The following is a 288,358-nucleotide window of genomic DNA, read 5'->3' on the forward strand; positions in this document are numbered from 1 at the left end:
GCACACAGCAACTGCCAGACCAGCCGAGCCCCTGCCGCCGCAGTAGGTGAAGGAAGAGAGAGCAGGGGAGCCCTTGGAGACTTGATTTTTATTTGACAACAGATTTAGAAACAAAGGCTGCATCGTATATGGGTCAATGTCCCCAGAATACAGCTGCATGAAGGGGATAGAGATTGTGTATTTCAATAGCGTTTACTGGATCTCCCCCACTGTGTCTCTGACCTTATAAAATAAAAAGAACAAGGTCACAGTCCCATCCTAGTTTTATTACAACTGTCCTGCAGGCAAAAGGATAGAACTCTCACACAGGCACTCCGATTCCACGTATAATATCTTAAATGGAGGAGGAAGTCAAACCAGAATATAGGAGAAAATATTCTGGAGCTCTTTGAAGCAATTTACGTTACCAAGCTCCATTGTACAGACAACAAGGCAACATCCCTGGACATCAGCTTCGTGATCATTTTTATACATTTGTCTATGGTACAAGAAAAATAACCAGCGCTCACAATGTACAGTTCTTACACTATTTTCACAGCTTCTGAACACTATACACCTTTTTTTTTAAAAAAATAAAGATACATTGTAATAAATGCTGCACCCTTAATAGTTTATAACAACCTGTGATTAACATCCTAGATTTGCCTTTCTGTACAGCCATCCATGCCACAGCACATTTTGAACCTGGCTTTGACACTGGGAATTCAAAGCATCTAATCTCCATTTCCCATTGGCTGAATGGAAACTTGACGATACTGCTAAGGATGGTGGCATGGGGTTGCAGAAGGGAGCAGGGCGACACGTGCTTGCAGGGGATGGCTACGGATACTGCAATTTGCCAAGTGAACAGGTGGAAATTTCCCAGTGTGAGGGTCCAGGGGGAAATTTGTTACCATAGTGATGCCAGGACAGGATTAGAGGACAGCATGGTTTGCTCTCTTGATATTTTGCATGGCTAATACTTTCAAGTTAGTCTTATCTGATTAATTGAAGGTGTAGGGAACCAATTCATTGATTAAGAGAATTTGGTTTTGTCTTTGCCAGCATAGACGGGCAAAGCTTTCACCGCTGCATGATGTTCTGGCCACACATGACAGACAGGGGCTTCAGAAATACAATACACAATGGACCTGAGCCTGTGGGGGGTTCAGAACCTTGATTTCCTACAGACTTCAGTAGAAGTTGAAGACACTCAGTGCCCTAGAGTAGCAGGCCCAACATGTCTGGATGTGAACATTTGGCAGTATCAGAAAGCAATTGCTCAGGACAGCTAACTTGGGCAAGCTAGGAACAGAGCCATGCCTCAAGGCCACACAAGAAGACATCACTGAAGAATCTGGAGAGGTGCTGTGAGTGAAGGGCAATAGTATAGTGCTCCTGTTTGGTTACAGACTTTGCTCTGTCCTTTCTCAGCTGAGAATACATGGAGGGCATAGGGGTTGGGTGCTGTTTTCCAGCTGTCTTGTCATAGCCTCTGTGTTTGGTAGAGCTGGTTGAAAAGTGGGGAAACATTCCACAAGAATTCCAGCAATGCGGCAGCTTTTCCCATTATGTTTCTAACCCTCCAAGTTTTGTTTTCCAAATTTTCCAAGAACCATTTATGAGAATGGAACATTCTGATTTTGAGAAAACCCCACTAAGTGGCTAGGCCAACCAATTGAAAATCACAAAATGAAAACTGGGAACTCTTTTCCAGGCCCAGCCACACGCACTAGTTTGTCATTTGCAATCTAACCATTTCTGAAAAATGTAACATTTTGAAAAAATCAAAATGTTTTCATGAAATTTGTCATTTTTAAAAAAGAGACCAAATTTCAAAAATGCTGACCAGCTCTAGAGTTTAACGGTTGGCCAGAACAGCACATCTTGGATGCTAAAAGGCCAATCTGATTTCCAGGGTACCCAGACCTTCAGTGTGCACTGAACAATTCAAGTGCAATTCGGACCTGAATACAATAATTAGGGCCACTCAGAATCACAGAAGAGGTTGAACTTACACAAAAAAAAAAAATGAATGAAATATCAGACAAACTAAACAGAATATATTATTTGCAGCAGTATGTATAGCCACAGCCAAGTTGGAGGAGAAGGGCTCTCAATCCTAGTCCCGGATACAGGCGGCTGGAGGCAAAGCCATAGAGATTTGGTCTTGTGACAGATACTAGACTGATAAGGAGTGCCTTGTGGTCTGTGAAAAGGTGCTAGATTATGGTTTTGGAACAGGAGAGGAATTATAAATATTTACTGAATAATCACAAGATTGATTAAATTGTGGCTTATCAAAAACAGTTGTAGAGTCTATACACTGCACTTTTTGGAGTAAAAGCAAAGCCAGCTAGTGAGCATCGTGCAGCTATAAATCAGGTCACAAGCGGGTTAAATTCAATTGAGTAGTTTAATAATTTTTCAGGTCAAAGGTCTTATCTTAGCAGGTAACAATGTACAGGACACCTAGTTATAATGAAGAGTGGCTGGCTTGGTAAAGGAGAGAAGAATACATTATGTCTCATCTCTGAATATTTTAATGTTAGCATCTTTCAATGCAACATATTTTTGGTAAAGACATATTCACTATATTTAACATGATCTCTCTTTAACAGGGAGTTCAGCTGAGCACTGTCCCCAGAAAATACACTACGACTGTAAAGCAACAGAATTTCATAACAGTAAATCTATTGCACTTTGTGAAGAATAAAATCCTCCTTTGCCTTTCCAACTCCAGGAGGCAATGTATCTCGTTGGTTATGCAAGTTCTTCCTCCTCCAGGCAAAGTCTCATTATGTTCAGACAAACAACGCCTAACTTTTTTATTATTATTATTATTATTACTTGAAACAATAATTGGAAGAGTTTGAGAGAAAAATCTTTCCAGTAGCCGCTGAGAAGTCTCCAAGTTTTGAGTCTAGAAATGAATTTTAGGTGCTATCCAATCACGGTCAACAAATAAATGTACTTATTTCCACATTTCATGAATATGTCCACAAAAGAGCAAGACGAGGTCTCTCTTTGACCAACACTAACACTGTGTGATCAGGTATTACAGGGATGCACTTTATATGTGACAATAGTATACAGACAGGATGGAAATAACACCAATATTATTGCACATGGTGTCTGGGCGAGCATTAAAAACACTGCAATATGTGATGAAAATTCTTTACAGCTTGTTTTCTCTCAGCCCTTTCTCTAGAGTTGGATGAAGCAGCAGTGTCAATCAACATACATCGGAGAGCTGGGAGTTGTTGGCATCTGATCCAGGATTTTGCAGACGTAGCATGCCACATCCACTGTGCGCTCTTCGTACATCAGAATGAAGGGATGTTTCTGGAAGCCAAAAAGGGAACAATAAAGTTAGTTTCACTTTTGTGACATAAAATTGAGGCCCCAGTAGAAACTGGTACAGCACAGGGATTCACCTGCTCCCAGATACAGTGGGGGCTGGGTGGTTACATCGTAGGACTCCAGGTACAACCTGCTCTGATGGCATTTAAAGGAAGGGAACTTCATTTCTTAAACCGACAATATAATGAATTACAATATATTTCCGGAGTAACTTACAATGGGATGTTGCCATGGGTTGGGAAATTCTGCCTCAGAAGTAGTGAAGTGGGAATAATAACAACAATAATAATAATACAGTAGAATCTCAGAGTTCCCAACCCCTCAGGAACGGAGGTTCTTCATAACTCTGAACAAAACGTTACAGTTCTTTTAAAAATTTACAACTGAACATTGACTTAATACAGCTTTGGAACTTAACATTACTATGCAGAAGAAAAATGCTGCTTTTAACCATCTTGATTTAAGTGAAACAAGCACAGAAAGTTTCCTTACCTTGTCAAATCTTTCTTTTTCCAACTTTCCCTTTATCTTTTTAGCAGTTTACATTGAACACAGTACTGTACTGTTTGCTTTTTTTTTTTTTTTTTTTGGGGTCTCTGCTGCTGCCTGATTGCGTACTTCCAGATCCAAATGGGATGTGTGGTTGACTGGTCAGTTCATAAATCTGGTGTTCGTAACTCTGAGGTTCTACTGTAGTACCTAGTCCTTGTATCTCCATATGATCTCAAAATGCTTTATGAAAAAGGTCAATATTAGTTCCACTTTACAGATGGGGAAACTGAGGCACAAAACAGGGACGTGACTTGCCCAAGGTCACCCAACAGACCAGCAGCAGAGCTGGGAATAGAACCCAGATCTCCCAAGTCCCAGTCCAGTGCTCTATCCAGAAGGCCACACTGGCTACAGCCAACACAGCATTGCAGGGGGACCAGTAACTAACAAGGTGATGAGACTGAGAGTTCTGTGGGAAGGGATGATCTGTACTGATTGGGATCTCCATCAGTCCCTGTGCTCCTCACCCTCCCGGATCCTAGACTGCTCAGCAGCCCTGGGCAGACCAAGGAGTGACATAGATGACACAGTCACATGAAACTGGCGAGGGAATTCCAGAAAAACGTAATTAGCCAAATGGGACTGGGACCAGGGCACCATCCCCACCTCCTGAGAACCTGCATGGGATCCGTAGTGACTTCCTATGCCAGATTTGCCATCTGGAGATGGAGTTTCCAGCAGCCACTGCCCCAACACTCTGCTGGGCAGGACTTCAGGAATGGTGGCTTGGCACTGGCTCAGCCACCGACTGAGTCATCTGCAGCCCTTTCTGCAGCAACCTGAGCTTCCTTTGCGGGAGAGAACTGTCTGCTCTCCAATTACCTCAGGGAGAAGAATCCACTTGTAGCAACTGTGGTTTGGTTTGCTGTGTACACATCCCCAAATCATGGTACAGCCATGTTAAGAGAACCTGGAGTTTTAGCAGGTTCCCCAACATGAATGTTAACTGTGGAGCAGAGAAGACTTTAGCTAACAACACTTTCCTCGGGCCCTCCCACAGTGTGCAGCCTTGTGACTGCACTGTCCTTGTGGCAGAGCCTGAGGGCTGCAGAGCACTGAACGCACTGTGGCTATTTGATCCCTGACAGTGTTTCCCAGCCAGGACCTGAGCCTGCTGAGCTCCGAGATCTGAGGACCACAGGCCAGGGTGGTATTTGGGGGGCACATTTCTGTTTGAACCCGTGTACAGTGCCGTGTTAATTTGGTCTAACCTGAGTTCAGTTAGCTGATTTGCTATAATATGATCATTTGCAGAGTGTTGACACCACTAACCTGAAAGGGGGTGCTGGTTCGCTCCTTACACTCCTATTATTTGTTCCACCCCTGGAGAAACTATGTGGCAAATGTTGACTATCGCCCAGGATTTAAAAGTGAGTGGACATTTACACAAGTTTCATTGAACAAAAGTTTCACCATCTCCAGCTCCTCTGTGTGCATCAATGAACTCCCTAGGACTGGCAGGTTAGTGAACTGCTGCTGCACAGCCACCAGGGGGAGCACAAGCCATTTTCTAGGGGACTTTTTAACTTGGCACTTAAGTGGATTTATTTATGGATTTGTTCAGAATTTAGGCCCTGATTCACCAAGGTATGTAAGCACGAGCCTAGCAGGACGACTTCTCACTGACTTCAATTACAATTGGCTAAAGTTAGGCATGTGCTTAAATACCTTTCCGAGCCAGGGCCTTGGGATCCACGCTCCTTTACGGAAAAGCTGTCACTCTGGCAGTGCCCGGGGTGCAGGGGATTTTTTGCCACAGGATGCCAAGTCCTGGGTGGACATGCCACCTGGAAGCCATCTTGTGCTTCAAACGTGAGAGGAGGAAATCCCTGTAGCTGCTCGTGGAGCTCTACGCCTATTTCATGCAGCTCCTCGGGCAGCACAGTGTTCCACGCAGAAGGAAGGATAATGGCATTGAAGGAGATCGCTCCCTGCAGGTGTACAGCCCACACTATACCGATCACCCGAGAAAACAGCACTTTCATACATAAACATGCAGCCTTGATCCCACTGTTTGATATCAGGCAATAGAGAACAGTTGCAATCATTCCCTCCCTTCAGCCCGCCCACTCAAACACCTCCACACTTACCAGAAGCTCTTTATACTTTGGCCTTTTGGATTCGTCCTTTGTAAGGCTAATAAATCAGAAAAAGGATTAGGAAAAGGCAGATTTGTAAACACATTCCAAAGAGATTAAACATTAGCTGTGTATGGCACATGAAACTGAACCCATTGCATAGATCCGGGGCCCATGACCCGGCTAGCTATGCTGATAGCCCCACTCACCACCAGACTATTGTCCAGAGTCTAAGAATTTGGCTCTTGGAATATGCCCCTACGCTTAAACTCGCCTCATTTCCACAGTGGGGGAAGCACGTTGTCAGGGCTTGTCCACACTTAAAGCACTGCACCAGTGCAGCTGCGCCACTGTAGCGCTTAGTGAAGACGCTACCTACACCAACAAGAGAGCTTCTCCTGTCAGCGTGGTTAATCCACCTCCCCAAGAGGTGGGAGCTACGTTGATGAGAGAAGCAACATAGCGCTGTCTACACCAGGGATTCGGTCAGTATAACGACTCCACACCCCTGAGCGACGTAGTTATACCAACGTACGTTTACCGTGTAGACCAGGGCTAAGTGAGCTACAGGGCAGCTCTGCCACAACCCCCAGTGGACTCACTGTAGGGAGACACTAAGGCTCCTATCGCAGAGGCGTATCCCAGACACACAAACACGAGGTCAGTGACCTGCTCCAGTCACCCACACAAGGCGGTTCCATGGATCCTGCAGGCTGGGAGGGTCAGTATGTGCATACAGCCAGAGCCTCAGCAGCTAGTCAGAGGACAATGAACCCTGCACTTGCTAGGGAACACAGCCTTGTTACACTTTATAGCAACTACACCCTCCCCGTCCTCCAGACTAGGGCTCTGGGCAGCTCCAGAGGCTGACGATTGGGTAAAGACCTTTTAACTGGGCCAGGGGTGCCAATGTGGCCCAAAGTTATTGCTCTCCAAGAGCCATTTGGAGGCTGACCAGTGAACTCGACACAGTTCCTAGATCACCAGTGTCCATCTCCCAGACCCCAGCACACTGAAGGACTGACTGCTCAGAGCTATCATCTTGCCAATTGGGGCAGGGGTGGGACACAATTGCAGGAAGCAGCATCTGGTGTCCCTGGGAAGGCTGGGTGTGCTTGTGGACAAGCAGAGGCCAGGGCTGTAAGGTCACTGTGCGAGGATGTAGTCAAAGCACAAGAAGAACATAGGCAGTGACTAACCAGGCCAGATCAGAAAGACAAACCAACTGTGGGTTCTCAGCTCTGCACAGAGCATTTTGCCCTTCCTGCATGTGTGCCTTGTCACTGTGTGCTACAGCCCATTCCGCACCACGAGGCTCTGTCCCCGGCCGGGTGCACTGTTCAGAGGTGCCCTGCAGTCACTATTTTATTTTACAATTAAATTTCTTTGGTTTAAAAAAAAAAAATAAACACACAAGTGAAGGGAGGAAGGACGAAGGCCTCACGGAAAGGAGGCACATGTCCTAGGGAGGAGGGGGAAGTGTTTGATGCATTTTGGGCCAGATCCACTCCTCCAGCCTGTGTACCCAGGCTGGGCACAGGAGATGGCATGGGAAGCTGCACGGGCTGTGATGCTGCACAGGCTCCTGTAGCTCTGATGTGCTCCCTCCCAAGGGGAGCAGCAGTGTGTTAGTACCGCTGATTATTTGTGCCCGGCCCCATCAGCTACACACACCACATCGGAGGAGACAGCCCTGCCCAAAGGCTTAGGGACATAAGAACAGCCATACTGGGTCAGGCCAATGGTCCCTCCAGTATCCTGTCTTCTGACAGTGACCAATGCCAGGTGCTTCAGAGGGAATGAACAGAACAGGGAAATTTATCGAGTGATCCATCCTGTGTCATCCAGTCCCAGCTTCTGGCAGTCAGAGGTTTAGGGACACCCAGAGCATGGGGTTGCGTCCCTGATCATCTTAGCTAATAGCCACTGATCGATCTATCCTCCATTAACTTGCATCTCCTGTCCCCCTCCTCCACCATCCTGGCACCCCAGTCAGACAGATCATTATGGCTGGCCCACAGCATCATCCCTCCAACAGAGTAGGAAGAAGTATCCACCATGCTCCTTGAAATCCCCAGTTGCACCTGACCCTACTGATTGATTCACCCGGTACACCTTCTGCCACAGCCTCCTGTCCCCCCAATCTCCTATGCCTGAAAGAGAGACGCTGCAGCCATTGGAAGCCGCAGGGTTTGTGGGGAGGGACACCCTGCCTCCTATTCAAGCTGCTCCTGATGCTGTCTCCCAGGCTGGCGGGAGGGAGAGGGAGCCAAAGGGCACAGGAGCAGATCCTCTAATGTCACCATGGCTTGCTTCCCCCATCCCCATTTGCCCCTGCCTGCTGGCATCCAGGGAGACACTGCACAGCTGGGCTCCAAGCTGCACAAGAGGTGTCTGCCAGCTCCACTGCCAGGGGACCTTCCAGGGCCAGGGATGCCGGGGCAGAATTTGCCCACGTGCATGATGTGAGAATGCAATGTGCAGAGCCCCTGCGCCATATCCAGAGCCCCAGTCAGCTGGGCACCAGAGCCATTTCTTCAGGAGGCATATTGGGCAGGCCACCTAGGGCACCATTCTTAACCCACACACGCCCAAAGTGCTGGAAAGATGCCACTAAGCCCTGCAAAGAGACACTACAGAGCAACAGCACTAAACACTCACCCTGCCACAGTGAGGGCAAATGGGGCCTGCAGAGATGTGTCAGAAAAAAGAGCTGCCAAATCCATAACCCCTTGCCCAGGAGTTCCTGCTCCATCGCTAGCCGGGAGGGGCTGCAACCAAACCCCAGTCTGTACATGCACAATGTCCACCAGGACCATGCTGGGAGCACCAGGGTCACCTCACTGGCAGAAAGGATCTGAGAGAACAGACATCCCACCCCACAGGGACCCTCCACTCACCAACAACTGAAAACACCACAGTCATGCAAGGGACCAGCAGGTGGCAGCAAAATCCTCAACAAAGCTCAGCAATTCCCACAACAAAGCACGGGAGTGAGTCTGGGAGGGAAACTCAACAAGACCAGGGGCCTGAAGACAGAGCTCTGGGGGCAAGGAGGAGGGAAGACCCCCACGGGGAACTGTCTACACTAGTCTTTTGGGCCTGAGTTAATGGATTGTTTAAAGGCTGCTGTGGACACTCCCCCGTGCATTTCTTCTTTGCCCTAAGGTGGTAAATGCAGCAACACAGACAGTGTCCCCTTATGCAGCATAGCCGAGGTCAGAGGGGATTTTCTTTTGGGTTGCCTGAGGTTTGCTATGAACCCAGAGCCCTAGCAGAGCACCAGCCTGCAATGTCAGCCCACAGAACAGGACTCACAGGGAGAGCCAGGGAGCCTCACCTGGACCCTCTAGAGCAGGTGACCAGCACTGGTCAGAGCAGGACAAATGACTGTGTTAAGGACATAGAGACAGCTAGTGCACGCCACACAGGCTGTGGCGGGGGCTGCAGTCACCCTGCAATAGTTCCCCTGCTCATAGAGCTGTGCTTCTCGAGCCCTTGCCTCTCTCTCCTGTGTGTCCTGCTGCAGGTAGCCGGTTGTAACCATGTGGAGGGCCCAACCGAAGCAAGAGGGGATGTCGGTGCAGTGGGATTTATGCAGCTGGGAGAGCGTGGGGTGCATGTGTTCAGCTGCCAGCTCCTTTGGCATGGGGAGGGATAATGAGGCTGGCTCATCTTTCGTTCTTAATTCAATATTACACATTGATTTTACTGTGCAGCTCCTGGAGTCACTCTAATGTTTCAGACCTAAAATACTCCATATAAGTTAAATCGATTTGAAACGCTTACCACAAGTTGACAAAGTTGATGAAACTTGGGGAGAATTCCCTCTCCTCTGAGTTACTCAGCTGTGGCGGGTCTCCTTTTACTACTTGTGTCAGCTGATCAAATACACTGTTCCACTTGGGATAGGGGAATCGCCCTGTGGCCAGCTCATACTGCAGAGACAGCAACAGCGCAGGCCGGGTTAGCATGAGTAACACAAAGAGCTCCTTCCAACAGGGTAGGCAAATGTCATCCCCAGATGCCCAAGGAACACACAGGGTGAGGGAGAGCTAGCCAGCCTCCCTTACATGAACCCCAGCTTCTTAGTGTCCTAGAGACAGTTGGCTGCATGAACATTTTACCCTGGGAGAACGAGAGAATGAGCATTTCAACCTGAGGGCCGGGGAAGAGAGCATGTTAGTAGTAGCTCATTCTACAGATAGGGTCAGCAAATTCTGGTTGCTTCTTACTATTCACTCCTCATGTTACCAGCTCCACCCTCCTGTGGAATGAAATAGTGCTTTCCAAGGTCATGGATGCAGACACTGCAGTAGTGTGGTTAACCAGAGAGGGGCCAATGGGTGGGATCAAGAACTGGTTGAAACTTTCTGAGTAATAAAGGTCCACCCAAAGCCAGGGCTGCTATGTGGGTTATTTAGGCAGACCTGATGTCACGGCCCTCTAGAACGCCACAAAGGGAAAACAGCATTCAAGATCCAAGCCCTTCCTCGTGCTCTCTTATCTGTATGCTGCAAGTTGTTATTCCAGTTCCATAGCTAAGTGTGGACTTTAAGGATTCAGGAAAGCCATCATCAGTACAGGGAATTAACAAATTATTTAACTTCTAGGAGCTGTCTATTTTCATCTCCAAGTGCAAAGGGGCATGACCCCCCCCTCCCGCCCCCAGACCCTGCTCACAGCAGAGGTGGGCTGGGACGGGAGCATCACATGGGCAGGGCCCCCCAGGCCCTGCTCACAGCAGAGGTGGGCTTCGAGTGTCACATAGTCAGACCCCACTGACTCCGCTCACAGCAGACGGGCTGGATATCACCACAGTGCGTTTGCTTTAGAAAGTTGACCAACACTACTATTGTCTAAAGTGAGCCCATAATGCTGCCCAATAAGAAAGACTTGTCCCACAGAATACAGTTTAAAGCACTCACATACCAACGTAATTCCCAAGCTCCAGACATCTGAGCGGACGTCATAGCCTTGTCTGGATGCACTGGGGTCTATCCTTTCAGGCTGAAACAGAAGAGGAACCACAGTCAAGCAGTATGCAGCACAGGAAGAAATGAGTGTGCTTCTACAAACATAAAAGGATATCTCAGTACCCAGGGACAAAGCCCCATGTGCCCCCAGCAGAACTGTCTAAGGCAGACATCCAGCCCCACAGGAGGAACAGTTCACCGAACATAGTCCTGACCACTGTACTGAAGACTAGACTCCAAGGTGACCTGCAAAAGGAAATATAATGGGGCTCGGTCTCCCTTTGCTTGCAGAAAGGTGGCCTTTAAGTGGTTTTATTGTTTTACTATTTGAGGTTTTGTAACCTCAGAAATTCTCTGGCTATCAAGTCTGGCCTTCCTTGTGTTTGCAGGAGGACTCCTGGGAGAGTGAGAGAGCTGAAATGAGCACCTGCTCATCCCTCTGTTGGGGGGCCAACGCACATTGAGCACGATTGTTTCCTCCCATCTGTCTGTCGGGCTGTTAAATGGGTGTTAACAAAAAGCCAAACCGAACAAAAGGTTTTACACTATCTGATTACAAATCCCTTTGCTATCAGTTGCCCAGGACTCACTTTTAGGTGCTTGTGAGATCATGATGCTATTAGTCCTGCTGACATCCCAAAACAGGGTAGCCAGGACCCGAATGTGTAAACCTCCAAGTAGAATTACACACCACTGAGAAGGGAAACGGACACAAACCCATCTGCCCCGGTTGCAGGTCACCCTGGTGAGAAAACCCTGACTGTGTTTCCTTTTACTGAGCTATTAAAATGCCAAAGAAGTAGGCTCTCTCACAGATTTTATTACAAGGGTAAAGCTAGAAGCCATTCCCATTTGAACAGAGATCAAAATTGCAGTCAAATGCTTATGTATCAGTTACAGAACTGAAACATCAGAGAAAGGGGATAAAACCAATCTGTTAGCCAATGAGATGTGTACAGCTCAGTACACAGTGGTGGAAGGGGGCCTACAAAGCTCTCCTTGTAGTTAGAGGCATATCATGGCACCAAGGGCCTGTTCCAAAGCCAATATAGTCACTGGGAAACTTTCCATTGGCTTCACGGTGCTTAGGGGATTAAGCTCTCATAGGTTAGCAGGTTGAAGACTATGTAAAATGCCCCGCCTGTCACACACGTTGATCCCCACTGCCAATCAATCAGATTGCTCAGGCAGAGGACCAAGGTGGAAGGTTAGTTGGAAAGTGTTTTCATTGTTATTTTTAAAATTCCCTTTAGAAATCAGAAATCAGGCCTGATGCACTAACACACGGTAGAGAGACAATGCACTTCCAAGTAAATGTGAAAAACTACCAAACCTACCTATATCAACCCCAACACTACAGGGTGGTTATATTCCAAGTACTGGAAAAATGAGGCACAAGAGATGACATTTTGAGCTTGATGCTAAGGCCTACAGAGAAGGTGACTCATTTGGAAATGCAAGCTCAAATCTGTATTTAGTTTGGGTTCTTTACCCAATTCTGTTCCAGGTGAACAGGAACAGTGAACACATGGAGAACAGAAAAAGGCAAGGAGAGAATATCCTGGGCCATGATCACTTCTGCCTTTGCCAAGAGGAATTAACCCATCCTAGCAGCCAAATTCCTCTTCATGCTCTTAAGAGTCAAGGACCAACATTAAGCTCTTTTTATCTTTCTAACAAGTCAGCCCTTCTACCCTCCTCATTGTTTTTGCCGCTCTCCTCTAAATTCCCATCTATTTGTCAGTGTCTTTCTGGCAACGAGTTGCCCTGCACTGAACCCAGTATTCCCAGGAGAGTCATACCTCAACTGCATAGGCTGGGATGTGCATGTTTTCAAAATGGACCACATTTTCATAAAGAGATTATCTCATGGATTATTCAAAATTGCATGACATTCCTGTGACAACTAAAGCAATAATTTATTATTTATTTTTTTAATTTTTTATTTAAAATTAACAGGGAAGAATAATGCTAGACAACCACGTAGTGCTTTTTAACCTGTATTTTAATGTAATTTAGCAGCAAGAAATATAAACCATGCTATTTTCAAGGACATTATTATTATGACTTATTATTTGTATAATCGTAGCACCTAGGAGCCTTCCTCATGGAACAGGATCCCATTGTGATAGGTGCTCCTACTGGATGCCCCAAAAGTCACGATTACACAGACATAAAAAAAAAGTTATGCTAGGCAATGAGCTATCCTGGTTAAAAGGAAGCGTGGAAGCAGTGATAAAATATAACAAAACTAATACATAAAGGACAGAAAGAATGGGAAGTAAATGGCAATGAATATATGTTACAAGTTAAAAATGTAGGCAGCTGATATGGGAAGCCAAAGGAATCAATGAAATAAAAAGGTTAAAGACAATAAGGATTATAGGTCTGGATGAAAAAGGTAACTGTGTTGATACAGTATATTTGGATTTCGCCAAGGCATTTGACTTAGTACCACATGACATTTTGATTAAAAACGTGCTTTGTATGGATCTAACAAGGCAGACATAAAATGGATTAACAGCTGTTTCACTGACAGATTTTAGAATGTAGTTAAAGGGGGGATATCAATGAATGGGGGCTGTTTCGAATGTGGCCCCCCAGGGATCAGATGTTTGTCCAATATTTGTATTTTTATCAGCAATCTGATGATATGAAACCTTTGCAGGTAAAGTTTGCAGATGACACAAAAATTGGTGGGGCAGCAGAATGGGATGTTGTTACAGAGTGATGTAAATCACTTGGTTAAGTGGTTACAATGCAAAATAATACCACCAAAAGCAAGAACAAAGAATGCAGATTATACCTACAAATGGTTGATTCTGTCTTGGAAAGCAGTGCCTCAGAAATCAGATAATTGCCTCAACACTAGCTCTAAGTGCAATACTGCGTCAAACAGGGCTAATGCAATCCTTGGAATATCAAGTAGAAGTAGGGAAGTGATTTTTACTGTGTACACAGCATTGGAAAGTCCACTGCAGGAATATTACGCTTAGTTCTGCTGTTTGCTCTTTTAAAAGGATGTGGAAATACTGCAGAGAATTCAAAGGATGGCCACAAAAAACCCCCCAGGAGCTGGAAAACACATAAGCCTTACAATGTGAGGCTTAAGAAAAAGCTCTACTTATTTAGCATATCAAAGAGAAGACTGAAAGGTGACTTTCTCACTGTGTATAGGTACTGACACATAGAAAAAAAGATCTGAGAACAGGGGCCTTTTCAATCTTGACGACAAAGGCATAACAATATCAAATTGCTGGAATTTCAACAAATTCAACCTTGAAATTAAAAATGATATGCTTTAATCCAGCTTCTAGAAGAAATACTATGGCCTGTGTGGTCATGGTGGTGCCTTCTGGCCTTGGAATCTCTACATCGATGAGTCCTCCTGCTCATCCCCTTCCTTCATGGACTGTGGAGAGAACAGCATTGCCTACATTGCTCTCACCATGCTCAGAAAACTTGGAGCTCTGCATTAAGATGACTATAGTCACATCTCAGGCTTCAGGGCTTCAGCCAGTTGCCTGCAGGGGTCAGGAAGGAATTTTTTTCCTGATGCACAACTGGCCAGATGTATTCTGGGTTGGAATTATTTTTTGCCTTTCTCAGAAGCATCAGGGATTGGCCACAAATGGAGACAGGATACCAGACAGGCTGAACCAGTGCTGTGAGGTGGCAAAGAAAAATGGAGGCTACTTACCTGTAACTGGAAGTACTTCAAGACGTGTAGTCCCTGTGTATTTACACGTGGGTACATAAGCACACATGTGCAGGAGTCCGGAGATTTATAGTAAGTGACAAGGGAGGACATGGAGCAGGTGCCTAGCTGTTCAAAGGGATGTCTTGAAAGTACTGAAAGAACAAGATTAAGATCCCTTGTGGTGTTGATTTCCCCACCAGTGGGGAAATTCTAATGAGCCCCTCCAGGAATCTGGTTCTTGTTGGAAGAGCAAAAACAGTATAACCCTCAACTGTGTGATGAAAGGCACTGATTGTACAAAATGGACCCATAGCAAGCTAATGGAAAGATCCAATGTCCTGAGAGTGAATAGTTAGTCTAAAATAAGAGGAATTCCTGCAGGTTGTGGGGATAACTGATTCTGTTGTATTCAGATGGAGAAATGTTTCCATTTAGTCAGACAGAATTTTCTGGTGGAAATCTTTCTTCTTTGATTGAGACCGGATTGAATAGCCACCAAATACCAATGCTCTAGGTCTGAAGGGATCTTACAGTCTGAATCTCTCAGAAGCTGAACCTTTACCTGTGGGGAGTTGGGTGGTGGGTGTGAAAACAGAAACTCTATTCCCTTGGTTGAAACAAAGTAACATTTCTCAACCCTTGTTGGGATGGAGGCGCAGGAAGCAAGAGTATGCCAAACTCCCTGGCTGGATCTATAATGGCCTTGTTAACTGGAAGGGCCACCTGACTGGGACCCAATGGTTGCAAGATGCCCAGAAGCCTATGTTGTCTCTCTTGGATTTCCTCACACTGGATCTGAAGCTCAGATGCTACTCTGTGAAGGAGCTCTTGACATTGCCTGTGATCATCAGGCAGAGATGGTGAAGATGGAGTAACCACCTCATCTGGATAGAAGAATGAAACGGCCATCAGGACTGCTATATCCAGCACAGGTTCTTCTTCTACATGCTCTGACGGAGTTGGTTGGTGCCGGCCAGGAGAGGGTAAATAGGGTTCATACAGGCATCCAGAGGGTCTGGTGTAAGAATCCCAGGGGACCCAATAATGCCAGTATGCAGGGTCAACTGGTCAAGGGAGATCCCAGAGCACTAGGTATCATTGGTTCCTTTGGAGGTCATATCTGGGTGGAGGATGGAACCTAGAGCTTCTGTCTGGACTAGCCTCTCTATATGGAGGTGATGGTTCATCTGGGACCTCCTACTCATCTGAGAGAAGGTTCCCTAACTGACAGAACTGCCAGTGGCTCAGGGAGGGAATAGGGGAACAACGCCGTATTCTTCCAGTCGATTCTTCTTCTGGTGTTTCAGTGTTCCTGAATAAGGTTGGACTGGAGAGGAGTTTGAGTATAGGGGAGGTGAAGATCTCCTCCAGGGAGTTGTAGGTCTTGGACTGTTCTGGAGTGTGTGGTATACTGGTGGATGGAACTGGAAGATCTGACACTTCCCAGGTTACAATGGACATCAAGTCCTCCCAGGAACATGCTGGTACCAGTGCAGTCTAGCGTGGAGCTCGTAGACTGTGCAGAGTCTAGCCTGGAGCTTGTAGACTGGAGCTTGTAGACTGTGTAGACTGTGCCGGTGGGGACCAATCCTTAAATTTATGTGTCGGAACCAAGGTCAGTACTGATGGATCCTTCTCCTTCACAGTATACACTCATGTTGAGGAGTATTTTAAAGAAGCCTTATTCAGGACGCAAGAACAAACCATCCCAATGTGCAGGAAGAATAGCATATAAGGCCAGTGACCAGGTTGGCTTAACAGAGACATCTTCGGTGAGCTTAAATACAAAAAGGAAGCTTACAAGAAGTGGAAACTTGGACAGATGACTAGGGAGGAGTATAAATATATTGCTTGAGCATGCAGGGATGTAATCAGGAAGGCGAAAGCAAAACTGGAGTTGCAGCTAGCAAGGGATGTGAAGGGTAACAAGAAGGGTTTCTACAGGTATGTTAGAAACAAGAAGAATGTCAGGGAAAGTGTGGGACCCTTACTGAATGGGGGAGGCAACCTAGTGACAGATGATGTGGAAAAAGCTGAAGTACTCAATGCTTTTTTGCCTCGGTCTCCACAGACAAGGTCAGTTCCCAGACTGCTGCATTGGGCAGCATAGTATGAAGAGGAGGTGAGCAGCCCTCAGTGGTGAAAGAACAGGTTTAGGACTATTTAGAAAAGCTGGACAAGCACAAGTCCATGGGGCCGGATGCAATGCATCCGAGGGTGCTGAGGGAGTTTGCTGATGTGATTGCAGAGCCATTGGGCATTATCTTTGAAAACTCATGGCGATCAGGGAAAGTCCTGGACGACTGGAAAAAGGCAAATATAGTGCCCATCTTTAAAAAAGGGAAGAAGGAGAATCTGGGGAACTACAGACCGGTCAGCCTCACCTTAGTTTCTGAAAAAATCATGGAGCAGGTCCTCAAGGAATCCATTTTAAAGCACTTGGAGGAGAGGAAGGTGATCAGGAACAGTCAAAATGGATTCACCAAGGGCAAGTCATGCCTGACCAACCTGATTGCCTTCTATGATGAGATAACTGGCTTTGTGGATATGGCGAAAGTGGTGGATGTGATATACCTTGACTTTAGCAAAGCTTTTGATACTGTCTCCCACAGTATTCTTGCCAGCAAGTTAAAAAAAAGTATGGACTGGATGAATGGACTATAAGGTGGATAGAAAGCTCATGAGATAGTCGGGCTCAATGGGTAGTGATCAATGGCTCGATGTCTAGTTGGCAGCCGGTATCAAGTGGAGTGCCCCAGCGGTCGGTCCTGGGGTCAGTTTTGTTCAACATCTTCATTAATGATCTGGATGATGGGGTGGATTGCACACTCAGGAAGTTTGTGGATGACACTAAGTGGGGGGCGAGGTAGATAAGTTGGAGGGTAGGGATAGGATCCAGAGTGACCTAGACAAATTGGAGGATTGGGCCAAAAGATATCTGATGAGGTTCAACAAGGACAAGTGCAGAGTCCTGCACTTAGGATGGAAGAGTTCCATGCACTGCTACAGGCTGGGGACCGACTGGCTAAGCGGCAATTCTGCAGAAAAGGACCTTGGGATTACGGTGGATGAGAAGCCGGATATGGGTAAACAGTGTGCCCTTGTTGCCAAGAAGGCTAACAACATATTGGGCTGCATTAGTAGGAGTGTTGCCAGCAGATTGAGGGAAGTGATTATTTTCCTCTATTCGGCAACGGTGAGGCCAGATCTGGAGTCCAGTTTTGGGCCCCCCACTACAGAAAGGATGTGGACAAACTGGAGAGAGTCCAGCGGAGGGCAACGAAAATGATTAGGGGGCTGAGACACATGACTTATGAGGAGAGGCTGAGGGAACTGGGATTGTTTGGTCTGCAGAAGAGAAGAGTGGGGGCGGGGGGGGGGCGGATTTGATAGCAGCCTTCAACTACCTGAAGGGAGGTTCCAAAGAGGATGGAGCTAGGCTGTTCTCAGTGGTGGCAAATGATAGAACAAGAAGCAATGGTCTCAAGTTGCAGTGGGGAATGTCTAGGTTGGATATTGGGAAAAACTATTTCACTAGGAGGGTGGTGAAGCACTGGAATGGGTTACCTAGGGAGGTGGTGGAATCTCCATCCTTAGAGGTTTTTAAGGCCCGGCTTGACAAAGCCTTGGATGGGATGATTTAGTTGGGGTTGGACCTGCTTTGAGCAGGGGTTTGGACTAGATGACCTCCTGAGGTCTCCTTCAACCCTAATCTTCTATGATTCTATGAGGAAATTTAAGTGTGTCTAAGTCCTTCGTGTGAGGACTCACCCGACATGGACAGAGTCAGGGAGAGATCCTTTCTTCTGGGAGCAGATTTTGAAGAGGGTCTGTCCTTGTGCTTGTGAGTGTGCCCATTACTCTCATGAGAAGCCCTGAGAAGGGATTTGTTAGGCTTAGAGGTTGTAGACTCAGCTCCTGAGCTTATGCTCAGAGGCCTTAGTTTGGTGTACATGATGGTCTCCCTGGCCCAGCTCTGAGTGGGGTCTCATGGCCTTTTCCATGAGATGTTCTCTTAGCAGAGCTCTCAACTCTCATGGGTTCGAGGAGGGAAGGAGCGACAGACACTGCAATTAGTGAGAAGTGAGCCTCACCAAGGCAGTAAAGGCAGCACTGGTGTTTGTCACTCACTGAAAAGGAGCGGGGGCAGGGTATGCAGTTCTTAAACCCTGGGATTCTGGGGATAGTACTTGTCTGTGGGGAAAAAACTCCCCAAGGCAGGGAAGAACTAACTCAGCTATACTAACTATGCTACACACTAAAAACTATCAATACTAAGAACTATTTACAATATATTTTTATGGTTTAAGTTGAGGGAGCTCTGGACACACAAGACTATGCACTGGTAACAAGGAACTGGAGAGGCGTTGGTCCGCACCTCCCTTTATACCCTCGGTTCAGAGCATGAAAAAAACAACTGCACATTTGCAGATCAATGGATACTATTTGCCAAAAATCTCTGGACTTTGGCTTATGGTGCGCATGGGTATTCATATGTGGAATACACATAGAGACTTGAAGAAGAATCTTCATTTTTACATGCCTGACTGGTGGGTCTTGTTCACATGTTCAGGATCATACTGACCAGCAGATTTGGGGTCAGGAAGGAATTTTCCCCCAGTCAGATTGGCTGTGACCTTGGGAGTGTTTTGCCTTCCGTTGAAGCATAGGACATGGTTTGCCTGCTGGGATCCTATGGGCATATCTCACAATATCAATTTCCATCAAAGAAAGGTAGGTTTAAGTACCTGCAGAGCAAGGCTCAGTCTTAACTGAGGAGAATGCAGAATAAGTGGTGGGAGAGGAAAGCTGCAGAAATTCAGCATTATGCAGCTCCAAACAATGCAAATATATTCTTTGACTCTCTCAAAGCAGCCTATGGACCATCTAAATATGGCACAGCCCCCTTGAACTCGGCAGATAGCACAACCTTCATCAAAGACAAGGAGGGAATGGTGCAGAGATGGGCTCAATACTTCAATAATCTACTCAATAGACCGTCCACAGTTGATTTGTGTGTCCTTGATCATTCACCTGAGAAACCCATCGAAGAAGATCTCGACCTCCCTCCAGTTGAGGAAGTTTTGAAAGCCATCAAACAACTGAACTCTGGCAAAGCCTCCGGAAAGGATGGCATGGCAGCAGAACTGTATTGCAGCAGAACTGTATAAAGTAGCAGGCCCCAAGGCCATCCAGGTATTTCATGACATCTTGAGTAGCATTTGGGAGGAAGAAGAAATGCCACAAGACTTCAAAGATGCTATTATTTTATCACTGTTAAAAAACAAAGGCAGGAAAGCTGACTGCAGAAACTACAGAGGCATTGCTTTTCTCTGTACAGCAGGAAAAATACTGCCTCACATTCTATTGAACAGACTCATTACAAACATATCTGAGGAGAATCTGCCAGAAGCACAGTGTGGTTTCAGACCAGGTCGTAGTATTGTGGACATGATCTTTGTTGTAAGGCAGGTCCAGGAAAAACGTTTAGAGCAGAACATGGACCTGTATGCAGTTTTCATCAATTTGACCAAAGCTTTTGATACAGTCAACAGAGAGGGTTTATGGGCTATTCTGCATAAAATGGGCTGTGCAAGAAGGTTCATACAAATCATCCATCTGTTCCATGACCACATGACGGTGCAAGTGGTTGCCAGTGGTGACTTTTCTGATGTGTTCAAAATCTCGAATGGAGTGAAGCAAGGCTGCATACTTGCTCCAGTGCTGTTCAACTTGTTCTTTGCCTGTGTCCTCAAGGTACTTGGATCAGGGGATATACATCTGCTACTGACTCAATGGCTCCCTCTTTGATCTTCGAAGATTCAGTGCTAAGACCAAGAAGCTGGAGAGACTTCTCGTCGAGGCACTTTTTGCAGATGACTGTGCCTTGATGGTCAGTAGACAAGACGACCTTCAGGTCATCGTCGATAGATTTTTCTGAAACATCCCAGCTTTTTGGCTTCACCATCAGTCTTGGGAAGACAGAGGTCTTGTTCCAACCAGCACCTCATTCCAATGCCCCAGCGCCAGCCAGCTTCATCCAAGGCACACAGCTGAAAAATGTGGATCAGTTCAAGTTTTTGGGCTGCACCATCTCAAGTGACAGTTCCCTTGATAGGGAAATTTCCTCCAGAATTAGTAAAGCCAGCCAGGTCCTCGGTCGACTCCAAACAAAAGTCTTTAACCAACACAACATTCGTCTCTCCACCAAATCTAAGGTCTATAGTGCAGTGGTTCTAACATCTTTCCTGTATGGATCTGAGATGTGGCCTCTTTATAGATGTCACATTAAACAGCTTAAGCAATTTCACATGCGCTCCCTCTGCTCAATAATCAGCATTCGCTGGCAGGACAGAGTGACCAATATTAAGGTCCTTGAAAGAGCAAACACAACGAGTGATGAGGAAATGTTACTGAGAGCACAACTTAGGTGAACTGGACATGCCATCAGAATGGAAGACCACCATCTCCCAAAACAGATCGTGTTTTGGGAGCGGAGTCAAGGCAAAAGAAAGAAGGGTCGTCCATATAAGTGCTTCAAAGATAATCTGAAGAGCAGTTTCCAGTGGGCTGTCATCAATCCTAAAGAACTTGAGCAAATGGCTCAGAATAGGACTCACTGATGATCTCTTACAAGATCAGCATGTAACAGGTTTGAGCAGGATTGACAAATTCATCTCCAGGCGGCATGTGAAAGGTGCCACAGACCTGCATCATCAAACATCATAAATACAGACTTCCCATGCCCTCAGTGCGGCCGACTCTGTGCATCAGGATTCAGACTTCGAGCCATATGCGTAGCCACAGATGAGAACTGCGACAACAACGCAGTGAAATGTAAAGGCTTGTGTGGGTTGAAGAGGCTTGTGATATACAGGAGGTCAGAATAGATGATCTAATGGCCCCTTCTGGCTTTAATCACTATGAAATCATGAAAGGGAAGGAGCCATCACCATGTGACCAGCCAGCTCTCCACAGGCCACTGGGAAGGGCCCCATGGACAACAGTGTGAGTTCCTCTAATACACGGGGTGAGGGGTGGGGGAGGAGGGGAGAGGACCATCACTCTGGCCCATGATATGACATTACTAACTCATTTCTCATTTGCAGCCCACTGTCAAGTGTGGGTGTGTCTCAGTCATTGCCACTTCCAGATCCCTCCCTCACCTTGATGTGCTGCAGCCTTGTCTACCTAGGCTATTTTCCAGAGTCCAGCTGCAGCTGCAACATAGCTGCTCTGGTTCAAACCCTGAGCACAGAGAGGGGTAGTAGCAATTTGCACTACTGGTGCTTACCACAATATCTAGCAGCTCTGTGTTTGAGATGTGTTAGCTGCATTTCCAATGTTGGTAGCCTCTCTTGGGGTCTTTGTATTATTCTTCTGTCCTAACTAGTGTTCATAGCACTACCTAATTCACTAACTCCTGCCAAAGTTCATTAATGTTTTTTACTTCCATTTCTAGATAATAGCGGATATATATTAAATGAGACTGGACCTAACAACAATGCCTTACTGAACACTCTCCCAGACTCAGTACTTTGCTATTTATTTTGGTTATGATTTGCCAGACAGTTTTCAGTGACATGACACTGTTCCAATCTAAATCAATTTGAATGAATTTTTCAATTAAGTTTCTATGAGGCACCATGTGAAATGCTTTACTAATATCTAACTCTGGTGTATTGACCACCAGCCCTTCATCCATTCTTTTGTAATTCAGTCAAGAGGGAATCAAGTTTGTCCATATTAGTTCTTCATAAAATCATGCTGCTTATGGCTCATGGCTCCATTATTATCTGTGCATTTAATGATTTTTGTCTCTTAATATTTGTTCCATTATTTTACTGGGGAAAGAAATTAGACTGGAAGGCAAAAATTGCTCATATCATTCTTCATTCCTTTTCCAAAAAATGGAGAAAAACAAACACAAAACTCACCTCTTCTTTCAGAAACGGTCACGAGAAAAGTAAGTTCTTTTACTAAATCATTTTATACCTCCGAATTCTAAAGCTGAGAGATGAAGAGTGCGTGACAGAGCAAGAAAAAACACGAAGAGGGAGTCTGGAGCTGAGCGGGAGTAAGGTGCATACTGTAATATGATGATTAGGGGAGGAAGGAACTGTTTAACAGAGATCATCCAAAAATCTCAATAACTAATGAACAGGCCTCTGCACAGAGAGGAGTCCTTGGCAGAGCAGAGCAGAGCATCTCAACACTTACATGTTCCAACACGTGAGAAGACATTCCTATGTGAGAAGCAAAAACTCTTTAAAAGAACAGCTATTGGAGCACCCAAGGTAGACTGATATAGAGCATACAATCCTCCTGCTTATAAATCAGGTGCATGAAGAATATCAACTCAAGTTGCTCCGTGCTCTGGAGGAAAACATGGAGAGGCCTGATCAGAAGTAAAAGTCTCTGAAAGATACAAAGGAAGCAAAACTTTATCAAGAAGGTATTTCCAACTGATCAGGAACATTAGCCCAAGAGATTCAGAGAGACACGGAAAATTGAAACTGCAATCAACAGCTAGAAGATGAAAGAATGTGGCATCAAAGAAGAGCAGAAGAGAAACAGTGATGAAGTCATAGACATTCTTCTCCCTACAGGACAGAGAAGCAAACAGCCATGGAAGAGACTTATACCAAAAAGGAGGCTCCTGGAAAGAAAGAGATCACACGTTACTCTAATGAGCGAGTGATTTGGACCTAAATATCTGTGGCACAGTTACAGAGAAAACTGGATGGAAGACTGCTGTCAAATGGCCAAAATTAATTGTGTCTCAATAAGGATGATAAAAGATTCTGGGAAATCCCCATATGGACTCCCAATGAAATAAGATTCAATGCAGTTACACTCCAGGGACCCGGAAAAAAAGCTGAAGACAACACTGATGACTTCATAGAGATCCTTCCAATGTCAAAAGCGAGTGAAGAAATGAAAAGGCTGAGGCAGAGGCAGAGGTCAACCAATGGACACTGTAAAGAAGGAGGGTTTGGATACACCAAATATGGGAATATCTTCTGAAATGAGACCTTGGTGCCATTTGACAGTCTCCATTTAAGCAGAAGAGGGACCAACATTCTGTCTTCAAAACTAGCAGAGCTGTTGCTCCCTCTTCAACCCCCACTTCCTCCCAGGACCAAGTGCCTATATAAACACATGCATCTGTATGTGTAACCCAGCTGCAAAGTTACAGATACCTCTCTACAAAGTGTTGGTTTGTTGCACATAACTATGCAATTAAGATATATTATTGGAAAGTGCAGTCCTCAAAACATGAGTTCTTCTGATTCTTAGTGGTTACACAGTCAAGGAACATTACACTGCATACACTGTAAATTCAACAATCTTTTTATAAAGCACAAAAAACTCACCTCTCTTCCTAACCCACCATCTATTGTAAATTGACAGACAGTAAATGCAAGGGAAGTCACCATAAAGATCTAAAATGTACTCATTTAAAAGCAGGAGCAGATCTGTAAGCGAATTGCACATTTTAACCCTTCTTTCCTTGTAAAAACAGGAACAGATGGATGTGAGATGCAAGCTCTCTCCCTCCCTGGTATACTCCCTCCTCTGCCCTCTCAGAGACATTTAGCACATGGCTGAAATCAGCTCAGACTGAAGGTTGGGGATTTCCCTGATTCTCACAGATGATCAGATCAAAATGAAGCACTGCATACCAAAACTGTAGTCCTGCAGGACACAGCTGTTTGTGGGACTTGCTGTATGTCTAGGTGTACAATTATCTGCACTTTATTTGGCTGTAAGCCATAGTATGGATTCTCCTGGTGTAAACACCAATCTGAATGGTTCCAAGACCTCTGCTGTACTCTAACACAGATGGGACACCAACCTCCAATCTGCCTGAGTGCTAGGCCATTATGCTGTTATTTTAACAGCAGATCCTGTACTAAATGTTTATCTGTTTAGAAACTGTCAAGACAAAAAGAACAGGAATACTTGTGGCACCTTAGAGACCAAAAAACTAACTAAGGTGCCACAAGTACTCCTGTTCTTTCTGTGGATACAGACTAACACGGTTGCTACTCTGAAACCTGTCAAGACAAAAGTATTTAGGGCCCCCTGGGAATTATCCATTAACATGGCTTTATCACTTGTATCACAGCATCATTCCAGGGATTTCAGGGAAACTGCTGAAGATATGCATTTGTCACTGTCCCAATGACTCAGCTCCTGCAAGGATTGCCAACTGAAGCCACAGAAAGGGAGGGGACGATATTTCTGTACATGCAGATGGCAGGATTATACAGTTTTTAGGACCATAAATGACTAGTTTTGGAAATTACTGTGTTGTTTAGCCAGGATATCTAGGAAAAATGCTAGCACCCACTCTTCATGCAAATGCAACATCCTTATACTGGACTATTTTAAAGCTGAGCCATGCATCGTTCCCATAAGAAACTTCTCACATAAAACTTTCTTTTACAAGAACTGAAGACTACACAGAGTAGGGAGTAGATGCCCCAAAGCAAAGTTTATTATTTATTAATGATCTGGAAAAGTAGGGAGCAGTGAGCTGGCAAAATCAGTAGACAGCGTAATATTATTTCAGTCGATTAGGACTAGAATAGACAGCTAGGAACTTCAGAGGGACCTAACAATGTTGGGTGACAGCAGGACGAGTGTAGGTGAAATTCAGCGTTGACAAAGGCAGCATAATTCATGCTGGAAGGAAGAATTTTCACTAATCATACACCTTACTGGGTTCTTTTTACTGGAAAGACACCTGGGTGTCACTGTGGGCAGATCAATGCCTTTATGTAAATCCACAGTATGCCATCATGTTGATTCTTGTGCTCGGTTCCAAGTTCCCCTGAGCCAATGCCTCATTCGGCTGATAAGGTTAAGGCACGCCAGTTTCATAGCCAACAGTACACAAGCTACTCCTGGGGGAATTCTGTGCTGCTGCACAATGCAGAATTTGTGCAGAATTAATGTTCTGCACAGAATTTCATTCCCCCCCCACACACACATAATTGGTGCTGCAGAGCAGCTGGCTGCCACTAGAGGCTGCTGGACCCCGCAGAGCCAGGCTCCCCAGCTTGCTAATAGAGGACACTGCCAGGGGGAGAAGGAGCTGGAGGGTTCCCAACAGCTAAACTTCCCAGCAGGCCTTGAAGGAAGGAGACAGTGTGCAGGAAATTGAATACAAGCCTGAGATCCAGCATCAGGCTGTCTCTCCTTCTCGATCCCTGGGCTTGGGGGTGTGGGGGGTGCAGGTGTCTGGCCCCGCAGCTGGGCTCTGGGGAGAGGGGTTGTGGGCATCTGGGTCGGGGGTGCCCCACGGCTGGGCTCTGGGGGAGGGTGTGCAGGTGTCTGGGCCAGGGGGGCCCCAAATACCCCCTCCAGCATCCTCAAAATATCCCTCCCAGTACACACACACCCCTCTAGCCATCCCCAACTGTACCTCCCTCCAGCTCCTCCTGCTCCCAGCAATGTCCTCTATTTGGGAACCTCTATATAGTAACCCTATGGGAGCAGAGTAAAAAAACGAGAATCAACTAAAAGACCGGAGGGGCAGAGTTTTCCCCCAAGATGTGCCCAGCTGGTATGTGTGACACAGCCAGACTGAGGCGCCTAACAAAACCATAACAGAAAAACAGGAACTGAGTTGTCATAGGGGTTTCCTTAGCTCTCTGCTCCTTGGGGAATCTTTTTTGTTGTCTGTATTGTTACAGACATACTTGCTGACAGGCATTTTCAAATAATTACCAAAATAATTTAAACTGGCATGATTATATTGTTTTATTTGACAAACAAAATTTGCAGAATTTTAAAATATTGTGCTTAGAATTTTTAAATTGTTTGGCACAGAATTCCCCCAGGAGTAACAAGCATCACTCAGTTCTATTCATTCCATTTCAAAAAGACTGCAGAAGAAGCAGAGGGAGGGGTCCAATGACAGGAGAAGAAAATGATTTACTGGCCTCGAAAGACTTCTATAGGAAAAGAGCCTGAAAAGACTGGGACTGCTTTGATCTCAAAATACAGAAGCAAGGGGATATTAAATGAAATTGAAAAGCATCAAATGTCATACTGATAATAAGAAATACATTTCATGTGAAATACAACTAACCTGTTGAACTCACTGCTACAAGAAGTAAAGGCTGAAATTTCAAAAGCAACTAAGTGACTTAGGAGCCTAAGCTCCATTTTCAGAAGTGAGCTAGGCACTTAGGAGCCTAGGACTCACTGGAAGCCAATGGGACTTGGACTCTGGGTATGACTTTACTACAATTAAACACCCACAGATGGCCCATGTCAGCTGCCTCAGGCTTGCGGGGCTCAGGCTACAGGGCTCTTTAATTGTGGTATAGATGATCAGGCTCAGGCTAGAGCTGCGCTCTGGGACCCTCCCCCCACTCGGGGTCCCAGAGCCTGAGCTCCAGCCCAAGCCAAAATGTCTGCTCTGCAATTTTACAGCCCTGCAGCCTGAGCCATGTGAGCCTGAGTGCAAACATGTGAGCCTGAGTGCGTTTAATTGCAGGGTAGACATACCCTCCAAGGCTTGGGTGCACAAAAGGAGCTAGGCACCTTTGATTCTGTTTTAGGTGCTGAAGTCCTGCTTTTGGGACCACTGCAAAGCACAAAGCTCCAGCTGAACCTTGTAGGTGCCTAAACTCACTTGGCGCCTAAGACTTTGCAATAAAAGTTCCCTTGGTGCCTACGTTTCTGTCTCGGGCAGGCACGGCTGCCTCCCTATGGACATCCAGGCACCAATCTCCTGCCAGGGCCCCCCACCCATCCCGAATTTTCACACTTGTTCTCTGTCACCGTACCTCCACAACATGTAGGTCAGGATGGGGGACTGTATTGTAGAGAGCACGGACTCTGAAAGGGACTTAAGAGTCATGGTGAATAACTGAACATGAGATCCCTATGCAATGCTGTGGCTATGAGAGCTAATGCGGTTCTTGGATGTATAAACAAGGGAATATTTAGTTGGAGTAGGGAGACAGTATCACCTCTGTATATGGCACTGGTGAGACCACTGCCAGATACTGTGTCTAATTCTAGTGTGCACATTTTAAAAAAGAAGATTAACAGTTGGAAATGGTTCAGGAAAGAGCCACACGAATTATTCTATGTCTGGAAAACCCACATGGGTGAGAGACGTTAGGAGCTTGATCTTTTTAGCTTATCAAAGAGAAGTTTAAGAAGTAAGCGAAAGTTTAAGAGAGCTGTATACCTTCACGTTACCTGAGCTAGCTATCCTTTACAGAGCCCTGAGTGCTGGACAGCTGCCCAGCAAGCCAGACTATGGTGTGGCAGTGACATTGTCGCAGCCATGGCCACTAATGACACATTAGCCCAGCAGACAGAGCTGTGATGAGCCAATGACTTCACAGAGCTATGTTAGCCCAGTACCTAGGGCTGTGCTGAGGCGGTGACTTCCTGGAGCCTTGCATCCCTTCACTTCACCCAGCAAGAAGGCTTCCATGGGGTGAGGACCTCACAGAGGCCCATGAGCCTTGAACTAACCCCAGCAGGAAAATCTTTGGTGAGGACGGTGACTTTACCAAGGTCTCTATGCCTACTACCCATGTCCACACTGCAAAAAGATGTTGGAAAACTGGAAAGGATTCAGAACAGAGCCACAAGAACGATTTGAGATCTGGAAAGCCTGCCTTACAGAGAGAGACTTCAGAAGCTCAGTCTATTTACCTTATCCAAGAGAAAGTTAAGAGGTGACTTCATCACAGTTTGTAACCACCTAGAGAAAAGTTGTGGATGATCATTCCGATCGTGGATAGCACTCTATAGCACCTTGGGTTCCTGAGTGAGTGCAGGGACCAAAGGGGAGGCTTTGCACCTCCCTGATGCTGGGGCAGGCAGGAGGCAGAGAGGCCCGAGTAGCAGGTTAGAGCAGCCTGTGGACAGCCCTAGCTTTCCCTCCCTACCTCCTACTGCCATAATCCCTATGGGCATCACTGTACTAGGGGATCCCTGTGGTTCAGGATATTGTGGCCATGCCTTCGTCTCCTGCCCTTGATCTACCACAGAACACCCTCTATGCTGCAGGAATACTGGGGTGGCACAGGACTGGAAGAGTTGGCTGTGTGCCCATCTCGGGGGCCTGCTGGATTGATGAAATTCACTTGGTGGAGCCATACAGCTCCTTGGCACCAGCCTACCTTCAGCCCTCTTTGTACACACAGTAGGTGCACACCGACCTTGCACAGGGCAAACTCACCTGTACAGGAGAGGAGCCTCCCTGCAGGGATCCCAGTCAAGTCTCCTTGACCCTGACTCTCTGCCTCCCTCTATTTTCAACATATTTTTTTAAAAGGACAGGCCAATCCAATGATAAAAGCCACTTCGTGAAACCAGTTCAGGTGGCTGAGGGACAGCAATGAAAAACTCAAAGCCACGAACCCAAGAACTATAGTGTAAAGGCATGTACCTACATCCATGACCCTCTCTTGCACACGCGCACACACACACACACACACACTCACTCTCTCTCTCATTCGGCCAGGAAACCAACCCTAGCCAGCCGCAGTAACCAAAGTCATGCCCAGGTACCCTTAATCCTGCCCTCTGTGTAATGCCAATATTCCTGTGGGATTAATCCTTATGTCCCACTGTTTGTGATTTTGAATCTGGCATTATTCCCCTTTAGGAACCTTCACCAGTTCTTTCAAAGTAGTGAATATCCCCACTAACATGTGCTCTGTGTTCTCAGCATTTAGATATAACCTCCTACTGCCTACGTATCAGTGAGTAACAGCTCATCTGGGCTCAGTCATTGTCCCGCCAGTTCGGGAGCTGGAGCTGCATGAAGCCATGTGCCTACATCATGTGGATGCTGCTGGGTTGTTTCCCTGCCTTAATTCACATAAAAGGAAAGTGAATCATATCAGAACTCTATACTTCCTATACATGTAATAACACAGGCTCTGTTTATTGACTTACAGTGCCTTTGTAGAGCAGCTGTCCCTAGGAGCCAATTTTTAAACACTCTGCATCTGACTCCCAGTGACAGAAATGTCTTTTCTCTGCAAAGCTCACATCTTGCCCTAAGTGATAAGGCACTTTGGGCTGAATGGCCTGCTCACACATGTGGCTGGTCACAGGTCTTGCTCGTTTTGTATAAATTCTCTCCACAGTCAAGTGTCTAAATGTACAGGATGGAAACAACGTTCCTGCTTTCTTCCCCAGAAAGAGAGATGTGGGGCAACTGAAGCGCAGACGTGCCCTAACTGTCTGCAGTGGAAGCAGTTCAGTGTGGGCTGTGCACCAAGTGATGTAATGAGCTAAGTTTAGACAGGAGAGGTCCCACACTGGGCTAACCTCATCAACATTTTTAGCTTATGAATGAGTAAGCAGAGGTATGTTCTCAGCCTAAACCACTGAAGTATGCGAGTGACATCACCAGCATGCCTTTGGCAGAAAGGGTTTGCTCAGAGCTCAGGAATCTCTTGAGTTATTCTCTACGCTGCTTGTGTCAGACACATGGAACCATGCCATGATACTCGGACTGGGATGTCTCCCCCTGAGGCTATTTGCACGTGTCTTAGTTCCTACTAAAACACATTTACTTAATCATAAAGCTATTTCTGGCTGCCCAACTTCAGAGAAATAACAATCATTTAATTCAAAAGCATCTGAGGAGATTTAACTGTATGATGTACGATCAAGAAACAGCCTGACTGCTCTGTTAAGTGAACGACTGAGCCCAAAGAGAACCTGGTCATCAGATCAGGAGTGTGAAGCTGCTACAGATCAAATACAGAGGCTCGCTGCAGCCAATGCTGCTGCTCTGTCTGTACAAATGGATCACAGAGCTCAGACACCATGAAGTCTCTCCCACATACATGCACATGGAGATTCATGTGAAGCACAGTACAGTAGCTGCATTGTTTCTAGTCTTAGGAATTTCTCCTTTCAGTGCTTGTGCTGAACTCTGTCATACCCAGAGTGTTAGCTATTTGAATGCAGTGACAGAGCTTCCATGTGGTCAGGAAGATTTTCCTTGTTGGGGGAGAAATGAGTTGCAGCAGACAGGGGGGTAGTGAATCCTAGTCTCATTTATCTCTCAGAGATATTTCTGCAATGCGCCTTGCACTGCAGTGTCTGGGTGTCTTCACTCCCTAATAGTTCAGACTAGCTGGCAAATGCAAAAGGCATGTGATAAGTCACAGATACAACATCCAACTGCTGAAAATCAGCTTTGTATACACACTCCCAGGCAGGTCGTTCCCTCTCACATTGCTACACCTGCCCCCTTGTTGCAAAATCTGCTGCTGTGCAGCTATCCCCTTGCACGTCCCTTGACCTTGATGGCTTTGCAACAAGAAAAGAACACCACCTTAACTCAGGTGTCAAACACCCTTCCTCTCAACAGAAGTGTGATGACTGGATCAGTCTGTCAGGAATTCATGCTTCATATAGGATTGCTATAGGATTGTTTCACTGGAATTAAGAAAACCATGTCTTTGTTCCCTTTAAGAATGGGGTTTTGAACCTGTGGCCCTCAAGACTCTAAACTGCAGTCCTCAAAGGGGACAAATCAACAGAAAAAGTCTCTCTGAAACCCCAGGAGCAGTTCCAGAGTGAGCCCAGAGCGCTCTGAGCAGCTGCTGTTCTTTTCCTGAGGCCTGCTGCATCACTGGTGTGGGAGGAGAGAAGTCTGGTTGCTCCATCGCCTGCCTCCCTGTCAGGCTGGGAATCCCAGGGTGAGCAGGTCAGGAGCTCGAGCCTAGGGAAGCCACTAGCAAAGAACAGTTTCCCTTCACACAGCTCCTGAAAGGGCAGGAAAAAGTGGAGTGACAGAAAGCCAAACTGTTCCAGTTCCAGCCCACGCATAGACTACAGCTGCCTGGGTCCTACTCTAATTTGCACCATCTGGCAGTGATGCCCTAGGGACCACATACAGTGTAGTGCAACCACACCCTAACCTGACCTGTGAGTCAGGACCCATGGGGAAGGTGGTGTATTAACTGGCTAGGCTGGCCCCGCCTCTCTACATCAGGGCAATCCCTCAGAGAGACTGGTGCCTGAGGGGCACAAAGGGAGCTAATCCAGACAGATACTCTTCCCCAAGCACTGATTGTTGTCCCTTGACCTTTTTATCCCAGGTTGAAGGACCCAGACACCCCTGCGCTCTGCTGTGACTGACAAGAGAATAGGGCTCATTTTAATACTCCAAGGGGAAAGACAATGAATGCCCCAGAAGGGGAGGCCAAAGAGAGCTCTCCTGGGCACATGTAAACAGAGCAATTTGCACAGTGACTCAAGGTATCTGAGGAGACACACCACTGGGGTCTCCCCAGATATCAAGGGGGATGGGTTACCAAAAGATGAGAGCGAGAGGAAAGGGAGACCCAGCACTGGGAAGCTTGACGGATAAAGGCAGAGTGAGGCCAAGAGGCCTGGCGGTGATGGGGGGCTCTTAGCTCAGCCCACCTTGACGCACTACTCATGGAAACATGCTGCAAACTGAACCACTCTAGATGAAGTCTCAACTCTGCAACCTCAAAGGTCTCCATTTGGATGCCCACTGTTCCTTTGTTTTGCATTTCCTATGTGGTTTTCTTCCAGAAGTACGAACAAAACACACGTTTCTGCTCGTGGCAAGAGCGTATTTTCCATTTCAATACGTTGGCCACATGGAAAGCCAAAGAGACAGAAGCAAAGAATCCTTTTCAGCACTGGAAACTCAAGACACAGATCCTCTGCTGGTGTAAATCAATATATCTCTGCTAATTTCAATGGACCTACTCGGCTGGCTGACACCACAGGAGGATCTAGCCCTTAGAGCCTAAATACTCTACAATTTCATTTAAAAAACAAGTGTCTTTGGTTAATAATGTGACAGGGAGTCTTGCTCACTAAAGCACTGCCTCACAGGCAGTCAACGTCAGTAGTCATCCAGTGTTGTTATGTCCATTGGCTCTTCAGGGGTCTTGCTCCAATGCGTAGGATTGTGTCAGTCCTTCCCTCCTCCGCCCGTGGTCAGGTGCCCACAACACAAAAATGGCCACAATTGGCAGAGGAACCAAGGACTGAGTGGGAAGTGGAAACTAACATCTTCCCACCTTCAGAAAGGGCCCCTCTGGGGAAAGCTTATGTTGCTGTGGCCCTTGTGGTACCCACTTAGTAGACATCTATAGGACATCAGTCTCCAGAGATGCAGTCTAGTGCCTTGCAGTTGCTCTACATTAAATTACCTTCCAAAAGGAAAAAAGAATGACATTTGAGCTGGCACACCCGCTCCCATTTACAAGTCCCTGAAGTACAGGCTTGATTACAGAAACACTCACAGATCCTGAACTCTACCTAGGCTAGGGAGCCTGGCTGTAAACCCACCTCTACCATCATGCAGAAAGTTGGCTATGCAGCCCAAATTCCTGAAGTTTCCATTACATGCCCATTTCCCCCCAGCTAACTGTCATTGAACCAAGTGAATACAAGGAAAGGTGCCAGCACGCCACACCCAATGCCAGCATGCTGGCCTCTCCCCCAAATTACATACCACGTGAAAGCTCTTAACAACGCAAACTACAGTCAATCATTTTTTCTCATTTAAAAAGTCAACAAATGTGCAACTGCAGTCATGACCTGATCCTGGAGAGGTAGACAGAGAATACAGAGATGTATGTGAATCCTTCCCAACATACCTAGTGAGGAGAGAGGAGTAGGCATTCATCCAGCCGTGCATGAGTTATAAAGGAACTGAGGCAGCAGAGATACAACAGACATGCCTTATATCTTTAACAAGAGTGACCAAACCAAAGGCCTGGATTACGCTAACATTGTACCCACCTTTAAAAGTGAAAGAAGCCCATTGAGCCTCACTTAAACGTAACAAAAAAAGAGACGAGAAAATAATTACAGAACAAGTTATAGAACAGCTAGACATGTATAAAATGAGAGGGACAAACCAGCACAACTTCGGTAGCAGTGACCTGTGCAGAATGCCAAGAGACAGTTAAAACAGTGGAAGAGGATGAACGAGTGGAAACAATTAATTTAGACAAAGAATGACTGTTAAGGATACAAGAAAGCACAGTGTGAAGCCCACTGGGATTCAATGAGGTGAAAGGTTGCAGTATGGAATCAAAAGTAGCACTGATGGCCAATATCACTGTGGACAGGGTTTAATAACAGAATGTACTGCAGGGATCAATACTAGCAATGGTGTCATTCAAGAGATTTATAAATAGCCAGGAAGGGGAGACGAATAGTTGGGTGGTAAATAACTTGGATCAGGAACAGCCCTGCATTCTGATTGGCTGAGACAATCTCCTTTCAGTGTAATCCTCAGTCACTACTGTATGTAAAACCTTGCCTTCAGATTCACTCAGAAGAAGAGATTTAAAGAAAAGAGCTTTTTCAAAATGCTTAAAGACAAGCAGGCAAAGTTCTGCGTGACCCTTGGCCTGTGTTACATTCATCTCAGAAGAGCAATAGCTATGAACATAACCAGCCCCCAAACCCATAGCACAAATAAAAATATGGATTGAGATTTTCAGAGCAGCCCAGGGAATGGAAAATGCCCCTAAATCCCACTGACTGCTTTGAAAATCACAATGGTGGAATGAAGTGACTCTTCAAAACCTGCTACACAGATGAAGAAATTTCCATTCAGCTGCTCCCCAGAATTGTATCTTCCGGGTACAATTTGGAAATTTGGCTGTTTGACTAAATCACAATACTTATGAGAGATTTTGCTTTCTATTAATTCTGACAATACCTCACAAAAACAGGTTCATTATAGACACAAAAACACTTCCTCCTGAGTTTCCTTCTCTGTGCCATGCTGTTTATTTTCGCATGAAAATTTGGTCCTGGTCGAAGATGCTGGAGCATGAAGTTCTCGCTTTGTCCCAGAACAACAGCCCAGACAGCAGCTGTGTAAGCGCTGCTCAGACCCCCGGCAGATGCGCTTTGACTCTCATCTCCAGGGTCAGAAGAGAGCCCAGTCTCTGTGGCCTGTTTTGTCCTTGGCGTCCCTGCTGAGGCTGCCAGCAGGACAGATCGTTCTAGATTTGCAGTTGTTATTTTTGGTATGTGAATGCCTGCCCCTGGTGAACTCGACTAAGGCACAACTCAGCCAATGGGTGGGAACCACTAGTGAGCTGGGCCTCACTTTAGCCTGAGCTAGAAGGCAAAAGGCTCCATATCTTGTGCCCATCCCAGCCCCCTCGACAACACTGTCAGATCCCACTTACTGCCATGTATGGTCTGCACCCAGCATCTCTTGTTTTGGCGATGGAGTCCACGAGTTGTCCACTAATGCCAAAGTCACAGAGTTTAATATTCCCATTTCTGTCCAGAAGAATATTAGAAGGTTTGATGTCTGTGAGTGAAAGAAAGAAAGGAACAGGTTAAGTCGTGGATGGAGATCTCCATTTCAAAAGCCATGTGGTTGCGCAGTGACAGACACAGGCATCAGAAAATCAGAGCTAAGGTTGAATACTTGGTGTCAACTCTTCCTCTTTAACATTTATGTTCAATGGTGATGTCATCACATATTTCCCAAACATACTATCTATCACTGCCTCATAGCCCCATCACAGAGATATCTGGCAGTTTATTTTGGGAGCACTGGCTGGGAAAGTAGGAGGAGATACAGAGACTGTCCTGGTTCTGAAGTTCTTTCTGAAGAAGCCTCATTAGCCACTGTGTTTGGCTCTTAATTAGCAAACAAAACTGTGTTTAGTGGCATCTAAGGTTGTGGCAGGCCACATCCGGGGTTTTTTACTGCAAGTGTACAAGAGGGTATACAAGCAAGTGTACAAGTGTACACAGCCCACACAGGCTGAGCGGTACACTCCCAGAGAGGGTGTCTCCATGACAAGTGGGGCTGTGACTGCCAGCTCAGAGAGACATACCCATGCCAGCTTTGATCAAGCTTGTGTGCTAAAACAGCAATGTAGCCGCAGCGGCACATACCCAGGGTCTCAGATGGGCAGCTAGCCCATGCCACTGTGATTACACTTCTATTTGTACTGCATAAGCTCATTCAAAGCTAGTGTGTGTATGTCTAATCAGACTGGAAATTACACGTCCAGCTCCAGTGTAGGTGTACCCACAAAGAGCAGCAGTCCTGCTGCCCTGATCCCTTCCCATCCCCACTCAGTCCCTGCCTTTCCCAAGACTTGCTGCCTCCATTTTGCCTTTTACTCCCCCACGTACCCAGGCTGCCACTGTTCTTCATCCCTGCCCCGCTCCCACTCTAAAATCCTGCTCCCTGCCTTGGTCATCTCTCCCCTGGACTCCCACAGACACTTTCTCCCTGGCCTCACACTCCCGCAGCCCAGCCAAAGGGCTGCTCAAATTCCCTTCCTGCCCTGTTACTCTGCTCAGGTCACTCACTTCTCCAGCTCTCTGCACTGCCCTCCCTGTTCCTCCTGCATCAAAGTCAGGCTTCTCCTTCTCTGCGAGGCCTTGCACAGTTCCCCTGTCGCCTGCACCTTCTCCTGCTCTCCCCTCGCTCAGTCCCAGCCTCCCCCCAACCTCCCCCTTTGTAGTCTTCTCCCCATCACCTTCACGCTGCCTCCCATGCCTCCCCTTCTGAGTGGAACAGTTTCCCCTCTTCCCATGTGTCACAGGACCTCCCACTACTTCACATCCCTCCCCAGAGCTCACTCCTTCCAACAGTGACCTCTGTGAGATCTCTACACAGCCCCTGGTATGCTCTGTGAAACTGGACTCTTGCAGGTGGGCCTCAACTAGCGTGTAAGCTCCTTGGGGCAGGGTCTGTTTTCTCATGCGCCAGCTACAGCTTCCGCAGTGCAATTCTGCAATGCAGGTACAAACATCTCTGGCATTTTGAAATTGAAAACATTTGTTGCTTACAGATGGGTCACCTGTGTTTCAGATAGACAAACAAACATACTGAGAAATGCCATCAAATTGAGAGAAGGGCCTCGAGTCACTCAGTCAACTAACACACTGTATCTCACTGTAAATTCCTACTGGGGAAAAGGTTCAGGCAGTTTTTACCACAATAGCCAAATAAGGTCAACACTATGAGCCCCACGCAGAAGCTGGTTTGTCACACAATACTAGGACAATACTAAGCCACGAACAGAGGACAGGCAAACAGAGGGAGTTTGCCTGAGGGGGAGTTCCCACAGAGCTTTTTTTTTTTGCCTTTCAGGCTTCTGTGATCAGTAAATACAACATGTGCAGAGACTCCTAGAAGGAAGATATTATGGATAGTGAGTGATCAGTTGTTGTGACCTGCACAGGATGTGCCATGTTTGTCTTTCTCCCAGAGGACAGAAGAAACTTTGTCTGTACGAAGTGCAAGCTGGTCTCCATATTGGAGGAGAAGGTTAAAGGACTAAAGACCCAGTATCAACCCTGTGTGGCAACAGACAAAAAAGGAAGATTTTTTGGATAGAAGTCAGCGTTTGGTACTGCAGGCACAGCATGCTGAAGAATCAGAGAGGGTAGTGCAGAACGGTGAAGAAAATTGGCAGCATGTGACCTCCAGAAGAAGAAAGAGGAGAACCCATGTATCCCCAATGCAGATAGTGGTAAGAAACGGTTTTCAGGCTCTCTGCACAGGTACTATGGTGGAGAATGATTTGGAAGAGCCATCTGAGGGAAGGGATCAGAAGGAGACCCCATCGACCGGAAAGGAAAGGTTAGAAATCCTGGGAAATGCAACATGAAAGTTCCTCTCTACAACCTCCCACAAACATTTGAAAGTATGCAACGGCGTAGTTAAAGTCACTCACATGACCTGAACTCTGCCTCCATAACACCACCCTGAGAAAAAACAGAAACATGAAACAATTTGATCTATCCATTACACAGGCTCTTCTCATCAGAGACCACAGCCATTAGAATCTTTTACAGTGAATGCACAAACTCAGGCTCTTTTCAGCTATACACTGTCCTCAGAAGAGACCTACGGTATCAATTCTCAGACACACAGCGAACTGTGGCACTCACTTCAGGCAGTTTAGAAAGCTTTCAATGTTCTGATGATTCAAATGGCATTAGACACAGAGATAGCAGATCTATGTACAGAAACCACCCAGCTAAGACTGGGATGCCATGGTACCTTACTTACAAAGGAAAAGCACAGATTAGTGTGGAAATGACACATCCCACTAACTACTGGAGATGTGTTTGTATGAAATCAGTTCTAAACTCACTGCTCCATGGCTCTCATTCATAGCACTTCACATGCGCCATAAGTATACAAGACAGATTTTCTCCATATTTAGAATGTCCATAGACTACGACTGTGCACTTCGTAAAGCCTTTCTGAAGCAGATGAAGGGGAAGTGAGAAATACTAGTGGTGTGGTCACCGTATCAGGACAGTGGCTTTTCCAATGGAAGATGTTCCCAGAAGCCGGCTAGTCACTTCTATAAACAAGCCCTACAGCGTGGGCCTGGGCTCCTAGGTCTGCCTTAGCTGACTCCTCGAGGTTTCTGGGAAGATGAAGAGAGGTCCCTCTGGCAGCATCCTCCCTCCCTCCCAGTCCCCCGAGACCATTCTCGCCTTTAGTAATTCAGAACAACTGCCTTTAATGAATCAGCCATGTGTCTGCTCTCAATTCCTCCAAGCTGACAGAACGACTCTCCTGAGATCGCGATTCCTCAAGGACCCTCCTGTCCCAACATCTAGGTCTGGGGGTCCCAAGACAAGAGGCTGGGGCCCTCAGCTGAGCGCTAGGACCTAGGGGAAGTAAGGAAAAGGGCAGGAAGGGCAAGTTCTTCTCCTCTTCGCTTCTGCTGCTGCAGTACCCCACCCCCAATGCAGCTTCAACCTCCTGCCTGCATGTGCTAAATTAACCATTGGCCTTTGCTACTCAGACTTTGACTCCTTGCCTTTCTGAATTAGCATGCCCCTAGAACAGAGCACAGTGCAGGCAGGACTAGAAAGGGGAGTGAAAGAAACAGCACCAGTACTTTCCCAGCTCCACCCATGCTTTCTTGTAGTGACTCCATAGCACTGTAGGGATTGAAGTCATGACAAAAATACTGTGGCTAGTTTGGGGTCCCAGGTGAAGAAAAGTTGAGAACTTCTGAGCTAGGCTGACACCACTTCCCTTTACTAGAGACATAAAGACAGGGGTATGGCCAGAGGGCCTTGGTGATATAGACTTGGTACACTGGGGTAGTTCCAGAGGACTGGAAGAAAGCTAATCCTGTGCCAATGTGAAAAAGGGTAACAGGATGAGCCTGCTAATTATAAGCCTGTCAGCCAGGCATTGATCCAGGGCAAGATAATGAAGCAGATGATATGGCTCAATTAATAAAGTATTAGATGGTAATATAATTAATGCCAGTCAACAGAGGTTTATGATTTTTTAAATGAGATTACAAGTTTGATTGATAAAGGTAACATAGTTGATGTAATATATCTTCCATTATTGTTTGCCCATGATATTAAAGAGACAAGCTGGGTTCTGTGTTAGCTCGAAGGGTTGTCTCTTTCACCACAGACGTCGATGATAATAAAAGATATGATCTCACCCACCTTCCCTTTGATGTAATATACTTAGATTGCAGTAAAGTGTTAGATTTATTACCACGTGACATTTTGATTAAAAAACTAGAATGATACAAAATTAACAGAGCATACATTAAATGTATTAAAAACAGGCAGACTGGTAGGTCTCAAAATGTAACTGTAAAGAGGGAATCATCACTGAACAGATGTGTTTCCAGTAGAGTCCCATGGGGAATAGTTCTCGACCCCAGGCAGAGCCATCCCAAGGGTACGGCCAATCGGGGAGATCACTCCGGGCCCCGCACTTTGTGGGGCCCCGCAGGCCAGCGCAATTGGCCAGCGTGTGAACTGCTGGCAGGGGGAGGCTAGCCCCCAGCCCCGCCCCTTCCCGAAGGAGAGTGTGTGGTGCCGCTGCAGCCTCCCCAGTCCTGGGAAAGGCACTCTGTATAGATGTATGTTCTCATTATCTGCACTTACGCACTTCAGATGTCAAGGGAGAATGGAAAAATGATTGAAACCATCCCAAACAAAATACTACGAATTTAAAGTATTTATTTGATATATTTATAAAACTAATTTTAATGATTATCCACAATTATACTTTCACTTAAAATAGGGACTAACCATGAAATTATGCGAAATTAATTTTTTGTAGTTAAGAGGAAAAATAATTGATAATTCCTTTGCAGAAGAGAAACCTACGAACTTACCTCTGTGAATGATTTTCAAGTTTTCTTTTAAGTGGTTTAGTGCTTTCACAGTCTAGGAGAAAAGAGGAGATTTTATGGATGAAAAATAAGTTACTGCAATGAGATTCCTGTGATTATTAAACTGTTTGAGCAACATGAGCCAAAACAATAAAGAGGAACCTTGAGTGTCTGAAAGGAAACAATGTAAAGACCTCCATATCTGTCATCATCATATAAATTTTGACAGGTTTTCACACCCCCTTTTTGGTGTATGTCCACCCTCCAATCTCATTTTTGGCCATGTACACTTTTGCAATAGTGGCCATTTTGAATTTTTATGGGGAACATTAGGACTGCCTATGTGTCTGCTTTTTCACAGTTACAGCCATTTTAAAGATTTTAAGAAAAAAATAGGCTTTTTATACATTTTAAATAAAGTTTAGTAAACAGAGGATTAAAGTGTTAAGACATACATATGTTAACAGGCCTTTTTGTATACTGTATGTATTTTTTTGAAATAAAGGCATTAAATATTAGAAACAGAACATGCATTTTTAGAAAAAAATGTTATGCATTTAGGTTGTTTAGAAATAAAGTCTAAAAATAACTATGTTTTTCTGAAATAAAGGTATTAAATATTAGTAACAGAACATGTGTTTTAGAGAAAATAAAGTGGGGCAGGTTTTAATACTGTGCAGCACAAAGTGAGAGAGGCTGTAGAACAGCCAAGAAAAGTAAAAGCTTTTCAGCCTGTTACAGAAACAAAAAGAAAACAAACTCAGATAAACTGCAGAAAAGTTTTAAACCAACAGGAAACGAAGAAAGCCTGCGTCACTGACCAAGAGGCAGAGAGAGAAGAAAGGCACTTACCCTGGCAGCTGCCAACAGTCAGCCAGTAATTCCAGGACAGTCAGCCTTGGACAAGCCATGCCTCTTGGCTGAGCCAATCAGAAGCTATTCTTTAGACAAGTCATAGAATTTCATTTTCCTGAACCAATAATAAGGTCCCAAGAGGCATGGCTTTTGACAGCTGGTTTGCTTAGGTCTAGAGGTCCTTACTACTCACTCCCCATCTTAGCTCTGCTATTATAAATGATTTTGCAACACAGTGGGAAAGTGGTACTTTGCAAAAGCTAGTGGGGAACTGTGTATGCAGGAAGGAAGCAGGACAGCATGGTTAAGAGCTAACATGGGGGCTAGACAACCTGTCCCTGTGCACCTCCGTCTACCTATCAGTTATGCTCTCACAGAGAGAAGAACCCAACACTCAGAACATTGTTAAAAAAATCTTCCTCATCTCAGTCTGTGGGGCTAGTAAGGGAGGAGAATTTAGGAGGTAGTTCAATATGTCCTCAGAAAACCAATCTAAACCAAATCAAAACTAAACACACCCAACAACACACTTTCCTTCCTGATGTAACCTCAGGCTTTATGGTAATAATAGGCTAGAGGAGGGATGGTGAGCTTTGTATGTGCCGCTCTCCCCTGCTATAGAGGAACAGTCAGAGAGGTATTTTAGTTCAGTTTTCACACCCACACCTAAACCTGTGTTAGGCATTTCTAAATACAGATTTACGGGCCTAACTTTAGTTACCGAAGTTTGAAAACTGGCTGGAGGAAAAACCACACACACTCAGAACTAGGAGCTCACCTGAAATGCCAGAGGGCTGCAGCGCCGACAGCCACTGAGGCAGCAGGCTGCAGTTCAGTCACCCTTTGAAAAAGGTGGGTTTTGGCACTAGTGGTGGACTGGCACTTTACTTATAAACCTCTGGTGCTACTGATGTCACTTTGATCTCACTACTTTTCTATACCCCAATCCCCTTCCCTCATGTATACACAAGACAATACTCTTGAGGAATGTGGATCATATGGACATGTTAACAATCTGGCTGTCAAGCTATTTCTCTCAGTGTGGCTAATGAAGAACCTATTCCGACATTTCCAAAGGAGAGGTCACTAGAGCCCTGCAAATCTGCGGATATCCGTGGACCATGTTTGTGGTTAATGGATTGGATGTGGATACAAATTTTGTATCCACGTAGGACTCTAGGGGTCAGGCCCAGCTAACTGCTATGATATTTCATGCATGCAGCTCCTGTTACCTAGGTTCTTATTCAGCAGCATCTAAAGACCTAACAAAATGATGATGCATATACATAGTGTTCTCCTGTCACTGTCCCACTGTTCTGCAAGATCTGTACCTTGGCGTGTGTGTGTGGGGCAGGAGTTGGGGTGGGTTGTTTTTGCTTGTGTCACTGTATTGTGCCTCTCTTGTGGAAGGCTGTTTGAAGAAGCCAGTTGTGTAACTGGCTGAGGTTCACAGACCTCCTGATTCCATTCAAATGAAGCCTCAGCGCTCCTGGACCACAGGGAAAGGTTCAGAAGTTGCCAGCTCTTCCATGCAATCAGCATGCCTCACACTGTGCCCACAAAGCAAGTGATGGGCATTAATGGTTCTATAAAGCAATCTAACCATTGCTAGGTACTAAGGAGAAATCATTCTTGCTCCATAGCAATAGGTGAAATGGAGTCTGTGTTGTCCACTCAGTTTTGGCTGACCCTCCAAAAGCTACAAACAAATCCCAGTTGCCCTACAGTGATAGGATGGCTCTAGGGACAAGGGGATCCTGAGCTATCTTGCCTTAAACTCACAGATGTCAAACACTGCTCCAAAAGCCTAACTTATTTTTGAGAATTTGCAGTAACAGTAGCAGAAGAGATAAAACCCTATGAGAGGGACACCCAGCGCCAGCCCCAGTATTGCATGGACACACCCCATCACTTCCACTCTGCCCAGGACTGGTCTTCCCTTTGATTTTGGCAGTACCTTTTCACTCCAAAGTTTACTGACATGGAGAATATAGCCAAGTGCAGAACTCTTACATACTCTGAAACTGCCTGATCAAAACACCCCAAGATCAGGTTTTTCCCATCTCTGGGTGGCCAGTGGAGGTGGAAGAAATAGTCACAAGAAAATACAAAATGCCTGAAATGTGACATTTTATATTTCACTGCGGATTCAAAATCCATCCCATTTCTTTATGAAACCCTGGGGATAAAATATTATCATAAACATAAAAAAATTTCATTTCAAAAACTTGTGCTTTTTCATGATTTTTCAGCCAAATTACCATTTTCATGAATTCCAGATGCACTGAAAAACATGGGAGCAGCATGAAAAGAGGGCAAACCAGAAGAGTTCATCCCTCCGTTGGCCCTGCCTGGAATGAGAGCCTCCTGCCAGGCAACGAACCAGCCCTGGTTAGTGCCATCTGTTAACGTGACAATCCGGGTGGAGGGTTACTGGAATGTCAATGAACCAGAACCAGGGCCTTTGGATTTAGCTTGAATTTCAGGCAAAAGATTGTGGGGTGTCTCTATTCACTGAGGCCTCCCGCTCCAGTGCTGCTGACTGCATCTCCACCAAGTAATAAAGAGTTAACATAATATTAAAGCAATGGTAAAACCAGAACCCTAAAGATTCTACAGAATGCAAATAAACCAGAGGGAACAGGGCTAAAAAGTCAAAAGCATAAACTTTTTAAATGATCTTTAAAAATGTGCAAAAAGGGAGCAGCAAAATCTAAATACTTACAGCTAAAGTGATTTTGCCTAAGATTTCTTCTGGAATAACATCATCTAATACACTATATACATATTTGTAAAACTTATCAAACGAGGTAGACATGAGCTCCATACAGATCCAACAGTCACCCTAAAAAAGAACAAACAGATGTCACGGTGAAATAATACATAAGAATCAACAGAATGCAGAGACCCTTTTGAACCTGGTCGGGACCATGAATAGGCAAACGTTTATTATGCTCCAACAGCCTGGACCATGAGGGGGGCTGAAGCCAGGCTGAAGAACCTCGGATACTAACGTGGACAGTGAAAGTAAAGACATTGGTTTGTGACAACCTTGCCCTACTAGAAGAAAGAGAAGACCACCGGGAGGAGGGGCATCTCATCCCCTCCTGCGTGCAAGATGCCAGGTCACTGGAAATGGAATTGGCAGCTAAAACCCAGGTCTGAGTCGCTTTGCATCATTTACATCATTTTATTTAAAAGATGTAAAGACTACAAAGCAAATTACACAGAACCCCGAACCCCAGATAAAATATTCAAACCCAGAACTGAAGCAAATCTCCATGAGAGATTAATATCCCCTCATTTCAAAGAGTGCCCCTGCCCATGTGCAGTTCTGTTAATACTGAGAGATGGGTATCTTTAAAAGTGATTTGCAAATGGTTTCATATTTTATATTTCAATTCATTATATCCAGTACAGTGGTAAAGGCAGAATGTAACCTTAAATGTGTTACACAGCTGTGGATACCACAGCTACCAGAGAAACAGGCTTTGATAAAACTAAGAGTATGAGGCTGAGCATTTTACTAAGCTATAGCACAACATTTAAGTTATTTAAAATCAAAATAATTTTTTTAAAAGATGACATTTTAAATCATGATTAAATTAGACTGTTTAACTGGAATAAAAAGTTCAAAAATCTACCAACTCTCAGTCCAAACTAAGGGCTATTGTTCCAAAGTCTTCTATGCTAACTGTTATGGATGGCAAATGGCTTAGTTTCAGCTGTTTATGGTGGATTTTGGCATCCTGAGGCATGTCTTCATTGTTGTAAATACAGGCATTATACAGGATTGGTATTTTTCCCAACAGCAGCGCTGTATTCTTGAACTTAAACACTTTTTAGAGTAATTAATCATGTAAGCATATGGGACTAAATCATCAAATGGGTCTAGAGTTCAGACAACTAGTCTTTTTTCTTCTGGTTGACCTTTGCCCAGAGCAGCTGTCTGAAGGGGCAGGAGCAGAGACAGAGCGCTGACAAGGCAAACTCTTCGGAAAAGCAGTTCATAAGGCTGGCTGCACTGAGTTCAGAATTAAAAGGTGGGTGATTGATCTATGCTTGTAAGTGTTGTGCATTGTTTCAACTGCGTACTGCAATGTGTATACCTACCATCACAGTTTTCAGACCTTGGGCCCATGACTGGCAATTCAGAGTCTTGGGAGTGTGTGATTATGCATAAGATACAGACTTTTGATATAAGTCAATTACAGTCCAACAAATGTAGGAGATTCCTCCAAAGAAGTCTTCTCAGCTCTGTGGTAGATTTTTCTTGATTAGACATCAGAAAAGGCCTTGCTTGCTAATACATGGAGAGGTGTCTAAGAGAAGACTAGAACTTTTCTTTAAGTTATTGAAAACTCATTGTTTTCTCTCAGGAGGAAAAAAAATCCTGTGTTATAACCCTTTCACTCCTATTTCACAGAGCTGGGGCCATGTTCACCTGGAGATAAATCCCAAGAGTTCTGGGGGGAATTTTGAACCTACGTCTAGGTGTTAATAACTTTCATGCAGATTCATAGATTTAAAGGCCTGAAGAGACCATTATGATCATCTCCTGCATAAACAGGCCAGAAGCTTTGCCCAGTAATTCCTGCATCAAGCCCATAACTTCTGGTTAGCTAGAGCAGATCTGTCTAGAGCATATCCTAAGGCATCCAATGTTAAAGCCTTTAAATGATGGAGAATCCACCACAACCCTCTGTATGCTATTCCAGTGGTTCAATGGGTCCAACGGTTAATTACCCTGACTTATAATTTTGTGCCTTTTTCCAGTCTAAATTTGTCTAGCTTCCAGCCACTGGATCTCATGCTGCCTTTGTCAGCTAGATTAAGGAGCTCTCTTCTACCAGACATCTGCTTCTGAGAGTGGTTGTTATGATGTGGTGATGCAAGACTAGTTAGGAAAGCTTCAAGATGTAACAGGGTGGTCCATGCCTTTAAGGACATGGGGGCCTAAGGCCAGCCAGCCCAGTTTGATTATTAAACTCAGATGGGAAGGGGTCAGGCAATGCCTATAAAGAGCTGAGTCAATTGAAGACAATGAGGACGACTCTGCCTTGTCCTGATGAATTTTCCCTAAGACCTGAGATGGGAGCAGTAAACGAGGAAGGCATACTTCAGATGGTCTGACTACAGAAGAAGTAGAGCATTAGCCTGTCAGTTATGTCTTAGGACTTCTCTGGAGTACTATATATTGCATTTTCTGTTAACATGAGAAGAGGGATTGTATTTCTTGTTTGAAAATCTCATGAGAATGGCCACTGAAAAGGTGTGGTGACGGGAGTTTTAGAGGGGGAGGTAAATTTGATTGCATAGCCAGAATGGATGATGTTTAGTACCCATTTGTCCATTGTTACAGCACTCCAGATGTGGAAAAAGAGTACTATATGACTCCCAAAAGGCGTGTGGGAATCAGCATTTGGTGGTTTGCAGTTCTTGAGCTCTCGTCAAAAATATTGTTTAGATGGGGGCTGGGATTGGGGTGATAATGTTGCTTCAGACAATGTAGGAAATGGGACTTCTGAATCCTTTTCCTCTTACGGGGTAGCTCGTAAGGATGCTGGTGGTAAAATTGTTGAGCCTTGGTTTTAGGCTTGTATGCTTACCTGTGGAGTTGTTTGGGGAAGGTGTACATATTCCCAGGGAGCAGAGGGTGACCCTGAAGTCCTGTAGACTGTGTAAGGACTCATCTGTCTTTTGGTTAAAAAGGTGAGTTTCATCAAAGGGCAGGTCCTTCAGGATGTTCTGGACCTCTGTGGGAAACCCCAAAGTGTGAAGCCATGATTCAAAGCACATCACAATGGCAACAGCCACTGCCTCAAAAATGTATCTGCTGCATCTACCACTAATGCTTCTAATGGATTTCCAAATGGAAGTGTCCCAGCTCCCAGAGAGAAACATGCATCTGTAAGCTCTTCTTGATGGAGAATTCTTGCTGGACTGTACACCATTTTTCATTTTTGAAAGAGGAAGGAAGAATGGAGTGGGGGGAATCTATTCCTTTCCTTGCTGAGTTAAATCTTTTGCCTCAATAGCTGCCACCAGGTTGACTTGCCTGTCAGTTCAGTTAGGAATTCTTATTCCAGGCCTGAGATGGATGCCTGTATTAGAAATAGGGCCTAGAGCTGTCCATTCCAATGTAGATGTGTGCTTGCCCTGAGCACTACTGCTGGAAAGTTTTTCTCTCAGTGGTATCTGTCAGGTTGGCTCTAGTGGTCCCTGGAGTCACGCGCTCATAGCACTGAGACGAAGCCCCCTCAGTTCCTTCTTGCCGGCTAACTCCAACAGAGGGGCAGAGGTGAGGGTTGGAATGTACATGTGCAACACATCTTGAAGAACAACATTTAAGAAAGATCAGTAACTATTTTTTCTTCGAGTGCTTGCTTGTGTCCATTCCAATGTAGGTAACTCCCAAGTAGTAGTGCAGGTGCAGGGTTCGGAGTTCACTGACAAGCTGATTGTAACACCACTCGGTCAAATCCAGCATCGTCTCTAGCCTGCTGAGTGATGGCATAGCGAGACACGCAAGTGTGAACTGATGACCATGTTGCTGCTCTACAAATGTCCTGTTTAGGAACCTGTGCCACAAATGCACACGAAGATGCTTGGGCCCTTGTGGAATGTGTCGTCAGGGCAGGAGCAGGGACCTTTGCCAGGTCGTAGCATGTGCAGATACAGGAACTGATCCATGATGAAATTCTCTGGGCTGAATTTGGAAGACCTTTCATCCTGTCTGCAACCACCACAAAAAGTTGAGTAATTTTCCAAAATGATTTAGTCCTTTCTATGTAGAAGGCTGGTGCATGTCTGACGCCCAGTGAGTGAAGCCTCTGCTCCTGTCTGTTGGCATGTGGTTTCAGATAGAAGGGAGGAAGATGACCTGGTTACTATGGAATTGTGAAACCATTTTTGGAAGGAAGGCTGGATGAGGATGCAGCTCAACCTTGTCCTGGAAGAATACCACGTACAGAGGTTCTGAAGTGAGGGCCTCAATCTCCAAGACCCTTCTGGCTGAAGTAATGGCCACTAGGAAGGCCACCTTCCAGGACAAGTAGAGCAGAGACCATATTGCCAGTGGCTCGAATGGGGGACCCGTGAGCTTCAACAATACCAGGTTGAAATCCCAGGGAGGGATTGGTTGTGATACCTGTCAAGTCCCTTGAGAAAACAACTACAGACAGTATTTGAGAACACGGAATGGCTGTTCAATCACAGGTGAAATGCTGAGATTGCGGCCAGGTGGACCCTAAGAGATGATGCAGATAGTCCCTGTTGTTTCAGGTATAGTAAGTAGTCTAGAATGAATGCTACTGATGATTACGTAGGTGGAACACCCCTGCTGTGTGTGAGGGTTATGGCAAGTGTGTGTGCGTGCGTGTGTGTGCGAGAGACAGAGAGGTGGAACAACCCTGCTGTGTGTGAGGGTTATGGTGTGTGTGTGTGTGTATGTGAGGTAGAACACTCCTGCTATGTGTGAAGGGTATTGGGGGGTGGGGGGGGCTGAGGAGGACACTGCTGCTGTGTGTGAGGAATGTGTGTGTGTAGGATATGGGGGGGAGGGGTGAGGAGGAACACCCCTGCTCTGTGAGAGAGATATGGTGGGGTGGGGGGTGAGGAGGAACACCCTTGCTGTGTGTGAGGGATATGGCAGAGCTGGGTAACGTTATGGGGAGACTGTTTCTTTCAATCTCTGTGAATGGTTGGCAGGATGGATGCGGTGGGGCAATTCTGGCTGATGTTACTCACCAGTTGTAAAATGTACTATTTAATCTCAGTTCCATTGGTTTACTTTCAGTTCTATTGTAACTATCTTGGCTGGACGGGGTGATGGCAAAGGTAGATCCCAGGTCAACAGCATACTAGGCATGCTGTCTACATTTACTGACACTGGGGTCTGCAGGCGGACAGGCAGGAGCCCGGTGGGAGGATGATGCAGTAGGGGGCTCATGATATGGCAGAGCGTGTATCTAAGTCTGTAGAGTGCTATTTTTCTATGTGGAAATTTAAATCAAAACATCATACTGATGCTGTGCGTTTTCATTTTTTGATGCCCTGAGAGCTGTGGAGAGGTGCCAGAGACATAAAACAATAAATCTGTAACTCAGCAGCAACTGGCAAGAAACATTCCTGTCCAGGGATTTTGTTCAAACCAATTTATCAGAATTATTGATAATTATTTGTTTTATAGTGGCATCTAGAAGCTTTCAACCAAGATCAAGGCCCCATTGTGCTGGGGCTTGTACCACACACATAGTAAGAGAGTCCCTATCCTTAAAGGGTTACAAGACAGACAGAGGTCAGGAGAAAGGAAGGATTATTAGCCTGGTTGTATAGATGGGGAATTAAGGGACAGGGAAACGAGTGATGTGCCAGAGATCAGACAGGGAGTCTGGAAAGCCAGGAATTGAACCGGGGTCTTTCCAGTTGTAGTCCACTGCCTTACCCTACAAGGCCAACCTTCTGCTTTCAGAGCTCAGTTATGAACTCCTACTCATCTGCACAGGCTGCTCATGAGTTGCTACACTCCCGCCAGTGCAGGTATGCAGGGAGCGGGTAGGCAGTGGTGGAGCAAGATTGGAGCTATGTCTCCGCCTCCTCCCTCACCCCACCATATTACGTGAACTACCAGAGCCAGCGCAAAGGGAGAAATAATCTGCATCAGCGAAGGGCTGGCATAGACCATTTCCACCTGGAGAAAGGGGGAGACGGGAACCAGACCATGATGTTCACAGTCACAGTCTGATCCCTGCCATGCCGATTGTGTGGGCTAGACTGTGAAGTTACAATTCTGGCTTATCATTTGAGTTCTGGCTGTTGTGCTAGTTCCAGTTCCATCCCCTCAGTTTGCACCCACACAGAATGAAGGAACAGGTTTTCTGTGCACAGGAGTACAGAGCTGCACACACCCATGCAGTGAGCCTCTTTCCCCACTGTTTTTATTGCTCACTAAAGATTGGATTTGTTTCGTCCTTGTGGGTGCAGGGGATGGAGCAAAGAGACAATCCCTCTCTGCTACACTTTCTTTGTCCTGGTCTACACCCAGAAATTACATCTCCTGAAAACACGTTAACCTATATGGTGGTAAACACTCAGCATAGTCAGGACATGTAGCATTTAACATCTCGTTGCCATGTGGTGGATAGCACTAGGGTCCATGCTCAGGTTAACCCTAACCAGCGGAGACATTAAGTGGGGCAGTCCTCATCTACACCAAGTGCTAACTCCTGGTTACCCAACATGATGTTCTACGTGATGTAATCTCCCAGGGCAGACAAGCCCTGTGACAGGGCCAAAGGTAGTCCCAGGCCTTGGGCTCAGGGAAATGTAGGACTGACTCCCTTCTAGTGTCCCCAGGTGAAAATCGCTCCAAAAGAAGTGCCTTGGTTGAGAGGGTTTGGCATGTCCATAGTGCAGCATGCATGCCAAGCAGCTCTGGGAAGGACTGTACCTCCTAAAGCATCACACCCCTTCTCCCCTGCTGCAGCGACTCCTGGGGCTTTGCAGCTCCAGCCCTCCCCAGCACAAGCCAGTGTGCAAAGCACACAACCTTTGAGAGTCTGTGTAGAGCACATCTATAAATCAGATGTGTGAAATGTGTCAGATATCTGAGTGCCACACAACTGTCCAGACAGTCAAACCAATGAAACTCCTCCAAATCCTAGATGTGATCATGAGAGAGCATGGCAGGAAAGCAGCAATAATCTTGACAGGGATCGTATAAATGAACACCAAACTATATACATAGCAGCAATCAGAATCCAGAGTCTCTTCCCTTCTAGTAATGGGTCTGATTACAACTTGCGACTCAAAAATCCCACAGTAAATTAACTCCTTCCTCCTATAGTAAACTGAAGGCTGCTGCAAATTAAATTTTAAATTAAAATAAAACCTCTGGTATAAATGAAACAAACTCTGAGTGCCCACCTCTCTGAAGAGTGCTCCATAAAACTGAACAATATAGGGGCAGTCACTACTTCGCATCACTACATCCAAGTCCATTAGAAGCTGTTTCTGTTCCTTTTCATCCACCGTTGACCGAATTCTCTGAAAGAGTAAGGAATGGAAGAAGTTTTATCACTAATATGCTACTACTACATCATCCTCAGCCAGTCCACAAGAAACCTGCCAGAATCCCAGTCCCAGGATGGGGCATGGAGTCTCAAACACATGAAAACAACATGCTTTAAAGAACTAGACCATGTTTTTAAATGAGAAAAAAAATTGCAATTAATATAAACCTAAAGCAAGTTAGTTCAGATTATGAAATCTGTGGCCAAATTTTACTTCAAATCTCAGTGTTATCAGGTGGAGCATCATTAAGCAGCAAAAGGCAATCAAAGATTTTCTTTACCCTCTTTAAAACCTACAGCAAAACAATATTCAGGGTTTTATGTTCAAAGCAACGTGCAGTGGTGAGTTAGCCACAGCTCCACTGATGCTGGGACCTGAACACTGCTTTGAAATGTAACCCTCAAATATAATATTTAAATTTACTAAAGGAAGGAAATTAAGACGAAGGCACTCCCTACACTATGCATCCATCACAGCATGCCTGCAGGTCTTTCAGACCAGATGGTCATTTCATGCCATGATTTATACTGTACATACTAGGCAGACTAAAAGACCAAACAACTATGCATTTCTTGCCTGGTAGTGGCCTCTATAGTTAAAGATACATAATGGTTTGCATTCTATTATAGCTTTCCAAAACTTGTGTTTCAGGATAAAGTTTTCCATGCTCAGTTTCTGACTGAAGACTTTTGTTTTTCAAAAGCTTCAGCAAAAACAGTTCAACTGTTTTCCAGCATGAGTCGGGGAAAGGGGAGGGACAGAGACAATTTTGTCATTATAATCCAATTCTTGCCAAAACATGTAGAAAAAACTGTGGCACAAGGGCATCATCCTACCAACACTACCAAGCATAGTGCTCACAACTGAGCGTAGAACCATGGACGTCAGTGAGACGACTCATTAATAAGCGCTACAGATGGTTGTAGATTGTTTTCAGGGTCAGGCTCTTGTACTGCACTATTTGAGAAATAACGTATGATCATGTAATTGCATACTGTCTCGTAATGACACATACACAGGGGGTAGAGTAGCTGTTGTACAATTGTTTTTACTTTTGACATTTCCTGATATTCTGAGTGCTTCACCATGCAGCCTTAATGTTCTAGTAACTTATGTTTTAGCCTAGAACAATAATTCCTTCCTTTCCCAACGGATCCTACAGTACTGTGGAAAACTGGCAAGCTACTTGCACAGCATACACAGGAATCACGTCACACACCCCTCCAATGCAGCCAAATGGGTGAAATACAGCAACTGTAGGCACAGAGAGGGATGGCTCAGGGGATTAGTAATGAAGCTACAGACATTTTCATGTCTAGGTCACTGGTTCAAATCTATCTGACAGCAGTTCAGTGGTGTATGTGAAATGAGTTTGGTGAGTCTGTTCCATGACACATCACTTAAGACACGACTACAATATACAGTACACTGACCCCCTGTGGGCTGCCCCTGCAGAGATGCCAAGGGCTGAAAGAACCTAACAGCTCCCTCAAGGTGGGAGGGGAGGCATACTATAGGGTGGTTGGGGTCTCAAGAAGCTTGCAGTACTGCTGCTTTTGCTTTGGTATGGTATGGACAGAGGACATTAGCAGCCAGGACCATCAGCCTAGCACCTCTTAAAAACACTGAATGTACTGAGCTCTTTGTCTGGGCAGCTCCCGGTTCAGACCGCTACTCATGTAGAACACTGCCACACTGCTGGTCATCTCCACCTGGAACACTCTACAAAGCAGATGAACAGTGGGGGCTCAGAAATTAGCTTTTCTCCAGTTTGAAACCTTGGCATCTCCCTCGACTCAGAGGTCATCTCCTCTGCCCACATCTTCCTTCAACAATGCTGCCTCTACTCCACATTTGCTGAACCCTCATCCATAGCGCCCATCCCCTTTCAATACTAGAACACTTTTCTCGATGGGTCCCCAATTTCTCCTGGCTCCAGTACACACAGAATCCTGTGATCGGCCTTCCCACACCGAGAAAGAAGTTTAGCTGTGCAACCCCATCACTACGATAGCACTGACTTCCTTTCGTTTCAGGATCCAGCCTAAAATTACCCTTCTTGTTTTTAAGACCTTTCCTGGATTCTCCCCAGATACACACTGTTCTCTCTAGTCATCTAGTACTGGCCTCTCCCTCCTCCCCTGCACAATCTCATCAAGGCTAGTGCAACAGCTTCCTCCTCTACAGCTCCTGCCATCCCTATATCTCTCTGGCTCTCCACTGCACTTCAAACTTCAGTTCAAAACATCTCTTCTCTCCCTGCCTTTACCTCCTCTGCGTTATTTATCACTTACCATTGTAAAGCACTTGAGAATATAGTTTATATGGAAGACGCTATTATAACAATAAACTGAAATGAATGTCAAGAACAAGAAACCACCCTGCCCAGTCTTTTCCAAGTACATTCTAACCGGGAAGGGAGGAGGAGGAGACAGACAGCAGGCCCAGAGAAGAGAAAGAGTTTCAGTTATACTGGAGAACTCTTTCAAACAGACACAAGAATTACAAGAAAACCCAAGAAGACAGCATGATATCCTCAGCTAATGCACCTTCATGGAGTGGAGAAGAAGACCTTATAGTGGAACTAGGAGGAGGTCCCATACAAAAGTGCTGGAGACTGAAGATAGGTGATCCCAATAGAGGAAAAGCATATGTTGCATCCAGTACAGCCGCAGGCTATGAGTGGGTCTGGCCAGAAAGAGATGATATTGTTTAGCCAAAGTGCACCAGGGACATTCCACCACAGCTCAGTGACCATGATTAACTGGCTAAGGAGCAAACATTTAGCAATGTAACAAGAACAAAATAAACTGTTGGAATAAGCAGCAGAATCTTGAGTGATCAGCACACCTCCCCAACAGCATGTGAAGGCTGTACAAAAACGCTGCCAACTAACATGCAGACCACAAGTGCAACATGCTGCAGCCACTCCCCTGGAGAAAACCCTCCAAAGCTCAAGAGTAATAGAGAGGAGAGCTAGGAACAAATAAATCTAACCCAATAGTAGGGAAGCGATAAGCCTGGTATATCTTGACTTTAGTGAGGGTTTTGATACTGTCTCACATGACCTTCTCATAGAGAAACTAGGGAAATTTAGCCCAGATAGAGCTACGATAAAGTGGATGCATAACTCGTTGGAAAACCATTCCCAGAGAGTAGTTATCAGTGGTTCGCAGTCAAGCTGGAAGGGCATAATGAGTGAGGTCCTGCAGGGATTGATCCTGGGTCTGGTTCTGTTCAATATCTTCATCAATGATTTAGATAATGGCATAGAGAGTACACTTATAAAGTTTGTGGACGATACCAAGCTGGAAGGGATTGCAAGTACTTTGGAGGATAGGATTAAAATTAAAAATGATCTGGAAACACTGGAGAAATGGTCTGAAGTAAATAGGATGAAATTCAATACGGACAAATGCAAAGTACTCCACTTACGAAAGAACAATCAGTTGTACACATACAAAATGGGAAATGACTGCCCAGGAAGGAGTAATGCCGAAAGGGATCTGGGGGTCATAGTAGATCACAAGCTAAATATGAGCCAACAGTGTAACACTGTTGCAAAAAGAGTGAACATCATTCTGGGATGTATTAACAGGAGTGTCGTAAGCAAGACATGAGAAGTAATTCTTCTGCTCTACTCCACGCTGATTAGGCCTCAATTGGACTATTGTGTCCAGTTGTGGGCGCCACATTTCAGGAACAATGTGAATAAATTGGAGAAAGTCCAAAAAAGAGCAACAAAAATAATTAAAGGTCTAGAAAACATGACCTATTAGGAGAGATTGAAAAAACTGAGTTTGTTTAGTCTGGAGAAGAGAAGACTGAGGGGGCATACGATAAGAGTTTTCAAATACATAAAAGTTTGTTACAAGTCAGAGGGAGAAAAAATTGTTCTCGTTAACCTCTGAGGATAGGACAAGAAGCAATGGGCTTAAAGTGCAGGAAGGGAGGTTTAGGCTGGACATTAGGAAAGATGTCAGGGTGGTTAAGCACTGGAACAAATTGCCACGGGAGGTTATGGAATCTTGGTCACTGGAGTTTTTTAAGAACAGGTTAGACAAAAACCAATCAGGATTGGTCTAGTTATTACTAGGGCTGTCAATTAATCACAGTTAACTCATTTGATTAACACAAAAAAATTAATCGCGATTCATCACAGTTTTAACCGCACTGTTAAACAATAGAATACCAATTGAAATTTATGAAATAGTTTTGGATGTTTTTCTACATTTTCAAATATATTGATTTCAATTACAACACAGAATACAAATTTCAGAGTGGTAGCCATGTTAGTCTGTATCAGCAAAAACAATGAGAAATCCTTGTGGCACCTTAGAGACTAACAAATTTATCTGGGCATAAGCTTTCGTGGGCTAAGCCCACTTCATCAGATGCATGGAGCAGAAAATACAGTAGCAGATATATATACACAGTACATGAAAAGATGGGAGTTGCCTTACCAAGTGGGGGGTCAGTGCTAACGAGACAATTCAATTAATCGCAGAATACCAAATGAGGAAAAATCACTTTTGTAGTGGTAATGAGGGTGGCCCATTTCAAAGAGTTGACAAGAAGGTGTGAGTAACAGTAGGGGGGAAATTACTATGGGGAAATTAGTTTTTGTAATGACCCATCCACTCCCAGTCTTTATTAAGGCCCAATTTGATGGTGTCCAGTTTGCAAATTAATTTCAGTTCTGCACTTTCTCGTTGGAGTCTGTTTTTGAAGTTTTTTTTCACTCCAACGAGAAACTGCAGAACTGGAATTAATTTGCAAACTGGACACCATCAAATTAGGCTTGAATAAAGACTAAGACAATTGAATTGTCTCATTGTTTTTACAGAATACAAAGTGTACAGTGATCACTTTATATTATTATTTTTATTACAAATATTTGCACTGTAAAAATGATAAACAAAAGAAATAGTATTTTTCAATTCACCTCATTCCAGTATTGTAGTGAAATCTCTTTATCGTGCAAGTGCAACTTAGAAATGTATATTTTTTTGTTACATAACTGCATTAAAAAACAAAACAATGTAAAACTTTGGAGCCCACAAGTCCACTCAGTTCTATTGCTTGTTCAGCCAATCTCTAAGAGAAATAAGTTTGTTTACATTTACGGGAGATAATGCTGCCCGCTTCTTATTTACAATGTCACCTGAAAGTGAGAACAGGAATTTGCATGGCATTTTTGTAGCTGGCATTGCAAGGTATTTACATACCAGATATGCTAAACATTTGTATGCCCCTTCATGCTTCGGCCACCATTCCAGAGGACATGCTTGCATGCTGATGACGCCCATTAAAAAATTAATGCATTAATTAAATTTATGGCTGAACTCCATGGAGGAAAACTGTATGTTTCCCACTGTTTCACCTGCATTCTGCCATATATTTCATGTTATAGCAGTCTCAGATGATGACCCAGCACATGTGGTTCATTTTAAGAACACTTTCACTGCAGAGTAGACAAAACGCAAAGTAGGTACCAATGTGAGATTTCTAAAGATAGTTACAGCACTCGACCCAAGGTTTAAGAATCTGAAGTGCCTTCCAAAATCTGAGAGGGACGAAGTGTGGAGCATGCTGTCAGAAGTCTCAAAAGCGCAACACTCTGATGCGGAAACTACAGAACCCGAACCACCAAAAAAGGAAAATCAACCTTCTGCTGGTGGCATCTGACTCAGATGATGAAAATGAGCAATGTCCTAACAGATAAAACATAAAATGGGGTACTAATTGATCTCTGTTACAGACCCCAAATCACACAAGGGAACAGGATGACTGGCTCCTGATGCACCTATCAATAACGGGTAAGAAAAAAGCTGAGAGATTTTGAGTGACACATGCTGGATGTCTCATGATGCCCATATTAAAACATTCTTAGAATTTCTAAATATAGATGACAGTTTCCTGACTCAAAAACTGTTGTATCCAACGTGGGGGAATTCTATATTAGACCTCATCTTGACAGATAAAGAGGAACTGATCACAGAACTAAAAATTAATGGTAACTTAGACACAAGACCTCATGATTTGAACACATTTATAATGTGCAATCAGAATAAAGTCCAGATGAATGACATACACACTTGGTGCTTTAAAAAGCCAATTTCACAATGCTGAAAACAACTGTGAGCCAAATCAGCTGGGAGGAAAAATTTAATTAGAAAAATGTGAATGATGTCTGGGAATTGTTTAAGAACACCTTACTAAGTACCCAAAAGCCACAATTTTACAATTGAGGAAGAAGGCTCTTACTGCTTAAAAAAATAAAAAAATAATATGTAACAAATGGAATAATGGGGAAATGGATAATAATAACTATAAATCAGACGATAGGAACTGTGGAAAATTGATAAGGGAAGCAAGTGCAAATCTCTGGCCAGCAGAGTTAAGGACAATAAGGACGCATTTTTAAAGTACATTAGAAAAAAAAAGAATCCTAACAATAGTATTGGTCCATTACTAGAATTATCATTAATAATGAAGAAAAAGCAGACGTGTTCAATAAATATTTCTGTTCTGTATTTGGGGAAAAACCAGATGATGTAGCCATATCACATGATAACACTCTTTCCATTCCACCAGTATCTCAGGAGGATGTTAAACAGCAGATACTAAAGTTAGACATTTTTAAATCAGCAGGTCCAGATAACTTTCATTCAAGAGTTTTAAAAGACCTGGATGAGGATCTTGCTGACAGTTAATGTTGATTTTAAATAAGTCTTGGAACACCAGAGAAGTTCCAGAAGTTCCAGAAGACTGAAAATGTAAGGCTGTGCCAATATTTTAAAAAGGAAGTATTTCTTTACACAATGCCAGAGGATGTTGTGAACACCAAGACTGTAACAGGGTTCAAATCAGAACTAGATAAATTAATGGCTATTAGCCAGGATGGGCAGGGATCGTGTCCCCAGCCTCTGTTTACCAGAAGCAAGGAATGGGCGACAGGGGATGGATCACTTGATGATTACCTGTTCTGTTCATTCCCTCTGGGGCACCTGGCATTGGTCACTGTCGGAAGACAGCATACTGGGCTAGATGGACCTTTGGTCTGACCCAGTATGGCCGTTCTTATGTGATAACATAGATAATTATAGGCTTGTCAGTCTGACATTAATCCCAGACAAGATCATGGACCCGCTGATATAGGACTCGATTAATAAAGAATTAAAGAAGGGCAACATAATTAATGCCAGTCAATGGGTTTATGGAAAATAGATCCTGTCAAACTAACTTGATATAATTTTTTGATGAGATTACAAGTTTGGTTGATAAAGATAATAATGTTGATGTAATATTTGACTTGGTACCGCATGACATTTTAATTAAAAAACTAGAAAGATATAAAATTAACATGTCACACAATAAATGGATTTAAAGCTGGCTAACTGATAAGCCTCAAAATGTTGCTGTAAATGGGAAATAATAATCCAACAGGTATGTTTCTAGTGGGGTCCTGCAGGACTGGTTCTTGGCCCAATGCAATTTACCATTTTTTTTAATGAAATGAAAGAAAACATAAAATCATCATGGATAAAATTTGCAGATGACACAAAAATTGGGGGAGTGGTAAGTAATGAAAAGAGCAGGTCATCGATACAGAGCGATTTGGATCACTGGGTAAACTGGGCGAAAGCAAACAATATGTATTTTATTACAGCCAAATGTAAATACATACATCTAGGAACAAAGAATGTAGGCCATACTTACCAGGATTGGGAACTCTATCCTGGGAAGCTCAGAGACTGAAAAAGGACTTGGGGGATCCTGGTGGATAATCAGCTAATACAATGCTGTGGCCAAAAGGGCTAATGCAGTCCCTGAATGTAAAAACAGGGGAATCTCAAGTAGAAGTGAAGAGGTTATTTTATCTCTGTATTTGGCACTGGTGCGACTTCTGCTAGAATATTGTGTCCCGTTCCGGTGTCCACAATTCAAGGATGATGATAAACTGGGATTCAGAGAAGAGCCATGATTGATGAAAGGATTACACGCCTTACAGTGATTCAAAGAACTCAATCTATTTAATATAACAAAAAGAAGATTAAGGGATGACTTGATTACAGTTCATAAGTACCTACATAGGGAACAAATATTTAATAATGAGCTCTTCAATCTAGTACCAAAGGGTATAACATTAGCTAACAGCTGGACGAGGCGGTAGACAAATCAAGAGGGAGGCTTACAGATAGAGAGCTCACCTTCCTAACTACTTGCAACTCTAGGTACTTGTTTTGATGAGCTTCCTGGGACAACCACTGACCAGGAACTGAGTGGAGACAACAGAGCTCCCTTAGTGGTGCAGAAGATAATTGGTTTCCTGGTTCTAGAAAGCTCTCTTCTAAGAGGGAAACATGGAGAAGCCCAAGGTGCATGTTTTTGTTTGTTACAGTATTTCTCTTATTTTTGCTCTTCCCCCCCCCCCCCCCCCTTTCAGTTACCCGCTGCCCCCAGCTCTGCCCCAGGCTCTTGGAGAGACATGGGAACACATTTATATTTTTTATTTACTTTTAAACATACACATGCAGAGGATCATAAGGGGAAGAGAGGGAAGCAGAGCTGGGCATGAGCACTCATGCTGAAGTCCTTTGCTCATGCAGTAATGCTGTGCGAGGTTCAAAGCCTTGCTGAAGTGTTTTTACACCTGTGCAACAAAATGGTGCACCATCCTCCCTTAATGCTGACATTTTAATGTAGGATCACAGCCTTTTGGATTGTCCATTGAAGCTGGCAGGCTGATGGTGTGAGCAACTAGCTTCAGCAGTAATACTTAGATGAAAGCTGCTGCCAGGCTCAATAAAATGGTTGGCTAAGCCATACTAGCATTTATGAAAGGAAACTAAAAAAAGAAAACTTAATAGTACATCTGCCTGCAGATACCAGCTACTTTGGTGGGGACTGGCACATGCAGGCTGGCAGGACGGGCTAGGCTGCTCTGCTGCTTTGGTAAGAAAAGCAGTATTCTAGCAGAAGTTGGCTACCTAAGGAAGGCCAAACAGAAAACAGGAGCTCTGCTGACACTGATGGGCTAGCAGTATGGGCTAGACCACTTTGCTGCATCCTGCGATAAAGAAGACACAGAGAAAGCAGTGGTAAAATGGAAGACTGAGGTAGGTTAAACTTGAGACAGCTAGGGGAACAGTGGGCTTATGGACACCAGGAGGCTAGTAGTATGGGCTGCACCACTCTGCTGACTCTCTGAAGAAAAGCCAGTGGAAGAAGTGGAAAATGAAAGGCAAGGCCTTGCTGCGCAAATGACCTATCTGAGGGAGCTGACAGAACAGGCTCAGTGCCCAGAACCCCATGCTGCCCAAATGTACGAGAACAGGGAGTAAATATGGGGAAGCTGAGCCACTGGAGTAGGGGAACTCGGTTTGTTTGTTCATTTTTTAAACTGTGATTTGTTTCTAGCCTGTAGGAGTCAGACCTGGCCTGGAGGTCAGCGAGATCCATTGGGGAGACGGGGGTTCAAGATAGCAACCACAATCAGAAATGGCTATGGCCCTTCCTGGAACAAGTGGAGCAAAAATACCTGGTTACCATGTCAGCCTAAAAGGGATGGGGGGACTGGGTCCTGCACCATGGATTTTTCCTGCCGCTCTAACTTCCAGCCTCTCACAGACTTTAAGGTCAGAAGGGACCACTATGATCATCTAGTCTGACCCCCTGCACATTGCAGGCCACTCACCCACTCCTGTAATAGACGACTCAACTTCGGTAGAGTTACTGAAGTCCTCATATCATGGTTTAAAGACTTAAAGTCACAGAGAATCCACCATTTACAGACACATTCCTGGGAACTTTATTTCACCCCAGTCAGAACAGAAAACAAGAGCCACGGGTCTCTGACTTGTCACTTCCAAAACGTCACGTTCTGCTGCTGAATGACCAGCCCGCACAGCTGAAAGCTTGTCTGCTGCATCACTGCTGTTGGAGTCGATGCTTCATCTTGGCCTGAAGCACCAAGCAGCTATGAACAATCAGCTTGAAGAGTCTGCAAAGCCAGCTCCTCCTGCTGAATTTCACTCCCTGCTGCCTGCCACCCTGCTGTAAAGTGGAGCAGGTGGCACACTAATGTGTGGCTGGGCATGTGCTGGAGTTCTTTGATCTTAGCTGGGCCTGCTGCCCTGCCATGTTTTCTCTTTAAATACCAATTTCCTGTTCTCAAAAATCCTCTTCCTGCCAAGGGGGGGCACAAGGCAGAGGGAGAAAAACCAAAATAGTGAGGAAAGCTCCTGCCTGCAGACAGAAAGTGGAGAGCCTTAGAAAACCACATCAACTGCTTCTTCAAGCAGAGGCAAGACACTGGGAGTTGGAACAGAGTCAATTGCTGGTGGCACACTGTAAGCTAGAGAGAGAGGAGCCTCTCTCTATGCGAGGAAGGAGAGGAGGAATAACCCAGTGGTGACCCATCACGGAGCACCAGGCACTCATGAGGGACAATAGGGTCCAGCTGGTCTAAAGAGGCTGACCTACCTCCTGGATTGCCCAAAGAGCAACAGTCACAAAAATCAGAGAAAGCCATGTCCAGTACACGCTCCAGCAGCTAGCTCAGGATCGGCTTTGTGGGGAAAGCTAATCCTAAACAACTTCAACATCAAGACTACTTGCCTTGAGGAATGTGGCACAGCCCACCCGCTGAGTCCAATGGTAAGGAGTGCCTCACAGTGCTCTCCAGTGGCTCCTTCCATCTCCCACTCACTGGGCTTGGTGAGGCTGGGAGTGCTGAAGCAGCAGCAGCAAGCTCTGTCCCTGAGTCAGGAAAGGTGCCAGGCATCATTCTGCTATGCCCATCCCAACAACTCCAGAAGGCATAACTGACCTCCTGTCTGCTGGAAGGAGGGTGCCATGTTGCTGGGGGAAGTAAGAGGAAAGAGGAGTGATGCTGGAGACTCCAAGAGCATTTTAGTTGTTCCCAGGGACAGCACATATACAAATCTCGGGCAACTGGGTCTTATCCATCTCTCTATCATATAGAATGGCTGCTAGCAAGAGGGTTGCAACACATCCCCAAACTGGCTCCAACAAGTAGATGAACCCACTGGGAATTAACATGTCCAGACCCACTTAGACAGTGTTTGGAGAGAGAGACCATTAAAGAAAGTAACACGTACTTCTAGGTAGTTTGGGTTCAGAGCACACTTCTACTCTTCCAGTGAAGCCAGGGGAGCATGTGTCACTATTTTGTACCTGTAACTAGATTTAGGAGGCGGATATCATTAACTGGTACGCAGCACAAGTAAAGAAGAGAGAATTCATCACTTCCAGAGTGAAAAAACATCCACTGCCCATCTCACCCCAAACTGGACCTTCAAATGACTAATCAAAAATCCCCAACAACGTGCAGTGTTAAAGCAAAGACAAAGATTATTTTATGTTACACAAGAACTAGGAAAACAATATTTAAAAAACAAAAAAGCATGAGTTTGGTGCTGGTGTAAAGTACCAAATGGACAGCCCTGGAGGCTTAGATCTTCTGTGTTTCCAGGACTGGGTCAGCACAGGAGGCACTCCCTGCTTTCACATCATGGTGAGACTGAGAGAGCAGTATGTTCTCTAAACACATGCCCACTCATTTCCTGCCCTCTCTGGTGAGGCTGTCAAGTGCTGTAGCATGGATACATATCCAGTTGGAACCAGTCTTTAGTCACTAACTCATTTCACAAAGGACACTAAGCTGCCATTGGATGTTAACTTGTGCTTACTACCAACCTAAGCTGGATTTGAACCAGTGATCAGCAGGTGAAAGGCCTCATATCCCATTACCAGTCTCCAGAGCCATCCAACCCCCCACAGCAGTTGCTTCCTAAGAGGCACAGTCAGTTTTTTAAAGTGCACAAGCAAGATATAAGACCTTCACAATTCACTTGACAGATATGCCCATTACACACTGTGTTTTCAGCACAAGTACCCTTTATATTGGAGATAAACAGAACAGAACAGTAGACAGTGACAGACGGATGAATATTAATTCTCCATCACGTTCCATCCTTAATGAACTGAAGTACAAACACAATTATGGGCATCACCTACTTTAACTGCCATAATTTGCCCACTTGGTTTGTGGACCATTTTGTTGACAGAACCATAAGCTCCTCGTCCAATTTCTCCAAGGTCTTTCAAGTCCTCTGCAGTAAAATCCCAATGCTGTTCAGGGGAAATCTTCAATTTTCCTGATGATTCAATGCTGTGTGTTCTCAGTCTCTCTCTGTCAAAAATATTGGGAAGCAATTTTTCCACATTTTAAATAGTTTGTAACTTTCTCTTTTCAGCAGCACTTGATTAAACATTGAAAGAGAGGGTTGCACATAGGCTACAGCAACAATGTGATTCCAGGGAGGATTCTATTTGGGGATGCAGGGTTGAGGGAGAATGTTAAATCAACAAAGAAATACATTTGGTCACAGCTTTAATTAGCTATATGTCTTAACTGCAGCATAAGACTTAATATGTGTCTCAGATTAGATTCATTCTAATTACTCTCATTTACATGGCTATTTTCTATTGTGCATAAAAATACATCAGGCTTGTAGCAGGACTTGGTATAGCATGCAGAACCAAGATTCTTTAGAGCACTCCTAGTCTCATGTATACAAAGCTATGCGTGTCACCTCCCCTGCAGAAATGCACTTGCTGGTGACTACCTGTCTTACTCGTATTGCTCATGTTGAACAGAAATCAAACTAAATCTCCAGTTTGTATTAGCAGGTTTATGAAGAGCTTGTTGATCTTAATGGAAAACTGTAACTTATTTCAAATAGTGCATAATCACTTCATCTAATTGAAAAAAGGCACTGAAGAGCCATTTTTAATATAAAATATAATGCAAATTGACTATTACTCAAGAAACCAGAAGCTGCCAGACCAAATGTTTCTTGACAAAGTGCCTGAGCCCAGAGTCCTCGGGCACAGAGAGCTCCCATAGCCCCCAATATGAATTTGTCTGTGTAAGGAATACAGGATGATGCCCATAGTTTGTGACAGAAGCTACAGAATTCCACAGTTGTTTTAAGGTGATTCCTATTACCTGTTGCAAATTTTGTTCTTAACATTGATTTAATAGAAAATCTATGTGTATTTTCTACACTTTATTCCTAGTAGATAACAGTGTTTACCTTAAAACAACTGCAAAAGTCTCCAGTGTTTCTCATGAGTTCATCTTCTGATTAGCACTTCCTTGGTCATAAGCTATCCCAGGAGACTGGGCTTCCTGCTTTAAAGTCACATTAATCAAAAGGTCGCTCACACCAGAACCCTCCAGTGTTATGGAGGCATTACATCAGATCAGCATTTGTGAAAGCCAAGTTTCTCAAGTTAACCAGCCGAAGGAATAAACATACTACAGTGTATTCCATGCTGATAAATACAATAGAACATCTATCAGCCAGCAGCTGTACATGACATATGCTTTGATATTACTATGGGCCCACTCCTGAACTCCTTGGGTATGTCTACATAGCTTCTGGGAGCAGGTGTTGTAGCCCAGGTTGACAGACTTATGTTAGCGGGCTTACGCTAGAGTGCAAAAAATAGCAAAATGAACGTTCCGACTTGGGTTGGCACTTGGGCTCTGAAGCCTAGGGACAGAGGTTGGCTTCAGAGCCTGAACTCCAGGCCAAGTCTGAATGTCAAAGCCAAGTCTACACAGCTATTTTAAGCATGCTGGCCTGAGCCCCTTAGTGCAAGTGTCTGTTGACCCAGGCTGAGAGCCATGCTCCCAGCAGTTGCGTAGGCCTACCCCTTCGGGCTTCATTGGAAGCTTGGTCTTTGTGGGCAGCAAGGTCAGGCCCAAAGTACCCATTTACTGGAACAACTAAGGCTTAAATGACCTCATCTGCTGTGTTCTAGCTTCTTTGTGAAACGTTGGTGTTGCACTTCCTGGTCCTTGAACATCTGCATTCCGTGGACCCAACGGAAGAAGAATCTCACTGAACAGCTTCTTTCAGGAACATTATTTTTCTCTCAGCAACTTTTTGTGATGCTGCTGCTCCCCTTCCCCTGTTATAGCTTTCCTATTCTGACTCCCCCACTTTGCTACTTCCCACCTAAACCCTCTGAAACCCCTGCAGTTAAACACAATTAAAGGGTGGTCATGCTGGTGATGGCACAAACATTAAGAATACAAAAATCCGCAGAGACCTCATCTATTCTTGGCCTTCCTTGATTTCTGTATGTTAAATTCCTCAAATTAAAACACTACAGTAACTTAGATTCTGAATGGAATGTACTTAACAAAAAGCAAAGAATGAAAAAAGGAAACAAAAGACAAGAGCAGGTGAAAACAATTCAAAGAAACTAACAGAAGAACAGTACAGAAGAAACCTCACCTCAGACTTTGCCACCTGCCTCTGCTGAACATAAAGAAAATTTACCTTGGGAGCTGGGTGATGAGAGTTACAGCCTTCCTTGCTGCTAGCACATTTTGATTTGACAGTAATCTGAAAATGGTTCTGTGTTTGCTGGAAGAAGCTAGCAGGTGTGAACTGCTACTTTGAAAGGTGCTAGGAGATGGCCCCTCCTGCTCATGTCTTCCCAGCCAGAGCAGTAGCAGGAAGGACTGGAAGGCAGACGTGCACAGTGGTGACACCAAATCCCTGCTGATGGACCACTGCTGCTGCAGAATCTGGAAATTTTCTGATGGAATTTTTTCCACTGGAAAATGCCAATTTGTTGAAAGCAAAACATTTGGCAGAAACATGTTAATTATGCCAAAATTTTGCTTCCAGAGGAAGGTCAATAAGGTCAAAATGTTCCATTTTGACATTTTCACAACAGAACATTTCCATTTTTTGTTTGGAAATCACTTTTTATTTTTAAATTTATTTTGCATTATTAAAAAATTTAGATGTGGGCATTGGAATCAAACATTTCGATTTTTTGAACAACAAATGCTTCGATTGACTTCAAATTCTTTTTTTTCCCCCAGAATTTTGTTTTGAGAAAAATTTCAAAATTTTTTGTGTTCATTCCTTTCTGGAATAGGAAAGGAATTCAAACTCATGGAATTTCCTACAAAACGGAAAACGAGGTTCCTGTTCTGCTTTAGCCCGAAGGCAAATTGTGCCACTGTTCCTGAAGTGGCAGGGGGAAGACACAAGCCTGGGGGTGAGGGTAAGAAGTCTTAGCAATGCCTCTCTACCTACAGAGGGGATTGCAGGTGCGAAGATGGTGGTGTGAAATAGGGGTGCTCCATGGAACTATAAACATGAAAGCAATTTGCTCTAGTCCTAGTGAAATGCCACTAATAATCCCGATCAGATTTTTAGTCACCTGTTCAAATGCCCACGTGAAATGGTCATTTGGCCAAATGACATGTTTAACAGAGTGGCACACATTTTAATACAGACCTTGTTCATGTAGTGAAGCTCTTAGAAGTAAATATTGCCATGTTCCTGTAATAAGCACAGTCTGGAGCTCAAACATTCCTGTCAGCATTAAAATGTTATGATATTTATAGTGATTTCTTCAGTGGAAAGGTAATTTAGGATTATCTAATGCAGGGACCTCTACACCAGTGTAGCTGCACACAAATGCATACCCCTGAGTAGATGCATTGCATTGATGTAATATGGGAGTACACTGGTGTGAAACCAGGATAAATGCAAACCCCACTTAATTCCAGGTCAGTGCATCTACAATAGGGTTTGTACTATTATAGCTATACCAGTGCAAAAAGCCCTAATGTAGACAAGCGCTTAGAGCCAGCATCTTTAAAGTCTGCCCTACAAAGCCAACACAGTGAATTGGGAATTAAAATATTAAAAGAGTAACTCTAGAGAGAAATGTGAAGGTCAAAAGTAGTTAATGCCAGATTCCTGCTTCACTGCTGGAGGCTGGATTTCAATCACTTGTGTTTAGTGATATATAAGAATCTTTATAGACTTTTTAGGTCATAATATGTCAGCTTTCTCTTCCCCTATCCACTTCTGCTTTCTGACGATGCAATCAACGTGTAACAGGCCAGGAATGTGGGTACAAAGCCATTTCCAAGCTAGGCATATAAAACCCTCACAAGATCAAGCTGAATCCCAGGGATGCCCCAAGATGGACCTGTGGGGGAGGGAGATTTTAAGATTTATTAGTACTATCACTTTTAATACCCACACACGAGCGGTTAGATTAACATTCTCAGCCTCCAATAATTATGGAGGAGATTTTTAAAGGAATCCAGAGGTCTTGGAGTTCATTTCCCATTGAATTCACTGGAATTTGGGCTTCTAACTCTCTTTAGTGCCTTTGAAAATCCCAGTCTAGAATGTTATTCCAAAACTATCAGAGGCTTGGGAGTCCCATGGGGCTTGAACAGATAAGACAGCTAGTGCTATATGGAGCACTGCATTTGTAAAATGCCAATTTATAGACCTTACTCCAACTGGTTACTTTGCTTTGTCACAGCAGTTATATTCCAGGGATTAGGAACACCAAGCAAGGCAATCATTCTTCGCAACAGTTGCCCTTTGACAGAAGGAAAAAATGTTCATGGATCCAGCTTGGCATTAGCCACAAGGACTGCTGGAGCCAGGCACCACTGTTCAGGGCCAAGGACAGTGTCACACAAAAGCAGGACATGAAATTTGCTAATTGCAAGCTTACTGAGCTAGATCCACACAGGAAGCTTGGCGAGTCTAATAAGCCTACAAGATTCCAAAACTCTACTGCAAAATAACCATAAATACTAGGGCCATCAATTAATCGCAGTTAACTCATGCAATTAACTAAAAAAAAAAATTAATTGTGATTAACCACAGTTTTAATTGTACTGCTAAACAATAACAGAATACCAATTGAAATATATTGATTTCAATTACAACACAGAATACAAAGTGTACACTGCTCACTTTATATTATTTTAATGATTACAAATATTTGCACTGTAATAATGATAAAAAGAAATAGTATTTTTCAATTCACCTCATACAAATACTGTACTTACTGCAATCTTTTTATTGTGCAAGTGCAATTTACAAATGTAGATTATTTTTTGTTACATAACTGCACTCAAAAACAAAACAATGTAAAACTTTACAGCCTACAAGTCCACTCAGTCCTACTTCTTGTTCAGTCAATCGCTAAGACAAACAAGTTTGTTGACATTTATGGGAGATAATGCTGCCTGCTTCTTATTTACAATGTCACCTGAAAGCGAGAACCGGCATTCACATGGTACTTTTGTAGCCAGCGTTGCAAGGTATTTACGTGCCAGATAAAGTAAATATTCATATGCCTCTTCATGCTTTGGCCACCGTTCCAGAAAACATGCTTCCATGTTGATGATGCTCATTAAAAAAATAATACGTTAATTAAATTTGTGACTCAACTCCTTGGGAGAGAACTGTATGTCTCCTGCTCTGTGTTTTACCCGCATCCTGCCATATATTTCATGTTATGGCAGTTTCAGATGATGACCCAGCACATGTTGTTCATTTAAAGAAAACTTTCACTGTAGATCTGACAAAATGCAAACAAGGTACCTATGTGAGATTTCTAAAGATAGCTACAGCACTCAACCCCAGGTTTAAGCATCTAAAGTGCCTTCCAAAATCTGAGAGGGACGAGGTCTGGAGCATGCTTTCAGAAGTCTTAAAAGAGCAACAGTTCAATGCTGAAACTACAGAACCCAAACCACCAAAAAAGAAAATCAACCTTCTGCTGATGGCATCTGACTTAGATAACGAAAATGAACACGTGTCAGTCCACACTGCTTTGGATCATTATCAAGCAGAACCTGTCATCAGTATGGACGCATGTCCCCAGGAATGGTGGTTGAAGCATGAAGGGACATATGAATCTTTAGCGCATCTGGCACATAAATATCTTGCAACACTGGCTACAACAGGGCCATAAGGAACGCCTGTCCTCACTTTCAGTTTACATTGTAAACAAGAAGCAGGCAGCATTATCTCCTGCAAATATAAACAAACCTGTTTGTCTGAGCGACTGGCTGAACAAGAAGTAGGACTGAGTGGATTTGTAAGCTCTAAAGTTTCATATTGTTTTATTTTTGAATGCAGGGGTTTTTTTTGGACATTATGCTACATTTGTAAGTTCAACATTCATAATAAAGAGACTGCACGACAGGACTTGTACTAGGTGAACTGAAATACTATTTCTTTTGCTTCTTTTTTACGGTGCAAATATTTGTAATAAAAAATAAATATAAAGTGAGCACTGTACACTTTGTATTCTGTGTGGTAATTGAAATCAATATATTTGAAAATGTGGAAAACATCCAAAAGTATTTAAATAAATGGTATTCTATTATTGTTTAACTGCATGATTAATCACGATTAATTTTTTTAAATCACGCTATTAATTGTGAATAATTTTTTAATTGCTTGACAGCCCTAATAAAAATATTTGCACGTTTTTGGACAGGCATAAATTTATTGTATTGCAGTAATTAAACTCTACCATTAGTATCTTAGCAGTAGGAATGCTGAAACTTTTAAAAACAAGAATTTTTTTGGCATGGGCGAGAAGTCCTATGAGGGGAAAGCAGAGAGGTGGAGGGGTAATTTCACACAAACCTGAAGATTATGTGACAGCACTAAGGCCCTACATAATGGAGCAAGGCCAGGCCAGAAAGGTGGCATATGCAAGTATGTGAATATTCAGTGAGTGCCTTTGTGTTGCTGTGGGTATCAGAGCAAAAAAACTAAGAGGGAAGGGATGAAATGTTGTGGTGGGAGCATATAACTGGCAAGAAATGTTAGAGACAACAAGAAGGGGTTCTACTAATATGTCAGACAGAAAAGAAAGACCAAGGATGGTGCTCAATGGAGAAGGTGAGCTGGTATTGGAAGACGATAGAAAGGCAGAGCTGCTCAATGCCTACTTTGCTTCAGCCTTCTCAAAAAAAAAATAACGTGATCGGACAACTAGCAAAGTTCCCATAGACAATAAAAAGGAAAGGATGTAAATCAGGATAAGTAAAGAACGCGTCAGAGATATTCTGACTAATCTCAATGAATTCAAGTCAGTGGGGCCAGATGCTATTCCCGCCAAGGTTCTGATGTTATTAACTGAAGAAATCTTGGAGCCACTGGCAATAATATTTGTAAACTCATGGATGACAGGAGAGGTCCTGGAAGACTGGAGAAGAGCTAACGTGGTGCCCATCTTTAAAAAGGGGGAAAAGAAGGACCCTGGGAACCATAGACCAGTCAGCTTGACCTCTACAACTGGGAAGCTACTAGAGCAATGTATAAAATATTCAATTTGTAAATACCTGGGGGATGAAGGGGTGATCACTAGCAGCCAGCATAGATTTACTAAGAACTAGCTTGATTTCCTTCTTTGACAGGGTAACTGGTTTGGTGGATTTGGGGAATGTGGTAGACATCATATACCTGGACTTCAGCAAGGCTTTTGACACAGTCCCACATGACATTCTGATAAGTAAGCTGGAGAAATGTGGGCTTCACAGAACTACCATTAAATGGATACATAATTGGTTAAACAACTGCAAACAAAGACTAACTATTAATGGAATGATGTCAAATTGGAGGGAGGTCTCACATGGGGTTCCACAGGGATCTGTTCTGGGTCCGGTGTTTTTTAACGTCTTTATTAATTACCTGGATGTAGAAATAGAGAGCATATTGATCAAATTTGTAGATGACACAAAGCTGGGGGTCAAGGGCAAAGCTGGGGGTTGCAAACACTTTGGAGGATAGAGCTAATATTCAAAGGGATCTTGATAAACTGGAGAACAGGGCTATAGACAAGAAAATGAAATTCAACAAAAACAAATGTAAGGTGCTACACTTAGGGAAGAAAAATCAATTGGACAAATACAGAATGAGGGATAACTGGCTTGGCAGCAGCACTGCTGAGAAGGATCTGGGTGTTGCGGTGGATCACAACCTCAACATGAGTCAGCAATGTGATGCTGCTGCAAAAAAAGGAAATGCAATTTTAGGTTGCATTAGCAGAGACATAGCATGCAAGTCACAGGAGGTGATAGTACCTCTCTACTCAGCACTGGTTAGGCCTCAGCTGGAGTACTGTGTCCAGTTTTGGTCACCAATGTATAGAAAGGATATAGAGAAACTGAGAAGGATGCAGAGGTGAGTGCCAAAGATGATCAAAGGGATGCAATGAAAGCCATATGAGCAAAGGCTGAAGGAACTGGGTATGTTTAGTTTGGAAAAGAGGAGATTAAGGGGGCACATGATAGTGGTCTTCAAATACTTGAAAAGCTGCCATAAAAAAGTAGAAAAGTTGTTCTCTCTTACCACAGAGGGTAGGACAAGAGGCAATGGGGTCAAACTACAGCATGGCAGATTTACATTAAATCTCAGGAAAAACTTTCTAACTGTAAGAACAGTAGGACAATGGAACAGACTGCCTAGGGAGGTCATGGAAGCTCCTTCACGGGAGGTTTTCAAAAGGAGGCTGGATAGCCATCCGTCTTGGATGGTTTAGACACAACAAATCCTGCATCTTGGCAGGGGGTGAGACTAGATCAGACGTTCTCAAACTGGGGGGCACGGAATGTATTCTGCGGGCTGGGAGAAGCTTTCAAAAGAAAGAAGAAACTTGCTGCACACATTCAGCGCTGGGCGGCTGGAGAGCTGTGCCTGCTGGCTGGATGCCCAGCCCTGAAGGCAGCGCCACCTCCAGCAGCAGCACAAAAGTGAGCGTGGTGTGGTATTGCCACCCTTAGTTCTGCACTGCTGCTGGAGGCAGCACTGCTTTCAGAGCTGGGCATCCAGCCAGCAGCCGCTGATCTCCAGCCGCCCAGCTCTGAAGGCAGCACTGCTGCTAACAGCAGCTGAAAAGTAAGGGTGGCAATACCATACCACGCTGTCCTTACTTATGCACTGCTGGTGGTGGCAGCGCTGCCTTCAGAGCTGGGTGGCCAGAGAGCGGTGGCTGCTGGCTGGGTGCCTAGGGGGAGGCGTAAACTACTAGAGACGCAAAGAAGGGGGGTGCGATCAAATAACTTTGCGAACCACTGGACTAGATGACTCTTGCCGATCCTTCTAACCCTATGGTTCTATGATTCTATAAGACTGTGCGTCACGATTTTAAAAAGCTTGACAGACAAATGATGCTTCACAAATTGGTCTAATGCAGGATTTCTGAAGGAAGTCACTAACTGCACAGAGGTTAGTAGACATACACTCATTCTACTTCTCCGCAAGCCTGGTAAAAAGATGCTGTTCACAATGGCATTTCAGAAGCTGATTTGTGGACAATGTGCTGATAAGCCAAATTAGTGACCAAAAGAAAACTCAAGGCACTGTGCACTGTTCACAATTCTTAAGTAAAAGCAGGTTTATGATTCTGGCTGATCAATTTGCACTGAGTCCATTAGCTAGTGTGGCATTTCTGTAGGCTGTTTAAATGTAGCTTTCTTTACTGAGCAATCTGTACACCTTTGAGGCTAACTAACATTAATAAAACAGTCGCCATGTTTTGTATTTCATGGCAGGGGAAAACCTCCAATAGCAAAGCTGCAGAGTTATTTCAAGTAGCCTGAAAATGTCAGCTCCCTAGTGAGGTTTTAACAGAGTCCTGAGAACAAAATCTTCCTTGAACTGAGCAAGCCAACAAGTTAATAGGGATTTCTGCCCCAGGCAGAGGACACAGAATGTAGTGGTTTTGCTTCTACTTGTTCATTTGTAAGTCTTTCTGCTGTTTATTCTCACATTCTATTTGATGCCATGTGTCTAGAACCAATCACTGATGAAGAGATTCAGCAAAGGCTTTAAAAGAAGGAATTAATTCCATTCAGCATCCCTCAGCCAGTAAAACTCAAAGAAAAAAAAACAAAGGCCAGGTCCCTCACTTTCATCATGAAGAAATGGCAGAAGCTCAACTGAGGCCTGTTCTGGCTTTCTATGCTCCACCAAAATTACTCAAAGTACAGATCTCAGCAATGCATGGAAAACTGTACAGAATATATCACAGCCCTTGCAGTCCAATCCAACACCCATTCAAATCCACAAAAAGACTCCCACTGACTTAAATGGGGCTTGGATTGGGCCATCAGAAGCTCCAACATTTTGTTTTGAGTTTATTGATTAACTAGATAGATTCTTCTCTCAGTTTACACCGGTGTAACTCAGATTCTGAATAACCATGTCCAAGACAATTGAGTCCTCCTGATTCACAGTGGTGTAACTCACACTAGAATCTGGCCTTATGTATGGATCCCCAGAACACCAAACTCATTTTTGTTTGGAGTGAAACATGCAGCCAGACAGTAACACACATGCCCAATCTACCAAGTATGCACCATCTACACTTGTGTTGGATTAAAGCATTTTAGAGTAATATGAAAATGTTAGAGCTAGCTAATTTAATAACCCTTCCTCCTGAGCCACTGCCAGCTATCATTGAGAGAACAGAAAACAGAGACATAACACATCATTAAGAATCAACATGAGAATAAGGAGAATAAATATATATATATTTAAAAAATGATACTGAAATGTGACAATATCATTACATAGAAATAACTCATGGAATGGCACGGTATTGCTGAGACAAATTTCATTACTTTATAGATGCCATTTTTGCTGACATGGAAAATATTTGACAATGGCTAACAGACAGTTAAGCTTACTGTAGCCTGCTGGAAAGTTTCTGGATGAGGTCCGCTTCTCTCCTTTTGAAAGTGAACGGGACAATGTGATTACTACCCAGTGTTGCTTGTGTATCACTTCAGCCAGGAAAAGAGTTGTGAAAATGACAGGAAAACATGGTGCTGTTATCACATGACACAATAACGTAAAACATATACTCATCTAGACATACTGCCTTTGGCATGGCTAGCATAAGAAATTAGTGCATGTTATATTTTTCTTCCCCATTAAGCCTAACTAATGCACCTCTCTTCAAATGGAGCAAAGCAGTTCTTGCATTTGAAGATCGTTGAGCTGCACTGTTACTGTTAATGCATTTTATTGTATGCCTTTTATTTTCTTAAAACAATGGAAATATTATTTTCAGTTGTAATGTTAAAAACACCAATCATTGGAATCAATTTACTAATAACATAACTAAGTATTAATAACACTCAGACTGCATAGATTCACAACATTGATCACCTTCACATAGCTTCCTCTTGGGCTCTGATAAAGGAGAATTTCTTACCACAAAAACTAGTGTGTCTTGGATCCACCAATCTAGGAGTGGTGGCCATTCCCATTTAGACCTGTCAGTCAAGGTGAATCAGCCCATCCACTACTGAATAATTTTTTATGCCTTGGGCACACTATATCCTTCCCTTTTATTTCCAGATAGATCTCTGCAGCTAACAGAAGAGCTGAAGGCTAACTACTACTGTACACTGTGTATCCAGGCTCTAGATTAGAGCCTCGCATACGCATTCCAGGTAAGAAATTTCCCTTTCCCGTTACTAGGATCCACTCTTTCAGCATTGATGGGTTCTGAGTTGTACACTTTACTAAGGGCAATGGGGAGGACAGACAGGAAATGATCACTCAAATATCTGTAGGTACAAATAAAGCAATGACCAACAATGTTCAGAAACAAATGCATGCCTTTGCTCAGCTCATCATCTGCAAATGCCCTAAAACTAAGTTTATCTGTTACAATTGCTCTTAAAGCCATTTTGCTAAAGTAGCCCTTGTGACTTTTCTTACATTCTTAACAAAAAAAGTTCTATCGGTGACTCAAGCTAAGTGCTAGGGAATGTAAAAGCTCTAGGTTGCATTGGTTTCTCTGTTTGAGCAGGGTGTGGAAGAAGTTTAGGTAATGATACCTCTTGGCTAATTCTGAAATTCAGTGCAACTTTGGAGGAAAACCTGATCCTGAAAGTAACACACTGGGATCTGCTGCAGAAAAAGCTAGATCTGAGGCAAGGGAATCATCCAGCTAGGAGAGAAAAGAGGGATTGCCTATCCAGAAGGCTGCATTTATCACAACTACTTCAGTGACCACAAGAGAGGCCACAGCAAGACTAACTGGAAGATCCTAGTACAACACCAAACATGACATGTATTTTGAAGGCAACCCACAAATATGTCATGGGATTGAGGAGGTGACTGACTATCAAATGTATCAATGCTCTATAGTCTCCTAAGTCTAGTGCTATTGTGACAGACTTTAAATGTTGGGTCCATTTAAAATGGTTGTGTCTGCCCTGACTATTTCAGATCTACAAAGTACTTTGGCTAAACAGCTATGGAAGCTCTCCTGGAGCAAGGCCAACAGCTGCCAGAGAATCATTTCCCCTTCTTTAATCTACAGGGAAATTAAAGTTATTATGAAAAAAAGAGAGAAAGCATCATTCCTGAGAGAGATACCTGTTTGGAATATCAGAGAGAATGCATATACCCACTGGATTACACAGAAGCCCACATCCTCCTGGAAAATGGCTATCACCCCTAACCAAGCTGTCCTAACCTGGGAATCAGAAGCAATTTTGGTGGACTTTACTCATCTCTAATTGATTGTGTCTACCTGCCAGCCAAGGTATCACTGAGACTAAGCATGAAGGAGAAATGGTCTGTCCAGCTCTATTCCAAATATTCTAGGTGTTCCACAAAGGGGGAACCAGGCCTAGCTCAAGGAAAGACTTCCCAGGACTGCCATTAGTTGATGAGATCCATTGGAATTCTGACTGGGACATCTGACTCTCCTTTGCTTTAAGGCCTCCCAACATGCAAAGTCTTGATGATGGGGCACAATTCCACCCATCTGAGATTCACAGCAGAGGGCTGTAGTCACCTAATCACAATACATAAGGAACCTAATTAATTTTAGTCCCGTTCTGAAGTCTACTTCTCCCATGAATGGAGTGGCTAGAATAATTTAATCATGCAGGCCAAAAAACAAACAACTCATCCAATTACACAAAAGCTTGATGCAGAGCATGCAGTGTTACTGTGGCAGAATAGCTCCTCTGCATGGGATCTTCTTGATTGATTCTGAAACCACTGCAGATTTTTCTGATGCATTTCATCCATTCAGCCCAGATTATTTCAACTTCCCACACTATAAGGTGAAAAGATAACATCAGCAAAGAGGAAAAAAAGCTGACAATGGTGGCCTGAAAGGATGAGCCACGGTTCTTTGAATTTGCATCTTTTCCTCTTCTTGTTGTCCATTTCATGCTGCTTGGCAAAAAACAAAGGCGTGATTTCAGAGGAAACAACTGTCAGTTTTGAACCAGTAGACCAGAGGGCTCAAAACAGCTCTGAGTAACCAAACAAAAATACAAACTGCTGCTCATATGACAATGAGATGACTTTAATACTTAAAGAATAAAGTACTTGGTTTCTGTTTTTATTAAATTCAGCAGGTGTGAATATCAGACTGTCGATGACAAACTTTAATTGTTAGAAAAGTTAACAGAGCAAAAAATTTACTGGGGTTTTGGGAGGCAGGGTCAGACCAAAGGTCCATCTATCCCAGTAGCCTGTCTTCCAACAGTGGCCAATGCCAGGTGCTTCATGGGGAATGAACAGAACAGGTAATTATCATCCCCTGTGATCCATCCCCTGTCGCCCATTCCCAGCTTCTGGCAAACAGATGCTATGGACACTATCCCTTCCCATCCTGGCTAATAGCCATTGATGGACCTATCCTCCATGAATTTATCTAGTTCTTTTTTGAACCCCGTTATAGACTTGGCCTTCACAACATCCTCTGGCAAAGAGTTCCACAGGTTGACTGTGCATTATGTGAAGAAATACTTCCTTTTGTTTGTTTTAAACCTGCTGCCTATTATTTTCATTTGGTGACCCGTAGTTCTTGTGTTATGTGAAGGAGTAAATAACACTTCCTTATTTAATTTCTCCACACCAGTCATGAGTTTATAGACCTCTATCATATCCCCCCTTAATCGTCTCTTTTCCAAGCTGAAAAGTCCCGGTCTTATTAATCTCTCCTCATATGGAAGCCGTTCCATATCCCTAATAATTTTTGTTGCCCTTTTCTGAACCTTTTCCAATTCCAATATATCTTTTTTAAGATGGGGCGACCACATCTGCATGCAGAATTCAAGATGTGGGCGTACCATGGATTTATATAGAGGCAATATGATATTTTCTATCTTATTATTTATCCCTTTCTTAATGATTCCCAACATTCTGTTAGCTTTTTTTGACTGCCGCTGCACACTGAGTGGATGTTTTCCGAGAACTATCCACAATGACTCCAAGATCTCTTTTTCGAGTGGTAACAGCTAATTTAGATCCCATCTTTTTATATGTGTAGTTGGGATTATGTTTTCCAATGTGCATTACTTTGCATTTATCAACACTGAATTTTATCTGCCATTTTGTTGCCCAGTCACCCAGTTTTGTGAGATCCCTTTGTAACTCTTCACAGTCTGTTTTGGATTTAACTATCTCGAGTAGTTTTGTATCATCTGCAAATTTTGCCACCTCACAGTTTACTCCTTTTTCCAGATCATGATTCACTACCCTTCATATCTGGAGTCCTGGGTATAAGACCATCTTATGTCACAAATATAATGACTTTGGGGACCTCTATGTAATCCTTCTCAGACATTTCTCCATGTCACAAAAACAGCAAAAAATGAATCAAGTGAGGCCCAGCAATAACAGCCAGAGAGTACACCTGGTCAAAAACAAGGTGCACTGCTAGTACTGTATAAGCACCTAATACTAACCAATGCTAGTACTGTATTACTGTTGAAACATCAATATTCATCCAATATTTTTTAATAGAAAAGAAAGAATATAGACCCATCCACTCTTTTATACTGAAATATTGTTATACACTTGGACAGAGTAGAAGCCACTGGATTCAGAGTAGACACATAGTCCTTGAACATAAAAAGACCAACACTTCTGAAAGTGCATGCTCCAGACTCTTACTGGCTGTTCCTAACAGTATTGGCAATGAAGGCTCAAAGAGAAAAATGCCTCATATTTTCTCTGCTTGGTGTGAAGCATCACTTTTAGAATGACTTGTAGCAGCTTCCCAACTTCAAAAAAGTAGAATACAGTTAAAATATACTGTAATTAAATAAAGTGGATTAAAATTTTATTTAAATAACAATGGAGACAGAGCGATGTTCAGACATTATATATTTTCTCTCTAATCTTTCAGTTATAGTGATCTTCGGTGTCACTGCAGCACCAATAGATGAAATATACAGAAAGGAGTGAGAGTTTGTAGTCGAGGGTGTCCCAAGAGATCTGCTTTCTGTGGTTCTGAGGGGAATCGGCTCAGAAAATGGCAGCAGGAAATAGGAGAGGCATTACCGTTGAATGCATCTGTCCTTATCTACAGTAGATGTGGACTTCAGTCTTACAGCTGGGTTGTAAAAATACCTTACAACAGAGATAATTTCTTCTTGTCCCTTCACAGCCCCAAGCACACTGAGTGCTCAGAAAGTAACAAATAATCAGTAACAAGGCGGGAAGCTTCCCACAATCATAGGCGCTCGCACAGAGGTTTTTTACTACAAAGAACACATTGTGTGTCTATTGGCGGTCAGGGAAGGGCTAATCTTGGAATGGCAGAAGGTAACAGTAGTGTCACTGTGGTATTCTGGATGCACATCAGGCAAATGTGATTTCTGTTTTGACTAGAAATACACACTTGGTAGCAGAAGGGAAAGCAGGAGGTGTTATTTACATGGAAGCTCTCTCTTAGAGCAAAATGTGTTCGCATGATAAAAGATTCACATAGCAGAAGAGAGGCCAAGGGGTGGGGGGTTGAGCTTCTCTGCTAGGCCTGCTGTTACAGCACTGTTTAATGGATTTCTTTTTTTAAGAAAGTAATGTATCTGACAAGTTTCACTATTTGCGCCTAACTACAACCCATGAATTACTGTATGTATGATTAATATAATTTTTTCACTGTTCTCCCCCAGTTTTTTTTATGGAGATATGCAAAAGCTAATGAAGTCAATGGGAGCAGAGATAGGCTAATGCTAAGTGCTTTTACAAAGCCTGCCCTGTGTGCTTTTGCTAGCACATCGCCTTCACTGTTGTCCCATCCCATATGGTCATTTCCTCCATTCATGCAGGTCTTTCACACAGCAAGAGATGAAAACAATTTTTTAAAAAAAATCAGTAAACAGTGCTTGTATTATCACAAAAACAGGTAGGAGAGACATGGACTGATGAAGAACCTAAAATTACTTGTAACTCATTTTTTAGTAAGTGTCAAGTTGGGGGTGTCCCTTTAAGAATCATGATAGAATGCTAAAAGCAAAAATGTATTTTCCTTTTAACTGTATCTATAGCGGGTTAGGAAAGAGCTTTAGTTCTGAAAACCCGACAACCTAATAAAGTTGGAGGGTTGTGACTACTGATCTAATCAGACTGTGTGCACAGAGGCAAACAGAGGTGCAGCAAGCAGATACATATTTTTAAAACTGCTTTAATAACACAAAAGTTTCAGTCCTTCTAAAGTCTTAAATTACCTTCAAATAAAAATGCAAAGAGGAATCTCACATATGATGCACCACGCATTCTATCTTTCAAAGTCCTTATGTGCGAGGCCAAGGTTTCCCTAACCATCCTGTCATCCAAGAGGGCTTATAAAAGGAACAGGCATTTCTCAGATAATCTCTATCATTATATTACACATACTGTGACAATAGAATATCTCTCATTCAATCCCATTTTCAGGCACAAGTCATATTGAAAGCCATATTATTAGATAAGAGGAAAGAGTAAGCCACCCAGAGAGAAAGCAGGCACTAAAAGGGGTATTTTTTGGAAATTTGCCTCTAAAGAGACTTCTAAAAGAAGCATCACATGCCCAACTGTGGGCTATTTCAAGTAGTTCTGATGAAGGGGAGGATGCACAGAAACAATTCCACCTCTCTCTGCCCTCTTTCTTCTCACCATGTACTCCAACCATATTTATGCTGTTGGCCTACGCACTCACACTGAATTCCCTTTGGAAATCTTCTGTCTAGCTAATCTATTCCAGGATTTCCCCATCAACATAGTATTTAAATGCTCAATTTCTGTACACACACTGCATATACAGAGCATTATTTTACACAGAGGAAGCAGTAATATTTAAACAACCTACATGCCTCATAAGAACTCTCTTAGACATACCCAAGGCCTTCATTAATCTATTGGAATGGGAAAATATATTATGCCAATATTTTAAAATGGTAAAAGGGGTGACCTGGTTAATTACAGGCCTGTCAGTCTGACATCAATCCCAGGCAATATAAAGGAGTGGCTGATATGGGACTTGATTAATAAAGAATTAAAGGAGGGTAATGTAATTAATGCCAATCAATATGGAAAATAGAAATATTTTATGGAAAATAGATCCTGTCAAACTAATTTAATATCTTTTATTGGTGAGATTACGAATTTGGCTGATAAAGGTAATAGTGTTGACATAATATACTCGACCTGTGGTTCTCAAACTTTTGCACTGGTGACCCTTTTTACATAGTACGCCTCTGAGTGCAACCCCCCTTATAAATTAAAAACACTTTTTTATATATTTAACACCATTATAAATGTTGGATGCAAAGCGGGGTTTGGGGCAGAGGCTGACAGCTCGCGACCCCCCCATGTAATAACCTCGCGACCCCCTGAGGGGTCCCAACCCTCAGTTTGAGAACCCCTGTACTAGACTTCTGTAAGGCATTTGCTTGGTACCACATGACGTTTTGATTAAAAAAACTAGAACAATATAAAATCAACATGGCACACATTACATGGACTAAAAACTGGCTAACTGATAGGTCTCAAAATGTAACTGTAAATGGGGAATCATCACTGAGTGGGTGTGTTTTGAATAGGATCCTGCAGGGATGATTTCTTGGCCCTACATTATTTAACATTTTTATCAATGACCTGGAAGAAAACATAAAATCAGCACTAATAAAGTTTGCTGATGACACAAAAATTGGGAGAGTCATGAATAATGAAGAGGACAGGTCACTGATTCAGAGCGATCTGGACAGTTTGGTCAGCTGGGAGCAAGCAAATAATGTGTTTTAATATGTTTAAATGTAAATGTATACATTTAGGAACAAAGAATGTGGGCCATACTTACAGGATGGGAGACTCTATCCTGGGAAGCTGTGACTCTCAAAAAGATTTAAGAGTCATGGTGGATAATCAGCTGAACATAAACTCACAGTGTGACAATGTGGCCAAAAGAGCTAATATGATCCTGGAATGCAAAGTTGGGGAATCTCAAGTAGAAGTAGAGAGGCTATTCTACCTCTGTACTTAGCACCGGTGTGACTGCTGCTGAAATACTGTGTCCAGTTCTGGTGCCCACAATTCAAGAAGGATGTTGATAAACTGGAGAGCGTTCCCAGAATAGCCATGAGAATGATTAAAGGATTAGAAAACAGGTTCTGTAGTGATAGACTGTTTAGTTTAACATAGAGAGGGTTAAGGGGTGGCTTAATTACAGTCTGTAAGTGCCTTCAGGAAGAACAAATATTTAATAATGGGCTCTTCAATCTAGCAGAGAAAGGCATAACATGATCCAATGGCTGGAAGTTGAAGCTAGACAAATTCACACGGAAAATAAGGCGTTTTTAACAGTGTAAGGTGTTAATCACTGGAACAATTTATCAATGGTGGATTCTTCATCACTGACAATTTTTCAGTCAAGACTGGATGTTTTTTCTAAAAAATTTGCTCTAGAAATTATTTTGGGGCAGGTCTCTGGCCTGTGTTATACAGCAGGTCAGACTGGTTGATCACAATGGTCCTTTCTGGCTTTGGAATCTATGAATCTTAAATATACTATTGAAAACAGGCTTTTGGATAAAATAGGGAGTAGCAGTCCTGCCTATCTCCCTTCCAGAACGAGCTATGATTATGAAGCCATTATAATCCCTCCAATATTCCTTCCTCAACATGCCAGCAACTGATGAGTCAAGGAGACAGTGTGCAGAATTCCAGGCCAGGCCTTTATCCAAAAGCTTTTGACAATTAACTACCATTTTCCAGGTCTCTCTCAGCCTGCTGGAGATGACTGTACCCACATATCTAACTGCTAGCTGGCCTTCCCTATGACCGGTAGCACCAGTGAACCTCTGTTTCCTCCCACTATCAAGAACACAACCAGCTTCTACTTTTCCATTCTCCCACATACTTAATTGCCCTAACTTGTAATTCACTGCAGCTGAACCACACAGAGGTAATGAGATTCAACAGACAGACTTTGCTCCACATCTGATGGACCTCCTTGATTCTTACAGCAAGTAAGGAAATTATCATTCTCCATGACTCACTGACTGCTCAGTTCTTGATGCCCTTTCACCTTGCAGAAAAGCCAGAGGCCTCAATTCCTAGGACAGAACTGGCAATCAGTTTGACATTCCACAGCCCAAGGGCAGGCATTACTCTTTATGGTAATAATTGCTAATTCAAAGGTCCACCCTTGAATTATCCAATGTGATGCAGGGTGGGCTCCTAACTACTGCAGAGGTGGCCAACTTTTCCAAACCAAAGTAATTAAAGTCAGGCTTCTATAGGCCAGTAGTTAGGGCACGAGCCTAGAATTCTGGAGATTTAGTTTCAAATCCTTTCTTTGACACAGACTTCCTCTGTGTCCTTAGAGGTCACTTAGTCCCTTCTGTAAAATGAGATAAATAGCATTTCCCTATCTGACAGGAGTTTGTGAGGATAAATACATTAAAAAGAGTATGAAGTACTCAGACACTAAGGTGATGGGAGCCAGATAGGTACCAGATATCATATCACATTAGATTTAGGCACATATTCTATATGTTGAATATAAAAGCCCACGTTTAAACGGAACGGAAGCTGCAGCTGAACATCTCACAAGTGATAGAACCTACTGGTATCAGAGAAGAAAGACCAGAAGTCCTGGCAGCATAGTGCTTTGTGATACTTATATGCCAAAACCAGTGCAAAAGAAGAAAACAGTGCTCTCATATCACTATTGCTGCTGGAGCCATAGGGATTTCTGCAGCAATTCACTAAGGCGTGGCAGATACCAAAGAGCTGCTCAGCAGAGGGTGCAGAGACTTACAGTAAAAACAAATTAGAGAATAGGAAAATAAGTTAATCAGGGTGCAGAATAACTTAATAAATACAAAGCTATAAAACAACCTCTCTCCCCCGCCATTCCTACCTACCTACAAATAACATCAGTGCAGAATCTCTGCACTATAAGACTGCCATGTTAGAGAGAATCCTAAAACTCAGTAGGAGAAACGAAAACAGCAGCTAGAAACAGCTTCAGGTAGCACCTGCAATCCAGACTCCAAAGATGATCTCAACAATATCTTCTTCAAAGAGGAGGTCCCCTTCACCAGGCCAAAGACACTAAACAAAGATGCTCTGCAAACCATACCAGCTCCTCACAATCTTCAGCCACAGAGATCTTTGGACAATTGAACTGTCTGTCACATTCTGAAGAGATGCAAATATCCAGACACAATCCAACAACTTATCAGGAAAGATCTTAGTGATGAAGAATGGAAAAGAAAGATCCTACTGACCCAAAAACTACTGTGAGTTCTGCTCACGCTATCAGGGAACAGAAAGGTATCGTATGACCTGTGCCCAAATAAGAGCGTCCAATTAAGTGCACTTGAATATCAAGTACATGTGATAAACTGTTACAGACAAGCAACAGACCCAGAATTATTCACAGGCAATTTTTGGCAAACAATTTTGAACAAAGAAATTTAAGAAAATTTCACTTTTGTTCTTGGACAATTTCAAATAGAAAGAGATGAATGAAATTTGTCTAATAATTTACACATGAAGATTTATTCACCCAGATATAAGTATCTCACCTACAAAGCAGCTGACAACCAGTTAATAAAAAGCCACGAAGAATACACAAGAAGCTATCTAAGAGCTTTGGGGCACTAGATTCACTCGATTCTGGCCCTAGCCACAATAGCCCTTTCCACCTTAGTAACAACATCCTTGGTACCTCCTTAAACTGAACAAAAGTGAAGGAAGATGCAGAGTCCCACTTGTAAGAGGATCTGAATTAGCTCATGAAGGATTCTGGCCTTAAACTCTGACTCTAATCTTGCATCGGTAGAGGAGGTTCACTGTACAACACGAGCCTATTGTTCCATTGGGCAGCCTCTTGGTGAGTCCTCTCAGCTCCCTCTGCGCTGCCAGAAGCCTACATAAGGATGAACCAGTGCAAGGAAAAAATCAGAGACCAGATGCTCAGATTCTATGATGATGAGCAGCAGGTAAAACAGATTGACAGTCCAACAGGTACTTCAGAAGGCAGGCTCATGACTTTTACAAGAAGTCGCTTAATCCTGACAGCTTTCCAAACTAGCTTGTAATGGTACATACTCAGACAACCTAGTGACAGAGGTGCCACAGAAACGGACGGATTACACAGATAGCACACAAAGTACTCATTGAGTCTATGCTCAAGAAAGAACACACTGAAGAATAGGTAACGAAGGCACAGTCCTTACATCTACTCACTTACTAGTACACAAGGATAAACTGTGCAGTGTGAACCTGGTACGAGAACACCAGTACACTGCAGGAATAATAACCCTTCCCAGAAAGCTTGTACCAAAACCTAAATCACTGCATTCAAAAGTATGCTACTAAATTTGTCAATGAACTATTCAGTTCTAACTATTCTAATGAGAGCCAGGTGTACTGCAGACAGATGCTGTGTAATCATTCCATAAACCACCGCACCAGTCAAAGAATCCTTCCTGTATTAGTTCTATTTGTGTCTGTCTTCAGCAGGGAATGCTAGTTATACATTACTGTAGATCTTGTGTAATGTGTACCAGTAACCAACAAGAACTTGGATGAACTGACTACATTAATTTTACTTGTGACCTAAATCCCATTTAGATGCAGAAGACAGAAGGTGAAAGGGGCCGCACTTTACCTTAAGGGTCCATTTATAAATAGTTTAGGAAGAGTGAATACTGGATTGTTATTATAGATTGTTACAGAGTGCAACAGATCAATAAATTGCTTATAATCATGGCTAATAACCATTTCTAACACCTTCCACCAATGTTTATAACCATCTGTAACACATACTACAAATGTCTGTAACATGTATATGTCTAGTAATCATTGATTAACCTTTTATAAACTATAAATGCAACCATAATAAAAAGTGTGACTATGAAAGGATTGTGTATTACCTCACGCACCTCATCCCTAAGTAAAGCACCTCATCCCTAATACTCACTTTTACTTTTTTGTCAGGCCCCCATCAAGGGCAGCCTCCCTATTCAAGACAGCACTTCAAGATGTGCTTAAATCCTATTGACTTCAGTGGGACATAAGCACATGCTTAAAGTTAAGTACATGCTTAAGTGGCATAGACTTATGCAAGTGTTTAAGTGAACATAAGAATGATCCTACTGGGTCACACCAAAGGTCCATCTAGCTCAGTATCCTGTCGTCCGACAGTGGCCAGTGCCAGGTGCCCCAGAGGGAATGAATAGAACAGGTAATCATCAAGTTATCCATCCCCTGTCGCTCATTCCCAGCTTCTAGCAAACAGAGGCTAGGGACACCATTCTCGCCCATTCTAGCTAATAGCCATTGATGGACCTATCCTCCATGAATTTATCTAGTTAGTTTTTGAACTCTGTTACAGTCTTGGCCTTCACAGCATCCTCTGGCAAGGAGTTCCACAGGTTGACTGTGCTTTGTGTAAATAAATACTTCCTTTTATTTGTTGTAAACCTGCTGCCTATTAATTTCATTTGGTGACCCCTAGTTCTTGTGTTATGAGAAGTAGTAAACAACAGTTCCTTATCTACTTTCTCTACGCCAGTCATGATTTTATAGACCTCAATCATATCTCTCCTTAGCCGTCTCTTTTCCAAGCTGAAAAGTCCCAGTCTTATTAATTTCTCCTCATATGGAAGCCATTCCATATCCCTAATCATTTTTGTTGCCCTTTTCTGAACCTCATTCTGTTTGCTTTTTTGACTGCCGCTGCACATTGAGTGGATGTTTTCAGAGAACTATCCACAATGACTCCAAGATCTCTTTCTTGAGTGGTAACAGCTAATTTAGACCCCATCATTTTATATGTATAGTGCATTCCTGAATCAGGGCCTTGGCTATCTACATAGCATTTAGATGAATTATACTGTCTTTCTTAAACAAGAATTTTTGTTTCCAAGAGGCACAATAATTAAATGATAAGAAACACTGCACAGACCTTGCACCCTGAATAATGTAAATACTATGAATTTTGTTTTTCATCAACATAAATCACTTGAACAGATACAGTATTTTGAAAGCTCATCAAAACAATTACGTATTACGGTATTTCTCTGCCTTTGCGTTATATTATCATGATAACAGTGCTAAGTACTGTACAGCTATGCAGGAAAAAAGCATCCTACTATGCCAGAATATCCATACTAAACTCATTAAATAGACACAGTAATCGTGGCCACAGTTGGGGCTAAACAAACTGTCCATTCTTTTTAGGCTTCATTAAGTGATAAGGCTTATGATTAAGCCTACAATTTAGTCATGGGTATTTTTAGTAAAAGTCATGGACAGGTCATGGGCAATAAACAAAAATTCACAGCCTGTGACCTGTCCATGACTTTTACTATAAATACCTCTGACTAAATCTGGGGGTGGGTGGGGGGGCGCTGCTGGGGGGAGAACACAGGGGGAGGGGGTGCTGCTGAGGATCAGGGCCAGGGCCAGCGGCACCAACTGCCAGTCGCCGACAGCAGCTGTTCTGGCCACCCCAGGACCGCTGCTGGGGGCTGCCGACAGCGGCTGCACCGGCTGCCCCTGGGGCCAGCCGCACCGACTGCTGTTCAGGCAATCCCCAGGGCCAGCTGCCTGGGGCTGCCCGAGCAGCGGCCAGCACGACTAGCCCCAGTGTCGCTCCAGCAGCAGCCACTGTGGCTGGCCTCGGGGCCACCTAAGCAGCTGGCCCTGGAGCCAGCTGCTTGGGTGGCCCTGGTATCAGCTACACTGGCTGCTGCAGAAGTCACAGAGGTTGTGGAAAGTCACAAAATCCGTGACTTCCACGACCTGCGTGACAGACACGGAGCCCTACTCATGATCCAGTAGCCATGTACAGTAGTAAGAACTAGAATCCATCTTCACTCTAAAATCCTCCACTCTAATCCCTTCCATTAGAACAGTAGTCACAAACCGGTCCATCGCGATCGACTCATTGATCCTAGACACTCTCCCAGTCAATTGTGATCTCCGGCTGCTAAAATTCCGGCGGTGTAGCGGGGATGCCATGAAGGCAGGCTCCCTGCCTGCTCCAGCCCCACACCGCTCCCAGAAACAGCCAGCACGCCCCTGTGGCCAGGGGGGCAAGGGTCTCCGCGTGCTGCTCCTGCCTGCAAGCACCGACCCCGCAGCTCCAATTGGCCGGGAACGGGGAACTGTGGCCATTGGTAAATGCGGGGAAGGTGCCTGCAGAGAGGGGCAGTGCAGGGAGCCACATGTCCCCGGCCCCACCCAGGGGCTGCAGGGATGCATTGGCCCCTTCCGGGAGCAGCGTGGGGCTGGGGCAGGCAGGGAGCCTACCTTAGCCCCACTGCATCACTGACCAGGAGCCACCCAAGGTAAGTGCTGCCCGGCAAGAGTCTGCACCCCAACCCCCTGCCCCAGCCCTGAGCCCCCTCCTGGAGCCAGCACCCTGAACCCCCTCCTGCACCCTGAATCCCCTCCTCAACCCCATACCCCTGCTCCAGCGCTGAGCCACCTCCCAGAGCCAGCACCCCATTCCCTTTCCTGCACCCTGAACCCCCTCCTGCACCCCAAGCACCTGCCCAAGCCCTGAGCCCCCTCCCAGAGCCAGCACCCCAAACCCCATCCTTTACCCCAACACTCTGCCCCAGCCCAGAGCCCCCTCCTGCACCAAAACTCCCTCGCAGAGCTTGCTCCCCTTACCCCCTTCTGCACCCAAACATTCTGCCCCAGCCCAGAGATCTCTCTGTACACAAACTCCCTCCCAGAGCCTGCACACCGCAACTCCTCCTGCACTCCAACACTCTGCCCAGCCCGGTGCCCCCTCCTGCACCCAAACTCCCTCACAGAGCTTGCACCCATCACCCCCTTCTGCACCCCAACACTCTGCCCCAGCCCAGAGCTCCCTCCTGCACCCAAACTCCTTCCCAAGGCTTGCACCCCTCACCTCCTCCTGCACCCCAACCCCCTGCCCCAGGCTCAGCCCGGAGCCCCCTCCCACACTCCGAACCCCTCATCCCCAGCCCAGAGCCCACACCCCCTCCTGAACCCCAACCCCCTGCCCCAGCCCAGTGAAAATGAGTAAGGGTGGGGGAGAGCGAGCAATAGAGGGAGGAGGCAGAGCTTTGGGGAAGGGGCAGGGCCTCGGGGAAGGGGTGGGGTAGATCCTGGGTTGCACTTAAATTCAAAAAGTGATCTTCTGCGTAAAAAGGTTAGAGACCACTGTATTAGATGCTTCACATTGACAATCTCCAGTCTGGACCTTCCCATAAAGCAGCCACACCAATGTCATCCAGAACAAGGGCAATTAACTTGATTTCTCAGAAGCACCCAAGCCTCACAGCCACGGGCCCTTTATTCAGAGGAAGAAAGTTTTTAAAAACGAAATCCACAGCATGAATTGTCCATGGGAGATTAACCCAACAAACACAAAGATACTTCAAAAAGTAACCTCCAATTGCATCCAGCCACTCAATAGGAGCCTGATATTTCAGATACGCTGCACCCTCTGCCCTCAAGTTAAAATCCAGGTTCTGTCAGACCAAGTAAGGTTCAGAGGCGACAACTTCTCCCCTCCCTCTTGTGACTACATTAAGGTGGTGTTGCCTTCTGGGATCATGTAGGAGTGGGTGTTCAGAGAGCCAAGCTCCAGACTGGTTAAGGCTTTGTTTTGAAATACATCCCAGTTTGTAATCTCAGTCCAAGTCACACTGAGTCAGGCTTTTATTTAAAGGTGAGTCTAACTCCCTCCCAGATCTTAACAGATTTACCCCAAATTTAGAAAATGTTGAGGGTGAAATCCTAGCCCCGCTGAAGTCAATGAGAGTTTTGCCACTGACTCAAATGGATGTTACCCTCCATTTTCTGCACTGAGCAGGTGCACAGGGTATTTGGTTAATCAACATCCTCTTCTTTCAACTTTCTGGCCCCTTGTAATGGAGCATAACTCCTGCAGGGATACACTGACTGACTGCTCCAATGGGCTGGGAGGTGAGTGTGTGTGATCCCTCTATCACCACACATAGAGTCTTGGGGTTAATGCCTACAGCCCATATTTTTAAAGGTAGTTAGGCACCTAAATACCTCTAAAAATCTGACGTAAAGTCACTTTTGAAAATTTTACCCCAGGTCACATACTAAAACTGCCCCAAAAAAACTTACTTTCAAAAAATTGAGATGTTTATTTACTATTAAAGGAAATGATTGGCTAATCACAGTGAACTGAGCCAGGCACAACACAGCTGTCACTATGGAAGCTTCCCTGTGTACCTCAAATCTCTACTTGAAGCACTTCCAGCTGGTTTAGTGCTGATCTTTCCTCTCCCTCTGGCACCATTTAGCCAATGCACATGGCTACTGCTCTGCCTCAGAATCACAGAAGCTAAAACTCTGCTCCTAACTCGAGGCTATCTCGGATTCTATTTTTTCACACTGGTCTCCATTTTTTTCAACAAGTAAGATGACAAGAAGAGCTCACAGATGGAGAGTGTGGCGGAGGGGGGCTAATCTCTGCCCACTGGCAGGAGTAGGAGGGCCACACCTAGGCTGCATAATAAATGGGCTGGGTTGCAGCCATCCTCATATTTAGTAGAGCTATGGCCCACAAAGACTTTAAAAGCCAACAGGCAGCTCTGTCAGATCATTTGGCTCAATATGGAGAGCACTGCTTGTTGAGAACTGTGGTCTTTGGATGGTTCTCCTCTGCATGAAACATAAGGGTGACTTCAGGCTACACTGTGAAATTCTGAAGGACACATTTGGCCTGTGGAATATACTTTGGTCACCTCTTCTGTAGTGGCGTCTTTGTTTCAGTAGCAGAATTTATACGGACACTTCCTCCTTCCTGTCAAAGGCCTCAACAGAACAGAAAACCCCATTCATTACCCATCTCTCCCTTTGCATAATAAGAAACCACAATTTCTTACCTGAAAATCCACCAATCCAGCCTGATCAGTTCCCCGATCACAACCTGTCAATCAAGCAGAATACAACTAATAGGCAATTACATTTTGTGGCACCTGTTGGTCACTACTAACCGCTTCCTCTCAGCTTCCCATAAGTTATTTCCAGAGCTCAGAGAAGAAAAAGGTAAAAGAATAATTTGACAATACCAAATTCTGCCCTTTTGGAGGCAGATACAATGGGACAGCCTCCGGATTGGTGGATCCAAGTCACAGAAACCTAAATTTCATGTGAGAAATTAACCTCTCTGTATCTTCAGATCCACCCATCTGGACCAACGGGATGTATACAGCAAAACCCATCAAGACAGGGGAGGTCAGCATTACTGTGCTGAGCCAGCATTGACACACGAAACCAAAAAGCCCAACACCACTCAATCCACAAGGCTTGTAGAAGAAGCAGCAACATAATAAATAGAAAACAACCTCAGTCAGAATGGCCCTTGAAAAATGGGAGCCAAATGGTCTGAAATATCCAATCCAAATCAATCATCCAGCAATCTTTCTCATCAAAAGAGAGAAAAACAGTTCCAACCCATCTCAGGGACTGGAGAGGCCTCTCCACAGAGGGAAAAGTGCATTTGGAGTCACATGCTATAGCCCCCATCAGTGTCTAAGAGGAGCACGGACCTCTGGAACTGGGCAAGGAGTACAATCAAAAGACAAGAGTGTTGTCTTTGCAAAACAGAACCCAGAAAGGACAACCATAAAGCGCACAAGGATAAAAAAAGATGTTCTCTCAGCTTGTCCAGGCCTCCCACAGCAAGAAACAATCCTGAAACACAATTCGTGATAAGGCAGGTCACACACCTCTCTGAGTCTATAAAAATGAGCTAATCCACCCTTCAAATAGAAAAAGCAGACACATCGTACCATCTTTACCTTCTGTTAGTTTAACACTGTATCTAACCCAGAACAAGCCCAAATTCACTGTGCTCCAGAGAACCAATTATCCTAGCGAACATCCTGGTCTCCAGTCCCCTTCACAACTGCAATGCCCACATCACCAGAGTAGTACTTACTAAAGAGCAATGTGACCAGAGTCACTTGCATAAATATGGAACTTAAGATGTCACGGCTTCAGGCAGAAGATTCTTCCATGCTTGACAGGAACCACTATTTCCCAGATAGACGCCAAGACAGAGACCACTGGAAGTAGGTACACTGTGAAGGCAAGTCACTAGAGATGACCCACTAGGGGAGACTGAATACTTTATGAAGCAGGGTGGAGAGAGGGGCCTGAAAAAAGGAAAGGCTCCAAGGTAACCTCCTGTGAAAAATCATCAGATATAAAGAGACTGACTAACTGGAAAATTCTGGAATCCTCCAGCCTATGACACAATCTGTTTGTGCTTAAAAAGGGAGAGAGAGAATGACCCCTAAGTGTAGGGCATTTTAAGGAAAAGAGAGCTGGAAACCTCTATCCTGGTTCTGGGAGGATGATGTCCCTGAGATCTGCTGAAGTGCTCACAGGAAGTTTCTATATTTTTCACCTACCAGCACTGGCTACTTGGGTATCAGAAATATTTTCCTAACTCAGCTGAAACTTGCTCAAAAAGCTCCAAAACAGAGGGAGCTACCAGAGACAGGAACAAATCTCAGGGAATATATTCTGGGGAAGTAGAAGGCACTGAGCTAAAGGGAGGGTGCAGCAACATGCAAAGCAGAAGCATATTAAAAACAAAAACACCACCAAAGAGTCCAGGAGCACCACAGACAGCTGGGGAAACTTCAGGGACAATCTCTGAGACTCGCCTTTGGCAAAACTCTTGATATCTGGTAAAGAAACCTGAAGAGGAAAAATTAGGGACATCTTTGCACACTAGCTGAGCTCTGCCACACTTACAGGTTGTGGGTGGGTCACCCATCAATCCAGATTGGTGGATCTGAGGATACAAAGCTAATATTTTCTGTGACATTTTATCATGTCTAATGTCAGAAGCAGTTCTGTTCTCCACTTACATTCAACTTTTACATAAAGCTATCCCTGACTATCTTGCTTGGAAATTCAGTGAGATCTTGTCACTAAGTAATTCCCCAAGATATGGATTTTGGTAAAATTACATTCTTCAGTCTACTACTTTTCATTTTAGCGCTACATGGTATATCACATTTATATGTCTTTCACAAGTAAACATAGGAACAAGAACTTGTCTTTCATGAAAAGCAACAAGCACTAAATAGAGAGACAGGAAAATGACAGTGAACAGAACTGGAAATTAGGTATAGGCACAATCTGCGTGTGTATCAGCTATAATTTAAGTGACAGCTCTCTGTCCAATCCTGAAAGGCAGTAGCCCCAATTTAAGACAGGAAGAGTCCTAGCTTATCCTTTTTCAAATTTATTAAAAATCATTAAAACAAACCCTTTTACACTGATTCAAACTAGCATTTTTTTTGAACAGCCTATAATATAACTGAAGCAATGAAACTACCTTTAAATTAACATTCCATGTTAGAAGAATAATTTCAGAATTGTTTCATCAGTGGAGCCTTGAGTTTATACTCACATGTGAGGATTTTGGAAAGGAACTCCAGACGTATTGAGAGTAAATCTTGCTGTGGATTTGAAAGGTGGATTTGCAAAATTCAACTTCAATGCTTTGCGTTTACCTGGGAGAAATGAACAGAAAGTAAAATTGTTGTGGGCAATAAAATATCCTGTTCTGCAAGCATCTGGAATTAACCAGAACAAAAAAAAAATCCCAAAAACGTAAAATGTAAGAAAAGGGAAAAGTATTTCACATTAGCATGACCACACAATACTAGCGGCAAGAAAAGAGGAATGGAATCAGATTTCACTCCCTAACTCTCCCCAACTCACTATATGACTTTGGGTACATCACTTTACCTCTCTGCACCTTCACTTTTCCCCATTACTTGGCCGCTCTGCACCTGCGTTTTTCTGCATCTGTAAAATGCACATCACAAAACTCTCATTTCACAGGAGTGTTGAGATGTCCAGTAACATTTGTAAAGCACTTGAGATCTGTGAATGAAAGAATCTATAAAAGTAGTACAACTATAGTTCTTCCTTATACATGCTGATATGTGCTCTCCAGCAACTTCCAGACAAAAAACAATGCTAAAATGGAGTTAAGGCTGACAGTACCACATCACAAAGGGCCAGCTTCCTCCACGTCATAATTGACTTCCTCCACAAACTCCACAGTATTAACTTGCTCCCTCAGAACACTGTCGTCGTCACCAGGGATGTCACTTCCCTATACAACAACAACTCTCAGAATGACAGCATACCTGCCTGCCTCAAATATTTACAAGACAATGGAGAACACTCAGATATCCACACCAACACACATTGCCAAATTCACCCATTTCAGCTTCACCAACAGCAACTTTCCATTCAACAACACTTTATCGAAACCATGGGAGCAGCCAGGGATACTAGGACTGCTCCCCAATATGCCAACCTCTTCATGGGCCACCTTGAAGAATTTCAAGACAAATGCACCACAAAACCAATGATATACCTGAGATACATTGATAATATTTTCATCCTCTGGACCGACAGCTTAAACTCCCTCATGGATTTCCACCACAGTTTAAAACAATCACCACCCCATCCATTAAACTCTCTGTGGAACACTCCCACACTAGCATCAGCTTCCTGGACACCACATTCAGCTTCAGCAATGGAACCCTACAGACAACCATATACAAGAAACCCACGGCTCACCACACCTACCTTCACAGATCCAGTAACCACTCCAAACACACTAAGAAATCTGTTATGTCTACAGCCAGGCTCTCAGATACCACAGAATATGCTATGAGGAGAAAGTCCAAGATCTACACCTTAACACACTTAAAACTGCCTTCACCAAACAAGGACACTCCACCAGAGAAGTAGATCTCATCATGGAATGGGCCACCCAAATACCCTAAGAGGGCCTGCTTCAATACAGAAATAATATCCCCTCTGACCACACACCCCTAGTTGTCACCTGCTACCCCACACAGGAAACCATACAGGGTATCATCAAACAACAACAACCCATACTTGATGGGGACCCCGTCCTGAAAGAAATATTTCCTGAACTCCCATTTCTGACCTTCAAACAACCGCTCCCCGCTAACCTCTCCAAGCTCATGATCAGAAGCAAACTCCCCATAAAGCAGGACACACCAACTCAAAGCGGCACTAGACCCTGCCAGAATAGATGCAAAACCTGCAGACGTATCTCCACTGCTAAAATGATCAACATCCCCCACAAAACACCTTTCAAGATCCATGGGTCCTATGCCTGCCTAGCACATGAGGTGTACCTTATGCAGTGCACTAGATGCCCCAATAACAACTATGTGGGTAAAACCAGAAAATCACTATGCTCTCAAATGAACTCACACAGGAAAATGATAAAAGACAAAAACACCCTATCACCTGTGGGCGAACACTTTTCACAAAGCGATCACTGATCTATCAGTCCTCATCCTCAAAGTAAACCGGCACAACATGTGCAAAAGATGAGCCTGGGAGCTTAAATTCATCATTCTGCTAGACACTAACAATCACGGACTGAACAGAGACACTGGATTTGTGATTTATTACAACAATCTGGAACCCACTAACCTCTCTCTTTGTCCTACGACTGCAGAGGTGTTAACGGCCACTCTACTTTGAATGGTCTCTTATAATATGTGCTAACTACGATCTGTTCCACATTGCATTTAGCTGTGATGCTAGGAGGACCTTTCCCAGACATGCAGAAGAGCTGTGTCTGGAATGCTTGTCGCTCCCACCAACAGAAGTTAGTCCAATAAAAGATATTACCTCACCCACCTTGTCTCTCTAATATCCTGGGACCGACATGACTACAACTACACTACATAGTACCACATCAGTAATTTAAGGGCATAAAACATTACAGGGATGGTGTAATTATTCCAAACACAAGTATTCCAGAGCCAGGACATTAAAATTAAAGGTTAAAGTTAAAAGAAATTCAACATGTTAGATTTGGAAATGTGCACTTAGGACACCCAAACAACCTTAACTCTATCCTTCACTGATCCCATTCAACACCCATGCAATTACAATCATGCATTTTAGTGTTTGAGGTTTCAGATTAGATTAGCCAGATTTTTAAAGACATATTAGGTTGGTTTTTAAAAAAAAAAATTCCTTCCCTCCTGGTGTGACTACAGGACAGAGATAAGGATTTCGGGCGTCTTAACTGTCCATTCCCATACCTTAACATGCTTGGTTTCAGAGTAGCAGCCGTGTTAGTCTGTATTCGCAAAAAGAAAAGGAGTACTTGTGGCACCTTAGAGACTAACCAATTTATTTGAGCATAAGCTTTCGTGAGCTACAGCTCACTTATGCTTGGATTTCTTTTAAGTGCAACCTTAACGCTGGAAATGGTCCAACTTGATGATCACTTTAGATAAGCTATTACCAGCAGGAGAGTGGGGTGGGAGGAGGTATTGTTTCATGGTCTCTGTGTGTATATAATGTCTTCTGCAGTTTCCACAGTATGCATCCGATGAAGTGAGCTGTAGCTCACGAAAGCTCATGCTAAAATAAATTGGTTAGTCTCTAAGGTGCCACAAGTACTCCTTTTCTTTTTGCGAATACAGACTAACACGGCTGTTACTCTGAAATCTGACATTTCTGGCTCTGTAAGGCTTTGTTTTGGGATAGTTACCACATCTCCATAATGTTTTTACCCTTAGATTACTTATGTATACTTCTAACCTTAACCCCATTTTAATGAAGGGTTTGTCTGGAAATGTCTGGCTTTTTTTTCAAATTACTAAAGATGTCATGTATGAACTCCAAACAAGGAACTCAAAGGGAATGCTACCATGTGCAAGTGCTAATATTCTGAAGAGTTGTAGTATCAACCTGAAATCAATTTTCTATTTTAACTTTTAGGGACAAATTCACTGGGCAGATTCATACAGTATCTCGGTCAGTTAAACTGGATTTACAATAGTTTTGCATCTTCCGAGCAGTGGAAAGTGGGGCAGGGAGAAAGAATGGGGCTGTGCAGACAGGGAAGGGAGGGGGACATAGGCATGTGTGTAGGCCTGGGCAGGAGTAGGGCTGTTAGGGAAGGAGGCTGTATTAAGTAGCTTGTGACAGGGGAGATGACAGGGACATGGGGGTGCCCAGTGTCTCTATGCTTGAAAAGCTCCTTCTCTGCTCCGGCCCCAACTCCCCTAATAGTGCTACCTCAGTGCACAATGTGGCCTAGGGAGCAGTGCTGTGGGGAACCTAATAGTAAAAGATTTCTTTTTATGCAATCCTGAGGGCAATGAAGAAGTCAGAGCAAGCAGAACCTAGAATGGATCTCATTCCCCAAGAAGATAAAGATATGTCTGTTTGTGTGAGCCTTCAGAAATCTTGCCACATTTGATGATAAAAAAATTACTAAATGGGACCTGCAGGTATATCCCCCTTTCTAATGCCCACTATTTTAAAACACCTTTCTATTCCAAACAACTGTCTAAAATGTTTCTTTTGGCTCTCAGAGAGCCTTTCATTCATATTCCTAATTGTCCATATTCAAGGTAGCAAAATGAATAAATGGTTCCTCAGCACTGGATTCCAGTAATTTAATAACACCGCATTTCCAAATCTTTGCTCTTAATAAAAGACAGTCATTTTCACACTTACTTGATTCTGCTGAAAAAGTGTCCAAGTGGACGTCTGTAAATTAAGGCAGAGAATAATTTACACTGAGCTCACATAAACCCCAGTCTGTAATTCTCTCAAGGGGCTTGGCTGGAGTGTACTTTATTATATACAGTACTTGAGAAAGAATGCGTAAGGCATTAATTGCATAAACATTTAAAAATTTCTAGAAGCTTTATGATTTTTCATTAAGGGATGAGGAGCCTCTTATAAGGCAACCGTCCTCAGTGAATACACAGGGTGACTTAGGGACAAAATAATATGAGGTTTGATATAAGTGACTTAATAAGGAAAGGCAGGAATGCTGATTTAAACACAAAACCCAATGTAGACTTTTACACTGACATCTTCTTTGGGAGGGGATTGCTTCTTTCTAAGGAGGGCAAAACAGCACACCTAGGCTTTTACCTTATACTTTTTTCACACGTTAACATTTAACAAATAAACCTTCTGCTGTCACAAAAAACAAAGACATGGTGCAATCTCATCTGTGTGCTTTGAAAAGGGAGCAAGAAGCATCATGAGAGAAAGGGTGGCTCCAGAAGCTTCAGGTAGCAGTCCCTCACAGAGGTCAGGCAGTGAGTACAAGGTGCCTCTCCTGGAGGCATGAGGGCTCTAAATTTGGGTCCACCTCTCTCCGTATTGTATTGAAGCTGTCCTAGGCAGGTGGTAATTTTCTGCATTGCTTGGATGGCACTAACTTTCTTGATGCAACTTCTAGAGTTCCTTTACCATAGTTCAGAGGGCACCACCTAATATCCTGCATTATGAGGTATGTCTGTATTATAGACTTCAATTGACAAAGCCTAACTCAATGCAAGCTAATCCACAGCAGTGCATCTACACTCATAATGCATTTATGTTTCAAACCAGAATAAGCTCTTCCAATATAAGCACTTTAATACTCATATAATTGCATCTGCAATAGCGGGGTTTAACTATGCCAGCATAATTAAACTGCAAAACTTGAGTGTAGAGACAAGGTCTGAGACTCTAACCCTGGTCTACCCTAAGAACTTACATTGGCTTGTTCACACCCCTGAGAAACACAGCTGTACCAATCTAATTCTTAGTGTAGACCTAGTTACCGCCTCTTGGGGAGGTGGAGGTGGATTACCTACATCAGTGTCTCTCAGCCTTTCCAGACTACTGCACCCCTTTCAGGAGTCTGATTTCTCTTGCGTACCCTCAAGTTTCACCTCACTTAAAAACTACTTGCTTACAAAATCAGACATAAAAATACAAAAGTGTCACAGCACACTATTACTGAAAAATTGCTTCCTTTCTAATTTTTACCATATAATTATAAAATAAATCCACTGGAATATAAATATTGTACTTACATTTCAGTGTATAGTATATAGAGCAGTATAAACATGTCATTGTCTGTATGAAATTTTAGTTTGTACTGACTTCACTAGTACTTTTTACGTGGCGTGTTGTAAAACTAGGCAAATAGCTCGATGAGCTGATGTACCCCCTGGAAGACGTCTGCGTACCCCCAGGGGTACACGTACCCCTTGTTGAGAACCACTGACCTACACTGATGGGAGAAGCCCTCCCATCAGCGTAAGTAGTGTCTACACTGAAGTACTACAGCAGCAAACCTGCAGCAGAGCAGCTGTGCCGCTGTAGCATTTTAAACGTAGATACGCCCTAAGCTCCGACCAAGGACTCTCTCTGACTATGGCCATGCCAACACTACACAATTTTGCTGACCTAACCTATGTTGGCATAGAGCCACAGAAGGTACTACATAGCTTTTGTGCGTGTGCCTACTTTGCTCCTTGTGTCGTTGGTGTGCGTCCTCACCAAGAACAGTGCACCAGGGGTGAGTATCGTACTGTGCAAATAGCCACCACCCGGAGCAGGCTGTTTTGGGAAGTTTTTGCAAATGCTGACAGGACAAAAACAAGTCATGCAGGGGGGAATGGGAGCATAGGGTCAACTTCCCAGAATGCAGTGTTCTCCATCCCATAATGGTTCCCCCTCATTTGAAATAGTGTGTGCAATATGGGTCATTTCATCCCAAAAAGGATATAGCAGAATTCGAGGAGGTTCACAGAAGAGTGGCAAGAAAAATTAAGTGCTTGGAAAAATTCACATATGAAGAGAGACTGAAAAGACTGAGATTGCTTGCTTTAGAAAGAAGAGAAATAAGCAGGAACATTATAAAAATAGATAAAATAATGGATGGTCTAGAGACAGTCAATGAAATTTGAAAGGTGGGAAAGTCAAAACTGATCAAAGGAAATATTTTTACACATACTGCATAACAAGATTGGAACTCATTGCCACAGCATGTCATTAAGGCCTAGAATTTAGCAATATTCAAAGAAGAACTGAACATTTACACAGATAACAAGGATTTCATTGTTATAATAGTTAATGCTAACAAATTTTAGAAGGGATATAAACCCTCCTGCTTCAAGGTTTAAATCAACTCTAATGGGGATTAGGATGAGCATTTCATGATGGCAGACTACACCATAGCTGCCTACTGTGGGATTTCAGGTACTGGCCATTCTCGAGGACAGGATCAAGTCTGGCAATTGCCACAGGCTTATCCCCCTCTATAACTATAGGAGGGAACAGAGGTCTCCACAGAATCTCCATCAGTGTTATCTGCAGTTTAACCTGCCAAATAGACATACTTGATGTCACTCCATTGTCTAACTGACCTCATGGTTATAAAACTTTTTATGGCTAAACAGCTACAAGTTCTCCCTTTTAAAACATAACAGAGAATGTAGCCCCCATTCTCAGTAGCAGCCCCGGGGACTTCAGATGTTTAAAAGTCAATGTATGTATTACTAAAAACATCATCATACATTTTAAAACTCCCCCCCCTGCTCATTTATGCATGTTAGGTCCCGCCCGATCCACTTTCTGTAAATTTTTGGCAGGTATTTACTGACAGTAATTATGTCACCCCTTAGTCATGATGCATAAATTCCTGTAAATGATGCATAAATTCAGCTCTTAAACTAGGTCCAATTTTCTATCAATTTTATCTTTAACAATTTTTATATGTCATGGAACCCTAAACTTCATGCATTGTCCCAGATGTCCTCAGTGCTATACAGGAAGAGCAATCCCTTCCCTAGTCCTACAACTTCCCTTTAAAGGCAATGGACTATATGATAGGATCTTTCCCTTTCTAACTGCATCAACAATACATCTAAACAGAGTACTTCTCCTTGTAAAGGCATTATCATATTATAGATGACATAAATGAATGTATTTACTCCGACCACACTCAGTATCCTCTTCTCTGCAGTTCTTTCTTACATTATCCTTTAGGTGTTTATTGGAAACCTGGAATATTGATACCTAAACTTCCTCCCATTTTACATAAGGTGATAAGTAACAGTCCGCATGGATTTGTCAAAAATAAATCATGTCAAACCAACCTGAGAGCTTTCTTTGACAGGGGGAAGCAGCAGACATGGTATATCTTTACTTTAGTAAAGCTTTTGATACTTTCTCGCATGACCTTCTCATAAACAAACTAGGAAAATACAACCTAGGTGGAGCTACTATAAGGTGGGTGCAAAACTGGTTGGAAAACCATTCCCAGAGAGTAGTTACCAGTGATTCACAGTCATGCTGGAAGGGCATAAGGAGTGGGGTCCCGCAGGGATCAGTTCTGGGTCCAGTTCTGTTCAATACCTTCATCAATGATTTAGATAATGGCATACAGAGTACACTTGTAAAGTTTGCGAACAATACCAAGCTGGGAGGGGTTGCAAGTGCTTTGGAGGATAGGATTAAAATTCAAAATGATCTGGACAAACTGGAGAAATGATCTGAATAGGATGAAATTCAATAAGGACAAATACAAAGTACTCCATTTAGGAAGGAACAATCAGTTGCACACACACAAAATGGGAAATGACTGCCTAGGAAGGAGTACTGCGGAAAGGGATCTGGGGATCATAGCGGACCACAAGCTAAATATGAGTCAACAGTGTACTGCTGTTGCAAAAAATGCAAACATCATTCTGGGATGTATTAGCAGGAGTGTTGTAAGCAAGACACGAGAAGTAATTCTTCTGCTCTACTCTGCTCTGACTAGGCCTCAACTGGAGTATTGTGTCCAGTTGTGGGCACCACATTTCAGGAAGGATGTAGAGAAATTGGAGAGAGTCCGGAGAAGAGCAACAAAAATGAGTAAAGGTCTAGAAAACATGACCTATGAGGGAAGATTGAAAAAATTGGATTTGTTTACTCTGGAAAAGAGATGACTGAGAGGGGACACGATAACAGTTTTCAGGTATGAAAAGGTTGTTACAAGGAGGAGGAAAAAAAATTACTGTTCTTAATCTCTGAGGATAGGAGAAGAAGCAATGGGCTTAAATTGCAGCAAGGGAGGTTTAGGTTGGACGTTAGGAAAAACTTCTTAACTGTCAGAGTGGTTAAGCACTGGAATAAATTACCTAGGAAAATTGTGGAGTCTCCATCATTGGAGATTTTTAAGAGCAGATTAGACAAACCTGTCAGGGATGGTCTAGATAATACTTAGTCCTGCCATGAGTGCAGGGGACTGGACTAGATGGTCTCTCAAGGTCCCTTCCAGTTCCAGGATTCTATGATTCTATGTGTGTCAGATTCTTCTTGCATTTATCCCAATTAAACTTGATTCTGTGTGTTCTATTTTAGTAACTTTCCAACAGCCTACAGAATTTAATTATTTTTCATAATACTAGCTTTGCCATTAGCTTTGGATTGTCTGTGAATTTGATTAGAACGACTCAAAACGAGAACAGAATGGCTTACTGCTGCCTCCCAGGTGCCAGGACAAAGGATTTGACAAGAAAAGCAAAGGATATCCTGAGGAATGCTGGGGATTTCCACTTACTATAGGTCACATGGAAACCAACAAAACAAACAGGGGGTTACAGGATACAGCAGATAAAGATTTATTAAGACAACTGAAGACAATGCAGGTGGTCTTCTTAAGGGTCCTTCTGGTGCCAAGTGCAAGCAAAAAGAGAAGGCTGATACTAGAGACCAACCAATGCGTAAGTCAATTGTGAGGGAGGATTTCAGATGTAGAGATCACTAGGTTTCCTACTTGGGATAAGAGTCTTGTACATATGGGGTATCAATTCCACGGTTCAAAATCAGCAGGGTTTGTTACATGGGGTAAGTATAAACGTCATAGATAGAAGCTTTCACTCAAAATTCTAGCATGCACTTCTCATCTGAAGGAGTACTTGTGGCACCTTAGAGACTAACCAATTTATTTGAGCATAAGCTTTCGTGAGCTACAGCTCACTTCATCGGATGCATACTGTGGAAAGTGTAGAAGATCTTTTTATATACACACAAAGCATGAAAAAATACCTCCTCCCACCCCACTCTCCTGCTGGTAATAGCTTATCTAAAGTGATCACTCTCCTTACAATGTGTATGATAATCAAGTTGGGCCATTTCCAGCACAAATCCAGGTTTTCTCCCCCCCCCCCCCCCCCCCCCCCCCCCCCCCCCACAAACCCACTCTCCTGCTGGTAATACCTTATCTAAAGTGACCACTCTCCTTACAATGTGTATGATAATCAAGCCATAAAAATGTTGGCATACTGTGGGGCCATGCGGGTACCCATAGCAGTGCCGCTGATCTGAAGGTATACATTGTCACCAAATGTAAAATGTATACCTTTAGATCAGCGGCACTGCTATGGGTACCCGCATGGCCCCACAGTATGCCAACATTTTTATGGCTGACTGAGAACAACGCTTCCTCAGCTCTCGTCCCCTAATGCCCCTACTCTACTTGCGCTATATTGATGACATCTTCATCATCTGGACACATGGAAAAGAAGCCCTTGAGGAATTCCACCATGATTTTAACAATTTCCATCCCACCATCAACCTCAGCCTGGTCCAGTCCACACAAGAGATCCACTTCCTGGACACTACAGTGCTAATAAACGATGGTCACATAAACACCACCCTATACTGGAAAACTACTGACCGCTATTCCTACCTACATGCCTCCAGCTTTCACCCTGACCACACCACACGATCCATCGTCTACAGCCAAGCTCTGCGATACAACCGCATTTGCTCCAACCCTTCAGACAGAGACAAATACCTACAAGATCTCTATCAAGCATTCTTACAACTACAATACCCACCTGCGGAAGTGAAGAAACAGACTGATAGAGCCAGAAGAGTTCCCAGAAGTCACCTACTACAGGACAGGCCTAACAAAGAAAATAACAGAACGCCACTAGCCGTCACCTTCAGCCCCCAACTAAAACCCCTCCAACGCATTATTAAGGATCTACAACCTATCCTGAAGGATGACCCAAAACTCTCACAAATCTTGGGAGACAGGCCAGTCCTTGCCTACAGACAGCCCCCCAACCTGAAGCAAATACTCACCAGCAACCACATACCACACAACAGAACCACTAACTCAGGAACCTATCCTTGCAACAAAGCCCGTTGCCAACTGTGTCCACATATCTATTCAGGGAACACCATCACAGGGCCTAAAAACATCAGCCACACTATCAGAGGCTCGTTCACCTGCACATCCACCAATGTGATATATGCCATCATGTGCCAGCAATGCCCCTCTGCCATGTACATTGGTCAAACTGGACAGTCTCCACGTAAAAGAATAAATGGACACAAATCAGATGTCAAGAATTATAACATTCATAAACCAGTCGGAGAACACTTCAATCTCTCTGGTCACTCGATCTCAGACCTAAAGGTAGCAATATTAAAACAAAAAAACTTCAAATACAGACTCCAGCGAGAAACTGTTGAATTGGAATTCATTTGCAAATTGGACACAATTAACTTAGGCTTGAATAGAGACTGGGAGTGGCTAAGTCATTATGCAAGGTAACCTATTTCCCCTTGTTTTTTCCTACCCCCCCACCCCCCTCAGACATTCCTGTTAAACCCTGGATTTGTGATGGAAATGGCCCACCTTGATTATCATACACATTGTAAGGAGAGTGGTCGCTTTAGATAAGGTATTACCAGCAGGACAGTGGGTTTGTGTGTGTGTGGGGGGGGGGCGGGGGGTGAGAAAACCTGGATTTGTGCTGGAAATGGCCCAACTTGATTATCATACACATTGTAAGGAGAGTGATCACTTTAGATAAGCTATTACCAGCAGGAGAGTGGGGTGGGAGGAGGTATTTTTTCATGCTTTGTGTGTATATAAAAAGATCTTCTACACTTTCCACAGTATGCATCCGATGAAGTGAGCTGTAGCTCACGAAAGCTTATGCTCAAATAAATTGGTTAGTCTCTAAGGTGCCACAAGTACTCCTTTTCTTTTTGCGAATACAGACTAACACGGCAGTTACTCTGAAACTTCTCATCTGAGTAAGTCAGAGTCTGAAACAAAGTAAAACCAAGAGGAATATTAACAACAACCCTCTCTGTCTCTGGCAGTGGGTCCGCCTGCCACTACCCGCCGCAGTCAGGTTCAGTTCTCAGCCTTCTATTATTATATGTTATTTTCTACCTTCAACCTTAACTACCACATCCCCCAAGTGATAGGCGAGGAAAGTGTTGTGAGGATCAATTCCAATGTCTATAAATATCTGTCCAGAACTTTACATTTTCTTAGTCTGTATTTATTATTAGTCCAGACAAAAATCTTCATTGGCTGGAAGATAAGATTGCTTGAACAATGAAGATATCACTGAAAACCAAAAGATATTAAATGAAAAATTAACAGTTGTATTACAAGCACATAACAAACTTAAACATTCTTCTACACTATGTATATAAAGAAATGGATAGCAATTATTCTGTAAGACATACAAATTAATTAACAAGAGGCAGCTTTAACTCCAATTTACAGTTTGTACTTTGGGGCTTGAAGTCAATGAAAAAAACCCCTCTTGATATCGCAGAACCAGGCCCCTGTTGATGTACTGTTTAATCCATGAGTAACAGTATGTAAAAATTTTAAAAACAATGTAAGAACACTATGTCAAATATATAGTGTTGTATGAGTTGGGATTTTGTGTAATTTGACTAATACAGTGACAGGATAAGAAGCATAAAATATATATTGTAATAGTAATCATAATTAAAATATTTTCTTTGCAATTTGCTACAAAATATATTTGTAACATTTGCATCGGTATATAATTTGCCAGTGGCAAGGCTGCCTCATTAATACAATTTTTTATTAATTTTTGTGTCTTGTTGAATAATTTGCTGTTTGTTTCTTTATATACACAGAGTAAAAAACCAGTACAGCATGTCTTATGTTCATCATTCACAATAACTTGATTTTTCATTGCTCGTATTTTAATTTTTTTCCAAACCAATATAGGAAATTTAAAAATTCAGTTATGTCTTTATTGGTCAACCAACCTTATCTCCTAACCTACCAAGTTTTTCACTTGGATTACATTTCCAAAAGTTAAATCCTGACCCCATCAAAGTCAATTGGAGATTTGCCATTCACTTTGACAGAACCTAGATTTTACCTCACGTTTTAAAGGCTTTTTAAAAATCAAACGAAAATTTCACAAAATTGGTGTAAGTATGTAGACCAGAGATAAATTTTGTGAACCAGCAGATTTCCACCTTAGATTGATGCCATTTTCATATGTAAGTCCTCTTCTCTGTCACTTTCTTTGCAAGAAGGAAGAGGAAAGTCTTGTCCCTTAAGGTGTTTCAAGAAATGAATTGCAACCCACACTCAATAAGGCATGTACCCTCCTCTTCACGTTATACAGTCGCTCCTAAACATGTCAGATTGATGTTGTCAACTTTAATTCCACTTTAAATCTTTTGTAGAAACCTAAAAGAGCAGGCATACCTATGCAGCTGTGGATAAGACTGTATGTGGACGTAAGTTAGTTGTGACTTTTGCGATATTTTGGAGACATCACTGTTACATTAAGACACTGAGCTATAGCTATGCAGTGTGTAAATATACGATAAAAGTTAATTTGATTTTGCATATTATTTTTGTGGAAAGATTTATTTTTTTACCCTTTTCTTCAAAAAAAGAGTTCTGCACATCAAAAATATAGAGTCTACAGGAACAGCTTTGTTTCTGTGTCACATATGCTGTTCTTCAACACAGAGACTGAGCTGGATCAGAGCTTCAAGCTTTGCTGAAGATCATTTTCACATAACCCTCCTTATTTTTCTATTCTCCTAATTGTCATTTTCTGATCCCTTACCTTTGCAAGAACAACCGTGTTTATAACATGTTGGGAAACTGGTTTGGTTGGTACATCATCTTCAATTAACTCTGAGTCAGAGGAATGCTGAAACCTGTGTCATGGACCAGAGTACCTGAAACCTTCTGTCATAATAACTATTGTTGGGAAACCCACCGACCCATTTGCCTGAATCATGGGGTCATATTAGTTTCTGTGGTGAAAAGTGTCACTTTTGAAACTGTATAAAACACAGAATTTGCTATTGTTAGTGTAGTAATCAGTACATGGAGGAGGCAAAAGATCAGAGCCGCAAAATACCAAAATATTACAGATTTGTTGCTAAAGGGCTCCAAAAAGAGTGAGACACCTCATTCAAAAGTGCTAAGTGGTATTATTTTGTATGCATGAACCTGACTTGCAACAAGCCAATATGGAAAATTCAAATACTTTGACAATTTTAATGCATATGTTTTGTTTATGGCCACTTTTCAGACATTCCTTAAAGACCATCCTTTTTCTTAAGATATGTTACATGTTTACTTTTGACTGGACTGTTTAAGCCTTGTATGATCCAGGATTACGTTCACCTCTTACCTTCCCTTTCTGCCTAAGTATCATTTCCTTTCATCATATCTTCCTTTTAACATAAAAGAGAGGGTTTCTGATAAGCATTATGTTAAGAATGTTAGTTAATAACTCCATTTGTTTAAATTTACAACTTTCAATTTTCCTGGTGCCACCTTCACTTCTACTTAGATATGCCAATGACAGCAAAAGGGAAGCACTAGGTACATGTATGGTCTTGTAATAATTATCAGAAAAAACAGTTTACAGTGATATGGTTATGGCAGAATTTTTATTTTAACTATGAAGTCACTACTGCTCCACTCTAATTATTGGCTTCTCTTCCCTTCCATGACGCAGGCCTCCAAAGGTTGCAATTCTGATATAGTCCTTCACTCTGAACTTGCCTCCTCCCATATCTCCTTTGTCTGTAAGTCTGTCTGTCATCACCTTTATTCTCTGGTGCCACTGATTCAGCTCCTCTGGTTGGCGGAAGGTGCTGATGGGGTGAGAAGTATGTGCTAATACCAGCACCCACACGCATATAAGATTTAATTAGATATGAGAGAGCTTAAGACTAGACAATACTTATCACAAAAATACCTGGCTTTTGGTTTAACACAGGAAACAGCACAAACCTCTGAACTTAAATGAGAGTGTGATTTACATGCCAGTACCAACATTATGAAAAGTGACCAGTGATTCTGGGTGCCCAAAACCTTAAAATAAGGCTGATATTTTGAAGACAGTGCTAAGCACTCATCCGCTGAAAATAAGGCCCCTTTTGGGGCACCCAAAAAAGCAAGGCCGCCAAAGTCATTAGTTACTGTGACACTGGCAAATCAGGTGCCATATTAGGTCAGAACCCCAGGACACTTTACTTGTGTGTTAGTATAGATCAAAGTGTTAAATGTATAAGTGTGTATTCAGATATTTTAACTTCATGAAAACTAGTGGAATGTTACTTGTATTGTTTTCACTTATCTGTTCCTTTTATAATAGCAAACATTTACACTGTGTGTATCCATGTAACTAAATAACCCATCACAGAAATCTTGTGAAATGCTAATGAAGGACTTAAGAACTTTAACAGAAAATGCTAATTTCAAAGCAAGTAGCCATTATGTGTGATGGTCAGAGGTCAAAAAGCTAAGTGCATTCCCTACTGATCATCATCATCAAAGGAAAAGCACACATGCTTAGAGACACTATCAGTTTGCTTCTGTGTGATGAGACTATAAATATGGATTCAAAGAAAGATCCTTCGTCTCTGGACTATTTGAATTCTAACAGGACAGAATAACTTTTGAACAAGACGACGGAGATCCCCAGAGTTATTGTGGGTAGCCCTGAGAGACTTTTAGGAAACTGGCAGATTACTAAATCTCTGCTAGTATTTGTAATTATAGACTGTGACTCAGCTGTACATATATTTTACTTGCTTTATCCTCTCAATAACTCTCATTCTTTTTTCTCAGCTAATAAATCTTTAGTTTACCATAGAACTGGCTGTAAGATCTGGAGTACCAAATGATCTAGGGTAAATGACCGGCCGCTTGGGACTGGGAGCAACTTGATATAGTGTGATTTTTGGTTTAAATAATTGTTTATCACAACCTTCAGTTTGTTTGGGCAGCAAGATAGAAGAGTCTGAGGAGACTGTCTGTGACTCCATGGTAAGACAGGTATAGTGTTCCAAGAGTTCACATTTGTTACTGGCTTGGTAAAATCTAATTATAGCACATACCACCAGTTTGGAGTATCTGCCCTTGTTTTCTGCCCTGAGATAGCCACTCTCAGTTATGAGCCATTCCAGACTGTGGGACAGTCACTACTGAAAATCTTGGCCCACTTCTTCAAAATCCACATTCAGAATGGCCAACTGGGCCTGGCTGGTAGCATCATCGTTGCACATCATCTCAAACTGACGTACAGCTGTGACCACATCATCTAAATAAGAGAAAAAAATATCCTGCCAGTGTGGCATGATAGGCAATAGGGCCAGTGTAGGTGGATGGATACATAGGGCCATTTTTTGTCTTTGCACCCTGTGACCTTGCATTCCATATCTTTTATGGAAATATGTTTATAAATGTGAGAATGATCTAACTGGAATATGCTTTATGCAAAAGGTCTTTTGTAAGGTATCATTACAAAGCTTATAATCTACTGAGTGTGTTCATCCTATTTGTATGAATGTATCATTCTTGTATCTAAAACTATAAATATGAAGTACTACTCTGAGGTCCTATTGTAATTATGCAAATTGTGGGCCATTAATGGTGGTTTAGGATCTTGATGGCTCCCATTAACTAGAACAATTGGTTATACATGGCTCTCTTTACTTGTAAGCCTTCCTGTGTTCCTGTGAGTCAGGCCAGGAAGAATGGAGGCTTGGGGTCTCACAGGACACATGACCATGTCACCTGGTACTGGAATCAGTCTTAAACCTGGTGCTTTTCTATTTAGGATGGGTGGGAACCCAGAGAGAGACAAAGAAGGAGTCTAGTCTGTGAAAGAAGCTTATTGGAACATCTCTGAGGGTGAGAATTACCTGTATTCAGTTTCTTAAATGTATTAGGCTTAGACTTGCGTGTTTTGTTTTATTTTGCTTGGTAACTTACTTTGTTGTCTGTTATTACTTGAAACCACTTAAATCCTACTTTTTATACTTAATACAATCACTTTTGTTTATTATTAAACCCAGAGTAAGTGATTAATGCCTGGGGGAGCAAACAGTAGTGCATCTCTATCAGTGTTACAGACGGCGGACAATTTATGAGTTTACCCTGTATAAGCTTTATACAGAGTAAAATGGATTTATTTGGGGCTTGGATCCAATTGGGAGCTGGGTGTCTGGGTGCTGGAGATAGGAAACCTGCTGAGCAGTTTTGGTTAAAGTCTGCAGCTTTGGGGACATGGTTCAGACCCTGGATCTATGTTGCAGCGGAGTAGCATGTCTCGCTCAACAAGACAGGGTTCTGGAGTCCCAAGCTAGCAGGGAAAATGGGCTCAGAAGTAATTCCAGCACGTCAGGTGACAGTCCCAAGGGGGTCTCTGTGACTGAACCCATCACACACCCATTTCACATAAGCGAGAGAAGAACATCTCTTTTTTAGTATTACTGGCTATTCCAGCTAAAACCTGTAACACCAGGTCCCCCTTTAAACTTGTGAAAACTCCACCCCCATTTTTCTTATATTAAAGTTAATACTACTTTTTAAAAAGAGTTTTTATTCATTCTGCTAGTGTTTTTACTATGTTACTCAGCAGCTTGCATTGCATTGCAATGGGGGAACTGCTGTGAACACAACTGTTATAAAATCCATAAAAGAGAGTGCAGAACTTTCCATCTATGGGATATTTTTCCGGATCTGTTCAACTTTGTTGAGACAGTGACCTGAACAGCTCTTTCACCATCCAATCCTTTTGCCCACAGTGAGAGGCACACACAGTGTTTGTTGTAATTTGCTGCCTTCTGAGAGTGGAGACCTGGCTTTGAGTTTATATGCATGAGCATAGTAGAAGACACAGCCAGCATCCATAAAGCCTGCTCAGCACAAAATACTGGTCTACAAAGGAGAAAAAATGAATTTGAGGCATCTTCTACAAAGGAAATAAAATCATGAGTTAGTGGCTGAAAGCTGGGTGGGTACATCAGCAGCAGTTACCGCTGAAGTAGATGTGATGACAGTAGTGGCTCCTAATGGCAAACAAGGTAGGTATATTAGCAGCGGCAAGCCTTTGATCTGCACAATACCATACATTATGGTCAAGTTTCCCTCACAAATTACTGATTTCACAGATTTTTCAAGCCATGATTTGACCGTCAGAATAACATAGGCCATAGAATTTCACCCACTTACCCCTATGTTGAACCCAGTAACTTGTTTGCCTAAAGCAGATCTTTCTCAAAGTCATCCTGTCTAGATTTGAGGACATCAAGAGATGGAGAATCCATCGCTTCCCTTGAGTTGTTCCAACGGCTAATCATCCTTAACGTAAAAATGTGTGATTATTTCTAATTCAAATTTGTCTGGCTTTAACTTCCAGCTACTTTACTTTTTCTTGTTATGCCTGTTTCTGATTGATTGAAGAGGCCTTTAATATCCAGTATTTTCTTCTGTGAAGATACTTCTGCACAGTGATCAAGTTACCTCTTGATAATTTTGATAAGATAAACAGATAGAGCTCTTTAAATTTATCACTGTAAGGCATTTTCTCCACCCCTCAATTATTTTGTGGCCCTTTTCTGTAGTCTCTCCAATTTTTCAACATCCTCCTAAAAATGTGGAAATACCAGAAATACACACAGTATTCCAGAATCCGCCTCACAATGCAGGATACAGATGTAAACTCACCTCTCTACTCTAACTTACTGTTCCCCTGTTTATACATTCAAGCACTTTTTGCCACAGCATAACACGGGCAGCTCACATGGAGTTATTTGTCTTCTGTGATCTTGAAATCCTTTCCAGGGTCCTGCTTTCCATGACATAGTGCCCCATTCTGTAAGTATGGCCTATATTATTTGTCCCCAGATGTATAACCATTCATTTGGCTCTATCAAAACACAGCTTATAAAATTCTATTGCCTGTGTTATGCATAAGGTCAGACTGGATGATCACAGTGATCTCTTCTGGCCTTGGAATTTATGAACGATCCCTCTTGTGCTATATGACGGCCTTGTCTTCATTATTATTTACCATTCCGCTTCCTGATCATTGATAAAAATATTGGACAGCCCTAGGTTTAGATTAGCGATTCTAAAATGCAGCCACCAGGGGATTTTTCTGCGGCCACAACAGCCTCCTGGGCAGAAATGGCGTGGGGAGGGTAAAGCAGCAGCCCCTCCTGCAGCACCCAGCTGTTGCTCATGGCTGCCTTGGTGTTTGCTGGCACTGCCAGCAGGGGATAAAGCACCCTGCACCACGCAGCCTCCTGGGGGCTCCAAGCAGCACCTCTGCAGACACATGGGGCCAGTGTGTGCGCTCAGCGGACTTCAGGCTTCAGCCCCCGGATTCCAGCCCGGGCAGCGAAGCTCAAGCTTGAAAAAATTTTCAGAGTGGCCATCAGCAAGGGTTGGTAGTCACACTGAGTCTAGAAACAATCCCTGCAGAACCCCACTAGACAGTCTCCTGGAAAACTACCACCTCTGTCCTACATCCAACTCCAGTTTTCTGTCGTCTTAATTAAGGTAGCTTCCATCCAAAAGCCAGAAGTTTGATTCAGAATCTAAATGTTAGCATTCCCTTTGAGTTCCTTGTTTGGAGTTCAACTCTCCAGCGCTGTACAGTTCTAGAACTCATCTTTACCTTGATCCTTCCTCTGGTGAAATCTGGATTCATACCAGAATTATGTCAACTCCCCCTAGATCCATCCAAAAGTTCTACTTTTTACAGTTCAGGTGCAGGAGGAGAGTGTCAGACAGCCAGCACACACTCTAAAACAGAGGTCCCCTAAATGGGGCATGCCAGCCCCCATGTGGGGCAGTGAGGGAGCGCCACCCAGCTCCACTTCTATCCCCAACTGATGGCCCCACACCCAGGGCTCCGCTCCCACCCCTGTGCCCCTGTCTGAGGCTCTGGTCCAGGCACCTTAGAGACTAACAAATTTATTTGAGCATAAGCTTTTGTGAGCTACTTCATCAGATGCATGTACTGGAAAATACAGTGGGGAGATTTTATATATACAGAGAACATGAAACAATGGGTGTTACCATACACACTGTAACGAGAGTGATCAGGTAAGGTGAGCTATTACCAGCAGGAGAGAAAAAAAAACCTTTTGTAGTGATAATCAAGGTGGGCCATTTCCACCAGTTGACCAGAACGTGTGAGGAACAGTAGGGGGGGGAAATAAACATGGGGAAATAGTTTTACTTTGTGTAATGACACATCCACTCCCAGTATTTATTCAAGCCTAATGTAATGGTGTCCAGTTTGCAAATTAATTCCAATTTAGCAGTCTCTCGTTGGAGTCTGTTTTTGAAGATTTTTTGTTGAAGAATTGCAACTTTTAGGTCTGTAATCGAGTGACCAGAGAGATTGAAGTGTTCTCCGTCTGGTTTTTGAATGTTGTAATTCCTGACGTCTGATTTGTGTCCATTTATTCTTTTACATAGAGACTGTCTGGTTTGGCCAATGTACATGACAGAGGGGCATTGCTGGCACATGATGGCATAGATCACATTGGTAGATGTGCAGGTGAAGGAGCCTCTGATAGTGTGGCTGATGTGATTAGGCCCGATGATGGTGTCCCCTGAATAGATATGTGGACACAGTTGGCAATGGGCTTTGTCCCTACTGTTCCTCACACGTTCTTGTCAACTGCTGGAAATGGCCCACCTTGATTATCACTACAAAAGGTTTTTTTTCTTTCCTGCTGCTAATAGCTCACCTTACCTGATCACTCTCGTTACAGTGTGTATGGTAACACCCATTGTTTCATGTTCTCTGTGTATATAAAATCTCCGCACTGTATTTTCCACTGCATGCATCCAATGAAGTGAGCTGTAGCTCACAAAAGTTCATGATCAAATAAATTTGTTAGTCTCTGAGGTGCCACAAGTACTCCTTTTCTTTTTGCAGATACAGACTAACACGGCTCCTACTCTGAAACCTCTCGTGTCTCAGTCATTCTAGCCACCAACTCTGACTCCAATTTCACTCTGAATCTTGCCCTCTAGGTTTTCCAGAGCTCTGCCTGTCGCAGCTTCTTGGCCTCGACTGTTTCCCAGCAACTATCCAGGTTTGGTTGCTTGATTTTTGGTTGCTTGATTGTTTGTTTGTTTGTTTGTTTGGGGGGGGGGGGGGGGGGGAGGCAGAGGAGAGAGAGGGAGGGAACTGTTGCTGTCTACTCCACCTGGAAGCTGGAACCACGACCCTGCTCGTATACAGAATACAATATACAACAGTGTAGTACTGGAAGCAAGAAGATACTATAAGCATCTGAAAACACAATGGAAATGCAGGGGGGTGTAAAACAATTATTCAAGCAGGAATTTTACCAGGACACCAGAGTTAACCATTCCAATTCTTGCAAAAACATGAGGGATCCTTAGTGATTACAAATAGCAAAAGCTTTGGTTTTAAATTTCATCCCCAAGACTTCCCTCAGCTCTGCTCCAACTCCGTGTGGAGACATTGCTCAGAACTAGCTCAAGGAAAGACTGCCATCACCAAAATCATATTCTTGGTGCATAAGGGTTTTCTTGGAGGTCTCCCACCCAAGTATGTAACCGGACTCATCCTGTTACAGCTCTCTAACAAGCAGCCCTAAGCAATATTGCTGCTGGCTTTACTTATAGCCTTTCTAGCAGGTGTGTTTCCAGTGGGGTCCTGCACGGATAGTTCTTCACCCTATGCTATAACATTTTTATCGATGACCTGGAAAAAAACAAAATAATCACAGACAAAATTTGCTGATGACAGAAAAATTGGGGGAAATGGTGAATAATAGAGACAGATCATTGATACAGACCCATCTGCATCATTTGGTAAACTGGGTACAAGCAAACAATGTACATTTTAATATGACCAAATGTAAATGTATACAACTAGGAAGAAAGATTGTAGGGAATTCTATCCCAGGAAGCAGTGACTCTATGATTTGGAGGTCATTGTGGATAATTAGCTGAACATGATCTCACAATGTGGTGATGTGGTCAAAAGAGCTATTGCAACCCTTGGATACATAAACAGGGAAAACTGGAGAAGGGAGGTTATTTTGCTTCTATATTTAGCACCAGTGTGACCACTGCTGGAATACAGTGTCCAGTTGTGGTGTACACTGTTCAAGGAGCATGGTGATAAACTGGAGAGGGGTCACAGAATAGCCACGAGAATGATCAATGATCAGAAGGGCCTTCAGTAGCTACAAAAGGGGAGTGTGTTAAGGGTGCAAACTAGGGCTGTCAATTAATCACAGTTAACTCATGCGATTAACTCAAAAGAATTAATCGTGATTTAAAAAATTAATAGCGATTAATCGCACTGTTAAACACCGATTGAAATTTATTAAATATTTTGGATGTTTTCTACATTTTCAAATATATTGATTTCAATTACAACACAGAATACAAAGTGTACAATGCTCACTTTATATTTATTTTTTATTACAAATATTTGCACTGTAACAAACAAAAGAAATAGTATTTTTCAATTCACCTAATACAAGCACAGTGGTGCGATCTCTTTATCAATAAAGTTGATCTTACAAAAGTAGAATTATGTACAAAAAATGACTGCATTCAAAAATAAAACAATGTAAAACTTTAGAGCCTACAAGTCCACTCAATCCTACTTCAGTCAATCGCTCAGACAAACAAGTAGGGTTACAATGTGCAGGAGATAATGCTGCCTGCTTCTTGTTTACAATGTCACCTGAAAGTGAGAACATGTGTTCGCATGGCAGTTTTGTAGCCTGCTTGCAAAGTATTTACATGTCAGATATGCTGAACATTCGTATGCCCCTTCAAGCTTCGGCCACCATTCCAGAGGACATGGTTCCATGCTGATGATGCTCGTTAAAAAAATGTGTTAATTACATTTGTGACTGAAGTCCCTGGGGGAGAACTGTATGTCTCCTGTTCTGTTTTACCTGCATTCTGCCATATATTTCATGTCATAGCAGTCTCGGATGATGACCCAGCACATGTTCATTTTAACAACGCTTTCACAGCAAATTTGACAAAACGCAAAAAAGGTATCAATGTGAGATTTCTAAAAAAAGCTACAGCACTTGACCCAAGGTTTAAGAATCTGAAGTGCCATCCGAAATCTGAGAGGGATTAGGTGTAGAGCATGCTTTCAGAAGACTTAAAAAAGCAACACTCCGATGCAGAAACTACAGAACCCGAATCACCAAAAAAGAAAATCAACCTTCTGCTGGTGGCATCTGATTCAGATGATGAAAATGGACATGCATCGGTCCACTCTGCTTTGGATCGTTATCGAGGAGAACCCATCATCAGCATGGACGCATGTGTACTCTGGAATGGTGGTTGAAGCATGAAGGGACATATGAATCTTTAGTGCATCTGGCATGTAAACATCTTGCGGCGCCGGCTACCACAGTGCCATGTGAACCCCTGTTCTCACTTTCAGGTGACATTGTAAACAAGAAGGCGGCAGCATTATCTCCTGCAAATTGTAACCAAACTTGTTTGTCTGAGTGATTGGCTGAAGTAGGACTGAGTGGACTTCCAGGCTCTAAAATTCTACATTCTTTTATTTTTGAATGCAGGTTTTTTTGTACATAATTCTACATTTTTAAGTTCAACTTTCATGATAAAGAGGTTGCACTATAGTACTCGTATTAGGTGAATTGAAAAATACTATTTCTTTTGTTTTTCTACAGTGCAAATACTTGTAATCAAAAATAAAGTGAGCACTGTACATTTTGTATTGTGTGTTGTAATTGCAATCAATATATTTTTAAATGTAGAAAACATCCAAAACTGTTTAAATAAATGGTATTCTATTTACTTGCGCGATTAATCGCGATTAATTTTTTTAATCACTTGACAGCCCTAGTGCAAACACAATGCACACATTAAGCCATGTAACCCAGAATCAGTCATGAATGTAATAAATCAAGCTGTTAAAGGACATAAGGTAAGAACTCATTTGAGTAAACCAATGCTAGGCCTCACTAATAAACAGGAGGCATTGCAAATTCTCAGTGTATAAGAAAAATCTGACCAAGTTGAAGATTCATGGATTTTAAAACCAGCTTTTAGTCGTCTTGACCTGCTTCACAACTGAGACCACATAATTTCACCCAGTGATTCCTACATCTGCTCAATAACTTGTGGTTCAACTAGAGAGTATATCTTTTAAAAGAGACATCTGATATCAATTTAGAGACTCCAAAAATTTACTACATCTTTGATTAATCAAATGTGACTGGAACGTCCAAATCACTTGTTAGAACTTATATAACAAGGACAAAGTGGCTAAAAGAGATAAGAGTGACACTCTATATCGTAGGACCATTAGCTACAACAGAGTTATTGACAATTCAGGAACACAAGTTCTTGAATATTTAGGGATCAGTGTTCTATCTGCTAAAGCACAAGATGGGGTATTAGTGGGGTTTGCTGCAGACAACCAAATCAGACTACAGATCAGGACGAACTACTGTGACACTTCCCAGGAGGACCCAGGGTTAAGGCACCTTGCAACCACCTGCCCTTATTGTGAGGAATTCTTGCCTATACGGGCTGTGGATCAACTCCCTAACTCCACAGCCCCTGGCAACACAAGCATTGCCTCCCCAGCCCACGCTCTCTCTGTACACATTAGCAACAGGGGCACCAAGTCCACTGGGCGTCTTCCTGGAGGGCCCAGGCCCTGTTCCTCTGACCGCTCACAGAGCTCTCAGATTCACTACTCTCAAAAGAGAAGTACACACCAGAATACTAATTTATGTCAGGATCACCACTCCACTAAACATCCACAGCACTTAGAAATATTTAGAGTGAAAACAAGAATAAAAGTTTATTATCAAAGAATAGAGATTCAAATGACAGTAAGAAAGAATATTGGTAACAAATGGTTACATGCAAAACAAAATCATAACACGCTTCTTAGAGCCTAAAAAACGTTAGCCACAAGACATTTCCCAACTCCCATTGGGCAGCTTACCCCAAGGCCTTTTCCCAGTGTTTTCAGCCACATCGGCTGAAATACTCCTAAGAGCAAGCTCACAGACTGAAGGATACCTTAGGGTTCCCCTGAAACCTAGATATACCAGATCAGACCCTTTGATTTTCACCGAAAACAGGGTTCCAACTTTCACCCCTGCCCCGCTGGTTACCTCTTCCTGTTAATTTTCTTCTGAAATCTCTGCAAGCTCTTCATTAGCATTTGACTCAGTATGCTAATAGACTTCTATTGTGAGTGTGATGGGATGCCCACCCCACAGGAGGCCTGAAGGAGTAAATCATGCCAGTTAACCTATAGGCTGCACCTGGAGGAAACTGCTGAGGAAGTCCAGCTGGGAAAAGAGCTAGGTGGGGTTTATAAAGAGAGGAAACTGGCTGTAGACAGGGGACTGCAGTGAGGAAGCCTGAAGTCACATTCCCTGATATAAGGGGGAAGAGCAGGAATCTGTAATAATAGTGTAGGAAGAAGTCCAGGGAAGGAGCAGTAAGGCCTTAGAGAGTAAAGCCCAGAGATGCTGAGTTGAAGGTGTCTGGATTGGAACCCAATGTAGAAGGCAAGCACGGGTTCCCCTACAAGCCACTGTGGGAGTGGCACGCTAGAGACTACTGGAAGCAGACTTTGATAATACCCCAGAAGGGGGGAGAACTTTAATGTGACTTGGCTGGAGGGCTAAACCATGAAGAGGAAAGCACTGCAGCTCCAGGACCATGAGAGGCCACAGAGTGAGTGAGTGAGTGAGATAATGGGCTGAGCAACCACAGGAAGGGGCATCAGACCAGATGGCAAGCTGAGGAGCTCAGAGGAGCCACAAGGAGGCTGTCTGACCACCAAGCGGTGTTATAATGAGACACACAGTACACGATTCACCAGAGAGATAAATATCTCCCATCTCCTATCTGGAGAAATGTGTCACAAGACAAGCTACCTTTGCCTGTCCTGCCTTTAACTACAAAGCCTGGAGGAATGGAGATTATTTACTGTAACTGAAGGTTCTTCTCCCTATCTGTATTCCACATGTGGGTACGCATACTCGCAATGAGCCTTAGTACAGAAATACGTCAAAGCCGTGTATGTTGACCTACATGTGCACAGTAGATGCCATCGTGCTTCTGACCAAGGGCATAAAAGGCAATGTGGGTCGATAGCTCTCCAATTCCTCTTCTTACTGCAATCCAACCAGATCTGAAGCAGAAGGGATGGAGGGTGGGTAGTGGAATACAGATAGGAACCATATATCTCGAAGAACCTCCAGTTACAGTAAGTAATCTCGATTTCTTCTTCAAGTGATGGTCTCTATGTGTACTCCACATGTGTGTGGCAGGCAAACAATATTCAGACTGGAGGAGGGTGCGAGGAAGGTGGCAGTAGAGATGCTTGTAGTACTGCCATCCCTATGGCTACGTCTGCAGTTGCTGCTTGGAATACAGTATAGCGTGTCGTGAACATGGAGGACAGAACTCCAAGTTGCTGCCCTGCAAATGCCCTGCAGCAGAACATCTGACAGTGATGCCATGGAGGCAGCTTGTGCGCATGTGGAGTAAGCTGTAACAGCCGCCAGAGGGGAATTTTGCTATTTTGTAGCATCCTAAGATGCATCCCGAAACCCGCTTAGAAATCCTCTGGGAGGATATGGCTTGCCCACACAATCTTTCTACTATGGCAATAAAGATTCTTGGAGATCTTCTAATGGGTTTAGTTCTTTGCAGACAGAACACCAGGGCAGGCCTGACGTTCAGGGAGTGAAGTCTATTGTCTTCAGAAGAAGCATAGGGTTTCTGGAAAAATACAGGTAAGTGTATTGTCTGATGTGGGACTCAGAAAACCTTAATAGAAATTTAGGGTGTAGCCTAAGGAAAATCATGTCTTTGTGAAACACGATATAGGTAGAGTCTTCCATAATGTCTCTTAGCTCACTGACCCTGCCCAAAGTGATGGCACTAAGACTGTCACCTTCATGGCTAGGTGGGTCATGGCACAAGTTGCCATAGGTTCAAAGGGTAGACCTGCGAGTGTCGACAGGACATGGTTACAGTCCTATTGAGGAATAGGTTTAATGATTGGCGGGAAGGTCCTGATCAAAACCTTCATAAACTGTACAGTTACTGGGTGAGTAAAGACAGAATGTCCTTCTATGAGAGGGAGAAAGGTACTAATCGCTGCTAGGTGTACCTGCAGCAAACAAAGGGCTAGACCCGCAGTCTTTAAGGAGAGGAGATAGTCTAGGAAAACTGGAATGCTTGTGGTATCTAGTGAATTTTGGTGGAGTCGTGCCCAGACCGAAAAGCACCTGCATTTAGCTAGGTAGCAGAATCTAGTAGAATCCTTTCTACTTTGGTTAAGAATTTCCTGAATGGGTCGGAGCATGAGCATATTTCCGATGCCCACCCAAACACCAGGCCGTGAGGTGACGTGAGCCCGGGCTGGGGTACTTGATTTTTCCCATTTCCTGGGAGATCAAGAAAGGGGTGGATCCTGATAGGTTGGTATACAGACACCATAAGAAGTTCCGTGAACCAAAACTGTCTGAGTCAGTAGGGTGTTAGAAGGATGATGGTGGCTCTGTTACAACGGATCTTTCCTATGACTTGCAGTAGTAGTGGGACAGAAGGAAAGGCTTATCTGAGGCCATCCACCCAGGAAAGCAGGAAAGCGTCACCCCTGGAACAATACAGGTGAAGTTTTCTATTCATCTGGGACAAAGAGGTCACATAATGGAGTACTCCACTGCATAAATATCTTGGTTAGGACTGTGTCATAGATCTCCCATTCGTAGTCTGAAGAGAAACTTCTGCTTAGTTTGTCTGCCAGCGAGTTTGTGAAACCTGGGAGATATGTGGCCTGTATTGTGATGTAATTTCTGATACACTAGTATCTGAACTCTGATGCCTGGAAGCAGTCAGACAAGAAATCTCACTCCTCATTTGTGTATATTCACCACCATGGTGACATTGTCCAACATAGAGCGAGCATATAAAGGGAAGGAAGGCCTTGCATGCAAGGCGGACTGTCCTCGGTTCCAGTAAATTTATATGCAGCCTGGCCTCTCGTGGTATACAGGTAACCTGTGCAGTGTGGTAGTCCAGGTGAGTGCTCCCAGTTACCCACGTGTGGTCGACTCTGAAATGTTTGCTGAAGAAATCCACCACTGTGTTCTGTAGTCCTGGTAGATAGACCACGGAGATCAGTATGAAGAGTGATATAAACCAGTTCCACAGTTTTATGGATTCGTTGCATAAGGACAAGGACCTTGCTCCTCCTTGCAGATTGATACAATGCATTGCCACTCTGTTGTCCAGCATTATTCATACTGGGTGGCTCTTGATGCATGGTAGGAATCATTGGCAAGATTTGGTAGCGAACTGCTCTGGGCTCCACTATGTTGATATGGAGGATTGCCTCCTGAGGGATCCGTTTGTCAACGAGCTGTGAGATTCTGAAAGAGTGCATCCCAACCTACTGAAGAGGCATCTAGGATAATAATCCTTATGGAAGGAGGATGTAGGAATTCACATGTTTTGTGGATCCTTCCAATTTAAGGACGCGAGGACCTTCTGAAATACAAACACCTGCTTGGATAGACTATGTCTGTTGGGTGGTGTAGAGGGTTCTCAACCATGCTTGAAGATACTGAGAGTGAAATCTTGCTAAGGTAAATGTGCAGGCTGCCACAAAGCCCCGGAGTTGTAGGCAAGCCCTTGCAGTTGTTTGTGGGCTCTGCTGAATTGTTTAAACAAGTTTGGACATTGTGGTGAATCTCTCCTTGGATAAGTACACTGTGGCAGAAGAAGAGTCCGGACTGGCTCTGATGAAGTCTATATATTGGGTCAGTCTTAGGGTAGACTCTTCCACGTTGAGGCAGAGGCACAGAGAGTGAAAGAGACAGGGCCTTGCTGCTTGCTGTCTGTGTTTCAAGAAGCGACCCTTTAGGAGCCAATTGTCTAAGTAGGGGAAAGTGATTATGCCCATTTAGCGAAGTTGACAGATCTTTGGTAAAGACACTTGCAGTGGTAGAAAGCCTAAATAAGATGCAATACTGGTAGTGATCACTGACTACTACAAATCATAGGAGTTATTTGTGTGAGGAATGAATAGCAACATGAAAATAAGCATCCTGAAGGTGAGGGAAACAAACCAATCTCTTGGATCCAGAGAGGGAATTAATGTTTCCAGGGTTACCATTCTGAAGTGTTGAAAGTGGACAAAGATATTTTAAAATCTTGAGGTCCACAATTTTCTTCCAGACAAGGAGGTACTGATAACATCCTGATGAAGTCCAGTGGAACAGGTCTGATTGCCCCCAGAGCAAGGAGGAAGTGTACCTCCTGCCTTAAGAGGTCTTTGTGAGAGGGATCCCTGAAGAGGGGATGGGAAAGGAGAGAGGGTGGCATGGAGCTGAACTGGATAGAGTAGCCTGTAGAAATCATTTCTAGGATCCGTTGTCTGAAGTGATGAACTCCCAAGAAGGTAGGAAATGGGAGAGACGATCAGCATAAAGGTGTTGGTGGGAAACAGGTCGAAATGGGCTTTTCAAGGATGACATCAACTGAAAGGTTGCTGTAGAAGAGAGCCCTTTGTTAGTAAATCTGGGCATTTTCCTTGGGGGGGACTCAGCTGGTCTGGTGTTTTGACAGTGGACTGGGAGACACCATTGAACCATCTGCAATTTACTGTGTTTTCTTTTTGTCACTGGTGTATAGATCTCCAAAGATTGTAGTATTGCACATTCTTTAAGGGAATGAAGGCAGGTGTTCAATAAAAGATAAGAATTTTCAATAGACTGTGAAGTCATATTTTGCCATGATAATTGGCTATTGTGATCTGCACGGAGGCCAAGGAGTAGCTCTTGCAACCCGTAAGGTCTAATAGTTTTAGCTCTTTATTGGATGGTGTTGAATGGAACTGATGTTACCTGTTCCATTGATGACAGTCTCCACAACCAGAGAGTTGGGAGTAGGGTGGGAAAAAATAATTTGAGCCTCTGGGAGCGATGTAGTACATTTGACATGCGGATGGGACAGTAGCTGGAGTTTGCCACACAGTGGTGCAGTAGTAAGCAAAGCATTGTTGATGGGCAAAGCAATCTTGCCCAGAGGAGGTGAATGAAGGATAGCCAACAAGGAATGGTGGGGGGCTCCTGAATCTCCTCCAACAGGACTTGTAAAATGTCTGCTACCCTTTTCATAAGGTCTGAAGAGGCCTTTAACTCACTGGGATAAGATGGTGCAGGAGGTATGATGACCTCATCTGGTGATAGGGAAGACTTGGGAAGATAGCATTTCATAGAATCATAAAAGATTAGGGTTGGAAGAGACCTCAGGACAAACTGTGCCAAATAAAAAAATTAAAAAATAAAAACTACGAAAAAAGGGTATTAAATAAAGCAAGGTGTAGCAAGCTGTGTGGCTCAACTAACAGACATTATGATGCTCCAACGCAAGGCACAGGTGATTGAGAAGGAATTGGAGTGGCAGAGAGTCCCTATATACACTTTTAATTGGGGCATGCGGGTATCTAGGGCACATGTGTTGACACTGCTGGCAAAAATCTCCAAACAAGAGTGCACATAAGCGCACATATGCTGATGTGGAGCACGCACAGGGCCACTACTCAAAAAAGCAATATTTCAAAAGTTACTGAGGGTAAAATTGGGAGCCCAATGCAAGCCCACCCAAACTGATAAGTTACAGAGAGTGAAATTTGCACATGCAGCAGACATAGTAAGTCTTTGTTAAAAGCCAGGTTTGCAGGCAGCCTGATGTCACAGGTTGTTCAAGTATCAGAGGGGTAGCCGTGATATTCTGTATCCACAAAAACAACGAGGAGTCTGGTGGCACCTTAAAGACTAACAGATTTATTTGGGCATAAGCTTTCCTGGGTAAAAAACCCACTTCTTCAGATGCATGGAGAGAAAATTACAGATACAGGCATAAATATTTTTTGGCACATGAAGAGAAGGGAATTACCTGACAAGCGGAGAACCAATGCTGACGGCCAATGCAGTCAGGGTGGATGTGGTCTACCCCCAATAATTGATGAGGTGGTGTCAATACCAAGAGAGGGAAAATTGCTTTTGTAGTGAGTCAGCCACTCCCAGTCCCTATTCAAGACCAAATTGATCGTGTTAAGTTTGCAAACGAATTGTAGTTCTGCAGTTTCTCTTTGAAGTCTGTTTTTGAAGTTTTTTTTGTTGAAGAATGGCAACTTTAAATCTGTTACTGAATGTCCAGTGTTCTTCGACTGGATTTTGTATGTTACCATTCCGGATGTCTGATTTGTGTCCATTTATCCTTTTACGTGGAGACTGTCCAGTTGTGGCATAGCTGAGGGGCGTTGCTAGCACATGATGGCATATATCACATTAGTAGAAGTGCAGGTGAAAGAGCCTCTGATGGTGTGGCTGGTGTGGTTGGGGTCTTATGATGGTGTTGCTAGAGTAGATATGAGGACCGAGAAGGTAATGGGATTTGTTACAGGGGTTGGTTCCTGGGTTAGTGTTTCTGTAGTGTGTTGTGTAGTTACTGGTGAGTGTTTGCTTCAGGTTGGGGGGCTGTCTGTAAGTGAGGACAGGCCTTCCTCCCAAGGCCTGTGAGAGTGGGGTATTGTTTTCCAGGATAGGTTGTAGATCGTTGATGCGCTGGAGAGGTTTTAGCTGGAGGCTGTACGTGATGGCCAGTGGTGTTCTGTTATTTTCCTTGTTGGGCCTGTTCAAGGTGACATAATATGTCCATTTAACCCCTATATTGAGTCATTTGGGAGCTTCATGTGGAAGAAGATTTACCCTGAGACCAAAGCTTCTGGTTTAATAGTGCTCCAAAATCCACATGCTGACTCTAATTTTACTTTAAAAATACTGTCAAAGAAAATACCATTAATTAAATAGAGGGCAGGTGAACCACTCTAGGAAGCAGTCAGGGTAACATAGTCATGATTCATGCTCCTCAGCTTTCCTGAACAACAAGATTGAGTGGGATCAGAGAAAAGCATGTCATTTGGTCAAGGGTTCCCTCATACACAGCCCCCCTAAAATGAGCTGACCATATCATTTTTTGCTTAACTCAACTGGACGCAAGAAGGGAGTGTTGAGATGCAAAAAGGTTGAAAGCAGTAATGTGCACAGCATGCAAGTCATTGGAGCAGAGGATTTGAACTCATTGTCCCTGGTTCTAGGAATAGCACTTTTTCCCTTAAATCACTAAGGCCGTGTCTACACTACAGAGTTTTGTCAACAAAAATTATGTCATCTTAATTAAAATGCTATAATTAAACCACTGCTTCATGTCCACACAATGCCCCTTGTGTCGGCAGAGCGCATCCACACTAGGAGCTCTTGCTTCGACACAGGGATACCTACCCACAGTGCAGCTGGCCACAGGGTACTTTGGGGAGGGTTTGCAATGCCTCATGGGGCAGATACAGCAACACATGATGACGGTTTCTCAATCCCATCATTCCATGGGCATCCTACTAGATTGCCAGCCATTTTTCATCTGAAGCATATGTTGGGGGAAGGGGATGAGTGTGTAACAGAGGGTATGGGTGGGAGGGGAGACAGAGACATGGTGTGCGTTGGGGCAGTGTGTGAGAGTGTGTGGGCGGGGGACTGTGTGTGTTGAGGGAGAGTGTGTTGGCATGCTGTCTCTAAGTTCTGACAGCAGCCTGAGCAACACAGCAGACTCCCCTCCCCACCCCCCAGTAGCACCTAGCGTGAGCCTGCCTGCTGGTTCCATATTAATAGTTCTGTGATTCCCTCCGAGTTCTCCCACAGCTTCCTCAGCTACTGGAAGCCGCATCCTCAGCAGCTCTGTGAGCTCTCCAGGCTGTGGAATGTCAAAGCTTCCCAAAGCTTTGAACGGGATGGGGTGCATGCTTACCTAGCTAGATAGATTCATAGATCCTAAGGTCAGAAGGGACCATTATGATCATCTAGTCCGACCTCCTGCACAACGCAGGCCACAGAATTTCACCCACCCACTCCTGCAAAAAACCTCCCACCTATCATGGTTTAAAGACTTCAAGGAGCAGAGAATCCTCCAGCAAGTGACCCGTGCCCCATGCTACAGAGGAAGGCGAAAAACCTCCAGGGCCTCTTCCAATCTGCCCTGGAGGAAAATTCCTTCCTGACCCCAAATATGGCGATCGGCTAAACCCTGAGCATATGGGCAAGATTCACCAGCCAGATTCTACAGAAAATTCTTTCCTGGGTAACTCAGATCCCACCCCATCTAATATCCCATCAGAGGCCATTGCAGGACTAGATGCAGGACAGCCGAGTTCATCAGTCCCCACCTCCCTCCCTGGCTCCGCACAGCACAGCAGTTCCCCCACCCGCAGCAGCAGCCTGCCTGCCAGCCACTGTGTTCCTAGTGCGGGGGGGGTGGGGATGTAAGCAGGGGCAGGAGGACTTTAATGATTTGCTCTGAGCAGAGCGGCATGCTCAGCTCTCAGAACTTCCAGAAGCTTTGAAAGGGGAGGAGTGCATTCCTGCAGGGCAACTGAGTTCAAAACAATGAGCAGAGCGGTCATAGTGGGCATTGTGGGATACTGGGGGAGGCCAATTACATCAACATAACGAATGGCAGTGTCTTTGTCACTTTAACTTTGGCGCAGAAAGCTTTATACCTCTCAGGCTATGTCTACACTGGCAATTGAATGACAAAATTTGTCTTTCAGAGGTGTTAACCCCCTCCCACCGAAAGAAAAAAGTTTTGCCGCAACAAGCACCAGTGTGAACAGCATGTTGTCAGCAGGAGAGTTCTCCTGCCGACAATGCAAACGTTCAGCGCTGAAGTTTCTTGTCAGCAGGAGAGCCAACAAATAGCGGCTGCACTGCACGACTTTTAGCGGCACGGCTGTAGCGACACAGCCGTGTCGCTAAAAGCTGTGTAGTGTAGACATCGCCTCATCAAGGTGGTTTTGTTTTGCAGCCAAAAGTAGCTTTGCAGTGTGTACACCTCCACTGCTTTGTCGGCAAAAGCTGCCTTTTGCCGACAAAACTATGTAGGGTAGACGAGGCCTAAGTGATTGCTCAGTGTGTGTCGTTCACACCAAAGTTTCTGAGGAGGAAATCACTGGCAAGTCTTAGGGCTTATATACATGAACATTTAATTCATGGCAACCTGGGGTGACACTCCACCTCACCCTAGCCTGCATAGACTCTGCTGATGTGCATTAACAATTCATTAATGTGCTTTGATCTAATTCTCTTTGAAAAGCATATTTAATGAAATGTTAATGTGCATCAGCAAAATCCACATGAAGAGTTAGTCTGCGGCAGGGTAATGCAGAATAGCTCCCTGCCCCAGCTTGCCGTGGGCTAATTGTGTTGACAAGTCCCTACAGTCTAAGCACAGGTAGTACTAACAAATTAGCTTTTGACGCACAGGTTGGTGGCCAGTACTGTTCTGGGGGAATATGGAATCTGGATTGTGCTGTGGATCCAGGATTATTTGAGAGGGACTAGAAAATGGCCTCAGAGAGGCCAATACAAGAGTGCCAGACAAGAGAAGTTAGTTTTCTGCTGGAACAGACTTGCTGAATATCTGCCGGGCAGCACCAAGCATGATGGACAGGGACCGTGCTGGGCACTGGGAACAGGTATCCTCAATGCGTTGTACAGGCACACGTGCTGAGACTGGGGACAGAAGCTGAGAAGAGGCATACTCGATGCATATCATAGGTACACACTACTAAGCTACAGCCAACACAGCAAATACAGCTGGGAGTGTAAGCAGAAAAATTCTGGGAATTCAAATCCATGGAACACAAGCGATGGCACATTCTCTTAGTCCTTCCTCGTGTTTACTTATTATGGTATTACTCTCACTGAACCATTCCGAGGGGCTATTATTGCCAGCTAGGTAGAGCAGAATCAAGATCATGTGGTAAAGGTGGCATATAGCTTAAGTTTGCATTTTCTGGTTTTCAAAGGTTTAATATTGTGTTAATTTAGAAGTTTTTTGGACAGTTAATCAAAATTGATAAATATGCAGTCAGGTCACTGCAAAAAAATTGTTAATACAGTCAAGCTTGCCTACTGATTTCTCGTGCCCTTCTAGAACATGATGGTGGATAAACTTAAACTATGAAATACAGAATTAAACTAATATTTCACAGAGCTGCACAACCTTAATTCTCCTTCTGTGGAGAACAGGCACTCTGCATTTCAGAGTTGTGTGTGTTCAGCACAACTCCACTGCTTTGATTTTAATCAGACAGTCACACTATCCCTCACTAAGCTAAATCTAGCAGTATTGATACAGGGAGCATTTGCTGGTGGTCTGCAGGTCTCTCACTGTCACCTCCAGAGGCTGACATCCATTAGGGATGTCAACAGGAAAAGGGAATAAATATTTCTCCCCCGAGTCAAACCCCCCTTTCATATTCTCATTGTTCACCAAAACTCCACATTTGTACTGGCCACGCACACTCTCTGAGCTCCATTGTCAGGGTATTGGTATACATTACAATGTGCCACAAGGCTCAGCCAGGGTTAAACAACAGTGACTGCCCAGAGGAACAAAGAAAGTTGGTTGTGCTTAGGTTGCATTTACCTAGCTCCTATAAAAGTCAAGCCTAACTGAAACTTGGCTTTTTTTCTAGTCATGACAAAACCTAGGTGTTTCTCACACACACACACACACACACACACACACACACCCACCCCTACTCCTCACTTTGCGCACTGCTTTCCATGTGCGCGGTATGGATACAGTCCCATGATCTCCAACAGGGACCCAGTGAACCATTGCTCAACAGGGGCAGAGTTAAGGTTGGAACAATCTCCCATAAAGACAGAAGATGGTACCCCAGAAGCTGACTTGAGGGACAGAAGAATGGCCACTCAGCCCTGCTCCTGTCCTGCTGAAGCCCCTCCAAATCCCCCCAACCACCAGTGCAGCTCTGGGGATATTTCTAAGGGAGGGAGGGTGAAGAGGTTTCTAGAGAAGGGACTCCAAGTTCCCTCTCACTCTTGCGGCAGCAACCCTCACCAGGAACGGGATGTCCCTGTGGGGCAGAAGGAAGATCCCTCCTTAGAGTCTCTCTCCTCCCCTTTGATGACGATCACTTACTGGCCTAAGAGATCCTGATTTTCAAAATCCTCATTTTCAAAAATCCGGTTCTTCAGCTTAAGGTAGAACTGGGTTTTCAAAAATGATGCTTTGCAAGAATCCTTTAGGTGACTAAGGGCCAGCGCCAAAGGGGCCACTTCTCCATCAGTCAGACAACTCAAGAGGGAGGAAAGTCCTAAAGGGAGGAAGAAAAGGTTATCGACCCTGTGAAGTAATCACAGTTCTTCGAGATGTGTCCCCCTATAGGTGCTCCACTTCAGGCATGCATGCACCACAAGCCCTTGATCCAAGATTTTCTACTAACAGTGTCCATCAGCCCGCGCATGCACCCTATGCCTCCTCCTACTGCATACCAAGGCTATATAGGAATGCACAGGTGAACTGCTCTCAGTTCCTTCTCCAGACAAATGTCTCATAGAGGACTGTCTGAAGCAGAGGGGAAGGAGAACGGATAGTAGTGCACCCATGGGGGGGCACATATTGAAGAGCTGCAGTTACTAAGCAAGGTGAGTAACCCCTTTGAATAGTGTCCCTATGGGTGTTCCATTTCAGAAGACTGCCGAGCAGTATCCCCAAAGGGAGGAGGGAGCTCTGGAAATGAGTCCAGAACTGAAGATAGTACTGCAGTACCAAATAGTCCTATATATCTCAGATACTGACATGTTCTTGAATAATGCTGTGTATGTTGCTTGTGTAGAATGTGCTATCACACTTTGGGGGGATGAACACCAGCTGCATCTTAACAAATGACAATACACCCAGAAAACCATCTCAAAAGTCTCTGAGCAGAGATTGTGGACTCCATGAATTTGAAAAGGAGATGAACAGTCTAGCGGACTTTTGAAATTGTCTGAGTCTATCTAAGCAGAAAGTCAACACCCTTCTAACATCCAACGTATGGAAATAGGTCTCCTGTAGAGAACTTATGCATTTTTGGAAAATACACTGACAGATGAACTGATTAAGATGAAACTCCGATAAGACCATAGCTAACAATTTAGGGTGCGGGTGTACAGAGACTTTGTTCTTGAAGAACACTGTAATGGGGGTTGGGGAATCTGCCATCAAAGCTCCAATCTCCACAATGTTACAGGCCAATGGGATGGCTACTAAAAAGGCATTCTTCATAGATATATGGAACAGGCAGGAGGTTGCCATTGGTTGGAATGGAAGTCTCAAAGTATTTAAGCACCAGATTTAGATCAAAATGGGGTCTCTAATCTGGGTGTAGATTCCCCAAACCCTTAATGAACACAATGTGAGCAAACACGGAGAACCCTTCCACAGGGTAATCAAAAGCTGATAATTGAAGCCAAATGGACCTTAACCAAGCTGACAACCTCAATTTCTTGAGATCCACCAGGTAATCCAGGATGATTGAGAGCGACAAAGATTCAGGCAGAAGATGACGGTGACAATACCAAGTATCAGAGGGGTAGCCTTATGCACAAATAAATCTGTTACTCTTTAAGGTAATACCAAGTGGAATCTCTTCCATTTCCCCAGATAAGTAATACAGGTTGACTCCTTTCTACTGTTCAGGAACATCTGTTGCACATCTACAGAGCAGGAGGATTCTAACTTCAATCATTGAGGAAACACAACCTCAGGTGGAGAACCCTTCGGTTGGGGTGAAGTACGTGACTCTCATCCTGGGAGAGGAGATGAGGAGTGGTCAGAAGCTTGAACAGCAGCTGGACATATGAAGCACATAAGGTTACCAAGCCAGGCCAGTACTATAAGGATAACTCTGGCCTTGTCCTGTCTGATTTTGTTCACCACCCTTAGTAATAGCCCTGTTGGGGGAAAACATGTAAAGCAGACTCTTCTTCCAAGATAGAAGAAAGGCGTTCCCCAAAGAGGTGGCCCACACCTCTCTTAAGAAAAATAGAGGGCACGTCTTGTCCCTGAAGGTGGCAAAGAGATCCACTTCCAGAAGTCCCCATCTTTGGAGGATCTGAGGGCATCTTCACTACCCGGGAGATTGACACTGCTGCAATTGATGCAGTGGGTGTCGATTTAGCGGATCTAGTGAAGACCCGCTAAATCGACAGCAGAGCGCTCTCTGGTTGACTCCAGTACTCCAGCTCCCCGAGAAGAGTAAGGTAAGTTGACCGGAGATTGTCTCCCATTGACGCAGCGCAGTGAAGACAATGGAGTAAGTCGACCTAAGCTACTTTGACTCCAGCTACATTATTCATGTAGCTGGAGTAGCATAACTTAGGTTGACTTACCCCAGTAGCGAAACCAAGCCCTGAGAGTCTAGCTCCTGTTCATAGAACTATTAGGAGCGTCTGCTGAGAACACTGGCTGTGGTGTTCTGAATACCCGGGAGATGCACAGCTGAAATTTGCACCTGATAAGCTAAGTACCAATTCCATAGTTTCATGGCTTTGACGCACAGGGAGGAGGAATTTGCTCCTCCCCACTTGTTGATACAGAATATACAAGATATGTTATCTGTCATGACCCTGATTGATTTCCCCTGAAGAGGGCCAGGAAATGAAAGCAGAGGCTGCTGACTGCCCTGAATTCCAACAGACTGATGAAGACTGGTTTCTGGAGGAGTCCATCTGCCTTGAGCCATGAGGGCACTGAGGTGAGCTCCCCATTCCAATAGTGATGCATATGTTCTCCTAAGTACAGAAGGAGTAGGATGACCCCAGATGGGAACACCTGCACAGATGTTGAGTTGATCTTTCCACCAGTCTAGGGAGATCCTCACCTGGAGAGGAAACATCACATGCCTGTCCAGCGTGTCTCTGGCTGGACAATAGGTGGTTCTGAGCCAACCCTGGAAGCAGTGGAGGTGTAGCCTTGCGTGATCAGTCATGAAGGTGCAAGCTGCCATGTGTCCCAGGAGTTGCGAACAGTTTCTTATTGTGGTCCGAGGGCTCCCCTGAATTGTCCCTACCAGACCCAACAAAGTTATGAATCGATCTGTGGGAAGGTAGGTCCTGGCTGTGAATGATAAATTCAACAAGGAATCACCATCAATTTCTAGTGGATTACCACAAGGATTAGTTCTTATCAAATGCTATTGAATATTTTATCAGTGTCCTAGAAGAAAATATAAAATCAGTGTTTTCTTGTGTTATGCTAGATTGTAAGTTCTTTGGGGCAGGGACTGTCCTTTTGCTCTGTGTTTATAAAGCACCTAGCAGAGTGGGGTCCTGATTCATGACTGGGGCTCCTAGATGCTACCATGATAAAAATAATTAAGAATAAGATTTTTAATAAAGTCTGCAGATGACAAAGATCAGCAGAATGAGAAATAATAATGAAGCTGGGTCGCTGATAACGAATATCTGGATCATCTGGTAACTGATCAAACATCATGCATTTTAATACAGCCAAATGAAAAAGTATTACAATATAGGTACAAAGGATGTAGGCCATATTTATAGCATAAGACACTGTATCCTGGAAAGCAGTAAATCTGCAAAGGACTCAGGGGTCATGGCAGATAATCAACTGAACACGAGATCCCAGTGCGATACAGTGGCAAAGAGAGCTAACTGGACTTTTGGACATAAACACAAACAAAAACTTAGATACTGTGACAAAGTTCCTGCTCCACCTTGGTGGGTCTTGCGCTTATTGGTGGATTTGCTCGCCTTGGAGCTTCATGGCAGCCCTCAGCTTGGCCATTTTTCTGAACCCACAGTCCAGGCCGACTCCTCCTGTGTCTGACCAGGAGTTGGGAGGATTTGGGGGGAACCCAGGCCCGCCCTCTACTCCGGGTTCCAGCCCAGGGCCCTGTGGAATGCAGCTGTCTAGAGTGCCTCCTGGAACAGCTGTGCGACAGCTACAACTCCCTGGGCTACTTCCCCATGGCCTCCTCCCAACACCTTCTTTATCCTCACCATAGGACCTTCCTCCTGGTGTCTGACAATGCTTGTACACCTCAGTCCTCCAACAGTCCGCGTTCTCACTCTCAGCTCCTAATGCCTCTTGCTCCCTAGCTCCTCACACGCACACCACAAACTGAAGTGAGCTCCTTTTTAAAACCCAGGTGCCCTGATTAGCCTGCCTTAATTGATTCTAGCAGCTTCTTGATTGGCTGTAGGTGTTCAAATCAGCCTGTCTTAATTGTCTCCAGAACGTTCCTGATTGTTCTGGAACCTTCCCTGTTACCTTACCCAGGGAAAAGGGACCTACTTAGCCTGGGGCTAATATATCTGCCTTCTATTACTCTCCTACAGCCATCTGGCCCGACCCTGTCACAATACACTAAACTTTATATCAGGACACACTCCACCCACCCAGCCATGGGCAACGCTGCCTTCAGAACTGGGCACCCAGCCAGCAGCTGCTGCTCTCCGGCCACCCAACTCTGAAGGCAGCGCAGAAATAAGGGTGGCAATATCACGACCCTCCTACGATATGCCAGATTTCACAGGGGAGACCAGATTTCACAGTTTGTGACGCATTTTTCATGGCCATGGGTTTGGTAGGGCCTTCATCATAACAATTCCTTCTGGCATAAAAAGAGTAAAAAATACTGCAAAACAAATACTCAAATCCTAGCTAAAAATGGCCTCTTTACTGAGAGAGAGATTAGGAATTATTAGATGTTCCACTCTAGGTCCTTCTGGCCCAACCAATTCTCACTAGACCAATCCCAGTAGCCAATATCCAATTTTTCACATTCACTGTAAAACATTTTCTTTGTTATGCTCTGTAACTGGAGACTTGAAACAATTTTCAGTCTAAAACTTCACTGCTCTTAGTAATCTCACAATACAAGCTGCTATTGTCAATGATGGCCCATTCAGCTTTTCGGGACTTGCAGTCCTTGAATTGCACAGGTCTTTTCACAGTTCTGCCAGAGAAATGAAGTAGCACTGGGTCTCTCAAGCTTCTCCCTCATGCAGAGCCTCTCTCACAGACATCTCTCCATCGCTTATTTCTCTGTGACAATTACAGAATTTGTTTATTTGGAAAAGTAATATCTGCAAGGTAATGTAGTTCTAGGTGTCTTTAATGCCATTAATGCAGCAACTGGAAATGAAGAGGAGAGGCAGCACTATGTTACGACAGAGCTATCCATGGACCAAATGCTCTGTGGACCAGTGGGATGTAAGAACATCCCTAGGGACCTGGTGAGCACCCCTATCCTGTTTTTGCTTTGGTTTAAGGGAGAAAACATAGATCAATTTACCTTGTAGCAACCAGAGTTCTTCAAGTCCCTATGGATATTCACTGTGCTTGTGCATGTGCTCCATGTGACTGAGACTGGAAGTTATTCAATAGCAGTATCTGTTGGTCAGCGCTTGCACCCTGCACCTCCTCACGCTGTGAACTAATTTATAAGGTGCAGTGCAAACTGAACACCTCTACAGTTCCTGCTATACTGTAAATCAGGAGAGAGTTCAAGCAGAGCAAGTTGTGGAGTACATACAGGGACCAAACATCTTGAAGAACACTAGTTACTATAAGGCAAGTAACCTCCATTTCTTTCTCAAGTGCAGGTCCCTATGGGTATTCACTGTGGGTGACTTCCAAGCAGTACTCATTGTAGAGGAGGGTATAAAGATTTATGCTGCATCACAGATTGCAGGATCACTGAACCAAAGGAGGCATCACAGACAAAGCTTGAACAATGGCATAATGCCTAGTTAAGGTGACCGAGGTCCCAAGTCACCTTTCCACAGATTTCTGAGAGGGGAACTCCCTGCAGGGAAGCCATTGAGGCAGCTTGTGCTCTAGTAGAGCCCTAACACCCTCAGGGGCTTCCATAAACTCATAACAGAGGAGAAGGACACCCTGAAATCCATTTCAGGAGTCTTTCTGAAGAAATCACTTCTCCTTTCATTCTATCAGCGATGGAGAGGAATAGCCACAGAGACCTAAAGTGTTCATCCTCTGCAAGCAGAAGGCTAAACTCATCAGATATCCAAAGAGTGGAGCTTCTTGTCCTCCCTGTTATTGTGAGGTTTTGGATAGAAAATGGGCAAATGACCAGGTTGATTCAAGTCCAAATCAGAAGGAACCTTCGGGATGAATTCTTAAGCATACTGTATTCCTTTAGAACACCATGTAGGGGGGTCTGCCAAGAAGGCCCCAAGCTCACCCACTCTTCTAGAAGGGCACCTTCATAGGGAGGTACAAAAGAGAGCAGGAAGCCAAAGGCTCAAACAGCAGAATCGTAAGTGCTACAAGTACTGTACCAAGTTCAGGTCCCAGGCTGGTGCAAGCTGTAGTACCATGAAAAAGGTTCTGATGATGCCTTTCAGGAACCTCATGGTTGTGGGATGGGTAAAAACCAAGGAGTTCTCCACCGCATGATAGAAGACATTGCTAAATACCAGATACATGAGCAGTGAAGTGATAGATAGGCTTCAAAGTCTTCAAAGAAAGAGGGCAGTCCAAAATAAGTGGGATCCCAGATTTAAGGAGGTACGTTATGCTGTTGACACCAGATGGAAAACTGCTTCCAGTTGGCACCTTAGCGACCTTCTTGTAGAAGGCTTCCTGCTGTTGTTGAGGATACATCGTGCTCTGTCCCAAGCATGATCTTTCTAAAGCCACTGACCCTTCTGCTTCAAGTTGCAATGGGACAGGTGGGGAGCAATCAGCAAAGTCTTTTGTCCTCTGATATTCTACAACAATTCCTCTGGTGTTGATAGATGTTCTTTTCTTGGGCAGAAAACAACAGCTCCTGTTGGAAACTAGTATTTCACACTCGTTAATGCTTCTCTCCTGTCTTGTGATTTACAGCCAGAGTCAACAGTTAAAATATTGCCTTATAACATGGGATACAGATATTATAAGTGAGATCAATGCATGCAGAAAATTACAAGCATTCCATAAAGTCTCAACACAAAGCACATTTGTACAATTCCAATACCTATTTTAACAATACTAACACACGGTGATCCAGACGGATTCTAGTTATGTATTTGTCACTGTTCAGTTGAGACCTCTGGGCTTTGGCATGAGGTGGCACCTGGTCTTCTCGTGTCACAGTAGGCTTTCCAGACAAATAAATCTAGTCTCTTTACTCTTTTTCCTTTTGTGTGGGTCTGACTTGTTCTGCCTTTTTGTTTGCAACAGTGACTTTGAGGGAGGATGGGATAGAGTTAGTGTAAATGAATTCCACACCCTCAGGAGGCACCTGATATTGTTAATCTGCCCAAGTGTATGTAGATGGTGCCAAGACAGATGTCTGCCCCAAGGTTCTGGCTGGATCCATAATGACCTCATTAACTAGGAGGGCTATCTTGCCTACTGTAGAAACTTGAAGCATGTCTACCAGTTTGTGTGTCTGTTCTTGCATCTCCTCAATAGGGATTTGGAGGGTCTCAGCCACCCTTTTTAATAGGTCTTGGAAACCCTTATAGTTGTCCATTTGTGGGGCTGTGCGTGGCAACAGGGACTCACCCGGGTAAGGGGAGGAAAGGATCACCAGTGCAGTAGTTCACTTTTCAATGCCTGCTCTTCCATTACCTCCTCTTCTACTTGTGGCTGTGCAAAAACTGGGAGTGGCTGGTGGGGCATCTGAATGAATGGCACCATGAAGGACGCAACTTGGCGCCGTGTGGTCTGGCTGTGCGATTGGTGCACTGGCCCTCGGTGTGTTAAGAACCACTGGTGCTGCGCTACTAGATAGAGTTCGCGCTCACTGTCGTGCTGAAGTCAACAGCAAGGGGGACTGAGGCTCTAGGCACATAGATTCATAGATATTTAGGTCAGAAGGGACCATTATGATCATCTAGTCTGACCTCCTGCACAACGCAGGCCACAGAATTTCACCCACCACTCCTGCAAAAAACCTCACACCTATATCTGTGCTATTGGAGTCCTCAAATTGTAGTTTAAAGACTTCAAGGAGCAGAGAATCCTCCAGCAAGTGACCCGTGCCCCATGCTACAGAGGAAGGCGAAAAACCTCCAGGGCCTCTTCCAATCTGCCCTGGAGGAAAATTCCTTCCCGACCCCAAATATGGCGATCGGCTAAACCCTGAGCATATGGGCAAGATTCATCAGCCAGATACTACAGAAAATTCTTTCCTGGGTAACTCAGATCCCACCCCATCTAATATCCCATCACAGGCCATTGGGCCTATTTACCATGAATATTTAATTACCAAAACCATGTTATCCCATCATACCATCTTCTCCATAAACTTATCGAGTTTAATCTTAAAGCCAGATAGATCTTTTGCCCCCACTGCTTCCCTTGGAAGGCTATTCCAAAACTTCACTCCTCTGATGGTTAGAAACCTTCGTCTAATTTCTAGTCTAAATTTCCTGGTGGCCAGTTTATATCCATTTGTTCTTGTGTCCACATTGGTACTGAGCTTAAATAATTCCTCTCCCTCTCCGGTATTTATCCCTCTGATATATTTATAGAGAGCAATCATATCTCTCCTCAACCTTCTTTTAGTTAGGCTAAACAAGCCAAGCTCCTTGAGTCTCCTTTCGTAAGACAAGTTTTCCATTCCTCGGATCATCCTAGTAGCCCTTCTCTGTACCTGTTCCAGTTTGAATTCATCCTTCTTAAACATGGGAGACCAGAACTGCACACAGTATTCCAGGTGAGGTCTCACCAGTGCCTTGTATAACGGTACTAAAACCTCCTTATCCCTACTGGAAATACCTCTCCTGATGCATCCCAAGACCGCATTAGCTTTTTTCACGGCCATACCACATTGGCAGCTCATAGTCATCCTATAATCAACCAATACTCCAAGGTCCTTTTCCTCCTCCGTTACTTCTAATTGATGCGTCCCTAGCTTATAACTAAAATTCTTGTTATTGATCCCTAAATGCATGACCTTACACTTCTCACTATTAAATTTCATCCTATTACTATTACTCCAATTTACAAGGTCATCCAGATCCTCCTGTAGGATATCCCGGTCCTTCTCTAAATTGGCAATACCTCCCAGCTTTGTATCATCCGCAAACTTTATTAGCACACTCTCACTTTTTGTGCCAAGGTCAGTTATAAAAAGATTAAATAAGATTGGTCCCAAAACCGATCCTTGAGGAACTCCACTGGTAACCTCCCTCCAGCCTGACAGTTCACCTTTCAGTAGGACCCGTTGTAGTCTCCCCTTTAACCAATTCCTTATCCACCTTTCAATTTTCCTATTGATCCCCATCTTATCCAATTTAACTAATAACTCCCCATGTGGCACGGTATCAAACGCCTTACTAAAATCTAGGTAAATTAGATCCACTGCGTTTCCTTTGTCTAAAAAATCTGTTACTTTCTCAAAGAAGGAGATCAGGTTGGTTTGGCACGATCTACCTTTTGTAAAACCATGTTGTATTTTGTCCCATTTACCATTGACTTCAATGTCCTTAACTACCTTCTCCTTCAAAATTTTTTTCCTAGACCTTGCATACTACAGATGTCAAACTAACAGGTCTATAATTACCCGGATCACTTTTTTCCCCCTTTCTTAAAAATAGGAACTATGTTAGCAATTCTCCAATCATACGGTACAACCCCTGAGTTTACAGATTCATTAAAAATTCTTGCTAATGGGCTTGCAATTTCATGTGCCAATTCCTTTAATATTCTTGGATGAAGATTATCTGGGACCCCCCGATTTAATCCCATTAAGCTGTTTGAGTTTCGCTTCTACCTCAAATATGGTAATATCTACCTCCATATCCTCATTCCCATTTGTCATGCTACCATTATCCCTAAGATCCTCTTTAGTCTTGTTAAAGACTGAGGCAAAGTATTTGTTTAGATATTGGGCCATGCCTAGATTATCCTTGACCTCCACTCCATCCTCAGTGTTTAGCGGTCCCACTTCTTCTTTCTTTGTTTTCTTCTTATTTATATGACGATAGAACCTTTTACTATTGGTTTTAATTCCCTTTGCAAGGTCCAACTCTACGTGACTTTTAGCCTGTCTCACTTTATCCCTACATGTTCTGACCTCAATAAGGTAGCTTTCCTTGCTGATCCCTCCCTTTTTCCACTCCCTGTATGCTTTCTGCTTTTTCTTAATCACCTCTCTGAGATGCTTGCTCATCCAGCTTGGTCTACAACTCCTGCCTATGAATTTTTTCCCCTTTCTTGGGATGCAGGCTTCCGATAGCTTCTGCAGCTTTGATTTAAAATAATCCCAGGCCTCCTCTACCTTTAGATCTATAAATTCTTCAGTCCAATCCACTTCCCTAACTAATTTCCTTAATTTTTGAAAGTCAGCCCTTTTGAAATCAAAAACCCTAGTTGCAGATTTATTTTTGTTAATCCTTCCGTTCAGTTTGAACTGAATTAGCTCATGATCACTTGAGCCAAGACTATCCCCTACAACCATTTCTTCTATGAGGTCCTCACTACTCACCAAAACCAAATCTAAAATGGCATCCCCTCTAGTCGGTTCAGCAACTACTTGCTGAAGGAATCCATCAGCTATCGCATCTAGGAAAATCTGAGCCCTATTATTATTACTAGCACTCGTCCTCCAGTCTATATCTGGGAAGTTAAAGTCTCCCATGATCACACAGTTTCCATTAGTATTTACTTTATTAAAAACATTAAAAAGGGCTCTATCCATATCCAAATTAGATCCCAGCGGTCTATAGCACACCCCAAGCACTATCCCAGGGGAGGCTCTAATAGTTTTCTTCCCCAATGTAATTTTTGCCCAGACAGACTCAGTCATATCCATTTCATTGCTTCTTATTTCTTTACATTCTACCTCATCATTGATATACAATGCTACTCCACCACCTTTACCTTTATTTCGGTCTTTCCTAAACAGCACATACCCCTCAATACCTGCAGTCCAGTCATGACTACTATTCCACCATGTTTCCGTTATCCCTATAATATCTGGTTTCACTTCCTGCACCAGTAGCTCTAGTTCCTCCATTTTGTTACCTAGGCTCCTCGCATTAGTGTACAAACATCTTAATTTTTGCTGTTTGGCCTCACTCACATTCTGTACCCTATTAGGCATGGTCATTCTACAGCCAGTATAACCTATTAGACTGGTATCTACACTGCCCTTCCTCCTACCCAGGGCTGTATCCTTTCTTACTTCGTTTTCTTTCCTCTCAATGCTAAATTCTGGAGTGGAGATTACCTGGACATCTCCCAATCATCTCCCCCAAATTCCTAGTTTAAAGCTCTCTTAATCAGTTGTGCCAGCCTCCATCCTAGAAGTCTATTTCTTTCCCTACTCAGATGAAGTCCATCCCGAGAGAACTGTCCTCTGTCCATGAATGCCTCCCAGTGGCCATACATCCCAAAGCCCTCCTTATAGCACCACTGCCTAAGCCATCTGTTGATAGTCATAATCTTGTCACACCTTTGTTGCCCTTCTCTAGGAACAGGCAGAATCCCACTAAAGATCACCCGAGCCTCGATTTCCTTAAGCGTCTTCCCCAGCCTAGCATAGTCTCCCTTAATATTTTCCAGCAAGAATCTAGCCATATCATTTGTTCCCACATGAAGGATAATTAGGGGATTCTTTCCCGCTCCCTTTAGAATCCTTTTCAACCTCAGGTCTACATCCCGTATCTTAGCACCTGGAAGACAGCACACCCTCCTATTCTCTGGATCAGCTCTGGTTACAGACCAATCTATTCTTCTCAGTAAAGAGTCCCCAATCACATAGACCTGCCTTTTCCTAGTGACGGTGCTATTCTCCAGTCTATCCCCTGTTCCCTCTGGCTGCAAGTTCTTTCCATTCCTGTTCTCCCTTGTAATCCTCTTTAACCCATCCTGTATCCTCCGGGGCTCATATTTGGTGTAATCTCCATTAACTCTTTCCCTTTTCTATAGGACTAGCCGCTCTTCTCTTCTTCCTTGCCCTTCCACCTTCAGTGACTACCTGCTGAGCCCCTTCTTCATTTTCCAACTCTGCAAACCTATTCTTGAGCTCTATTTCTCCTTCACTAGCTCGTCTTTTCCTCTGCCTGGTTCTTTTAGTCACATGCTTCCACTGACCACTGTCCTCACCCAGTCTCCCCTCAGAATTCCCCAGCCCTGATTCCACCTGCAAGTCTGAGCTTTTCCCTTCAGATACCTCATGTCTTTGCTCCATAATCTGCTCAAACCCCTTCCTAAACTCTACCAGACTTTCCACCTGCATCTCCAAACCTCGGATCTTTTCCTCCATCAGCTCTATCAGACGGCATTTCATACAGACAAAACCCTTACCAGGTGCCCCCTCCAGGATCATGTACATACCACAGCTTCCACATCCAGTCATCCTCAGTGTGTCTTCCACGACATGGGTCACTCCCACTGCTGCCTCTGTATCTGTCATAGCCTTGCCACCTAAATCCTATTAATCTGGGAAACACAAACCACACCAAAACACCACCACCCACAACAAAAAAAAACACACACCCCAAACAAGCACAACACAAACTCCCCTTACAAACTCCCACTCAAACTCCCCCGTTTACAGCTCTGTTTGCTAGCTCCTGTGCCACTCCAGCTGACTGTGCCGCTGCCTGACTGGCTGGCTGCCTTTTAGGACCCCTAGTCAGAGAAGCCCCGCCTCCTAATCAGGGTTCAGCTTCTCTCCCAGCACAAAGCCCCTACAAGCCTCTACACATACAAATACTACAAAACCAAATACAAATACATTCTCCTCCAACAGAATTCCCACTCAAACTCCCCTGCTTACAGCTCTGTTTGCTAGCTCCTGTGCTGCTGCAGCTGTCTGTGCATCTGCAGGTCCATCAGTGACAAGTATCTCAACAGTGCCACGCAGAATAGATAGCTGTGAAGGAACTGGGTCTTGTCAAGGTGATGTAGCAATCTCCACTACAGTGATGGTGCACTGTTCTGATCAACTTTGTTCTGGTGCCAAAAGACTTGGTGTTGGAGTCACAGAAGTAAATAGTTCCAGGGTCAGTGCCGTACTGTTTCCTAAAGTTCTGTTTTTTGGAACCAGGTGCTTTCATGCCATATGGTTGGAACCAGCTTGAGACCAAACTTCGGTGGGAACCTGTTCTGGCCCATGAAGTCTCAGAAGATGTTTGGTTTCACATGGAGGTCTTCCTCTTAAAGGAAGCTCAGGTGGATGACCTACCCCTGGGACTTCGAGCTCCCTGTGGTCTGTCAGAGGACAATGCTGTCATTGTTGTCATTCAAGTCGCAGTTCTTAAAGGCAAAGAGCCCACACTCTCACTCTTTAGCTCGGAAGGTCCCTGTAGGTAGGGGTAGTGAGCCTTGGTTCAGAAGCAGGTCTTATTTACTTGGTCATTACTAGCTCAGGAGCCGATGGACTTTCAAATCACACTTTTACTGGGAATGCACAGTTCTCAAAAACAAAGTCATTTTTGGTCTGTTCAACGTTGGGGAAGCTCCCACACAAACATCACTTTGATATTTTTGGACACTATACATAAGTTTAGATCTAATTTCCTACATTTTTCTTAACAGTCAAGAAACAAACAGCATTTCAATTGTGCTTCCTGCTGCTCTATAGCTGCACTGCATTTCTGGAAGGATTTGACTAGCTACTTATAAATCAACATATCAAGGTGCTCTCAATCTGGCTGGAAACAGAATACGACAGCTTTCAGTCACTGTTCTCCCTTAGAATTCATAGATGGTACTGATGGTTCTTGAGTCTTGTGGCACTGTCCTCCATTCCAAATTGGGGAATATAACTGGCTGTCACCATAACTACAGATTTCTGTGAGTATGCATTCATACCACCGGGCTTTTCCATTCTCTTTGAAAATGATAGCTTAGTCTTTGTTCAAATGCACAAATTTCCCCGATACAAAGTTTAAAGAAACAAAATGGATTGTTTCACATAGCTCTTTGGCATGGAAGAGTCAGTCATTGTGAGATGCCATCAGAGGCCTTTTGTTTGAGTCTCAAACAGTTTCTACAGTTACTGCAGCTTTGAAAACAGAACTTTCAAGTTGTTAATGAGGTAAATAAAGTAAAGTGCAAGGAAAAAAGGCACCTTGAAAGGAAACTAATTGGGAACAAAGGAATTATCACAACTGGTCTTAAAGCTTAATCAAATATTTCTATTTACAACAGGATGTTGAAGCATAAGTGTTCATAGATAATAGAAGAAAAGGAGGACTTGTGGCACCTTAGAGACTAATAAATTTATTTGAGCATAAGCTTTCGTGAGCTACAGCTCACTTCATTGGATGCATAATAATAGAGTGCAGCTTGCAGTGTCAGGTCACTCTGCAAACCAAGGCAGGAAGATAGGGATTTAATGGTTTTCCTATTATGCAAAGTTGCAGAGGGACTAAAAATCCAATGTGCTTCTGAAGATGTCTACATGAGACACCTTGAAGGTTTTGGCTCTAGAAATATAAATTGCAATCTGCAAGGAGCACTTCTATTAAGAGCTCTGGATTCTCTTCTTCTGGGATCTAGTTCAATAAGATTTACTGTTCCTCCAACATTCACTTCTGGTCAAGAAAAAGGTGAAGGCAGCTATTAGGGTTCCTATCGAACTGCAAGATCTAGTAAGTTGATCTCACTGACTGACACAATCATCGCAGAAGATCTCCAAATCTAAAACCCATGGAACGCACCACTTTGTGCTCAAATATAACCAATTCCCCCAACAAAAGGTAAGCAAGGGTAGACCTTTATCCTGGTACACACAGAATTCCAGTTCTAACCTCAATTTTAGGAAATTATCACCTCCTAAAGCCCCTAAAAAAACTGCATCAGAAGACAGCGCTTGTTCCAGTTCCCAGCTTCATGCGTGTCCTCAATTTCTTTTAGAGCTTGCACAGTCTAGATTGAATCCTCCACTCCTAGCCTCCTCCAATTGTCCCTAATCCCCAAACAATAGATGCTTTACATCTGAATGTAAATGACAGAGTACCAGCTGGGGATCTGACTGACTGCTGAACAGTCTCCTAAAGGCTTTTTGTAACCCCCCTGCTGTGGAACCTGAGGGTGGAAAAAGTCAGTAAGCGCTATCCAATTCATTTGCATTGGAGTTATATAAACTTTGAACAGAAGAAGAATTCAAACTCAGACATACAAATGTTAAAACTAACGAACAGCCTTAAGCTGTTACCAAAAAGTTTATATTTTCACTACAGGATCGTGTACCTGTTCTGTGGTGCCATCTAGACATGTTGAGAGGTGGCTGTTTAGAACCACGTGTGAAGGCTTTTGGAGGATGGTTCGATGGTGACTGGTAATTTATAAATACAATACAGTACAACAAATAACATGGGAAAGATGTAGTATTAAAGAAGGAACCTACAAAGTAGCAACAGTTGAAAACAGCTAGCCTGAAAAAGAATTCTTGATGATGACAACACTTCTAACAGCTTTGAGCAAATTCCACAGCTTCTCAACCAGGAAAAATAAAGTTGAATTAGAACACTGCCTTAATTATCAAAGGAGAGGTACTTCAAATTGTTTAAACAATCACCCCAGAAACAGACAAAATGCAGATAAAACTATAAAAGGTCTTTTGACCACTTTCCTGGCTGTTGAAGACAACGTTTTTCATTTTGGCTTTCCACACACACATACTTATCAGCAAACAGTGGTTAATGGAAAAAGTGTATAAAAGAACCGGACTGGGGAACAGGCCTCTCCCCTTCTGACAGTTTCAACACAGCAAGAGAGCAAACAGATATCAACTTTAGGGCTTCTGAAGGTGAGAGGCTGTGCACTCAGGCTCAGCTGGACCCTGCTGCTTGGTATTCAGAGGATTTTAATATTTTTGATATCATCTTTGGAGAAAAATGCAAAGGGAAATGGAAACAGGCTATCTTTCTCTGGGGAAACAGAAGTTGTATGCTCAATCTTGCTTTCAGTTACTTCCTGGAGCTGTGCCTGAGTGCACAAGACAGAAGCTGCTGGCACAAGCTGCTGGGAAAGGAAAGCTGGATTTATTTTTTTTTGGAGATCAGGAAGTTGATCACACTGCAGCTTTCCCCCTCATCAAGTAATATTAGTAGTAAGACTGGTTAGCACAATGGTGTCTAACACGCAGCTCGGCAGAAAACCACTCTCTCATCTGCCTCAGTCAGCAATCCACAGTTTAAACAAAGCACCAAAGTAGGCAGAGCTGAAATTCTTAAGGGTGCAGCACATACATTGAATTTAACAAACAGATACTGTGAAAGGATTGTGGGGAATTTAAGATCAAATATTGCCAATTTCTGTGGGCATACAACAGTAATTCAGGTGTCTACTTCACGGATTCAAAAGGGAGAACCTGCAAACAAACTCAGATTGCACAACTTTTGCACAGCATGGAATATCAATACCCATTTGCTTCAGCTTTCCACACTCAAGCATGCAAAACTGAAAGAACATCTGCAAATAAACAGTCCAATTTGTGTTTCTTTGGCAGAAAAATAGATTTGTGGTATAAATTGTTGCTCATCTGCAAGGAGGCCAAGGAGAAGCTGGGTTCCGTGCTATTTAGGACTAAAACTAGAATGCTGTAATACAACTGTACATTCAATTAGCTTACCTCTTATTTAATTCTTATGTTGTATTCATAAAAAAATAGGGTCAGATTTTCAGAAGTGCTCAAAAGCCAACAGCTCTCCTAATGCTCCGTGGAGCTGCTGGGTGCAGAGCACTTCTGAAAAATTTGTGCACAAGTCAAATATTATTTACCTGCTCAAAGACTATCACAGAACAACTGAAATGTTTTCACACACTCTCAATTCTAAAAGGACATGACATTTCTGCTAAACATGCACACAAAATATTCAGCTAATACTTCTGCCAACATTCTTCTAAACCCAATTTTGATGAAAAAATACATATGGAAACTATTTTAATGGTAAGTTTAAGTGAGCAAAATTGCCACCCTTTAAAAATCAGCATTTATAATGGGAAGCACTTAGTCGAGTAGTCTGCCATTTTTACTACACACTAAACTTATTTTCTGTTGAAAACTTGTTTTATGACAACTAGCAAATTCTGTTGGTCAAAAAGTTCCCTTGATATTTTAACTACTCACTTACATCATTTATTAAAATATTCACCTCACAAGCCCAAACGCCTTTCAGCACAAAATACCCCTCAAATGATGAGCAACGATTTGTCAGAAGTACATAAACACCGATATTTACCCTTAAGTATTTCTAAGCATCTTCTCTCAGAGGGCCTGCTGTGCTAACAAGTAAAACTTCTGTCTCAACAAAATACATTAGAGGTTTTCCTCCCCCATTCTCAACCAACAAATTTTTTCCCCCACTTTAGTATACAGATTTCCAAGGTGGAGAGGGCTGTGTACAACAATTTATTTAGAAGTCTATAGTGTGCCAGGATTTAGACTCTTCAAACACTTCCCTCTGAAGACTGTTGAGCCTTTCACATTTTGTCACCCTATGGCAACAATTAGGAACTGAATTATGTAAGCCAATTGAATTCATTTCAAGAATGGACACTAGCAGTAATCTTAATATACATATTTTAATTCACCTAAGATCAAAATCACTTTCAATTTTCCAAGGACTGATCAAGATTAAGGAGGCAGGTAAACCCATTTGTTGGCCTTGCTCTTTTTGCCAGATGTAACAAGCTTCCAAGGAAGTTTTACATGTGAAGTTTTCAGTTCAAAATTAATTTTTTGCCAACATTTCCTGTATATGTAATGATTGAAACAGATGAGTGTGCAGGAACTCAAAGATCTACATGGATAGTTATTCATTAGTAAAATGTTCTGAATACAGATCAGTTATTTTTAATCCACTATTATTTTCCACCTGCATTTAAAGATGAACTAAGGTGCTTTGATAAACAGGCAAGAGGTTTGAGTTCATCCCCTGTGAATGCCTCTGTATTTGCTGCTAGGTACTGATGCTGCAAAATCTTTAAATATGTAAGCAGATGCACTGACTTTAATGGGACTACTCACATGTTTAATGTTATGTACGTGTGTAAGTGTTTGCACAACTGGGACACTACCTTGTAAATTCTCCACAAGGCAACTGCAAGCAACTCACAGCAGATACCCCTACATCCTCCATCTCAACAATATACTAGGGGGACTGTCTCCATCATCCAAGGTGAGTGCACTTCACTGCCAAAGAAGATCGTACTAAATCACATTTCAGCCTTCAGACGCAGATACAAAACAGCTTTCACCCAAATTAATGGACCTCAAACATACAGTAACATGACTTTAAAGAAAACTTTCATTTCTTCTGGAGTCCCCACTGGCTGACCTAGCACCGTGTTCCTGGGATGTTTGGCATACACAGTACATAGGTCATTGACAGAAACACAGCCCAGATGATTTTTTCCAAGCTCTTAGATGATAGATGCATTTTATTCCACTGGGCTGGCAAAGATGTCTCCCTCTTACTCATTGGTTTACTCTGTGCTTAGCATATTCCTACCTGAGAAGCTCTCAACTCCTTCAGGGGGCAAAATGACAACTTCCTTCTTTGAGGTCCTCTCATCAGTTCACTGATGGAGATCTCTGTCTGCATGCTTGTGCTTCCTGTGAAATTTTGGAATGACCCTTGCTCTGCATACATACCATTCTGCTGGCCGAGCCCATACTTTTGTTTCATCTCATTATCAGGGACCTGTGTTCTGTTTAAGAGTTCAGCTGCTTATTCCCTTCACAAAGCCAGACTCCTCTGACACAGCAGGACCACGTCTAGTGGAAAAGATTATTTCCCCATGAACATTCTTGTTGCAGGTGGGGAATAAGAAGTTGGAGCATGTGGACTGAAAAAAGATCCTGGTTTTATGCAAGAGTCCCTAGTGGAGAAATAAGTAAATAAATAAATTCAAACTCTGCAGAGGTATTTCTGGTCAGAAAGTTTTCAGTGTCCATGGTACAGAAGAGGATCTGTAAGATTAAGGACAATGTCCTGAGCAAATATTAAGGCAACCTTTCCTAAAATGTCAAGTTTGATGTCAGAACTTAGTGTGCCAGCTTTTCTCAGAAAGAAATTCCCTGTGTAACAAACTGTTTCACCTGTGGTCCAGGAACACCCATTTATCACCACAGTAAACTAACTAGACGTTATGGGGGGGGATCAGTTTGCTTGTTTGGTTTTTAAGAAAACATTTTTTGATCTGAGCAGCAATCAGCTAGGCATTCACTAGGAAGACTGAATACCTGGGAGTTTTACGTAAGTTTTGTGTAAAGTTTTTATTTTATAAAATGGATTTGAAAACACTGCTTTCCAGAGGAACTTTAGAATTTGCCACACTCTAGGACAAACCATATTGTTAAAGGACATGCATTGTTCTCCAGTTCAGTCCCGCTGGCACAGTGGTGACTCAAGTTGGCCTGCTATGCACTGAATCTTTGTAAGTGTACCTCTTGTAAAAGGTTTCAGAGTGGTAGCCGTGTTAGTCTGTATCAGCAAAAAGAACGAAGAGTACTTGTGGCACCTTAGAGACTAACAAATTTATTTGGGCATAAGCTTTCATGGGTTAAAACCCACTTCATCAGATGCATGCCTTGTAAAAGTTTTCCAAACAGAGACGCAGTGGTCTGCAAATAGCAGTTAACAGACATATAAACCCTGTCAACCCACAATGCAGGATATTCTCATTAGAGCATCTCAAAATAAATTAGTTTATATTCATTTTTCTAGCGAGCATGTATACTGGATATCAGTCTTTAAATTCCAAGACACCAATTATTGAATATTAGCAATTAACTCTAGATATCTGACTTCAGTTAAAATAAATATGCATATTTATCAAGTGCAAATAAAAATTAAAAATATATATTTAAAACGCAGAATGAGATGCAGAGTGGATTTTTACTGAACTACAGAACATTTACCAAATAGAGGTGCCATCAAAACTATGTTTTGGTCTCCAATAAAACTCCACTAACTCATGACAGGCAATTGTGAAGGGTACTGTGATTTGAGTGACATAGCAATGCAAAGTATGAAAAGCCATTAGAGAAACAATAAAAAAAATTAATCCTAAAGAGCTTCCATTAGTCATCAAAAATTGCTTTGCAATGACTGATTTTAGTCTCACCTTCCAAAAGTCTAGCTTCAATTGAAATAGCCAGCCAAGTTTAGGAAGTTATCTACATTACTCCCCTCCTTCCACAGAGATGCACAGATAGTAACAATGATCCAAATCAATATCAATGTGACCATTACTTACACAAGGAACCTTTTTAGGTGCTCAGATCCAAATATGTTGCACTGTTTAACTTAATTCATTTTTCTTAATATAAAGTTACATAAGAAGCAAAGCGTTCTTTGAGGAACACTTCTAGTTTAATAAAGCAGCTGCAATTCAAAAAGTCAAATCCCACCTGATTCATACTCCACTGGAGTTTGGCAGTGTGTGAAACTCCAATGAATAACAGGACTATCTGTGTACCTCTAGTTCATTATTCACTTGTTACAGACATGTAAGTGTAAAAGACATGTGCAAGTTTTACAACCAATGGCCTAATAGAAAACCATTTGTGTTTTTTTTGTTTTTGTTTTTAAACTTTTTAAGCAATATGAAAAATGGAAGCTCAATCAATGTATAATTGCCATGGTTGGTTAGTTGGAACAACAGTGGATACATTCCCAGAACCAAGACTGATATAAAAAAATAAAAATAAAAGTAGCATAATACTATAAAATTTGTAGCTTACTTTGTGCCTTTTCACAGAAGTTTATCTGAAAGCCTAAAGCAAAAAAGATAAGTTCTAGTTCATTCACTGGAAGTCACAGAATTGCATAACTATTAAAAGTCACATGTTTCAATTATCATTATTAGAGACTAAAAATGCTGAATAAAATGGGTTTCATGGGCAAAGTGTTATTCTGAGAAACTAACAAGAAGTGCAGTCATCTCAATCTCCTTCATTTACATCCCATGCATTTTCAACAGCTCTGTATTGTCCAAAATGCCAAGAAAGAAATCAATCAATGGCTAGATCTGGTCAAGAGGGAATCAGCTTATGAGAGTGTTAGCTTCATTATCAAGTTAATAAAAATAAAGCAGTCATAACTCCTTGGATACCTTTGCAAATCCATTCAAACAATTTTGCTAATATAGGTCTTCTGCAGTAGCAAGTCACATTCTTGACGATTAAGACATTAAGGAGGATACTGTGTCCCAATGAAGCCAAAGATGTTAATTAGTTTCTGACTGAGGTAAGTGGCATTTGAAAATATTTCATCAAGTCAAACAGTATTTTACTTAGCATTTCCCAACAAGCAACATTCAGTTTGTTAACATCTGTGCAACAATGGAGGACCAGGTCTTTTAAAACCTGCACTAATAAAAATATCAGACTAAATCAAACAAGTTTTCTCAGCTGAAATAAGGTAAATTACATTACATTTCTCCTTTAAGAGGCAGACAGTGCTCCCCTGGTTTTGATTATGTAAAAGTGATTTACATGGCTAACCTACCCACCATTTGCGAGACTAAGGATTTATACCCTATTTCTGATTTTCAAGATACTTCTCTATGCAGGCAGTTGCAGTCTTTCCTCTCCCTCCACTCTCACTCTCACCCCCACCCCCACCAACTAGGCTTCAACCAGGAATAATTCTCCTCAGTCCTAGTGATCTGTTCAGTTCCTTTCAGGTATAAATGGAAAGAACTTGAGAACTGATGTTACTCCAGTTCACACACACTGAACAAAATATCCAACTCATGCAGTGTTCACAAATAAAAATCTGGAAATGAAATATGTTAGGTCCATTGACATTATACCAATCATCAGCAGTACTGCCCATCTGCACTGTAGTAAACATCTGATTTGTAGCATTAATTTCTTATATCTCCAGTGTTGCCAAAGCACGATTTTATTGTGAGTCTTACAATATTTGGCGCTTTTCTGATAGCCCCAGCTTCTAGAGCCCTGTAACTAATAATCTCAGCTTCTTTTTTCCCCCTAGTCCTCATGATTGCAGAGAAAAGCTAGAAAACATGAACCCTAAAAGATTTCAAAATTTAGAAGACAAAAAAAAAAGGACTGAATAGTTATTCTTTAAAATCTCATAATTTGGGGAGGGGAGGGGGGAAGAGGACTGACTCAATTTTTGAATGCTTGGGGTTGGCAACGCTGCGTCACGTTCCTCAGATAAGAAACCTAAATCCCTAATATAGAATATACAGTCACGTTCACCATGCAGTAAATAAACTACTTACCCAGAAAAGGTTCGTTAAACACTACACAATCAACTATACTACAGTGTTAAAAAGCTGAGCACATGGAATTATCAGTCCACTACTTGCAAATTAAATTTCACACTAAGTAGCTAAAATCTCCAGGATAAACTGATATTGTGCTTGCCCTTTATTCCAATTCTCTGAAAGATACAGTAGCAGCTAAAATTACTCTACAGGTGCAAGTTCTAAAAGAAATCATGCTAACAATACTGACACAGACTTAATAGGCTATTGTTAATGTTGCAATCAGAATACACACTGCAGAACCAAAAGAAAAAAGTCTCCTGCACTCCTGGCAATTTACACATCACCTACGACGCTGTCAATAACACACTCCAGCACTCCACAGAGATTTGACTTCCATCTCCAACAGATACTGAAAACAATACATACACCCCAATTTCATCAAACTCACACACAGGAAAACTTCAACAGCAACTTAGAATCATAGAAGATTAGGGATGGAAGAGACCTCAGGAGGTTATCTAGTCCAACCCCCTGCTCAAAGCAGGACCAACCCCAACTAAATCATCCCAGCCAGGATTTTGTCAAGACAGGCCTTAAAAACCTCTAAGGATGGAGATTCCGCCACCTCCCTAGGTAACCCATTCCAGTGCTTCACCACCCTCTTAGTGAAATAGTTTTTCCTAATATCCAACCTTGAACTCCCCCACTGCAACTTGAGACCATTGCTCCTTGTTCTGTCATCTGCCACCACTCAGAGCAGTCTAGCTCCATCCTCTTTGGAATCCCCCCTCAGGTAGTTGAAGACTGTTATCAAATCCCCCCTCACTCTTCTCTTCTGTAGACAAAACAAGCCCAGTTCCCTCAGCCTCTCCTCATAAATCATGCCCCAGCCCTCTAATCATTTTTGTTGCCCTCTGCTGGACTCTGTCCAATTTGTCCACATCGTTTCTGTAGTGGGGAGCCCAAAACTGGATGCAATACTCTAGATGTGGACTCCCCAGTGCCAAATAGAGGAGAATAATCACTTCCCTTGATCTGCTGGCAATTCTCCTATTAATGCAGCCCAATATGCCGTTAGCCGTCTTGGCAACAAGGGCACACTGTTGACTCATATCCAGTTTCTCATCCACTGTAATCCCCAGGTCCTTCAACAAATAAAAGGCAGAATGACTTTGCAAATGAATGGACTATGCAACAGACAAATATGATGATCTATTTATATTAAAAAGCATGAAGTCACTGCGGTATTTGGTGCAGAACAGGTTTCTTGGTCAGCCAGTATACCCTTCAGCCAGGTGATCTAGCTCCTGAAGTAACCCAATTCTCTCTTCTTTACCAATTCCAATTATTTCTTTAAAGCATCTCAGCTTCCAGCCTCTTCAAGTTCTCAATGAACTGGCTGTGCAGGAGCATTTCAGTACTGGGCTTAGTCAACTTCACCTGTTCTAGCCACAAATACTGCAGGTCCCCATTCTCTCTCTATTCCGAGGCAGGTCATCTCCTGCTTACTCTATGTGGCCTTTGCCAAGGTTCTTTTCCTTGAGGAACATGCATCTTCCACCTTCCAAAGACACTCCACCATCTGAATCTGTCCGTTTGCTAAGTTGTACAAGGATTTCAGCCCGGTGCCTGAAGCATCCCTCTCTTCAGATCTCTCCAGTCCATTACTATGTGGGTCTGCTGGGTAGTGATAGGAGCTACTGCAATCTCTGACACACCCGCCCTGCACACCACTTCTGCGTCCATGGTGCAATGCTGTGCCCATGGGTGGCTTATAAGCAGCAAGGATCAAACCTGGATTGCGAACCCTGAATCTAACAGTAGGAGCAGCTTAGAGACCCAGCTCTGCTAGCCAAGACTGTAGCAGGCTTATCAGCCTCCGTACGTCACCCAGACACCACAAGAGAGGAACAGAGCGCCACAACAAGCAGCTGTGTATTACACAGGACACCTCCTCCTTTGTTGGTCTGCCAGTTTCTCTCAATGAAATATTGTAAGAGAGGCACAACTTGTCCACTAACAACTCTGCACTGACCCCCTACCTGACAACTGCTTATTTCTGCTTATCTCAAATCTCCATGGGTTCTTCAGTGCTCTGGTCACACATCTACTGGGCTCTAGACTGCGTTCTGTGAAGCTGGGCTGCTTCTCTCCATTGTTGCTGTCTGCTGCCAGGACATTCAAAGGTGTAGCTTTTCCAGCCAGTCTCAAGAGCTTGCTGGCTTCAGCTTCCAGGTTCTATTTCATTTCCATTATCTGCTGTTCCAAGCCACATCCCTTTCTGTCTCCAACTCAGATATTCTACCTAACCTTGCACCTCTGAATCTCTTCAAACCCTTGATCTTTATACATTTTACATTTGTTTATTGAGATGCTCTAGCTCCACCTTCTAGTCCAAAGCTTCTGCCCAGCTCTGGTTTGGGAGAGGGCTTTCGCATTCCTCTCCCAAGCCTCTGTCCCAACATGTCACACTGAAGAAGTTCTTCTCCTGGGCTAGCAGCTATTCAACTCCTCCTGCCTTTCTTCCAGATTGCTGGGGATCTAATTCCACTGCCAAGCCTTCCCTGCTCTGTCTGTGGCCAAGTCAGTCTATGGGACATACAATACTGCCATGCAGCCTTGTCACTGGAGTTTCGTCTTTCCAGGTAAGCCACCTACTATCACAAGGCAGACGTACATTTCCGCAAGTACCTCTTTTCCTTCATGTCATTGCTCTCCAAAGTGGTTATGTTTCTTCCTGCATCCTGCTTAAGTTGTAACCCCAGATCTGCAGTCTTTTACTAACCTAATCAGCTTGCTGTCCGACTGGTTCAGACCTCTGAGTTACTAGTAACCCAGTACGCCACTCAGTAATTTCATCCATCCTCTCTCTTTGCACTGTCACTCTTGGTGTATATCTCCCTTGTTAATCTTGGACCGAGGTCCCTACTTCATTCTGCTTGTCCCTTTTATCTTGAAAAAGCACTTTCACCTAATTGGCCACCTTGCATGATTTCCCTCCCAAGGTTTGCTTGCACACATGTAGCTTGGTTCCAATGCAGTCATCTCCTCCACAGTCTGGGAATGCTTCTGCTTCAGTTCCTGGGTCTGGGTCTGGGCCTGGGTCTCCTGAATCTTTGCCTCAGTGCCCAGTCCCTTCACCGAGGCCTGCATTTTCTAGAGCTGTTTGAACTTCAAGGATCTGGAGGGCAGAGTATCAATTTCAGCTTTTTTTCTTGCACTCACAGACACTAAAAACTGAGCACCTCTTTAATTCCCTTTCCAGCCATGTCGTTTCAGGCTCCTGAGCCTGCCGTGGTTCTCCTAGTTACTTATACAAGACCTCAAGCTCTCAAAATCCCAGGCTGAGTGTGGAGCCAAGGTATCTCCCTTAATTAGCTGAGACTCTAAGCACGGCTGCCATTTGCTCAGTTTGGATGCTCCACGCTCAAGACTGTCTCGGTTTTGTCCATTACTGGGGACCCAGGCTTTCCCCTTTGCCACCGTCCTTCTTCCCAAGGACAAAAGTTCTCAGTAGGGCCGCACCTTTTAGCGTGTGCTGCCTTCCCACAATCATGACAAACAACATAGGGACTTGCTCTTCCTTGACCTGTCTCTATCTTTGCAAGAGGCCAGGTCACCCTCTAAAATCCCTGTCATACACAGGGCCTCTCCAGAGACCTGCTTGGGCTCTGGCCCCATCTGGGCCCCTCCCCACCCCTGGAAGCATGGAATGAGCTTCAGCAGCAGATTGTACAGTGCCTTGTAGGGTCTATATCTCTAACCCCAAATGCTTCTCTTGGGTTCTGCTAAGGCTCTACAAACAGGTCATAGACCCTTCCTGAGATAACAGACTCTAGTCCTAATCCCAAATCCAGCTCCCTATCTTTGTTAACCCCTCGTTCAGGCCCCCACTGAGTCTCTCCTGCTATGGGTTCTCTGAACAGTGTATGGCATGCCTCAGTTTACCAGTATTAATAAAAGCACAATCACTCAGCCCTAGTGGGACTCCCACCTGGTTGCTCGGAAAGTGAATGTTACCCTGGGCCCCTTCACTGTCACTGCCCATTACTGATCCAACCATTGTACCAAGGTGGGGTGGGTGCTTGTGGTGCTCAAGCCAATATTGTTGCATTGTAAGTGCCAGATATCTATGGCTAGCTTTGGGAGTGCAGCGTAGTGTTGTGGCTAAAGGCAGGATACCCAAAGCACATATATGTGGATCAATCAATCTGAAAGACAGCATCTCAGAATGGCTACAGTTCAGTTCTGTTCCCCACTGCATCTAACATGGCCTGTATAACTTCCCCATTATTTTATTTGCAAAGGATAGAAGTGCAGAACATTATAATTGACAGCTATCCAGGGCTGAGGTCACAACTTTCATTATTAATTACAATAGAGAAGTACATACAAATCAAAACTAAGGCCAGTAAAGGCAGGACTTGAATTCAAGGTATCCTCGTTCCTAGCTCAGAGAACTTTTCCCTACACTACTGGAATATTGTGCAGATGAGTCTGTCTCTGTCAGCTACTAGCTGTGTTGTAGAAGCTAACAATGGAAACACTGTCATTCTATGCAGACAGGACTGTCATCTGAATTGCTATAGGGATGACTAGTTTAGACAATACTTAGTACCTCAGCCTTAAGATGACATATTGCAAAAAGAACAACTTGTCAAACTGAAGAAAAAAAGCGAGAAAGAAGAGGTACTGACTTCTAAGTGGTATATACTTAGCACAGGGGAAGGCAAACTAAGGCCCACGGGCTGGATGCAGCCTGTCAGGGCTTTCAATCCAGCCCGCGGGATTGCCAGCCCCGTGGCACAGCAGGGCTAAGGCAGGCTCCCTGGCTGCCCTGGCCCCATGCCGCTCCCGGAAGCGGCTGGCACCACGTCCCTGCAGCCCCTGAGGAGGAGGGGCAGAGGGCTCCATGCGCTGCCCCCGCCTGCAGGCACTGCCCCCCGCAGCTCGCACTGGCCAGGAACAGGGAACCGCGGCAAATGGGAGATTCGGGGGTGGTATCACAGGTGAGGGAAGTGCACAGTGGAGCCGCCTGCTACAGCCCACCTCCAGGAGCCTCTGTCGGAAATGCTGGCCACTTCCGGGAGCCTGCCTTAGCCCCGCTGCACACCACTGCCACCCCGGAGCCGCCCGAGGTAAGTGGCGCCGGGCCAGAGCCCACACCCCAAACCCCTCCTGGACCTCAACCCACTGCCCTGAGTCCCTCCCACACTCCGCACCCCCTCTGCATTCCAACCCCCTGCCCTGAGTCCCCTCCCGCACCACAACCCACTGCCCTGAGTCCCTTCTGGCACTCCGCACCCCTCCTGCACCACAACCCTCTGCACTGAGCCCCCTCCTGCACCCCAACCCCTTGCCCTGAGCCCCTTCTGGCACTCCACACCCCCTCCTGCACCCCAACCCCCTACCCTGAGCCCCCTCCTGCATTCCGCATCCCCTGCTCTGAGCCCCCAACCACCTGCCCTAAGCCCCCTCCCGCACCCCAACCCCTTGCCCTGAGACCCTTTCTGCACACTGCACCCCACACACACCCCACACTCTCTCCCGCACCTCAACCCCCTACCACAGCCCTACATTCATGGCCCTGTATACAATTTTCCGACCCAGATGTGGCCCGAGGGCCAAAAAGTTTGCCCATCCTGACTTAGCAGATGCAGAGCAATGTATGAAGCAAAAATCAAGTCCCATGAGCTCATACTTTTTCCCCAAAAGGATCCAAAGAAAGGTGAAACACCAAATATTTTTTAAAAGCAGGTGTCTTTTTCCATGTTAATCAATCCAATCAGCAAACCAACCTGAATAACTCAAATACTACATAATTTCTATGTTTCTGCTGCATATCTAATATTTCTACACAATAAAGTCACGAAAACTCTATCACAATCTTGACTACCCTCTACAATGCTTAGTTACATGTACTCTTACGCGCTATTCAGATGCTTAAACGCTTACTTGTTGGATCGACCTTAGCATGCAGCACAAACACACTCAGAAGGCACACAATAGAAGGGATTTAGAATCACATGCTCTAGGACGGCTACTCAGAAGTATAGCCTCTGCCTCATCACCTGCACAAGCCTGCTCACATTGCTGTACTCCTTACTTGGGTTTTGAATGAATGCTGAGCACAAACTCTTCACATCCTCACCATCTTTACTCAAAGGAACACTATAATGCAATAATGGAACAGGTGTCAGGGCCTCGAGATGGGTAACTTGGTGCTACAGTATTACTATTTCTCAGGAATTTACCAATACCCAAGATAGTAAAGAAGAGGACTGGGAGATATCAGACACGCAGGTTCCATTCCTAGATCGGACACGGTCTTCCTGTTGAGGCTGTGATGGGTCACTTCGTATCTCAGAGCCTCAGTTTCCACATCTGAAAAATGGGAATCGTATTTGTCTACCTCAGAAGAGGTATTGCTAGGCTAAATTAATTGTTTGTAAAGACCACAGAGATCTTCAAACAGAAGCAGCTTTGGAAGTACAAAGCATTATTGTGGTTGTTGTTATTATTTACCTAACCAAACACAGAAGAGGATTGGCACAGGCCATCCAGGAAATCAGCCTCTTACCCAATTCCTTTGCACAGGCAGACAGCTGTAATTGTGATATATTTTCAGGATCATTGTGAAAAAGGTTGAGAAAACCATGTAAGGGGGACTGCAAAAGTATTGGGCTGGACAATCCCAGAATTTATCACGGTTAAAAACACTAAAGGAGTTAAATGATTCACGACATTGACAATACCAAGCCTCTCACACTTAGATCACTGGTTTGACTTCAGGTCAGGTGTGACTAAGATCTTGTCAACACTAAAGAAATGTACCTTGCCCAGAAACATTTGCTCTCCCTCAATCAACTGAAAAACACCTCCTGGGTTCGCAAAAAGAAAAGGAGTACTTGTGGCGCCTTAGAGACTAACCAATAAATTGGTTAGTCTCTAAGGTGCCACAAGTACTCCTTTTCTTTTTGCGAATACAGACTAACACGGCTGTTACTCTGAAACCTTCTGGGTTTATTTTTGTGGGGCAGGGCAGGAGGCACTAAGGTACATTCCAAACAGACTTTGAATTATCAGCATTAAGGAACAAGTGATCCCAAATCATTTCCCCAGTTTGCACAGAGCTGCCTGCACAAACTTTTCAAACAGTCCTGCAACCTGGGGAAAGAGGTTGAGAAAGAGGAGCAGAGCTGCCAATTCCACCAGACATCTGAGCTGGCAAACGACCTACAATTCACTGGCTCAGCATCCCCACCCTGACTGTCCCCACAAAATCAGGCCTGGTCTACACTACAGGCCTATATCAGTATAATTACATCACCCAGGGGTGTGAAAAATCCACCCCCCTAAGCGACACAGTTCTACCGACCTAACCTCCCATGCAGACAGCACTATGTCGACAGGAGAGCTTCTCCTGTCAACATAGCTACCGCCTCTCAGGGAGGTGGATTAACTCTGCCAATGGGAGAGCTCTCTCCCATCAGCGTAGGAGCATCTTCACTTAAGTACCACAGTGGTGTAGCTGCACTGATGGAGCATTTTTAGCGTAGACCTGCCCACAGAAAAAAAAATAACAACCATCATCCTTGTCAGGAGTCTAAGCAAAGAAGCTACAGATTGAATAGGCCACAGAGACTGAACTCTCCTCTGATCCCTAGAGGTATTCTAGGTTAGGGCTGAGGCACAATTGCAAAGCTTAATATGCAGGATGCTTATCTTGTCACTGGCTCTGTTATAACCAGTTATGCAGACAAATGAGAGGACTTCAGACTCTAGGGTTGTTAATCCAGCTCCTTTCACCAACAAAAGACCAATCAGACTTTATATTTACATACCAACAATTTGATATAAAAAGTCCTCATATTCTACACCTGAGATTGGCACCACTGTGCCCAAAGTACTGGCACAATAAGCATTTAGTCTCCATGCTCCTGTCTAGGGGAATAGCCCCCTGGACAGCTCAATGACTAGGGCCCTATCAAATTCACAGCCATGAAAAACATGACCATGAAATCTGATCTCCCCCTGTGAAATCTGGTCTTTTCTGTGTTTTTACCCTCTACTATAGAGATTTCACAAGGGAGACCAACGTTTCTCAAATTGGAGGTCCTGACCCAAAAGGGAGTTGCAGGGGAGTCGCAAGGTTATTTTAGAGGGGTCGTGGTATTGCCATCCTTACTTCTCCACTATCTCCAGAGCTGGGTGACCGGTGAGCAGCAGCTGTTGGCCAGGTGCCCAGCTCTGAAGGCAATGCCCCTCCCGCAGCAGCACAGAAGTAAGGGTGGCAAGACCATACTGTGCCACCCTTACCTCTGAACTGCTGACTTCAGAGCTGGTCAGCCAGAGGGTGGTGGCTGCTGACTGAGGGCCCAGTTCTGCAGGCAGCAGCGAAGAAGTAAGGGTGGCAATACCATAACATCCTTACTTCTGCACTGCTGCTCCTCCCAGCCAGCAGTCACTGCTCTCCAGCTGCCCAACTCTGAAGGCAGCACCACAGAAGTAAAGGTAGCAATACCACAAACCCCCCTACAATGACCTTGCAATCCCCCCCACAACTCCTTTTTTGGGTCAAGACCTCTACAATTACAACACTATGAAATTTCAGAATTAAATATCTGAAATCATTAAATTTATTATTTTTAAAATCCTATGACCGTGACCAAATTGACCAAAATGGACCGTGAATTTGGTAGGGCCCTATCAATGACTAGGAAATCAAAGTGCTCAAACACACATCTAAATTACACTGGACCTAAGAAAGAGGGCAGTGAAGCACCTAATGAAAAGATGCAAAAATTGGAATCAGTAACTGGGGACCATTTTGGAGAAGACAACTGGTACAGAATTTGATTAGATGTAGAAATATTTTTATTTACAGGTGCAGGGAAACCAAGGCCTCTAGGAGGATGTCTACAGAGCATTTTCGTCTGAGCAGGAGCAAGCCTCCCAGCTCAGCTCAACAGACTCAGGGTAGTGGAGCTTGCCCTAGTACTGTAAAAACATCTGAGCAGACAGCACTTTGAAGTTGCAGTTTGGACTCTGAATCCCAGGAAGGGGGCTCACTGGGCCTCTTCCCAGCTTGGTTGAATCCACTTCCAATAACTGTCTTTCTCCTTCGCATCTAAGAAACCTAATAACTTGCATTTATAAGAAAGGGGAATTTTGAGAAATCAGCAAGAGATTCATGAAGACTGTCACAGGCCATCTCCTGGTGCACCTAAGAAAGAGGACCAGATAGAAAATGTTTACAATGCTTCGGTTCTTGCCATTTGGACTCTATTCTCATTGTATTCAGTGAAGAATGTTTTGCTTTTGAAAGTGCCAATCTCCATCTTCAATAAAATGCAAATACAAAGGCTTTGATTTGGAAAGGGGGAACATAAGAACGGCCCTACTGGGTCCATCGAGCCCAGTATTCTGTCTTCCGACAGTGGCCCATGCCAGGTGCCCCACAGGGAATGAACAGAACAGGTAATCATCAAGTGATCTATTCCCTGTTGTCCATTACCCTGGCAAACAGAGGCTAAGGACACCATCCCTGCCCATCCTGGCTGATAGCCATTGATGGACCTATCCTCCATGAACTTATCTAATTGTTTTTTGAACCCTGTTATAGTCGTGGCCTCTACAACATCCTCTGGCAAGGAGTTCCACAGGCTGTGTGTTGTGTGAAAAAATACTTCCTGTTTTTTGTTTTAAACTTGCTGCCTATTAATTTCACTTGGTGACCCCTAGTTCTTGTGTTATGAGAAGGAGTAAATAACACTTCCTTATTTAATTTCTCCACACCAGTCATGCGTTTATAGATCTCTATCATATTCCCCCCTTAGTCGTCTCTTCTCCAAGTTGAAAAGTCCCTGTCTTAATTGCTCCTAATACGGCAGCCATTCCATACCCTTAATCATTTTCGTTGCCCTTTTCTGAACCTTTTCCAGTTCCAATATATCTTTTTTGAGATGGGGCAACCACATCTGCACGCAGTATTCAAGATGTGGGTTTACCATGGATTTATACAGAGGCAATATGATATTTTCTATCTTATCATCTATCCCTTTCTTAATGATTCCCAACATTCTGTTCGCTTTTTTGACTGCCGCTGCACATTGAATGGATGTTTTCAGAGAACTACCCACAATGACTCCAAGCTCTCTTTCTTGAGTGGTAACAGCTAATTGAGACCCCATCATTTTATATGAATAGTTAGGATTATCTGTTCCAGTGTGCATTACTTTGCATTTATCAACACTGAATTTCATCTGCAGGTTGTTGCCCAGTCTCCCAGTTTTGAGGATCCTTTTGTAGCTCTTTGTAGTTTGCTTGGGACTTAACTATCTTGAGTAGTTTTGTATCATCTGAGAGAATCACTATAGCAGTGAGAAATAAGCATTTGTAAGGTATACAAACCTGTTAGTCTCCTCTACTGCCAGTTCAGCAGCAGCTAATGTTCCCTATCCTGCTGAGGTGCAAGGCTGCTTAGCTCCATCCAAAGCGGGGCCAAAAGCGCAGAGAGAGAGTCAAACGGTGATAGACATGATGCTGTCAAGCAACCATAATTGCATTACAAACAATAGCGGGTTATCCAAAGATTCTTAAGTCTGGGTCCTTGCACCAGCACAGGCATCCGTGCACTAGGGCTGAAGCTGGGAATGCCCAGATCAGGGACCTTGCTCAGGAAGTGCTGTGCAGCAGCATGTGTCAGGCCTTAATAAATCCAAGCCAGCAGCATGTATGCCTCACATGGGGTTTGCGGGTACAACACAGGCAGGCTGCAGAAGGAGATTCCTGTGAGGACATTTACACAATGACAGTTGGGGCTGAAAAGCTCAATAACCCTCTCTAAACAAGTGACGGTCAACTGCTGCTTGGCTGTGTATGTTATGGCAAAGTCATGCCCGGGCCTTTCAACTTGACTGTAAGGAGCCACAAATGTTATCTAAGCTTTTGAGACTTTGCAACGACTGTAATTAAAAAACTTGGCTTGAAGCATTGGAGTCCCCAGAGCAAAGTGTAAGCCCATAAATGGCAGGAAAAGTGCACTAGAGAATCTTCAAAAACTAGAGCCCAAGGCAGGCCCAAATTTTGCCCAACTGAAGGCTGTGCTGGTAACTTACCAGGAGCCCAGAAGCTGCATGAAATTATGATAAAATAAACCAGTTTGCAAACAGCTTCAAGCTTAAGACAGAAATACAGCCTGTGGAGAATACGGGTCCCAGAATGCTCAGATTGATGTGGAGCACTGCATGCTGGAACTTGAAGTCAGATATTAAATCAGAGGGTGGCTAAACTGTAAAAACCTATGGGCTGCATTTTGCTGCCCTGAGCTTATGTAATTGTATTTATCTACTTTGATTTTAAAATGAATCCTTCCTGTGCTCCAAACACACAGATAAATATTGTATTACAACATTAAACCAATTCAGACGGTCAAAACCATGTGTCCTAACCTCCTGCAAATGTCCCTCATCAGCCCCACCCAAGCATTCATCCCTTTCCCACATGCAAGAACAATCACGGCAAAAGAAGCAAGCCACACACAGTAACCTGAAGGTAAGAACATCTGGGATCTGATGAATGCTGAGGTAGGACGCCAATTAGATCTTGTCTACACAAAAAGGTTGAACTGAACTGGTTTAATTTAAGGTGTGACTGTAAACAGGCTAACCCCTGGGGACAGTGTCATTTCAAGACAAGAGTGGCTTATTTTGGATCAGTTTAAACAGATTCCTAATCTATTTAAAAAAAAACAACAAAATAAACCTGGTACAAACCAAAATGAATGTGTCCACACAAGGGTTTGCACCAAATTAACTTAATCATGCAGACAAGCCCTTACACTCAAGAAGCCCTGCCGGCAGCCCCCTCACAATTAAATGCAGGGAGGGCATTAGCTTCAGTGCCTCATATTGCAAAAACAATCAAATGACACAAAGAGACAGGCAGGTCTCTGAAGAAACCAGGATCCCACCCATTTATGGTTGTATAAGTTAAAACAAACATCCTAAAACCACACCAGGCAACAAATGCAAATCCTGGAGCACAGGAGTGAAGTGCTCCCTGTTACAAACATGCCTTAAGACAAAATAAGTTATCTGCTTGTTTCCCCTATTATAAATGCAGGGCTTGTCTGTCTTAGAAGATTCCAACTGATAAACTGAAATACCACCACCAAAAGTACCAAAGAAGTGAAACCTGACAGGGATGAGAAGAGACATGCTATTCAGGTGTTTAAAACTCTGTTTTTGTTAACACCTATTTAACTAAATACACTTAGGAGAAGAAAATCTGTGCTGAAAGACTACCATCAACTTGAAACTCATGACTGTCTCTGAAAACTTTATAACTATTAGTGTTACAAGTAACCCCTGAAATAACTAGAACAGATTCAGTTAGTTATTGCATTTAACACCATTTTGTGTACATGCCATATAATTGTTTTATTCATGGTCAGTCACATCATCCTTGCACTACTCTGGAGTAGCTCACACGTATACATTTCCCCATGTTTTGCTAGGGAATGCTTACCAGTAACAGCAGCTGCAAAGCAAGAACTGAAGCAGCAGCACACAGGTGTTTTACTTCTCTTCAACATTACCATTAGATAAGGCAATGATGGATCTGTTTGTACGTATTATGAACAACAGAAAGGGGAATAATACAAACAGTGACAATTAAAATAGTAATGCCTGAACTCTGTAGATCTCAAAGCATTTTACATAGGATGGTAAGTTTAGAGATGGGGAAACTGAGGCATGGAGATTAAGTGACTTGCCAAAGGACACACAACAGATCAGTATCAGAGCTTGAACAGAATACAGGTCTCCCGACTCCCAGCCCCTGGTCCTAGCCCCTGGATCAGTCCTGAAGACGCCCACTGTAGAACCGTGGCTACTCTAGATGCATAAAGTCAAGATAGAGGAGAAGAAACTGAGACACATGCCAGTGCACCTGCTACACTGATCCCTTACTAAGCTTAACACCACAAAATCTTACCCACTTAATAGCACCTCTGGAATCTCCATAAGTAAGGCTGGTTGAAACTCAACTAGAAAAAGCAGGGAGTATTTGTCCTGTCCAAATGTGATTGCTGTCACAGAGACCCCCAGATTGACTCAGGTTTAATTTTCCCATATTCACAGAGTGGACGAAAAATTTTCACAGAACAGACTACTCTGTATCCAAGTGGAGGCAACCTACATTTAGCAGGATACCCACCATGCAGGGCAGTTCTGCTGGCCTAAACTATAAGAAGCATGTTTGAGGAACACAAAAAGCTTAAGCTTCCATCACAATCCTTGGGATAGGACAGCAAAAATTTGATTGCTCCAATTCTAAGCAAATGACTCCCACTACTACTCCTTTCTCCCTCCATACTTCATCTGCCACAAACTGTCTGCATATCAACATGACCTGTGATGCTCACGTCAGGGAGAAGATCATCAGGCGCCACTGTGTCAGAGGCTGAGGACAAAAAAGGGTTGGTAGCAAATGCCAATGGATAAGAAGTCTATCAAAGAATTCTGTAACTACAGTGGATCCCTTAACCTGATGACCTGCAAACAAAGTAGACCATGTGTCCTGATGGGGACATGAGCGAGCTTGGACAGTGGAGAAAGAGACCTAGGCAAAGTCTGCTCTGTTGAATATCAGCTGCTTCAGTTTTCCAAGCACATGATGTCAAAATGATTCTAAGCCCAATTTTTAAGACAAGGTCACCTAACAAAAATATTAATCAGATGAACAGATGTCAAGCACACTTTCCCAAGCAATTCCAATAATGAACTGAGAGCACACCTGAGAAGATAGGACAGAGGAATTAATACAAAAAACAGTAGCAGAGAGATAATACTGGTGAGAATACTGTGTCCAGAACATTGAAAAAAATCAGAGTCAGAAGAGAGTCACAAGAGTGATTTGAGCACTTTTGTCTAGTAATGGGAGCAGCAGCCTGTCCAAACTTCTGAAACCTGAGCACCTCTCTCAGGAGAATGAAACCCATCACACCACCTGCTTTGTAATTCCACCATGTGTAGTCAAAAGCCCAACTATCAGTATAGGCATCCTTTACACACACACGCTCCTGCCCTCCTCACTTTGGGAAGTGATAGGGCAAATCTTTACTATATAAGATACTTCCATTCATTTCTGACCTGCTTTCATGAGCAGTGAAATAGTTAACAATATCGACGTTTGAAGTATCTACATTGACATCGGCATCCATAGCCATTGAAATGAATGGAGAGGTTCATACCTCACAGCTACTGTTTTAGGCTCTCTGCAAACCGAGGCTTTGTCTTCAATGCAAAAAAGGGTGTTTTTACCTCAAGATAACTAAAGCATGTTAGCTACCATTCTGTAAAATCTTAGTGGAAACAAGGCACTCTACTTTTATCATTAAGTAAACTGGGAGGGGGTACAGTGTTGCCCATGCCTAGCTCCTTCACAGTAAAAACTACAGGGAGCTTGTCTCCACTAGGATTTTACCACAAGATAACTTAACATGTGAGGGTTATCTTGCCGTACACATATAATTTTTTAGCAGTGAGGACAAAGTCATAGGCAGACAGCGATATAGCAATTACACTCTATTCACATTTTGAAGGTTTTCTTTACAACCATGAGCAAGCAACAGGTTTTAAGTGAAAGCTGAGACTCTCCAGAACAAGCGAGAGGCATGTCAGAGCCCCTGAGAAGCTGTGCCTAATGCTTTGGGAAGCCCTGCCTTAAAGAGCTCATTCTGCTTAGCTTATTCAATACAATGTTATGAGGCATTTTAATCAGTCTGGAAGTACCTACACGCAGGGAGAAGGTTTCTGATAGAAGGCTCTTTAATCTAGCAGATGAAAAAATAACCAGAGCCAATTGCTGGAAGCTAAAGCTAGACAAATTCAAACTGGAAATAAGGCACATATTTTTAATAGTAAGACTAATTAATCACTGGAACACCTTCCCAAGGGAAATGATGGATTCTCCACCACCTAGAGTCTTTACATTGTGCTTGGATGTCTCTTTCTAAAAGATCTGCTCTGGTTCAAACACAAGTTATTGGGCCTGATGTAGGAATTAGTGGATGAAGTTCTCTAGCTTGTGTTATACAGAAGGTCAGACTAGATAATCATAATGGTGCTTTTTGGTCTTAAAATTTATGAAAGATCCAGCCTTGAAAGAACTGTGAGAAAGTACCAGAGAGCCTTCTCCAGAACACTGCTGCTGCAGTGCTGCAATTGCTACTGCTCTGAATAGAGAGGCTGGGGATGAAGCTGGGCGCAGAGTACCATGGCAGAAGGGCCATGAAAATATCTGTAAGGAAATGTTTATCTTCGCTAATAGAACACAGTGAGCTGAGTATTGGGAAAAAAGATCCAGGGTAGAGCCCTTTGTGGACATAAATCGGATATCCACGGAGCTGCAGGGCTCTACCAGGAACTGCAGCAGCGAAAGCAGCAGCATGTCGGACCACCGCTCACAGGAGCCACTGCCATGCACCGGCAGCTCCTCCGATGCAGCTGTACCGCCCCCAGCCCCACCCACCTGGGCAAGCACCAGGCTCATCGGCAGCTGTCCCTGGTCACACTAGCGTGTGCAAGTGGCTCAAACATCCCCGGACAGGAGACCCAGACTGTTGCGTGGAAGGGACTCCTGTCCAGGGACATGAGAGCTACTTGCACACACTAGGGCATGGGTGGGCAAACTACGGCCCGCGGGCCACATCCAGCCCTCCAGCCAGTTTAAAATGGCCCTCAAGCTCCTGCTAGGGAGCGGGGCCTGGGGCTTGCCCTGCTCCTGGGCTCCAGCTGGGGAGCGGGGTCAGAGGCCACTCTGCGCGCACATCCCAAGGCTCCCGCAAGCAGCAGCATGTTCCCACTCCAGCTCCTAAGCTTAGGAGCAGCCAGGGGGCTGCACACACTGCCCCCGCCCCAAGTGCCACCCCCGCAGCTCCCATTGCCTGGGAACTGTGGCTAATGGGAGCTGCAGGGGCAGTGCCTGCAGATGGGGCAGCACGCAGAGCCTCCTGGCCACATCTCTGCATAGGAGCTGGAGGGGGGACATGCTGCTGCTTCCAGGAGCTGCTTCAAGGTAAGCGCCAGCCGGAGCCTGCACTCCTGACCTCCTCCCGTGCCCCGACACCATGCCCCGAGCCCTCCCCCCCGCCCTCTGAACCCCTTGGTCCCAGCCCAGAGCACCCTCCTACACCCCAAATCCCTCATTCCCAGAACCTGCACCCCAATCCCCTGCCGCAGCCTGGAGCCCCCTCCCGCACCCTGAACTCCTCATTTCTGGACCCACCCCAGAGCCCGCAACCCCAGCCAGAGCCCTCACCCCCTCCTTCACCCCACCCCCAATTTCGTGAGCATTCATGGCCCATCATACAATTTTCATACCAAGATGTGGCCATTGGTCCAAAGAGTTTGCCCACTCCTGCACTAGGGCAACCAGTGACAGCTGCCGATGAGCCTGGTGCCTGCCCCAGTGGGTGGGGCTGGGAAAGTATAGCTGTGCTGGAGGAGCTGCTGGTGCGGGGCGCTGGCTCCTGCAAGTGGCAGCCAGACATGCAGCTGCTTTTGCCACTGCAGTTCCCAGTAGAGCCCTGCAGGGCCGCCGATATCCAATTTATATCCAGAGATATAAATTTTGTACCCACACAGGGCTCTAATCCAGGGCAGAAAGCAGCTGACTCCTTCTGAGGGCTGGTGGAGACCAGCATACTCCAAACTTTAAAACGACATTGGAAACATAAGACTCATACAGAAAGCTCCTTACCCAGATGTGAAAGGGTATATAAACCCCCACAGAACGAGAGGTTAACTAGAGACTGAGAACTCTATTAGCCCAACTTGTCACATCTGAAGAGTGGATTAGACTCACGGAGGAGTTAAAAGAAAAGAGTTCAGTATAGTTGGGAGGAGGAAATCCAGAAGAGAGGTGGTTTGGAGTTTCCTCTCTGTGGCAAGCCACCGACAGAAGCCAGGCAGAGGAAGAACAAAGATGAACTAACAGCTCAAGCCCAGGGTGGGTGGACATTGCTTAGTTTGTATTTTTGTCTGTTTTCTGGTTTTGCTGAGAGACTCCAGGGAAAAGCCCTGCATGTCACTGCTCTTCAAGAAAAGTGAGGCTGAAGAGGAGTCGAGGAAGGGCAGAAGATGCTGTCTTGATTACTACTACTTTATCAGACATTATTCAAGACTTTGATACCCCTGAAGGGGTGAAACTCCCTTGTCACCTGACTGTATGGCCACGCCACCACCATTACCACATCACTGAAGTCAGTCACAAGGTAGAGAATGGGGCAGAATTGCTGACACAACATTCACACCACGAGGGGGTGCTCCAAAGATTGAAACTAAAACAACTCTATAACAAAGCATCGCCTCATTGAAAACCTGATGAATTTTTGCCATTGGTGCTGTTTGCTTCCTGCATTGCCAGGCTGAGCAAAATGCCAACAGACTGGACAGTTTCTTTTTCTCTTTTAATTTCACTTTTTAGTGAGGCACACTTTATCTGAAATTTAGCACAAATTTCACGTTTTGTTTAAAAAACAGATATCTTATCAAACCCAAATCCATAGGAAACTTGTGAACTCCAAAAGCAGTAGACATTAAAAGTCTGCTTTAGTTCGATATTTTGTGGGCTTTATTTTAAACATAAGCAAGTTCTCTTCTCTATAAATGCCGTATAGATATTAGATTCCCATTCCAACTACAATCATGTATCCCAAGCCCTCCGTATTCCACACATATAGGAACTATAAACAAAATGTGATTGTAAGTGTGTTTCCACCAAACTTACTTTTGAAAATTACATAGAGGAAAAGAAGGGAGACTTTCTCCATTCAACTTTGTTTCTTTAGATGGCCCTGTCTGCACAGGCAAAAAGAGTGTATTTTTCATTCATGAGTTCAATCAAGTTAACATAACAATTGGAAAGCCCTCTTAACAGCTCTGAAGACAAGCTAACACATTTGGACCCTGCCTTCACTAAGAAAAAAGGTATACACATAACAGCTGAGTGTGGATAAACACAGTAAGTAATGTCATCTCTGAAGTGGTGCAGCATTTTAAGTGCAGACAAGCCCTAACACACCCATGCAGAAAAAGAGCAGTTCTTGCTTCTGCCCTATTGCCACCATCACAAGGAGAGCTATCATTTATATTTTTTTGCTATAAATAAAATCAATGCAAGGTTTCAAAAAACAAGGCAAATAGCGTTTTATTACAGCGTTTCCTCTGTATGAAAACAGTATAGTCTCAGTCTGAAGCAGTCGAAAATGCTGCTAATGCAGAAAGGATTTTTCAAAGGTTTAAAACTTTAAAAGGTTTCAACTTTAAAAACACCAACTGCACTGAAAGACAGTGTATTTTTTAAACAAGGGCTTGTCTACGCTACAAAGTTAAGTCAACATAAGGCAGCTTACATCATCCTAACTATGGAGATGTACACACTACCCCATGCTTTTCCCGCCACTGTCACACGCCTGCTACACCGACTTAATAAAACCACCTTGACAAGAGGCGTAACGCTTATGGCGACATAATTAGAGCGACACAGTGTTGGTGTAGACACTGCATTGCTTGCGTCGACCTAAGTGGCCTCCAGAAGGTGTGCTCCAATGCCCATCGTGACCGCTCTGCTTCCCTGCAGCCAGGTACACAGGTATACACCCCTTCCCTTTTAAAACCCCGGGGAAGTTCTGAAACTGCTCTTCCTGTCTGCTTGCCATGTGAGCTAACATAGCAACTGACCAGGCCAGCTCCACGCACAAATGCGCTCCTGCCTGGAGTACAACGAAAGTGGTGGATCTACTGGATCTGTGGGGACGGGAGGCTGTGCAGTCACAGTTCCACTCCAGCAGCAGGAACTTTGATATCTAAGGCCAGATCACTCGGGCCATGGAGGACAAAGGCTATGCCAGGGACACGTAGCAGTGCCGTGTAAAACTCAAGGAGCTCAGGTAGACATACCAGAATGAAAGGGCGGCAAATACTAGCTCTGGTGTAGAGCCGCAGATATGCCGCTTCTACAAGGAGCTGCATGCCATCCTCAGTGGCGACCCCACTTCCATCACCAAGAGCCCTGTGGCTACTTCGGGGGGGGGGGGGGGGCAGGGGCTGGATTCACTGGCCACCAGAGGGAACCTCGAGGAAAACATGCTGGACAAGGAAGTGAAGGAGGATGGGAGACAAGCAACAGGGAGATCTGGTGGAGTGGGGAGCCAGGACCGCTTTTTGACTCCAGAGAAATCTAGCCACTCCCTGCAGTCCAGTGAGCTGAGCCTGATGCAGGCGACGGAAGCTCTGGTGTGTATTCAGTTTGCTTCAATACCTTAGGGACACATCTACTCATGTAACGCTTTTTTTAATCAGGCTACAAAAGGTAGTGAAATAACCAGTACAGGTAGAGTTGCTATCTGCTTCTCATTCCCCTGTAGAGCTAGACAGAGGGGGCCCTACAGAAAAATTTGTTTATGCACACTGGGATGTCCCATGAATCCTCCACAGAGATCTCCAGGAAACTTTCTTAGAGGTAATCTGCAATCCTCTGCCGAAGGATTATTGTTTCTTCCTCTGCAGTAGGCCACTTTGTCACACCACTGGGCAATTACTTCAGATGACACCATTGCAGCACACAAGCTAGCAGCATACGGATCCAGGCTGCAGCCACACGCATGCAGGAAGTGCTCCCTTGCAGCCTTGCTTACCTTCAGGAGTGAGATATCAGCTACAATTATCTCTGCCTGTGGAAAACAGTGCCAGCATTCAGTACAATAGTCCTATGCACTTGTACTGATAACCCAGTGCTACCCCCTGCCCTTTGTTCCAACTAACCCACTTCACTCTGGGCTTGGCTGAGGCTGCCAGCGAGCTCTATGACTCATAAGGGAACGTGAGAAAGTTGTGCTTGTAACTTGTTTGGATCAAGCGGTGCAAGTGGACTGAAAATAGGACCTCTGTCCATTGTTTCTTTAGCAGTTGCAGATGTGGCCTTGAGGGTCTCCTCATGCACACTGGCGGAGCAGCTCGGCCAGATAAGGAGGAGAAAGAAGAGGTCTAAGGAAGACATGTTCAAGGTGTTGCAATCCTCTGGTGCTTCGGATTGCGAGCCAAGAGCTTGGAGAGAGACAATCAATGAGAACATGTGGAGGGATACTGAGGAAAGGAAGCAGGGCCAGGAACAGATGATAACACTGCTCGGGAACAAACAGATATGCTGCAACCTCTGGTTGAACTTCAGGCTGAACACATCCGTGCTCACCTCCCTCTGCAGCTCACAGAGAACTGCATTCCATGACCTCCCTACACTCTCCACACATGTTCCATGTATCTTCCATTGCTGCAACAGTACACCAGGCACTCCACCACGCAGGAGATTACACACAACAGCTAGACATACAGCCAGACGCGAGAGCCTCATTGGCGTATGTGCTTGTGAATTCACTGTCCCTTCTCCTTCAAAGATACTGTGTGTATGAAGTATACCTCAGCATGACATAGGTATGTTTCCATAGGTGTGGAAAGTGAATGAATCTTTATTATTCTCCAAACACATGGTGACTGCTGCTAACATTCAGAGATAGTAGCAATAGATTCATTTGCATTGTTATAGCACAGAAAGCAATCATTACAAGGTTCCTACCACAGTCAAAAAAAAACAATTCCAGGCTCAGCACATTTCAGCTACACACATTACTGTGGCTCATTGTTGAAATGCTCCTTCAAAGCCTCCCTGTTCCAAATAGCTCCCTGTTGAGCCCCTCTGAGAGCCCTGGTATCTGGCTGCTCAAAATCAGCAGACAGCTGTTCAACTTCCAGACCGCACCCATGGGGAAACTTCTCCCCCTTTGCTTCACAGATATTATGAAGCTCACAGTAGGCAGCTATGACCATGGGGATATTGCCCTCACTGAGGTCTAACCTCCTGAGGAGACAGCACCAGTGACCCTTTAAGCAGTCAAATGCACATTCAACAGTCATTCTGCATCTGCTGCCCCTGTTGTTGAAGCACTCCTTCTTGCTGTCAGGCATGCCGGTGTACAGCCTCATGAGCCACAGCAGCTAGGGGTAGATTGGGTCTCCCAGGATTACTATTTGCATTTCCACATCCCCAGTGGTAATCCTCTGGTCTGGAAAGAAAGTCCCTGCTTGCAGCTTTCTGTACAGGCCTGTGTTTCTAAAGATACATGCGTCATGCACCTTCTCTGACCAGCCCATGTTGATGTCAGTGAAATGACCCCAGTGATCCACAGCGCTCGCAATACCAGAGAAAAGTAGCCCTTTCTGTTGAAGTACTCCGTCAAAAGGTGGTCTGGTGCCAAAATAGGGATATGCATGCCATCTATTGCCCCACCACAGTTAGGGAATCCCACTGCCGCAAAGCTATCCACTATTTCACGTACATTACCCAAAGTCACAGTCCTTCATAGCAGAATGCAATTAATGGCCCTGCAAACTTGCATCACAGCAACCCTCATCTGTGGATTTCCCAACTGCAAACTGATTGCAACTGATCGGTAGCAGCGTGGCATTGCCAGCTTCCACCTAGCAATTGCCACTCGCTTCTCCTCCATGAATGCAGCTCTCATTTTGGTGTCCTTGCGCCGGAGGGCAGAGGTGAGCTCTGCACATAGTTCCAGGAAGGTGGTTTTGCACATCCAAAAGTTCTGCAGCCATTGCTCGCCATATCATACCTGCATAATGATGCAATCGCACCACTCAGTGCTTGTTTCTCGAGCCCAGAACTGACGGTCCACCACGTGCAGCTGCTCCGTGAATGCTAACAGCAATCTTGAATTGTTTCTTTCCATGGCACACTGTAAGCCAGACACCAAGGCATCGTCATCAGACATTCAGCTCATAAAATACTGCAGGATCAGGTGTGTTGTGTTCATAATGCTCACCACAGTACTGGAGAGCAGTGCAGGATCCATGCTTTCTAAGAGAGATGGCGGATGCACAAGTTACCGGGGCTGTTGAAAGTGGCATTAAATATACTAGGAAGCCCGTGGAATGATGGGACAGAGAAAACTATATCATGGAATACTGAAACTGCCCCCCTGAGGCATTGCAAACCCTTCCCAAAACACCCTGGGGCAGATGGTGGCAAGTTGCACAGTGTGATAGCTACCCAAGGTGCACTGCTCTCTGTGTCAATGCCACTGTGGACACACTCTTCAGAAAAAAGGACATGCAACAGCAGTTTAATTACAACGGTGGCTATATGTCAACCTAACTTAAGTCAACTTAACTTTATAGTGTAGACATTGCCCAAGTCTCTAATTTTTGCTAGGGGTAGAGGGTCAACCCTCAGACATTGACGAAAAGACCTGCTACCTTACCCTATAGTAACACTATGAAAAGCTGAAATGTTAGCCACAACCAAAATAAGAGACTAGTATTTTAACCATAAGTTGATGATTGAAGTATTCTTAGTCTATTTTCCCAAAGCAAATATTAAGGTAACAGACAAAAGAAACAAGAGGGATCAAGAAATAAAGAACAGCTCAGTGAATGGGGATGTAATCACTAGGAGCCAAATCAGAACTGCTCCTCCCCAATCCAGCAAGAGACTGGCTGATAAAGTGTGACACAAGTCTTGTTTACTCATAGAAATTACTATATCAGTTTCCATTTGGTTTGTTACTGAATTAACACACAACAAGACACTGCAGTATCTATCCAGAAACAAACTTGGGGCTACAAAAATAGGTTGTGTTTCAAAACGTTAGATAATGCAAATTTAAACACAATTTTGTACCTAGTGCAGAAAGGTTGTGTTTAAGAACATATTAATGGGCTATGGGCAACCATAAAGAGACCCCAACATTTACCACGATCAGCTAAGGTTTTTAAACATCACTGCCTTTGTGCCCACTAGATACTAAGTGGTGTGTAAATACACATTACTTAAAGCATGTTAGCTAATATCTTAAAACACAACCTATTTGCCTAGTCTGGACATGCCCTCGGGAAAGTGACATTTGGGCAGAGGCTACAAGTCAGCACTTACAATGTTCAGTTTACTAGGGTTACAGTTCTTAAGTCAAGTGACAGACCTATTCTTTATCTGGTTTTTTATTAAGAAACTAGTTTCTAAATAAAACTGTACCCACTATTAGACTGTTTTCTGAGCCCTTGTGCTGGAAAATGAGGGATGCACTGAGCCTGGCTTCTCCCAGTACTAGTTTCCAACTATGCTCATGGAGGGGCAAAAATGTATGCCCGTTTTTCCCTTCCAGCCACAGCGTTTGTGCAGCACACATGCCGCTGGAAATTCTACAGGAAGTAACTGCAGCCTAAACGAACACAAAAAAAGAAAAGCCTCATGCTCTGCATCAGATCAACCTAACATTCTGGGAGATCCCAGTTTAAACCTTTACCCAGAATGGTGGGCAAAGAACAGCCAGACTGGGATGAGTCACTTGCCACAAGAAATATTTAAGAAGGAGACAGAACACTGATCTAATAAGGTACAGGTTAAACCTCTCTAATCCTGCACTCCCTGGTCCGGCAATATCTGTGGTCCGGCATAGGCGCCAACTCCATGGGTGCTCCAGGGCTGGAGCATCCACGGGGAAAAATTAGTGGGTGCGGAGCATCCACCGGCACCAAGCTCCCCCCTCTGTAACCCTCCCCCGTGCCTCTCATGTGCCCGTGCTTACCAACTCCTGCTCCTCCCTCCCAGTGCTTCCGGAGCGCCACGAACAGCTGATTCGCAGCATTCAAGCTCCGGGAGGGAGGGGGAGGACGTGGGGCCAGCAGCTGGGACCCCAGGCGGGGGGCCAGCACCCCAGGCGGCAGCGAGACCCCCGAGCAGGGGGTCCTGCTGGGTGCAAAGCCTGGGGGTGCTACAGCACCCCCTGCATCCCTACTTCCCGTACCTATGGAGACCCACTGGCACTCTGCATTGACCTCCCATGGTTTGGCTAATTCTCTGGTTCGGCACTGGTCAGGTCCCGAGGGTGCCGTACTAGAGAGGTTCAACCTGTATAAAACCCAGACTAAAACTTGCCTACCTTTGGCAAATGTTCACTTGTTTATATACTTTAACTCAATGACTCTTCAGCTGCAGAGCTTACATGTGTTAGTGGGAGGAAAATGCAGGTCCTACATCAAAATAACCTGCTGCAGCAGAACTATGGGAAAGGATCGGTGCCATGTCTAACCTGCACATTCATGCTTAAAACAAAAATCAAGAGCTTATTTGCTATTCATATAGTTACCAAATAAAAGGGTAGGAGTCTGAAATGAGAAGTGAATGCCTTCCCGATAAGAATGGCTACTTTCTTATTGTTTAGAGCAGTGCTTCTTAAGCTATCTGATGTGGGGGACTTGCAATTTTTTTTTCCAATATGTGCGCAGACTGGCAGCTGATGGCTCGCGGACCAGCACCGGTCCGCAGACCACCACTTTGAGTAGCACTGGTTTAGAGATCTTCAGAGACAGTCAAAACACCACTAGCAGGATCTAGTTGCCCCTAAAGAGGAGTATGTTCAAATATATGTAACAGCTTTCAAGCTACATTAAGTGTGTATTTCTGAGCCTTGAGCACCACCTCACAGAATAGGAGACAAGGCTCCAACATCAGCTCAGATTTACATGGTAAAAACAGCATTTCTTCTGCTAGTCACTAATGTGTAGAAGGCAAGTGGAGGTGGTATGCAGTCACTAAATAGCACAGCACTGCCAACACTGGCATCTGGACATCCCCCCCCATCACTTCCCAAAGCAGTCACCAAACACAGGTACGGAGCACCCCGTGCGCACTCAAACACCCCTAGCCCTAGGGAAAACAGCACACCGGCACAACCCCCAGCACACTCAGCCACCCCGCCCCCAGATTGACTCCCCCTTCAATGCTTCTGGCACACTCACCTCAGTCTCCCCTCTGACACACACACTGCAGGCACACTCGAGTATGCCCCCGCACATACACACACACATTCACACAGCAGGCAAACTTGCATCCCCCCCGCATCTGGCAGGCACACTTGCACCCCCGTACTCATGCACGCGCACCCTGTGGGCACACTCACACACACATCTGCACACGCACCCTGTGGGCACACTTGCGCCCCCCCCCCACACACCTGCACCCTACAGGCACATTCCCCCACCCCCACCCTGTGGGCATACATCCACACACACACACTGCAGACACACTCGTGACCCCCATACACACACTCATGCACCCTGTGCACACATTTGCACACTTGTGCCAAACACACACACACCCGCACCCTGAGGGCACACTCACACCCCTCATACACACCCGCACTCTGCGGACACACTCGCCCCCCATCGCCCCTGTGGGCATACATCCACACACACACACACACACACTGCGGGCACACTCCCGTCCCCTCCCCCACACACATACACGCGCGCACACACACACACTACGGGCACACTCCCGTCCCCCATCCCTCCCCCTACACACACTGGGGCCCTTCCCCCAGCCTGCCGCCCCCCTCCGCGCAATCCCGGGCCCATGGCCGCCGCAGCACCTGAGGCCTCTCGGTCCGGAGCGCGGCCCCCAGGGCGGGAGTCGGACGGTTCCCTCTCGGGGCCGCTGGCCGGGCGCCCGTCGCGAGGGCTGCGCGGCGCCCCGGCCCTCGCCTCACAGGCCATCGCGGTTCGGGGGGCCCGGGCCCGCCTCCCGCCGCTGAGCAAGGGAGCGCCCGGCCGAGCCGGGGCCTAGCCGGACCCGAGCTGCCGGCCGCACCGGACCGATGAGGGCGGCCCGGAAGCGGCCGGGCCGAGGTGCGGAGCCCGGGCCGGGCGCGCCGTTGCGGGGGGACCGAGCAGGCGGGGCCTGGCGCGGGGGTCGCTCACCCTGCATGCTGCTGACCGCCGTGTGCGCCTGGGAGCCCGGAGTGCTGCTCCCGCTGCTGGAGCCGGAGCCGGAGCCGGAGCCGCTGCTGGGGCTGGGAGTCGCCATTGTGCGCGCCAGACACGGAGCAGCGCGGAGGCTGCAATGCAGCAGGGACCCTCCCAGGCAGGACACCTAGAGCCCCGACTCCGTATAGCAGGCGCCTGAGCCTGCCCGTCCGCCTGTCCGTCCCCCGGGCTGGGGCTGCCGGCTTAACCCCTCCCAGTCCCACGCAGGACACCTAGAGCCGGGCGCCGGGCAGGCGCTGAGTCGGCCCGTCCGTCCGCCTGGCAGCTGGAGTTCGCTCAGCCCCCGAAAGGGATCTGCGGCCAGCGCGTCTGGGCTTCCTCCGTGCCCAGCGAGCCCGAGCCCTGCTATTGCCTTCGCAGGGAAGGGAGAATCTCCTGGCCAGATCCTAGCCCAGGGTCGCTTATTAGTGTCTTGGCTGCAAGTGGTCTCGTCCCCTGGGGCAAGAGATTCACACAACTGGACATGGATGATTCCTCTGCAGCCCCGACTCTGAGGGTTTCACAGTAGGTTATGGTCCAAGAGGACTTCTGGGCCAAGTCACTCCCGAGGACGAAGAGGAGAAGCTGCTTACCTTGTAATTCATCAACCCACTCACCTCTTAGGTTCCATATATTCCCTCTCTATCCCTGCCCTTCTTGTTACCCCTTTCGCTTCCCAGTCTCCTGCTACCTCTGGAATGGCCAAGGAAGGTCACTGTCATCCACCACCTATTCCTTCCCTGCTCCCTCCATCTCCTAGCACTGCTGGAAACCTACCTCACACACATCCCAACACACACTACCTCTGCAGCTGCACTCTCATTTTTTCACACACACCGCATGTCACCCCCTAAGGGCCACTATATGGATGTCAGACTCCTCTCCTCTCCTCCCCTCCCCCCCCAGCACTTCCAGCCCCTTGCGCCATCTCTTCCTTCATTTCTTTGGGACTACTCTCCATGTAGCTGTCACCTACTCCCCCTTTATTTCTCCCCAGATGCCTTCCTTCTAGTTCTCCCTTTTCCTCTCTTAGTCTCCCATCCGTGTTGACACCCTGTCTGACCCAAACCATGAAATGCCTGATTCCTTGTCCTCATCTGCTCTTATGATCTTCATCTATGTTCTCTGCCACACTCAAAATGGCCACTCAACTTTGTTTTCATCAGAAACTGGTATATCTGAATTCCTTCACTGTTACTGCCTGTTTAGCATCCCTTTCCATGAGGCCTTCCATAACATCCAATCTAGTGATATCCATTACTTCTCTGCCAACCTCAGCCCTTCCTCCCAACTCTTTCATTCTTTACTTAATTCCATTGTTATTTGTTCTCTCTTCTCTGACTCCAACACCCTTCACTCACTCTAAAGTATGCCTTGTTAAACCAAAGCCCTATCATGGGACAACAGTGTGGCCTAGTGACTAGAGCACTGGACTGGGACTCAGGAGACCTGTGTTCTAGTTCCAACTCTTTCCTTGGGTGATTGTGGGCAAGCCAGTGCATCTCTCTGTATTTCCATCCCCCATTTATAAAAGAGGGATAACTATACTATCCTCCTTTGCAAAGCACTTTGAGATCTATTGCTGAAAACCGCTATTTAAGACTTAGGTATTATTATTAACTCACTCCCAGCATTCTCTTCCTCCACTGCTAAGGGAGCTGCAGGAAGGGAGAAAAGAAGGAGCTGACGGAGGGACAATGAGGTAAGGTGGAAGAATGATCAATTGTAGGAGTGGGAGGCCTGGACTCAACTGATTAACTGGGGGTACTTACTTCCCTTCCTGGCCATGAGGCAAGGGCCATCACCTTTTCTGCAACTCGCTCCCCTGACCTCTCACTGCCCCTCAGCCCCTGGAACTGGAACGTCAGCATTTCACTGTGTGCCTTTCCCCTTACTCACTGCCTGGGGGAAGTAGTTCCTTGCCAGGGGCATCCCCTCCCCTCCCCTCCCAAACCAGAGCAGCACCAGCAGGGCCCTTGTGACTCCCCTCTTAGGTTGGCGCATGGGTGCAGGAGTGCTGGGCCAACCTGTTCTTGTCACCAAGGGGGGGAGCAGGCACAGAAAGAACTGAGCAGATCAGCCATGCACATGCCTTCTGCTTCCCTTCTGTGGAGTGGGGGTGGGCAGAGGTACACACTTGTCCCATGATGGGAGGGAGGGGAAGGGAGTACAGCGAGTCCTAAACTGACCTTTTTCAGCTCCTCTCCCCATGCCCCACCCCCCATTGACAATGGTACGGACCAATCAGCTGTCCTCGCCTATCCCCATCTAACATTTCCTGGCAGGGGCAAGCACTGCCTGCTGCAGCTGGCTCTGGCTGTCCTTCCCTTCTGGGTCGGGGGAACAGTGCCACAGCACTGTGGGCCACAAGAGATCAGAAATCATGAGTCAGCCCCAATCCCTGAGCCGTTCACAGTGCTGACACTGTGTATTTGGTCTGTTGTGTGCTGCGTGCTCCCATGCCCTCCCCCCGGGGGTGGGGGGGCGGGGGAGTGATAATCAGTGCTGCCAGTGCCCCCAGCTGCACTGGGGAGGGAGTTTTGGCCCCTGCTGCAGGAGCTCTCACTCTAATCTGCCCATTCTGCCCAGCAATGAATGTTCCCCCCCTGCAGCTTCCCCCCTGAACCCCCCCAGGAGTTCATCCCCCACAGCCCCTCTCTGCTCCTCCTGGGGCTCTTTGTCCTGCCCCCGCCCAGGTCTGGGGGCTGCAGCAGGGTTCCCTCTCCCTGTTCCAGGCTTGGGGACTCCAGGAGCCCCTCTGCCCCGGTCCTGGCAGGAGCTGCAAGGCAGGGAGAGGGGAAGAGGAACCATCCCATCCCTATTCCTCACAGGGAGGGGGGCAGGGCTGCCCAGAGCAGCTGCGTTCTTTATCTCCCCCTCCTCTCCTGTGAGGACAGCTCTGGCTGCTGAGGGAAGGGGGAGCTCTGTCTGCAGCAGCTCTGATTGGTTGCTCACCCACAGGACATGGGCTAGTGGGGGAGGCAGCCAATCAGCATGCTAAAATTTGCTGGAGGGATGGAGGTCCTTGTCTCATCACAGATGGGCTCCAGCAATGACCAGTCCTGTTGCCCCACAAATGTAACAAGAGTTGGTGATGCTACTGCAGGTCTGGTGGGAATTTCCCCATAAGCTAGGCTCCTTGATGACTCTTAGAAGACCCTGGAACACTTTGGTCCATGGGGAGATCCCATAAAGCGGCAGACCTGGCTGGAAGAGTCCCTGTGACTACGCTGACTTCCTCCCCTACCAGTTTTTTCTCTCCTTCTTCAGCTCCACCATCTCCCTGGCCAAACATTTCCTGTCCCTCACTGCACCCCATGAAAAAATCCTCATGGATTATTTGCTGTCTTTGACTCCTTCCTTGTTAGCCTCCCACTTTCACCCTGTCCCCCTTCCCTGCTCCTTGCAAAGGATTGTGCTGACTTCTTTAAATAGAAAATTGGCAAATGGTTGGGACTGGAGGGGATTCAGAATAATCAGTGTAAGACCTATGGCCAGAAGCTACAGAGGGGAAAGGGGTCTCTAATCCTTTTGATGAAAAGAGAAGTTGTGGCCATAGAAAGCTTCATTTGCATAGGCTACCAATCCATAGTTCCTGGTGACACATGGGGAGTCACCATAACTATACATAAAATTGGATTTGAGGGGATAGTGGGCTCCCAGAGAAGGGGAAAAGTTTCTACCTTGTGGCAAAGTACTCACTTCCAAGCAGCCAGGACAAGTGCAAGCATTCTAAGCCATGTTGGTTCCCCTCTCATGGCTCCCCTTTGTGGCAAGAGGTGGCATAGACTGAAGATTTAGCTGTGGTAGAAGTATGGTTGGTCTGTAATACTTTATGCATAGTGTATTGTGACCAGTTATTGGGAAGTTTACTGTACAAATATGTTGGTTTGGTTTAATAACATGCTGTTGGAAAAACAAGCAGGAAATTGGTCAGCTGCTCAAGATAACCATACATCTGTCAACTGTTAAGTTTGATGCTTGGCGGCTAGAAAGGGAGTTAGACTACTGCCAAAGTTACTGGAAGGGAAAAGGCATTTCACTCTTTATTTACATATAAATCATTTTGCTGTTTTCATTGTGTCACTACAGGGTAAAATCATATTGGTTGGGTGCCCTCACTGCATTTCCATACCATAACGTGGTAGGATTTTTTAAAAGTTTAACATTAACTCTGAATTTCCTAGTTTTATAATACTTGGTTTGGGGATAATTACAACAGCCCTGTAATTTATTATACTTAGGGCCCTACCAAATTCACAGCCATGAAAAATGCATCACAGACTGTGAAATCTGGACACCCTGCCATGAAATCTGGTCTTCTGTGTGCTTTTACCCTATACTATACAGATTTCACAAGGGAGACCAACGTTTCTCAAATTGGGTGTCCTGAGCCAAAAGGAAGTTGCAGGGAGGTCACAAGGTTATTTTAGGGGGGTCATGGTATTGCCACCCTTACTTCTGTGTTGCCTGCAGAGCTGGGTGGCCAGAGAGCGGCAGCTGTTGGCCAGGCACCCAGCTCTGAAGGCAGCACCTTTCCAGCAGCAGCGGAGAAGTAAGGATGGCAATACCATACCAGGCCACCCTTACTTCTGCATTGCTGCCTTCAGAGCGGGCAGCCAGAGAGCGGCGACTGCTAACTGAGGGCCCGGTTCTGCAAGCAGCAACAGAGAAGAAAGAGTGGTAATACCATAGCATGCTATTCTTACTTCTGCACTGCTGCTGGCAGCAGCTCTGCCTTCAGAGCTGGGCTCCTGACCAGCAGCTGCTGCTCTCCAGCTGCCCAGCTCTGAAGGCAGTGCTGCCGTCAGCAGCAGCAGAGAAGTAAAGGTATCAGTACCGTAACCCCTTCTACAATAATCCTGTGATCCCCCCCACAACTCCATTTTGGGTCAGGACCCCTAAAATTACAAAATCTTGAAATTTCAGATTTAAATAGCTGAAATAATGAAATTAACTATTTTAAAAATCCTATGACTGTGAAATTGACCAAAATGGACTGCGAATTTGGTAGGGTCCTAATTATACTCTCAATTACTGATATGTACTCTCACCCTTATTTCCATTTTAATGAATTTTTTTTTTGCCTGGGATAAATAATAATGCAGGTAATTCTGCTTCCTTAAAGATGCACCTCACAGGATTCTCACTCCTGGGTGGGTCTCATGCTTCCATCCTCAGTCCTGCAGGAAACTCCTTTAGTTCATATGATTTGGGGATCTCTGAGGTTTCTGGTGTCTGCCTCTTTTGGATCTGCCCTACTGAGTACCCTTCAACCCCAGGTACCTCAGCAGCCCCTAAACATTCCCAGCAATTCTTTTTAAGACTGGGAGGCAAGAGCTCCCCGTAAACATTGCATTACATATAATCACAAGGAATTCTCACTCTCTGTCATCATCCTGCTCCCTCCCCCTCTCGTTCTCTATACAGTACAAGGGGAAAATAAAAAAGGCACAAAGACTAGTTGATGGGAGAGCTTAGGCACCCGTACCTCAGAAACAAGTTATGTGTGCATGAGGGACTGAAGGGTTCTTCTTCAGAGGTCAATGTAAGTGACAGAGTTTTGCAAAGTAAGATGTGAGAGTATTTCACTGCTTTTCCTAAAATCCTGATTCAAAAGTTATCTGAGGCAAGCAGTCTAAAGGTACGTCTACACAGCAATGTAAGCATGAGCTTGAGCCCAGGCTCAAGCCTAACTCCCCTTGCGTCCACAAACCAGTTTTATTAATCTAGGGCTCAAACCTAGGGTCCCAGGACCCTGCAGGGCTGGAGGGTCCGAGCCACCGTTAAGCTGGGATCTAGGGTCCGAGCTTTATTGCTTTCTTGTGTGCACACAGCCCCAGAAGTCTTCCAGATGTATCCCAGAGTTCCTCGGGGCAACTTCCTTAGTCCTCTCTATGCCAACAATCTGTGGTGCTGGCTATTGCACTCTATTGCAAATGGAAGCCACACCTCCCTTTGCAAACAGCCTGCACCCAGCAGCTCAGATCAGCGTTAACCCATTGTCTGCTGAACACCACCAGTCTGCACACACACTACCAGAGATCTTGCAGAGTTTGCAGTGGAGACTGATCAGAACAAGCTTTTTGCAAAGAGAGCTGCTTCCTGGTGACAAGCGCACAGCCAGATTTTGGTGCACGCTGCCAGGGCACCCCTGCATATGCAGCCCCAGGGAAGGCAGGGAGGGCAAGAGAGCAGAATGGGGACTAAGCAGCTTCCCTGCAGGGACGGGGAGCAGCGGAGCTCCCAGCTCAGCATGGTGATAGAAGGGATGACCTCAGCTGCTCCTGCTTCCTGCACGGCAGCCGCTTAGTCCCACTCTGTTCTCTGTCCCTTGTTCCCGGGGGCCCCTGCCCTCCCTGGGGCTGCGTGTTCAGAAATGCCTAGCCAGTGTGCACTGTCAGGGTGGTGAGTGGGAGCCAGCCCCAAAACTTCCCCACAGCCTCCCAGGGATCACTTATCCCTGCCCTGCCCTCCCACCCCCCTGGGGTACGGCCGGGACAGGGATAAGGTATTCCTGGGCGTGCTGGAGCACACTGCACCCCAAGTACTGGGGATGCCTTTCATCACTCCGCAGCTGGCAGCACCAGGCTGGGGTTTTCCTCTGAAACCTGCATTTTATGTCAAACGTCAAAACTAACAGACAAAAATAAATAAAAACCCAACTAACCAAAAACGCTTTCACTGAACATTTAAAAATTTCATTTAAAAATTAAAAGTTGCAAAGTTTCATTTTAATAGTTCGGCAGCCCTGGAGACTGATGTCCTAATTATCCTCAAAACAGGTGCACATGGGCATTTTCCTGCCAATGTGACTCAGCGTAGAGGGGGAGAGCCTGATTCTCAGATTAGATCAGCGGGTCTCAAACTTCATTGCATCCTGACCCCCTTCTGACAACAAAAATTCCTGCACGACCCTAGGAGTGGGGACCAAAGACTGAGCCTGCCCAAGCCCCACCGCCCCAGGCAGGGGGCCCAAAACTGAAGCCCAAGGGCTTCTGCCCTGGGTGGGGGACATGTAATCTTAGCCCTGGGTGGTGGGGCTTGGGCTTCAGCCCTGGGAGGTGGGGCTTGGGCTTCAGACCTGCTGGGGCCCAGGGCCAACACCAGCCTTGTGACCCCATTAAAATGGGGTCCCGACCCACTTTGGGGTCCCAACACACAGTTTGAGAAGCCTTGGATTAGATGGTAGTTCAGTATAAAGCTTTCTACTGACACAGCCACCAAAGGTACTAATTACAGGAACTTCTCACATAACATTGTAGTTATGTTCCTGAAAAATGTGACTTTAAGCAAAACGATGTTAAGCGAATCCAATTTCCCCATAAGACTTAATGTAAATGAGGGGGTTAGGTTCCAGGGAAATTTTTTTCACCAGACAAAAGACTATATTATATATATATATCTATATATATCTATATCTATATCTATATCTATATATATACACACACACACACACAGTATAAGTTTTAAACAAACAATACTGATAGACAGTGATGATGATTGTGAAGCTTGGTTGAGGTGGAGGAGTCAGAGGGTGGGATATTTCCCAGGGAATGCCTTACTGTTAAATGATGAACTAGCAATTGGCTGAGCCCTCAAGGGTTAACTCTCACACTCTACATGGCAACAGGAAAGAAGAGAGGGCAGACAGAGACAGAGACCCACACCCTGTGTGTGTTTGAGAGATAGAGATGTGCATTTCCCCTTTAAATATGAAGAGTGGGGTCAGAAGTATGCTGCCTTGTTAATTAGATCAGCAAGCTGAGACCCAACCGCAGCTGCTGCCTAAGGCAGCAGCTCCCTCCCTCCGTGTGTCCCCGCTGCTCTATGGAAGATGGGATACGCGGGGTGCAGGAGCAGGGGGGACACCCTGACATTAGCCCCCCTCTTCTTCCCCTCCCCCCCACACAGCAAGCAGGAGTCTGGAGGAGCAGCTCCAAGGCAGAGGGCAGGAGCAGCACATGGCAGTGGGGGGAGGGACAGCTGAACTGCTGGCAATTGATAGCCTGCTGAGTAGCTGCTGCACAGGGAACTTAGGGGAGCGGGGAGCTGATAGGGGGGCTGCTGGTCCACGCTGGTTCCAACCACCCACCAGCTAGCTGCAACGGGGTACTCTTCCTGCAAGCAGTGGACAAAGCAGGCGGCTGCCAAACGACCTTAGAAGGGAGCATTGCACAACTTTAAAGGAGCATGTTCCCTAATTGATCAGCAAGGAGACAACGTTAACCGGGACGACTTTAAGTGAGGAGCTCCTTTATGCAGTTTATGTACTATGTGCTCCTTCTGTACCCGAGTTCCATCAGTTTGGAAACAGGGTGGGCACAAGTGTTTTCCCACAGTGCAACAGATGCACAGGGCTACAGTGACGATGGGGGGGCGGCGCCAGGCACTCTGGGAGAGGGTTACTTTGACTCAGGTCTGTGCATTGCACTGTGGATGCCAGAGCCCTAGATTTGAGCACAGATCAGAAAATCCTTAACCTAGGGTTAAAATGCAGTGTAGACGCTCAAGCCCAGGTTTCCCTCACATGGTCAAATGATTTGAGTCCCACTAACTCTAAACTTACATTGCTGTGTAAACATATGCTCATTGGTGGCTCTACCTCAGGTCAGGTCAATCATAGAAATATAGGGCTGGAAGGGACTTTGAAATGTTATGTAGTTCACCCCCGTGGCACTGGGCAGAATAAAGTAAACCTAGACCATCACTGACAAGTGTTTGTCTAACCTGTTCTTAAAAATCTCCAATGATGGGGATTCCATTGGAAGCCTGTTCCAGAGCTTATCTATCCTTATAGCTAGAAGCTATTTCCTAATCTCTGACCTAAATCTCTCTTGCTAAGCCCATTACTTCTTGTCCTACCTTCAGTGAACGTGGAGAAAAACTGATCATCGGCTTCTTTATAACAGCCCTTAACATGTTTGATGACTTGTCAGGTCTCCACTCAGTCTTCTTTTCTCAAGACTAACCGTGCCCAGGTATTTTAACCTTCCTCATAGGTCAGGTTTTCTAATCTTCTTATCGTTTTTGTTGCTCTCCTCTGGACTCTCTCCAATTTCTCCACATCTTTCCTAAAGTGTGGCACCCAAACTTGGACACAGTACTCCAACTGAGGCCTCAGTGCTGAGTAGAGAGGGACAGTTTTCTCCCATGTTTTAAATATGACGTTCCCATTAATACACCCCAGAACGATGATAGTCTTTTTTGCAACTGCATCACATTGTTGAGTCATATTAAATTTGTGATCCACTGGAACCCCCAGACCCTTCTCAGCAGTACCACCACCTCGCCAGTTATTCCCCATTTTGTAGTTGTGCATTTCATTTTCCTTCCAAGTGAAATACTCTGCATTTCTCTTTATTTAATTTCTTCTTGTTGATTTCAGACCAATTCTCCAAATTGTCAAGGTCATTTTGAATTCTAATCCTGTCCTCCAAAGTGCTTGCAACCCCTCCCAGTTTGGTGTCATCTGCAAATTTTATAAGCATACTCTCCACTCCATTTTCCAAGTTATTAATTAAAATGTTTAATAGTACCAGACCCAGGGAGAGACCCCTGAGGGACCCGACTATTTTCCCAGCTTGACAGAGAACCATTGAGTCTGATTTTTCAACCAATTATGCACCCATTTTATAGTAATTTTATCTCTAGACCACATTTGCCCACTTTGCTTAAGATAATATCGTGCTGAACTGTGTCAAAAATCCTTACTAAAATCAAGATATATCATCCCTACAGCTTTTCTCCATCCCCTATCCCCTGTCAACGGAATTAGGTTGGTTTGGCATGATTTATTGACAAATCCATATTGGCTATTACTTATTACCTTATCATCCTCTAGGTGCTTAGAAACTGATTGTTTCATAATTTGTTCTAATATTTTTTCAGGTGTTGAAGTTAGGCTGATTGGTTTGTAAATGCCTGGGTCCTCTTTGTTCCCCTTTTTAAAGATAGGTGCTGTGTTTGCCTTTCTACATTCCTCTGGGACCTCACCTGCCCTCCAGGAGTTCTCAAAGATAATTGCTTATGGTTCTGAGATTGCTTCAACTATTTCCCTAAGTATCCCAAGATACATTTCATCAGGCCCTGCTGACTTGAGTACATCTAAATATTCTTTAACCTGTTCCTTCCCCCTTGTTAAAATTAATTGTGTTAGTGAAGACTGAATTTTAAAAAATGGGCATTTTTTAGTGAAGACTGAATCAAAATAGGCATTAAACACTTCAGCCATCTTGATGTCATCCCTTGTTAGCTGTCCTTCCCTGCTAAGTAGCGGAGCTATACTTCCTTTGCTTTCTCTTGCTCCTAATGTATTTATAGAACCTCTTATTGCCTTTTATGTCTTTTTCCAGCTGAAACTCATTTTGTGCCTTAGCCTTTCTGATTTTGTCCCTATATGCTTGTGGGACAAGAGCTTCTGTTGGCCTTTTATCTTTCCTGTTTCTGTTTTCCCTTTTCATCAGAATAGTTTGCTGTTGTGACTTTAATATTGTCTCTCTGAGAAACTGCCAGCTCTTTTGAACTCCTTTATCCCTTAGATTTTCTTCCCGTGGGACTTTACCTACCAGTTCTCTGAGTTTGTTAAAGTCTGCTTTTTTGAATTCCATTGTGCTTATTTTGCTGCTCTCACTTCTTCCTTTCCTTAGATTAATGAAATCTATCATTTCACGATCACTTTCACCCAAATTGCCTTCAACTTTCAGATTTGCAACCAATTCCTCCCCATTGGTCAGAATCAAGATTAAAATATCTGTCCCCCTGGTTACTTCCTCTGCTTTCTGAAACAAAAAGTTGTCCCATAAGTTCCAAGAATTTATTGGACATGTCGTGCTTTGATGTATTACTTTTCCAACAGATGTGTGGGTGGCTAAAGTCCCCAGTTGCTACCAGGTCTTGTGTACTGAACATTTTTGTTATTCTAAAAATGCCTCATCCATCTCTTCCTCCTGATTTGGTGGTCCACGATAGACTCCTACTATGACATCACCCCTATTTTTTTTCTCCTTTTTACCTTCACCCAGAGACTTTCAATTGGTCTGTCTCTCACCTCCTCTGGACCTCAGAACAAATACATATATTCTCGATGTGTAATGCAACACCGCCTTTTTTCCCTGCCTGTCCTTCCTGAACCAGCTAGACCTCAAAGTGTTGGATAACTCAAGTTAACTTGCAATCAGTTAACTCACATTAAAGTTTAATGTAGACATAACTAAAGTTCGGATATGGGGCTATGGAATAACAGACCCATCTATCTTAGCTACTGCATGTGAATCAGTGGAAGATACGGGTACCAAGCCTGATTTTTTGTGATGACATTGCACTGTGGAGTCCTCTACCTTTTTTCTATTCACAGACTCCTTTTCCCCACCAGGACTGCCTTAGATCCCCTGCCTCTCTAACTCAGACTCCCTCCTATCTAGCAATGGGGTCACAACCCCAATGCCTCTTTGTGTCCCCTAGCTGAGAACCTAAGCCCTGGTCTACACTAGGGGGGTGGATCGATCTAAGTTATGCAACTTCAGCTATGTGAATAGTCGTAGTGAAGTCGACGTACTTAGACCTACTCACCGCAGTGTCTTCACTACAGTGAGTCGACTGCTGCCACTCCCCCGTCGACTCTGCCTGTGCCTCTCGCAGTAGTGGAGTACAGGAGTCGATGGGAGAACGCTCAGGGGTCCATTTATCGCGTCTAGACTAGACGTGATAAATTGATCCCCGCTGGATCAATCACTGCTGGCCGATCCGGTGGGTAGTGTAGACATACCCTATGTCATATTTTATATTTGGAGAGAAGCATCAAGGGCAGAACCTCATTTAGCCAGGAAAATCCTAGCATCTTCAGCTCAAACAAATGATTTGAAAACTTTGCCACATGGACGCAAACAAATTTTGGGGTGCTAAAAGAGCTGCCAGTGCTGAGTGCCCATTCCTTCACGTAATTCATAGATTCCAAAGCCAGAAGGGGACACTGTGATCCTCTAGTCTGAACTCCCGTATAACATAGGCCAGAGAATCTCCCTAAAATAATTCCTAGAGCAGATCTTTTAGAAAAACATCCATGCTTGATTTAAAAATTGCCAGTGATGGGGAATCCACCAGGACCCTTGGTAAATTGTTCCCATGGTTAGTTGCTGTCACTGTTAAAAACGTATGCCTTATTTTCAGTCTGAATTTGTCTGCATTCAACTTCCAGCCTGTGGATCATGTTTTGCCTTTCTCTGCTAGATTGAAGAGCCCATCATTAAATATTTATTCCCCATGTAACTACTTAGAGATTGTGATCAGATCACCACTTAACCTTCTCTTTGTTAATTAAATAGATTGAGCTCCTTGAATCTATCACTAAAAGACAGGTTTTCTAAAGCTTTAATCATTCTCGTGGCTCTTCTTTGAACTTGCTCCAATTTATCAACATCCTTCTGTGGCATCAGAACTGGACACAGCATTCCAGCAGCAGTTACACCTGTGCCAAATACAGAGGTACAATGAACTCTGTACTACTGCTTGAGATTCTCCTGTTCGTGCATCCCAGGATTGCATTAGCCTTTTTGGCCACAGCACTGCAAGGGCAGCTCATGTTCAGCTGATTTCCCACCACAACCCCCAAATCTTTTTCAGAGTCACTGCTTCCAAGGACAGAGTCCCCAATCCTGTAATATGGTCTACATTCTTTGTTCCTAGATGCATTCATTTACATTTAGCCATATTAAAACACATATTGTTTGCTTATGCACAGTGATACAGATCACTCTGTGTAAGTAGCCTGTCCTCTTCATTTTTTACCACTCCCCCAACTTTTGTGACATCTACAAACCTTGTGAGTGATGATTTTATGTTTCTTCTAGGCCACTGATAAAAATGTTAAATAGTGTAGGGCCAGGAACGAAATCCTTTAGCACCCCACTAGAAACACACCCACTCTGTAGTGATTCTCCATTTACAGTTACATTTAGAGATTGATCACATAGCCAGCTTTTAATCAATGTAATGCATATCATGTTGATTTTATATCATTCTAGTTTTTTAATCAAAATGTCATGCGGTACCAAATCAAGCACCTTAGCAAAGTCTAAATCTATTACATCGTTATTACCTTTATCAATCAAACTTGTAATCTCATAAATAAACAGATATAGTTTGTTTCACAGGATAAGTGCTGTATATTGTAATAATAAGTGTTGTAGTGTATTGAATAAGTATTGTAATGAATGCTCTGTATGTGTAGTAATATAACACTGCAAATGCATCTGTTGTTATTATCTGTGAGTGTCAGCCCCAGCCAGCATATATTGTGAACTAATAAAAATGAATTAAGTTTCCATAAATAGACTTTTATTCCAAGCCCATGCAAACAGACATATTTATAACTGAATGAAACTTTATAAATACAGGGACAAGAACCTCTGAAGGTTCTCTGAAGGGGAAAGAACAGTCATTTCCATTTCACAAACACATACACCAACCATGTCTCTCACAGGTCAGTGTATGTGGACAGCCTGAGCCACATTGAAAAAGTCGTTCCCCAATAATATTTGGGTTGGGTTATGGGAAACAGCAGCAACTGTTAATTCAGCTTGCAAATTCTCAGTTTCCATGAGCAGTTTAGCCAAAGACACAAGGATTTTGTGACCTCCTACTAACAATAGCTCTGCCATCTGTCCTGGCAGTGTGTCTCTCTCCTGAACAAGGTCTCTCCTGACCACAGACATTTCTGCACCAGTATCTCTGCATCCCGGGAGCTCTTTGCCATTAATTCTGATAGCCTTTATGTGCATCTTGCCAGGCTGTGCAGTGGCTATTTTTACAAACCCTGTGTGATAAGTGGCAATTGCCTGAGGTGCCTCTGTGCTCTGGGTAGCACTTCTCCTTGGGATTCATAGAACACAGCGGCAGTCCCAGCCCTGGAGAGTATGGGCTGTGATTGTCTGTACTCTCCCCTGGCGTGGAGTGGTAGGGGTATTGCAGCATCTCCGGACGCCACGTGGAATGGGGGGGCGAGGGAGAGAATATAGAGAGATTCCCAGAATGCAGTTCTCTATGGGCTGAAGAGGGAGGTGAACATGGGTCTGTTGAACCTGAAGGTCAACAAGTGTCTCCAGTATGTTTGTTTGCCGCTTGAGAAGTGCTGTCTTCTCCTGCTGCACCTCTATTTCCTTTTCCTGTGCTTTTCTCATCTCCACTCTATCCCTGTTAATGCTGTCCACGAGGGTGATCCTCCAAGTCCTGTGTGACAAAGTAGGTTTTTCCTCCTTATTATGTTATACTTGAGCCTATGTGAGTCTTACTGTTTTGCATGAATACTGTGTGTGCCTCAGTTTCCCTGTGTATTGCACCGATGCCTAGGTGGTGGGAATAAGGATGTGTGACTTTTGCTGAGGCCCTTGAGGGCAGATGAGGCAGCTCCAGCTGCCTGCACATAAGTGATGGCCAATGCCCTTCATAACCTGGGGCAGGGCTGGGGGAGAAATGCAACCAGGTCACACTTTGCCTGGGAAGCGAGACAAAGGAGGAGGGGCAACATGTGTGTTGGAGGTCGGGTCGCTGGAAGCTGAGCAGTCTGTGGTTGGGGACTCAGAGAGGGATAATCCAGGGCATCTGACCCGGGCGTCCCTCCCACCCGCAAGATTAACTTTGCTGAAAGTCACTGATTTCTGTGCTAACATGATCTGTTCTATGCTGTGTTCCTGTTGCCTAATAAACCTTCTGTGTTACACGCTGGCAGAGAGTTACGGCTGACTGCGGAGTTGAGGTGCAGGGCCCTCTCGCTTCCCCAGGGGTCCCATCCAGGTGGACCAGCTCCAGGAAGTGCATGGTGTGAACGGGGATGCTGAGTGCTCCGAGGTCAGACCCGGAAGGCCACAGCCGAAGAGGCTACTTGCCCTGGATAGCATGCCCTAAGGGGAGTCATGTTACCCTGAGTTCTGTCTGGCTTCATACAGAGTAGTTCCAGAGCATCAGGCTGTGTCTCTATCATACCCTGTGCTCAGTATTCGAAGCACTAGAGGCTTGCAGGATCTCTTGAAACATGTCATCCCACGTCCTCTTCCTTCTCCTCATTATCTGGCTGAGCTGCTTCACTGGTGTGGATGGAGAGGCCCTCAAGGCCACATTTCCAGCTGCAAAAAAGATACAATGCACTACAGAGGTACTATTGTGAGTGTAGTCACAAGATAAATGGAACTTGATATATCGCACTCACAACCTTTGATCCACATAGGTTACAATCACTACATTCTCACTTCTCCTTGGGATTCATAGAACACAGCAGCAGTCCCAGCCCTGGTGAGTACGGACCGGTAGCGGGGGGGCGGGTGCATTGAGACAATAAAGGGGAGGGTAGCTCACAAGTATGAATATATGTGGCTAGAGCAACTGAACTGAATACTGGCACCATTTTCCACAAGTGGTGGTGATTTTAGCTGATATCTAACTTTTGAGGGTAACAGAGGTTGAAAGGGAACAGCTTCTACAAGCATCCAACTACAGACCAAATCTGTACACTGCTAGGCTGTGTGCTGCAATGGTGCCTGCTGAAATAATTGCTGAGTGGCATGGAAAAGTGTCCTACCATGCCAGAAGAAATAAGGCAGCCTGCCCCAGTAACCTTTGGGAGAGGATTGCAGACTACTTCCAGGAAAGTATCCTTGAGGAGGATTCACAGGACATCCCGGTGCACTTAAACTGTTCTGTAAGGCCCCCTCTGCCTAACTGTACACGGGAATGGGAAGCAGATAGCAACTATACCTCTCTTGGCTATTTCACTACCTCTTCTAGCATGATTTAAAAAAAAAGAAAAAAAATAGTAAATGAACAGCTGTGTCCCTGCAATATCAAAGCAAACTGGGTACTTAGCAGAGGTTCCTTTTCCTGCATCAGGCTCACGTGTGCTGCACTGTAGGGACTGGCTCAACTACTCTGGGGTCACAAACAGGTTCTGGCTCACTGTGCCACTGGTTCCCCTGGTCGCCTGTCCCCCATACTCCTCCTGCTCACTGTTCACTCCAGAGGCCTGTGACTCTGATTCCTCTGAAGTATCCATGGGGTGATGGGGTCTCTGCCAAGGATGGCTTGCAGCTCTTTATAAAAGCAGCATGTCTTAGCTTCCCTTGCCTTCTGGTATGCCTGCCATAGCTCCTTGGCTTTCCTGCAGTACTGCTGTGGATCCCTCTTGTGGCCCTTCTCCCCCACGTCCTCAGCGATCTGCTCCTAGATATTGATGTTTCTATGGCTGGATCAGAACTGTGCCCGCACAGCCTTTTCTCCCCACACAACCAGGAGATCCACCACCTCCCGTGTACTCAGGCAGGAGCACGTCTGCAGCGTGTAGCCGGGATGGTCAGCTGGGCAGTGGCTAGGTGAGCTCTCCACGCTGAGCAAACAGAAAATGAAATTTAAAAAATTTGCGGGGATTTAGCCCATGGAACCCTTACCCACTGCAGCGGTCTCTATATGATTCCACCACCCACCTCGGGGCTTCCGTCTAGGACACATCTTCCTCTGCATTCTAGAGCAAGGTCTATCCCTTGCTTAACTGCAACCTGGACAGTGTTCTCACAGACAACCAAACTATTTCCTTCCCCCCTGGAGAAAAACCTGTCTTTAGCTGTAAGAACTAGTCTCATCCACCCCCACCCCTGGCAGCAGACTGTTTTCCACTGCTACAGAGGATTAAAGAGACACTCTCCCATTTCCCCAGCAGTTTCTGTGACTTTACTCTTTCTCTCTGGGGCTTCAGCACAAGATTCCTCCTTGTTGCTGACAGACCCCTGGACAGCTTGAGCCACATTGAAAAAGTTGTTCCCCAATAATATTTGGGTTGGGTTATGGGAAACAGCAGCAACTGTTAATTCAGCTTGCAAATTCTCAGTTTCCATGTGCACTTTAGCCAGACACAAGGATTTTGTGACCTCCTACTAACAATAGCTCTGCCATCTGTCCTGGCAGTGTGTCTCTCTCCTGAACAAGGTCTCTCCTGACCACAGACATTTCTGCACCAGTATCTCTCCATCCCGGGAGCTCTTTGCCATTAATTCTGATAGCTTTATGTGCATCTTGCCAGGCTGTGCAGTGCTATTTTTACAAACCCTGTGTGATAAGTGGCAATTGCCTGAGGTGTCTCTGTGCTCTGGGTAGCAGTATTTCCATGAGTTGCTTGCTGCCTGTTCTCACTCAGCACAGGGCATTTATTCCTCAGGTGTTCAGTGGAATTGCAATGATAGCATTTTCTGGGCTCTTCTGTTTTTACAGGAGATTTGGGATGACGACCGGAGGAATGAACTTTGGGAGGTGAGCGTCCAGCCTCCCATCCACCCTCCTTATTCCCAGGGGTAAAACGGGAACCCTGCTTCCCACCAAACTTAAACCCCTCTGTCTGTGGTTTATTCCTAGTAAATGCTTGGGATTGTTCAAATTCATCCACAAAAGTAAAAATTCTTTGACAGTTTTTATCCTCTTATCCCATAAAGACAGTTTTACATCATCACAACACATATTCAGGTTTCAGAGTAACAGCCGTGTTAGTCTGTATTCGCAAAAAGAAAAGGAGTACTTGTGGCACCTTAGAGACTAAACAATTTATTTGAGCATGAGCTTTCGTGAGCTACAGCTCACTTCATCGGATGCATACTGTGGAAATTGCAGAAGACACAATTGTTTCATGGTGTCTGTGTATATAATAATGTCTTCTGCAATTTCCACAGTATGCATCCGATGAAGTGAGCTGTAGCTCACGAAAGCTCATGCTCAAATAAATTGGTTAGTCTCTAAGGTGCCACAAGAACTCCTTTTCTTTTAACACATATTCAGGAACTGTTCCTGAGCAACCAAATCACACATTTCTTCAAAGCTTGAAATACCTTTTCCCCTTGCCCACTTATCCTGTAAATCTCTCATTTGGTTTACATATGCCACATTACTCATTCCAGCCCCTCTCTTAAGGGTTATAAATTTTACCCTATACATTTCAGGTGTAATCTGAAATGGTCTTAAAACTAATTCCTTAAATTTACCATAGTTTGAAGTATCACCCATTGGCATCTTATTGAAGATATACAGTGCTCGCCCAGACAACTTTGCAATCAAAATGATCATCTTCTGATCCTCAGGACTCTCATGGAGCACTCACAGCCTCTCAAAGGTGATGAAGTATTCAGCAATTTCCCTTGTCTTGCTGTATGCAGGATGCAACTGCTCCCATTTGAGGATTTTTGGAGAGGTGGAGCCCCCTGGTGTGGGGTTCTGGTTCCGCTTCACTATCAAGGCCAGTTCATGTGGTCTCACGTTTTTCTTCTCCTCCATGGCTAGCTTCTGGGCCTCCATTTCTTTGTCAGCCTCTAGCTGTCTCAGTTCCAGGGCAGCTTTTTGCCTGGCTGCTTCTATCTCCATTTTTTGGCTTGCAGTTCCATGGCTTGCTTCTGGGCTTCCATGGCCCTCTTATGGGCTGCTTTTTGTCTGGCTTCTTCCGCTTCCTGTTCTTTTATCTGCAATTGTCTTAATTCCACCTGTCTCAGGTGCATCTTTTTGTTTTATTCTACCTGAAATCTGTAGAGCTCCAGCTTTTTGGTAGCTTCACTTTCACTCATTTTCCTGCTTTTCTGCCCCTACTTCCCTTGCCCATAATAAGCAAACAGAAAATAACTACCTGGTAACCACTTTGTCTGTTCTCTAGCCAACACACTTAAAACTCACTTAAAATCACCACCAGTGTCTCAGAGCAATAAGCTGTGCACATTACGCTTTTCACTGCGCCACTGTGACAGGTAACCCTGTACTCCGGGGTGCCACCTCATGTACTGGGATACCACTGGGCCTGCCCATTCCATCAGCCTGGGCTCCCTCACCCTGTCCTGCTGAGCCAGGCCCTCAAGTCACACAGGTAGGGACAGACCCAGGTGCAGAAAGACACAGACACTGAAATCAGCTCTGTGTGGGAAGACTCAGCTTGGTAATTGCCCAGTACTTAGGTGCACGCCCCCTCTGGAGTGTAAACCCAAAATTGTATTGTCTTGCGCTGCACAGAAATCTGTACAGCATAAGCTCATGAAAATCGCTTCCTCCTTCAATCTGGAGGAGGACATGCACAGCTTTCCCCTCCCCCAGTTATGAATTGCACAAACTGGGTTTTAGAAAACAAAACAAGTTAATTAATTACAAAGGATAGATTTCAAGTGATTATAAGGGATAGCAAACAGATAAAAGTAGATTACTTAGCAAATAAAGCAAACACGCAAACTAAGCTTAATACACTAAAGAAACTGGCTACAAGTAGTAATTTCTCACCCTAAAGGTTGTCTTAAGCAGGTTGTAGAGATTCTTGAAGACAAACTTCTTTTGCTTGCAGCTTAAAACTGCAGATATTACTTTCACAGGCCAGACATGTTCTAGCCTGAGTCCAGTTCTTCCCCAGTTCAGCCTCAGTTTATAGTAGTCATCTTGGGCAGGAATTCAGTGAAGAACTGACCGACCCTGAAGACTGACCGATTAACTCACTCCCCCACCTTAAATAGGATTTACATGTGGTGGAAATCCTTTGTTTCCCAGTTTGACACCCCCCCCCCCCCCCCCCGGTGCCAACTTTTCCAGGCGCCGGTGGGTGCTCTAGCCTCTCCTGCCCCCGCCCCAACTCCACCCCATCCCGCCCCCTCTCACCCCTGCCCCATCCCCATTCCACTCCATTCCCCAAAGTCCCTGCCCCAACTCTGCCCCCTCCCTGCCCCTATTGAACCCCTTCCCCAAATCCCCGTCCTGGCCCCACCGCTTCCCCGCTTCCTCCCCTCCTCTCCTGAGTGCACTGCATTCCTGCTTCTCCCCCCTCCCTCCACAGCTGTTTCACTGCGTCAAGCGCTAGGAGGGAAGGAGGGGGAGAAGCGGAACATGGCGCACTCAGGGAAAGAGGTGAAGCAGAGGTGAGCTGGGGCGGGGAGCTGTCGGTGGGTGCAGAGACTCATCAATTTTTCCCCATGGGTGCTCCAGCCCCGGAGCACCCACAGAATTGGTGCCTATGTCCCCCCCCCCCACTCCCTACTAGTGGAATAATACCAGCAGTCCAAGGTGGTGTCCAGTACCAGGTGACAGGATCACATGACCCTGCAGTGTCAAAGTAGCATCCCAGGAAGCTTCTGAGGAACATGGGAGATTAGCATCTTCAAAGCCCTATTGTTTTCCCTAGTGGTTTATTAACTAACCAGCCAGACTGATCACATTTTGTCTAGTGGGCGTTCCCCAAGTGCAAACACTTTTGTAATTGATACATAGTCAATATTCCTAACTTCAGATACAGAAATGATACATGCATACAAATATGATAATCACATTCAGTAAATCATAACCTTTCCACTGATATCTCACATGACCAATCTTGCATAAAACAGATCTTATGCCATATTCATATCATAACAATATCTCTATGAAGAATATGGGGTGTAGGGCCATTCATGGGTCTGCCCCGTGGAACTGTGTGGGTCCTTGGAGCTGGCACACTAAAGGGGTCACTCCCAGGAGACTGGTCACAGGCTGGGGCATAGACTGGACCCTGTGACTGTGACAGACAGACAGAGGATCGTTCCTGAATACACCAGGAGTATTTTGCAATATGTGACTTGCAGCAGCAAAAACAAGGTTACTCCAAGGAACCAGCTAAGAGAAATGGTGTATGATCACTTCTTTAAGGGGCAGCTCATGGAGCTATGCAGAGTGAAGGTTAAATATTGGAAAGTTGGCTAGGGTGCAGCTGGTGGAACTGCTTGAAAAAGACAAACAGGACAAGAACCAGAGTCTAATCCCAGATGGGGTTCAGGCATGTGGCCCAGCTCACCAGCATCAACTGGGGAGATGCAGAGCCACCTAAAGAAGGTGGAAGAGTCTGAAGGTGCTGGGGAAGCACCTCCAACCCCCCAGTAGCAGCCCCAGCAGCAACAGGGCAGACCCTTGACCAGGGCCATCCTTAGCGTTTATGGAGCCCTATGCAGTATTATTAAACTGGTGCCCCTATGCCCAACGGCAGCCTGGGCTCGCATGTGTATTTTAGATAAGGCTGGTCTTTTGAAGGATCTATTTAAAAACCGATATGTCTGAAGATCGAAGCATTTAAGGCTAAAGATGTGCATCTAAAAATCTATGCAAGGATTTTTTAGAGATGTGATTTTATAATGAAATATTTTTTAAAGCAAATTTTAAATTAAGGTTCTGTAGACTAACATGTTCTGAGTAAATATTACAGTAATGCACAACTGTTTTTGTCAGTAAATTCAGAAACTGACAGTATATACCCGGGGTTTGGCAAATGCCTGTTAAATGGCTTCATTACCTCTTGAATGGCTCTTTAGCAGTTTCAGTGTTGTGCTAATAGGTCTGGCGGGCTGGAATGCTTTTTCACTTTTATGTACTAGATCCCCTCCGGATGAAGACTCACCAGGAGCCAGCTGTGGTGGGAGCCTGCAGGAAGGGTCAGAACAGGGATAGGAAGAGGCAGGAGGGTGGACACTAAGACCCAGGGTGCCCCAAATTTTCGATACCGTACACAGCTGCGTATGCCTAAGGATGGCCTTGCCCTTGACCTTGCATCTTGAGAGTTGGAGAAGCAGAGGCTAGAGATGGAGGCAAGGAGCCTCTGTGTGCAGAAGTAGGGGACTGAGACACAGGAGGGAACAGTCAGCAGAGAAAGACCACAGGGTGCCCACTCTGCAAGGGGCACAGATGATAAATTGTTGGCCCCATTCCAGGAGGGGGAGTGTGAGAGAGCTTTCCCTTCACCCCCTCCCCTGGTTCTTGTCAAGCAGACAGAAAGCAGAAGACCAGAAGTCCGAAGTGCAGGCAATCCAATGTTTATTGGAGTTAGTTCCAAGCAAGTATATCCATAACTCTACACGCCAGCAGAATCTGTTTCCCAGTGTTCAGTTCCCAGCCCTGATGCTGCAGAGCGTTTTCCTTGTGTCCCCCTTTCCAGCTCTGATGCTGCAGAGCCTTGCCTGTGTTCCCATTCCCATTCCCACCCCCTCCTTCTTAGCAGGCCCAAATATACCTACAATGTACACCCTCGGTCCCACCCCTTACAACTTATGGTCATGTTCCATTTTGGAGGGTCGTGAGTCTAGGATCTTCATCCCATCTCTTTTGTATCCCATGGGAGGGATAAGGAGTGAGGTTGTATACTGGCCAAGGCCAGGCTTTGCTTTGGCTTTTAGTGTTTCTTATGCCTGCCCCCACCCTCCCCTATTCCCCCTCCCGACTGGTTGCTTGATCTTGCCTTGAGATAGGAGTTTAGGCAGTCTTAACATGTGCGCTTGTGTAATATACTCCCACGATGCCCAGTAACACTTTAACTGTTCTTATCTGTAACAAACCCATCTGGCTAGGCAGAAGCAACATACACAGTGTCTTTGTCTATACATATTAGTAAGGATCCCTTTGTTCACATATATTAGTATAAGATATTAGAGTATCAAAAAGTCAGACCCAAAATTCTATCTCAGGCTGACAAACAAGCCTATATACTAACAGGGAGATATAGATGCCTGCCTCGCCATCTTGGAAAAGGCTAGTGGGCTGAACCAAATTCTCCCTGCAGACTGGCTGTGTAGTCTCACTCCCTTGTTGAGTTCCAGAACCATTGAGGTGTATAGCCAATCGGATGGGACTGAGACTGGGACCTATAAACATTCAGAGGAGCCTTTTTGTGTAAATTTTGGTTAACACCTGAGGCTTATAAGAAAAGGTTTTGGGGTGTGCAAAAAACAAGGGGCAACATATATGGAGGTTGGCAGCGGGATAGATGAGTATCCCCACAAGTGGGGTAAAGGGGCTGGTGTCACTACCCTGGAATCGTTGTATGATCTGATAAAGTTAGGGACGGTCTATGAAATATGTCCCCTTGAGCTTAAAATGTGGCTACTGGATCAAGCACCTAAGGATTCACATACTGCAGGCTGATTGGTGGGTCAGTGTGTGGACAGAAGGTCTGGCCACTAAAAGAGACCCAAAGGGGAGTGACCTCAGTTGGGGCTGCAACAAGGGGGCACTATGAAGAGGATCCAAATGGGGGTTTAGGTAAAATGAACCTTGGAGGGATGGCCAATGTGGATAGACCATCCCCAAGGGATTGCAAGGACTGGAGGTGCCATATTTATAGGAAAACCGGGCATAAGCGGGCAGGATACCCAAAGCTTGATGAAATAAGGTTTGCCCAGGATAGAGCGGCAAACTCTTCCTCTGTCCAGACAAAAAGAAGGCAGCCAGTATCTCAGGCATAGAGAACAAACTATGTGACTGAACATTTGGAGGAAATCAGTTACACAGCCAGGGCAGAAGAGGGGTGGTGACAGATTGGATCCCACTCCAGGCACTGGTATACATGTTCTGTTATACTCTCCTGGGCTCAGAGCTGTCTGATCCCCAGTGAGAGTGAAAGATGGTAGCTAATGGGAAGGTATTCATGGGGTGGAAAGATTCTGGGACAGAGAGAACCCTTGTCAAATCATGCGTGGTAGAGCCCCATCGAATGCTGAAGTGCTGTGTAACCTGGGATAAGGTTACAAATATAAAGCCTACCCATGGCTCAGATCTCTGTGCAGACACAGGAAGGATCAGATTGACTAGTAGTTGGGGTTCTCCAGGATATCAACTTTGTCATCCTTCTGGGGAATGTCACCCCAGCAGGACTCTGTTGAGGGGAGGGAGGACAACAGGTTAATCCCAACAGGGGAGATGGACTCCTTGCATACAAAAACAACAAGGAATCCGGTGGCAACTTCTGTTAGTCTTTAAGGTGCTACCGGACCCCTTGCTGTTTTTGTGGATACAGACTAACATGGCTACCCCCTGATCTTTGCATACACACAGCCCTAAGGGTGAGACACAGTTCCGGAGAGGCCTGCCAGGATGGGGGAGCACCTGGAATTGCTGCCTCACCAGACCCTGGGACACCAGAGTCTTGGAGATAGTGAATAATGCAGGAGATACCCACCCCTGAGAGCCCTGCACTCTGAAGGGGGCAATACAAGCTTCCTGCAAGAGTCTGGCGTTGCAAGGAATCATGGAGAAAGACAGGGAACACTAATGCTGAAGGCTCAGTCTTGGAGTCCAGGGGACTGCCTCTGTGGAACTGTGGGGTTCCTTGGTGCCTGGTCCACTAAAGGGTTCACTCCCAGGAGACTGGTTACAGGCTGGGGCATACATCAGACCCTATGACCCATGACACAAAGCAGACTGGCATATTGCCCTCCTTTAATTCTTTATTAACTGAGTCCTCTATCAGCCACTTCATTATCTTGCCTTTGATCTGTGTCAGACTGACAGGCCTACAATTAGCTAGGTCATCCCATTTACCCTTTTTAAATATTGTCAATTAACTTTCTTCCAGTCTTCAGGAATTTCCCCAGTGTTCCAAGACTTATTGAAAATCAACATTAATGATTCAGCAAGCTCCTTGGCCCACACTTTGAACCGTGTATCCAACTGGTTAGTCATAAAGCCATTTTGTTTTCCTATCATAGCTTAAGCATCACCAGTAGAGCCCCGCAAATTTACAGATATTCACTTTATATCTGTGGACCATGTTTGCAGATCACAGATCAGATGCGGATATGCATTTTGTATCCGTGCAAGTCTCTAATGATCAGTGTAAGTGTCAATGCAGTTATGCCAGTCTACCACAGCTTCAAAACTGATTCTTGGAAAGCTTCAAAGATTTTTTTCCTCTGTACAATATCCTATCCATGGGCAGCAAACAGGAAGTCCTTTGGTATGGATCCACCTTTTCTGCTCATAACTGGACAAATATTACAAGTTGAGCAGAAGACAGCTCAGTATAGCTGGATGCAACTGCAGAAGTAATAGCTGTACTGAACTCTTCTAAACAGATGTTTATGAACACCTGCATCCAACTCAGGAATTTGTCAGCTGACTTCATCATTGGAGAGGGGAATTACTCTCACTTGACTGGAAGCTGCACATCCCAACATCTGACACAGGGTGGAATCAATGTTTCCCCAGTCATAAAGAGGCTTTCTATTTGCAGTGACACCAAGTCTGATGCTTCATGTTTACAGCATTTCCACTTAAGGCCAAAAGGCAACATCTAGTCTGACCTGTATAACACAGACTGTAGAATTTCACCCAGTTACTCTGTAAGGATCCCAGTAACTTGTTTAACTAAGGCATATCTTCCAGAAATGCATCCACTCTTGATCTGAAGACTTCAAGGGATGGAGCATACACAACTTCCTGTGGTGGTTTTCTCCAATGGTTAATCATGCACACTGTTAAAAATAAAAGGAGTACTTGTGGCACCTTAGAGACTAACAAATTTATTTGAGCATAAGCTTTCGTGAGCTACAGCTCACTTCATCAAATGCATCCGCTGAAGTGAGCTGTATCTCACGAAAGCTTATGCTCAAATAAATTTGTTAGTCTCTAAAGTGCCACAAGTACTCCTTTTCTTTTTGCGAACACAGACTAACACGGCTGCTACTTTGAAACTGTTAAAAATGTGTGCCTTATTTCTAGTTTGAATTTGTCTGGCTTTAACTTTTAGCCATTGGCTCTTGTTATGCCTTTCCCTGCTATGTTAAAAAGCCCTTTAGTACAAGCTGTTTTCTTCTTGTGTTTGCACCCTCTCACACACACACCATTGTCACAACACACATCTTAAGAGCCTACACCCTACATGCCTAAATTTGACTATATTACTGTGGAAGTAACAATAATTGCACCTACATTAAGGACTAGTCTTTCTGTGATTTGCAAAAAACATCCTGTGCACACTGCTAAACAAAACAAGCCACTATACTTTGCCCTTGTATTGAGTATAGTGTTTTGCATGCAAAGATATCAGTGTATGTTATTGAACATTTAATGCATTATGCCTCTGTCATAAATATAAAGGGAAGGGTAAACACCTTTAAAATCCCTCCTGGCCAGAGGAAAAACCCTTTCACCTGTAAAGGGTTAAGAAGCTAGGATAACCTCGCTGGCACCTGACCAAAATGACCAATGAGGAGACAAGATACTTTCAAAAGCTCGGAGAAGGGAGAAAAACAAAGGGTCTGTGTGATGCTTTTGCTGGGGACAGAACAGGAATGGAGTCTTAGAACTTAGTAAGTAATCTAGCTAGATATGTGTTAGATTATGATTTCTTTAAATGGCTGAGAAATTGAGTTGTGCTGAATAGAATGAATATTCCTGTCTGTGTGTCTTTTTGTAACTTAAGGTTTTGCCTAGAGGAATTCTCTGTGTTTTGAATCTAATTACCCAGTAAGGTATTTACCATCCTGATTTTACAGAGGTGATTCTTTTTACTGTTTCTTCTATTAAAATGTTTCAAGAACTGAATGCTTTTTATGTTGTTCTAAGATCCAAGGGTTTGGGTCTGTGGTCACCTATGCAAATTGGTGAGGATTTTTACCAAACTTTTCCCAGGAAGTGGGGTGCAAGGGTTGGGAGGATTTTGGGGGGAAAGACGTTTCCAAACAATGTTTTCCCAATAAACCCAGATAAATGTTTGGTGGTGGCAGTGGAAGTCCAAGGGCAAAGGGTAAAATAGTTTCTACCTTGGGGAAGTTTTAACCTAAGCTGGTAAAAGTAAGCTTAGGAGGTTTTCATGCAGGTCCCCACATCTGTACCTTAGAGTTCAGAGTGGGGAAGGAACCTTGACAGCTTCTTAATACCCCTGAAAGATAAATGTAAAAGGATAAAGGGGAAGGGCAGCAGTTTGATGTGCAGGTACTGCTCCCTCTCCTCTCCCTTCCCAGGGTGTGGGGAAGCTTTGCTCTCCCTGATAACATGGGCTGTGCTGGGTGGTTGCTGTGTCCCGCTGGAGGGTCACTTTGTACTGCATGAGAACTACTACTGCTGCTCTAAGGCTGTGCCTGACAGGACTGCACAACATTGCCATCCAGTGCTCAGCGCAGACCCCACAGCAGTTCTGAGCTTTCTCATTTTACACCCTTCCCCGACCCTAGGAGAGAGCCCTGTAGTTCAGCAAAGAAGCTGTAGGAGAAAGACAGAGCCAGCACAGAGCTGGTCGTCCTCTTCCTCTGCGAGTGGTGTGTGAAAGGCTTCAGCTGGCCAGAAGCGCACATCCAGTCCCATCATACTAGGCTCTGTCCACAGTGATCCATTCTTCTGTAATGTCTATATGCAGCTACTGTAGTTCTCTGTATTTCAGAATGAAGCCCCATGCATTGAGAAAGATCCAGCTGGTTTGGAAAGCAGCAGCAGAGGTCACTGGAAACATGCCAGCCACCCTGATATACTGCTCTCTTCACTGGTTCCTCCAAAAGCAGAATCCAGTTTCTGGTCACTGTCCGGACTTTCAAACCCTACATGGAATTGTCCCAGCTATCCCAGAGACCGTCACCGTCCTTCCAAATCCCGGAGCAGCTATGTTCCACTGGAACATAGACATTGATAACCAATAAAGGGAGGTTTGTGGCCCTGGGAGACACAGCCTTTGCAAGAGCCAGATCAAACCACGGATCCTGCAATGTTGTCAACTCTCATGATTTTGTCATAAGTCTCATGATAATGATTGTTTTCCTTAAAGCCCCAGCTCCTGGAGGCAAGTGGGTATGTGATTATTTCAGCCTTCATTCTTAAAGAAAAAGTAAGTGTCTAGCCTTTGTGGCTTTGGAGAAAGGGTGCACTGGAGTGATATTTTGAAGCTAACGGCTCAAAAAGCAGAAGGCAACTAAAAAGAACCCCAAGTCTATTAATTTTACATAATTTCATGATTTTAAAGTCAATCTCATGATTTTTGGTGAGACTGACCCATGATTTTTGAACATTTGAGGTTGGCAATACTCAACTTGTGGTCAGATGAAACACCAGAATGACCATGTCACATTCAGAGCTAAATGCAAAATGCACTTCTTCACACAGGCCTTCCTACTAGAAAGCCCTCACCCTCATCATTCCATATATCCCAAACAGCAGGAAACTAACTCAACATTGCTTCTTCCCAGCATAGGCGCCGACTCCGTGGGTGCTCTGGGGCTGGAGCATCCACCGGGAAAAATTAGTGGGTGCTCTGCACCCACCAGCAGCCAAGCTCCCTGCCCTGCCCCGCCCCGCCTCCGCCTCCTCCCCCTCCCTTGAGCGCGCTGCGTCCCCACTCCTCCGTCTACCTCCCAGCGCTTGCCACTACCAAACAGCTGTAGCAAGCTCCGGGAGGGTGGGAGGAGGAGCGGGAATGTGGCACACTTAGGGGAGGAGGCGGGACTGAGGCGGGGATTTGGGGAAGGAGTTGGAATAGGGGCAGGGACTTTGGGGAAGGGGGCAGAATGGGGGCAGGGCCAGGGCGGAGGGGGCATCGAGCACACACTGGCGCCAGTAGAAGTCGATGCCTATGCTTGCCAGCAGGCAGGGAAGAAAGACTTTATTGTGGTTTTACTAATGGGAGGCACTCAGACTATGGGGATAGAAGCTATATAAGGAGAGAGAGGGGAAGGTTTTTGAGCCTTCTCCCAGCCCAGCAGCAGCCCTACCTCACCAGCCCTGGAGGACCCCATGTCTTCTCCACTGTCAACTAGACCTGCCAAAAATGGGAAATTGAAACCCCTGAGGTTACTCCCTGGACACTTTGGGCAAAGGTCATCATGGCTTCCTTGGCTTTTCCTCTATTCCTCCTCACTGTCTTGCTTCCTCTTCTCTTTGAAGCTGCCTTTCTAACCGTCTCCTGCACCTGACTTACACTTTTTCTAGGATTTCTTACCCTTAAGTGGGATATAATGGGGCCCTGACCAAAACATTTGTCTGTGGGATGTAAGGGGATATAATTGGTTATACTCACACACATATATATATATATATAATGGATCCCTGACCAAGAGATTTGGCTGTCGGGAAGGAAAGGAAAGATCTTGGTGATGCTGAGGTTAAAGAAGTGGCAAGGATTTGGATGTGACTTGGATATGTATGGTGTTAGAAGAAGCTGGAGAGGGAGAAATCAAAAACAATGTAGTGGTCACTTGCTCTTCCCCATCCACCTTTCTCCCTTTGACTCTTCTCTCCCATATTCATCCTATGTAACTTCATCTTCCATGATGATGTCCCATCTGATTAGCTGCCCATCTCCTTGCCTTCACCTCCTGATTTGATTTCAAGTAATGTAATAATGCTCCCACTCACCAAGGTGGTCACTTAGTCAAGCCTCTCTTGACTAAACACTATAACTTCTCTGACCTCTCAATATCTGCCTTCTCCCTGTCACCTCATTCCCTTCAACATTATCTACCAGTCCCTCCCATGACCAGTCACATCCATGACTTATTCTCACTACTCTCAGTTCCCCCCCACTCTGCCCTCTGCTCTGACTCAGCTGTGGATTCTCTCCAATCCACCGGACTCTTTTGCTTCTCTCTCTGCCGCTTGAACATCTGTCCCTACAACCCTGACTCCTCAACAACCTCTGCTCCTGTGCTATGGACACCCTTGGAGAAAGTCCTGTGACCACGTGAACTTCCTCCAGTTCTGTCATATTTCTTGTCAGATAGTACTATGTCTCCACCTCACTGACTCCACACCCATAACCACAGCTGCTTATTTACTACCTGTGAGTTCCTCCGAAATCCTTCCGCCTCCTCCCTTTCTGTGAAAGATTATTTTTCAAATAAAATATCTACAAGATGGGCCACAGCCACCCTCCTCCTCCTCCTGTCACTGATGCAGAGGTTTCTCCTCGGCTCTCACCTCCACCTGCCCCCTCGATCCTTCCCAGCTCGTGACCTCTTCACGCCTATTCTCTCTCTTCCTACACCCTTTGCTCTCTTTTGGCCTCTTCCCTTAAAATGAGGGTCTCTCCATCCTGAAAAAACCCACCCTTGACCCTGCCCGTCGTCTTCTTCTGTCCCCCCTTCTTCTTTTCACTTTTAAACTCAGACACACTGCGGGCAACCAACGCCTGGATTTCTCTCCTCCAGCTGCATCCTGGAGCCACTCCCGTGAAACTGACCAAAATGTCGACTGGTCTCTTCCTGCCTGTACCCAGGGGCTCTGGTCTGCCCCGGCCTCGATACGGCTGAGCCTTGGCTTTGGCTTTTGCGACTCCGTCCTGTGTCTTTCCCGGGGCGGGTCCGAGGCCGCCCCCCGCCCGTAGGCGGCCGCCCCGTTACCCCCACCATCGGGGACCGAGCCCCGCCCCGTTACACACCCGCCGACCAGGACCGAGCCCCGCCCCGTTAGCCCCGGGTCCGAGCCGGGCCCGCCCAGGCGAGGTGGAGCTCGGCGCGGCCTGCACCATGGCGGGGAGCGGCGCCGGGCCGGGCCGCCTGTGGAGACTCTGCAACCTGCTCATGGCCGCCTTCTTCGGGCTGGCGGCCGCCGTGCAGGTGAGGCCGAGCTGAGGGCGAATGGGGGGAGGAGAGTGAATGGGGAAAGGGGTCAGTCAGGCTGCGGGGTGAATGGGGAAAGGGGTTGGGGGGGAGGATGGGGGTGGGGTCAGTCAGGCTGCGGGGTGAATGGGGAAAGGGGGTGGGGTCAGTCAGACTGCAGGGTGAATGGGGAAAGGGGTTGGGGGTGAATGGGGAAAGGGGCTGGGGGGTGAGTGGGGAAAGGGGTCAGTCAGGCTTCGGGGTGAATGGGGAAAGGGGCTGGAGGAGGAGGAGGAGGAGGAGGGTGAATGGGGAAAAGGGTCAGTCAGGCTGGGGGGTGAATGGGGAAAGGGGTTGGGGGTGAATGGGGAAAGGGGCCGGGGGGGAGGAGGAGGAGGGTGGATGGGGTCAGTCAGGCTGGGGGGTGAATGGGGAAAGGGGTCAGTCAGGCTGCAGGGTGAATGGGGAAAGGGGTTGGGGGTGAATGGGGAAAGGGGTTGGGGGGAGGAGGAGAGTGGATGGGGTCAGTCAGGCTGCTGGGTGAATGGGGAAAGGGTCTGGGGGAGGAGGAGGGTGGATGGGGTCCACCTTGTGTCCCAATATTCTCTTGATCACACTACAGTACTTGCATGAGGTGAATTGAAATATACTGTTTCTTTTGTTTGGTTTCAGAGTAACAGCCGTGTTAGTCTGTATTCGCAAAAAGAAAAGGAGTACTTGTGGCACCTTAGCGACTAACCAATTTATTTGAGCATAAGCTTTCATGAGCTACAGCTCACTTCATTGATGCATCCGATGAAGTGAGCTGTAGCTCACAAAAGCTTATGCTCAAATAAATTGGTTAGTCTCTAAGGTACCACAAGTACTCCTTTTCTTGTTTATCTTTTTACAGTGCAAATATTTGTAATCTGATGCAATAATATAAAGTGAGCACTGTACACTTTGTATTCTGTGTTGTAATTAGGGTGACCAGATGTCCCAATAAAATCGGGACTGTCCCGATTTTTAAATTTTTGTCCCGCGTCCCAACCAGTGCACGGTCGGGACGCCATTTGACCTGATATTGCGGCTTTGGCTGCTCTGGCGTTTTTTGGTTTTTGGGTTTTTTTTCCTTCTGCAACTCTGGCCTCTTTTTTTTCCCCTTCCCCCTTGTGTCCCGATATTTTCTTCGTTTCATCTGGTCACCCTAGTTGTAATTGAAATCAATATATTTGAAAATGTAGACAACATCCAAAAATATTTAAATAAATGTTACTCTCTTATTGTTTAACACTGTGATTAAAAATGTGATTATTTTTTTTTTAATCTCGCTAATAATTGCAATTTTTGTAATTGTCTGACATCCCTAACGATAATCCACTCCCCGTGCCAGCTCACGGGACTGGAGTTTTCATTTGCAGATTATTGTTCATGGAGTTTGGTGTGGAAATGGCTCATAGAGAAGCTTGCTGCTGTGCTTGTGTAACAGGCCAGTGTGTAAACTTCACTGTGATGTTCTGTTCTGTGGAATGCTGCATGTACTCAGAGGTCCTGTGGTTTTGGCTGTGTAATGGCAGTAGCAGTTCGTTGCTGCAGCCCATCGTGGCCAGATGTTGTGAGGAATGTCATCAAGAAGTGATGTAGCTTTCATCTGTCATAAGAGAGAACCTTTTTCATGGCTTAACCCTGCCATCATACACTGCCAGTTTGGGGCTGTTCATGGTGGAGTGGGGCTTCCTGAGCCCCTCAAGGGGTTTGGTGGAAGTGTAGTTTTATCAGGGAGCAGTTCTCTTTGAGATTATCATTCCCTTTAATTAGGTGGAGCAATTCATACGAGGAAAGTCAGATGAGAGGAAATTTATGTATATTCCAGAGATAAAATCAAAAGAAAAGAGAACAGTATTTTATCAAACCTGGCTATATGCAGGACTAAAGAGGGAACATAGGAAAATTGGTAATTACAGCATAAAATGGGACTTGAAATAGACAAGGAAATTGTAAAGGAGGAAATACAGTTCTTCAGTGACTGGAATCCACCACCACAGCCTGTGTACACATAATGCAGGTTAAATCTAGACAGACGTTAAATCGGATTGCCCAGAGTGAACAAGATAGATAAGTTACTTTACTATACCTCAGCCAAGCCATAAATAAGGCTCCATGGACTCTGTGACAAACTGGACCTAAATTTTGCATCAGATTGTGTATTAAAGCTGAGGAGCTGGGCTAGGTAACAGGGCTGTGCACAACCACAGAGTCAACGGGGAGCCCTGCTGCCCTATCTCTACCCATCCTATCCAACCTCCAGCTGATGTGAGATGTGGAGGAGCTGTGTTTGCTGGATACTATAGGTGATTTGTCAAAGCCCAGCTCTTCTCCATCCCACTTCTCCCAGTGCAACAGAAATGGTTTTACCCGTCTTCATGACTGCCGTGTACAGCTCCCCACTCCTCCCCTGTGACATCGAGTTGGCTTTCCCAGTTCACCAGGCAGTAGAACCAACGGGGCGCCCTTAATGTGCCAATGACTCAGCGTATGGAGATATGTGGCAGGATTTACTCCTGGAGGGATTCTGCGTAAAAAAAAATAAAAAATTCTGCACATTTTATTTGTCAAAAGAATGCAGTATAATCACACCAATTTCAATTGTTTTGGTAATTTATTTAAACTACAATACAGAAAAAAGTCACAATAACTATTCAGCGTTTCCTAAACACATGAAAGTGAAGTTACAAACACTTGGTAACTAATACCCTGCATTCCAGTTATAATCCTGAGTTATAATCAGCCAGAGGGACCTGAAAAAGTATGACTCTCGGGGGAGAGTTTCCTTAGGCAAAGCTAGAAAATCTTTGATCAAAATATAATATTATGGAAAATTAAAAGTCCGCTGAAGGGGTGATGTGTTTTACAGATGGAGCAATTGAGGCACAGAGAGGGGAAGTGACTTGCTCAAGGGCACTGTCACCCACTAAGTAAAGTTTGGAACAGAGGCCAGATCTCTTTATTCTCAAGCTAGTACTGAACCCAAAGTACAATCTTCCTTGATTGAATCCAAACTCCAGCTGGCTCAGACTGGCAGTTTTGCCCTAGTGTTAGCATTGAAAGCTGCCCCCTGCTCTTATTCTTTGGTGTTATCAAGAAGAAACTGTCACCCATAATTCTGTTTAAATTGGTGACAGTTGGCATAGTTGGGGAAAATGTGCTTCTCCTGCTCAACAAAATTTTGATCGCTGGATTCTCTATTACATGCATCCAGATGATGACAACAGCAGTGCAGGGTGCTTATGCACACATGCTGGCTCTAACCAACTCTCCTCTCCAAAATAAGAGAAATCTGAACCAGGAGGATCCTTTAATAAAGTACTTTTTATTCTTGACCCAGCTGGGAGGACAAATGTAGGTTTGAGAATCCTGACATCAGGTGAAAGCCTGTAAGATCTTGTCTGAGTGCTCATTCTGACCTTTTTTTTTTATTCCAGATAAATGACCCTGATGCAGGACTGTGGATAGTGAGTATGACTACAGACTTTCCTAGCTGCTGAAGAATCTGGAGCATTTTATAGGAGAGAATCCTAAATTTGCTCCTTTGTTGGACATCTGCCCTCTTTTCTGTTACAACCCCCTTCTGAAAGGTTTACAATGGCTCTTCTAGCTTTGGCCTGACCTGTGGCGCACAAGTTCACAACACTTGGGTGACTTCAAACCGTCTGAATGGGTTCTGTAATTCTGCCTGGAGCAGGTAAAACCTGAAGCCTGCTTTGGATGAGTTTTAAATCCTCATCCTTGATTAAAATAAGCAGCTTTTTAAAATTACACCTTTTGGGAACATCATCTTCCCTCTGAATAGTGACTTGGGTGTGGGAAGGCGGTGGACAGGTTACTCAAGTTTGATTACCTGCATGGCACTTCCAGAGGTTTTTATTCCACTTTGCTTACCCCCACCCCCTACCATCTTTGTCTAGGGCAGGCACCAACTATCTCTTCTCCTCCTTCCCTGGGGCTCACACCTCCTGACCTGAGTACCTCTGGGCTCCACATCACCTCTGTGTATTGTAATCGCTCCAGATCACCTGCTCTGCTGCATTGTGTAAATGAACTGGATGGGATGTGGCTGCTTCTCTGTGCTCTGCCTTCTCATGCTACAGAGTGGACTTGCAATATCTCACTAACAGGTGGTCTACATTGTACCTGCTGTCCTTACGCTGCTTGTTGGCCTTAATCCGTCAATTACAGGTATGATATTGGCATTCTAAATGGACTCACTCGTCAGATCTTCACCCCAAAGAGATTGGTTTTCATTTTTTGTCATGGTAGGATGCAAACCCAGGGCTGCATGGAAATGTGCTCAGCTGTCCATGACTGCAGGTAGTAAGGTGCCCATTCCCAGGAGTGATGGTGACTGCTTTCCTGTTTGCAGGTGGATGTCCTAGAAATGGATTTAGTCCATTGTCTCTGCATCAATTCCTCGTCCTGAGACATCCTTATTACTGCACCTATGCCGTAACAGTCTGGTTCTAGTACTAAATGGTGATCTATTGGGCTGAGCACGAGACTGCGAGCCAGAAACTTCCATGTTCTAGTCTTTGGCTCTGCTGCTCCCATTGGCAAGTCACTGAACTTTTCTCTCTGTTTCCCCATCTGTAAAATTGGAATAATTCTTACCTGTGTCCTAGGAGGGCTGAGAGTTAATGTCTGTACAGTGTTCTGAAGAGATAAAGGTATAACTACCAAATACTGTGATTACCACACAAGGTGCACATACAGCAGTGTAATATTCTTAGTGGTTATAATATGGCATGGTAGGAGTTCTAAGATTGTATAGTCACTGGGGAATGTTATCTGCTGGCTGAGACTGATGCGGCTGTATTTACAGGGACCCTGTAAGGCCAAATTTGGCCCAGGAAATAAAAGTAAGATTTATACAATCTAAGATCACTAGAAGTATTTCCTTGATTTTTTTTTTTCTCATTGGAAAGAATTTTGAGAAATTGTTTTCTATATGCTAAATGACAACCATATATGCTGAATGAATTTTATTTTGGATTAAGGAAAATCCCAACAAAAACAAAGTAAAGTCTCCATGAGAGAGCACAGTGTCTCTTCTGTAACATGCTGCATCAACTCTGCCTCCTAAAATGCTGGCTTTGTTAAATGAAAGTGTAACAGTCACTGTTCATAAATAAACCTTGCTCTGCAGTATTTGCAACCTCAACATTGCAGCATTTTGCTAGTGCATGAGAGCCCGAAAGTGAAACTGAAAGTCTATTTTCAATGCCCAAATTGGGATAAATGCCAAAAGTAAACAAACAGGAGTGTTGGAAAGGGAAATAATTTTTCCAGATTCTTTTGGTTTAGATAGCCTAAAGTTTATTTTCAGCATACTTGTATATTTTCAGGACATTTGTTTTTCCTAATTATTTTAATTTTGATATTGCCAAATCAATAAGACGCATTTCACATTAGGACTGTGAAAGGCCCTGAGCTGCAGCCAGTTCAACAGAACCATCAGCCTTCTATGTAGACCTGTTGCAAAGTAAAAAATCATACACAGCTCTTTTCTATATTGGGAACCTATAATGATCAGCTCTTGCTTGGAGCTCTCCATCCACTGGAGGGTTCAGCCCGGAAGAGATTTTGTTTGTTAAGCCTTCTGGTTTTCCATTTGTTGACTTGTCATTATGGAGGTCAGCCAGAGAACCATTTGTTATTCACTTATCTCTGCCTCCCATAGCCCTCCAGCATGGACCTGTAAGCCACAAGAGCCTGTGTCCGGGCCCCTTCTAATCTTTCCTGGAATATTTTGAGGCAGGGACAGCTCATGCCCTAGAATTGCCCAAGAGCCTGACAGAGGGCATAGGGTGTCAGGAAGTCATGCTCCTTGCTATGTAGAGGCTTCAGTTTGTAATTCTCCATGGCCTTTTATGAAGCCATTGAACAGTGGAGCATGTTTCTGTTTCCTAGGGAGGATCTGTGATGGTCTTCAGAGCTGTGGTGCTGCCAAGGAGTTGTTTCCCAGGAACTCAGAATCTGAAATCCACCCAGAGCTTGCATTTGTCAACAGTATTTCTAGACCAGAATTCCTTCACCATTCCAAACACCTGGATACATAAAAGAGAAAGTCCTACCTAGTATTGCAGCAGACGCTCCTGCATCCCTCCTTCCTAGTGCATGTATGTTTGTGGAAGGGTCCATTTTTACGCAGCTTCTTTACAGTCTGGAAGACTTGGGATGTACTTCATGTAGTATGTTCATAAGCATTTAGTAGCTCCAGTCTGTTCTTCCCCAGATAATGTCATCTGGAGGAGCCTGTCAGATCTGCATTCTGCTGCTTGTTTAGTTGGAACCGTTGCCTTGGGGTGCTCTTTGTTCGCTTATGCAAAAAGTAACATCTTGCATGAAGAGGAAGGAAGGTGAGTAATGCATCTATTCTGTCCTAATCCATACAGCCCATGTATGAAGCAGATTGTCCCTCTGGCAGCTCACTCCCAGGCAGACCAAGCTTCAGTTTTTGATTGATACAGTGAGTGGGTTGGCCCTAAAAAGAAGGGAGTCAGGCTAGTAAGGAACTCAGCCTGGTTGTTGCTAGTCCAGCAGTATGTTGGAGAAACCGTTGACGAAGGGGCCAGTGAGCACAGGTTGCAGCTTGGCTGAATCCCCTGTTCTCTTTGCTTTGGTCAGTCACAGATGGGGATGGGGTAGGGGTCGGTACTGACTTTCAAAACTCACAAGACTGGCACTGTGCACCTTGGAAGCCCCCTGTGTTCTGATTCCAGAGCTTTAGAGGCAGGAATTGGGTAAGTTTTCAGAATTGTGTTCAGGGTGGATTGATGTAAATAAAGTGATTTAAATCATCAGTTTTAATAAACTTTTACATTTGCACTTCAGTTATTTTCTGAAGAAAGGTGCACTCTCATTGGTTGATATAACCATTACAATGTGTTGATTTACAACTAAATAGAACCTTTACACTAGATTTGGTACATCTCTTTGCTATCTGAGAGGGTGCACTATAACTATATACATTTATGTAAACAATTATATAGCTTAATATTTTCAAATTCTTATTAACCATACATTTTAGTATGTCAGAAAAGGGCAAATGATATATTGCTTATTCACTAGATAGTTAACTTTTTGCTCATGATTTGTTTAACTTCATTAGGATGGTAACTGGAATTTCATTAAACATGCACAACTGCATATACGATTTATTTTTTATTAAAACAAACGTAAAAGTTTTGGATAAATAAAATTCCCATATCAAAACATGTTTCACATTCACAACTAAATAATTTATTAAACAAAGGGATTAACTGTGGTCTGTGAATTAAATGGATTATTTCAGGAAAGTTTTACACAAACATGTTTGAAAAGTGGCTGGAGCTTAAATTCCTACTCTCCTCTAAGTTTCTTGAAAGTGAGATAGTTCAGCCTAAGTAATTTAGGAGACTATTGTACCATATTTATAAAGCTTGACCTCAAAAGTTAGACTCGGGCAAAAAACCTTTATATAGAAAAGCATCCTTTAATTCATAGAGGCTAATGGATTCAGTATATTTATTGTTTATTTAAATGTTCAAAGATACAAGTAGTTTAGGCCTTAACATATATTTTGTATTAAATTCAGATTTCATTTTAAAGTGGTCTATTTTTAATAAGAATTATAATTTAAATAACAAAATAGAAAACATTTAAAAAAAAAGAAAAAAAATCAATTTTCATCCCCCAAATTTTGTTTGGAGGGTACCATGTACCTACTTGTCTGGAATGGAATACTGTCAAGCTGTTGGAGACTTGATGGCACAATCCCCACTACTGCCAAGCATGGAGGAAAGGGGGTTGAAAGTGAAGGAGGGAAACTCCCACTAGGCAGAGACTCAGATATTCCTTTTTGTTTAAGTAAGCAAAGTGCTTGCTTGTGCACAAGGTAAAAGTGATCGTGTCTTAAGTTGCTGTTTAAATGGACACCCTGAGGCGTAGTTTACAGGTTTATCTGTAGTTCTGTAAAAATTTTGGTTCAACGGACATGAGTTTGTACATATTCAACTGTCATATCATTATATTTAGTATTAAAAGGAGTCTAATAGAAAATGGAAGCAGAAATCTCTGCAGATTCTGTAAATTGGTTGTGTGCATGTGGAGTAGGAATTCCATTCAGATTTCTGTTAGCTCAGATCCAGCTTTAATAGTAAATCTAATTCCTCTTAGGGGGAGCTTGCACGCCTACCCGTTACTTTTGCAGAGAATTTGTCCTTTGTGTAAGCAAATACTTGTGCACACTGTATTCTGATTTTTTTTTTTTTTTTCATTTATGTATTTATTTTGTATAGGGAGTTGTTTGGTCTGGTGATTATTACAATATGGATGAATCTTTGCCGCAATTCAGCAAAGTAAGTCTTTAATCCGTTTGTATATTCATGGTTCGTGATAGGGTATATACTACAGGGCTGGCTGCAGCTAGCTGTTTCCTATCCATAGGTGATTTTGGCCGTGTGCTGCCTTGCTGCATATTATTGTCTAAATTCTGCTCAGACTTGGGCACAGCACCATGTTCATTTGGGTTTCTGGAAGGACAAGGTCTGCTGGTCATAAGCAGCATAAAGCAAAAGGGAAAAAAGGTGAGGCAAACCTTGTCCAGAGGACAACTTGAAGGAAACCTGTTGCTCCTCCTGCAGAGTCTGAAGGTGGGGATCTTTCTTCATAAAAAGAGACTCTATCTCTTGTATAGCGGTAGCATAGTGTTATAGCGGATGCAGGCAGTAACTGCAAAAACCAAGGTGGCAAAAGTGTTTCCATTAGAACACTAGTAATGGGGCATAACGTATGTAAGAAAGGACCCTAATGAGGAGTGGGCCGACTCCGCTGCCTCAGCATAAGCAGATTCTCTGCAGTCGTCGTAGGAGGAGAGGGAGACAGAACCTAGAACCTGGGAGGGAGATGACAAAATTGTGCTGGGCATTAAACCAGCATCAAAGCAAAGACCTCAGCGTTAGGAAAAACTGCACCAGCTCTGACTGTAAGATGGGGTTGGAAAATGAACAGCTGCTCAATGAGCATTGCTAGGATCCAGAGCAGTCTGCAACATGCTGCAGTTCCTTCTCTGAGCACCTCAAGGGCAGTATTTGTACCCTAGAGCAGTGACTCTCAACCTTTCCAGACTACTGCACCCCTTTCAGGAGCCTGATTTGTGTGGTGTACCCGAAGTTTCACCTCACTTAAAAACTACTTGTTTACAAAATCAGACATAAAAGTACAAAAGTGTCACAGCACAGTAGTACTGAAAAATTTATTACTTTCTCCTTTTTATCATATAATTATAAATAAATTGAAATATAAATATTGTGTTTACATTTCAGTGTATCGTATATAGAGCAGTATAAACAAGTAATTGTATGAAATTTTAGTTTGTACTGACTTTGCTAGTGCTTTTTATGTAGCCTGTGGTAAAATTAGGCAAATATCTAGATGGGTTGAGGTACCCCCTGACAGACTTCTGCCTACCCCCAGGTGTACATGTATCCTTGGTTGAGAACCACTGCCCTAAAAAGAGTGGTGTGTGATGCCCAGTAGGGGCTCTGTCCCACTAATACTGCTCTCATCCATTAGAAAGCCTTAAGAGCTAGGGCTGTTCCATTAGAACGAAAGAGAGAAGATCCAGGAGCCCTGCAGAGATGTTATCTTTAGAGAGCAGTACCTGCATGCCATGCACTGCAAGGAAAAGTTTCTGTAATAGGCTAGGAGCCAGTGTTTAAAGGAAAGTAGCAATAGAGACTATCCATCTGCTTTGTTATGTGTCTAGAGAAGGGTTAAATGGCACAGTGTGTTACTACATAAGCTTTTCTGGTGAGCTAAAATCAAATCCAGACCCAGCACAAGTGTGGTGATCTCTATCCACGCCACAAAATCTCAGCGCAGTTCCTCAAATCAAGGAAGGCCCAGACCTAGGGTACTAAAGGGTGCAAAGAGTATGCCTGCCGTTAGGGCATGCCATTAGGTCTCACTTTAAGACTAAAATATACCCTCATTTCAAAAAGAAACAAACACAAAAATACTCTTAACTCAGTCTTTGTTCCTTGTGGTCGTCACTTCCCCCGTCAGTCAAGATGCAGCAATGGAGGTGCACCATGTGTGTTTGCCTCATTTACACCAGGTCACAAAGAATTATATTTTGGTGTTTGCCCAGTGAAAATATAGTCTGGGGAATCTGCATGTGGAAGCTGAAAAAAAGTAGTACTCCCAAACTATCAGTCTAGGAAAATCTGGCTGCTTTCTGCCTCGGGTTGAAATCCTTGCCTTTCTGCCTCCCATTGCTCTGACACTGCCTGGATTCTAACTTGCTGAACAGGGGTCTATCTCTGTGCTGCTGTGGCTGCAGGAAAGGAGTCTTTGGTGTCCGTCACTAAAAGTTGAGGGGGATGTAGCCACATGGACTTGGGGCAGCTGAGCAGCTCTTCAGTGCAGGTTGGAAAGGAGCAGAGAAGGGGAACAAGTGGGCAGGCTCCTGGACGCGTGCTGCTGCCTGTTCTGTTCTCCTGTCACAGTAAAGGCAGGGTTTGGGAGCAGGCGCTTCAGAGAAGCCACCTACAGCAGCAGCGGCCAGAGAGGTTTTGTGGCATGCTGATTGCAGCTCATCAACACTGCTTTTCTCCAGGCTCCTCAGTCTGATGAGGAGCCTCACCCCAGACGCAGACACCTCTGTTGCTAGCTGGGTTTGATCTGAAATAACACCACTGTCTTTTGTTCTTTCCAGAAATCCCCTGGGTGGAATTCGTCTGATGGTCGCAATTTCTCTCTCGCTCTTCCCCTTTGTAACATGGCTTTACATTTACATGAACTCAGAGATGCGATCATCCTGGCCAACTCACTGCAAAACTGTGATTTAACCAGGCAGGAACACACACACACAATAAATATTCAAACAGCTATTTGCCTTCAGCTTTCAGTTCTCAGTTGAAAACTGGTATCAGAACAACAGGAACTGCAACTATGGCCCAAGAGCACGTTGTTGCCTCAAACAGCACGGTTTGAGATTTGTTATCATCATTATCCATCCATCTCCTCTTTCCATGGACCAACCTGTGGATTTCAAACTGTGTCCTTCATGTAGTGATGACACCACAGCCCCTGTATCACTGTCTCCTCCAGTACCACAATGAACAGGAGCAGGGGCAGACTAGATCCTGGTAAATATGTGCCCTTAGTGTGGATGAACAATTGTACAGCAGCGTCTGCTAGGAACTCCTAGAAAGGACAGAAGCATTCAAATGTGATCCTCTCTTCCTCCCTCAGGGCCTGCAGGTGAGCAGCCAGACTCTTATGGGCAGTGATATCAATGGCTGCTGGGAGACCTGAAACAACTAGCAGGGGTAGCTGTTCTGTCTGTTTAGTCAATGAGAAGAGCTCAGTCTCTGCCATACCTAGGCTGAAAGTGGACAAGGAATTTAGAAGGTTTTTGGAGAACTGCAGAGTTGCTTCTCAGCTGAATCACAAATTTCTTAGAAATCTTCTCCACAAATTATTAAAGGTGTCAAGTATGGCTGTTGTGGTCTTTATTACTGACTGATGGGCCAGCGAAGACATGGGACTATGGGAAGGATTGACAGGTACTATGGTCCAGTGGCTAGGACACCAGCCTAGGAGTCAGAGGCCTGCATTCTATTCCCAACTCCACCACTGACCTCCTGTGTGACCTAAACCAAGTCATTACACCAAGCTGTTCTTTTATTTCCCTTCCTACCCTTTATCTGCTTCGTCTGTTACGGAGGCATCAATTGCAGTTTCATAGTTAAGGTTAAGTTTGGTTTTGTATTAAAAGCAGGGATTCAGCCTTTGTGTATGACAAATACAGTATGTCCTCTCCAAGCTTAATCATTTGCCCTTTGAATACAGAATGACTTTTCTAAGTATTTATGAGTAATTATGTTAGAGTTAAAATTAAATGGGTATTTTTAGAAATTTAGCATCTTATGTCAAGACTTTTTTTTGTCCCTATTGATGATGTTAATGGAATAACACAGACTCTTTGTGCATGAGATTTTAGGGAGGTTGACTACATTTGGAGAAATATTTTAAGGGTATTGGCCACTTTTTGCTGTTCATAATTGGAAGTTCAGCAGCGCTGATAAATGTTCTACAGCAAATTCCATGAAGTCCTACTGTCTCTTAAAATGGTTGCCATCTCATATTGTTTTCAATGGGACTGAGGCCAGAAGCTGCCCTCAGGAAATATGGCACTGCCACTGCTCCTCACAGCTTTCCTCTCTGCCTCCCAAAAGCCTGCATACCATCTTCCCTGAGCTCTGTTTTGATTCTTTCTCATGGGGAACAATGGGAGGCAGTCACCATTTTGAAAGAGGGCATCCTAACTGAGGATAACAGAAGATGATGGCTATTTTGAAAAAAGGGCAACTCTTTGTGAGTTTCTCTGAAGGACAAGACTTCAGGTCTCACTCTCTACTGACAAACGTTCACTTGTGAAAAATAATAGCAAACAATCATCATTAATCCAAAATATTTCATTTGAGGGGCAGTGTCAAGGTTCCTTCCCCACTCTGAACTCTGGGGTACAGATGTGGGGACCCGCATGAAAGACCCCCTAAGCTTATTTCTACTAGCTTAGGTTAAAAACTTCCCCAAGGCACAAAATCTTTGCCCTTGGACTAGGGTATGCTGCCACCACCGAGCGCTTTAAAAAAGAACTAGGGAAAAGGACCCCTTGGAGTTCCTCTTCCCCCAGCAATCCCCCCAAACCCTTACACCCCCTTTCCTGGGGAGGCTTGAGAATAAACAAATTGAGCACAGACTAGCTTGGGTTTCTTAAGATCCTAAAAACCCAATCAGATCCTTAAAAAAACAACTTTATTAGAAGAACAGAACAAAGATAAAAGAAATACTCTGTAAGATTAGAATGGAAGATAATCTCACAGGCAGTCAGATTCAAAACATAGAGAATCCCTCTAGGCAAAACCTTAAGTTACAAAAAGACACAAAAACAGGAATACACATTCCCTCCAGCACAGCGAATTTAGAAGCCAAAACAAAGAAAACCTAACGCATTTTCTAGCTAGATTACTTACTAACTTTACAGGAGTTGGAGGGCTTGCATCCTTGATCTGTTCCCGACAAAGGTATCACACAGACAGACAAAAGCCTTTTCCCCCCCTCCAGATTTGAAAGTATCTTGTCCCCTCATTGGTCATTTTGGGTCACGTGCCAGCGAGGTTACCTTAGCTTCTTAACCCTTTACAGGTGAAAGGATTTTGCCTCTGGCCAGGAGGGATTTTATAGCACAGTATACAGAAAGGTGGTTATCCTTCCCTTTATATTTATGACAGGCAGTCTCTTCTCTTCTCTTCTCAGCAGCTCACTTTGCTGTTTGCTGTGCATTTGCTCCCCTTCTTTAATTTTGGAGCTGTCTGCAAATTTGAGCATAGCTTAGTTTTCAGTAAATAGTCACTCAACAAAGGAGGACACAAGTCAGTTGTACGGAGGTTGTGGGGAGGGGGTAGATATTTTTTAGTTGGTCATGAAGCCCTAAGAGGGTCCTGGTTTTGGCTAGACTTAGCAGGAAGAGTCACTGTCTGAAGACTGACATTCTGTCCTAGCTCTGGTACAGCTCCCCCTGCTAGATGCTCACCAGGTTGCTGTTTGGGTCCTAATGGGGAACCATGTGCTCTTAAGCTTCCCTTGCTCTGGGAAGAATCCAGCAAGGTTTGTCTCAGTCTTTGGTCCCTCAGGCATGCTTATTGGGCCCAGACTCTACCTATTGCCCCTTTAGATAAGTGGACCTCGTGGTCCAGCTGGCCCAGCCCCATATCCTGGCTGGTTCTGACCCCACAAGACACACTGATAACCTCAGTAAACCTTTTCCCAGTGCTCCAAACTTGTGGGCAGTCTGGCTTATGGTTTCTCTCTCCAGGGTTATGTGATAACTGATGCGCATCTCACACATGCTTTGCAAAAGTTTAACACAATTACTTTTTAGATAACCCAAGAAATGTACAGATTTAGACAAAAACAATAAAACACTTCTATGCCCTTGTCATCATGGAGTCACAGGGTCTGGTCTCTGTTCCAGCCTGTAACAGGTCTCCTGGGAGTGACTCCTTTAGTGGGCTGGGCCCCAAGGATGCATGCAGTCCACAGGCTTTGTGGGTTTCAAGACTGGGCTGTTGGCACCGGCAATCTCTGTCTCTCCGTGGCTCCCTGCAGCGAATCCAGCCCAGTCAGACTCATGTGGGAGACTTGTACTGTCCCCTTCATGGTGCAGGGCTGTCAGTGAGTATTACAGTGACACAGGCAGCCTTTGCAAAACAAGGTACCATTTATTAGTCACCGGGCTCCGGAATCTGAAAATCCTTAAATCAGCACAGAGAAATGCCCGTGAAAGCATAGTCCATGCTAGTTATCCCAGAGCTCAGCTGTTGTGAACCCATGTTCAAGCTCTCATGCACTTTCTCTCACCTTCTTAGTTCCCAGGTGTCTATCCCTTCCTCCAGAAACCAACGCTTAATCCCCCTGCCTCACACCTTCCATTCCTTTGATCTCGAGCTGGGGTCTTTGCTCAGTTTCCCTGCTCAGAGGGTTGTTGGTTGCTAGGTGTCAATGTGCTGGGGATTGGGTTTGGCATGGGCTTCTCAGATTTTCCAGTCCTTTTTAGTGATCCATTCAGGCTCATACAGCTGTGACATCCTACAAGGGTGCTTCCGTGTGCATAGAGAATAGTCAAGGTTTAATGACCCTTCATTGTTAGTCCTTGGAATTTCTGTCCAAGATGAAGGTAAAAGGTCAGCAGAGAAGGCAGAGTAGCCTCACAATCAAAATGGCATTTATAGATTGATAATCTATGCGGAGAGTTTATAATATCAAATGGGAATTCGTAAATTGTATATAGACACAATCCCCTAATTGTCACAGCTTCATTGAAAAAGGAGCTCTGCATAGCTCAGGGGGTATATCTATGCTGCAATTAGACACCTGCAGCTGGCCTATGTCAGCTGATGAGCTCTGGCTGCTTAATCGCAGTGTAGACATTTGGGCTTGGGCTGAAGCCTGGGCTCTAGGACCCTGGGAGTGGGAGGGTTCTAGGGCTCAGGCTCCAGCCCGAACCTGAACGTCTACACCACAATTAAACAGCCCATAAGCCTGAGTCAGCTGACAGGGGCGAGCCATGGGTTTTTAAGTGCAGTATATTCATACCCAGTGTAAGAACCACTGGCTTAGCTCAGAATTTTGTTAGGCTTATAAACGTGCTTATTGACCAACTTCTGATCTTGCATACGCCAGTGTAAATGTGGAGTAAATGCAGCAAGATCCAGATTTATACCAGGATAAGCTGGTGAGAATCTGGCCCATTTTCCTCTTCCCCAATAGTATTGAGGAAACTCTAATGGGACTCTGACATGTGCAGTAACATGCATCCTGCACCCAGGGGGGTGGGTTTGTACTCCCTCCACTTTCTCTGGCACCTGTCAAGATTTCCGTTATCTCACAGTGACACAAGAATAGCAGGCTCCCTTACAAGGTCACAGATCTTTCCATGCAGGAGCAGTAGAAGCTCCCTAAAAATGGGGAAGGGCACACTGGTGCCTGAACCGTAGCCCTGCCCTTGCACCATCCCTTCCCCTCCGAGGCCCTGCCCCCGCTTGCTCCTCTCCTCCCCCCATTGCTTGACCTTACAGCCAGTAAAGGGTGAGGGTGTAGCCCTCCCACTTTTAAAAGTGACGGGACCATGGCCCTCTAGCCCTCTCTGTTCTGGCACTCCTGTTTCAGTGCCCATGTCCACAAAGACAAAAATGTTCAAAACAAGGTTCCTAACATTAAGTACTTAAATCCATAAGAATGGCTATGCTGGGTCAGAGCAGGGGTCCATCTAACCCAGTATCTTGTCTTCCGACAGTGGCCGGTGCCAGATGCTTCAGCGGGAATGAACAGGATCCACCCCGTTTCCAGTCCGAGCTTCTGGGAGGCAGAGGTTTAGGGACACCCAGAGCATGGGGTATTATACCTGACCATCTTGTCTAATAGTCATTGATGGACCTATCCTCCATGAACGTATCTAATGCTTTTTTAACTGAGTTATACTTTTGGCCTTCATAACTTCCCCTAGCAACAAGTTCGACAGTTTGTGCATTATGTGAAGATGTACTTAGGTTTGTTGTAAACCTGCTGCCTATCAATTTCATTGGCTGACCCCTAGTTCTTGTATTATGTGAAGGGGTAATACTTCTCTATCACTTTCTCCACACCAGGCATGATTTTATAGACCTCTATTTCTCCCTTACATCAAAGCTGATGTGTAACTTGTTTGTATCGGTGTATAAAGATGTATCTCAGAGGGAGTGTCTTTGTCCAGCCGAGGGGGCAGTGGAAAGTCCCACCACTTGACAGCTGCATCCATTATCACGGGCATATGTGTTAGTGTACCTGTAATCATTGAGCCTGGGGCATTAGCACCATGCTTCATCGGTAATAAACCTGGCCTAAACCAAGTCTGGTGGTCTTATTGGGCAGTTTGATCGGAGCCTGCTATACAGGCTATCTGGTCAGAGCCAGTGCGGCACGCAGAGGGAACACACGCACGCAGTCGAACATCTGACGAGACATGCGACTGTTGCCTCACGTTTCAGCAGTACAACCAGACCAACTTCTTGTTTCCCTGCGCTACTTCCTGGGGCTCCTGCTGGCGCTGCTCCATCACCACTTGGACCTGGCTCTCAGACTTGTGGTCAGACAGCCCTTCCACCTGTCTCCTGGGGCAGTGGTTTGCCTTTTCTCTCTGCTGCTGGTCACAGGCTCGGCTGAGGACTCAACTCCCTGGGAGGGACATCTGCCTCCTTCTCTGGTCCAGCCCCAACTGAGGTACAGGGCCCTGCTCTTATACTTCCTGTGAGTGAGGGGGGGGGGTTAGCTGTGCCCACCAGGGGAAGTTAACCCCCTCTGTACCAGAGGGAGGCCATTCTTCCTCACTACAGACCTTGTCAAAGGCTTTCTGAAAGTACAAGTACACTATATAAACTGAATCACCCTTTCCTTATGCTTTTTATACACTAAAATAATGCTAATAGATTGGTGAGGCACGATTTCCTTTTATAAAAACCATATTGACTCTTCTCTAATATAGCGTGTTCATTTATGTGTCTGATAATTCTGTTCTTTACTATAATTTCAAAGAATTTGCCTGGCACTGAAGTTAGGTTTACCAGCTTGTAATTGCCAGGATCACCTCTGAAGCATTTCTTAAAAATTGCCATTACATTAGCTTTCCTCCAGTCATCGGGTAGAGAGGCTAATTTAAGCGATAGGTTACATTACCACACTTACAGAAATGTAGGGCTTGAAGGGACCTTGAGAGGTCATCTAGTTCAGCCTTCTGCACTGAGGCAGGACCAAGTCTACCTAGACCATTTTTGACAGATGTTTATTTAACCTGTTCTTAAAAGCCTCTAATGATGAGGATTTCACAACCTCCCTTGGAAATCTATTCTAGTGCTTAACTATCCTTATAGTTAGAAAGTTGTCCCCCTAATATCTTACCTAGCTCTCCCTTGCTGCACATTAATCCGATTCACGGAGATCTATTTATAACATACCTTTATAACAGCCCTTAACATATACCAACATATGATACGCCAACAGAATCTGTCATAATTTTAAGTGTTATCTTTGCAGTTCATGTAAAATTAAACTTACGCTAAACTCAAAAAAAAATGCTAAATAATTCCATTAATTAAGCTCTAAGTGGCACATAATACATACATGGCTATTTTTTTTCTCTAAAAGAAGAAGGGGAGGGAACTAGGCTCTAACTTCTTACTGGCACTGTATGGTTTGCTAAAGAGATCCTCTCAATATGTCATCACAGAATGATACATGCTGGGATTTCAGCAAAGTGTCAAAACTTTAGTCTATTTTTTTTTTTTAAAAAAGCCAGGTTAAAACTATTACTGTGCTACTCCTTTAGTCTGGGCAAGGTGGAGGTCACTAGAGGGGGAGACAAGACGTAGCCCCCATTCCCAAAGGAGTATTCCATCCACAGCTGGCTCAGACAGAAAAGAACCAGATATACTATTGCTAGACTAGTGGTTGCCAAACTTTTTGTTGAGTCGACCCACCAACTCCATTTTGTCTTTTTTTAAAATGACCCACCATTACATATATGTCCTCTCTCCCCCAGCCCTGCAACCCTAATGCAGAGGGAAGGCCTGAGAGGAAGGGGGTTGGAAAGTGACCCCGCTCCTCATTGACCTCACTGTGGCAGCTCCTATCCTGTGGGACTGGCTTCCCACTCCACTTGTTATGGGAGGCTCCCCCTCTGCCAGTTGGGCCAAATTTGAGTGGCATTGTGACCTAGAGCATAGGGTCGCAGCATCAATCAGGGGTGGCCAGGCCAAATTTAAGTGGTGCTATGCCCCGGTCTCATCACCAGAGCAAGGAACAGGGCTTAGTCCTGTAGAACAGGAGCTGCTGCTGCAGGGTGGGCTTGCTCTCCGTCCTCCCTCTGCTCCATACCTCCCACCCACAGTGGGCCAGGAATAGCATATGTTTGCCCAGGCCAGGGCCCAGTGATGGGTTAATCCAGCCCTGGATGGGGAAATCCATCTAGAATCTTTGGGAATTTGGGAAATACTGCACTAGACAACTGGTCATCCCCTTCTTTAGTTTTGTCTTCTCCCACCTGTTCACCCAATAATCTTCACCACCTCTTCTCTCTACCTTCAGTTTCCCTCCACCACTGCAGACAATCACATTGTACTATTCCTGTACGTACCACTTTCACAACACTGCAAATAGAAGCAAAGTAAAAAAAAACCTCATGAGAACTGCATGGCCTTTCATCAGTTTCTGATCAGTGACAGCATGAGAGTGAAAGTGGTATATGAAGAAAGCACAGTCATGAGCATTCAAGATTCTCTTGTTCAACAATTTTTATAATTGGTATGGGTGGAAACGAGATGGCTGTGAAGGCATAGGATACATGTGATCTTGCATCAAATTTAGACAGGGTGGGTGGGCACAGTGCTCCAGAGAAGCCAATTGCTAGAAGCATTCTGCATCACAGACAAAATAAATCAAAGCAATAGCTTATTTTACTTATCAGTATGAAGCAGTACTCTTAATAGTGGCCTTCATAACAAAAGAAAAAGGGTGCTTTTGACCACTACTTATTTTTAATCAGGTTTTAACTCAAACTAAATAAAACATTAACTTAATATTTTTACCCATACCAGCTATCAAAAATAATTTAAGCTCTCCATTAGTCGTAATTTACCACAACCATTGGTTTAAAGTACAGTCCTACTTTATGAATAGAGCAGGTGAGACCTATCACAGGACTTCAAGCAAAAAGCCTTCTAGAAGAAAGTGCCATCATCATGCTAAACACCACCTGCCTAATGGGGTGGTGGGATGAACAGCTTCCAAGTACAATTTTGATTTTTGTTCTGAAAGTCCCCCAATATATTTAGCTTATTGTACTGGCTTTTTGAAAAAATGCTCATGGACTATATATCTATATATGCATTTATTTTTTAAAATAATTAAGCATATGAATGATATGCAGACCTTCCTAACTACAGAATTATTCAATAAAACTGTGTTCATACTCTAAGTAAATATTGGTTCTCTCGTATTTTAATTAACACATTTCCAAGACAACCCACCAACACTGTCAGAATCTAACAACAGGCTGTCCAAATCCTGATTAGGACTTTTGGGCACAACTGTAATTTAAGACAGCGGCTCTCACCCTTTCCAGACTACTGTATCCCTTTCAGGAGTCTGATTTGTCTTCCATACCCCCAGATTTCACCCCACTCAAAAACTACCTGCCCAGTAGCAGTTCTGCAATTTCATATTTGAGTTCCTTCAGAACTCTTGGATGAATATCATCTGACCCTGGTAACTTATTACTGTTCAATTTAATTTGTTCCAAAACCTTCCCTACAGACACCTCAATATGGGATTTGTCACATAAAAAGAATGGCTCATGTGGGAATCTCCCTCTCATCCTCTGCAGTGAAGGCTGATGCAACGAATTCATTAGATTTTCCTCAATGGCCTTCTCTTACTTGAGTGCTCCTTTAGCACCTTGATTGTCCAGTGGCCCCACTGATTGTTTGGCAGGCTTTCTGCATCTGATGTACTGCCTTTGCTAGCAGGTCTTCAAATTCTTTTTTGGGCTGCCTAATTACACTCACACTAGACTTGCCAGAGTTTATGCGCCTTTCTATTTTCCTCAGTAGGATTTCACTTCCAATTTTTAAAGGATGTCTTATGGCCTGTAACTGCCTCTTTTACTTTGTCGTTGAGCCATGGTGGCATATCTTACTGTTTTATTTTTTTATTTGGGGGTATACGTTTAGTTTGAACATCTATTACAGTATTTTAAATAGTTTCAATGTGGCTTGCAGGCATTTCACTGTTGTGACTATTCCTTTTAATTTCTGTTTACCTAGCTTTCTCATTTCTGTGTAGTTCCCCTTTTTGAAGATAGATGGTACTGTGGATTTCCTTTGCATATTTCCCCCTAAAAGGATGTCAAATTTAATTACATTATGGCCTATTATTATTACTCAGCGGTTCAGTTATATTCCCGTCTTGGAGCAGACCCTGTGCTCCACTTAGGACTTAATCAAGACTTGCCTCTCCACTTGTGGGTTACAGGACTAACAGATCTAAGAAGTAGTCATTAATGGCATCTAGAAATTTTATTTCTGCATCCTTTCCTGAGGTGATAGGGATAACGTCCCTGAGCATTTCATCTATAAAATCATAAATCCGCTCCCTAGACAAAAAACCAAAAACATTCAAAGGAATCTGGTTTTTAGAAGTGCAGAGTATCTACAACTTCTGCTGATTTCAGGAAGCAAACTACAGGCAGCCTGAAGAATATGATCAATGTTAGTGTTTGAAAAGAAGCTGAATCACACCTGATGGGGATAAGATTTGCATTTCATAACACAGTGTGACGAATAAAGATGCACTAATAACTCCTTGCTCGTGTTATCACATACCCTTTAACGCTGTTGGTGCCTTTTGTGCCACAATAAATAACAAATTGTTCACTCTTAACTCTTTCAAGCAGAAATTATCAGAATCAAGCTGCATTTATTTCAGACTGAGTTGAGTTGTTGGCTGTCCCTTCCCTGCCCTGCAGCAGGAAGCTAGGCCTTGTTTCTTGCTTCTTGCAGAAGTAAAGCTTCTAAGAGAACAGCTCTGAGAGGCGAAGGTGGCAGCACTGAGGCTCTATTTATCAGGCTTGAAGCTGTAAGCATCATTGAGCAGATTTTCTATAAACAGAAACACCATGGCTGCAATGGTCAGCTGTTATTTACTAAACTAACTAATTTCCGGAGCACTGTCTGGATCACGCACAATTGTATTTACAATGATCCTAATGCTTTGTATAATACATTACTTTGTCTGGAATTCTACCTCTTCCCTTTAATACCAGTTTATCATCATAGACATATATCGTTCCAAAGGCCTGGCTCTGTGGTGGAGTTTCAACAATCCCTTCCAAAGTAAGATGGTGGACTCCGTGAGAATCTAAATAATAACCACCATCATGGAGGTGCCCTGCGAGAAAGCACACCACACACTGATGAGAATGGATGACGGAAAGGGCATCTTTATAATTCCAAGCAAGGCAAACACTCCCTGTAGAACCTGGATGAATGGGAATGTGACCTGCAGTTGGAAAAAAAGCAGAATAATGGTAAGAGACATCACCGGTGGCAACCACGGTTAAGAGTGTTTTATATCATCTCCCCACCTGGAAATTGCTTATGGATGCTGGAATCTTGGGGGTTTGGGGTGCAGTGAAATCCCTAGAACTTTTCTTTAAGTTTGGGGTTTTGCGCACAGGATGTCCAGTCATATGGAATAATGAGAACGCTCTCTATCTCTCAGGTTTCAGAGTGGTAGCCGTGTTAGTCTGTATCAGCAAAAAGAACGAGGAGTACTTGTGGCACCTTAGAGACTAACAAATTTATTTGAGCGTAAGTTTTCATGGGCTAAAACCCACTTCATCAGATGCATGCAGTGGAAAATACAGTAGGTAGATAGATATATATACACACACACAAACAGAGACAGAGAACATGAAAAAATGGGGGTTGCCATACCAACTCTAATGAGACTAATGAATTAACTAATCAACTAATAGCCCACCTTAATTGATTAGTCTCGTTAGAGTTGGTATTGCAACCCCCATTTTTTAGTTCTCTGTATATATCTTCATCAGATACATGCAGTGGAAAATACAGTAGGAAGTGGGTTTTAGCCCACGAAAGCTTATGCTCAAATAAATTTGTTAGTCTCTAAGGTGCCACAAGTACTCCTATCTCTCAGGTATTTCTAAGGTATCTAGGTACTGAATCACAGCTGAGTTATGCTCACAAGACCATTGCCTTGGGTCATCAAATCTAAAACTGTGCACTGAGGCTATGTCTACACTACAAATTACTTCAGTATAACTTACATCGCTTAGGGTTGTGAATAATCCACACCTCTGAGCGACGTCAGTTATACCGACCTAAGCAGCAGTGTAGACAGCGCTATGCCGGTGGGAGAGCTTCTCACGGCAACACAGCGACCACCTCTCACGGAAGCAGGAGTTATTAAGCCGTAGAGCCTCTTCACGGCTGTAAATGATGCAGTGTAGACATAGCCTGAACATCATAATGGCAGCCTCTAGAGCGGCCTACAGCACTCCCTGCTGGAAAAACATTCTGATTTACGCTTCTATTCACAAAGCTCATATAGTGAAAAATGTTCTCATCACTCTTTACCAGATGTAAAATGGTTACTAGCTTCAGGGTGGGGCACGTCCTTGCTCCAGTTATGAAGCGTCCTCAGTGAGTGTACCTGGTTTTGCTGGTCATCCAGCTCAGTTGCCACGCCCTTGCTCTGGCTGTGCAGCTGGCTTGGCACACAGCCCAACTGCATAGTTATGTGGAGGTGTCAACTAAAGCCCAGGGAGAGGAGAGGAAGAGAGCTCCCACTGTGGCTACTGCTGTTCCATGGTCCACAGCAGATCAGGTGTTTTTGGTGCACAGTGCCTTTCACATGCCCAAGGCCCCAATCCCTAAATGGCCCCCCTCAAGGACTGAACTCACAACCCTGGGTTTAGCAGGCCAATGCTCAAACCACCGAGCTATCTCTCCCCCCTACTGCTCCCCTAAAACAGCAACTTCCAATACCCTGCAGCAGCCTACTGCCCCCCCCCCCGCACCTAGGACCCCTCAAATCTGAAGCCCCCTTTCTTGCCTCTGTCTAGCACAATCTCCTCCTCCTGTTGTGGAAAAAATGTATGTGTGAGGGGGAAACTGAATGACTTTAGAATATAAGGTATTGGTAGGAAATCCTATGAGCGGGAAAAATTGGAGTACCCCCTATAGTAAGTGCAGCATCCCATCAGTTTATCACTGGGGTTTATTCCTTCACAGATGTCTCAATTCACATGCATTCACACATACAAAAAGCAGACTTACCCACAACCACAACTTTCTCTTGATTAGTGTCAGAGAATGTAAGAACCTCATTGAACCAATCCAGCTGTGCTTGGCTAAATCCTCCATTGAACTCTACAAATTGGGGTTCAGCAAGTCCTGTAATGAAGAAAGGTCAAGCACACACACACACCAAATAGCTACTTCCCTACCTGCTTTGGTTTTTTATGGACATCTGTGCTTAGGATAAACAGCTTCCTTTCCCCTGACAGGCTCTTATGTATCTTGTGCCTCCAAAAATTCAGTCTTCATGAGTAAATGAGGGAAAATGATTTACTAGTAATTTTGCTTTGACAATGCCACACACGCAGGATTCCCACTCTTGCATCAGAGCAGCCTAGCAGAACACAGGCCAGAACTTCATGAGTGGCTTTCTGAGCTGGCACTTGGACATGAGTCCTTTGCTTTTGTTGAATTCCAGCTGCCACAGCTTCGTCTAGTAGGGTTGCCAACTTTCTACTCACACATTTTTTTTGCCTCTGTCTTCACGAACAAGGTCAGCTCCCAGACTACTGCACTGGGCAGCACAGCATGGGGAGGAGGTGGCCAGCCCTCTGTGAAGGAAGAAGTGGTTCGGGACTATTTAGAAAAACTGGACGTGCACAAGTCCATGGGGCCGGATGCACTGCATCCGAGAGTGCTAAAGGAATTGGCGGATGTGATTGCAGAGCTATTGGCCATTATCTTTGAAAACTCATGGCGATCGGGGGAAGTCCCGGAAGACTGGAAAAAGGTTAATGTAGTGCCAATCTTTAAAAAAGGGAAGAAGGAGGATCCTGGGAACTACAGGCCGGTCAGCTTCACCTCAGTCCCCGGAAAAATCATGGAGCATGTACTCAAGGAATCAATTCTGAAGCACTTAGACGAGAGGAAAGTGATCAGGAACAGTCAGCATGGATTCACCAAGGGCAAGTCATGCCTGACTAATCTAATTGCCTTCTATGATGAGATAACTGGTTCTGTGGATGAAGGGAAAGCAGTGGACGTGTTATTCCTCGACTTTAGCAAAGCTTTTGACACGGTCTCCCACAGTATTCTTGTCAGCAAGTTAAAGAAGTATGGGCTGGATGGATGCACAATAAGGTGGGTAGAAAGTTGGCTAGATTGTCGGGATCAACGGGTAGTGATCAATGGCTCCATGTCTAGTTGGTAGCCGGTATCTAGCAGAGTGCCCCAAGCGTCGGTCCTGGGGCTGGTTTTGTTCAATATCTTCATTAATGATCTGGAGGATGGTGTGGATTGCACCCTCAGCAAGTTTGTGGATGACACTAAACTGGGAGGAGTGGTAGATACGCTGGAGGGTAGGGATAGGATACAGAGGGACCTAGACAAATTGGAGGATTGGGCCAAAAGAGATCTGATGAGGTTCAACAAGGACAAGTGCAGAGTCCTGCACTTAGGACGGAAGAATCCAATGCACCGCTACAGACTAGGGATCGAAGGCAGCAGCTCTGCAGAGAAGGACCTAGGGGTGACGGTGGACGAGAAGCTGGATATGAGTCAACAGTGTGCCCTTGTTGTCAAGAAGGCCAATGGCATTTTGGGATGTATAAGAAGGGGCACTGCCAGCAGATCGAGGGACGTGATCGTTCCCCTCTATTCGACATTGGTGAGGCCTCATCTGGAGTACTGTGTCCAGTTTTGGGCCCCACACTACACGAAGGATGTGGAGAAATTGGAGAGAGTCCAGCGAAGGGCAACAAAAATGATTAGGGGCCTGGAACACATAACTTATGAGGAGAGGCTGAGGGAACTGGGATTGTTTAGTCTACGGAAGAGAAGAATGAGGGGGGATTTGATAGCTGCTTTTAACTACCTGAAAGGTGGATCCAAAGAGGATGGAGCTAGACTATTCTCAGTGATAGCAGATGACAGGACAAGGAGTAATGTTCTCAAGTTGCAGTGGGGGAGATTTAGGTTGGATATTAGGAAAAACTTTTTCACTAGGAGGGTGGTGAAACACTGGAATGCGTTACCTAGGGAGGTGGTGGAATCCCCTTCCTTAGAAGTTTTTAAGGTCAGGCTTGACAAAGCCCTGGCTGGGATGATTTAGTTGGGATTGGTCCTGCTCTGGGCAGGGGGTTGGTCTAGATGGCCTCCAGAGGTCCCTTCCAACTCTGTTATTCTATGATTCTATGAAAACTGAACACCTTTGCCCTGCCCCCGTCCCTTCTCCGAGGCCCCGCCTCCACTCACTCCATCCCCCATCCCTGTCGCTCGCTCTCCCCCACACATATTCACTCGCTCATTTTCACTATGCTGGCTCCGGGGGCTTGGGTGTGGGAGGGGGTGAGAGCTCTCGCTGGGGGTGCGGACTCCAGGGTGAGGCCAGAAATGAAGAATTCAGGGTGTGGGAGGGGGCTTCAGGCTGAGGCAGTGGGGTGGGATGCAGGAGACGGTGAGGGCTCCAGCTGGGCGTGTGAGTTCTGGGGTGGGGCCAGGGATGAGGGGTTTGGGGTGCAAGAGGGGACTCTGGGCTGGGGGGTGAAGCCAAGAGGTTCGGAGTATGGGACGGGGCTCCGGGCTGAGGCAGGGGATCAGGATGTGGGCTGGGGATGTGAGTTCCAGGGTTGGGTCAGAAATGAGGGGCAGGAGATCAGGGCTGGGGCAGGCAGTTGGGGCTGGGAAGGGGGTGAGGGGTGCAGGCTCCAGGTGGCACTTACTCCAAGCAGCTCCCGGAAGCAGCGGCATGTCCCCTCTCTGGCTCCTATGCGGCAGCGCGGCCAGGCAGCTCCGTGCGCTGCCCCATCCGCAGGCGCCACCCCCACAGCTCCCCTTGGCTGCAGTTCCTGGTGAATGGGAGCTGTGGAGCTGGTGCTTAGGGCAGGTGCAGCACATGGAGCCCCCTGGCTGCCCCTACACCTAGCTGAAGCTGACCCCAGATCAATGGAAAATCCAAGAAGACAATGAAAAACCCAATCTCCAGGACGCTGCATCTAACAACCAATGACCCAGAGGGAGATGGATTTTCCCACCTCTCAGCTGGGAAGCTGAGCAAAGATCACAGCTTGAGAACAAAGGACTAGAGAGATGTGAGATGGGGAATAAAAGGTTAGTTTCTGGAAGAAGTCTGGACTCTCATGTGGGAACTGATTAAAGAGGTCAGAGTGAGGCTTGGTCTGCACTACACAGATAGATCAATGTAAGCTTCCTTGTGTCGGCCTAGCTATGGAAGTGTCTTTACGTAAATGTGACTCCCACTCATAGAAATGCCTCTCTATGTCGATTTAATAACACGAGCTCCCCGAGCAATGTAGTCGTGGTCGACGTAATGAAGTCGACAAAATGTCAGTGTAGACGCTGCATTGCTTACGTTGACTGTTACTGGCTTTCAGGACTCATCTCACAATGCCCCCCACTGATAATACAATCAATACAAGTGCTCCTGGTGAGAACACACGCTTCTGACACAAGCAGCCAGGTGTGCACACACATAAATGATTTAATAACTGCAGTGCCTGTATGCTAGGTTGACATAATTTTGTAGTGTAGACATGGCCTGAGAGGGAGAGCCAGAGCCAGAGCCAGAGCCAGAGCATGGGGTTCACGACAGCTTGGCTGCGCACTGGGGTAACCAGAACGGGCTATGCTTTACCTTTCATTTCTCTATGCTGACCTAAGGACTCTTAGATTCTGTAGCCAGGTGACTAATAAATTGTGTTGAAATGACTGCCTGTATTGCTGTAACTCACTGAGTGCCCTGTGTTCTAAAAGGGACAGTACAAGCCTCCCGCAGGAGTCTGGCTTGGTTGGATTTGCTGAAGGGACCCATGTAGAGAGACAGTGCTAGCTGGTGCCGAAGGCCCTGCCTAGGAGGGCATAGGCCTGCCTCCGTGGACTGTCGGTCCTGGGCGCCCGGCATACTAAAGGGGTCACTCCAGGAGACTGGTTACAGGCTAGGGCACTAAAAGCTCAATAAACGTATGTCAGAACAAGTCTGTCTGTAAACTGGAAACACACAAGGCTTTTACTAAGACTTTTGCTGCAGGATTGTCAGGCAGTATCAGTTGAAAGAGTACCTCTATGACCTTCCAACATTTCTGTGTCTAGAAAGAAATGAGTCTAAGGACTACAGTCAGTTCCAAATCAAAATCTAGGTCAGTGGTTCTCCAGGTGAAAAAAGAAACAAAATTGTCACTCATAAAAAGTTCTGCCTCTATCATTCATCATAGAAATTTTGGAATTTTTTCCCATCTTGCTGATGTCTTTTCTTGTCCACATGCCTTACACTGTGCTCAACTGGCTATTGTAATTTGTGCTAAAGCATCCGATTGTACTTATTGAGTGTCATTGCACAAACCCGTATGGGGCGTCCCTGAAAAGAAGTCTTGGGGGAAAAAATTCAGGTGTTGAATCTCTCTTGTATGTGGCGTTGCTGCACTTATAATTGCACCACAGAGAATACTCAGAATGTTAAAACTTATCATCCTCAGTGACAAAGTACAGCTGGCTCCCAGGCAGAACTGCTCGTGTGGAGAGGTCTCCCATGTTTAAGAAGGATGAATTCAAACTGGAACAGGTACAGAGAATGGCTACTAGGATGATCTGAGGAATGGAAAACTTGTCTTATGAAAGGAGACTCAAGGAGCTTGGCTTGTTTAGCCTAACTAAAAGAAGGTTGAGGGGAGATATGATTGCTCTCTATAAATATATCAGAGGGATATATACCGGAGAGGAATTATTTAAGCTCAGTACCAATGTGGACACAAGAACAAATGGATATAAACTGGCCACCAGGAAATTTAGACTAGAAATTAGACGAAGGTTTCTAACCATCAGAGGAGTGAAGTTTTGGAATAGCCTTCCAAGGGAAGCAGTGGGGGCAAAAGATCTATCTGGCTTTAAGATTAAACTCGATAAGTTTATGGAGGAGATGGTATGATGGGATAACATGGTTTTGGTAATTAAATATTCATGGTAAATAGGCCCAATGGCCTGTGATGGGATATTAGATGGGGTGGGATCTGAGTTACCCAGGAAAGAATTTTCTGTAGTATCTGGCTGATGAATCTTGCCCATATGCTCAGGGTTTAGCCGATCGCCATATTTGGGGTCGGGAAGGAATTTTCCTCCAGGGCAGATTGGAAGAGGCCCTGGAGGTTTTTTGCCTTCCTCTGTAGCATGGGCATGGGTCACTTGCTGGAGGATTCTCTGCTCCTTGAAGTCTTTAAACCACGATTTGAGGACTTCAATAGCACAGACATAGGTGAGAGGTTTTTTGCAGGAGTGGTGGGTGAAATTCTGTGGCCTGCGTTGTGCAGGAGGTCAGACTAGATGAGCTTAATGGTCCCTTCTGACCTAAATATCTATGAAATTCTAGTCCTTGGAGAGTTATTTGAATGAAACAGATTATTCAGATGGCATTGAACATACACTGCCCAGTCAAAGTTTGCTCTGGAAACTGTATGGGTGACCCAAAGACAATGCCTTCTAAACAAAGGGGTGAGTACAATGGCATATGTCACGTTGGACTGTTGCCCCAAAGAAGTTTTCCTGACAGAAAAAAGATAATGATGTCTTGGTGTAGAACTTGAAGAAAGGGACTTATGCCTAATGGCCAGTACCTCACACGACAAATCTAAGAGCTAAGAAAGTAAGCTGATGCCCAAGAGTGGGAATTTTGCGTGTATATTATGGGAAAAGAACGTAACCTTACTCTGTGGTTTGTAGGATCAAACGAAGCTCACACTGATTTATCACCTAGTAACATATCTTACATTAATTATCAGTCTTCCTACTATGAAGAGCAATATTATCTGAAGCAGAATTTTGGGAACGCATGTTAACCTCTCTCAGGCAGTGCAATACCTGTGGGACTATTCAGATTCTCATTTGGGTTTTTCTCCTTCAGCAGCTTCAAAGAATCCTGATATTTTTGGGTCGATTTATCCCTCCCAAGGATACTTAAATCATAAGCATCAAGTAAAATGAACCGAAATTTTGGGACTGGGCTAAAATGATAAGCATAGTAATGTTCTTCAGCAGTGTCTCCAGGAGAGTCCTGGCCTCTGGCACCAGAGCCAAGGAAGATCTGGTCTTCTAAAGACTTGCTATTAAGTTCAGATTTTGTTAAATAGTCTCTAGTAAAGTTGTACAATTCATGATTTCCCCATGTGTGATGGATTGGGGCTCTAAGCTTTTTAAACTTGTTCATAACTCTTCTCAGAGCACTTTCCGATGTTTTATGCTGGGCATTAAAACCATCAATAATATCCCCAAGCTGCAGTACAAATTCAAGTTGACTGTCTTCCTTATTCCACTCATCAACTGCGCTTTGGAGAAGGTGAAGGCTGTGTCTGTAGTATCTCCTCCGGGACCCCCAGAAGTTATAACCATCCTCTAGATCAGCATACTGAATATCTGCTATGACTCCAAAGGAAAAGCACATCTCAGAGTTGCCGGTCAAGGCTCCAGATCTCCAGGTAGGAGTTGCATCCATAACTGTCAACCAGGCTCCCAAAATCTAATGCAGGAAGAAAGACTCAGTTCAAAAAAAGCTCGGTGCTTTAAAAAAAATAAAATCAGCTGCAACACCCAGAAGAAACAGAGACATCTCTCCAGATTCATTTTTTATGCAGCTAGAGACCTGCAGAACTCTTTGGCATGAGTTGTCACCTCAGAAAAAAGCAGAAGCACTAGGAGCCTGCCACTCTTGAAAAAGGCAGAGGAGGCAGGGGACTGCATGTTTGTATAGTAATAGTCATGTAATATTCCTTCAGTATGTGACATTTCCAGATTAAAAACTATGTTAAACTAGAGTTTAAGTTGGGAGTACGTATCAGTAATTTAAGGGTAAAAACATTGTAAGGATGTTGTAATTATCCCCAAAATAAGCACTACCAACCCAAGAAATTCAGACTTAAGGTTGAGTTTAAAAAATAAACCCTACTTATTAAGAATGTGGTCCCAGATTAGCTTAAACTGATTTTAAAAGACAATTAGCTCTCATGGTTGAGGAGAAAAACTTGAAGCTGGGAATCCCAAAGGCTTAAAAACCAGAAGGCAAAAAGAATCCAACTTTTATTTTTAAAACTCTCATGATTTTTAAGCCAATTTCATGATTTTCTGAGGGCCGATTCATCATTTTTGAACACACAAGGTTCCCAGTACTGTGCTCAGAACTTCTACAAACCAGGGCTCCAGCGGTTGAAGCTGGGCACCCAGAAAGGTGCATCATGCAGCCAGAGGCCAGCCGTGGATGGTTTAGTTTGACTGGTTGAGTGGGGTTCTGGCAGAGGCAGGGATGAAGCCCAGTTCTCCAGGGCCCCAGGTCAGTTCTGGAACCACTGTTCCAGCCTCGTTTGCCACAGGTTGTGCCTCAGCTCGGTGCCAGGCATTGTATGAGGCAAGGGCAGCCTCTGGGCAAGAGCAAGGCCTGGTGGGGGGGGCAGTGGCTGGTCATCTGTTCTGGGCCAAACGGGAGGGTTAAAATGATAATCATAGTAATGTTGTCATGGTAACACAAGTCGCCATGCTATGATGTCCCTTCCACAATCTCTGGCGTGACATCATCACACCCACTGTAATGGGGGACAGTGACATCACCCTTCAACTGATGTTGTTTCTCCTTCTAACCCGTTTCCCAAGGAGAAAAGTTTTGCCAGGCGCAAGGTTTTCAACTGGAAAGTCCGGTCGAGAAGGGACCTGGTATGTCCAGGCAGATGTACTGACCGGACATCAAAAGTCCGGTTACGCAGGGAGGGGGAGGCGCCGGGTCATTCACCCCAGCTCCTCTCCGCTGGGGCCACCTCCTACCTGCGGGCGGGCAGGCTCCTTGTCGGGCTGCAGCAGCTCCCCTCGGCCCCAGGGCAGGGGAGGGACAATCCAGTGCGTGCTGGGGGCCCTGGGGCAAGAGACGGGGCAGGGGCGGGACCTCAGGGGCCCGGTTACCAGCAACTAGAGAGGTGGCAACCCTAGCCCGGACCCCCATCCCACTTCCGGGCCCTCCGCACCCAGCAAGCCGGCGAACTACGAACCTGGCTCTGTCCGCGCTTGGCCCGGGTCTAGGGCGCTAGCCCGCCATGACTGTCCTGGAGTCTCCAGGAACTAAAGATCGATCTGTAAGTGGAGCCGTCATGCGATGAGAGCTCCCGGAACCGGCAACGCTGCGGCCAGTGTCCGCGGCCAGCCGGCGCCCGCGGGAACGGAAACTGAAGGACGCCGGCAGAAGCCGCGAGGGGGCGGGGCCAGTTGGCGGTGACGCCAGCAGAAGCTGCGAGGGGGCGGGGCTAGTTGGCGCTGACGCCGGAAGCGGCGCGGGGGGCGGGGCTAGTTGGCGCTGACGCTGGTTGCAGGATGGCGGCGGCCGGGCGGGTCTCTCTGCTCCGGGCGCTGGGACTCTACGTTCCGGGACGCAGGGGCGCGTGGAGGCGACCGGTGAGGGGAACTTCCGGTCTGGGGAGCCGCGTCCACTGGGGCCTGGCGGGGTCCTGCTCCCAGCGCTGAGCAGCCTGACCCGGCTCGACTCTACCTGGGGGCAGGTGTCCACGGCCAGCGCCTCGCCCTGTCCCAATTGCTCCCCGCCCCGGCGGGCGTCGCCCGGCCCCCGCCTGCGCCCCCTCCCCCCCTTCCCGGCCGGCCCCCGCCTGCGCCCCCTCCCCGAGCAGCCTCACACCTTAACCTCCTGGTCACCTCGTGTCTCTCTGTAGCTGCTCGCTGTCAGCCTTGCTCGCCGCTCCTCATGCTGGGATCTCCCCGGTTCCTTGGCGGTGACTCGCCACCTGGCTACTGCACCTGAGGGAGACAAAGCGAAGACGGGCCCCTCGAAGCCCGGGGTAAGGAGGCCACGTTCCCAATGGCGGCCATAGCCATGTCCTTAATCTCAACTCAAAGCGGGGCTGCGGGCTAAGGCCTAAGACGGGCCTCATGTTCCTTGTGTGTAGCAAGCGGTGCCCGGCCCTCCTGCTGAAGGGGGAAGCGAGGGTGGGGAGGGTCCCTCTGTGGCAGCCATAGCCGGAATTTCTCCCCTGTGTTGATAGTCTCTGTGCGGTGGCTGCATTTACAAAGTACCCGGGTTTGGTTTTTGGGGATTGGTTTTTCAAACAGGATTGTGGTTGATCTCACAGGTATTTTGTCATATGGCAAGAGCTGGGTGTTTATTTCATAAACACATACTTAGCACTTTTCTATGTTTTAAAAAAAATTAGTTGAAGATGGTGAAGTTTAATCAGTATGGAATCTTTCTCCTAGTAGCCAGTTTCCTGGAAGTCCTTGGCACTCACATTTGCAATTGGTGGAGCTTTATTGGCAGGAATGAAATACTTCAAGAAAAAAAAGGAAGAAAGTATGTATATATTACATTATCATCCCAAAACCTTTGTCATTCCCCTTCCAAGCCTTTATAGCTGTGCAGATAAAAAGATCTTGTGGCCATGCTAGTTGTGGTACTGCTGCTTTGAAGGGTGACAACTAGGAGAGATTGAAAATGCTGATTTTAGCACACTGCCTATCAGTGTGCTAGACACCTCATCAACACATGAGATGGCAGCTCCCTGTCCAAAAGAGATTCTGGTCTAAATATACATGGAAATAAGATGCAGCACAAGACTTTTTGCACATTCTTTTTTTCTGTTATGACCTATTTTATCCATGTAGTTTTAGTATCCTTTCCCTTTAGCTGTTTAACTCATGGTCATTTGCTCTTTGATTGTCAGTTTGTATTTTTACCCCATGTGTGCATATATACGTATTTTATACCGTTATTGGTTTATTCAGTATTTTACTTTTCCTACATTTGTTTTGATTTCTTTTTGCTCTTTTAAAGTCCTCTTTTAAAACTTGTAGTTTTGTTGGTTTATCTTAAGTTGTTATATTATACCTATTATTGTGGTATGAAAGCATTACACAAGATTAGAATATAAAAGCCCATAATGGAAGTGTGTGTGTCTGTTTCCCCAGGGTGTGGAAGTATGTGTAAGACTTTTTAAGAGCATAGATTCCCAATTCTGATTTTAACCCCGGTATGCTTTTTTTAACCACTTACTTACCTAATTCTTTTCTCCTTGTCTTGATACTGAAACCCAGTTAGACGTGGCAGCACAACAATTTCCCTTCCTCCCTTGAGTCTCTAAAAGATGCTTGACTCTTAACTGCAGGTGTTCCATCCCAGTTCATGTTTCCTGACTTCAGCATATGAGCATTCAGTGCCATCTTGATGATAAGCTCCTTTTGGAGCACAGTAGGATATAGTTTATATGGAAAAATATCGCAATAAAAAACTGTTCTGTTTGTTTACTATAAAGTTGTCTTGTCTAGTCCTGGGTTTATATTTTGCAGTGGGCTTTAAAATTCAAGATGTTACATTACTGTTGCACTACTAGGTATATTTGCCTTTGAGAGCCTTATGACGCAAACTGTCTTTGAATGGTTTCTGGGATCCTTTGCCCTCTTGTGTGTGGCACAGCTGGTAGTAACCTCCCATTGCTGTCTGGTTTCAGTGCTGGAGAAGGAGCAGAAGCGGGCTCTTGGGAAGCCATTGCTGGGAGGCCCTTTCTCACTTGTGGATCACCAGGGACAGCCCAGGACCCACAGGGACTTCCTGGGCCAGTGGGTGTTAATCTACTTCGGCTTCACGCACTGCCCCGACATCTGTCCAGAGGAACTGGAGAAAATGATTCTAGCGGTGGATGAAATTGGTAAATGAATCCAGTCAGAATTCTAACTCTACTTAAAAAAGGCAGCACTTCATGTAGTGAAATACTACAGTGCTTCTCCGAGCTTACTAAATGGCAGTGGGACCAGCTCCTTAATGTATGTGAAAATGTCTCTGCATTGCTTCACATTAGATGCACAGTTATAGAAGATCAGGTCAAACAGGGCCTCATGCTTTGATCTTGGGGGAAGCCTCATATTATAAGGCATGCTCTGAGTCAATGTTGGGTTCCTATAGTTTTTTGTATTTGGCACTACCCTTTGGGATGTGGCATGTTCCTGCTAGAAGAGGGTTTTCTTGTTAATGAAACATAGTAGCGACTGCTAACCAAGGGCAGCTTCTTGATTAAAGAAGGGCTGGATCTATTCTGGAGAACAGATCTCTCTTGGGATAGAGCTTTGTCTGCATTAGAGAAATCTTCCCCATTCATCCCTCTGATTCAGTTGAAAAACATCTTATGTCCATGTGCAAAAATGCTGGGGAAGCAGCAATCAGTGTGACTTATCCCAACATCTTATAGGGGCAATACCTGGGGGACTTTGAATTGGCTGTATGCATGCCTGTATGATGCTGCAGCCCCCATTGCTGGGGGTGGGGTGAGGCCCTATAGACCTCTCATGAATTTCACAAACATTCCTGTTACAATTTTACCAGTAACATTCATTTAAGAGGAGGTACTGTCAATAGGTGAAAGTTCCTGTGGCAAAGATCTTGGCTCCACAGGATAGGGATCATCTCCAATACCCTGCATGTTCAAAACTTCCTTTCAACAGAAAGGTTTTGCAATGGATGCTCTCTTTTACAGTCTTCAGTATTTCTTGGGTACAGAAGAAGTCTAGCAGAATGTTTAAAATCCCAGCTACTTGTCCCTGTGTGGCACTCCCAGCACCAGTGAAGTTGGGCCACTTGATAGGGTGTGATTGTAGATGGCAGGCTCAGTGAGGTCCACATCTGCTTGTTGAGGAGGGAGATTTGGGCCTCCAGCAGCACCTTGAGTAAAGGAGGAAAAGCATGGATGGTAACTGCTGGCAGGATGGAGGCTTTCCTAGCAGGAAAGAAACTAATGTGCTCTGGTCAAAGGATGAGGGAAGGAAGAGGGCAAAAAGGTGAGTCCAGCTGTATTGTGACAATGGGGATGGCTGAAAGATGGCCTCTGGGCCAGGTGGATTGTAGGATCTGTTGACGATGGGTTCTGTCAGCTTCTCCAGAAGCAAACCTAATACACCTCTACCCTGATATAACGCGACCCGATATAACATGAATCCGGGTATAATGCGGTAAAGCAGTGCTCTGGGGGGTGGGGCTGTGCGCTCTGGCGGATCAGTGCGTCAGTATGTCTGGCTCCAACATGCCGCTCTGAGTGGCGTGTTAAGGGTGCCTGGCTGGGCTCGAGGGGTTGGATAAAGAGCAGAGGGTCTTGGGGGGGCAGTCAGGGAGCAGGGGGGTTGTATGGTTCAGAGGTTCTGAGGGTGGGGCGGTCAGGGGACAGGGAACGGGTGCTTTGGATAGGGCGTGGGAGTCCCGGGGGGCCTGTCAGGGGGCGGGGGTGTGGATAGGGGTTGGGGCAGTCAGGGGACAGGGAGCAGGGGGATTGGGCAGGGGGTGGGGTCCTGGGGGTGATTAGGGACGGGGGGTGTCTCTGGAGGAGGTGGTCAGGGGACAAGGAGCAGGGGGCTTAGATAGGGGGTGGAGTCTTGGGAGGGGTGGTTACGGGCAGGGAGGGTCTCTGGAGTCGGTAGTCAGGGGACAAGGAGTGGGGGCGGTTGGATGAGTCAGGGGTTCTGAGGGGTCAGTCGGGGTGGGAAGTGACTTAATAACGGAAATGCTCGAGGCCAAAGCAAGTTCGATATAATGTGGTTTCACCTATAACGCAGTAAGATTTTTTGGCTCCTGAGGATCACGTTATATCGGGGTAGAGGTGTATATTGAGGAGAGTGAGGAGTGGCAGGTCACCCTTTCCCCTCTAGGAATGTGCAATGCTGCAGCAGCAAGTAGCTTCTGCTGCTGCTACAGGAGGAGCCTTCCCTGATGTCTCGGTGATGTGGCATTGCTCCCTTGGAAGGAGGAGGTAGCAGGATAGGTGGTGAAATGCAAAATACCATCTCCTTTCAACAGGGCGAAGTGGTTATTATTTCTCAAGCTGCCTGATCTTGGTTACAACATGCATTCCTTGCACCTCAATTGGCTTGTCAGCCCTAGTAAATAGAAGTAGGGTCTCCATGTGAGGAGAAGGGACCCCCAGGTCAGACACAAGGGTTTGGAGAACTCCATTTTATCTCATTGCAGTTGCTCCCTGGCCTTTAAAAAAAGTTCATTAGATGTTATTTAAGCTGCCCAATATCATTCCAGGGTGGTCACCATTTCAGTCTGTGCCAAAAAGGGCCCCCTATACTCACTGTGTATTATAAGTTTGGCTGTAGCCTCATTATGTGGGAGATGAGCTGTGGCATTGGACCTGTTGAGAGCAATATTAACTGTTAACGTTTGTGGTGACAGACAGGATCCCATCTCTGCCAAATGTGACCCCACTCTTCATTACCATCGACCCAGAGAGGGACACCGGAGAAGCCGTGGCCAGATATGTTAAAGGTACCATTGGCCTTTCTCTTCCTTGCATGGTGTAGCTGTTCTGAACTCGTTGCTTCCTTTTGTGACTAAAATGAAGGCTGGGCTCTACCAAAGTTGGTTCTGGGTGACAGGAACCTTCGCATGGCTAATGGATTGCATTTCTGTTTAGAGTTTTCTCCCAAACTGGTTGGACTGACTGGTACCAAAGAGCAGATTGAGCAGGTGACCAGAGCGTATCGTGTGTATTACAGCTCAGGCCCCAAGGATGAAGACAATGACTACATAGTGAGTAAAAGCAGGGCTTGTGCCCGAGTCCTCTATTATTCACAGATTCATTCACTGATTTTTAAAGCCAGAAGAGATTATTCTGATAATCTAATCTAAGAACCTGCATAACAAATGCCTATATTTATTGCTACTACTAAATGTTTAAATTAGGGGGTTAGCCCCAAAGACCTAAACTGGGACCAAGGTACCATTGTGCTGGATACTGTACAAACACAGGTAATGGGTATGTCTACGTCTACACAGCAAGGAAAACTCAGGCTTGCAGGGCTTGGGCTGCAAGGCTATTTCATTGCTGTGTAGACTAGGACCCGGCAGGGTGGGTGGGTCTCAGAGAGCCCAAGCCTGGAAGTCTGCACAGCAATGAAACAGCCCTGCAGCCTAAGTCCCATGAGTCCGAGTCAGCTGGCATGAGCCAGCTGTGGTTTTTTCTTTGCTGTGTAGACATACCCAAAGAGGCATTTTCTGCTCCAGTGAGCTCATGTTCTAAAGGAGGCACACAAGGTGTGCATGGGCAATAACCTGCAATAACATACAATTCATGGTTATGAATTGACATGAATTTAATTCCACGTTGTATTGTTTTGGTCTCACTTTTAATTGGAAGTAGAGGTAGGGTGAGGGGGAATGGCAGGAATTGGGGATTAAGGGAGTAGGCAGGGGGATGGTCAGCTCATCACTGCCTAGCTATGATCAACTGGCAGGGTTTTTTTGTAGGTGGAGGTGGGATTTGAAGGAAGATAAGTCAGTGTCTACAGTCAATAGGAGAATTTCTGCTTGTGTAAATTGCAGCATGGGAGAAAATGTGGAGCTGTTTAAGGATTGGTGCACAGTAAAGCCTGGGAATATTGCATTGTGAAGGGGGGGACTGACACCACAAGTGACTAAATTAGATGGGTGGGGGCAGGGTAATACTGTGAAAAATCTTAAAGGTGAAGACAAAATTCTTGTGTTTGTGGAAGTATAGGGAACCAATGGAGGACTCAGCAAGGGATGAGGTAGTCCGAGTGGTGAGCCAGGAAGAAGAGTTTTGCAACAGTGTTTTGAGTGGATTTGAGGCATGTGAGATTGCAGTAGTCAAGACCAGAGAAGAGGGGATTATAGTAGTCAAGATACTAAATAAGGGCTTGGATGAGTTTCTGCAATATGGGCAAAGGGAGAAGGGTGGATCTAAGGGATGTATGGGAAGAATCAGCAAGCTTTAGAGATGTCCTGAATACATAGAAGTCAAGGACACCCAGGTTATAGGCCTGAGTAACTTGGAGGAAGGTGTTGTCCACAGTTGTGGTGGTGGGAAGGGGAGGTGGCAGATCAAGAGTTTGGTTTTGTCTTCTGAGTTTAAATTGGCAGCTGGATATCCACAAAGATATCAGTTACTGAGATATGGGTTTGAAAGGAGGTGGAGAACTTCCCCAGAGAGAGGTAGATGATTTAAGGTTGTGCTTGCAGATGAGAGCATGTAGAGGCAGTGGGAGAAGAGTGGGCCAAGAACAATGACCGGGGGAGGGGGATGCATTGAATGAGATATTGAAGGAGTGATCAGAGAAGTAGGAGGGAAACCATGAGAAGATGGTGCCAGTGCAGAGCTGGATTTCAAGAAGGAGAAAGTGGTGTCAGTTGCCAAGAGGAGGAGGATGGAGTAGTAGCCCTGAGACCTGACCAGGATGAAGTCACTAGGGGTATGTCTACACAGCAGTGCGAGGCTATGGTTTGCAGGGGTCCTCAAACTTCATTGCACCGCAATCCCCTTCTGACAACAAAAATTACTACATGACCCCAGGAGGGGGGACTGAAGCCTGAGCTGCCCAAGCCCCGCTGCCCCAGGTTGCGGGGGCCAAAGCTCAAGGGCTTTGGCTTTGGCCCCAGGTGGTGGGGCTTCGGCTTTGGCCCTGGGCCCCAGCAAGTCTAACACCAGCCCTGGTGACCCTGTTAAAACAGGGTTGCAGCCCACTTTGGAGTCCCGATGCATAATTTAAGAACCACTGGGTTAGTGGGACTTAAGTCAGCTGAACTGTGTCGGGGAACCCTGGGCTTGAGCATCTACATTGCATTTTAACCCTAGGTTAAGGATTTTCCGACGTGTGCTCAAACCTAAGGCTCTGGAATCCACACTGCAGTGTACCGACCTGAGTCAAAGTAACCCTAACCCAGAATGCCAAGGACCCTCCCCATCCCCGCTCCATCATCACTTGAACCCGATGCGTGTGGTGCACAGTGGGGAAACATTAGTGCCCACCCTTTTTCCTAACTGTGACAGTGCTGTTGACGGGACTCGGGTCCATAAGGAGCACCTGAGTACATAAACTGCATAATTAGTTCCTTTGGTGACTGTCAGTAGAAAGCTTTATACTGAACTCTACCATCTAATCTGAGAATTGGGCTCTCCCCCTCTACGCAGAGTCACATTGGCAGGAAAATGCCCATTTGTACCTGTTCTGAGGATAATTAGGACATCAGTTTCCGGGGCTGCCAAACTATTAAAATGAAACTTTGCAACTTTTAATTTTTAAAATGGGCTGTTCAATGAAGGTGTTTTTGGCTAGTTGGATATGAAGGGTATCCCCAGGACTTTGGGTGTAGTGTTTCCAGAACCCTCCAGGGATCCCTTATCCTTACCCTGGCTGTACCCCAGGAGGCAGGGATAAGGGATCCCTGGGAGGCTGTGGGGAAGTTTTGGGACTGGCTCCCACTCACCACCTTGACACTGGTTAGGCATCTCTGAACACGCAGCCCCAGGGAGGGCAGGGGACCCCGGGAACAAGGGACAGAGAGCAGAGCGGGACCAAGTGTCTGACCTGCAGGGAGCAGGAGAAGTTGAGATGTTGGGGGTCATCCCTTCTATCACCATGCTGAGCCGGGAGCTCTGCTGCTTTCCCCTGCCCCCAACAGGGCAGCTGCTTAGTCCCCATTCTGCTCTGTGTCCCTCCCTGGGGCTGCATGTGCAAGGGTGCCCTGGCAGCGCGCACCAAAATCTGGCTGTGCTCTTGTCACCAGGAAGCAGCTCTCTTTGCAAAAAGCTTGTTTTGATCAGTCTCCATTGAAAACTCTTCAAGACCTGTGGTAGTGTGTGTGCAGACTGGTGTTCAGCAGACAATGGGTTAACGCTGATCTGAGTGCTGGGTGCAGGCTGTTTGCAAAGGGAGGTGTGGCTTCCATTTGCAATAGAGTGCAATAGACAGCACTGCAGATTGTCGGCTTAGAGAGGACTAAGGAAGTTCCCCCCAGGAACTCTGAGATAATTCTAGAACACTTCTGGGGCTGTGTGCATACAGGAAAGCAATAAGGCTTGGACCCTAGATCCCAGCTTAACACTGGCTTGGACTCTCCAGTCCTGGAGGGTCCTGGGACCTTAGGTTTGAGCCCTAGGTTAACACAATTGGTGTGTGGACGGAAGGAGGGTTAGGCTTGAGCTTAGGCTAAAACCTGGGCTTACGTTGCTGTGTGGACATACTCTAGATATGTTGGTGAGAGCAATTTCAAAGAGCTCTTCTTCAGGTATGTGTAAGGTAGCAGAGGGTATATCTACACTGCAGTGTAAGCCCAGAGTTAGTGGAAATTGAGTTAGCTGACCTGTGTTGGGGAACCCTGGACTTGAGCATCTACGTTTTGTTTTTTAACCCTACATGAAGATTGTTTTCTAACCTATGCTGGAACCTATGGCTCTGGAGTCCACACTACAGTGTGCAGACCCAAGTCAAAGTAACCATATCCAAGTCCCTAGCAGCACCATTCTCTTCCCCAAATGTGGCTGCTCTAGTCCTAGGACTGTGGGAAAACTTTACTGCCTGCCCTGCAAGTTACAGGTAGTTTGAAGCAGCTTGCTTTGCAAAAAGCTTGATCAGTTTGCTCTCCATTGCAAACCCAGGAGGCTTTCATGATAGTGTGCTTGCGGATCGGTGATCAGAAGAAAATGGGTTCGTGCTGACCTGAGCTGCTGCCCTTTGCAAAGGGTTGGTGGCTTCCGTTTTCAGTAGAGTGGATTGCAGGTTGTTGGGATAGAAAGGGCTAAGGAAGTTGTTTCATGGAATTGTCATGAATTTAAGTTCCCAGGCTCATCTTTTGAAAGTGTTGTGCAGGTTTCCTTTGAGGACAAGTACTGAAAGATCAGATACGGAGTAATCTCTTTGTGAAAAGTGTTTGCCCAGGGTGATATGGTGTTTTTGTCTCATCTTTTTTCTGCGTAAGTTCATTCTAGAGTGTAGCGATTGTCTGGTTTCACCCACACTTCAAACCCTTCATGCATAACAATCTAACCCCCAGTTATCCACTTCATTTCAAGTGACCTGGCCTCCTGCTTTTAACAATCTGTCCCAACCTGTGTTTAGCTCAGTTACTCTTCTTCCTTCCCCAGGCTTGTGTAGCTCAGAAGCTTGTATCTTCCCCCAACAGAAGTTGGTCCAATAAAAGATACTGCCTCACCCACCCCGTGTCTCTAATATCCTGTGACTAACACGGCTACAATAACACTGCATGCACTTTTAATTGTTAACACTGAAGCAGGTTTGTTCTGAAGTTTCAAAGATTTTATATAGCTATGAAAAGTTTTTTAATAAAAATACAATTTGTCTCTGTCGCTAACACTTATGACTAACACGTCTAACTTCAAGCACATGAGAAGCCCAACTGAAGTCAGTGGAACTGTTCATGTAAATCAAGTTAGGTACCCTTGTAAGTGTTTTCAGGATCAGGACCTTAGTTTTAAATACTTTGCCCATAGCAATCTTGTAAAGCTCAGAGAAGAGCCCCTACCAGGAGACAGGTTTTAACTGAGTTAATTATGTTTTAAATTGCAATAGCACATATTTTAAAGACTTCGGTAAAGTCTCCATCTGATTTACATAAATGATCTTTTAAAAATAAATTAAACCATTTTATATTGCCTTGATTTAAATCTTTTCACCCTGCTTGAAAGGCAGCTGAAGCTTCTTTGAATGCTAGCACAGTGTAGCCAGCAGAGGGAGCTCCATAGCAGGATACAGTGCCTTTCCCCCTACGCACAAGGCCTTCTCTCCATAGCTCGCTTTTCTCAGTAACGTTATTGCCCTCACTATCTGCTCTGAGAGTGAATTTGGTTTACTGGAGCGTCCCTACCGCCATATCCCTTTGATTTACATCAGGTGAAGGTCTGGATCCTGAGTGCCTGTCTCACTGCAGGAGCCGGGGTTGTAGGACAGCAAGGAGTGAGAGGGTCTCGAAAACGTTGAGCTCCAAGGTGTTAGTCCGGCAGGGGCAGAAAGAAGTTCTCTTAATCCGGGCATCAGAAGAGCTGGGAAGGGGGAAAACAGGTCAAACCTCATTTTCTCATCCCATCTTGTCCTCTGTACTTACCCTGCTTGAAGACTGGCATGGGGGAAGCTGCCTACAGCTCCTGTAAGGCTCTCCTCCTTGCAGTGCCTCTTCACCCTGTCTATTTACAGCTTGTTCTCAAATTTCCTCCTGCTTGGCCCATTTCTAGTCTGTAACTAGCGTCTGTTCTTGTTGGTAAATCTCCAGTCAGAGATAATCGGATGGAAAGGCTAATCAGGGCACTAACCCTTACTGCCCTCTGAGTGATGCTCAGGGCCTGCAGCACCAATTTGCTCTCTGCTGTCTTACAGGTGGATCACACAATTATTATGTACCTCATTGGACCAGATGGAGGCTTTGTGGACTACTATGGCCAGAACAAGAAGAATTCTGAGATTGCCACTTCTATCGCTGCACACATGAGACAGTATAAACCCAGCTAAAATACAAGATCTGCAAAGAATGGTGCAAAGTCAAACTGTAAGGCAGGCTCCAATGGGACTGGCGTGTCTTTGCTTTCAACTGCACTGAACTTATAAGACTGTCCTTATGTCACATATTTCCTCTCCAAATAAGAAAGGTACATTGTGTTTATTTCTGTGAAATGTAGCTGCTTATCAGAAATTTGTACATAACCTTTCCCATTGGGTGTATTTGGCAGCAATGACCATGCTGCAGAATAAGAAACTCATTTGGGATTCTTATGGAACTGGGGAGCAAAGAATTTAAAATTTTTACAAAACTATTTTTGTTGGTGAAGGTATCTCTGCATTAGTTATGCACTCACTTTTGGCAAGAGATAAGTGAGAACTGCTCTCTGCAGGGAAGGCTGTTCTCTGATGTAAGTTGCTGACACTTTGGCATACCAAAGGGCTGTTCCCCCTTCTCTTTTCTGCAGTGCCTTTTGCTCTTGCACAGACACTTGTAATGTTCTGTCCACAGTAATGAGCCTTAATAGCAGTCCTACCCTGTGGTTTACTGGAGAGCACTGAAGGCACATCCTCTTCCACTTGTGGGACCAGCCCTGTACAATAACTGAGTATTTTTGGGCTCGAGCCCAGGGATGCAGCATCATTTCCAGGCAAGGTTTCCAATGTCCTAATGTAGAATGGTATTACTCTTACTAGTAATGAAATAAATTATGAGTTGGGGATGGATTTTCTTCTGGTGTAACCAGCTGCCTGTAGCTTTTTAGTCTGACAGTTATGAAGCACTGAATAATGGAGTGGAGGAGTGATCAGTGATTGGTGTATGTGCCCAAGGCTGTTGATCAGGTAAAATGTGTGCAATGCTCTGATTGTAAAATAAAGGAATGAATCTTATGTTGCATGCAGTTAATTTTCGTGGATGTCACGGCAGCTATCAAATCTGAATACCACCTTCAAAGGGAGCAGAGTGAGTGTCGCGTATATCCAGTGCCGCACACTGACAGCAGAGAATGCAGCGACTACTCACCGTGCGTTGACGGTTGCTTTGAATAGGCTAAAATCCATATTTAAATGGGCATGTGAACAATCCTGGTCAGAAGTGCACAGTGCAGTCTTATGGGTAGTAGAGTGGCAATGTGTTCCTTGTCACTCTGGCACATCCACAGCAGAGAGGCTTCTCTCTTAGCTTGGCAGCCTAAAGCTGTCTTGTACAGTTACTATGTTTTAAAGAGCCTGAGAACACTCACTCTTCGGCACTCCACAGGCCTTAGTGGTGGCTGTATATGCTCCTGTATCAATAGCACATCTGTCACACACACCATGCATTTAAGGAGTTACTCTGCCTTAACATAGCTGAGGTCATAGTTAGGGTTTTGCATTGAGTGATGACAATGGTTAGAGGGAGTGTTGTTCACACCACTTCTGTGATAATGAATTAATCAGTACATGAGAAGCAGCATGTGAAGCAAAGCCCAGACTTTCAGATTTCATACAAAAGGGGTCTGAAAAAAACAAGACAATCTAGTTCAAATGACAGTGGTGAGTTTGAAGCTTATTCTCTCTCTATTCATCTAATTTTCATTAAATTACCATGAAAAAATCCAAGTATTAGTCAAAGTTCACATTTGTTTTGGGTTTTTTGCCCTTTTTAGGAAGGTCATCCAGGAGGTATGCTGTCTGCAGTAAACATGAATCTGTGTGGAACAAATCATGCCATTAGCTTTATTGCTTTTTATTATAGAATTAGAAGACCAGTGAATGAAGGGAATGTAGTAGATGTAATAGAAGCATTCTTGGTACGGTACCCCATGATATTTCAAAAGCTGATTCATATTGCCTTGGCTACAAAGGCTGTTGCATGGTTTAAAAGCTGGCTGAAGGCCTGTATGCAGGAGGTTCTTCCACATGGTAAGGTGTCAGGGAGAGGTATAGGAAGAGGTGTGCTAGTAGCATAGATTTCTGGCAAGTCTAAGTTAACATCTGAAAGAGGAAACACCCCTTTAAAATCACAACTGCTACTAAATGGAAAATTGCAAATATTACTGGGGTTGGAGAAATGCAAACAATGTTTTTAAGCTATAATACAGTAAAAGCTTTGTTACCTCGCATGTTGGAGGAAGTGGGAGAGTGCTGGTAAGTTAAAAATTCTGGTTAACGAGGAGCAGCAGGGACATGTTGCCGCTTGCAGAGAGCTGCCCGAGGTAAGCGCCACCCCAGTCTGGCACCCCAAAATGCCAGTTTTTAGAGCTTTCCAGTTGGTAAAGTACTGGTTAAGTAAACACAGCTTTTACTTCTAGAGCTAAAGTGAGCCACAGATGTTCAGTGGGAGACAGAAACATGAAAGCCAGCCATGCTGAAGAGACTTAGTGATAGTAGTAAGCATGCTAGATATGAGTTTGCAATGGGATATTGTGGGGCACAGAAAGGGCCAGTACAGTTTGGGGTTGTGTAGACAGAGGCTTTGCTTCACAGAGCAGGCATGCATAACCTGAGTCTGAGAAGATCCCACTTATGGTCTTCTATAATGTGGGCTTTTCACCTCAATCCTCTGAGTACTCAAGTGTTCAGAGAGATGAACGAAATGGCCTTAAACACCAGCAGCACCTGGATGATGCCCAAGTAAACTCAGTTTTTCAGTTGCTAGCAGTGCTATCTCCTAGCTCTCCTTGTGCCTATAGCAAATCAGCATCTGACTCAAGGGCTGTGATAGTTGGCAGTAGACCCCATGCCACCTACTTCTCAGTCCTGAGCAGCAAATCAGACTGGGCCAATTGCCTCTCCATGAAGAAGTTATGGATGGTTTAACCAAGTATTATAGGATGAAATAAAAATTCCTTGAGTGCAAAAATTATGAACCTGTAGAATTCCCAAGTGGTAGAAATCCCAACCCATAGGATGCACAAAACTAGACTGAACAAAACCTTACTACATGTAGGAATACAAAAGTATAGCATGTTCAGGCAAAACCTGAGTTACACCTAGCAAGAGACATAAAAAACAATGAGGTTCTTTAAATGTATTAGGAGCAAGAGAAAGGTGAAGGAAAGTGGAGGTCCTCTACTTAGCTAATAATTGATGACATTGAGAGGGCTAAGGTGTTTAATGCCTATATTTCTTCAGTCTTCATGAAAAAGGTTAACGGTGACCAGATACTCAACACAATATTAACAACAAGGGGAAGGAATACAAACCAAAATAGGCAAAGAACAGGTTAAAGATTATTTGATAAGTTAGATATATTCAAGTTGGCAGGGTCTGATTAAATTTTTCTTGGGATACTTAGGGAACTAACTGAAACAATCTCGGAACCATTAGCAATTATCTTTAGACCTCCTGGAGGCTGGTTAAGGTTCCAGAGGATTGGAGAAGGGCAAACACAGTACATGTCTTTATAAAGGGGAACAAAGAGGAGCTGGGGAATTACAGACCAGCCAGCCTAACTTTGATACCTGGAAAGATACTGCAAGAAATTATTAATTTGTAATTACTTAGATGATAGGATTATGAGGAATAGCCAATAAGGATTTGTCAAGAACAAATCATGCCAAATCAATCTGGTTTTCTTCTTTGCAGAGTTACTGGCCTAGTGGAAAAGGGAGAAGCAGGAGATATGATATATCTTGATTATAGTAACATGACACAGTTCCACATGACATTCTCATAAACTAGGGAAGTGTGGTCTAGGTGAAACTACTGTAAGGTAGTTTCCCCATGTTCATTTCTCCTCCCCCCCCCCCCCCCCCCCCCCGCCGTTCCTCAGTTGTTCTTGTCAACTGCTGGAAATGGCCTACCTTGATTATTACTACAAAAGGTTTTTTCCCCCCTGATCTCCTGCTGGTAATAGCTCATCTTACCTGATCACTCTCATTACAGTGTGTATGATAACACCCATTGTTTCATGTTCTCTATGTACATAAATCTCCCCACCGTATTTTCCACTGAATGCATCCGATGAAGTGAGCTGTAGCTCACGGAAGCTTATGCTCAAATAAATTTGTTAGTCTCTAAGGTGCCACAAGTCCTCCTGTTCTTTTTGCGGATACAGACTAACACGGCTGCTACTCTGAATACTGTAAGGTGGGTGCGCAACTGGTTGAAAGGCTGTACACAAAGAGTAGCTAGCAATGGTTTCTATCAAAGTGGGAGGGTGTATCTAGTGAGGTCTAGCGAGTCAGTCTTGGGTCCAGTACTAGCCAATATTTTCATTAATAACTTGGATAATAGAGTGGAGACTGTGCTTATAAAATATGTGGATGACAGCAAGGGGTTGCAGGCACTTTAGAATGAAAAATGACCTTGACAAACTGGAGAATTGGTTTAGAATCAATAAGATTAAATTCAATAAAGACAAGTACAAAGTATTATGCTTAGGAAGGAAAAATCAGATGCACAAATACCAAATGGGGAATAAATGACTAGCTGGTAGTACTGCTGAAAAGAATCTGGTGGTGGTAGTGGATCACAAATTGAATATGAGCTACCAATGGGATGCAGTTGCAAAAAAAAAAAAAAAAAAGCTGCTAATATTCTGGGGAGTATTAAGGGAAGTGTCATATGTAAGACACAGGAGGTAATTATCTCACTCTTCTTGGCATCGCTGAGGCCTCAGCTGGAGTACTGTGTCCAGTTCTGGGCGCCACACTTTAGGAAAGATATGGACCAAATGGTGAAAGTCAAGAGGATATCAACAAAAATTACTAAAGATTTAGAAAATCTGACCTATGAAGAAAGGTAAAAAAACCTTGACATGTTTGATGCTGTGAAAAGAAGACTGAAGGGAGACCTGATAGCAGCCTTCAAATATAGTGCTGTTATAACGAGGATAGCGATCAGTTGTTCTCCATGTCCACTGAAGGTAGGACAAGAAGTAATGGACTTAATCTTTGGCAAGGGATATTTAGGTTAGATATTAGGAAAAACTTTCTAACTATAAGGATAGTTAAGCTCTGGAATAGGCTTCCTAGGGAGGTTGTGGAATTCCTATCATTGGCAGTTTTTAAGAACAGGTTGTATAGACACTTGTTCAGGATGGTCTAGAGGTATATTTGGTCCTGTCTCAGCATAGGGGACTAGACTTGATTTCTTGAGGTCTCTTCCAGCCCTACATTTCTATGATTTTAGGTTAATCAGGAACAGTCTTGTACTGGTCCTAGGAAGAGGAGCAGATGGCCAATTTTCTGATTCACGGAGAAGTGCTGCATCTAATATGTATTTTTTTCATCTTTCAAAAAACCTGAACAACTGAATGAAAACTAAGCTTAGAAAATGGACATGCCATTACAAAGCTCTGGGAAATGACAGTGCAGCTTAGGCCCCTCTTTCTTGCAGAGAGTTTGGAAAAGTGAAAAGGTTACTTTGTTTAGAACAAGTTGCATGTCAGAAAGGAGTATTAGTTTGGAATGTGCCTCAACAGATCTTTGTCAAGAGTGTGCATTCTAATGTAAGAAGATTCTTGTGGATCTAAGATATCTTTCCTACCTCTGAAATGCCAGATAGATTAAAGAAGTTTTTTTCAGTTTTAAGTTCTCACCAAGAATTTCCTTGGATCAGTTTGCACTGTGTGTGTTTGTGTCTTGGTAGAATTTAACCTTCATTCTCAGCTGTTGAGGGTTATTCCTTTTGGTAGCAGTCCAGTAGTGGCTGTCATATAATGTTCCAGGAGAAACAATTTCCAAAGGAAGTCTCATGCTTTAAATCATGTATCAATCATAGGATCTGTTTGTAGACATTGACTGTCAAATCCAGACTGGTATTCAAAATTAGAACTGGGCAGGAAACAGTTTTCCTATTTTATGGAAATTTGAGATTTCAAACAATTTTCCATTCTCCTTTGGGATGAATTCAAGACCTTCTAAATGTTTTTATTTAAAGAGGTGTGAGGAAGAAAGAACAACTCCAGACTAGCCTTTTTTGTCAGAGCAGGAACTTGAACTTGCTTCTCCCACATCCCAGGTGAGCACCCTCACTCCTGGCTATTCTGCCTCTCAGCCCTGGTCTACACTACAGGGTTAGGTCGAATTTAGCCGCGTTAGGTCGATTTTATAATGAATGGGTCCACACAAGCAACCCCGTTCCGTCGACCTAAAGGGCTCTTAAAATCGACTTCTGTACTCCTCCCCGGCAAGGGAAGTAGTGCTAAAATCGACCTTGCTGGGTCGAATTTGGGGTAGTGCGGACGCAAATCAATGTTGTTGGCCTCCGGGAGCTATCCCAGAGTGCTCCGATGTGACCGCTCTGGACAGCACTTTCAACTCCGATGCACTAGCCAGTTACACAGGAAAAGCCTCGGGAACTTTTGAATTTCATTTCCTGTTTAGTCAGTGTGGCGAGCTCAGCAGCACAGGTGACCATGCAGTCCCCCCAGAATTGCAAACAAGCTTCAGCATGGAGCGAACGGGAGACACTGGATCTGATTGCTGTGTGGGAAGAAGAATCTGTCCAGGCAGAACTCCTATCAAAAAGAAGAAATGCTAATACGTATGCTAAATTCGCACAGGGCATGGTGGAGAGAGGCTACAACAGGGACACACAGCAGTGCCATGTGAAAGTCAAGGAGCTCAGGCAAGCCTACCAAAAGACAAAGGAGGCAAACGGTCGCTCTGGGTCAGAGCCCCATACATGCCACTTCTATGATCACCTGCATGGCATTTTAGGGGGGAACCTTACCACTACCCCACCACTGTCCGTGGACACCTGCAAGGGGGGAGCCTCATGCAACACGGAGGAGGATTTTGTGGATGAGGAAGAGGAGGAGAATGCGCGGCAGGTAAGTGGTGAATCTGTTCTCTCCGACAGCCAGGACCTTTTCATCACGCTGGAGCCAATATCCTCCCAAGGAGGGATCCCCGACCCTGAAGGCGGAGAAGGCACCTTTTGGTGAGTGCACATTTGTAACTACAGTACAGGGTTTAAAAACAATAGTGTTTAATGTTTGATTTGCCCTGAAGATGTGGATGCATTCGCGGCAGGTACAGCTACTGGAAAAGTTTGTTAACGTGTCTGGGGATGGAGCGGGAATCCTCCAGGGACATCTCCATGAAGCTCTCCTGGAGGTACTCTGAAAGCCTTTGCAGAAGGTTTCTGGGGAGGGCTGCCTTATTTCGTCCTCCACGGTAGGATGCTTTACCATGGCAAGCCAGTAGCAAGTAGTCTGGAATCATTGCAGCACAAAGTGTGGCAGCGAATGGTACTGGGTTTTGGTCGCATTCAAGCAACATTCGATCTATATCTTTCTGTGTTAGCCTCAGGAGAGTGATATCATTCATGGTCACCTGGTTGAAATAGGGGAATTTTTGTAAGGGAACACTAAAAGGACCCTGTTCATGGCTGGCTATTTGCGCTTGGCTAAAAGGGATCATCCCATAGCCACGCAGCAAGGGGAGGGATGAAGGGATCATCCCAAATAGCCACGTGGAGGGGTGGGAGGAGGTGTTTGCTGCACATCCACCTGAAAACCACACCCCCTCCTTTTAAATGGCAAACCCAACCGGCATTGCTTGCTATGGGAAAGGAGGGCGCTGCAGTTTGAAAACATTCCTACATGTTATGAAGGCGTTAGAAGCCAAACCCGCGTACCCTTTCGCTTACCATGGCTGTCTGGAAACCGAATTCTGTTGCCCAGCCGTGTGTGATGTGTCACCATACCTGCAGGCGCTCAATATAAAAGGCAAAATGCGACCTTGTACCTAAAACACATGTGCTGTCTGCTGTAAATTGCTTGATTCACTGTGAAAGAGTCTCCCTTTTGTTCTCAGAAATGTATCATCTTAAATTTTACTCTCCCTTTTTATCCCCCCACAGGTGCAAATGTTTCTATGCTCCCCCTATCATCTCCGTCCCTGAGGTTATCGCAGATTAGAAGGTGAAAAAACCACACTCTCGATGGCATCTTTTCCGAGCTCATGCAGTCCTCCCGCACTGATAGGGCACAGCTGAATGCACGGAGGCAGTCAGTGGCAGAGTCCAGGAAAGGGGGGAGGTATAGCTCAGTGGTTTGAGCATTGGCCTGCTAAACCCAGGGTTGAGAGTTCAATCCTTGAGGGGGCCATTTAGGGATCTGGGGCAAAAATTGGGGACTGGTCCTGCTTTGAGCAGGGGGTTGGACTAGATGACGTCCTGAGGTCCCTTCCAACTCTGATATTCTATGATTCTATGAAAGCATTAAGTGAGTGCAATGAGAAGAGGCAGGATGCAATGCCGAGGCTAATGGGGGAGCAAACGGACACGCTCATGCGTCTGGTGGAGCTGCAGGAAAGCCAATAAGAGCACAGGCTGCTGCTGCATCTACTGTAAAACCGCCTGCCCCCCTACCCAAGTTCCATATCCTCCTCACCCAGACGCCCAAAAACGCGGGGGGAGGCTCTGGGCACCCAGCCACTCCACTCTAGAGGATGGCCCAAGCAACAGAAGGCTGTCATTCAAACAGTTTTGATTTGTAGTGTGGCTACACTAAGCAATGTGGCTATGTCCTTCCCACCTCCCCTCCTACCTCACCCGGGCTACCTTATCAGTTATCTCCCTTTTTTTTTTAATTAATAAAGAAAGAATGCATGGTTTCAAAACAATAATGACTTTTATTTCTTTTGCCAGCTGTGATCGAAGGGGGGAGGGTGGTTGGCTTACAGGGAATTAAAATCAACAAAGTGGCCGGGTTTGCATCAAGGAGAAACACACACAACCATCACACTGTAGCCTGGCCAGTCATGAAACTGGTTTTCAAAGCCTTTCTGATGTGCAGCGCGCCTACCTGTGCTCTTCTAATCGCCCTGGTGTCTGTCTGTTCAAAATTGGCAGCCAGGCGATTTGCCTCAATCTCCCACCCCGCCATAAATGTCTCTCCCTTACTCTCACAGATATTATGGAGCACACACAGCAAGCAGAAATAACAATGGGAATATTGGTTGCGCTGAGGTCTAACCTAGTCAGCAAACAGCGCCAGCGAGCTTTTAAATGTCCAAAGGCACAGTCTACTACCATTCTGCACTTGCTCAACCTATAGTTGAACTGCTCCTTACTACTGTCCAGGCTGCCTGTGTGTGGCTTCATGAGCCATGGGAGCAAGGGGTAGGCTGGGTCTCCAAGCATAACTATTAGCATTTCAACGTCCCCAACAGTAATTTTCTGGTCTGGGAAGTAAGTCCCTTCTTGCAGCTGCTCAAACAGCCCAGAGTTCCTAAAGATGCAAGCGTCATGCACCTTTCCCGGTCATCCCACATTGATGTCGGTGAAACGTTCCCTGTAATCCACCAGTGCTTGCAGCACCATTGAGAAGTACCCCTTGCGGTTTATGTACTGGTTGGCAAGGTGGTCCGGTGCCAAGATAGGGATATGCGTTCCATCTATCACCCCACCACAGTTAGGGAAACCCATTGAAGCAAAGCCATCCACTATGACCTGCACATTTCCCAGAGTCACTACCCTTGATAGCAGAATGTCAGTGATTGCATTGGCTACTTGAATCACAGCAGTCCCCACAGTAGATTTGCCCACTCCAAATTGATTCCCGACTGACCAGTAGCAGTCAGGTGTTGCAAGCTTCCACAGGGCTATCGTCACTCACTTCTCAGCTGTCAGGGCAGTTCTCATCTTGGTATTCCTGCGCTTCAGGGCGGGGGAAGGCAACACACAGAGTTCCAGGAAAGTGGCCTTATGCATGCAAAAGTTTCGCAGCCACTGGGAATCATCCCGTACCCGCAAGCCCTGGCTGGGATGATTTAATTGGGGATTGGTCCTGCTTTGAGCTGTGGGTTGGATTAGATGACCTCCTGAGGTCCCTTCCAACCCTGATATTCTATGATTCTATGATAAGACTATGCGGTTCCACCAGTCTGTGCTTGTTTGCTGGGCCCGGAATCGGCATTCCACTGTATCAACCAGCCCCACTGCTTCCATGATGTCCCAATTGCCACATCCCGTGCTTTCAGGAACGTCTGTGTCCATGTCCTCCTCACAATCGTCCTCATGCTGCCGTCTCTCAGCCAGGTTCTGCACATACTGCAGTATAATGCGTGAGGTGTTTACAATGCTCGCATCAGCAGCGGTGAGCTGAGCAGGCTCCATGCTTGCCATGCTGTGGCGTCTGCATGGGTAACCCAGGAAAAAAGGCACGAAACGATTGTCTGCAGTTGCTTTCATGGAGGGAGGGAGGGAGGGGAGACTGACGACATGTATCCAAAACCACCCGTGACAATGTTTTTGCCCCATCAGGCATTGGGAGCTTAACCCAGAATTCCAATCGGCTGCGGAGACTGCGGGAACTGCGGGATAGCTACCCACAGTGCACTGCTCCGTGAGTTGATGCTAGCCATGGTAGTGAGGACGCACACCACCAACTTAATGCGCTTAGTGGGGACATACACAATTGACTGTATAAAATGGATTTCTAAAAATCAACTTCTATAAAATTGACCTAATTTTGTAGTGTATACATACCCTCACTCTCTCCTGGTGAAGCTGTTCCACTTTCTATTATTCACTGGCCCAGAGTGCGACCCTATAGCCCAGTAGTTAGGGCAGAGCAGGGACTTGTAGCTGCCTCTCCTACAGCCTAGATATCCTATCCACCTGTGTATTCTGGGATCTCTCTTGCTGGACCTGAGACACCTCAATTAAAGTTTCATTGAAACCCAAGAGTGCCAAATAAAATAAACCATTATGTCAAAATATTCCTGACTAGCTCTGTTGAGAATCTTGTCGTTATGTTGAGGGCGCTCCATTTCCTGCTGCCTGTAACCATAACATGAAAACAGACTAGATATCATTTTAAGAGATGCCACCCAGCACCTTAAAGGTGCAAGTGCCACTGTGATGTTTCTCAGAGTCCTTACCCCCCATTTAATGTTTTTTTGCCCACAAGCTCGGAGGTTGTAAATAATTATGAGAAAGATTTAAAAGAAAATCCCAACCCTCAAGTCCTCATTCTGCATGTCATAGTCCTTTAGACTGTAGCCTCTTTGGGACAGGGCCTGTCCTTATTTTTGTGTTATGTACAGTGTAGAACACACTGGGCGCTAACCATTTTGCTCCATTAGGGACCCAGTGCAATCTGCTGATATTTCCCAGCATTATAATCAGAAATTGTTTGGCCTCTGCTGTACTTCCATGTTTTCTTACTAGGGCCTTTAGCAGGAAAGTATCAGCTTAAGCCTTGCTTGAATTGTCATCAGAAGTAGTTGCTTTGAAGGTGATTGTGGGATCATAGATGGAGCTCTGGATGCAGCAGGAGCGGAGTAAGTAGCAGCAGCAGATAAATTTCAAAATAGTGTCTTCACCAGTTACTTTTGATGGTCTGTATTCCCTGAAACTCGGGATGCTCTGTGGGAGCTTTGCCCTGCAAGCTCCAAACGCATCCCTTACCTCCTGACTAATAACAGTTAGTGGGGAGTGCTGGTCCTGTGGTGTTGGAGACTGCATTGCTAAGGTTACCAAGCAGGTTGTCAGCATCCCTCAAGTTACTTGTTAAAGTCCCCTGAAGCTAGTGATCTGCCTAGGGGAAAAATAGTTAGTGCCTTTTGTGGTGTATGTGTGTGGGAGGATAGGAGAGGTGAATCAAGAAGGGGCTGAAGGTCTTTTATTTAATTTTTTTCCCTCCTGGTGTTTTATATTAGAGATTCAGGATGAGTGTACCTGGCCTTTCCTAAAAGTCTCTGTGTATGACAGGAGAACAAGTGGTATTAAGGCATTACAAGTGGCAGGGAAGTGAGACATGAGCACTCAATTAGGGAAGGATTTTTTAGTTGGGCTATTTATAAGTCTTTGTTTTTGTTATCACCCATTTAATTCAAATGCCTGAGAAACACTGGGGAGAAAAGCTCTTTAAGGATTTGTTAAAGATTCAAACCCTGCCTTCATGTAAGGGCTGAGAAAGTTCCCAATCCACATCTCTGCTCCCATTCCTCTAGCACAGCGGTTCTCAAACTTTAGCAACCCGAGGACCCCCATTTCAATGTAAAATTTTTCAGGTACCCTCCAATGCCCCCGCTCAGCCCCAGGCCCTGCCCCCCACTCCACCTCTTCTCCCAAGGCTGCACCCCCCCCCACCTCTTTCTGCACCCTGCTCACTCCATCCCCCTCCTTCCATCACTCGCTCTCCGCCACCCTCACTCACTTTCACCAGGCTGGTGCAGGGGTTTGGGATGCAGGAGGGGGTGCGGACTCCAGTCGGGCAGTGCTTACCTTGGGCAGCCCCCCGAAAGCGACCGGCACATCTCTCTGGCAGCAGCTCCTAGGCAGGGGGACCAGGGGATCTCCACACGCTGCCCCTGCCTGTAGGCACCGCCCCCGCAGCTCCCATTGGCAGCAGTTAGAGGTGGGGACACGCACGGAGATAACTCCCCCCTCACCCCCCCGGGGGTCCGCAGGGACATGCCAGCCGTATCCTGGAGTGGTGCAGAGCTAGAGCAGGCAGGGAACCTGCCTTAGCCCCGCTGCGCCACCAGACTTTTAGTAAAATCTCCCGGTTTGACTTCAGTAGCCTCCGAGAGATAGAGGGAGGCAGAGGAGATGATCAGCAGGGCCCGCACACCCCTGGAGTTCCCTCGTGGACCCCCAAGGGTCCGGGGACCAGAGTTTGAGAAACACTGCTCTAGCAGAAGTGAAAGACAAGGGTGAAAGAGCAAGCAGGAACATATGTGTTCCAGCCACACTGTGCGTGGTGAAGGGAAGGGCACAATCCTGTTTTTCTTTTTGCAGGCCCCCTTTAAGTGCTGACCAGGTTGTGATGTGGGCTTACATGCTTTTTTTATTAAAGCCATTTGGGTCTACTGGCCATATCGTGAGCTTGTTTAAAAACCCTAACTTCCAAGCCCTGTCTCTCGGGGAAATGGCGCAAACTCCGTGTCTCTGAAGGAGGAGTCACTAAAATGCTGAAACTTTAATGATGTGACCCAACAGGTTTAAAGCTTGGACCCCCTGCCCTAGTGCTGGGCAGTGCAGATTTGTGCCTGTGCTGTGGGTGTGGAGGGGAGCGGGGCTTGTCCTTTGGTCGCATGTCCTTGCCACACCCTCGTACTGTGTCCTTTGGTCACAGAGCCACGTAGGTGAAGGCAGCTGGGGGGCTCCCCTGAGCTTTCCATCTCCAAGGTGTGCTGCTCACTGGTGCTTTTCTGCATTTAATGTGTTGAGCAAATAGACTGCGAGCAGGGCCAGTGATTCTTCAGCAGGAAGAAAGGTTGATGGAATGTGCTGACCTGATGCAATAAGAGAAATCAAGTGAAAACCTGAGCAAATCTGTCTTTCCAGGTGCATGTAGTGAAACCTCCATAACCCCCTCCCTGCCCCCCACTAAAGGGGCCAGCAAATATCAGTTGCTAGGCAGAGGTGACTTTCTACAGATGAGCAAACCGGCACACAACCTTCTACTCAAGGAATGTGCTGAAATCAAGTAATGCAGCTTCTTCCATGCAGGCAAGAAGAAAGATGACACTGAAAGAGTTCAAATTGTTTTACTGGGTGGCTGTTGTGCAAACCAGAAGTGATGCAGCTGGCCTGGGTGGGCTTTAAAATCAGAACTCTGCTTGCATGAAGGATCTGAACCTGGGCTCTTCTGAAAGTTGACTTTTAAAGATTTCCTAGGTTCTTCTAATGGAGCTAGCTCACTGATTCCAATTCCTGAAATAGTATGAAGAGGAAGCCGCTCTGAGCTGTGCCAGCTCCCATTTCCAAGATGCTCCTAGACTAAAGGATCATGGAAATGGTGGTTGTCTAATAACAACGATCCTTAGACTATCCTTCCTGTGCAACAATGCAGTGAAAACCAGATTGCATAACGAAGCAATCTTGTCAAAAGGTCCTCAAATCCTCCAGTGTAGGAAGTAGGTCACATGAGGGAAGTAGGTTCCCTAGTCACATGAGAAATATCAGTTAATCCTAGTTTGATGTATATTATGATGCGATTATTTTCAAGAACTCATGGAGAGCAAGTTTGGTCCTAGAGGGCTGGAGAAGGGCAAACATTTCCTATCTTTAAAAAGAGAAACAAAGTAGACCTGGGGAATTACAGACTAGTCAGACTAATTTTCCAACCTGGAAAGATACTGGAACAGATTATTAAACAATCTATTTGTAAGCACTTAGAGGACAATAGGGGTTATAAGGAATAGCCAGCATGGATTTGTCAAGAAAAAAACCATGCCAAACCAACCTGATTTCCTTCTTTGATGGGGTTACTGGCTCAGTGGGTGGGGGGAAGCAGCAGACATGATTTATTTTGATTTTAGCAAGGGTTTTGACATTCCCACATACCATTCTCATAAGCAAACTAGGAAAGTGTGATCTAGATGAAATTACTATAAGGTGGCTGCACAACGGGTTAGAAGACTGTACTCCAAAGAGTAGTTTATAGATTCATAGATACTAAGGTCAGAAGGGACCATTATGATCATCTAGTCCGACCTCCTGCACAACGCAGGCCACAGAATCTCACCCACCCACTCCTGCAATAAACCTCTCACCTATGTCTGAGCTACTGAAGTCCTCAAATCGTGGTTTAAAGACTTCAAGGTGCAGAGAATCCTCCAGCAAGTGACCTGTGCCTCATGCTACAGAGGAAGGCAAAAAACTGCCAGGGCCTCTGCCTATCTGCCCTGGGGGAAAATTCCTTCTTGACCCCAAATATGGCGATCAGCTAAACCCTGAGCATATGGGCAAGATTCACCAGCCAGATACCCAGGAAAGAATTTTCTGTAGTAACTCAGATCCCACCTAACATCCCATCACAGGCTATTGGGCCTATTTACCATGAATATTTAAAGATCAATTAATTATCAACAGTTTGCTGTGCAACTGGGAGTGTGTATCTAATGGGGTCCCGGAGTCCTGGATCCACTACTATTCAATATTTTCATGAATGACGTGGCTAATGGAGTGGAGAGTATGCTTATACAATTTGCAGATGACACTGTGAGCACTGTGGAGGACGCAGGGGTGTAGGGCTGCCACAGAGGTCTGGAGCATCACTCCCAGACCTAAAATCCAGGCCAGAGCTACACTGGCTCCTCAGAAAACTATGTTCCAGCAGCGGCCATATCTTTCCTGCCCTGGAGCATTGGCAGTTGCCCCCGGCCTGTCTCTGCCAGTAGGCAGTGTGTGTCTGTGTGACTATGCTCTGCCTGTGTGTGTGAGCAATAGAGCTGTCCATGTGTGGGAGAGAGGGAGAGAGCTGTCCCTGTGTATGATGTATGTGTTTTCGCTCTGTGCGGGTATGTGTGTGCATCAGCTGTGTGTGTTTTCCCTGTATATGTGAGCTGTGTGTGTATGTGCACTCTACCTGTGTGTGAGAGAGACAGAGCTGTCCCTGGGTGTGTTGTGTGTATCCCTGTCCCTGTCCATCTCTGCGATGCTGTAGGACGGAACTGGAGCCAGTGTGCCTGGCTGCCCTGATGTGAGCCATGCCCAGGGATTCCAGTGGCTGGCAGGGAATCAGACCTCTGTGGCTGCAAGCAGGAGTGGTATAGCCACGCCATGGGCTGCCTGTGCCAAGGGGATCTGGAAACGAGAGCAGCTGCTGCTCTGGGTTGGCTCCGTTCTTGCTTTGCTTGGGTAAATCCAGAGCAACCCGATCCCCTGAAGCCAAAGGGCTGCAAGGTGTCTGGATGCAGAGAGAGCTGAGGACAGCTTCAGCCCGGGTTTTCCTCCACGAAGCTGGGCTTGTCCCCACAGCCTTCCAGCCCCTCAGCTTCTCAAGATCCAGTCCCCAGCTCTGTCAGGGTTCTCAGTCCCTCCCTCATTGCTCCACCAACCTGCCTCCATCCCCTTTGTGTCAGTGATAGGTGTGGGGGTGAGTGGGATCCTTTGGTTTTACTGAGGTGAAATGTGCAGAAGTGCTGATAGTAAACAACGGGGTTAGGGAAGTGGGGCTGGAATCTCTGCCTGGGGGGAGCACACAGGGATGGGGACTGGATGGGGGGAGGCTGGAACCTGCACTGGGGATTGAGGCCTTTCAGGGCTGGTGGGAGATTCCCTCTCTAACCTCACTGGGAGACAGAACAAACAGCCTTGGCTCTGCCCTGCAGGACAGAAGGATGCATGTGTAGTGCATGTAGGTGAAGAGAATGGAGAGGGAGAAAACATGCATGTGCATTTCTGTAGGGCTCCCATACTATAAAATGTAGCACTGTATCACTGGAGGACAGGATTAGAATTCAAAAAGACCTTGACAAATTGGAGAATTGGTCTGAAATCAAGAAGATGAAATTCAGTAAAGACAAGTGGAAAGTATTACACTTAGGAAGGAATAATCAAACACACCCCTACAAAATGGGAAATAACCGGCTAGGCAGTAGTACTGTTGAAAAGGATCCAGGGGGCCATAGTGGATCACCAATTGAATATGAGTCAACAATGTGATGCAGCTGCAAAAAAGACTAATATCATCATGGGGAGCTTTAGCAGGCGTGTTGTGTGTAAGACATGGGAGGTAATTGTCCTGCTCTACTCGGCACTGGTGAGGCCTCAACTGCAGTACTGTGTCCAGTTCTGGGTGCCACACTTTAGGAAAGATGTGGACAAATTAGGGAGAGTCCAGAGGAGAGCAACAAAACTGATAACATATTTAGAAAACCTCACCTATGAGGAAAAGTTTAAAAAATACCTTGGTATGTTTTGTGTTGAGAAAAGAAGACTGAAGGGAGATCTGATAGCAGTCTTCAAATATAGAAAAAGGGCAGTGATCAATTGTTCTCCATGTCCACTGCAGGTAGGACAAGAAGCAATGGGCTTAATCAGCAGCAAGGGAGATTCAGGTTAGATATCAGGAAAAACTTTCTAAATATAAAGGAAGTTAAGCACTTTAGTAGGCTTCCAAAGGAGGTTGTGGAATCCCTGTCATTGGAGGTTTTTAAGAGCAGGTTGGACAAACACCTGTCAGGGTTGTTTCTAGGTTTTCTTGGTCTTACCTCAGCTCAGGGGGTTGGACTTGATGACCTCTCCAACCTGACATTTCTGTGATTCTATATTTCAAACTGGAACTCCAATCTCTATGTAAGAAATGTCTCTGTATCTGCTCCAGTCTCTCCTGTACAAATGATCAGCTATTGTCCTAGGGCACCACTGACATTCCAGGGCATGGACACAAGTAACAGTTTTGAAAAAAAAATTCTGCCCTGTGACCATGATCTGCCTTGTGCCCTCTAGGGAGTCTTTATTGATTAGTGACAGCTTGATGTCGGGGTACAATGAGATGGTAAGAGAAAGCAGCTCCGACTACGAAACTCTTGCCAATGAATTTATAGAGGGTGCTTCAGCAAGTGAAAAATGAATGGACAGTACTAGTAGTCCTTTCAGGTGTCACTGTTGCTTCTCTAATTCATTTGTGGGAAAAAGTCAGCTCGTTTTTGATCAGACAGACTGTACTAGGTTGTCTATGTTCTAAACTGGCTGCTGCATGACTGATAAACAGCACCGTGAAGAGAACTGTTGCCACTTCAAGCTCTGTTTTCTCTGTTTTCTCTGATTCTCAGTTGCACTGCCTGTCAGCCCTCTCTCCTACGGAGCCATTTGATCTCCTGCCCACCCTGTGTCCAGTGAGAAAACATTTTGTTTCCTATAAGATGAACATTTAGTTAATTAACAAGTGTAAGAAGAAAACCTTGGCTTATACTGAGCAGGGCATGAGGGAAGGGAGTGATCTGCATGGGAACAAACTGGCCAGCGCTGCTTGATGTGCTTCCAACCCCCTCTGCTAGAGCTGGGGAACCAGGGAAAGCTCATTAATTGTACTGAACATGGCTAGTATTTTGATGAGCTCTAATTCCCAACAGGGGCTGGGCTTTGTTGCTTATGGACGTTTCAGGGCACAAGGTCACTCTGTCTGCAGCTGCTGCCATAAGACCGTTGCCACTGCTTCTCAACACAGGAATAGGCAGAGCCTGAGGTTTCTGTCCTCTCTTATCCCACAGTTTGCCTTAAAGTTGCATATCCGTACAGTCTTGTCCTGGCACATCCCAAAGAGTTCAGGAGACTGCTAACGGGTTTCCAGGGGACAAGACAGGAGAAGCCCCCTGCAGCGGGGTGCTGGTGACGTTGGTACAGGTGATGTTTGATGCAGGGACAGGTTCTGACACATAAAGCTTATTTCATACCTGTTCTTTCTTCCCATTGCTCTTCAGGCCCTAATGCCCCAGCAAGGCTCTCCTTTCCAGACTGATTAACCACACTATCCTGTGTGTGGTCTCTCGAGGGAGGGGCTGGTGAGGTTCTGAGACCATTCACATCCAGGGAGAAGGAGCTGCCTTTGTCTCTAATGTACACAGTACTTTCTGGGCTGCCAAAGAGCCTTGTCTGAGAGTCCCAAAGCTTGCTGGGAAGTGGGGCTTTCAATGCCTGTGAGTGAAGATGCTAAGGCTGGCAGCTGAGCTGTCTGTTTCCCAGGGCTCCCTCTGCTCATTTGCTCCTGGTCCTCCACTTTGTTCTGTCCTGGAATTTTCCCTATCTAGTCTAGTCCCCACCATGTTGCTGACTTTAGCAGGGCTGTATGGAGACCATTGCCTAGATTTAGACCAGGGCCTAGTCTAGTTGCCAGCTTCCAAGCTGCTCTCTTGAACTGGGAACTCCAACAGGTGGAAATGCCATCTGTGCACCTGCCCCACAGCACCTCTGGTCATGGGCCACATGGTATGCTCAGCACCTTGCCCAGCCCATGTCCATAGCCAGCCAGCCCCACTCACACAGCACAGCTCTGGGAGAAGAGCCAGGGAGAAGTCTGGGGAAGCAAAAACAGGGATGGAGCCACGTGGCAGGCCCACATGACTCGTTTGGGTGCTCAGACTGCACTGTGGTGAGCACCAAGCCGGGGGTGTAGCTGGGCTGTTAAAGTCACAGTGCAATGAGGGCTGAATTCTGCTCCATGGTCCAGATACGAATTTAGGGCCAATACCACTCTGTGCAGTGGGTTCCCCCCACAGATCAGTGGGTTTGCTTGGGTTACCTCTTAAGTCCCCTATCATTGCTATCAATCTAGCATCTTTTAGGCACCCCTCAAACTAGACTGAGGGTCCACGAAGCGGGTGCCATTTCTGCCTCCTCTCCTGGGGTTGCTGGGGATGGTTCTCTGCTCTTCTCTGGGTTGGAGAGGGAACAAAAGAGACAGCTGCTCCTCTCCCCACTTTTTGCTTCCTTTTGGTAGCTGGGGGTGCTGCTGCTGCTGAGGCTGGCGAAGGCTCTGCAGCGTGATATGGAGGTGGGGAGGTCTCTGTCATGCTCAGCACCCCCAGGACGAACTCCGTGTTGTTCTCCATCTTCCATTAGGGGAATATTTCTCCTTGGGCTGCTGCTATTTCTGACCTGTGTGCCTCCTCCTTCCCCATCCTCCTTTTTCTGTTTCTCTTCCCTGCCTTGTCTTTGTGTCTCTCCTTCTTTCTCCCCCCTCCCTGTTCCTTCCCACAGCCACTCTCAATTCCCCACTCCCCTCCACACCCAGGGGCTTCCCTTCCATTCCTTTCTCCAGCCCATCTGCTAAACAAGCAGCGGCAAAGCCCTTAGTGTTGATATTTAGAGCATCAGTCCTAGGCTCTAGGGCAGGGGCAGCCTCAGAGCGTGGCCACAAACTCTTACTCAAGGCTGCTCTCACACTTTTCCCTAAAATACTTAATTAGCTTTAGGAAAAACAAATAAATATGCACATATACATGTCCAAATCATTGTAATTATTTATTGCTAGCTAGTAAGTCTGTTGTGAAAAGTGATATTAACAACCATACAAGTAGCACTTTTCACAGCAGACTTATTCAGCCCTGGCAAGTTTGGGGACAAATTAAGCCCTGGATGGGAGGTCAGGGAGGCAGCGGGGGCCAGGGAGGCAATGGGAGGCCAAAGTCCCATGGCCGGAGGACAGAGCCTGAAGCCATGCAGCCAGAGCCTGCCACCGCGCCATCCCAGGACTGAAGCCCAAAGCCTGAGTCCCACTGCTCATGGGAAGGTGGGGAACTCACCAGCTGCTCCTCTAATGTTGTGCCCCAGGTGTGTCCAGAGGGGGGCTGGGCCCCACCCCTGCTTACAGACCCAGCAGCCAACACCAAGGCAGTGCATCCAGGAGTACCATGGAGCGGGAGGGAGAGCCCTGGAACTGCAGCAGGGAAAGGAGCAGAACATGCCCACAGGAACTGCAGCAGGAAAAGGAGCCCCACACCCACAGCTCCTCTGGTGCGGCTGTACTGCCCCCAGCCCTGTTCTCTGGTGGGGCTGCTGTACAGACGGAGGAGACCTTGCGTAGAAGGGCTGGGGGCGGTACGGCTAGGCCGGAGGAACTGCCAGCGTGGGGCTGCCCAATGGCCCCACGTTCTGTTGCTTTTCTTTCCAGTACGCCATACCACCTATAAATATCTTGCTGGTACAGCGTACCGTACCGTACCGTATCGCCCTACTTGCACTGCTGATCCCCACCCAAATGATCACTTCTCATTCACTATTGAGCTGTCAACGCTCTCCTCTGATTGGCCCACGATCCCAGCCTCCATCACCACTTGTTATATTTTGAAACGAGCCCCTTGTATGTTTTCACCCGGGCTGCCTCGTGCTTGGGCAGAGCTCCCCATGAACACCCCCTGCACTACCTCATTATTCTCCTTCAAAACCCTCCTTTGCCATGCGATGCCTACAAAAACCTGATGACAGTCAGGAGGCTGGTGTGCTGTGCCGACTGCCCAGCGTGTTGCCCAGTGCTGTCTCTTTCTTTCCTAGCTGATTGGTCTGTAGACGTTTTCTGTTGTCTTGGACTTTGAGTTTCTGAGCTCTTTGGGACAGGGACTGTCTTTGTGTTCTGTGTTTGTACAGCACTAGCCCAGTGGGGTCCTGGTCCAGGCCTGAGACTCCTGGGCACTAAGAGAATGCAATTAATGATCAGAGCAGGGTTATCAGAAAGGGGACACACTTCAGGCCCTTACAGCTGGTGCCAGGCTTGGGGATAGGAGTGTTTTCCGCAGAGCCTGGAGGAGCCCCATTGACAGTGGCTGTCTTTGACAAGAATGGCTCCAGTCTCCTGGGGTGTGAGCTGGCGGGGCCTGTTGTCACTAAGCCAGGCAGCTCATCCACACATTGTACCCTTTACAGTTTTGCTTTTGTCAGCACTTTCCTCGCTTGGGCCATTAGGGATCTCCTTACACGAGAGACATCTGAAGCATTCCAAGGGGCAAATGGATTCCTTCCGGCACTCCTTCCGGTGTCTGTAAATTGCTGCAAATAACTAGCCCAAGTCTCTAGAAAAATTGTACCTACCTTTCTTAGTTTCATAGAGTTTAGGGGACCATCAAATCATCAAGTCTGGCCTCCTGCACCCAGACACCCCTATATTGAGTCAAAAGACTTTAGTTAAACCAAAATGTTTCAGGCCTCAGCAAACTCAGCTGTGCGCACCAGGCAGAGAACAGTAGAAAATGCCTGAGGCCCCTGCAATGGGAGGGAGGCTAGCCTGCTGGCCCCGCCAGTTCTGCCTGAGACCTCGCCCCCCACATGCCATAGCTTTGAGGGCCCCACCTCAACCAGAGGGAGCTGGAGCCCCAGCCCGCCTGCCCCAGCCGCCCTGGCTGGCTGGCCCCACCAACCTGGCCCCAATACCAGGCCGGCCCCAGCACCGCTTTTTTTGCCTCTATCTTCACGAACAAGGTCAGCTCCCAGACTGCTGCACTGGACAGCATAGCATGGGGAGGAGGTGACCAGCCCTCTGTGGAGAAAGAAGTGGTTCGGGACTATTTAGAAAAGCTGGACGAGCACAAGTCCATGGGGCCGGATGCGTTGCATCCGAGAGTGCTAAAGGAGTTGGCGGATGTGATTGCAGAGCCATTGACCATTATCTTTGAAAACTCATGGCGATCGGGGGAGGTCCTGGACGACTGGAAAATGGCTAATGTAGTGCCCATCTTTAAAAAAGGGAAGAAGGAGGATCTTGGGAACTACAGGCCAGTTAGCCTCACCTCAGTCCCTGGAAAAATCAGGGAGCAGGTCCTCAAGGAATCGATTCTGAAGCACTTAGAGGAGAGGAAAGTGATCAGGAACAGTCAGCATGGATTCACCAAGGGCAAGTCATGCCTGACTAATCTAATTGCCTTCTACGACAAGATAACTGGCTCTGTGGATGAGGGGAAAGCAGTGGACGTGTTGTTCCTTGACTTTAGCAAAGCTTTTGACACGGTCTCCCACAGTATTCTTGCCAGTGAGTTAAAGAAGTATGGGCTGGATGAAAGCTGGCTAGACTGTCGGGCTCAACGGGTAGTGATCAATGGTTCCATGTCTAGTTGGCAGCCGGTATCAAGAGGAGTACTCCAAGGGTCGGTCCTGGGGCCGGTTTTGTTCAATATCTTCATTAATGATCTGGAGGATGGTGTAGATTGCACCCTCAGCAAGTTTGTAGATGACACTAAACTGGGAGGAGAGGTAGATACGCTGGAGGGTAGGGATAGGATACAGAGGGCCCTAGACAAATTGGAGGATTGGGTCAAAAGAAATCTGATGAGGTTCAACAAGGACAAGTGCAGGGTCCTGCACTTAGGATGGAAGAATCCCATGCACCGGTACAGACTAGGGACCGAATGGCTAGGCAGCACTTCTGCAGAAAAGGACCTGGGGATTACAGTGGACAAGAAGCTGGATATGAGTCAACAGTGTGCCCTTGTTGCCAAGAAGGCCAATGGCATTTTGGGATGTATAAGTAGGTGCACTGCCAGCAGATCGAGGGACATGATTATTCCCCTCTATTCGACATTGGTGAGGCCTTATCTGGAGTACTGTGTCCAGTTTTGGGCCCCACACTACAAGAAGGATGTGGAAAAATTGGAAAATGTCCAGTGGAGGCCAACAAAAATGATTAGGGGACTGGAACACATGACTTATGAGGAGAGGCTGAGGGAACTGGGATTGTTTAGTCTGCGGAAGAGAAGAATGAGGGGGGATTTGATAGCTGCTTTCAACTACCTGAAAGGGGGTTCCAAAGAGGATGGATCTAGGATGTTCTCAGTGGTAGTGGATGACAGAACAAGGAGTAATGGTCTCAAGTTGCAGTGGGGGAGGTTTAGGTTGGATATTAGGAAAAACTTTTTTACTAGGAGGATGGTGAATCACTGAAATGTGTTACCTAGGGAGGTGGTGGAATCTCCTTCCTTAGAAGTTTTAAAGGTCAGGCTTGACAAAGCCCTGGCTGGGATGATTTAGTTGAGGATTGGTCCTGCTTTGAGCAGGGGGTTGGACTAGATGACCTCCTGAAGTCCTTTCCAACCCTGATATTCTATGATTCTATGATTCTATGGATGTCCAAGGAGTGGTCAAGGTCTTTGATTTAATTTCCAACTAATACTTTTTTTTATGAATTTCACAACCAGTAGCCAGCATGCTCAGTAACAAAATCAACTCTTCTTTATAAGTAGGACATGCAACTGCACTCGGATGATGCTCTCCGAGGCCAAGAAGACCTGAAGGAGCAGGTGGCCAGGGTTGAGCACAGAGCTAACCTGTTGCAGGGAGAAACTGAGGAGCTAAGGACAGCTCTGGAACAGACAGAGAGGAGCAGGAAAGTGGCTGAACAGGAGCTCATGGACAACACTGAGTGCGTGCAGCTCCTGCATACCCAGGTAACCCACATTGCAGGGCTATACACATTCATGTTACTACAGAAACACAGAGTAATAACCAATAATAATTCCAGGATCTTTTCATATCCTTTCCCAGGACAAAGGATCAGAGACTCAAAAGCTACTTCACTCTCTCTCTTTTGTAGAACACCACCCTTATGAATACAAAGAAGAAGCTGGAAACCGATATTGCTCAAATCCAAAGTGAGGTGGAGGAGGCCATTCAAGAGGCAAGAAATGCTAAAGAGAAAGCAAAGAAGGCAATTACAGATGTAAATGTTTCATTTCATTTACTTCTTTTACAGTTTAGCATTTGCCCTGTGTGCTGTGAGATAAAGTGTGCGGTGTCAGAGTCTAGATGAGAGATCTGTCTGCAGCCCTGTAGAAAGATGCAGGAGGTCACACGAGGCAGTGGGGCTGGCGTGCCAGGGATCAATGCAGCCTTTAGCAGTTTCACAGAATCATAGAAATGAAGGGCTGGTGGGGAACTCAAGAAATCATTTAATCTGTTCCCCCGCAATGAAGCAAGATTAAGTAAACCTAGGCCATCCCTGACAGGTGTTTGTCTAACCAGTTCTTAAAAACCTCCAATGACAGAGATTCTACAACCTCACTAGGTAACCTGTTCTAGAGTTTACTATCCTTATAATTAGAAAGTTTCCCTAATATCCAACCTGAATCTCGCTTGCTGCAAACTAAGCCAATTATTTCTTGTTCTACCATGTGAACACGGAGAACAACTGATCATTGTCTTCTTTACAACAACCTTTTACCAGTTTGAAGGCTGTTATCATGTCCTCCCTCAGTCTTCTCTTTAGACTAAATTCAAGACTCCCTTTCAAGCTTTCCTCGTGTGTCATGGTTTCTAAACCTCTCATCATTTTTGTTGCTCTCTTCTGGACTCTTTCCAATTTGCTCATATCTTTCTTAAAGTGTGGTGCCCAAAGCTGGACACAGAACTCCAGCGGAGGCTTCACCAGTGCTGAGTAGACTGGAACAATTACCTCCAATTTGTGTGACTGTATGAGAAATAAAACCCAAACTGAGTACCTGTACTGAGCCCACAGGTTCCCAGATCAATATAAGTGTTTCTGTGTAATAAGGGCAGGGAGAGGTTACTGCTGTTCTACAGAATAGTACATACCACTAAGGAACAATTTGTGTTTAGTTGCAAAAGAGAAGTTAAATCATAAATATTATTAAAAACATAGCTAAGGCCAACATATTAGTCTGGAAACCCATAACATCTCCAGGGGCAGTCAGTGAATGTTGCTGATACTTGGATTCAATTCATAAGGAAGACAACCCAGAAGAAAGGAGATACAAATATTTACACAATTTAGAAATAACAGTCCCTTGTGGCTTCACAGAATAGCAGGTTAAATGTTGAGCTAACTCATGCACTTTGTACTGTGCACCTAACAACGGCCATCACCTTCCCCCAGAACTAGTTGCCTTGCACAGCTTACAAAATACTTCCTGTCCATATGTAGCTAGCATCACCTCCTTAGGCAGCTAATATACCTGTTGAGCTAAGCTCTGCTGGTGAAGCTCCTAAGCAGCTAGCCCTTGTTCTGAAGTTAGTGGGCTTGTGGCACTTAGGGATGCAATTATTGACCTAACACTTGTGTGAGGCACAGCCATTCCTACACATACAGCTCAGAACTTCGTGGAATTTTGTATTGCATTTTGCTGATCGCTTCTCGGCCTTTTGGCTAAGATTAAGTATCTTAATAAAATTATTAGATCCTATCCACTCATTATACTCCACACCTGAACATAGCCATATGAACAACATACCCCCCATATCTCAATGTCTGTACTTTGACCCGTTAAACTTTTATCCCCAATCGGGGAGACTGCAGATTATGTATTCCTTATGCCACCCGTTCCTAAACCAAATTTCGCACCCCTTGATAATCTGTACTTTATTCCCTGATAACCAGAAACTTCTATGCTTAAACTCTGTACCGTTTTCTTTTTACTTCAAAATCATCTTAATAAAATTATTAGACCCTGCCCCATGTCCTGTGCAGCTGCAAGCCCCACTCCAGAGCCTGGCATCTGCGCCACAATGCCATCCAGAACTGCCTGGTGAAAGCCATTGCACTTCGCCTGGGGGAGGTCGCTGTGAACTGCGCCATCCCCGGTACTGACAGCCAATTGTGACCTGACGTAGTAGTCACCGACAAGGCCCAGAAAAAGATCATCCTCGTCGACGTCACGGTCTCCTTTGAGAACAGGACCCTGGCCTTCTGCGAAGCCCGAGCTCGTAAGCTGGAAAAATACGCCCCTCTGGCCGACACCCTGAAAGCGAAGGGCTACGAGGTGCAGATGGATGCCCTGATCGTCGGAGCCCTGGGTGCCTCGGACCCCTGCAATGAGCGTGTGCTGTGGACCTGCAGGATTGGTCGATGCTACGCATGGCTCATGCGGCGCCTCATGGTCTCGGACACCATCCGATGGTCCAGGGACATCTACGTCGAACACATCACCGGCCCCCGACAGTACCAGGAGGTGTGAGCTGGTACGACATCGTGCATCAACTATGAGAAAGGGACCGAGAGACTTTTTCCATTGGACCATATGAACTGGAACCATAAACTCACTGAACATTAAATCTCACCAAATGAGGGTAAATCCATCCTCATCATTGTATCCACTCATTATACTTCACACCTGAACATAGCCATTATATGAACAACATGACCCCATATCTCAGTGTCTGTACTTTGACCCGTTAACCTTTTACCCCCAATCGGGGATATTGCAGATTATGTATTCCTTACTCCACCTGATCCTAAACCGAATTTCGCATCCCTTGATAATCTGTACCTTATTCCCTGATAACCAGAAACTTCTATGCTTAAACTCTGTACCGTTTTCTTTTTATTTCAAAATCATCTTAATAACATTATTAAATCTGTTCTTATCAGTTTAATATCTGATAGTCCTCTATCTGAGGACTATATATTAAATGAATTGCACTTTGTAACTTTAGAGTCAGTTCTTTTCAAGTGTAGCTGTATTGCTCACGAAGGCCTATTATGATATATTCCCTGAATTTCCCTGGAGATCGTCTGAGCTTTGGAGACCAAAATGCGAGGCTGCACACACCCTAGGTTTGTTTTAAATAACATTTATATTGTTTTAAATCTTTTCCGCAACCTCAAAGGTAATCATAAAAACTGTCCGTATCTCTGCATGAACAATGTATGCACATATACAGTACACACACATATTGACAAATTCTACACACCCTGTGAGTAGAGTTCATTTGATTGTGCAAATGCCCTGCTTCCATTATCACTACTGTAGTATCCCCGCTCTATCCCATTGCAAGTGGAAGGTCACAGTAATAAGCATTCAGCAAGCAGCTAATAAGGTAACAGGAATCTTGTGGCTGGAGTCATAAGCAACCCCTCAGACTGCCTGTATCTTTGTATCTGTTTGTCTGAGTCCGTTATTGAGTTCATTGTGTGGTTTACCTTTCAAGGCAGCCATGATGGTGGAGGAGCTGAAGAAGGAGCAGGACACCAGCACTCACCTGGAGAGGATGAAGAAGAACCTGGAGCAGACGGTGAAGAACCTGCAGCTCCATCTGGATGAGGCAGAACAGCTGGCACTGAAGGGTGGCAAGAAGCAGCTTCAGAAGCTGGAGTCCAGGGTATGTGCTTGAGCTGAAGGCTGGTGGTGAAGAATACAATTTCAACCTCTGCCTCCTGTAGTAGAGTTGGTGCCTAATTTCTCATTTACTTCCCCAGATCCAAGAGCTCGAGTCCAAGCTGGAAGGAGAGCAGAAACGAGCTGCAGATGCCATCAAAGGCATTTGGAAATATGAACGGCGCATCAAGGAGCTGACTTTCCAGGCAGGTGCAAAAGAGAAAATCTACCTGAAATGTTTTTTTCTCATCAAAAACGTAAAGATAAACTGGCATGGTCTCTTTTCAATAGGGTGAAGAGAACGAAAAGAGGTTACAGGACTTAGTGGATAAACTTCAGTTGAAAGTCAAATCCTACAAGAGAGAAGTTGAGGAGGCTGTGAGTCATTTAACAGGAAGAAACATTCATTTACAATTTGCCGAGATACCCACTTCAGCTCTGATACTGGATGCCAGGATGTCACTTCTCCTTGGGCTTAGTTCCTTTTGTGTTTTTGGTTACAGGATACACAAGCCAATGTTCACCTCTCCAAATTCAGGAAAGTACAGCATGAGTTGGAGGGGGCTGAGGAACAAGCAGATATTTCTGAGTCTCAGGTCAATAAGCTTAGAACTAAGACCTGAGAAGTTACGTCCAAAAAGGTAAGCTATTAATGTTAGATGCAACTGTGCAGTTTGCACTGAATGCCTGAAGGTGGTTAGAAATCACAGCTTGCTCACCAGTAAGATAGACTCCAGGCTTCCCTATGACAAACAAAGCTTTTATCTTTTATCTTGGTAGTGTCATCGGTATGGCCAGTGCTCAGAAGCTACCTACAGAAGAGGGGTAGAAATAACATTATCACCCTAAAAATGCTGAATGTAACTTCCATTTCAGTAACTACTGCCTCCCCATAATTTACCTTAACATATTCTGTATGAGTACCTGGTCAAAGCTACGTTGCCAGTTTCATTTTCCTTTTTTTCTATACTGCAGCCCTTTTTTGCTTGCATTTTTCATAGTATCTCCTACTTGCTTTCTTCTTCCCCGTCCAACCTTCTTAGCCCCTTTTCTTCTGAACACGAGGCAGTGGATGGGAGGGACTGACCGCTAGTGGAGCCTACCCACGCTGCTCCTTTAATTCCCTCACCTCTTCAGCACTCCCAGGGCACTAGAAAACCTGAGCTGGTAGAGCTGAGCAAACAACTGATTTCTCAGTCCAAGTTTCACCCTGAAAAAAAACCTGGCTCAGGGGCGGAAACGAAAACCGGAAAAATAAATTGTTTTGGGTCAGGTGAATCTTTCCTTTGACCCCAAAGGTGGGGTTTTTTCAGTTTTTTATTTAGTTTTCAGTTGTTTGAGGGTGTTTTTCACCCCCTTTTTGTTCACACTTTTTTTGCTGAATTTCTAAACGAAACACCATTTTAAAATGAAGAAAACATTAAATTGAAACCAACATTATTAATTATAATAATTATAATTATAATCATATTATATTTATTATATATTATGTTTATATAATGATTATAATCACAATCATAATTATATTATATTTATAATTATATTGTGATTGTATTATAATTATAATTAATAATATATTATTATTGAAAACAATAAATTGAAAAAAAATTCAGCTTTCTTTGAAGAAAAAAAAATGTTTTGCACAAAACTATTTGCTGGATTTGACCTGAATTTGTGAGTTTCTGCCCTGGAAAATGCATTTTTAAGTGAATTTATTATTTGCTGGAAAATTTCTACTCATCTGTAAGGGCTGGATATTTCCCACAAGGTTACTGTTATACCCCCACAGTTTACCCTTCTACTGCTCATTTTTAGGGATGGATTTCAACAGTAGCCTGTATAATTAGGGTTATAATTTTATGAATGAAACTATTTAAAGTACTAAATCCTGCCTTTGCATGCCCATTCAGGCAGTTACATTTGGAATGCTGGCAGTTACGTCACATTTGCATGCCCATTCAGGCAGTTACAGAAGCTGTCACAGAATCACTGACATTAGAAATTTAAAAGACCCATTAGGTTCACCCAGTGCATCTCATGGAGGCCAGGGCAGGATTATTCCCAAGTGATGGAACTTCCTCTACTGCCCTGTGGAGGTTATTCCACAGCCTGATAGATCTCATTGTTAGAAATCTTGTCCTGCTATTTAGCTGAAATTTTGCCTTAACAGAAGTTTTATGAAAAATGGTCTTTTTGCTAACACACCAGAATGGGACTCAGGACAGTCAGGTTCAAATCTTGGCCCTACCACAGGCTTTCTGTGTGATCTTGGGCAAGTCACTTAGGACTATATTCAGAAGGGTACTTAGGTGCTTAACTCCCAGTTTTAGGCTCCACTGCGATGCACAAAACTCCTGCCAAACCCTGTCAGTGCTAAATGCACTCAGAGCCAATATGTTCAGGGTAGAAGTTCCTTGGTGCCTAGGAGTCTGTTTCTGGGCATGTGCCTGGACACCTGTCTCCTGCCTAAGCCGCAGAGTGATTCAGGAATGGGGGGGAGGAGAGGCGTTCGACTGCCTATTCTCTGTACGGGGCCCGATCCAGGCTGAGGCTGGCTGCTGGATCAGGTCCCATTCAAAATCCAGCTGCCAGAGAAAGAGGTGGTGATAGCAGTGCCTACCTTATTCCGTTTACGTCAGTGGTTAGAGCACTCACCTGGGATGTGGGGTACCCAGGTTCAATTCCTTCTTAGGGGAGAAAGATTTTGAACACAGGTTTCCCTCCACTTAGGAGAGTGCTCTAACCACTGAGCTATGGACGAGGCTGATCTGGGGCACTCTCAGTCTCTCCTGCTGAAGCTGTTCCACTGTGGATAAATAATTAAATGATCAGTGGCATGCTCAGATACTATAGTGATGAGTAGCACTCTAGAAAAGTCAACAAATTATTTTCTCCATTACATTCCATCTCTCCTAGGGTACCACACTCAATAACTCCCCTTCCCCCCACCCCCGGCCCCGCAGCTGCTTACACCGTTCAGAAACTCATAGATTGTAGTTCTATTTCCTCCCGCTGTCTCTTAGCAAAGCTAGACAGTTCCATCCAGCCTTACTGTGCTCCCCTGTGTGGCTTCTGAATATGCAAACAAGTGAATGCAACAACAACACTTGCAGGTGCCATTTTAGAAATTGGCTGAGGGCAGCTGCAAATCCAATCTTAATGTCTAAAAGGAATAAACAATGTTTCTCTCTTTCTAGGTAGTAATAGAAAGGGATGAGTGAGCTTCCTTCAGGACAGAAACAGGAAATATGCATAATGTATATTTCCCCTGTTGCTGACTGTTTGTAGCTGTTGTGTGATCATCCCTCTCTTACACTTACAGAAAATAAAGTTCCCTTTGCTTACGGAGATGACCAGTTTCTTCTCTCTGTCTCGCTGATGTACATGTGTCAATAAAGCAGTTAGTCACTTTTGAGTTGCTCAAAAGTGACTTCTGGGGAGAGTATGGGGTTTTTTTGCATGCAGAATTCATTTCATTGCTTTACTTCTGCATCCCTCCACCAGAGAGCAGTCCAGGTGCAGTCTGTGAGCAGAGAGCCATCCCGGCTTTGGTTCCCAGGAAAGGGACACTGTTATTGCCAGGAAGTTCCAAGATGATGCTATATGGTCATGTACCTAAAAGAAATTTATCGAAACTGCTGCTCAGGCTACCCGACTCCACAGTGTAGCATCACCTACACAGCTGATTCGTCATAGTGTGACCAGCAGAGCAGACACGAGAACACAAACTTCTGCAGCTATTCACTACTGTATGAAAGAGCAATGAAGAAATGGCTCTTTTTTGGGATTCCAGAGGTTTTCAGGAGTGAGAGATCTAACAAGGCCAGTTGGCAAGTGGCAGAAATCTCAGCATACACTCCCCTTTCCATTAACCTTTAGAGAGCCTGCCTCACTACTGCAGCCATAAAACCCGTAAGTGCGGCCACAGCTATCTCTGCACTCTAGTTCCTCGGTCAGGAGGCAGAGTGGCTTTGTTATATCACTGAATGTCTCCCTGCCGCTGAGGTTTGCTAGTCCTAGACCGTCTACAACTTTAATGATCCTGTGGGGTAATGCAGGGGGGGCTGGAACAATTTTTATAGTGGGGAGCTGAGAGCCACTGAACCGAACTGTAAACCGTGTATATAATGGAAACCACTTCAAGACAGGGGGTGCTGCAGCACCCCCTGCACCCTTAGTTCCAGCAGCTATGTTGTGATGTACTCTACAGGGGCAACACCTATAAACCGCTCCAAACGTCAGCTGGTGCAGGATGTGACTGCTGGGAATAAATACCTCTGCTGCCAAAGAACTCCACTGGCTTCCCAGTGATCTCCAGCGATGGTGGTCTGTGTAGTGTGGCTCCTGGTATCTGAGAGCCATCACTCTCTCTCCCCCTACCCAGGGGCTCTACTAGAGCTGGTCAAAACACAGAATTTCCATTCTGCAGGAAATTCCAACACTTTGAAACTTCCTTTCATCCCAAATTGGAATGAAAATCACAGTTTTGAAATGTTCTACTAAAGGACAGCTCAGAAAAATTAAGGTAATATTGAAATGACTTTAACAAAACAGTGTAGTTGTAGCTGTGTCGGTCCCAGGTTATTAGAGAGACAAGGTGGGTGAGGTAATATAATTTATTGGACCACCTTCTGTTGGAGAGAAAGCCATGGATCCTACACGTGCCTATCACAACATGTGATGTACCTCATCCAGCGTATTTACTACCCTAATATGTGGGTCAAACCAATCACTATGCTCTCCAATGAACTCACCCAGGAAACTGATAAAAGACAAAACCACCCTATCACCTGTGGGTGAACACTTTTCACAAAGCGATCACTTTGTGTCTGACCTCTCAGTGTTCATCCTCAAAGGAAACCTGCACAACACTTTAAAAGGTGACACTGGATTTATGGCTTGTTACAACCATCTGTAACCTGCTAACCCCCCCTTTTTGACCTATGACTGCAGAGGTGTCTCTACCTTGAATGGACCCTTACGGTATGTGCTAATGACTTATGCTAAACAATCTGTTCCACCTTGCATTTTGCTGTGATCCTGGGAGTACCTTTCCCAGACCTGAAGAAGAGCTGTGTGTGTCTGGAAAGCTTGTCTCTGTCTCGCTCACCAGCAGAGGTTGGTCCAATAAAAGATATTATCTCCCCACCTTGTCTGAACAAAACACTTTGTTTCAAAGACGTTGAAGCACTTTATTTTGATTTTATTAGCGTTACCACCAAACATCTCGATTTAGTCAAATCAGCATTTTCTGACAGAGAATTGTTTTATCGGAAAATTGCCAACCTACTCTAGGCTTTACCTAGATTTCATCCTCTTGGGGCTGGGAGCCGAGCGTGCTCAGGAGAATTCTCTGCTCTGATGCTCAGTAGCCCAGTGCATCTGCTGCAGCAATGGGGCCCACGTGGATTATCTTTCAGGGTATCAGTGCCAGGTTTGACTTTCTGTCTATATTCTCAGGCTCTGGAGGTTGAACGTTTATTTATCTGAGGAAGAGTCCTGATGAGGTTCAACGAGGACAAATGCAAGGACATCCTTTTGTCTTTTATAAAATGTGCACTAACAAGTAACCAAGCAAAGGAAAAAAGAAGGGTTTGCCCTTGTTGGCTTTATCACCTAGAAAGAAGGACTGATTTTTTAAAAAAAATGTTGTTTGTAGAAAAAGCAGCAACATCATCATGTCTTCCCCTTTTTGCTGGAGACCTCTTTGGAAGACCCAAGAGCTAAGTAGGAGATTTCTCAGCCCTTAACTGAAGGGGCAGGAGATGTTGAATCTGTAACACAAAGCTTTTCTCCCTAGTATTTCTCAGACATTTGAGTTAAACAGGTGACAACAAAACCAAAGACTTGTAAACAGCTCAACTAAAAATCCCTTCCCTGATCATGTGCTCAGTTTCACTTCCCTGGCACTTTTGATGCCTCGTCCCACTGGCTCTACATAGAGAATTCCAGGCAAGGCAGGGCTGACAGAATCCGAAACTAATGTAGAACACAAGCAGAAAACCCTTATATGTTTTGTTATTGAAACAAACCTTTCTGGCCCTTGTCTCCATACCTTAAGAGCGCACAATGCGAACTCAGTCTTTTACTCTTAGCAGGTCACCTTTGTTAAGGCTCTCTTGCCCTTGCTGCTGCTTTCCTCCCTGTTTTTGACTGCAATAAAGTGGTTTTGTTCTGTGAGATTCCCTGGCCCCTCAGCCCACCTGGCTGCAGCACACGCAGCCCTGGGACATGGAGGTTAGCACAGTGTAGAGGGTGAAATAGTAGTTGAGGCCTGTGGTTGGGCAGCACAGCCGAGGCTTCAGTACAGCTCCCGCCATACAGGAGAGAACTAGTGTCTCCAGTGAGATCAAATAAGTACCTGTGGTCTGTATTTTTCAAAGGGAAGCTGGGCTTTTCCGTGGGCTCATTGCGCTTACTTAGCTGGAAGGAACCTTCCCATTTTTCTCCTGCGTGGGGCTCCGAACCAGGCTGGAGGGGACATAAGAAGAGAGGGGAAGATAAAAATACTCTGGCTCCCGTATTTTAAAACAACAGCTCTGTAATTATAATAAGAATTCTGAAATAATAGGACTGCGATTGATAACCCCATTTTGTCTGCATACATAATAAATAATACTGTAGTGTGTGACCATGAATGACTCTATTTGGCTTTGCAAGTGATGAGAAGCATGCATTTGTATGCTGCTTGCTGCTGGCAAGCGCTTATTTAATTTGAGATGGTCGAGTTCAGGATCCTGACACAAGGAAGAAAGGAGAGCAGCAGAATATGGATCCTGGACTTCAGAAAAGCAGACTTTGACTCCCTCAGGGAACTGATGGGCAGGATCCCCTGAAAGGCTAATATGAGGGGGAAAGGAGTCCAGGAGAACTGGTTGTATTTTTAAAGAAGCCTTATTGAGGGCGCAGGAATAAACCAACCCGATGTGCAGAAAGAATAGCAAATATGGCAGGCGACCTTAACACAGAAATCCTTGGTGAGCTTAAATACAAAAAGGAAGCTTAAAGAAATGGAAACATGGACAGATGACTAGGGAGGAAAATAAAAATATTGCTCGAGCATGCAAGGGTGTAATCAGGAAGGCCAAAGCACAATTGGAGTTGCAGCTAGCAAGGAATGTGAAGGGTAACAAGAAGGGTTTCAACAGGTATGTTAGCAACAAGAAGAAGGTCAGGGAAAGTGTGGGACCCTTACTGAATGGGGGAGGCAACTTAGTGACAGATGATGTGGAAAAAGCTGAAGTACTCAATGCTTTTTTTGTCTTGGTCTTCACAGACACGGTCAGCTCCGAGACTGCTACACTGGGCAGCGCAGTATGGGGAGGAGGTGAGCAGCCCTGAGTGGTGAAAGATTGCAAAAAGTCAAAAAGAATGCCCATCTTTAAAAAGGGAAGAAGGAGAATCCGGGGAACTACAGACCTGACCTCAGTCCCCGGAAAAATCATGGAGCAGGTTCTCAAGGAATCCATTTTGAAGCACTTGGAGGAGAGGAAGGTGATCAGGAACAGTCAACATGAATTCACCAAAGGCAAGTCATGCCTGACCAACCTGATTGCCTTCTATGATGAGATAACTGGCTCTGTGGATATGGCGAAAGTGGTGGACATGATATATCTTGACTTTAGCAAAGCTTTGATACAGTCTCCCACAGTATTCTTGCCAGCAAGTTAAAAAAGTATAGATTGGATGAATGGACTATTAGGTGGATAAAAAACTGGCTAGATTGTTTGGCTTAATGGGTAGTGAGCAATGGCTCAGTGTCTACTTGGCAGCCAGTATCAAGTGGAGTGCCCCAGGGGTTGGTTCTGGGGCCAGTTTTGTTCAACATCTTCATTAATGATCTGGATGAGGGGATGGATTGCACCCGCAGCATGTTTGCAGATGACACTAATCTGGGGGGAGAGTTAGATCCACTGGAGGGTAGGAATAGGGACCAGAGTGACCTAGAAAAATTGGAGGATTGGGCTAAAAGAAATCTGATGCGATTCAACAAGGACAAGTGCAGAGTCCTGCACTTAGGAAGGAAGAATCCCATGCACTGCTACAGGCTGGGGACCGACTGACTAAGCAGCAGTTCTGCAGAAAAGGACCTGTGGATTACAATGGATGAGAAGCTGGATATGAGTCAGCAGTGTGCCCTTGTTGCCAAGAAGGCTGATGACATATTGGGCTGCATTAGTAGGAGCATTGCCAGCAGATCGAGGGAAGTGATTATTCCCCTCTATTCGGCACTGGTGAGGTCACATCTGGAGTATTGCATCCAGTTTTGGGCCCCCCACTACAGAAAGGATGTGAGCAAATTGGAGACAGCTCAGCGAAGGGCAACGAAAATGATTAGGGGACTGGGGCACATGACTTATGAGGAGAGGCTGACTGGGGTTATTTAGTCTGCAAAAGAGAAGAGTGAGGTGGGATTTGATAGCGGCCTTCAACTACCTGAAGGGGGGTTCCAAAGAGGATGGAGCTAGGCTGTTCTCAGTGGTAGCAGATGACAGAACAAGGAGCAATGGTCTCAAGTTGCAGTGGGGGAGGTCTAGGTTGGATATTAGGAAAAAGTATTTCACTAGGAGGGTGGTGAAGCACTGGAATGGGTTACCCAGGGAAGTAATGGAATCTCCATCCTTAGAGGTTTTTAAGGCCTGGCTTGACAAAGCCCTGGCTGGGATGATTTAGTTGGGGTTGGTCCTGCCTTGAGCAGGGGGTTGGACTAGATGACCTCCTGAGGTCTCTTCCAACCCTAATCTTCTATGATTCTATGAGTCTATCAGTAAGAATAAAATTAGAAAACACATGAGAAATCTGGTACCATGGTCAGAAAGATCCACAATCCCAAATAAGCCCCATGGGAGTTGGCCTTAAATTTACTGTGTGCATTTGTGTTGCAGTTTATTAAGCATACCTCTGTCACAGAGCCCCTGTGTGTCAGAAGCCCAACTATACACAGATGAGAAAGGGCTGCTGTTGGAGGCGACGGGCCAAGGAAAAGTCACAATAGAGCGAAACACAGGAACAGTTGCTAGCCAGGCTGCCAGGACCATTAGGCACCGGAACACGCTTTAGTGAGTCTTTTAAATAATGCTTTATAAATCCTACACAGTCTTCTGCCTGGTGAAAGTTTTACTGTAGATGCCTGAAGATGCATCATCACACTGAGCTAGCAGAGGCCTAATAACTCAGATGAGCTGAGCTGAATTGGCCCTCAGGCCCCAGGCAAGTTGCAGAGTTTTCATTTGAGAGACAGACTGTAATGTATACAATAATCATTTAAAGACGGAAACTTTGCAAATTGCACCCCTGACATAGGTAATGCAATTCCCTGGGGGCATGGGGACCATGCCGTGCTGCTTTCAGAGCTGTTCCAGAATGATGTAGTCTCAAGCATCTATGGCAAAGTTGGCAGCAGCTAAAGGACTTTATTACAGGGCCTATAAATAATTATTTTAAATGGTTTCTAATGCCTGTGCCTGTGCTTACTGTCTCTCAAAGTCAGGGTCCTGTGGGGAATTCAGCAGGTGTTCCAGTGCTTAGCTCTCTTTTTCTTTGTGGGTTCCATATAAGTGGCGCTATATCAGATTATGCAATAGTCTCCCAGCAGAAGTGCTGGACAGCCTGGGGCTATTTGAATGATGAATGGAGAAAGAGCTCGCAAAAGTATAATAGGTGGCAGGAGGAGGGACTAGCTGACCTAGCAGATCTTTTCCATCTCTATTTTTTGGGATAGTTTAGTTCCAGAATGTGACCTACATTTACATTGTGTTCCTAATACATTAAATAATATGGCCACTAGTTATATCATAGTTCCAGAGGTTTTGTTGTGATGTAACAAAGGGAGCAAAAAAGTAGCTAAGAATCCCTGATCCCAGAGCTGGGAAGACATAATCAGTCAGCATCTGCCTGCAGCACAATCAAAGTCTTGTGGACTTGAGGCTTTGACGTCCATACAAATTCAGAGACTTATATAATAGCCTCTAACTCCTGCAGCAGTGGGAGGACTCTGCTGACCAGCACATCTTCTAACCCTGCTAGCCATACACCTAGAAGGGAAGCCAAATCAGGGCCTGCTTTGCTCCCTGCTGGCTGGTTGGGGCAGGGCACTGTGCTTCCTTGGGGCTCCGTTGCAGACTCGTTATCAACAATGTTTGTGCCATTCTTAACTTGCTTTACAAAGCCATGATCAGTTCTGTGCAAAAAGGAGCATGTTGGGAATGGCTGAACAATGATGAAGGGAGGTCACTGTGCTCGGAGGGGTGTCTGGCCTGTGTTCTCAGACTCTGCAAAGGGCTGCCTTGAGGGCTAAAAATAACTGTCCCTTACAAGACTCCCGAGCTGGCTCACATCAGCTTGTGCTGGTGACACTGTTCTCCTAATAAACATGGAAGACATTCCGCAGGGGCTAGATTGCCTCCTGTATCACACTGAAATGTACCATGATGTCAAGACGTTGGCAACTGTGTCATGCCCTTAAATGGCAGATTCTATTCTTATCTCAGAAAGATTTACAAGTTAACAGTTCCTTCCCCAGCTGAAATGATGGTGTAAATTAGCAACAGGCCTGGTTGTACTCGCACTCCCCTAACTGTAAATCAGGAGTGACCCCTCTGAAGTCAAAGGAATGACACCCACTGTCAGTGCAGAATCTGGCAAGGATGCTATCCATGCTCTCTTCCATGTGCTTACAAACCTGAGAGCTGTGTATTCACTTCAAGGAGAGAAGAGATACCCAAATATTTGTAAAAAGAACAGGAGTACTTGTGGCACCTTAGAGAATAACAAATTTATTAGAGCATAAGCTTTCATGGGCTACAGCCCACTTCATTGGATTCATAGAATGGAACATATAGTAAGAAGACTGAGTGTGGCTGGGTCATTACACATATTAAATCTATTTCCCCATGTTAAGTATCCTCACACCTTCTTGTCAACTGTCTAAATGGGTCATCTTGATTATCACTACAAAAGTTTTTTTCTCCTGCTGATAATAGCTCATCTTAATTAATTAGCCTCTTACAGTGTGTATGGCAACTTCCACCTTCTCTGTATGTACGTATATATATATCTTCTTACTATATGTTCCATTCTATGCATCCGATGAAGTGGGCTGTAGCCCACGAAAGCTTATGCTCTAATAAATTTGTTAATCTCTAAAGTGCCATAAGTACTCCTGTTCTTTTTGCAGATACAGACTAACACGGCTGCTACTCTGAAACCAAATATTTGTGACAGCTGATCATAGAAATCATAGAAATGCAGGACTAAAAGGGACCTCGATAGGTCATATAGTCCAGTCTTTGCACTATGGTAAGACTATTATCAAGACCAGTGTTTCTCAGTCTTTTTGATACCAGGGACCAGCTTGCTGCCTTCCTAAACTGTGTCAGGGAGATCTCAAGGACTGGCGCTGGTCCCTGGACCGAGTGTTGAGAAACACTGATTTTTAGATAGTGACATCTCATGGTCAGAAAGATTGACAGCAAGGTTTTAGTTTTCTTTTCCTTTCCCCTTCACCTAATTCTGCTCTCAGAGTGGTGAGTGCATGGACCTCCAACTCATTCTATGAAAAGGGACACATTAAGGTCTGTGGGCTAGATACTGAATCAATGGGAGTTTGGCACAGAGATCGAGGGTAGGCTGTGGCCATAGGTCTTAACTAATTGAACGTGTCTCAGTTTCTTTGTGAAACAGGACATTCCTCTACAGGGCCAGGGGGAAATGTCAGAGATTTTACATATGGGACTAGAGGAGGCCACCTCAGCCCAGAGACACTGAGTGGGAGGATGGTCTTTGAGTACACACACACCCTCTCAGATTCTGGTGTTGAGGGTTACATCAGCTAACGCACCAAAACCAAGAGTCTATAACTCTCAGTGTAACACTCTGGGTTCCCCAGAGGTCTCCTCATAGTCACAGCATCTCAGCAAGATGGAAGCGGGATATTATGCCAGATGTGAATCGCCAGAGAGCTATGGAGCCGACTCTGTCTTGGGAAGGACAGAAGCATAAGGAAAAGGAGCTAGGTTTCATTCATACAGAAACTATGTAAAACTCTAGTGCACACAAGGGAAAAATCCCTGATACACAAGTCACCAAACATAAGATTCAAGTCCATTGGGAAACTGGATAAGAATGGAGAGACAAGGTTAGAAGGCAAAGGAAGTGATATAAATGCAAAGGCCATTTAGTAACCAGAACAGGAAGGCCCCAGTGGACAACAGAAGCCCTTTACCTCTAGGGTATGTCTCTACAGCAATTA

At 44.9% G+C, this 288,358-nt stretch overlaps 5 protein-coding genes across 29 annotated transcripts; 3 read left to right on the forward strand and 2 right to left on the reverse strand.

Moving 5' to 3' along the window:
• Positions 1–245: 245 nt before the first annotated feature.
• On the reverse strand, positions 246–176,218 carry MAP2K4 (mitogen-activated protein kinase kinase 4). 21 transcript variants are annotated; one of them, XM_037914641.2, is made up of 14 exons: positions 175,831–176,130; positions 148,497–148,529; positions 96,475–96,507; positions 92,345–92,447; positions 73,326–73,421; positions 62,783–62,957; positions 50,591–50,710; positions 43,389–43,508; positions 39,812–39,863; positions 34,853–34,980; positions 10,905–10,982; positions 9,762–9,910; positions 5,985–6,030; positions 246–3,324 (listed from the first exon to the last, which is right to left on the reverse strand). In XM_037914641.2, exons 1-14 carry the CDS (start codon positions 175,934–175,936, stop codon positions 3,211–3,213), a joined length of 1,353 nt encoding a protein of 450 aa, XP_037770569.1. In that variant the 5' UTR covers positions 175,937–176,130; the 3' UTR covers positions 246–3,210. The 21 variants fall into 21 exon arrangements, with proteins under 21 accessions (XP_037770569.1, XP_037770574.1, XP_037770568.1 ...); XM_037914646.1 differs by lacking the exon at positions 175,831–176,130 and adding an exon at positions 175,503–175,641 and having other exon boundaries at positions 73,326–73,367; XM_037914640.1 differs by lacking the exon at positions 175,831–176,130 and adding an exon at positions 175,503–175,641.
• Positions 176,219–206,030: 29,812 nt separating this feature from the next.
• TMEM220 (transmembrane protein 220) lies at positions 206,031–218,121 on the forward strand. 2 transcript variants are annotated; one of them, XR_005227499.2, is made up of 7 exons: positions 206,031–206,198; positions 209,642–209,671; positions 210,335–210,395; positions 212,449–212,572; positions 214,493–214,552; positions 216,913–217,345; positions 217,452–218,121. XR_005227499.2 is itself a non-coding variant. In XM_037913383.2 (6 exons), exons 1-6 carry the CDS (start codon positions 206,109–206,111, stop codon positions 217,043–217,045), a joined length of 498 nt encoding a protein of 165 aa, XP_037769311.1. In that variant the 5' UTR covers positions 206,031–206,108; the 3' UTR covers positions 217,046–218,121. The 2 variants fall into 2 exon arrangements, 1 of the variants encoding a protein (XP_037769311.1); XM_037913383.2 differs by having other exon boundaries at positions 216,913–218,121.
• A 6,952-nt stretch (positions 218,122–225,073) lies between these two features.
• On the reverse strand, positions 225,074–237,870 carry ADPRM (ADP-ribose/CDP-alcohol diphosphatase, manganese dependent). Of its 4 annotated transcripts, none has more exons than XM_037913380.2 (4): positions 237,652–237,870; positions 235,484–236,138; positions 229,658–229,774; positions 225,074–227,852 (listed from the first exon to the last, which is right to left on the reverse strand). In XM_037913380.2, exons 2-4 carry the CDS (start codon positions 236,112–236,114, stop codon positions 227,557–227,559), a joined length of 1,044 nt encoding a protein of 347 aa, XP_037769308.1. In that variant the 5' UTR covers positions 236,115–236,138; positions 237,652–237,870; the 3' UTR covers positions 225,074–227,556. The 4 variants fall into 4 exon arrangements, with proteins under 4 accessions (XP_037769308.1, XP_037769309.1, XP_043383535.1 ...); XM_037913381.2 differs by lacking the exon at positions 237,652–237,870 and adding an exon at positions 237,431–237,576; XM_043527600.1 differs by lacking the exon at positions 237,652–237,870 and adding an exon at positions 237,251–237,369.
• A 28-nt stretch (positions 237,871–237,898) lies between these two features.
• Positions 237,899–249,787, forward strand: LOC102947635 (protein SCO1 homolog, mitochondrial). The gene is made up of 7 exons (XM_037914157.2): positions 237,899–238,051; positions 238,324–238,449; positions 238,868–238,958; positions 240,112–240,309; positions 242,823–242,915; positions 243,064–243,179; positions 248,777–249,787. The coding sequence occupies exons 1-7, from the start codon at positions 237,971–237,973 to the stop codon at positions 248,906–248,908; spliced, it is 837 nt and encodes a 278-aa protein (XP_037770085.1). The 5' UTR covers positions 237,899–237,970; the 3' UTR covers positions 248,909–249,787.
• A 22,457-nt stretch (positions 249,788–272,244) lies between these two features.
• LOC102947417 (myosin-8) lies at positions 272,245–276,731 on the forward strand. The gene is made up of 6 exons (XM_027834698.2): positions 272,245–272,445; positions 272,592–272,717; positions 275,942–276,112; positions 276,210–276,314; positions 276,400–276,486; positions 276,612–276,731. The coding sequence occupies exons 1-6, from the start codon at positions 272,245–272,247 to the stop codon at positions 276,729–276,731; spliced, it is 810 nt and encodes a 269-aa protein (XP_027690499.2).
• The last annotated feature ends 11,627 nt before the right edge of the window (positions 276,732–288,358 follow it).

The sequence above is a fragment of the Chelonia mydas genome, chromosome 14 (genome assembly GCF_015237465.2).
Source record: "Chelonia mydas isolate rCheMyd1 chromosome 14, rCheMyd1.pri.v2, whole genome shotgun sequence".
Taxonomy (NCBI): domain Eukaryota; kingdom Metazoa; phylum Chordata; order Testudines; family Cheloniidae; genus Chelonia; species Chelonia mydas.

Bases quoted from the DNA above. Each gene is read 5' to 3' on its own strand.
- MAP2K4 (XM_037914640.1), bottom strand. From the start codon at position 175,626: ATGGCCTGTGAGGCGAGGGCCGGGGCGCCGCGCAGCCCTCGCGACGGG. The intron at 50,711-62,782 runs GTAGGTGATGCC...TTACTCTTTCAG, and splicing joins GGCAAATTATGGCAGTTAAA to AGAATTCGGTCAACGGTGGA. The intron at 43,509-50,590 runs GTGGGCACTCAG...GTTCTTTTTTAG, and splicing joins ATGGAGCACTCTTCAGAGAG to GGTGACTGTTGGATCTGTAT.
- TMEM220 (XM_037913383.2), top strand. From the start codon at position 206,109: ATGGCGGGGAGCGGCGCCGGGCCGGGCCGCCTGTGGAGACTCTGCAAC. The intron at 209,672-210,334 runs GTGAGTATGACT...TCTCACTAACAG, and splicing joins CTGATGCAGGACTGTGGATA to GTGGTCTACATTGTACCTGC. The intron at 212,573-214,492 runs GTGAGTAATGCA...TATTTTGTATAG, and splicing joins TTGCATGAAGAGGAAGGAAG to GGAGTTGTTTGGTCTGGTGA.
- ADPRM (XM_043527601.1), bottom strand. From the start codon at position 236,852: ATGATGCACCTTTCTGGGTGCCCAGCTTCAACCGCTGGAGCCCTGGTT. The intron at 236,139-236,771 runs GTGTGTTCAAAA...TTCCTGCATTAG, and splicing joins AGCACAGTACTGGGAACCTT to ATTTTGGGAGCCTGGTTGAC. The intron at 229,775-235,483 runs GTATTGCACTGC...TCTTCATTACAG, and splicing joins GAATCTGAATAGTCCCACAG to GACTTGCTGAACCCCAATTT.
- LOC102947635 (XM_037914157.2), top strand. From the start codon at position 237,971: ATGGCGGCGGCCGGGCGGGTCTCTCTGCTCCGGGCGCTGGGACTCTAC. The intron at 240,310-242,822 runs GTAAATGAATCC...TTGTGGTGACAG, and splicing joins TCTAGCGGTGGATGAAATTG to ACAGGATCCCATCTCTGCCA. The intron at 243,180-248,776 runs GTGAGTAAAAGC...GCTGTCTTACAG, and splicing joins ATGAAGACAATGACTACATA to GTGGATCACACAATTATTAT.
- LOC102947417 (XM_027834698.2), top strand. From the start codon at position 272,245: ATGCAACTGCACTCGGATGATGCTCTCCGAGGCCAAGAAGACCTGAAG. The intron at 272,446-272,591 runs GTAACCCACATT...TCTCTTTTGTAG, and splicing joins TGCAGCTCCTGCATACCCAG to AACACCACCCTTATGAATAC. The intron at 276,487-276,611 runs GTGAGTCATTTA...TTTTGGTTACAG, and splicing joins AGAGAGAAGTTGAGGAGGCT to GATACACAAGCCAATGTTCA.